The 267372-nt window shown below is 43.0% G+C and overlaps 4 protein-coding genes and 1 long non-coding RNA gene across 16 annotated transcripts; 3 read left to right on the top strand and 2 right to left on the bottom strand.

The window, feature by feature from the left end:
* The first annotated feature begins 35663 nt into the window (after positions 1-35663).
* Positions 35664-76089, top strand: MXD4 (MAX dimerization protein 4). Of its 3 annotated transcripts, XR_010830944.1 has the most exons (7): positions 35664-35827; positions 36179-36278; positions 44848-44877; positions 66475-66589; positions 69640-69799; positions 70825-73761; positions 74956-76089. XR_010830944.1 is itself a non-coding variant. In XM_066995612.1 (6 exons), exons 1-6 carry the CDS (start codon positions 35764-35766, stop codon positions 70971-70973), a joined length of 618 nt encoding a protein of 205 aa, XP_066851713.1. In that variant the 5' UTR covers positions 35664-35763; the 3' UTR covers positions 70974-76089. The 3 variants fall into 3 exon arrangements, 2 of the variants coding, with proteins under 2 accessions (XP_066851713.1, XP_066851714.1); XM_066995612.1 differs by having other exon boundaries at positions 70825-76089; XM_066995613.1 differs by having other exon boundaries at positions 35665-35827; positions 36182-36278; positions 70825-76089.
* Positions 76090-77436: 1347 nt separating this feature from the next.
* Positions 77437-80453, bottom strand: LOC136790632 (uncharacterized). 2 transcript variants are annotated; one of them, XR_010830946.1, is made up of 3 exons: positions 80328-80453; positions 77966-78208; positions 77437-77846 (listed from the first exon to the last, which is right to left on the bottom strand). It is a non-coding gene; the product is annotated as an uncharacterized lncRNA (long non-coding RNA). The 2 variants fall into 2 exon arrangements; XR_010830945.1 differs by lacking the exon at positions 80328-80453 and adding an exon at positions 78997-79492.
* Positions 80454-81296: 843 nt separating this feature from the next.
* On the top strand, positions 81297-89787 carry HAUS3 (HAUS augmin like complex subunit 3). Of its 6 annotated transcripts, none has more exons than XM_066995608.1 (5): positions 81297-81386; positions 82014-83533; positions 84603-85039; positions 86717-86942; positions 88217-89787. In XM_066995608.1, the coding sequence occupies exons 2-5, from the start codon at positions 82622-82624 to the stop codon at positions 88448-88450; spliced, it is 1809 nt and encodes a 602-aa protein (XP_066851709.1). In that variant the 5' UTR covers positions 81297-81386; positions 82014-82621; the 3' UTR covers positions 88451-89787. The 6 variants fall into 6 exon arrangements, with proteins under 6 accessions (XP_066851709.1, XP_066851712.1, XP_066851711.1 ...); XM_066995611.1 differs by having other exon boundaries at positions 81368-81386; positions 82501-83533; XM_066995610.1 differs by lacking the exon at positions 81297-81386 and adding an exon at positions 81612-81720 and having other exon boundaries at positions 82501-83533.
* Positions 81317-191954, top strand: POLN (DNA polymerase nu). 4 transcript variants are annotated; one of them, XM_066995602.1, is made up of 26 exons: positions 81361-81386; positions 81615-81720; positions 91374-91517; positions 94915-94976; positions 98666-99148; positions 99602-99792; positions 102165-102277; positions 102774-102931; positions 109545-109613; positions 111105-111165; positions 111419-111483; positions 112235-112318; positions 112730-112819; positions 115367-115423; positions 116203-116256; positions 116513-116578; positions 133299-133356; positions 134937-135014; positions 135460-135574; positions 159104-159186; positions 161753-161884; positions 164861-164971; positions 168205-168283; positions 179118-179185; positions 188142-188203; positions 190586-191954. In XM_066995602.1, the coding sequence occupies exons 3-26, from the start codon at positions 91388-91390 to the stop codon at positions 190652-190654; spliced, it is 2538 nt and encodes an 845-aa protein (XP_066851703.1). In that variant the 5' UTR covers positions 81361-81386; positions 81615-81720; positions 91374-91387; the 3' UTR covers positions 190655-191954. The 4 variants fall into 4 exon arrangements, with proteins under 4 accessions (XP_066851707.1, XP_066851703.1, XP_066851702.1 ...); XM_066995606.1 differs by lacking the exon at positions 81615-81720 and having other exon boundaries at positions 81317-81386; XM_066995601.1 differs by lacking the exon at positions 81361-81386 and having other exon boundaries at positions 81673-81805.
* Positions 191955-211697: 19743 nt separating this feature from the next.
* NAT8L (N-acetyltransferase 8 like) lies at positions 211698-238571 on the bottom strand. Its single transcript, XM_066995600.1, has 3 exons — positions 238181-238571; positions 236774-236938; positions 211698-214372 (listed from the first exon to the last, which is right to left on the bottom strand). The coding sequence occupies exons 1-3, from the start codon at positions 238503-238505 to the stop codon at positions 214005-214007; spliced, it is 858 nt and encodes a 285-aa protein (XP_066851701.1). The 5' UTR covers positions 238506-238571; the 3' UTR covers positions 211698-214004.
* Between the last annotated feature and the right edge of the window lie 28801 nt (positions 238572-267372).

Genomic DNA, 267372 nt, shown 5'->3' with positions numbered 1-267372 from the left:
GAAACTTGGATCAGCCATAGATTATCTTCATTTTGTAAATGTTTTAATTATTATGCTATAATATTGTTCTGTGGGGATTGCAATGCTAAGCCAAGGCTCTGTGGAAGCCACATTTTAAAAGCAGTTTCTCTAGACTGTATTTTACAAAAAGTGAGGCTGTTTCAGGATTAAGACTTATGGTTTCTGATAGATTTGATTTTTTCCATGCTACTGCATGCACTGCTTTAAATAAATAAACTCCCACTGAGCTTGCTACTCCAGTGGGACTGGATTGAACTTCCCAGGCATGCATGAATTATAAAGTCAGATCCATGTTCCTGTGGAGAGGAAAACTGCTGGCAGAAACCATCAACTGATGCGTGTAGCCTGCCTCGGCCACTCGAAAAATAAGCCCTGGCTGCACAGGGGTGGACTTTCACAAGCCCAAGGGTTCATAGGGTGCAAAAAGGTGGCCCCTCACCCTGACGGGAACCGCTCTTGCCTTGCAGCATGCAGACAAGTGCCGCAACTCCTCCACGTCCTGGCCACCGAGATGGCCCCACTGATTGCCGAGCGGGTGACAGGATGTGGTTTCTGCGTGCGCGGCAGCCGCGCCGTCACTGATGTTTACAGGATCAGGTACCGGGGTGGAAGTGCGGCCCCAGAGCTCTGGTAACATCAAAGACTTTCCCACGGCGAGGGCTGCCGGCGCGGTGGTGACGGTGCCTTGCATGGCCACGTCCCCACCGCGGCCACCACAGTGACGCCTTCCCCCGGGTGCTGCACAGCCGGAGATCCCTTCTTTGGTTTGATTTCAGTAAAAAGAGCTGCAGGAGCCCGGTTGCTTTTGCTGAACACCACGAGGCACCCAGAGGTGTGGTTGGGTGGGTGCAGATCCAGGTGCACTCTGCGCTGTCTGCATTGAAAACCTATCCTTGTGCTCGGTGAAATCCTCCTTAAATATTTTTATTTTTTTTTAGGCCGGCCAGTCGTGATGCTCAGAAGATGTGAAGCTGTTTCTTTTTCCTTGCAGGGGAAGTTTTCCTTGCATTTTCCTCTGCCTGCCCGCAGTCTGATCCCACAGGGTTGGGGGGAGCTCTATGCCAGAGCCCATGAGAGAACCCATGAGCTTCTTACAGCTGTTGGTTTTTATGTGCCTTTCCTATAAAATGAGGTGTCCTGCTGTCCTGCATGATAACAAGTGGGGGAAGATGCAGCCCAGCACCCACACCAGCATTAAGTCAACAGAATATATTTGCACAGATGCAGCAACCCATGAGTCAGAGCATAGCTCCTAATGAAAGAGAAGTCCTCCCAGCCAGCACCGTGCTCGTCATTGATCAAGGCAGCGATAAAGCAGCTGGCCCTCCCCGCCCTGATCAGCGGTTTGTTCTTAGGCTACCTTTTAACATCCCTTCGGCAGCTGCTGCTGCAGGCTGGGCTTTCATCCCCAGCTCCCGATGTGAATGCTGACCCCCACCTCATGGCTTGTTCCTGGCAGCAGTGTGGTCACTGGTGTCCTTCACCAGTGTAAGAAGAAGCCAGCATGCTGAGAAACTAATTCTCTTGGAGATTTGCTTTGAGATTTACAAAATTTAATTTCTCTGAAAAATTGAAAGAAAAACAAGAAAATAGAAAATAGAGGGAAAGAACAATTTTAATTTCCTTTCCAAAATGTTTTGGTTCAATTTCTTACAGTCCCATACAAAAATGTAATACATATGGTGTATAATTTTCAAGGCTGAAGTCAGGTTTCATGGAAATCAAACACTTTGATCTGCCTGAAGTTAAGCAATTTTGGAATTGCAATGCATGACAAATTTATTACCCGTTTCACAGTAGAAAACAAATTCCAAAATTTCAGGTTTGGTCATAAAACAAAAAAAAAGTCTCCCTCCTGGCTCAGTTCTGCATAAAATATTTAGTTCCCTGCAAAACCCCAGTGCTGTATTTATGACCAGGATGGTCCCTTTCGCCCCATGTCTAAGACTGCTATGTTTCCACGTGGGATTTCTCAGCTGTGTGTGTCGACGGGCCATGTGCTAGGCAGATGGTTTGCAGCGGGGCCATAAATCGGAGGGTTTTAGGACACATCCAATTTTCCGCGCGTGCCCTTAGCACCTGCACAGCCCATCCCCAGCTGTGCGGCCTCGCCCCAGGCTCGGTGTTTCCTGTGCATTGGCTGCATTGGGATTTCTTCCGATGCTGTGGTGCATTCTAAGGCCTCCTCCAGCCTGCAGACATCCTACGGAAATATAGAAGGAACTCAAAGTCCACCCAAAATTCCCCGGCAGAAGAAAAAGGGGTGTCTGAGGCAATACCTTTAAGGTATTAAGTCACAGCATATTCGTTAAGCACAAGTGAGGAGAGCAAGTCTACCTTGTAAAATGCTCATGTTTTCTCCCAAGAGCCTTTCCCTCTTCCCCGCTATAGCCGATCCTCTTGCACCTCCTCTTTGCCTGTAATTAGATGGCAGACTATAAAGCTGCTCGTGGCAGGGCTCTTGGCCGCCGCACTGCACGCCGCTCACAATGGGAATTGTGCTCATAATTATTATTATTATTATAGTAACATCTACAAGGCTTGGGCACTGTGGCAGGCATTTTGCAGACACGTAGGAAAATGTAAGTCTTTCCCTAAAGAGTTTGCAATAGCAGGCAAGATTCAACAAGCGGGAGGCAAAATTAGAAGGATGGGTTCATTCTGGGGATAAGCAGCCAAACCGACCCCGCTGCACGCCACCTGAAGCACTGGTTGATAAATGGAAATGCTTTCCATTAAAAGTCATTAAATGATTTAAAATTTTAGGCCAATGTTAGTTGCACCTTTTGTTCATTTATTCATTTTTCTCAACCTTAAAATTTTGAAAGCCTTTGACAACCTGTTTTCTCGAGTCACTTTGGAAAGTGAAGTCCTGATGACGTTCAGGGAGATGGGAACTCCTGAACACCTCCGCTGCTTTAAGAGACAGCACATCCTTCACCTACAGAGTTTTAAATCTTTCCTCCTTCACCTACAGAGTTTTAAGTCCTGTATGTGGGGGTCAAACATTTTTGAGTCCCTATATGTGAGAATGAGGGAGATGTGTTTAAAATAATTATAATAATAAATAAAAATAGACAGACACACACACATGCAAAACCCACAAACTTTACCTAAAAGTGTTTGTTTATGAGGTAATTATGGCTTTTTTTCACAGGTGATGCTGCTAAGAGCACTTTATACACAGGTAAAATGCGAGTTTACGTGGGTTTTGACACTTCAGACGTACTAGCAAAACATTTCAGCCTGGATAGGCGTCAGCTTATACGTTTATAGGTATTTGGAGAAAAAAAATAGCAGCAGTTCGTGACTCTCTAACATTCATTCAAGCAGTGTTTGCCACCAGGGGAGATGGGACATGTTGCGGTGCCCCAAACTGGGGCTGTGGTGCCCCCACCAGCTCCGCCGAGCCCCACTAGAGGGAGCCGCGGGGGCTCGGCCTAGGCCCCGGCCTAGGCCCCGCTGTGTGGGTGACAGGCTGGAGGTCGTCTGGGCAAACACTAAATAAATTTAAACCCTCAGAAGATCAGTTCAGGGTGTGTTTTGGTTGGTTATTTCTCAAGGGGCCTTTGCGTGGTCTCCTTTGGCAAGCGAAGGTGTTGCCGGTGGGAGATGTTACGCTGTGAAATCGCAGGGAGTCGAAACGAGCTGTGCCGAGCATGTGGGCATCTTTCCACACAGCTCCAAGGACGCACGAGAGCTTTGCCGAACCGCAATCCTGAAAAAGCCTGACTTCTCCAATTCAGAGGAAATAAAAAGAAATTTGTGACTCTGTTGTGACCATTGATAAAGAGCCGGTGTGCCTGGGGGACAGCGAGCCAAGGGAGAGGGAGGAGCACTCGAAAATTTGGCTTCAGTAAATAGTTCCTTAAATTCAATGAGTCATGATTTTCTTTCAATGCACGCGGCTGTCTGTGTATAAACTCCAGCCCAGTGAGAAAAATATCCTTCGGTCATTCGTGAGAGCGGGTAATGGTTTCCTAAGGATTAATTCCTCCTGAAAGATATGGTCTGCATTCCTCTGGAAGATGCCCTCCCACAGGCCCTCTCACAGAACAGCACTAAAAATAGTGCTCAGCGCTTCCTGACGGCAGCGCACTGTTGCCATTTCTCTGGGTAGGTAGGTGAAGTTGCTTTAATTTACATAGCTCAATTCAGTTACATTTGCATGATAATGTTGTTAATTATCCACGGATTTCAAACCGAATGACGATTTCACAAAAAGATAAGGCACAGTCCTATTTTTCTTTCCTTATAGGTAAAAAAAAAATGTGCATGTGGTTTGCATAATTAAAATGGATTTTCTCCGTATGCGTTGCAGATTGAGGTGCGGGCTCCTCTGTCATTTGGCTGCTCGCTCCGTGTGCATGCTTCTGCAGCCCCAACTTGTGGTAGCTCATTTGCCCGTCCATGCTGCTGGGAGCGAGCATTCAGCCCCGTTAATAATCACTGGAGAAGGCTGTGCAAGACAAGCTGCTGTCCTGCTCCTCTGTGGCTTTGCTGCGGGATGGGCTGTTTGTGAAGGGCAGCAGCAAATCCTTCCTCTTATCTCCACGGAGATAAAGCAGCTGGTGGCTAAGGGTGCTTCTTCATGAGCAAATTCACAGGGTCTTTGCAGCACGTTTAGTCCTTGACTTTCCTGTGATGGTGGCAACTAAGTCATGGCAGCAAGATTTTCCCCTAGAGATCCCCAAAACCCTTCCCGGCCCAGGAGACTTTCCATAAAATTAAAATACAGAATGTTTTTCCACCTGCTTTTCCTTACATCACTTTTTCAGCCCATATCTTCAGAAAATATCAGACCCACTGTCTCTTCTGAGTGACCAAAGCAGCATCTCTTCTCCGTTTAAAAAATTGCCTTGTGAAAATGAGGATGCTCCCCTGAATTTTGTTGTCTGGCTTTGTCTGAAGCCCTCTTCTAGTCCCTCCTCCAAGAACAAGACAAGGTGGCCGAGGATGGAGGAACACTTCCAATCCTGGCACAGGAGCAGGAGTGTGCCTGGTCCAGATGCTGGGCAGACCTGGATGCTGGGTTGATGACATTAATGGATTGGGGAACTGAAACTACTGCCCTGGAGAGGAAGCAAGATCGTGTCTGCTGCTCCCTTCACACTCTTGGATTTGTTTGCTTTGCATGGCTGGTTTCTGGATGGATAAAAAAAAAAAGTCTCCTGGCCCTTGAGATGAGGAAACTCTTGATGTCAAAAGGAGGTTGTGAGGGTTTCAAGATGCGTCCTTCCCCTGGGAAAGGGAAAGGATGCTCCCATGGGACCTGACATATCCGGGACGCATGAAGCTCTATGTCTGCTAGTACTTAAACAAACGTTAATTAAAACATTTTAATGAGGATGTTTTGAGAACTGTGCATTGGTCTGTGCATGCCCTTCGTGAAATATTAAACACCCCTGCCCTTTCAGCAGAGTCCTTCTCCCCAGGTCTGCTTGCAAATGGGGTTTGACACCCCTGACTATTTTGGAATTAAACTTCTACAAAAATCTTAATGTGATCTTTGATGTTGCAGTCAAAGGAGCACATGCCAGAAAGTGTTTTGCTCTCTCCAGTTCATCGTCTAGTTGTGTTTGTTGATATTTTCCCATCAGGCCCAACAACAAACAGCTGATTAACTCGTTAGCCGAGAGCATCAAAGCACAGGGCGAGAGCATGAAATCTCCTGCTGTGTCCTCCAGCCGCTCCTCACAGCTCGGTGGTTTCTGCAGGGCCTGTCTGGATGCGATCGGTCTGTCCTGCACAACTGCCCGTCTCGGTGACTCGTGGGCAGAGTGTACCCACTCCTTCTTCAGCCAACTTTTCCATGTTCATGGCTGTGCCGGTGCCAGGAACTCCCTGAGGCAACACGATGTGGAGGGTCTCCTGTGGAGAATTTCAGCCCTGTGATCACCCGCAGATAGCCATCAGGTACCCTGCGTGTCTCTTCCCTTTCACCTTCTCTTGCTTCTACCCCAAGGTCCTCCTGCCTTTTCTCCTCTTCATCTCCAGCATGTTCCTTTACATATATCCCACCAATCTCGCTCTCCTCCCTGCATGCAACCCTTCCCCAGAGCCTTGGTCCTCGATGCATGTGGCCGGCTCAGAGCCCAGCAGGACCAAGCTGGCTCTGCCCTTCTGAGCTGGTGAAGGGTCTGCGTTTATTGGCAGCACTGGATTCAGGTCCACTACGTGTGGCACCCTTAGAAGGCAAAAAGACCAGACTTTGCACTTGCAGAGAAAGAAGACTCGCAGATGAATTTCTTGCTTTTCTCCCAGAGCAAAGATCTTTGCAAGGACATTGCTCACACAGGCAGCACAGGGGGATCGAAGATCTTGGAGAACTCATCAGAAAGGCTAATGGGTTGGTAACAAACAGCAAGATGAGGGAGAGGAGATGGGCAGGGCAAAAGTGTTTTTACATCTCTAAATCTCAGTCTTGGCAGCGGTGCCGCTGCTGAGCTCCCGGTTCTCCCGCTCCCCCCTCTTTTGCAGCCCCTGGGCCTGTGCTTTGTTTGGCACCAAGTGCCAAATCAGACACTCCGAGCCTTGGTTTTGCAAATCTGCAACACAAGCAGGCGTGTTTGCAAAGATGGGTGCACGCTCACGCGCCCAACAGCACCTGAAACCACCTCCTGACACAGCGCCCCACCATAATGAGGCATAATCCCAGGTGCGAGGAAGTGGTTATATTTTTTTCCCCTTTGCATAAGGAGCTGCCACGGTGCGCCTGAGAAATAGATATCCAGCAGCAAGCCGCAGGCAGTGGGAGATGACAGATAAATGTTTAAATAATGTCTTTATTCTAGTTGAGCTGAAAAATAATTATTGAATTTGGGTCTTCAGCCAAGAAGCACCTTTGTTTCTGAGTGCTCATTGATTAAAACATCTTGTGCTTTCAGCTACGTTACCCTTCACACAGAGTATTAAAATAATATCTTTATTTGGAAGAAAAGAGGAATTTAGAGAGTGATCTTAATGTTTCTTGAGATTTGAAGAATTTCACCAAGCCTAGAGAAACTCCTACTTTTAAACTGGGGTAGAACAGGAAGTTTCTCTTGCATTGTTATTCACCCAAACGAGCCCTGGATTATATTTAGTCCCATTCATTCCGCACAATGAAAAGTGAGACTCCAGCCAATTTCCTTAAGCAAGGTTATTAATAAGCACCAGCACTAGGTGGCCGGCCATTTCTAAGTGGGGAAGGCAATGTATGCGGCGCAACCACCCCTCCATCTTCTGACGCAGCGGATTTGACCCCTCAAAGCACTGTATGACCTCTGCTGGGTACCCGTGCCTAAACACGGACCCAGGTGCAGCTTCCAGCCCTGCCCTGCCTGCCCATGCTTGCTGGCCCGCGCTCCAGTGGAGCTGCAAACAGACCATCCGGGGCAGTTTAGCAGTTTTTAAGCTGCAGCTAAATAATCTTTCAGAGGCTTCTTTGGGCTCAAGGCAGATCTGTGTAAAACTACTAATGCTGCAGATACTGCAACAGCAGCAAAGACCCCGGTGTATGGGGGCGTGTGTTGAAGCAGTCTGCAGGTCAGGAGCTTGGGTCAGAGAGGGCAGCTATAGCCTGGCTGTAATTCCTGGCTTCATCCTTTGCCATCTGTGTATCTAAAGAGAAATTGATGGGGCTGTGCTGAGGGCTAGATGACAGACTTAAGGTGGCCTTATGCATGGCAAACTTCATACGTTTTCTTCCATTTTGTTGGCTATCACTAGGACTTGAAGTATCTGAGCTCAAAATATCTCCTGCCTGTGCTCAAGTGCATCCTATATGACTGGAAGTTTGGCCCTGTAGGAGTGAGCTCCCTACCACCATCTCCATTTGTAGTCACCAAGGGGAGAGGTCTGGAGCTGAAGGGTTTTGCAACACTTTCAGCAGTGGGATACACTTCCCTTTAGGCCCCGAGCAAAATTCAGGCTATGTGATGTCTTGGCTTTGCTTGAACAGGAAAAACGAGTTGCTTCCCTCCTACTGGGAGTGATGGTGGGGAAGGGGTGGAGGTGACCTCTGTGCATCTACAAAAGCAAAGTACAGCAACATGTGGCTGTCCTCTTCACACCTAGGAGCCGTGGTGGGATGTCTCTGTAGGCTATGGGTGCAAGGAAAGAAAGGAAACAATGGGTGTCAACCACAAACTATCACCCTTGGGGTTCAAATGTAGAGGATGGAGGAAAGCTAGTCTAACTTCTCCCTGCAAACTGCCCAGGTACATGAAATAAAAATTATCTGGTGATCTGAAAACCAAACACTGGTCCTGGGAAGGTGATGCTCAGCATGGTCATAGGTCCGTGGACCGCTTGTACCCTCCATGCTCACCACATCAGCAGTTATGGCACTGAGACGTCCCAAAGCTCAGCAGTTTGCACCTTTCTGTCTTTGTGCAAACGCAGGCATTGCTGTGAGGCACCTGTTCCAGCCAGATTTGGAAGATCTCATCCGTGAGGACTGTAAATGGACTTACCTTTTTAAAGAACACCCAAGACTGTGTGCCGTCAAGGCATGGCATCTTCAAAACTGACACAAAGCAGGCAGGTAAGGCCACCTAAGCCAGCCAAACATGCTATAAAAGCAAGTTATAAAAGTAACAAAATATTAAGCCACATGATTTCTTCAAATTTTAGCAAGTTTTATGTGTGTGTATGGTTGGCACTGCTCTGTTATTCCTGCCAAGCACTCAATTAGCACTTGAGTTAATAAGATGTTTTAATAGCTGTTAAATTAATCAACAACTCTGACACTGCTTCCCAGTGTTTTCCACGGGAAAGACATTCTTTCAGCCCAGTTTCTATGTTATCAGTGTCACTAATTATTTGTGTTTATTCTCTTTACTACACTTATTTGACTTCATTTGAAATTAGATGCAGTGATAGGGGATGTGTTTTCGTATTTTTCTGTAATGTGCTGAATAGATGAGGATTAGAGCTCCCAGCTATGAGAAAATGAGTACTCATAAGCATTTGTTCAAACAGAAATCACAGAGCATTTTTGACAACTGTCATAATCCCTTTGATTTGCTCTTCGTCAGTGCTTTTGTGAGTTTGTTCACAGAAATGTTTGCCAAAATGAAAGTACTGCTAATAGAGGTGAAAACATGTAACAGCTCCGGAATACTTGTGAAAATGTTTGGGCTGACCTGTGCCGCAGCTATTTTTTTTCTGGTGGTCTGACAGCAATCCAGGCAGGAAAAAAACAATAGTTTGGGGTTGAGCTCATCAGTCCCTCAAAACAGCAAATGTACTAAGAATAGAAGGAAAACACCAAGTAGAAGAAATTTACAAATAACTGAAGTATGTCCCCCAAACCATGGATTTAGAATTGTTTCATCTGGGAAATGTTAAAGAACAAAAGCAAGCACATGACCTGTGGGCAGTTCGCGGCTCTGCACCAGCCGGGTGAGGGGGACGGAATCCCATCGAGGCTGGGAGCGGGGTCGGTGCGCGAGCGGGTTGCTGTAGGTCTCGGCATCTCCCCGGGTTCGTTCAAGCCCATGCTTCTGCTGTGAGTGGAATAGCCGAGGGCTGGAGCTGCGCTGAGAGAAATTAAAAGCTGTCATAAAATTATGTCATGTGCTGAATGTGCCAGCCTGTCGTGTAATAATAGCTAAAACTTTCTGTAATTAAAACAAGTAGCTAGTTATGGTGTCTGACTATGATCAAAGCTCTTTTGTCTGCTCTGACAGTTGGCACATGTGAAAGATTTTGGCTTACACGGAAAATACTGTTGTGGTTTTTCTCTCGGTTTTAAATGGCAAGAAACATACATCTCAGATTATCCCTAAACTGAAAGAAAACAGTAACGGGAAACTGAGAACCAGAATGTGCATGACGTAAAACGTCTACGATGTCTGGCAGAAGCAGCTCCTCTACCCCGAGATCATGCCTTCGGAGCAGTTGACCCGCTGCTGCAACGCAAACAGTTGAATTGTGTCATTTTGTTTTTCTGCAGAGATGCGAATAAGGCATGTGGGAGCATTCCCAAAGGTACCGCGCTGCCTTTGTAAAGTAAGAATTGCTTTTGCATAACAAATATTTGTCTGAATTGTGACAAACCAATTGTCTCCCAGTAAAGGATTTTTTTCATTACTTGGACGGTAAAATATTTGAGATGTTTGATGGATCGAAGCTACCTTTCTGTTCATGACATTTACATTATTTTTCTGTACTTATGTCTGGTATCTACATTACAAAATACAGGGGTTGATGAGTAAAAATAAACTGTTTTTGCCCTCAAACTCCTCTTCACCTCCGAAAAAAAAACAACCCAAACTAATCCAGAATTCCTTTTGCATCGCTGAAAACATCTACTTCCGCTTAGAAGACTCTGGGAGGACAAATATAAAGAAGTTGTAAAAAAACAGATGTGAACTGATTGGCTGAGGAACATCAGCCAATAATGTAATGTCTTAAACATTATTTTAGGCAACAAAACATCATCTGAGGGAAATGACCATCAGAGCGTACTGCTGAGCACTAGGATTTTTCCATTCTTTTCCTCAAATTCTGAGGTACGTCACATGAAGATTTCCTTCTTCCACATCTTGCGCACAGTCGTGTCTTTTTGTGTTGCTTCTAATTTCAAGTTACGTCCTGAGAACTCAGTGGGCATGGGCTGAGTTTTTCCTCAAATTCAGGTATGTTTGATGTGGGTCTTCTCATCTTGGTCACGGTGAGCAGATTGGATTGTGAACTCTCTGCTCTACTTTGAAAAGCCACCCGGCATGCAGGTGTGCCTAAACCTTCCGACCAGAGGTTTTTCTACCTTTGCAGCTTATCAGAGAAGACAGGAAATCTTTCTCTCTCCTCGTTCAGGTAGCTGGCAAATAAAATGATCTTCAGTCATCTTGGGCCACATCTGCTATAGAAGGCAGGACTTCTCTGGGAATGGTTGGGAGGTCTTTGGTCTGTGCGGTGCTTGGAGTGACCACAGACTCCAAGGACCTTTTGGACCTGGAGCAAACTGCTGAGCACAGGACCCCTTCATCCCTGAAGCGTTGGCCAGCATCCACTGCCAAATCCTGTTGACTGCCTTGAGGGTCTCCAGTGGTTTGTATCTTGGTAATGCCCCATGTCAACTGCGCCTTTTCCACTTACAGTCTTGGCTCCACATAATTCTGTCTGCAGACAGACCCATCCTTCCCTCCGCTTGGGTACGTGACAATTGCTCTCCTGGTGTGTGAGGAGATGTTTCCCAAGCGTAGGGACAGCCATCCAGGGTGCCGGCAGCGTGTGCTCACGTGGACCGAGCAGTAGCACGAGAGCTTTGGTCCTTACCGAAACAAACCCTCGAAGCAAACATGATGAACCACAGCACCATGAAGGCTGCAGGCAACGGTGTCATTAACATATCCAGGGACATTGCTTCCAGGTGGTGACAGACGGTATTACCGTCATGTGCAGCACCAACAAGCAGTGCGCTGTGACGTTCTCTTGTCCCCGGCAGGAAGCTGTTGACCTATGGAGCTTTCTTATTAGATTAATTTATCCGCAGCTCACCTTCAGTGAACGCTTTTAATTGACAGCCTGACTGATCTACCTCTGATGGAAGATGAGCACTGTCATCTTGTAGACTGGTGTCTGAGGCAGGAGACATTTGGAAAGAAGCGTATTAACCGCAGATGCCATCGCAGAAGAACCAAACCTTCTGTCCTCAAAAAGGAAGGGGTCACAGGCTGCGGCTGGACCTGTTTCTGCTCCTGTGCTTGGTCTGAGTGCCTGAAATCTCATAAATGGTGATGGAGATTGTTCCGTGGTGCCCAGGTACAGGCACAAGGGAAGTGTCCCTCACCAAAATCACCGTCACACTGGGTGTTCGTACACTCACTGTGTGGACGTGCGTGTTGACTATTCACCACTAAGAACCTTGCTTACCATAAGTAACCTCTCTTTTTGCTTATATAGCCTTTTGTGGAGTTCTCTCGAGTCCTCGGGGATTCATTCCACTTGATAAAACAAAAGAATTGTTTGGCTGCTATTGTAGTTCGAAGTGTTTCTCAATATTGTATTGTCTCACACCAGGATACGGTTAAGTAGGAGAGAGATGGAAGCTGTATTTCAAGCTGGGCAAGGGAAAATTACACTGTAATTTGCATGGCCGCACTAGATACAGGAATCCACTGCGCACAGCTTAGTGCTTTCTCAAGCCGAGAAACTCCAAAGCAGAAAGGTTCCCTGAAACCTGAAGCTAAACAAAATGTTGCTCTTTTTCACCATCTAAGTTTTTGAGTAATGTGAGAATTGTACAGATGTTTAGGGCAACACGGTTCCTGGGGGCAGGTCTAGGAAAATGGTATCTTCCATGATAGTAACCGGATTTTTTCTATGGCATTGAACATGTTGACTATTGACTTTCTGTGCTACTACTGTATTGACTCTTAGCTTTTTTTGCCAGAATATAGCTTTTCTTTTTTATTATTATTTGTGTCTGTGTGTGTATAAATGTAGACATACATACACACATATGTGTGTGTTTATGCACAGATATACACATGCATGGCCTGGGGGACTTGCCTGTATCTGTATAAATTCCATTTGGATTCTAAATTCTAAAGTTTCTATAAACTTTAACTCTCAGTGCGAATTAAAGTGTCTGTTTTATGGCAGAAGAATGATCTTACCTCCAAGTCAAGGACCATCAGCATTGTCATGGGAGCCCTTGGCTTTTCAGGGATCTCTTCAAAGGTGCTACTTGAAGAAAAAGAACAAAATCTCCAATCTTGAGAGATATAAAGAGACCAGATCCCACTGCAGAAGGGACAGACAGCCTAGGGAAATAAAAAATAATAAATAAATAAATAAATAAAAGACTTAATCTAGAAGCAGAAGACTGAGGAGAGAAAGAGGGATGAGTGAGCCAAAGCTATACGCCATTTCTTGAAAGACACCAGTCAAACCTCAAAGGGTTCAAGAAGCAGTAAGTACTCCCAGAAATAGAAAGGCATTCGGGTGTTTATTGTTTTTCAGAGGTGCTTTTATTATTTGCTGGGCTTCTAAAGCATACAGTGTAAAGCAAAGATGACTTTTTCCTCTGCAAAGCTTTCATGTACATTAGACTAACACACACAAGATGCCAGGAGGGGCAAACCTGAAGAATGGAAATTTAGGGTGGAGTTATGGAAAGGGATACTGAGCTCAGGGCAGATGGGTAGGAGCTTCGCTGCCCCCAAGGGGGACATCAGTCAGGGGGCTGCAGCATTGGCCCAGCAGGTTCAGAACTAGATGGTTGCCTAAATCCAGATATTTGAAAGCCCGTTGACTCAGATGGAGATGCTGGTGGCATCCACAGCACCAGAGTTAGGTGGAGTAAAAAAGGACCCAGTGAACAACATATTTCTAAATCAAGTAGCATCACTTTTGAACAAAGCAAGATGTATAACATTAGGACAGTACATATTTAAATAAAAGCTTAATCTTTAAGCCTGAAGAGCATACTCCCATGGCTGTCACTGAAGTGAGTGCAAGATAAAACCCCAATACAATATAATAAACATGAAGAATTCCTAGAGGGAGGGATCTCAATGTGCTTTGCAACTGTAAATGATACAGAGAAGACTAATAATTAACAGTTTGCTGTGAGCTGGGGTCTCATCTCCTGGAAACCCCTGCAGAGAGGAATGGGGAAGGTTTCCCAGATGAACATGAAGTGCTGTAGGAAGGAAGTTCAGTATCCCCTCCCTCCTGGGTATGAAGAGTTTGAGAATATTCTACGGGCTTTTTCAGTAAATCCTTTCTCTGTAACACATGCAGTTCAAGTTCCTGGGCTCCTTAGCTGAGCGCTGTCCTGCTTCCCTGTACCGTGCAATCCCACGAGGTCCTGAAGGTGGCTCAGAGGGCATTAGCTACACTGTAAAGATTTTTTTAATTGTAATTTTTGATTGAAACATATGTAGTCTGCCCAGAAAAAAAATGATGAGCAAAGGCATAAGCAGCTGTAATGAACATCTTGGTGCTGTGGTCCATATTGCCACCTCCCAGAACAAGCAGAGTAAATGGGCCTGGTCGTGTCCTTCCACCTCTGCCTTCCCCAGCCAGCTGCACGTCTCCGGCTTCTGGCAAAACATCTCTCACCCTGACAACTGTGAATATGTTTCATGTGGTCAGAGACTGCTGGAGAAAAGGGACAGAAATTCATCCTGTTGTGCTAATCCAGCAATTATCTGCATATAAATATAATTTATGCTTTTCCACTTGGAAGGAAATGGCCTTATCAGCTCACTCTTGGATGAAAACAGACACGGACACTGCGAGCCCAGCCAAGTGCCCTTGCTGAGAGGAATCAGTGGCCTTCCCTGATCTCTGGGTCCATGCGTTTCTGGCCCTTTGGGGAAGGAGTTGTGCCATATTGCGTAAAGCATGTTGCCAGACAGGGCTGCTGAAGGGGAACGGGGAGCATGGAGATAGCATGTGGCGGCTGTGCTGAGCCAGGTACTGGGAATCGATATGAAAGCAGGGAAGGAGATGTGAAGCTGGAACAGGTTTGTTGGGTCAAATGCCTTTTTTTTTTCCTTTGAAATAGACTGTAGTCCTGCTGCCACTCAGATCAATGAAATGGTGCTATTAAATTCAAAGAAAGTAAACAATACTAGGCCTTAGAACCAACGAAAGCCTCTCTTCCTTGCCTGAATCTTCAAATCATTTCTCCTTTGAGTCCTTCCTCGTTCCTCCTTTTCTATGTATTTTCATCTCAAACTGCACTGGGTCAAACCCATGAAGTCCCACAGCAGGAGGCTGGAACTAGATGATCTTTAAGTCCCTTCCAGCCCGAGCCACTCTATGACTCCATTCTCAGTCCTATACAGATGATGACTATGCACGTACAGGTGGACTAAAGCATTCTCTTTAACAAAAATATAAAAAAAATCTGAAGTTCCCTGCTGCAGCAATACATGAAAATCAAACCAGTTACAAGGATTACAGGGTAGCATGAAGGTTAAATACAGCGCTCAGCGATTCGGCACAGCCACATACAACAGCAGACAGCTGTCCACATGTCCATCAGGAAGCTCAGCGCCCCCTTTAAACTCTCCTAAGCAATCTCCTGGGAGGACATGTTTTTATTCCATGTTCTCTGATGGCCAGAAATGTGATTTTTTTAACCTCAGAAGAACAGTGATGTGGCTGAGACAGATCAGAATTTGGCAATGCCCACTGGTGGACTCCATGTGCTTCTCATACAGGGCTTGAGATGCAAATTTCCCCCGCAGCCAGCCCAGTGCGATGGGGTGGGCAATTGTGCACCGCTCAGCCGCTACTTACAAGGGAGTCTGCTATGCTGGAATACGTCTTGAACCCCCAAAAGCTGAGCTCTGAGCAAGAGCAAGCCTGATGGTGGGCTGATTTCATGGGGCAGGTTTAGGAGGACTTTTTGCGTTCAGCTCAGAGGTGAAGCAGTGGAGCTGCTGAGAAAGGGGGAGTTTTAGCTCTTACAGGTTTCATTCAGTTGCTCCAATGAAATAAATACACCCGCCTTAAACAATTGAACAAGGTATTTACTGCCTGTGGTTTAACAACTGTACTAAGTCAAAGGGACCAGTCAACTAGAGCCTTATAATTCTTTTCTGAAGAGAGGATGAGAGAAAAAAAGGAGATGACAATGCAGTATTTATAATAAAGATGAAACGAGTGGAACTCAATGGCGCCAGCAGCCCCGGAGCTCCTGCTGCTCGGGCTAATGCATTTTGCATTAGCACGTCTGGATATCTGGCACTGGAAGGTCCTGAAAATGCTTTTACAAAATAGCGGCATTCTCAGACGGGCGGCATTTCCTCCGAGCACCATCACCACCAGCAGCTGATGCAGCTGGGATGGGCAGCCCCTCCAGCTGGGGGCATCACCACAAACATGTCAGGCAACTGAGAGCGAGCTGCTTTCCACTTGCACCTGGGTTGCTTTTCGCTCCACTCACCTCTGCACAGTGATAAAAAAATGGCTGAGTGACTGGCATCCCAGGATCACCCTGCTCGGAGAGACCAGCCAGCACCTCCTTGGGCAGGGCTGGCACATCCAACCCTGGCTGGGAGCAGGGGCTTGTCCCACCGCTCAGCACCTCACCGGGGTCACGGCTTCCTCACGTTATCACGGGGGATACTGGGCAGCTGGACTTTACAGTTAGCCTGCAATCACAAAATTACATCTGCAAGTAGATTTGCTCAGCATTGCCTAAATAAATAACATCTGTGTTGCAAGAACCCCAAGATGCGTATCCCACACTACTCCACCACTCCAACAGCTAATCTTGTATTTGCTTTGGAAGCCATACAAAATCCTCAAAGGAATTAATAGCCAGCAACTGCATGTCACCAGAGCAATTTAATTTTCATTCTTTCCCCCACCAGGCTGCAGAGATGCATGTGTCTCTTATTTCTTCCTGAAACCTAGGCTTGAAAACTCTCAAGTTGTTCTGTCTTCCCATAACCCTGGGGAGTGATAACAGCAGCGGTAATGAGCAAAGACCAGCAGCATCCCAGGGCAAACTCTGGGACAAGAGGAGAAACTGCCTGGGTGTCAGTGTCCCCAGAAGCCAGTGGTGAATGTCACCTTCTTCTTAATGACTGTGGTGATAGAAAGGGGAAATTCAGCACTTTAGGGTTTTCTTTTGTTTTTGCCATAAGCGAATGACTTCTTTTTCCAAAAAATAAGTGATACTGGAATCTACTTCAATAATTCTTAAAATACGTTTCTCAGATGCTGGTTTCTTTCTTTTGGCCTGACCTCGCTGTGGATGAGCTCCTCTCTGCACAGCAGCAGCACGTCAGTCTGAGGGGGAAGTGAGAACAGCACCAAAAAGCCTGGGAACAAACCAAAGGGGAGGGAGGCAAGGAGAAGAAAATAAATTCCTGAAGTTGTTGTCCTGGTTGTTCTCAGGTCCAGCTAAGAACAGGACCCGTTCCTTCCAAAATAAGGCTGATCTCCATCTCTGACCCCAAATGGAGGAAGAGCAGGACTGGCGCAGCGGCTCTGATCCCAGCTAGCACTGAACCTCGTCTTCACGGGCAAATGGCTTTCGGCTTCATTTTTCAGCAAGGCCTTTTGTTCTCAGTAGGACATGCTGGTGCTGAGCTCTTCAAAATCTGCCCTTAATATCTGAACCTGATACATGAGAAATACTTATTAGAGCCACAGGATGTGGGCAGGGTTGTTTAGCTATCATAGCACAGTGCCTAGAAGCTACAAAGTAGGGAAAAGTCCAAGTCATGCTGCTTTTCACTGCTAACCCACTTGCCTACCAACACTGCAAAGAACGGGCATGCTGACTTCACGCGAAATGGAGGGTAAAAAGAAATCAACACCTACCGATGTTTTAAGAAAACACCAAACAAAAAAACAAGCCTCTAAAGCAGGCAGAGCCCCAGGTCCTCACACACAGGCTGCTGAGGCTGGCCGGGATGCGGCCTGGGCCTGGAGGTGAGGCACGGACTGAGGTTTTCACTTCACCCATTGCTGGTCTGAAGAGACCCCCAGGCCAAACGTCACACCGAGGAACCTCCGTGTCAGGTCTCCAGTGCTTCTGTGAGCCCTGACTAGAAATTCCAGGAGGAATTGGGAGTATTCAGCAGCACGGACGTTGCCTGCTTCCAGGAGGATGTGCCGCTGGCCTCGCTCCACGGGTTCCTTGGGGAAGGGCTGAGCTTGAACAGAAAGCTGCTCAAAGTTTGGCAGGCTTTTTTAAGGGAACGCTGAAGACCCTGGAATTGCAGAAGGTGCACATCAGGGCAGAGTCCTACACTTCCTTATGCAGAAAAGCCAAGAAGTTGACTCTGAAAAAGATGCTAAAGAAAGCAGCCAGGCAGCAGGAAAGGAACCCTTGTGGTCCTGCCCCAGCACAACTCTCTGGTGGGATGCATTTCCTTTTTTTTTTTTTTTTTTTTTCAAGCATTGCTGCCTTCTTACCATCTCAGTGTTACCTCTCCTGCGTTGTTACTTCTTTTTCTTCCTGATAGCTTTGGTCTCCAGCCTTTGCTGTTCACGATTTAGCAGGTGAGCTGGGCAGCTGGTTTCCTGTCCAGGCAGTGCCTGGAGCCGCAGCGACAGAGCTGGGAGTGAAAGGCTTTAGGTGTCACCTGCTGTCTGTCCCCTCGGTCTGAAGAACCTATTGCTTGAGGAAAGAAAGTCCTAAATAACCCCTTGGTGTTAAATTGGCCTGAGGAGTAGGACAGCAGGAAATCCAGGGCTGTGCTGGGTCTGTCACTGCCCTCAGCAATGATTTATGTGGATCCAACCGGGCAAAGTATATTGCTGAGGCAGGGAGATCTCTGAAGTGCAGCTCCCCCAGGATATCTGGGAATTGCCTGAGGAACGTTGTGAAGAAAGCCTAGGAAATCAGGAGCAGTGGGAAATCTGCACAGGTCAGATCCTGGGGGGGATGAAGGGGAGGGAAAGGAGAGGTGCAAGGTGGCCCCATGCAGATGTGGGCTCTGCAAAGGAGACTCTGCCCTCCCGAGCACACACACGACACACGCTGTGCACAGGACACACAGGGTTGTGGCTGCAAGGGTAGCTTGGGACTTGCCCTGCTTTGGAGCATTTCACCACATTACTTGATTTGTCTCTTCAGGTACTTTTTTGGTGTGTATTTTCATCGGGATGTGCTTTGCTAATGCAGCCACATGTAAAAAGCAGTCAGGATATACTACATAAAAACAGGAAAGATCTTTAATCTTAGGGTCATGAGAATGACACTTGACCTAGCAAAGCTACATTTGCTGTTGCTTTACTTTTAATGCAAAAAAAACTTGTACTTGTTTTCCTTTAGTACTGACAGTGCTTCAAGCCTCTGGATTTCAGCAGCGTCTCCAGCTATGAAGCTTTAGATGGGTGATGGGTCCAGGTAGGTCTTGAGAGGACTACAGTAAACTAACAGGTGATACCACCACAGAAGAGTTCAGGTGTTGATCTTGCTTTCTTTCTATCCATTCCTTCTTTTGTCTTGAAATACATCCAAGAGTCTCTTAAATGAATCGGTGTTCTTGGTTCATTGCTCGTTTTCTTCAGGTAGTGAATATTCTTTCCCCTTTTGGGGTGAAATAATTGGAACGACGCAAGTGGATCGAAACAAAAGTTGCAAATTAAATGACGCTCTACATACTGCTTAATAAAATAAATCCATTTTAACACCTGAATTCATTGTATAAGCAGAACTGGGAGGCTGAAGACCAGAAAGAATGTGAAAAATTGCAGTGACCCTAAACTTGAGTCAAGCAGTTGGAGCTCTGCTGTTGGAAAACTGTGGCAGATCCATGCTGTTTTTAAAGACAGCGATGACCCTGCAAAGAAAGCTCAATGGACCGACTTCCCAAAATCACATGGTAAAGCCTGTGATGAAAATGTACCACTTCAGAGTGCGGATACAAGGCACAGACATCACGTATGGAAGTCCCTGTACCTAGGCTGAGCTTTACAAGGGGATCTCGCCTTTATGAATGCTTCCACCTCAGGTTTCCACGATGGGATCACTCTTGCATGAGGTCGCTCACCCCGCTTTGGCAGCAGAACAAGTCAGCTCGCATTTAGCACAAACAGGCAGCTGGTATGGGAGAGGAATAGTGTCTGCACCCTCTTCTGCTGTCTCCTGTCTCGACAAACTCCAAGAACATCACTTTGTAGGATCAGACCACACGTAGCTTATCTAAAGCTGCATTGCAGGCGAGGGGCAGAAAACCCTTGTCTCACTCTCCCGCGCTATCAGAAAACTTCTACAGTTTCTTAGGCATTTGTCGCAGCACCACAATCCGTCCTTTTGAGCAAGAACACCTGCAGCAGGATCAGGTTTTATCCAGCACCAGGTATGCTGATAACACTCCCTAATCGGCCCCAGAGCCCTCCCCGCTCTATTTCCACTGGAGCTATTTTTAAGTGACAGTGTGATATATTTATATATATTTTTTTTCTTTCGCTCATTTGTCAGAGGAAGAACTGGTTGTGCCATGCGTGTGCTGTGACAAGAAACTTCCAGTTATTTTGCAGCCCGTTCCAGCTGGGATGGAGGCAGGGCTGGAGAAAGTGCTGACTGCAGGCAGGGTGAGCCCTCTGGGGAGCAGCGACCCTGCAGACCTCTTCCTGCCGGGCTTCCCCAGCGTCCAGCTGTGGGAAAAGCCTTCTAGGTTTCGTGTGACCCTGGCGCTGATGCTGGCTTGGGCTGGGTTCTGTAGCTGGGGTTGTTTTATATGTAGCTGAGCTGCTACTTGCACAGAGGTTGGTCGGGTTTGGTTTTGTGTGTGTTATTTAAATTTTTCCCCCTCGAATTGCACCAGATTTTCAAGGAATTACAAATCAGGTTTAGTTTCTGAATGGCCTCGAGGCACAAGCATCTAAAAATCAAAACCTAACTGAAATGTCCAAATGGCAAGTGTCACTGCACAAACTATTCACATTTTATCTCTTCAACAGCTTTCTCAAACGTTGACTCAGTCGGTTCCGCCTCAGTGTCTGGATACGGCTGCGAGTTCCCAAACAGGCTTTGCATTTCATTTTTTTCCTTGTTCATACACTTCAGAGCAACACTAGCCACTTTCCAGCCCCTGGGGATTTCTTCTGGCTGAAGGGAACACGAAACGCCCGCAGGAACAGTGCTGCTCCCCAGGCCCCCAGCACTGCTGCACGACAGTTGTCCCACAGCTTCGCACCAGGATTTCCTCGCCCATCACGTTCAGACGCGAATGGCTCACAGTAGATAAAACCCTACTGAGAAATATGGATTGCCTGTTTATGTGCAGCTTTTGGATATAAATCATGCCTAATTAAACGCTGGAAAATTACATGCTCCAGTTCTACACTCGCTGTTTAGACATGGGCTCGAGATTCCTGGTTTTACGCCTCTGAGTAATCTGAGCTCACCCATGGTTCGTCCCATCGCCTTCTCTTGTATGTAATAAGTAAAAGTCTGCCTTGCTACAGAGCTAATCCCATGGAGTGCAGCAGGATTTCAGCTCAGGTAGCCTGAGCACCTCTCCCTCCAAGAAACGGTGCTGGAGCCAGGCTCTGGGGTCCGTGCTCGGAGCACAACCGGAGCTTTACTCACATTTTCTGCTCTGACCTGGCAGCCCCAGCAGCTGCAGCAGGAGGGGGAATTGCATCTCGGCATAGCCTGCGTGCTGCCAATTCCCACCAGTTATTGAGGCCTTGTTTTTTTTTTTTTTTAATTGCAGAATCCAATAAAACTGGATTGAAACCAAGACGCTATTTTCCCATCAAGAATCTGACTGACACTCTAAAATCTCTTAAATTTTCTAGTTGCTGTGATTAATCTAGAAGCCATTGGAAATACCAGAAATCGATGGGCTAGATATTAAAGAGATGTTGGACCCTCATCATTTCTGCTAGCTTTGGTTAAGATTCCTAAGGCAATAATGGAAGCTGTAAAAATATGTCCCTTATTCATCATGGCTTTATGTCAGGAGTTTACTGCTCTAATCATTAACCAGCCTGCTGCAGTATCTATGAAAATGGCTTTGCAATATTTATGAAATGTGACCTTTGTTAATTCAATGTTACAAAGTGTTAGATTCATTCTGTTTGCAAGTGGAACAGATTTCCAAACGGCTCTGCAATTAGTACAGTTTGATCTAACCAGCCTGCCTCTGCATGGGGTAGCCTTCCCCTGGAACAGCAGGACTGCTGTCAGAAATAAAATGTATTTTCCATACGGCTGAAAGTAAGGCTGCAACACCTGCTTGCACTACATCATCTTTGGCAAAGGTAACTGCTGAGTCGATATTCCCCATAAAGGAAAGAAGGAACCAGACCTAGAAATCTTTTTGTAATGAGAAATGCGTGAATTAAAAAAGTGCACGCGGCCAAAAATGTTTGCTATGTGTAATACCGTAAGGAGAAAACAAAAGGAAACAGGACGGTCTCAGGCTGGAACGTGCACTCTGTGCGATTCTGCAATAGGTACAGATAAAGGAATTGCAGTGGGAGCAGGAGGATCTGTATAAGAAGCAGTGTGGCCAGCAGGTCGAGGGAAGTGATTGTGCCCCTGTACTCGGCTCTGGTGAGGCCGCACCTCGAGTACTGTGTTCAGTTTTGGGCCCCTCGCTACAGAAAGGACATGGACGTGCTCGAGCGAGTCCAGAGAAGGGCGACCAAGCTGGTGAGGGGTCTGGAGAACAAGTCTTACGAGGAGCGGCTGAGGGAGCTGGGCTTGTTCAGCCTGGAGAAGAGGAGGCTCAGGGGCGACCTCATCGCTCTCTACAGTTACCTGAAAGGAGGCTGTAGAGAGGTGGGGGTTGGTCTATTCTCCCACGTGCCTAGTGACAGGACGAGGGGGAATGGGCTAAAGTTGCGACAGGGGAGTTTTAGGTTGGATGTTAGGAAGTACTTCTTTACCGAAAGGGTTATTAAGCATTGGAACGGGCTGCCCAGGGAGGTGGTGGAGTCACCATCCCTGGAGGTCTTTAAAAGACGTTTAGATGTAGAGCTTAGGGATATCTGGAAGGAGCCCAGTGGAGTCAAGATGCTTTGGTGTGTGGTTCTCCAAACCATTCCCCAGGGCCACCCTTCGGAGGGGATGGTAAGGTCCCTCACCACCTCAAAAGTCCTTCTTCCTGATCCAGCTCCTGCTACCATCAATTTCTGACTCCCACAGGACAACCTGTGTGACCCCAGTGCATGTGGCATTTCGGAGGAACGAAATTTCTTCGGAGTGACACGTGCCAGAGGAGCACCACGCAGTTCAGTGATCACCACCAGTGTGCAGCACCCGCAGCACTAACACCATATTCTTTCCATCCCCAGAGCTCCGCAGGGCCAGTATCAGAGCTGTGTTTTCTATACAGGGAAACAAAAGGCCGTATGACATAACACATCGTGAACAAAACTGAGAAGTTGCATCTCCCAGCCCCTGCTTTAGCCCCCTGAGCTTGTTCACTAGTGATGGACTAAATTAGAGTTTGCTTTTATGAGCTGAGATATCTCTCGTGTAAGCTCTACGTAGAGCCATAAAAGACACCAGTTTGGTCCTCTGTAGATCTGTTTTATTTTCCTCTAGCGTGACACACGCCTGTACTTTCCTTTACAGGAAACAAACATCCTCCCTGATAAAGCGGGGACTGGAAAGCCACAGAGGCACCACCTTCACACCCTGCTCCAGGCGTGGGAACAGAGGCAGCCTGGGGAGCTGGGGCTGGCTTTATTCTGGCCAAAGTGAAGATGGGTCTGAGCAGAGGTTTCTCTCTCTGGGAGCCTACAGGAGCTGAGCAGCTGGATGCGAAAGCTCCACAGGCTGCAGAGCAAGTCCTGCCCCTGCTCTGCCACCAGCGTCGGTCCTCCACGGTTCCTGGTTGCATCCTAAAATTCCTGGCTGTCTGCAAGCCTGGCCAGCAGTGCCTGACCGACCTCCCTTCTCCTGCTGACCCCGATGATGAGCTGGTGAGCAGAGGAACTGCTAAGGAAGCAAATGCGAGTTGTGCCTGTGAATGACGTGGGTTTCTTGGCACCTGGCCGAAAACGGTGGCACTCGTTCCCAGAACTCGGCAGAGCGGGGGGAATCCTGCTTCCTGCATGTCACTGGGCTGTCCCCCGGGGGAAAGGGGAGGCACAGAAGGCTTAGCAGGGAGACAGCGGGAGAGGAGCTCGCGTTACGCACTTACATGCTGCGGTGATGTGGGAAGCGGAAAGAAGAACGGCCTGGAGGTGCTGGTACCACGAACCACAGAACTGCTGGTAGCAGCGGTGAGCGGGCGCCTCCGCTCCCACCAGCCCAGCCCTGGCGGTGCATTTCAGTGGTTGACCTTCTCATTTCCCCTAAACTGTTTCCAAGGGCAGGAACGTTTGGAAGGGGTTAAATCACTGAACCAACTGGCAAGAAGGAAAAAATGGGAGAGCAAACGTGAGACCAGGGAGCAGGGGAAGAGCAGCAGGGTGAGCTCAGCCTCCGCCGGTGTCCGAAGACCGTGAAAACACAGGAGGTCACGGCTGCCCTCCAGCTCCTTGCTGGGGCTCCATCAGGTGCATTTATTGCCACCGCGTGTGCCCTTACTGGTGCAGACTGGGTGACGTGCTGGGGCCCCTGGTTATCCCACAGCTCTGAGGCAGGCACAAATCCAGGGAAAGAGAGAGGCCGAGAGAGAAGTGGTTTGGGAAAAACGTGTCTAGAAAGCCCCGAGGTCCCGTTGGAGAGGAGTGTCAGAGCCAGGTTCCTCCCCACTGTGCTGAGCAAATTGCTCTCGGCAGCGATTCAAGGCAACGCTTTCTCTTTTCAGGATCACGGGTTGCTCTGTCAGACAAGAGTTTTCTGCTACTGCATCCTTCCTCAGAGATACGGCTCTGTCCGCCACGTGCTGCTGTCCTCTTCTAGCAAATACACCCAGGAGTAAGCGTTGGGCCACCAGCTCTGAGAGCACCACGCGTCTTGGCGATGCCTGCAGCACAAAATCCCCATTCAGTTTCACGTCTTCTCTTTGCCCCTTTTTTTTTTTTTTTCCAACCACTTCAGCATTTCTGACCCTCTAAAGGGGTTTCTACCTTTGTCCCTGCCATAATTAGGAAGTTGAAAGCTGTGATTAATCTACAGGTCTCCTGTCAAACACAAAGGACCTGAGAGCTTGGTGAGCAAGGGTGTGGATAAGGCCGTCTGGAGTGCAAGGGGAGTCCTCCTTATGATGAGGAGAGATTTTCCCTGGGTCCCACTGGCTTGAAGAGAAGACCACAGCCACATTTTTCAGTGATTTCTGGAAAGTCCCCCCCCACAAGGAGACGTTTTGTGGTGCACCGTCCATGGCAGTCCTCCTCTCTTGCCAATGGGCACCGCGGAGCTTGCTGGGGCCCTCCTCTTCCTCACCAACATCACCTTTCCTACGCTGCAGTTTGTTGTGTTGATTCGGAGGCATTTTGAACAGCTGTTTGAAGGAAGGGACACAGCGGGTGTGAGCGATGCTCTGTCCATGAAGATGTGGGCAGCGCTGCTGGAGAGTTTGGTGCCCCACATCCATGCTGCCCCTCTGCATCCATCCCTGCCGCCCTCAGCACAAGGCACGCTACGTTTCAGCAGTGCTGGGTTTTAAAACCTGCTTTCCAGCCGCCAGGAGAAGGTCAGGTTCCTGGATGGAAATGTTTTCAGTTGAATAAATCATAAAAAAATAATAGATATTTGCAGACAGAAACAGTAGGTATTTCCTGCAGTGAAAAAAATCACAATTACAGCCTTTGTGTGGCTGTTTACTAACACGTAACATAACTGCAGGGATCAAAAGTGGGGGAAAGAAACTGGGTTAAAGGATTTTTATTTTTATTTTTTAACATGAAGTGTTCTCCATAAAGCTATTATGCTGAGAGGATGACTAATGTAACCAGTGTGTGTTCTGAAGCGTGTCATGAACACTTTTTATGCTTTCTGAGCACACAAAGAGAAACCCCAGGAGAGAATTAATTTACAAATCTGATTAAGCGTAGTGCCTAAGTGGTAAAAACCATCACACGATAAATAGGAGGCTCCACAGGTAAGCAAAGAGCTAAAAAAAATAAAACAAACAAACTCCGCAGAGAGCCCAGATGTGCACATTTTGGGTAGTTTAATGTATTTGATTAGATGTCAAAGGCACAAACAAACAGTGAGAGCAGAGGTCATTATTAGCAATGTATTGCTTCCTACCTCCTCCTCATGAAGCCATCATACTCCCCGTCTCGTGTAAAGCATGCGGCGTTATTTGGGAAGCAGAGGCAAGCTTGTAAACAGAGGAGTGAGTCATCTGATAGGGTTTTTCTACCTGATGTCAGGACAGACGTACAACAGCACGGTCCTCTGTGCAGTAAGACATGGTGTGGACCACGAACCTGCCATCTCCTGGGGGTTTTGTCCCCCCCGGGCACAACCCATTCCCCCGCCGCTGGCCCACGCAGCAGGACCCAAGTGTCCCAGCTCCGGCTCCTTCCCCTTGGGTGCGAGAGCTGGGCTGCTTCGCACAAGGCCGTGACCACCTCCTGGTCCCAGCCTCCTTCTGCAAGATCCCAGCCACCTCGGTCTTGACAAAAGCTGCCTTTTGTACGGGTCTCAGGAGCCTGCGTTCATTCATCCTTAGTCTATGACAGTATTTCAGAAGCGAGCAGTGCTATTGCTCAGCAATCAGAGTTTAACTGCCTTCAGGGACTTTCTGAGCTCACAGGAGCTAGGAGTTTAATTACAATCCCTCCTAGCCGTAGATCAGGGGTGCCTTCAAATGCCAGATAGATGTTCATAGTACCTTAAAGCTTTAAGTCTCATCAGTGCACCTCTTACAGCTATCTTTTTATATCCAGGTGTATACTTCCACTAATTTTTTCACCCTCTGGGATAACTGCCAATACACAGAACATTTTAAAGCGATCCTCATCGTTTCATTCAAAACTAGAGAGGTGACAGAGTTACTCGGCACGACTTGAACTTCCCCAGGTAAGGGAGCGGGTGATGAAATGCCCTGTGCTGGTGCTGTGCTGGCAGTCACCCGATACAGGCCCAGCTTCCACATCCGAACAGGAGGCAAAAGTGAAAATCCATCCCACGTTACAGCGGTCCCAGTGAAGAAAAGAAGGGAATTTTGCGGCTAAAGCCTTGAACTAGACTTGAAGTACCCAAGTTCAGCTGCAGACCTGGGGATTTCTCTGTTTCCACTTGCCTCTGCACAGGGGAGGTTGAATTATAAGATCATTCTCATACCTTTGTCTGCTTTCTGTGCTGACTGTATGATCTGCAGACCAAAACCAGCTCTCTCACTATGCGTATATCACCTAGAATAGACGACCTGCCTTGGTCTCCTTAGGGACCTGTAGATACCAAGAGACCAACAAAGAAGAAGGGATGAAGAGCTGCCGGTGTCCTGACTGGTCAGAAAAAGGAGAATCCATGAAGCAATGCCCTGGAACTGTGTCTGCATGTAAAACGTGCGCTCACTTACACAATGCTGGCACTGCCAGCGAAGCAGGAGGCTGCGTCCTCAGCCCTGAGCCTCTGCAGCACAGCCGCAGGGAGCCCAGCACCTTGGGCCTGGCTGAGGCAGAGGATCTGTGCCACGTGAGAAGAGAGGGATGGTAGCAGCGGGAAGCCACCGGCAACAAAGGAAGGAGAACAAAACCAGGACAGACGGGATCGGAGACACAGAGCCAAACACGGGCAAGAAAACAGACCTGCAGAAAGCTGGAAGGAAAACAAATCAAGTAAGCTAAGTCCTCCATTATCCCTCCCCCTCCCTTCTTCAACCTCACTTGTACCTTGTTCCTGAAATTTTCTTCCAATTTAAAATCAGTGCATGGACACAACAGATGTAGTGCCCCATGTGACACTTGCACGGCAAACATCTGCCTGAGGATGATGATTTCTCTTTGTATTTTTTTGCCTTTTTCAGACATCACCTTTAGCAAATGCAGTGCTGTGTAGGTACCACACGGCTGGGTCCTAACCACTCTGTCCTGCAGCGTGTTACATTCTGGTCTCCAAGCAGATACAGCATATGAAGAAATTTTATTTATTTATTTATTTTTTGCATGCAATGTTGTTTTCAGCATGTTGGTGTCTTTTAGAGGCTGTGCCTTCTCCCCTTCACCCCTGTCATGGAAGTGTTTTGAGGCTGTGGAGCAAAGGTCTTCGCTTTGCTGGAATTCAGTGTCTCGAGCAAAGCGCCGAAACCAGCTCTCAGCTTGGACGCTGAGCTGCGAAGTAGTACAGGCCAGCACCACGTACTATCATGGTTGGCCAGACCTACACGGCCTCCCACCCACAATCCCTGAAAAAAGCGTTCACTAAATCACTTCCATCCAGACAGCGATGGTTAGAGTCTGCCAACACTTACAAACCCATTAGTGTGATTGATTTCCCAATATCTAATTAATTGCTGCAGATTTCCCATTTCCACTTTACCTGTGTTGCCATTTGCTCGAGAAGAGCAGACACGCTGTCAACACAAGGTGACGGGACTGAATTTTCCCTTGTCCTATCCCTTGCATTTTTACCCCGCACTGGTGCAAAACTCCATCCTGCCACAGGCGAGAGTGGTCCAGGAGGTCTCTGGAGACCGGGAGCTCCATCTCCTGCCCAGGGCTGCAGCGAACGTGCCCGTCCCAGCAAACTCTGCCAAAATTCCCTCACGTGCTGAAGATCCCAAAGGCTCCCCAGGTGACCCAGCCCGGTGCCTTGCTGCCCCACGGTCACAGCGCTTTGCTGGTACCCGACCTCCTTGCTGCAATCTCTGTGCAGAGCTTCTTCCTCTCTCGGATGCTGAAAGCTGATGGTTTCCTGCTTGCATTAGTTGTTTTTTTTCACATGAGAAAGGGAGCTTGTTATAGTCATTTTATCTGACTGTTCACTCAGTTTCCGTACTTATCCCAATAAAAGAGAGTGGAAATTGTACTTGCTTTATGTGGAGTAAGAGACTACGTAAGACAGTGCAAAATCCAGCCTGTAATTTTTTATTCTAAACCATACATTACAGATACAGTTCCTATAGAGTGCTCATTTAGCATTCAGTTTCATTCCTCCGTAGGGGTAATTAGCTTCCAATGAAGAAAATCATTTAATTAGGCCCACAACGGATTAGAGCCTGGTGCACAGCCCATCGAAATAGAGGAGAGGATACAAATTGATTTCAACATGTTTTGGGTCGGACTCAAACTTCCAAAGCAAATAGAGAGATAAGACAGCATCTGCTGACTGTTCACCTGCCAAGTTTTTATGCTGCTAATTTTAGGTGCTGCAGGCAATTGTCCAGGTTATTTACCACCTGGGCTGTTTTGATCTTCTCTTGAACGCATGTATTGATGCACTAGCTCTCTTATCTCTACCGCGGTAATACCGGCCCAACTGTACTAGCAGTACAAGGTTTGGGATCGATTGTGATTCCTCTCTTATTCAGCTGAACAGCATTTTACTTACCTAATTACTAATATCTATTAAGGGCCTGAACTGGCAAAGCTTCACTAAGCAGTCTGAAGTGCTGGACACGCTGCAGAAACGCGCAGCGTTGTCACTGTGGCACAGTAGGTGATATACCAACACTCTTCCAGACTCACCTGGATCCTCTCGTGGGTAATACCAGTAAGTCGATTCTAGATTTCCTTCAGCTGTAGTAGGTGTTGGTTTTTCCCTGCTGGGAATAAAACTTAAACATTTCCTTAAATACTTGCTGTAGGCCTTTAAATATGTTATAGATATCTGTCCTTCGATGAGCAAAAGGCTGTTCTCCCATATATGTATGCACACAGCTTGGCTCCTGAAGAATGGCTGTATGAAAAGACATTAGGAGTCCGCCTCTAATTTCCTTTTCATTTAAAAATCTGATTTCCCCAGCTTATGCTGTGGTTGATCTTGGATGCCCAGGCATCCAGGTAAGAGATTTCCATGCTCAAATCTGTAAATCTAGCTTTCTATCTTTTCCCTCTCTTGGTTCCTCATTTGTAATAGATATCTTAGAAAATAATGATAGCTAACAGCTCTGTTGGTCTCCACAGGATAAATGAGCTCATTCTTCCGTACTTCCAGACTGAACAGTGATACAAATTTGTTAGAGATTCTTCCTGGAAATTCAGTAGACATGATTCACTTCACAGATCCCAGGAAGCATGTACCTTAGGTAAGAAAATGTTTTTTTTTTTATGTTCACAGGACAGATGCCATTGAGGCTGCGCTACCAGTAACTGATTTTATTTATAAAGCCCGCAGTTGCCTCCCTCTCCTCGTAAAATGGACCATTTGCCAAAGCCAGACTGGTTTTATCTCCATTTGCTAGTGTGTACATGACCCTGCTCTGTTTCTCTGTCCTGGACTGCAACAGTGGTAGTAGGCACTGAGACAGCTTAGAAGACCATGGCACTGAGCTAGAATATGCTTTTACTGCTATACGAGGTGCTTATACCAAAGTAACCTAACGGGAAGGCCCGACTGCAAATTTTCTGTTAAAGAAGAAATGTTTAATTCATCAGCTCCTTCCAGCAGCGACTTTAGGCAGATGCCCATGCCCACCTCCCCCCCAAACGCTCTAATGCAAAGTGGGTCTGAGTCACGGTTTCTTCAAAGTCTCTTTGCACTGCATTAGGCTATATATTTTGTGGAAGCTTAATGTGATACAAATGTGCTCAAGGTCCCCTTCCTACACCAGGGAATGTAATAAAGCCAGGACATGTCTGGGATTCAGAACCAAAATCATATAATAAATCCTTCCTTCCAAGTGTAACATAAAGCCCAACACGCTGCACTGGGAACTGGGATACCCGGTCCTACCCCCAGCTCCTCCCCTGGCTCAGGGGCACTGAGTTGGTTTGCCTATGTCTCCGTTTCTTTTTTGTCTTTTAAAATGAAAGCAGCGATACCGCTGCCTTCCGTAAAGCGCTTTGAGAGCGGCAGCATCAGGGAAGATTTTTTAGGAAGATGCTATCCCAAATTATCAGGCACAGCTCAGGTAAAATAGAGTTGATGTGGAGCCGGATGATGGCGTAAATCAGTGCCTCTCAAGCTTTTCAATCTATGCCTCGCTTCAATCAGTTAGGAATAATTTCGTGCCTCATCACAGAAGTGGCCCTGGGGGCTGGAGGCAGGGTACCGCGCGTCTCGCCGCTCCAAGCAGCTCGCTGCTCGAGGAGTGCTGGCAGAGGGAGCATTCAAGGTCCCTTCAGCCAAACTCTCAAGGATGCCGAGACACAAATGTTGTCTTTCATAATGCTGCAGTTGACAAGGAATGAATGTTAAAAGGGACCGGTATTCAGTTTGAAGTACTACTTTTTTCAGATTGGACTTTCAGGCATGTCTGTTCCATAGCATTCCATCAACCCTAGCTAAATCCCAAACAGAAAGGTGACAAATCTAACCACTTCTGAAAAGCCAGTGCCTCAAACAGTGCAGGAAGCAACTGAACAATAGCAGGCAGGAGGCTGGGCTGGTGGGCATCACGTACAGAGCCCACCTGCCTGAATACCTGGGGGCGACCCAGGTCCGTAGGGCCCCACGTTATCCATACTGCCCGCTTCTCGTCACGGTCCTCAGACCAGGTTCTCTCCAAGCCCGTGCCTGGGTGCAGCTCGAGGGGTATCGCAGGCCAGGCACCTATCTGGGCAGGCACAACAGATGAGACTGCACAGACTTGAGTCCCTCCACACTACAGCCCTTCAAATCTGTAGCAGAAGCTCATTACCCTCAGCATCCCACATAGCATCATGTCACATAACCTCAGTTTTAGGCTCTGAAAGGTTTTAGGCTCTGAAAAGTTTTAGGCTCTCTCCGATTCGCTGCAGTACATCTTCAAGCATTTTGAACTTTAAAACAAAAACAAAAACACCAACCCCCTGAACTGAAAGCAAACCACACATAAATAAAGCCTGTGACTAAAAGCCGCACATGCACCAGCAGCAGCCCAGAGGACAGGCAGGGCCAAGAGGCCGCAATGACTACCTGCTGTTTGGGATCAGGGCTGGAGAGTGACCTTCGGCCCTGCTTTAGACAAAGCATCTCAAACTGGGCTCAGGCACTGCCAAAAGTACCACTTCTGGAACTTGTTGCTATTCACCTTACAGGTGCTTTGGTTTCTGCATCTAGAAAACAGAGTTCATGATCTGAATCACAGGTGAGCGAGAAATTAAATGGGACGCGAGATGCTGAGACAGGAAGGTGAGACTTGTCAGCGCCAGCTCCGAGTGCAGGTCCCCTCCTGTGTGGGAAGACAACTGGAGTTCTTTGCTACTTAACTGAGCCCTGCAACACCCAAGGAAGCAGGGGGATGGACTGCAAGGCACGGCCAAGGAGGCCAGGGTTTTGGACGTAGGGATAAGGTACAGTAGGGTACTGAACAAGATGAAAGAAAGAAATATGCAGTAGCTGCAATGAGCCAAATCTGAAAAGCGTGCAAGGACAAATTATTTCTTCATGGGAGTACACAGTGAATGGTGATCGAAGGAACTTTCTCAAAGTATGGATTCTCAGCTCCAGAGCTCTGCTCACGTGTCGTGTCACACCACAGGGCAACCGACAGATTTTGGAAAAGAAAGGCCTTGTATCATCTAGAAATGTAAATACTCTCACTCCAATCACGAAGTGCAGGCTGTGCACAAACCACAAACAGTGCAGGTTGTGGGGTGTGGCTACTGATGGCTCTCCCTTCTGTTTCTAAATATGAAGTTTTTAAAACTTCACCATGAAGCGACAGCTACCCTTTATCACTGCAGTCCAGCTGTTACTTTAGCACTCAGCTGTTCCTGCTGCTTTCTTGTAGAAATGGAAAAAAAAAAAAAAAAGCTATTTAGAGATGCAAATCTGCAAAACCTTATGTATATTTTAGAGCTTGTACTTTGGTTCTTAAAGGAATTCAGTTGATCTTTCATATCCACCTTACACTTGTGCCTCCATGCTGACCTCACTGAAGCCAGTCCTGTAGTCCTGGTTCATGGGCACAAATAAAACCAGACCCAGACAGATTCACTCTAGCTGTTTTAGAAGTTTGAATGGTGGCTCCTGAACAGAGCTCAGCTGAACTCACTCTAGGAAATAATCTGGGGACACTTGCTTTATGTTCTCTAACACATTGTTGCACGCTGTACTGAAAGCTCCTTTGACGCAACTACAGGCAGAAGTGTGCATTTGTACAGTCTGCACGCAGCGTACAGCATTTGTTTGCTATGAGCCAATCCATACACTGTCTTACCTAAGTGCACGTGGATTTACTCCGGGTTCCATCTGCAGGGGCTGTGTGTGTGTCTGTGTATGTCTGTGTGTGGTTACACACACCCTCACTGTTCAAGTAGTTTATAACTCAGACTGAGAGGCACCACGAACAGAAATCTGCTATTTTCGTGACTGGCTGGAGGTTATTTTGTAGCCCTTAACGTTGCGTGACACTTGCTCGTGCACATAGTCCAGCTGGCTTCAGTGGCCTCTCTCTTCCCGAAGCGCTCAGGCTGTGCAGGGAAGGGACCTGGGAAATGGACATATCTATGTCAAATTGTGCTGGATCACCTTAAAACAACTGTTTTTCAAAACCAAATACTTCACATTTAAAAGCAGAAAGTGCAATTCTGTTGAGTCTGATGGTTTTCAACCCAGGAGAGGTTGGATGTGCTGGGTTTCTGACCCTTAGGGAGGCAGGGGAGTGTGTCCCAGCAGCTGCAGCGAGCAGAGAGAGAGGATATCTGTGTATCTTTGCATTTTCTTTACTACATGCCCTATGCATGTGGTCAGGCAAAGGGAACTTTCTTTCTTGCGTGGATGACACAGACCTGTACACATACGGTTTCATGTTATTTCACAGCAGAAAGCAACATGAAATAGTTTCTAAATCTACTTCCAGATGAATCAACAGCAAAACTACCATGAATTTTGATGGGTGCAGTGAAGACCTTTCTGTCTCATCGACATGCAGCACAATTTCAACAGTTCAGGCAGCAAGTAGAAAATCTTGGAGAATTTTTTTTTTTTAATGCTGCAATCTATACACCAAATTCCCTTTTGTCATGGAGTCTCGCTTTTTCCAAGCAGGTGTAAAATTCTTTGAAACTACACCACAGTGCTTTCCTTACAGCCTTGTATTTTGTCTCATCCCGGAGGCCTGGACCAAATGGCAGTAAAATGTGATCAGCAACATTTACCAGCTACTTACATTTGCATATCTGAGGCAACAAGATACAGACTAGTAAAGAAAAAAAAATAAAGGTAAAGCATAACCCTTATTTTAAATCTGAATCACTAGACTCCTCTTAAAAGGAAACTGTAGCCGAACACGTAGGAATTGATGTCTTTTGCCAAGGAATAAACACAGAAGAAAATATTCTGCATCCCTGCTATATGCTGAACAGCTCTCATTCAAACAGTTCAATTAAAATCCATGGGACCACTTGTGTGCCTAAGTGCTCTTCGGCAGGAGGACCCATTACAGGCTTCCAGCGCTTTTGGCCCGAAGACGTACCAATGCGCATTCAACGGCACAGCTTAAAATTTATCTATTTTAAAACTTCTTGCTCATGTTAAAACCAACATTTTCAGGCAACAGCTGCGCAGCAGCTATCTGAGATAAGAATGCGAAGTTAAGAGCGCAAATAGGCTGGCGTGGACAGGAAAGGTGCTGAGCTCCTTCCTGTTCAGCGTAGCCTACGCTAGGAGCCAGGCTATTCTGGTAGATGGCTTCTGTGTTCGCAGATGACAAAAGGCAGCTGAACGTGCTGGCAGGGGTTGGAAAGCTGGCAGTAGTTCTGACTGCATTTCTGGGAGCTTTTCACTGTTTTTTTTTTTTTTTTTCTGCAGGTTAGGTTTTCTATTGTGTACGGTTTAGTAATTCTTTTAACTCTGCGTATTTTTGCAGTGCCGCTGTTTTCCTCTTGCCTGCATGCCGTAAGGGGTCATGGATATACGCGCCGGGCTCTTTTTTTGCACAGATCTCTGCCGTCCAATTTGTACCACCTTTTTCATTCCTATTCGGTTATTTCTGTACTCACCACTCTTGAGGCTTTTCCTTAATTCTATTCATACACTGACATTATTTGGTATTATACCCTCTCATAATGAGCAGCAGGACTGCGATCTGTCTGGAACATCAGACAGAATTAGGTTGAAAATTAGGAGAAATTTCTCCTCAGAAAGAGTGGCTGGGCATTGGGACAGGTTGCCCAGGGAGGTGGTGGAGTCACCGTCCCTGGGGGTGTTCAAGGAAAGGCTGGACGCGGTGCTTCGGGACACGGTTTAGTGGTGACAGCGGTGGTAGGGATGGTTGGACCACATGATCTCGGCGTTTTTTCCCAAAATTGCCGATTCTGTGACACCCCTCCACGACACCCCCAGCACCACACGGTCCCGCGCACGCGCAGCGCGACCCCGGGGCGGGCCTGGCGGCTCCTCAGCGGGGCTGGGCGGGGAGCGGCGGCGCCGGCGGCACGGCCCCTTCCGCCCGGCGGGGAGCGATCGTCTCGCACCCATGGAACCTCGGGGGGCGGCCGGGCCCGGCGGGGCGATGGCGGCGGCGGCGGCGGCTCCCGTCAGCAGCAGCCGGGCTCCCCCGCCTCAGCTTTTCCGCTTAATTTCACCTAATTTTACGTCATTTTATTTAATTTCACTTCATTTTACTTCATTTCACATCATTTTATTTCATTTTATTTCGCTTTATTTCGTTTCATTTCACTTTATTTCACTTTATTTCCCATTTCTCCTCGTTCTGCCCGCCGGTTTGTTTTCCCCCGTCAGGCGCTCTCGCCCCGCGTGAGGGGCGGCCGCCGGCTCCGCCCCCTCCCTGCCTTGCCTCTTCCTCACAGCAACGCCCCGCCTCCCCCCGCACCGCCCATTGGCTGCCCACGCCCTTCCTCCCCGCCCCCCCGCCGCACGCCACGCCCCATTGGTCCCCTCACCCTCCCTCATTTGCATGCCGCCCCGCGGACCAATCGGCGCCCGCTGGCTGCTTAACATGCACGGAGCCAGCCACTCAGCGGGCGCGGGGGCCGGGCCACCACGTGCTGTTGCTAAGCTTCGGCTTCTAAATTGTTACTATAGCGGCCAGCCAATCGCGGCGCGCGCGGCGATCTGTCAACATTCCCTGCCCCAGCCAGAGGAAAAAGGGGGGTGGGGGGGAGTGGAGAGCTCTGCCTTCCGATTGGCCCGGCGGAGGGGGCAGGTCCCGCCCCTTGTGCTCAGCGCGCGCGCGGATTGGCGGAGGGGGCTGCCCGTCGGCGGTGTGTCAAATGTAGGTTGCGCGGGGTGCCTTATAACCGGGGAGTCCCCCGCGTGTGGGGCTCGGCGCGGAGCGGGCGGGGGGGGGGCGGCGGCTGTGAGGGGTCGTGAGGGGGCTCGGCGGCGGCTGTGAGGGGCTCGGCTCGGCGCACCCAGCCATGGAGCTGAACTCGCTGCTCATTCTCCTGGAGGCGGCCGAGTACTTGGAGCGGAGGGACCGAGGTACTGGGGGGCGTTGAGAAGCGATCGGACCGCAGCTTTCCCCCCCCCCCCCCCCCCCCCCCATCCCCTTCCCCCCCCTTCGGATGCATGCTCCGCCTGGGGGTTTATTTTCATTTTTTATTTTTCTTAGGGTAATCCCCCTGCTTTGGGCACTCGGGTTTCGTTTGTTTCACCTCGGTGCCTTTATTTTTCGCCTCGCTTCTTCGCGAGGCGCCAGAATAGCACCCAAACAAATCCAAAAAAATAAAAAAACTGTTCTTTTAAGGTTCTGGCAAAGGGAATTAAAAAGATGCATGGAGGAAAAAAAAAATAATCTATGTACACTGCCACTAACGCTGACTTTGTCCCCAGAAGCAGAACACGGCTATGCCTCCGTGCTGCCCTTCGCCAGTGACTACTCCCGCAAGAAAACAAAGGCGGCCCCCCTGGCCAGGAGAGCCCCCAGCAGCAGGTAACGCCGAGCCCCTGGCCTGGCTCTCCCCCCCTGTCCCGGCAGTCGCCATGTTTTTCCCTTGGCTGGGCTTGGCTCTGTTTTGATCCGCCGTATAAACACTGCCACGCGTACACCAGCTCCTCGCCGCGCTCCCGCTGCCGCCGGCTTCTCCTGCGGCCCTCAGCGCCGCCGCCCAGGCCTCTCCCTGCGTGGCACTCCTGCCTTACGCCCCCCTTTTTTTCTTCCCTAACACCCCCCTCCCCACGCTGTTTATTTCCAAAGCCCTGCCAGGCCGCCTTGCCCATCCCCAGATGCGGCCCCCGTTGGGGTGGCGGGGCCCAAAACCCAACGCCGTGCTCCGGCTTCTCCTCCAGACTTCTCCTCCAGGTGCCAGAGCAGGAGGTGTCGGAGTGAACTTGACCCCTCCAGGGCTCCTGCAGCGCCGCCGGGCAGCTCAGCCGGCCGGCCGGCCAGCCCCGTGCCCCGCCGTCGAACCGCACGACCCGGCCGTGGTTTATCGTGGTTACCGCACGGTTTATTTAATTTTTTTGTTTTGCCCGTTGTTTTCCTCCCCGCAGCCACTACCTGTGCTGCGATGGCATTAGGGGAGGGCTGCTGTGCGCAGGCTCTCTGCAGCTTTGTTTGCTGCTCCGGCAGTGGCTGTGTACGTGCAGGAGGCTGTCTTACAGGGACAGCGCCGGCCCCCGCCTGGGAACTCCTCCAGCCCTGTGCTCTGCCTGCTCTGCTTCGCTCTTCCAGGGCTGCTTCGGTCTCAAGACGGTGCCCGGCTGGGCCTGCGTGGCCCCGCGGCACGGCGGACGCTGGTTCCTCTAGGATAGCCTAACATGAACTTGGCTCGCACGTGACTTGTTTTCCAAATTGGCCGCCGGTCTCGTTCCCCCACTGGGGATCCCGCAGGGCCCCGAAGGGTTGTGGGGTGCCGAAGATGCAAGCTGAAATCACAAGCTGAGGGGCTCCCTCCTCGATAAAACCACAAGCTCATGAGCCTTTCTGCTCTGCCTGCTGTGGCTGAGCACCGTGTCTTGCTGTGGCCATGGGGGAAGCGAATTGTTCCCCTGCTGCAAGTCAGGCGAACCCTTCTGGGGTTTGCATTGCTGCAGTCCGACAGCTCAGGGGTTTTAGTTGAATTCTTTGTCCCCTCTTGGGTTATAGAGAAGTCATCAGTTCATTTTGAAAAGAAAGTCTTCTTAGAAAGAAAGCAGGACTTTGCTGAGACACTGCTCCTGAAGGTTTTTAATTATTTTGTCATGAAGGATGCTTGCTGCCTTTAAAAGAAATTCACAGTTGCAGATTTCTTCTGTCTCTGGTATTCAGGAAATCTGTGTTACTTACAGAGCTATTATTCCATCATTTCCTTTCCTAGGTCTCTTGTCACCCACTGCAAAATAGTTATTTGTCTGAACTGTAAGCTGCTTTCAGGAGTTTTTAGGAGAGGATTTGTAATCTATCAAATACAGCAGAATTAAAAGGTTGCTGCTTGCGGACTTGCTGGCGTTGTCGAAGCTGAGACGTGCATGCCTGCTTGCAGTTAGCATCCTGCATTTTTTTTCTGACTGGAGGTTTGCATTTACCTGCTCTGACTTTTGCCCTGTCTCTCGCCGTGTAGCAGCGGTAACCTTCAGAAATGCCATCCAGCGGCATGCAGCGCACGCATTTACTTGCACTTTCAGTTCTTCCGGCCGCAGCGATCAGCAGCGACTTGTTTGTGCTTTGGGACGAGCCGATGCTCCTCGAGAAGCGGCTCCAAAGGCGGCCACCACCGCGGCTGGGGTCGGTCTCGTTCAGCTCGGCTGCTGGGCTCGCCTGGCAGCGTGTGGAGCGGAGCTGCAGCGCTTTAATGCAGCATCCTGCTCCTTCAGGGGCTGAGCTGTGTGGGCACCTCTGCATTGTACTTACCGGCGCTGTACCCGCTCCTAGAGACCGCAGGTTTGGCTGTGAGCTTAAATTTGAGGGGGGAAAAATTCTTACATGTGAACACCCGGTCTAAAACGTGTGAAGTACACCAGCATCGCTGTTTGTTGTTATTTGGAGCTGTAGGGTCTGAGCCATGGACTAGAGCCTGAATTTTTGGTAATACAGCTACGTCTTCCTCAGCAACTCAAAGATTACCAGAGGCAGACGAGTGGCCAAAGTTCAGAGGACGTGGAGTGGCCGTAGGTGATGCGAAGCACCAGGCAAAGTGTTTGTCCTTGCTGTGCCACTCCGACCATTTTCCAGATGCGCTGGGTTCGGAGCATCAGATGGAGGCAGGCACGATTGCCTGCACGTCTGAAGCTCGTACCTAATTGCTGCATTCTTCTTTTTTCTTACATAAAAGTATGTGCTTAAGGTTGGAGGGGAAGGGAAGGAGCAGATAGCTGCGCGTTTCAAAACTGCAGGGGTTTCGTTGTTGTTTTCGTCATCGGCTTTTACATCCTGCTGCTTGCAGCATCCTCGGCTCCCCGTGTTTACATCATCTGATCAGGCTATGTATATGATATATATTTAAATGATATGTTTTTCATGCCTCATGAGCTAAACACATGTATGTGTGTGTCTGTTAAAGTGTGAAAAACATCTTCCTCCTCATCCTTGCAAAATGGGAGAAGGGAAGGAGGGAAAAGGCGTCGGAGGGAGGGGGGCAGCCCTTGGGGCAGGGCAATCGCATTGGGGTCAGCTCCTCGATTGTGGTCGAATGAGGAGGAGATTTGGCAGGTTTGGGGTCACGGTGGGGAAAAATAGCAGCATAACCGCGTTTAATCAACCAAAATCTATAAGCCTTCTGTCCACTGCAGGAATTTAACAGCTTTGCTTTGCCCACTGATAGCTTCGGATCAAATTTGGAAGTGTTTATCACTAAGCAGAGCTTTCCAAGCATGGTTCATGGCTATCAGACATTATATTTAGCCATCTTTTTCACTTCTACATTAAATTACTTGATTTTGTGTTTTCTTCTTACCGGCTTTCCTACAACATGCCCTTCCCCATGTCACACAAACCAAACTGCTTTGTTTTCTCTCTCCAGTTTGTCGTTTTGCAGTGTCCTCTGCTGAGGTTCAGACTCGTTCTCCTCCAATAGTTTTGACCAAAATCCTCTGGCAAATGAAACTGCCTGCTTGTTTTGCAAGGAGAACAGGAGATTTGAGAAAAGCAGAAGCCTGTAATTGACTTTTGGGGGGAGGAGAGGTAAACCGAGGTCACATCTTGTTACACAAATACTTATCATGTACTTGACTGCAGGATAATAAATGTCTCCTCTTCGCGGAGCAGTAGCTGGAGTTCCTAAAGCAGTGCAATGCAGTCTAATAATTCTTGTTAACGTCTGGCTGGATACAAAGCAAAGGCGTAAAACAAACAGCTGGATTTAGGGGGGTTGTGCCTTGGAAGTGGTAACAGCGAGCCTTCAGCCAGTTGCCGTTTGGTGCAGTGCCGCGGGCAGGTAACGCGTGCGGCGTGCCGAGGAGGAGCGTGACACAGATCCGAAATTCGGTGACGTGTGCCAGCGAGGCAGGGCACTTGGGTAGGAAACCGCCTCAGCCTGCAGGTAGCCAGGCTTCCGTGCTCCCCGTCTGTAGTGACATCCTCAAGCCCAAATGTTTCGGTGCTCACAGAAAACAAGAAATAGGGGGAAGAAGAGAGGATTTGAAATGCTTGCCCCGTGGGCAGCGCCCTTCGTGGCAGTGCCAGAGCACACAGAGAGGATCCAGAGGGCTTGATGCCCTGCTGCTCGTACCCTTTGCAGCCCCGGGCCAGGAGGGTTTACACCACCAAGCCCCGATGGCCTGGGCTGCGCGTGGGTGCGAGGAGGAGCGGTGTCAGCCCCCGAACGTCCCTGCCGTGAAAGGGTCAGAAATAAGGTAAAACGAAAACTGAAATCGTGGCGTTAGATGCCAGTCTACTGAGGTCACGGATAAATTGACTTGCAGAGAAAGGAATTGGACGTCAGCGGTGCGGCGCTTGGCGTGTTAATTTAGGAGCTGCTTTAGGGAAGGTGGGGGGGAACGAAAGCAAAATAAGCGCCCGTTTATAAATATATCTCCTGTATCTATCAAAATCGGTGTTTTTGTTGGAGTGTTACATAAATAGACTCGTACTCGGTGCCGTGCTCTGGTGCAGGGTTATGGGCAGAAAAGGATGAAAGCTGCGTTTGGTGTTTCAAATGAAAACAGAGCTTCGTGTCTGAATTCCTCTGTTAGTGTTGGCTCGCGGCGAGAGGCAGCCCGTGCCCCGCAGAGCAAGCCCCTTGCTCCGTGCAGATGTTGTTCCGTGCCCACGGCAAGCAGCTGAGGGACCAGAGCCTGATTTTTCTTTTCATTATCTTTTTTTTATTATTATTTTATGGAAGGGTCAGACTAAAACACCGTGAAGCAGGCTGTGGAGATGACTCCTCTGCTTTTTTTGCCTGGCTTTCTGAATTGGATGGATCCCCCTGGGTCTGCTTCCCTCAAACCCCCAGCAGAGGGGCAGCAATCGATAGCACCGTGTTTGTTTTTTTTTTAAAACGATGCATTTTAGTCCTGATACGCTAAATCTCACCGACTGCTCTGTCACCACCGAGGAGCCTGGAACGCCGAGGAGTTGCAGCCTTCAAGTAATCGAGGGGGGGGGAGAAAAATCGTCAATGTTTGGGACGTGCCTCCGAGCTCGCTGCTGCGAGCATGTGGCAGCGCCAGCTTGCATCAGGAGCCAGAGCTGTGCACGAGGGAGCGTGCCGCGTGTGCTATGAGGAGAATGCAGAAGCCATTTCTGGCGGATTCATTCCGTACCGGCAGGCTGTGAGTGGTGTGCCCAGATGAAGCCAAATGGAAAAACACCCCGGGAGCAGCTCGCAGAGGCGGGACGCCTGCGTGCCCGCGCTTTGGTCTTACGCTCCTCCTGGCCCCACGTGCTGCAGGGCCTGGTATTTCCGTGTGTGTCCTGTGGCAGATGATGGGTGAGGACAAGGAATTCCCTGGAAGTGGGTCAGGATCCTTACAGGGAAAAGCCACGTGGAGGTGACATCCAGGGCAGCGGCAAGAAGGCGAGGTTTACGAGCTGTGCGCTCACACCGCAGCACATCAGGAGTTGGAATCGGATACAGAAGCTTAACGTGCAGCATCCCGTACGACTTCTTGCTCTGTCCTCGCTCCCTTGGCCTGGACAAGGTGTGAAATGCAGGCCGTTCAGTTCTTACACCGCCCGTTGCTCTGGCAGCCCTGCGAGCGCTGCGCAACCTGAGGTGGGGTTGTGTCCTCCGACGCCGCCGGGTTGCGTGACTTTGTGTTGCCCTCTGCACGTGGCCTGTGCAGCGCCTGCCCAGCCCTGCCTCTACCTGAAAGCCCTGGTGCGTGCAGGATGTTCGCCTGTGTTTTCAGCACGCCGATGTCTAGCCGGCTCTGCTCACCGTCATGCTGCAGAAGGCGTTGGGAGTTGGGAGCGTGTCGGTGACCCGCAGCCTGGAGCTGGCTCCCTGGCTGGAGCCGGCCTGGGTTTCTCTGAGGAGGAGCAGGGTCTCTCAGCAGCTCAGCGGTAGGAGGTCGCTTGGCTTTTGGAGGGCTCTTCTCTGTGTTCGTCTCATCCTTGTGACGGCACCTGCGCAAAGGGCTGAGCTCCGTCCAGGCGCAGGTTTGGGAGGAAGGCTGCAGAGGGGAACGGGGCTCTGATCCCAGGCTGGGGAAGTGCTCCTGGAAACGTTGCGGCATCTTGCAAAAAAACAAAACAGGAATTTACTTGGTTTCCCCCCCCCTTCTTCCAAGCCTTCGTTTGACAGTTCATTCGCCAAGAGAACACAACTGCTGCTTCATAGGTGGTTAACTGCTCGGCGTGTGCTGAACGGGTGCTAGGGGTGCCTCGGGTCAGCAGTGCCATCGCTGCAAGTCAGCAGCGCGCTGCAGAGCAGCGGCACTCCCGATTTCTTGCTGAATCCTTTTTGTTGATGATTTTTTTTAAATTTTGTTCCCTTTTTTAGCTGAACACTTTCACTGACACCTCTCATGTACCGGTGCTACCCCAGCTCCCCAGGATCTTGCGTGGAGAACCCGATGTAAAGGACTTAACCTGAACACCAAAAGTCTTCCTGCTCTTGCAGCCACTTCTGAAGAGTTCCACAGACCATTCCTCCGAAAACTGCAGTCACAGACCTGTTTCTTCTATATGGATGTCTATTTATATGTTGCCTTAGTCTTGGCCCACTCCCTATTGCTGAAATAATAAGGCTCCACTTTGAAATTGAGGCAGCGCGTGCAGACCAGTTCTCACTTTCTGTTCCCTCACTTCAGATAGCACTAAAAGGAGATGGATATTCTTGTGATATGCAGAAGAAGGAGAAAGTAAATAGTATTTAGATGTTCATCTCTTCCCCAGGCCCCCTCCCAAAGCGACCAAACACGCTGTTGTGCTTTCTAATGGATTGTCAGAGCCGACCTGTCAGGTTGTAGGGCATTTAGCCTGCTCTGTAGCTGGAGCAGCTGTCAGGTAAATGTCAGCACGCTCGGTTTTGGTTCCTGGGCTGGGCCCAAGAGCCAGCACGTTAATCAGGCGGTTTGTTAATCAGCCGGCGTGTTAATCAGCTGGTGCTCAGCCTCCTGGTGCTACATGCAGCATGCAGCTGGTGCCTGCGCTTGCACACCGCTTCGTAGCCCCTCGTTTGTGCCTGGCACAAGGAGGGAATGCAGCTGTGGCCCCACAGCTGGCCGGGGTGCATCTGGCTTCAGTTTTGGTCCGTGCTTCTCCTGCTGGTGTCACCAAAGTCAGGTGTGAACCAGGGGGATCAGGCTTGGCTACGGCGAGCTTGTGTATAATCCTCAAAAAGTGAGGGAGGTCCCTCCGTGAAGATCATTTTAGGCCTACCTATGTTTTATCTCTCTCTCGGAGTCCCCTGTGAACATCATCTGTGTGACATTGTGTTTGGGGACAGCGGTTCCAGACTGATCCTGTGTTTTCTGTGTTTGTTGTTTTTGCTCCTTTGGCATAGCGGTGTTTACTTGTTGTGGAGCAGAAGTTTGATCAATTTCGGTGGATGGAGGAGTGGAAAATAAAAACAGCACCCCCTTATGTGGTCGCATGGCAAAGACAGTAAGCTGCAGTAAACTCAGTTCACCCTCACCTGTCGACGTAGCACAGAGCATCTTTAAACCGCTTTCGGTCTGGCTGCGTTGCTCAGGACCGCTTGCCTGGCATTGGAGGAACAGATGTATTACCTGGCTGTGGCTCACCTGATGCAGCAGGTTAAAAAAATAATTCCTAGGCTACCCAGAAAACGATACCAGGTAATGGTTGACCTAGTTGATGTCTTAGCAACAACGCCGGGATGCTTTCCAGCAAAAGCAGATTAGCATCAGTGCTGAACCTTGGGCGTGTTTGAGTTCTGTTTCACCTGCAGAGGGGCCGTCCGCTTAATGCACGGTGAGATGAGGCGTTGTGCCGGCGTGCACTGAATCGCCGGTGGGTTTGGTCAATAGTTGCTCCTTTGCGTGAGCTCTCCTTTCCTTGTCCCTCTCGTTCGTAGTGCATCGAGGTTTGCTGCGGCACCTGCGTGCGTGCAGGGGGAGGCAGAGCATCCTGTGGCTGAGCAGCTCGTGCGTTTCCACGGGGGGGATCTCACACCCCGAGGTGTCCCCGCTCGCCCTGCGGGTGAGAACGGACCCAGTGCCTGCACCCCGGGCCTCAGCACAGCCACCTCGGGCAGCACGTAACGCCCAGGGCAGGCACAGGGTTGTGGCACGACGTAGGAGAGCTGCCTTGCCGTGGTTGCTGCTGCCTTCATGTGTCTTTTGATCCTTACGTACTGGAAGCGGAGTTAGCTGGACAGAAATAACGGGCTGGGGAGTTGCTGGTTTTGAAGTGGTGACAATGACTTGATTTTTGGGAGTGTTTTCAGTCCGCGCTGTGTAAATAAATGAAATTGGTATTTCCAGCTGAATCGATCGGGGGAATCAAAAGTCCTCCAAGAAGTTAGGGCTGCCTTCGAATGGCAAAAGAACCAGGGGCATCAGCTGGGAAGAAGAACAAATCTTGAATCCTAGTAGCATGGAGGAGAATTGTGTACTGATGTGGTCAGTTCAGGGACTGTGATTTTTCTTCTGTTTGTAGGCTCGGAAGAATTCAGAGAATTCCTCTGTCTTGTCATAAAGATGTCAACAGCAATGGTGGTGGTTCGCTGCTGCTTTTTCCCTCTGCTTCTCCTTGGGCTTGGAAGCCAGCTTTCTGGGGGCTTTTTCCTCTTACCCGTTGCCATTTAGATCTTCTAACGCTTTCTGCCCCCTCATAATTTTTCTTTGCAGATAAAGATCTTGTGGGCTGTTTTTATTACTAACCTGATCATTTTTTCATGTCCAACTCAGTCTCTGAATCTATTGAAAACTTTATATATGCAAATTCATTATAATTCCCCACAAACCCACGGTTTACTCATGGAAATGAAGTTGGTACCTTGAAGTATCTAAGGGATGTAAAAGTGAGCCAATTTCACAGCAAAGCTGTTTCATAATACCTATAAGTATAGATTTTAGAGAGCTCTCCTGCAACATACGCAGGCGTTGGCTTTTTAATATTCTGAAATCTTGGTATTTATCCTGTTCTCTAATATCTCTTTTCTTTTTTTTAATAGGTCATCACACAACGAACTAGAAAAACATAGGTAAGTCTTGAGAATAAAGCAAATTAGAAGATGTTATGGCTGACATGAGAGTGACTGTGCTTAATTAAGAGTATTTGACAATTATTCATTCTGCACCAAATCATTTAAGTGCTGTTTTTTTGTCAACTTAAATCTAATAGGTATAACGTTGCTTTGTTTTTTTTTGTTAACTATGTTATTTTTTAAAGCCCCTGATAATTAGTTTTTGACTGATTAATGCTGTAAGTGGCTAACTGTACTGCTCCTAACAAGGATTCCGATTGCAGCACGTGTTTCCTAGAGGTGTGTTGTGATGGAGGCAGATGATTTTCAGGGAACAGCGTGCCACAAGGGATTGTTTATTGTACTTTAGGCATACTTTGAAAGCAGTTAGTTTTAGCCTTGCGATTTGTATTGCGTGTTGATACCTACAGACACTTTTCCCCTTGGTCTGCTTCCTTGCTGGTGCAGGGAGGGAGCTGCATGTGGGCTGGAAAGCCGCAGCCCTGGCGTGGGGTGCTCGGCGCTGTGCGGATGTTTTAGTCCCTGAGATGTGAAATTTAGAGGATCCGTGTTTGCACACTTTTAGAGACTGCTTAAATGTCTGCTGTGTCTTGCCAGGGTTTGTTTGCAGGTGGGGTTTAGCTGTAGGAAGCCTCCCGGGGTGCACTGCCCTGAGGATGCAGCGTGCTGAAGGCGCCCGTCCTTGTGCTGGCACTCCATCGAGGCAGCAGGGCAAGCTGTCTTTTGGGTAGTTTTTGTCCTTTTTCACTAGCTTGTGGCTTTTGGGGTTTCACGGATCCAAAGAAGGCAGGGCTGTGTGTGAACAGGGATGACTTCAAGCTATCCGCCTGCTTCTGAGTGTGCAGAAAGTGGTTGTTGGTTGTTTTTGGTGGCACAACAAGACCGAACTCACTGGGGCTTTTTTTTTTTAAAGTCTGTTTTGTGGCCACAGTTACGTAGCAGCTCGGCCAGCACTTCCCTTGCATGCCGACATGCTTTCCTGTAGTTTAATTGTAATATGAGTAAACTGTAGCCCTGCCTAATAGCCACGTGGTCAGCTGGAGATGAGAGGAACTGCTCGCAGATGCAGGCCTGGGCTGCAGAAGGCAGTGCCGTGGCTACGGCAGGGAAATCAGCTGACAGATCCCTCCAGAAAACAACTCCGTGCAAAATTCTGCCATTCCCTAACAGTTTCTTTTAATTTCTTTAAATCTTTTGCCCCAGCTGTGCTTCTTTATCGCTGTCTTTATTTTTTTCCACCCTCTTTCCAGATATTCTGTTTCTTCCTTTCCCTCTGCTCTGTCATTCCTCTCATCGTCCAACCTGCGTATTCCTTCTTTTTGCTCCCAGTCATTTTTATAGCCTGAGCATGGAGCTGCCTCTCCTTTCCTCTGCCCTGCCTTGGCACGTTTAAGCAGCGCAGCACGTCAGGGGCAGAAGTGGGATCTATTCATTGTCCAATTTCTGTTCTCGCTTTCAGTTCTGTGTTGTACCTGCGTAGTAGCGTGCTGTGTAGTATTTGCCGTGCTAGATTCTTTTCTGTCATCTCAAGGTCAAAATAGGTAAACAGCAAGGTGTGTCTCAGGACTGTACACCTAGAACTTGTAACTGCTGCTGCTTGCTGTACCTCCTGAAGTCACACTGTCCCTTGAAGCCAGATTTTATTATTCCTGGTGATTGGTGTGAACTTGCAAAATAGTGCAGGTGCCTTGGATGTACCAAACAAAAAAAAAGACGTTCACCAAAGCAGATGAAGCGTGCACGGTTCTGGTTACCCAATGTATTGGTCTGAAGGACTCCTGTAAATTTTTTCCTCTACCAGCCCCCTCCTCCAGCCCTGTGGCTTTACGAGCTGATAATGCCGATCATACTGTTCTTCGCTCCGCTTTACCAAAACTGCCTTAAACCCCATCAAGCATCTTGTAAAGTTTAATGATTCACAGCCATCGCCGGTCCCTGCAGCAGCTGGTCCTTGCAGCGGCGGCCCCGTCCCCCGACGCAGCCCTGCCCTGCCAGCTGTGGAGCACTGCCTGTTGATTTTGGAGGTGGATCCCTCCCAGCCCCAGCGCCTTTGAGTCAGCGCAGCCGCGACGCTTCTGGCCGAGGTGTGCCTGGTTATCTCCCAGGAGCTCGACGGGGAGGAGGCGAGGAGATGGCTGCTCATGTCCTCCTCCTGGCCCTGGCCCTCACGTGGGCTGCGAGCCGGAGGGCAGGGAAATGGTTTTTATTTCACGGGGCCCTTGTTTCCTGGATGAGGGTAGCCAGAGCTGGCGCTAACCGGAGAGCCTCGTAGGCATCTGTGGGTACACGGTGCCGCTCCACGTTCTGCGTTTGTGTTGCTCATGGGAGGTTTTGTCTCTGACTTTGACGTCAGCAGTTGCTTTCTCTGTGAGTGCAGGTGGTGCTGTTTGGCACCACTACTTCGATTTGCATCTTCTACTGCTGGGCTAGTCGTCTGTATGCTCTTGCGGGGATGCTCAGAGGAAGACAAATGGAAACAGACAAAATTCCAGCAAAAACTCTCGTTAAGTGGTAGACTTTAGACTAAAACTACAGTCAAGTGTTTGTTAGCAGTTTGCATGTAAAATTCCTTTCCCTCTGATTTTACTCTCCACAGGATACAGAACTTGGATGTGGTCTGTTAGAGTGACACTCTCTAAGGACTTGTCCATGTGATGGCAGTCCTGTTGTGGTTTGTTGTGATTAAGGTTTGCATCTCAGAGCTGTGAAACAGAAACCCACCCCGAGTAAAAAGTAGGGAGGAAAGAAATCTGTCCTAAGGAAAGGTGATGTTCTAGACGTTATTTTAATAATTGAAGGGATGTCAATCAGAACAGCACTCAAATTTAACTAGTTTCTGATGATACAACAGATAATACACATGTATTTTTATTGTTTCTAGCCAGAGCACTGTATCAGTAAGCTTTCAGTGAGCAATGTAAATAGCAAGTGCATCGGTAATCATGACTTTCTGCACGGATATTTCTCAGTCAATCTAACCTGACAGCTATACCAAGGAATTCAGCTTTCCCAGTGTAAAAACAAGAACCCCTGGGGGGCTGGAGCATCTTAAAAAGACACGGCGTAATCCCGTTTCTTTGCATTAATTGAAACTAAGCAGTGAAAAAGCAAGGTATGGCCCTCTCAAGATTGCACTGAGATCACCGTGCCATGAAGGCAGTGAGTCATTCGCCCTCTGCTCTTCGTGTTGGACTTGTCCCTGCAGCTCGTGCAGGACTGCAGGAGGAAGTGGCGCTTCCCTGCGTCCTTGCTTGTCCGAAGCAGGGGGAGCCCTGAACAGGAGCACTGGGGCTGACACTTCGGGCATCTCTGACAGAGCGATTCCACTCCTTTTGCCTGGCTGTGAGGAGCTCTGCGTGGTCAAGATCTTGTCCTTCTGATGGCAAAGCCTTTGAAAACAGCTCACGAAACCGGATGGTTTTAAAGCACAGCTTTTCAGAGTTAGTGAGGAAATTAATAAAAAGCGTCTGCTGTAGTGTTCCTCGAAATGGGCAGGCCACGTGTTGCTGTCCCCAAGCCGGCAACTTGTTTGGCTGGGTGAATGCGGAGAGGCTTGATCTGGATGGACAGTTATCTCCTGCCTCTGCCAAGCTGATTTTATTATAAACAGAGCTTTATTCAGTTTTTAATCAAGAAGAGGGGGAAAGGGGTGGATCAGCAGTGGTATAAATCGTCCTGTGTGCATTCCTGAAGACAGTAAATCCCTGGGAGGCACTGGGAATGTAGTGAAGAGGGTGCTGGTTCATGTCGCTGGGCAAATGGACACGGCGGTGCCCAGCACTGCAGCATTTTTGCGGCAAGCGCCTTCTAGTAGAAGAAAACAATCCTTCCTGAAATGGGTAATATAGCCCAATATATAGAGTTTTCTATATACAGCCCAATATATACCATTTTATGGTGCTGATCAGGGGGAGAGTGAAAGTGTGTTCCCATGCGTGCAGAAGGTAACGTGCTCCTGAGTTCTGTGTAGTGCTTTGGGCAGTCCTTAGACCCAAAATCTTGCCAGGCGAATGTTGTTATATTGCACCGTCATGTGTATGAAGCAGGCATCTGTATATAAATAGAGGGTTTGCTTAAATATCTGTATTTTGATGGAACAATTATGACGTGCAGCATTAGCTGATAAATAAGAGTAGGTGCCTCTGAAGTTAAATTCTAATAGATCATCGGTTCTCATGAAAGAAGCGCGGATGAGCTTGCCGGGAGCACGATCACATTCACGATTACGTTACATTAATTTCCCTCATTAGGGTTATTTTGAGTTTGGAGAGTGCATAGAGAGTAGTCTCGAAATTCTGTCTGTGGTTCTTCGTGTTACTAAATGGCAGGGTTAATAAAAAGGTTGCAATCGCCGGTTGCTGATAAACTTGGAGGTTTTGATACAGAACTGAAAGGTCACTGAAGTAACAGCATAGCGAAACAATACGTAGTGTTTATTTTTATTACAAGCTGCCTTTTCCAAATCGCAGATTGCCATCGCAGCTGGTACCGTTGTGCAGCGTAAAGATACAACTGCATCGATCCATCCTGTTGTAGGGTTACGGTGAGGCTGCTGGCTCAGGAAATCCCCTGAGCGCCTGCTGGAGGCTGAGGACGCGAGGCGGCTTCCCCAGAAGGATCACCTGCTACCTGTCCTGCTGCTGGACTGCCATCGTGAGCTTAATCCAGCCCAGCTGCTGGTGGGCCTGCTGCCTCCTGACGTGGCAGGGAAGGGAGAAGTTTGCTTTTTCAGCCGGTTCCCTGTCCTGATCCGGCTGCCTGTCGCAGGCACGCCCTGATGCCAGCTCAGGGAGGGTGGGATCGCTTCTGTGAGCGACGGGATTAATTTGCAGTACGGAACAGCACACTTCACTCCTTTGTCAGTTTAATGCTTCTCCTTAACATCCAGTTTTGGCTGCTGCTGCCCAGAGATTGCTGAACTGGATGGGTCTTGCTGACCTGGTACAGAAATCATTGTTGTAATGGGTCTGTAACCTCTGCTGCCATCGCTAGGACACGTGCAGATTATGCACAAACCATCCCGATACGTGGCTGCCACGTTAGTTTGGGCAACCACCTGGTCTTAGTAGCAGAACTTAACCTCCATGCTGTTAACTTCCCACCAAGCAAAAGACTTTCTGTGCCATCTGGTTGGTGTAAAGAGGTTTTCAGATGAATTGCAATAAAGCTACCTTTGCAGGTAGTGTCTTAAGAGGCTGAATTGCCTTTGGGAGCAGGCAGGAGCCATGGTTCAGGCACCTGCTCCCCTCCAGGCTGCTTCTGCCTCCTGGAGGATCCCACCTGCAGCAGTCAGGTGAATGAATGGTGTTGCCACAGCTGGCTCAAACCCTTTCTGCCCGAACTTTAACCTCAGGCTTCCAACTGAGGAGCAAAGCATGTGGTGGGGTTTGTGTCTTAAGCTGCTATAAGCAGGTGTTTTTTTTGCTGGAGCTTGTTTAGCGAAGTCTTCAAAGAACCGGACCCACAGAACTGAAAAACTGAATCCTGTGGTTTTGTTGAGTTGTCCCATGTTTGGGTCTGATGAATCCATGGAATTAAAGGAATCAGAAGGTTTAGAGCTTCGCACTGAGGTGCTGCTCTTCCCTCACCTTCTCCCCCGTCTCTCGGTATTCAGCAGATGTCAGGACCTGTGACTCGCCCTGTGCGACGTGCTGCAATAGCTATTGTAAATGCCTGTGCACTGAAGTATTGTCTTTTTGGGGCCCGCAGCAACGTGACATAGGTTACGCACTCCCGACAAAAGAGCTTTCCCACGTAGACTGCTCTTCTGGAAGGGAGGAGTGCACTGAGCTGATGAAGCCTGGAAATCAGGCTGCTAAGGAAGTTGTATTCCAGGTGTGAGACATATACACGTCCTCGTGCTTTGGGCAAAGCTTTTATTCAGCAATGAAAAACGGACTAAAGTACTCTCTTGACCAAATTGTCCTGTCCTTTTTCCTGCTGAAGTAGGCTCTGCGCTACAGGGCCAGTGTATGGGCTCGGGCTCCAAAATGCCACATGCTTCCTGGCCAGACGAGCAGCGAGCAGAAGGCAGATGGGCGAGAAACCAAGTGCACGCGTTTTTTCCACTTGCGTTTGTTCATCCCTCTCTCTCCAAACATGAGCCCCTTGTGTGTCTGCCTCTCATGGGCTGTGTGAGGGGTGGTTTACGTTCTCAGCATCTGCTAATTGACAGGACCAGTTCTTATCCACCATGGTATAGAGGCGGCTCTCGTACAAATCGGAGAGCGATGGGCCAGCCTTCCAGGTGCTTCAGGACTGTACAGACAACAGCTAGGTGCTTGCACCCTGCAAAGAGGGGGAGAGAAGCTGCTGGTGACTGCTCTGTTACCTGGAGGAGATTTGCTGAATCAGATACGGAAAAAAAGGTTTTTCCTTTTAAGCTTGCTTAGCTACAGCTGAGCAAGGAAACTGCAACTTGATTTATTTATTTATTTGCTTAAGGTATTTAGGCAGCTAATGGGCTTTAAGAAGCTGGCCTCTGGAGCTAGTCCTGCGTAACACGATGGGAATCCTCGACTGAATCCCAACCAGTCCTGTCTGTGGGAGCCCACAGGCGAACGCTGGGAGCACAGCAGCGGTGTCTACCACGGTGTGCAGAGGTCACAACGCACCCACAAGCCAGCAGCGTGGCTCGGCTGTTTAAGGCAAGGTGGGCTCTGTGCTCAGGACTCACCAAACTTCCAGGAGAGAGGGTTATTTTCTCCCAGGCACGTTCTGAGCACAAAATTTCTGGTGACCCAGCGTCTCTGGTCAGGAGAGATACTGAGGGAGCAACCTAGACTGTGGGAGGTGATGGTATTCTGTTTCTTGTTCCATCTCCTCCATGATGTATCAGCATCTGTAGCTCTATTTTAAATCCTTCCCATGGGATGATTACGCTGTTCGAGCACTGGGTATAATGTGGCCTGGTCCCAAATTCAGAGGGTGCTTTCTGAATGGAACAGTACGTGCTTTCCTCTTACACCTTGTGCCGCCTTCCCTTCTCGCTCTCTGCCAGCGTAACAGTCCGTGGCTTGGATTTACTGCCTGGAATTCCTTCACAGGTCTATTAATTCCCGCTCTATTTTTTGCTCGGTGCACGTGGTGGGGTGGCGTAAGGCAGGCTGTTGGCCCAATTCTGCGCTCAGCTCAGGGGGTTCAGCAGGAGCTGTGTGTGCCCGTATCCGAGCCTGGCCAGACCCCATAGCACTTTTGGATGGCTACAGAGCGTGCAGTTATGGTTGTGGAAGCTCTAAGCGTGAACATTTAGCTGGTGGATTGTAAGCATAAAAAAGCATAATGCTCTTCCTTCACAGCAGTTGAATTTGGGCCTCTTTTTGAAAAACAAACAACCAAAACCACCAAAAGCCCCACGCACGTGATCCAGACTTTTCCTTGTCCTAAAAAGTGCAGTTCACAAGAGCGGGTAAGATTTTCCTTTTTTCGTCTCTTAAGGCCCTTCCTATTTTTGGAAGGAGAGGTTGTTTTGGGATTTCGTGGAGTGCTGTGTTCCGAGATAGGAGCCGTGTATGCCGAGCTGTGTGCGCGTCCCGTGAGGGTAGAGCGGAGTGGCAGGGCTTGCCAAAGGTTGCGAGTGGCTAGTACGTCTCTTTAATCCTCGTTTATGTTACACAATTTCTTTTTCTACACAAATTAGCATAACTAATTACGTAGTGTGAGGAGATTGACACAGCTGATACAGGAGAGGTGTGGGTTTGGATGTACATGAGGTCATCTGTTGCAATGTTCCTAACTTTAATAACTCTTGTCATGGGCTACGTGCCCTACATTAAGAAAACCTGGATTAGGTTTTAACTTAATGGTAAGAATGCAAAAGATTCAGGAGACAGAGGCTGCCTCTGAATGTACTAAAATGTCTCTAAAAGCCTGGAGAAGTATTTGTGAGTCCTGTCCTCCCAATAGGCATCCTGGGATTAATGCCTAACAAATCTATCCGCCTTTGTTTCGTGGCTGTTTCCATTTAGGTAACTAAATGAAGATACAAGCTGCTAAATAAGGGCCTGCCTGGCATGTAGTCGCTGTCAGAACTCAGCAGTTGCTATTAAAGTCGGGAGGACTGTCAGCGTTTGCAAATATCGGTGGCACAGGCACTGTCATATGTACCAGGTTAGCTAGCGTTTACAAAACATGAAGGTAGCAAACCCTGTCATTCCCCTAAGAAAGCTGACTTAATCCCGATAGGTGAGTGCTGTCGCGTTGCCTGCTGAAATAAACACAGCGTGGGTGGAGCAAATAATTTCTCATAGGGAAATTTGGGAGCTGGTTGTGTATGTTTGGCTAGAAGCAGTTATTGGGTTTAGGTGCTCACAGGTATTCGAAATAGACTGTCAGGTGTCTCGGTTCCCATTGCCTGGATTTACATACTCCCATGGCAAGTGGGTCCAAACTTCAGGTTTTTCCTTTTATTGCCAGATAATTTCAGAACGCTGCGTTGAAGAAATCCAGGCTGAATTTTGTGGGGAAGGAAGGAGGAGGAAAGGGGAAGAGTTGTGGAAAGCTGTGCCATACCTTACCGTCTCAAAATGGATTGCTTTCATATTCTGCTCAACTGTCCCCTGTCTGGCACAGAGACAATCAGCTCTGTGCTGCTCAATGGAAAAGGAAATAGAACGGAAATTATATTATAAACAAGGCACTATCTGTGCTGTGGCAAGCTAAAGCTAAACTCTGAGGCAGGGCTGTCAGATAGCTGCAACCCTCCACTGTCCCATGACACCATTCTGGGCCCCTGTTTTGGGGAAAAACACCATGTAAGTGTTGCTGAGCTTCTAGTTTGTTGTAGTCTTGGAACAGACCATGTTTAATTACAGCCGGTGTATTTAATTCTTCCCCTAAATTTGTTTATATATGCATCTACGTTCTGTCTTTTCTATCCACCTCTAATTACAAGGTGTCAGTGACAGAGTTTGAGGCGTACAGCGAGATGTTTGGGGATGTTTGTTATTATTTACTTCAGGGTGACTTCTTTTCTTCTTTTCCTTTGGTGTTTCCACTTGGGGCCTGAGCCTGTCTTGGGCTGGTCGGAACAGGCACCCTGCTGTCTCCGGCAGGGACAAGAAGGCACCCCAGCTTCCTTGCTGGAGGACATCTCGGCGATCTACAGCAGTAAAGACAGCAGTACCCACCGGCTCCTTCCCCTAAAAGCAAATTAACTTTGCTCCTTCATGCGCAAGCATCCACCATTTGCTACTCTAAGATGGCTGTGAAGCTTTGGTAGAGGCAGGTGCTGAGGAAGTATCAGCAAAAGCAAAAACAGAAGTAAGAAACGCACTGAACACCCATTTCTGACGCTTAATTCACCTAATTTCCGAGTCAGACTTAACGCTTCCTACCTCTGAGAAGGAGAAAGTGATTGTCTGGGTGCCTAAATGGAGATATGGTTGCCTTAACTCTAAATAGGTTTTAAAAGCGCCCTCTGAATTGTTGTAGTTTTTTGTGGTGTCTCATGCCTTTGATGCCAGGCGGGGCTCCTGTGGCGTTTGTCAGGCTAGAGATGGCCCTTAGGGTCACACCGGTCACTGGGTTTTTCCTTTTCATATGGATATATGGGTATAACAGGCAGTAAAATGGCAACCACAGGTACCCAGTGTTCCTGATGTTGTGGCATCACACTCTCCGTTTGACTTCAGGCAGGCAGAGGCCATCCAGTCGCAGCTGTCTGCCATCCAAAGACCTCGCGCTCAGCGTGTGAAGGCAATGCATGTTTTTGATTTAGCTAAAATAATTCAGCCTGACTTGCCTCTCCTTTAATTTGGCATCATACAGTGGTGTAAAAAAAAAAATATAAATTCTTGAACACATTTGACATACGTATAAAATAACTGGGTCTTTAGGGAGGTTTAAAATGAGGCAGACGGAGCCTTCTAGGCCTCGTACTGTGCTCCTCTTGCTTAGCGCTGTGCTAAAGCTCAACTTTTCTAGGCTTCTCTAAGCACTGTCGTCCCCCCACCCCCGCTTTTTTTTTTTTTGAAGATCCTTCCTGTTGGCAACTGTCCTGAGACACGATGTTCTTGCTTAGCATTTTGATGTGGGGAAACAGTCTGATAATTAAAGCCGGTTTGAAGCCATGGGCTGATTTGTAAGCAGTGACTTGCGCTGGGGTGTTGTCGGCTGGTGACCGCGTAGCTTGTGCGGTGCCACGCTGCACCTTGCGCCTTCGTCCTGGTGGGTGAGGGATGTAAGTGCTCCCAGAGCTGCTGGTGGGGGTATCTGTCCTCTTAAACCACCTTTTGGCGAGCTGTTGATTTGTGGAAAATGGCAGTTATCCCGTTCCCCTCCGCTTGTGCAAACCCCTGGTGATAACAGAGTTTTTCCTTATTTCAGTAAGCTCAGTTCTCTTCAACCTGTGCTCTGCAGTCCTCAAGAAATTCCTGACAAGAGCTCTGGGAAAGGTAGCAAAGGAAAGCACGCCTGTTGTAGGACTGCAAACCTGTGGCAGGAGGCTTGGATTTGCCATGCAGGACGGAATATTGTGTTCCACTGCTCGCAAAGACCAGGGCAGCATTGCCCCCGTGTGCAGGATGGAGAGTCGTGATCCACTTTTGGGGTTTCAGAGGGACTGTGTGTAAGTACGTGTGTGTCTTGTGTAACTTCAAGTGGGAATTAAAACCGCTTGATACCAGAGTGGTCTGATCTTGCAGTGACACTTTGCTTATCTAATTTGGTCTATCGCTGTGCTGAGGTAACAGACAAACTTCAGAGCTGAAGTCTCCCTGTAGTGTAGCGTAAGAAACTTGAGTGCCAGTAAGACAGATGGATTTGAGAGGTCTAATTTAGGAGGACTACTAAGTTGCAATGTGTGCATTATAATGTGTGAAACAAACAAGTATAAGGCTGGCTGAAAAAAACTATTTAATAAATTTAATGAAAACAAGGCTGACTTTTTTTTTGTAGACTGTATTTTCAAGTATGTACAAACGTATTGCCATCACTCGTGTGTTTCCCCACAAGGCACTGTTGTTCATCTGCCTGTATTACGCAGATGTGGCAGATGTGATGCGAAGCCCGTTGCACTACGCGATACCTCTTGCTACTGCTCACAAGCATCTGAGAGGTAAATGTTAAAAGATAATCAGCAGCTACCAGGGCTAAAACCACAAGACATTAGAAACAGAAATTCCTTCTTTGTAGGTGTAAGAATTATTCACACTTGTTTGACGTTGACTTTGAAGGTTTAAAATACAGCAAACTGTTCTCTGTGGGTGAGCACAACCTTAAAGGCTACAGTACTAGGTTAGAATCTTTTTTTTTTAAACTGAGGAAAAAAATCCATACAAGGGTGAAAACTTAACTGCAGATGATTTCAGCAGTTACCGTAATGTTTGGTTTCTGTTGCCTCAGATTCTTGCAAGGTCAGAGATTTCATTGCCTCTGGTCAGAGGATGGGGGAATCCTTTACGTGTAGCTTTGAGGTGGTAACCATCCCGGGAAGGCAAATGGCATCCAGCTGCCATTGTTTGCTTGGGATGCTTTTGGGAATCCCCGTATATCCCTTGTAAATTCCTATTGACGTTTTCCGAGAAGCACATCTCGAATTTCTGCATGTTTCTGTTACTTATCTCGGAGACCTGAGACAATGAAGGGCTGTTAAACCTTCCGTGGCTGCTGTTCAAAACAGAGCAGCTTACGACAGTGGGCTGAAGCCTGGGGGAACTGGTGAAAGCCAAGCCTGACTGCAGGGAGGAGGAGCACTGGAAAAACACGGGAGGAGACGAGAGTGGTCAGATGTCAGTCCTGAGGCTGTGGTTCCCCAGCAGCTAAAACTGGTACCAGTCAGAGTTGCTGGTGTCCCTTGCTCGCACCGTGCTGCCTTGCACGTGGCGTACTCCCCTGCCAGCCCGCTGTGAAGAAAACAAGCTGGTGGGAAACCCAGCGCTGCGTTTTGGTTTTGTCCTCTTGTGGGGTCAGTCTGCAGGCAGTTCGGGCACTGGGGCGTGCGTGAGGTGGGATGGCGCCGGCAGGGGGACACACCAATGTCACGCCTCACACGCCTCCATGACAGCTCCCGCACGCGTCACTGCGGCAGGAGGAGTGCTTGAGTGGGAGAAGATCGAGGAGTTTGATGGTAACAGGCACTAGATGTACTGCAGGGCTTTTTATTTCTTCTGCTGGCCAAAGTAAAGTGTGGCTCCGGGACGTTTCATGCTCTGCTGCTGCTGTGAGAGACACTCCTGAAGGGACGGCCTGAGTCCAGGGACACCCAGGGCCTTGCAAGGGGCATGCTTGGCTGCTGAGGTGAGCATCGGTCCTGGTGCTTCAGGTCCCGTTTCTGGCACCCGCTGGTGGACAAAAAGCAGCGGACGGGCCGCAGTGAAGGGGCCATGCTGGGGCCTGGTGAGGCAGAGGAGAGCTTCGGGGTGGGAGATGCCAGCCACCAGCTGCTGAGGCTCAGGTTGAGCCTCACACCAGTGCTGCCCAGGTTGCTGCTTTACATGGTTGTTCCAGCCCGAAGTGAGCCCCAGGAGCTCCTGTTGTTTTTCCAACCTTGCTCCTGCCTTACGGTGGTACTCGGGCCTCCACAGCACACCCTCCAGTGGCAACCTCCAGTGCAAGAGCATTGAAAGCTGCTTGTAGGTTTCCTGAGAGATGAAGAAATACCGATGTCACCCAGTGCTCCTACTGCTGTACCCAGCAGGGAGCTTCTGGAGGGACAGAGAAAGGAGAAAGAGAAGAGGACAACATGGGCACCAAGATTTCCTTCTCTCTGTCAGCAGTCAGGAAACTCCCAGTATAAACCAGTATCCACCTGTCCCCAGCTAGCTTTCTGCAGGCTGCTTAGCGGGCCAAATATTTATACCTTTGCGGTATTGCAGATATTTCCTTTAAATTACACTTGCTAGAAGATGTAGGAATAGGTCTGGTACTTGTGTATATTCTAAAAAGTGAACAATCTGCAGCTTTGTGAAGGTAAAAAGCAAAGTTTTAAAAAACAAAGTGTAGTCTTGGCTCAGCAAGCGGGCCAAAGTGACACTCAGTGAAAGTAAATAAAAGGCAGTATGAATGCTTCAGAGTGATAAAATGCAGAAAACATGGAAATGGCAAGCTTTGTCAGGGGCAGCAGACATTTTCTTCTGTCCCCAGTAGTGCAAGAGTTAGGACCATCACCACTCACTTCTAACCGGTATTCACATGAAAACTTGTGGATGACCAAGTTCATAGCAATGTTGGTTCTTTCAAAGGTAATGATTTTAAGATAAACTTGCAGCCATTGCCTTTGTAGGCAAGTGAAGTACCTGAAGACCACCAACTACCTGGCTGCTAGAGCTATCTGGTGAGTTTCAGTGTAGAGAAACAGATGCACAAAAATATTTGGGACTCTGAAAATCTGTGTAGAGTGTGAAACTCATAGAAAATGCTGAAGTAAACAAGGTAGGGTGTTGCATTTAATCCACTAACAGTCACTTCGATTAGGCAACTCAGAGCTTTTTCCATCTGTTTCCCCAGTACCTTCCCGTGCTTCACTGTTGAATTTAGTTTCAGAGGCCTGTGTGAGGTATTGGACGAAGAGAAAAAAATACATATATTTGGAACAAACCTTCTATGAATCTTCACCTGCAGCACAAATTTCAGCATTTTGTTCTTAATTCAATAAAAGAAAAGTGCATCCATTACAGGCCACTGATGTTTGGTTTATTTTTTCTTAGCATAATAAGAACCAAAGAAGTTTGCTGTAAGGACACCGCTGAATTTTCTGGTTTTGACTCTGAGGCACTGAGCTGTGAGCAAATATTTCACACATCTCGAAGCAATCAGAATGTCCAAGTGCAGCACACTGGGTGCCTTGCCATGGTACAGTGCTTTAATACTAAGAGGTTTTCTTTCCTTTTCACTAAAGTAAATTTGTTGAAGCAGCTTGTGCCGCTTGAATATGACCCTCTTTTGTAAAAAGGAATATATGTTTGAGGTATCCTTTTGTAGAGTGAAAAAAAATATTGAAAGTGTTTCTGACTGAAATAAATATGGAAAAGACAGGATTTTATTCTTCAGTGGAGGGTTGTTATCTTCCATTGTGTTTGATCTCTTTCTGAAGATACTCTGAATGCTGTAAAGACCATTAATAAACAGATTTACTTAGAACAATTTTTTTAAATGATTTTCTATTATTTCTTATGATTGAAATTTTAGATATAATCTCTCTAAATACCTTTGTAAACACATGTCCTTTAACTGGTACAGGATTGTCTTTGGTAGCTTACAAAAAGTATTGTAGATCTGTAAATATATCATTCCTGACAAATATATCATTCCTGACACATACTTCAGGAGAAGTATTAGCTTAAGGAGGAGTAAGTCACGTATGTGTGAATACTGACGTAGACTAAGCAGAGCAGAGAATATAATTACTTGTGTACCTATATTGTATGTGTGGCCACGATACCATGAATGTAGGAAATGACATGAGAACATTTCATTTACAGTACCATTAAAGCCATTTGCAGCAAAATTTTGTCACTGCTCAAATGTGATTGTGCATAAAATGAAAAGAGCTGAAGCTCTGAAGAGATCCTGACTTCTTGTGGTGGGCTCCAGTACAAAGGAGCTGGCACTGGGGTCAGCGTGCAGGCAGATCGTCTGTGTAATTTTACCTTCATGTCAGGTGAACGCTGAAGTTTAATGCTGGTCTCCATATTTAAAATACAAGTGATGATAAAAATATGAATAATAATTCTGTCTGTATTCATCATGACCAATAAGAGTTGCGAAAGATCCTGATTTGCTGATTCTCTGTGACTAAAACTTTACTACTCCCCATACACAGGTGCTGGGTTTTCGTAAATAAAACTGTGAAGAGTCTTCCTGTAAAAACGCAAGCATCATACGACTGCAGTTAGCTCACTTCTGTATTTTATGCTGAATTTCATGTCTGGTATGGAGATAAAACCACCCTTCTTTAGGGAGAAAACACAACAGTTAGATTATGGCAGGGGTCTCTGACCTGGAGCTGTGGGCTCAGCCCAAACCCTTTTGGTTCACAAAGCACCTGGAGAACATTTGGCTCCAGAAGTGAATTTTTGGTGCAGAGATTCTTCTCTGACTTTATCCTAGGTACGTTATTAATCCAGATTACATAGTCATTATGCAACAATGAAAGATTTAGTAAGTGCTCTATATTTAAACCTGTGTATATTAACTTCATTGCACAGCACCAGGAGCAGGATAGGTTTAAATGTGGAAAAAAATGCGAAACACGAGAGGAGGAATTTGAAATGCTTCGGTAACTCTGTCCAGGTTGTAATAATATTGCTAATTCTAGATTAATTTCAAACTTTTTGCTCCCATTACCTGTAATAGGTTTATGTTCTTTGAAGTGTGTGCGTGGGGAGGGTGCTTGTATTAAAAACTCAGGGGGCTTTACTTGTGGGGTAGGACAAAACTTATCCTATGATAGGGTCGAGGCTGTCTTGTTTTTGGATTGAAGTGGTTAAAGTACAGAAATGATGAATTTTTAATTTTTGCATTATTTCAAATGTAGCTCTTGTTCTCACTAGTGCAGCTTTTAATGATTGCATTTTCAATGTCATTTGAATGTTTGATGTACTGTGTCCTTTTCTTTGCAGAACATCACCAAGCAAGTATATTTAGCAGTTGATTTGAGAGTATGTCAACCCCCTGTATACACAGCTTAGTTCAGTAGACTAAATTTGGGACATCTGAAATACAGACACATGTTCAGCCATGCAAGCATTTTTAGCATTGAAAACATCTTGCAGAAAGCACAACTTGGGCCTTCTTGTGGGGCGAGTGTTGTTTCATGCCCATACATGCCTCAGCAGTACACGATGGTTGGGCTGAGGGTGTTGAAACAAAGTGGAGTGGACAGTGCCCTGTCTAGCTCAGGGAAACTGAGTATGTGCAGTATGGGAATATGGACGTTTAGCTGTTTCTCGCCCATTTGCCAGCCTTTCAGATCCTTGCTGCCCAACAGCTGGAGATGGTGCAGCTCTAAGCCACCTCCCAGTATGGCCGAGACAGCTCCGTGCCGTGACTGGGCAATCCCCTGGTAGGGGTGAGAGGGTGTGGAGCAGATAAGGCAGTTCCAGGACCTCCCATGGGACAGCAAACTTTGCTGATAGAGTTGGGCCTTCCCTTTTACAGCCAGTGTTGAGTCAACAAGAGAATGAGTACGTGTGAGAGAGTCGCTCTTCTAGCCTGGGGAGGACGGGGACTGAGACCTCGAGGATACGCCAGGTGGACATGTCAGGAATTTGACCTGTATCTGTTGAATTTTATGCCCTTGCCCATGCTTGTTGAGAAATCATGCATGAGCATTGCCATTTGGATGCTTTCTGCAAGTGATGTCTGGCCCTCGCAGCTCAATGTCAAGAGCAGGAACTGCTGTTTGTGTCTTCGGGTGCAGCTCAGAGGACGTGCCTGCCCTGTGCTCTCTGTCATAAACGCGTGGAAGGCTGTCAGCAGCTTCGTCCACGGGGGTTTCCCCAGCCAAGGCGGCGGGATCGACAAGCACACCTTCCCAGCGCTGTTGCCAAGGTCCCGCACGGACGTGACAGGATTTTTCGCTGTCACAAGCGTCCGTGGGCATTTAATTTTGCTTAGGCCTGGCTGAGGCATGCCACACTGAGGAAAAAGCAGCTTGTCTGGGACATGTATTTGCCAAAGGAAGGCTTTGCTTTTCCAGTTGGCTTTGTGTAGATCGGTGGGTTAAACAGCGGGCCCCAAATAGGGGCTCTAGATTTGTACTTGCATGGTTTAGGAAACATGCCTTTGTTTCTTCAGTGCCATCAGAGAGCTGTGCAGCTGCAGCTATCTGCTTTTTGACTGTCTGTAGGCTGTTTCTGTCATTGTGCTATGTAAAAGAGCTATGGAGAGCCCATGTGGAAAGACTATAGGTGGATCAGGTCACTCGACAAGCCTACAGCACTGTACTGGGTTGGATTGGCGCAGTTTCAAGTGCGTCATTTTTGTTTGTGGGGCTGGTTTTTTGAGTCAAACACTACATCTTTACAAGCACTCTGATTTGTACGATCACCAAAATGTTGATTGGAGGGACCTGTGGTTTTGTCTAGGTGAATCTTGAAAAACCTCAGAGGACAGCATTTCTGCAGCCTTTCTGGGCAACCCATTCTAGTTGTGCACCACCGCCCTTGTAAAAAATTTGTTTCTTAATGACCATCCTGAAGCTCCCAGTTCACAACCATTGCTTCTTATTATATTATTTGGCCTTACTGAAGAGTATTTTGTTCCCGTTGCAACCACCCATCAAGTAGTTGTAGGAAGTTCTTGGAATTGTTGCAGTTTTCTTGGAATTAAGATTATCCAGTGTGAACAATAGGCTTTTTTGTTTCGTTTCCCCCCCTATGCAGTGTAGTATTCTATTTCTTGCTGTGTTAAAATGCATTTGCACCCGGGATTTCGTACATATGGAGAAGCTTTTTGACTATTACTTCACAGATGCATTTACTGCAATTTTGAAAATGGTTCGAGTCAAAGATCTTAATTTGCTTTTGCGTGGCAGCCTGTCTGGGAGACGTGGTGAGCTGAGCGGCCAGCGTTTCTCCTGCCTTTTCGTGGTTGAGCACTAGAGTGGAGTCTCTGTGGACTGCAGTGACTGGTCTTCAGACGAACCTCTGGTGGATGTGCCCGTGTGGGGAAGCTGCCAGCACCTCTGGGTTTCTGCTTTGTCCTGTGGTGGGTGGCGGAGCACCCTGAGGCAGGCCTCAGCTTCCCAGATGGGCGCCCGCGGGTGACAAAGCAGAAGAGGGAATGGCCTCAAGTTGTGCCAGGGAGGGTTCAGGTTGGAAATTCTGAGACGTTTCTTCTCAGAAAGAGTGGCCAGGCATTGGAATGGGTTGTCCAGGGAGGTGGTGGAGTCACCGTCCCTGGGGGTGTTCAAGGAAAGGTTGGACGTGGTGCTTGGGGACATGGTTTAGTGGGTGACACTGGTGGTAGCGGGGTGGTTGGACCAGATGATCTTGGAGGGCTTTTCCAACCTTTATGATTCTGTGATAGGTTGGATATGATGCTTAGGGACATGGCTTAGTGGGTGACATTGGTAGTAAGTTGGACCAGATGTTCTTGGAGGTCTTTTCCAAAATTAATGATTCTGTGGTTCTAAGAGGCCTGAGACCCAGCCCCTCTGACCCACACCTTGTGGTGTGGCAGGGTTTGTCCTGCTGTCCGTTCGGAAGTGCTGACCAGTAGTGGCCAGTCAAAACCAGTTCAGGGGAGTCCCGGTTGGCAGACGTTGCTGTAGCTGTCAGCAAGCGACTGCATCATTTATGTGGAAGTGGTGGACCACCCGGTGTGGCTGCTTCTGTGGAGCATTGACCAAATCTGTGGGGTTAGTAACTCGTTTCTATTAAGCATTTGAAGAGCTATAATGTAGATTCATGGGACCACGTTGTGAGCTCACGCACAGGGAAGATGTGGAAGCCTTGAACACCCGAGACCCCTGTGTCTACTGGCAAAAAGCAGACACGGCCAGTCTGAGACAGGTCCCTCTGGTGTTGGCTCCCCTTCTCCAGCTCGGCACCTCGCTCCTGCTGCACGGCTCAAGGATGCAGATTTGGGGCAGCTTTTTATAGATCCTCACCTTGGATAAATTCAGGAGCAGCGACGAGGGGGATATTTCTGTGCATCCGCACAAGGTGGGGAAAGCGCACGCTTTTATAGGCACTGTTTTACTGGCCTGACATCACACGTGGTGTGGGCGATCGTGTTGGGTTTTGAAGCTGGAGCAAAGTGTAATTAGTGCACTCGAACCGCATCTCATGCAGGGAGACCGTTCCCCTGTCCCTCTGGGACCAGGCGGCTTATTTTCTAGGTGGAGTACGTGGCGTGATCTGCGAAACACAAAGCAGCTCAGGCTGTGATTACCTCTGTGGCTGCCTTCTGGGTGGTTCCCCTCGGCCGAGGAGAGAGAGCAGTCGGTTCCCTGCGGTAAAAGAGGGAAGTTAGTGCTGGCAGATCCTGTACGTGACAGCTTACCTGCCGTGAAGTTTGGGTCCCTTGCTGCCGATGGTGTCATCTGTTACCATAACACGCCTGAAATGTTTTCTGGCATTCTTACAGTTTTTTTTCTATGATGTGTAAACTGGAAAACATGGGGATATTTACTCTAGTAATTGTGATGGGCTGGTTTTCTTTTGTTACTTCCCTAATCCATGCCGCTGATTATGCTTTTGTGCTATGATGTATGAATTAGCACATAAACATGCCTATATTTATGTAAAGATCTACGTGCTTATGCTTTAAAATCTTTCATGGTTTCATAGTTACTGAGTGAATAAATGAAAGAAAAAATCCCCTACCAAAAAAAAAAAAGTGAAGTTAGGTCTTTTAGAGATGTGCCTATTACATTTAGTGCTGACAGTTGCTAGTGCTGAAAATGCTTTAAAGCATTCTTTTTTTTTTTAATATTTAGCTCTTTTTAATTCTTCTCATTGGTTGTTTAAAATATTCTTATTAGCTTCGGTCACATGCTCTTCATAGCAGTTCTGTGAAGTCCTGCTTTACCTGGTTTGCATATAACATAAAAAGAATGAGTGCTTTAAAAAGGCACGTGGCATTGCCCACTGATCGTGGTAATATCTCTGTTAATTCCCAGCTGATGGTAATGAAGTGCACTAAAACCTGATTTTGTCCCTGTGGCAAGCAGACTTTCTTCAAATAGCAACAGAGGCTGAAAAGTTCGGTATGCAGCCGGGCTCCATTAACGTTTTTCAGGATTAATACCAAGTAGATCTCAGATTAGCAATTCTGTATATTTGGTATAATACTTCTAACTACTGCAAGCACATTGATAGTTCCATTTCCATGTATTTAACTCTCTCTTTACTGCTTGGATGCTATTCTTGTCCTCTTCCTTGCCACGTCCTCCTTTATCTTCAGTCCCTACTTCTGTCAGCTGTCTAAATAGAGTTGCATCCAAGTTGTGCTGAGTGACGCAGATGACTGCGTGCGTGTTCAGAGGCCATTTAAAAAACAAAAAGATTAATTGAATTTAGTGCCTGGAGAAAGTTTTTTATTTAAAACACGAAAAAGCCAGGTAGTTGGTAGAGGCTATAGACACAGAAAGAAAGATCTACCTCTGTTTTCAGTACAGATACCAGCAGTCCCTAATTGGGGTACTTTTTCTTTTGGACCTATTTCAAAGGTCAGTGTCTGAGTTTAAATCAGCAGTTACAGGGGTGCTCTGCGGTCTGGTGGGGTATTTACCCCAGTCCGTGTTGCTGTTGGTTAAATAAAAGCTTTTATATTGCTAAATTTAGAGCTTTGAATTTAAAAACAAACCCCAGGCCTAAACAAAGAATGTGTCATTACTTTTCTCTTGAGAATTGTATTTTTACCAATAATCTTTTTCTCCTGAATGGCTTGAATAAAGAATTAATAATTTCATAGAAATGCTCTTTGAATTCCCACCTAATACACTGCTGATTTATAGGTAACCAACACTAAATGTGTAGTCATTACAGTACTGAATTTTAATAAGCTTTTTGCTTTGTTTTATTTTTTCCCCCATTTATTCTCAGGTTGTCTTGATATCGCACTAATCATTCCAATTACAGGTGTAATTTGTCATCAGTGTATATTAAATCCTCTTAAGTGGCACTTCAGACGCTGATGCTGAATGCTTCTTCTGAGCTGAGTGTTCAAAAGGCAGTTCAGTCTTGACCAGGAGCGTTCAATTTCCTGCAGTTTGTTTTGTTTCCTTCATGCATACAGCGTATAGGAGATTTGAGAAAGATAATTATTCATGTCACACTTGTGATCCGCTTTGCTTACTGTGACTGCTTTGTGGGGGGTGTAGGCATGCTCCAGATCATCGCTTTGTTCAATCTGTAACAGGCTGGCAGAAAGAAAATATTACAGATGTTGCTCATGTAAGCGCTTCTGCATCTATTTCTATCTCATTGTAAAACTGAGAGGTAATTTTGTCAGGATTCCTGTTCAGGATTATGCACGCAAAACAGGAGGGATTTTCTGTTGCTTTCAACTGTAGAAATACACTCACACAGTGTTATTTTTTTCACTCCTGCTTTGTTTTGGATAGTTGAAGTAAGGTTGCACAGAAAAATAAGAAATTAAGAAATACAAAGAAGTTCAAAGAAATTTAAAACAAACAAACAAACAACAAAATGCTTGGAAATGGAGTGTCTATAGAAATGCCACCTTCGTGATCCACACTTTGCTGATGGGTTTGGTGTTGTTAATACAGCAGAGAGGTTGCTGAGAGCAGTAGTAGTACCACTTGCAAAGGAGAAGCAGGACCCAGTGTGGCCGGAGCTGGTTTCTCCCTGAAGTCTGTGTTTTTCTCCTTTATTCAACCTCGAAGTCAGTGTGCAGCTTTGGTTGAATTACTCCGAGTGTACTTCCCCTTCCTTAAGTTGGGAATAGCCAGGCTGAGCAAACCGCTTTGAAATATAGGTATGAAAATACTGCATAAATGTGCCAAGTAGCATTACTACATTTCAAGTGACCTTTTGCTCTGAAACTTTGCCAAAGGGAGGGGAGAGGAAGCCACTGTTGAATCGAGCTCTGCAGAGAGATCCTGCAAACAGATGGTGTTTGCATATAGGATGTGCTATTCGAGTGCAACTGTACTACAACGCTCTTCATTTTTAATAATTGCAGGCGGGCTAAACTCCGGCTATATTTGGAACAGCTAAAACAGCTTGTGCCTCTCGGGCCGGACAGCACCAGGCACACCACCCTCAGCCTGTTGAAAAGAGCTAAGATGCATATCAAGGTAAAAACGTTCATCTGTATTTTATTTTATTTTTCCATTTTTAAGGCAGAATCTTCCAGAATGTGTATCCATAGAGAGGAAGTTAATTTTCACACAAAATCCACACCCATATGTCTCGTCTTCTGGATATATTCGTCCTTATTAGATGCAGGGATTTCACTCAGAGTGTCAAGTTTTGGTGTGTTTTGCAATTTACCCGGCAGTTTCAGATACATGAAATGGTGATTCTGTGGTTTCTGCTTAGTTTACATTGTATTAAAAATATATATGTATCAAGGCTGTTCTTTGATTAATGTATACATTTTTTAAGGGCCGAGCAAAGTAGCATTGTACTGCACTAATTTCAGTGTAAAAATACTAATAACTAATAATGAAGTAACGAATGAAGTCGAAAGGTTTGTAGCCACTAGTAAGCCTTGTCCTCATCCTGTACCCCGATGACCAGATCCTGGAGCATTTGACAGTCATTTAAAAGAAACCAAAAATAAATGTAATCTCCTGTTAGTTGCCACTCCCCTTGCATATTTGTGTGTGTAAGATCTGGGCCACAAGTTGAAAACAAAACCAAAACCTCACCTGTGCATCAGCAGCAGTACAGGCCATATATTTGCACAGGTAAACAAAGGAAGATCCTCCCCAGGCCTCCTCTTTCCTAAGACACTCTAGTTTCACTCTCGTAGCTTTCAGGGGAATCGGGCTACGTGCAAATATAAAACAAGTATTTAAATGTAAAAAGTTAAAGAGTATAGATTGCTGCTGCTGTGTCCAGGACTGTAATTATTCATCTGGCATTTCTTCAGTGTTAGAGGGGAAAAGATAGGAAACTGAAAAGTGTCAAAGAGGTCGAATGCTGCCAGTAATCTGGGAATATTTCTGAAAACAGCCTGCTGTTGTACAGCATTAAGATTCAGTGCAATTGCATAAATGGGTGTAATTCGCAGGAAGTACTGAGGATGAATTTAAACAAATCCATGCTTGTGAACAAGGTTACTGAGCTACCTCTTCAGCTCTTGTAAGCACACTTACTCCAGCTGAGCAACCCCTGGTTTTACCATTTGAGATACCGGCCTCTTGTTTATAATTTAGGCTAACATGCATGAAAGGCACTGCGTGTGGTTTTTGTCTTGGGCTACCCCCCTATCTTGAGTTTATGCATACAAACTGAAAATCTGTTTTTACAAGTGGCAAGTGTGAGAGATTAGCCATGTAGTTACCCTTTCAGCTGCTGATTTAAAAAAAAAAAGGCTAGGAGCATATGGTTTCAAAGTCCATCATGCACAGTACCAAGTCCTCATTCTCTGAAAAGTGAAACTGAAGTTTAGTTTTCTTTTTGAAATTTTAACCGAACCTATCCGGCCTGGCCTGCCCCTTAATTGTTCCTCTTCATCAGGGCTACAGGCTTTGAAGACAGCTACCTCCCTGCTGCACTGCCAGAGCGTGCCAGTGCCCCTCTGTCATTTCTAATACAATAATCTAATACAATAATTAGTTTTGAACACTCACTCACCGAAACTTGCCCTGAAAGATTGGACAGTTTTGAGACAGTTTTGAGTCTCCTGGATACGAATCACTGAGTTCATTCCCAAAATAGTTGTTAGAGTTTGGGACCGCAGCCAGGAAAATACAGGAAAAGGAAATCTGATCAATTGGGCACATTTGGTTTGCTGTGTACATGGATGTACCAGCCCATTTTCTTATTCTAACATTGTGTTCCTGTGTGTGATGTCTGTCTGAGTAGTGTGTGGCCTTACAGCCTACAGAAGTTAGTTTTCAAGTCAGCAGGGAAGCTGCACCGTTGAATAATGGGAATTAGGTTTTCAAAGATAAATGCATTTGCTTTCAGGTTTGCATTGGAACAGCAGAATCTTTGTGGTCATTTGGCTTGTGGTTTGCTGTATGCTGTCCCACGCCACCCTTCTCTAGAAAACCAAGCGTAGGTTCATTCAGATGGTAGGGAAGAATCATCATCAGAAGCAGCGTTCGCTCCCAGTACGTCTCCTAAATCTTACGGGCATGTAAACACAGCGCAAAGAGAAATTCGGTCTTTCTTGTATGTGCTTTTGCTGCTAGAACCTGTAATTTATTTAATCATTTAGATGAAAAAAAAGGGCTTTTTCTCTTTTTTGGTTTCGATTTGTTTGTAGTTCCTGCTTTTGATCCCATTGTACTCGTTGTATTTTCTTCCCTAGTTATGTAGACAATTTTTGAAAATGGCTATCAGTGCAAATACATTGCAAAAGTGTTCAGTTGAAATCTTAAAATATAATGTTTCTGTACTACATTTGTACCGACAGTGCAGCACATTTTACAGGGTGTGAGGTATTCTTTTTATTTCCAAATACCTTCTTTTATTCAAGCAACAGGGGAGATTTTAGGCAGAGCTGTGAAAGGATATTTTCACAGGCTGTTTGCTGAGAAGTATTGGATTAATGGCACTGATTTGGTAGGAGGTTATGATAGAATTATCATAGTAGCTCCAGAGAAGTTCTAGGACAGAGAAAGGCAAGGATGAAGGCAATTGTTGGTAAATACCTCCTATTTTATACAAGCAGTACTGGAGCAATGTTAGTGAAGCACTCTAAAAGGTAAAAATTTCCATAGCCTGTGATAGGAGGGAGACCATTGAGGAGCCTCGTAATGCTTCCTTCACGGTGCGAACTTCTTTATTTCACCTAAAGAGACACTGCATTCTGACTGAAGCCTGAGCTGTGCTCTGCTTATCAAAGATGATGACAGTTTTGCCTGACAGAATGATTAAAATATTCCCCAGAACCAAGGCAACAATAATTCAGTCTTAGCTGAGGAACTTGCTAGTGGCAAAGGAGTCTCTAAGGGATTTTTTTCCCCCTGTATCCATGTATTTTGCTGTGAAGCAAATTCAGTTCTGGCCTGGACAGTTGAAATTGTACGGAGCTCTGCATAACAGTAACAAAGATGATTTTGCCTGACGAACAATTCTTGCTGTAAAAGAACTGTCGAGGAGATCTTACGTTACTTTTGCTTTAATGTGAGTAAAAGCCGGCGGCTTACCGATTTTCTCTCCCTTTAAGAAATTGGAAGAACAGGACCGAAAAGCTCTAAATATTAAAGAACAATTACAGCGGGAGCACCGCTACCTCAAGCGCAGGTTGGAACAGCTATCCGTGCAGGGCATGGAGCGCATCCGCACTGACAGCATGGGATCAACAATATCCACTGACTCTGAACAAGGTAACGCAACGAGGGCTTCCCAGAGGGAGTTGCAGGAGCAGGAAGGAAAGGAGAAGCAGGGAAGCAAGAAAACAGAAAAGCGTTATTTAGAACTAAAATCAAGCTTTCTACAAACCTCAGACAAAACCGTTCCATTATGCAATCTGCAGAATAAAAAACTACTACATCTTTTGTACATTCTTTGCAAAACATTCTTTTTTTCTAATCAGTTTTGATTTTTGTAAAGCTATTTATTTATACAGCGTGAGTTTTTGCCAGGTTTTTAAACAATTACCATTTAATGTTCCGAATTTCTAGTGTAATTATTGGTAAGGCTGGCATAATATTTTCTTCTTGGAAAAAAAGATGTTATTTGTCTTAATTCATTTGTGTGAATAAATTAATTCCACATCATTTATTGTGAAATTTTAAAATATTTTCTGTGCGGTGATCACCAAGTGTTTCCTGCATTTGGTTCTCATTTAAGACCGAGCTCTTCGAACTCCCTGTCACCATTTCTTATTTTCTTACTTGCAGTTTTTTCTGTGACCGAAAACTCGCACATGCTGACTTTTTCAGGGCCTATGGGAGGCGAGTTGTCAGTCACAGTGCAGTTACTGGGGGACAGATGGCTACACCGCGGTCACTGCTAGCTGACACCTGTATAGCTTGGAATTGCTGTGAACGGTGGTGCTGCAGTGTTACAGCCTCTGAGGTTGTTTTTTTGTCTTGTTTTTTTTTTGAGTGTGTTTTGGTTCATTTTGTTTTTTTAAGATCAGCGTCGACGCATAGGTTGGAACAGTTCTGGGACAGCATTTGGTACTGATGCCGTGCTGTATGTGGATGAGGACAGAAGGGATTTTAATTCTCAGGTGGACAGGATGCTACTTACCCCAGGAACTGCTGTTCCAGGTCTTTTTAATTACAGAAAACGAAGTACAATTCAGGTTTCACCTGAACGTTGATTTACACAGGCTGTAGTGGCCCCTTATCACTGGTTAGAGCTGCTGTGTTTCTGAAAACGTGCCTTCTTGTGTTTTCTTTAGAAGTAGACATTGAAGGAATGGAATTTACACCAGGTGAAATGGACAGTATTGGAAGTGCCAGTGATGCCGAAGACCACTACAGTTTGCAAAGCGGCTCGAGCGACGGAGGTTACACACATTCCCGCAGACTGAATGCCAGGCTCTCATAGTGCCTGAGTGACCAGTTCGACTCAGGACCATCTGACTGAAGCACTTATATATGAATATTCCAGAGGTGTCAACTGCCACTCTTCCGGGAAACCCCAACCACAGTAACTCTGACATGGAGGTTTCGTACCCACGGTTCCCTGCACTGTAACCACAATATTAGATATTGTAAATCATGGGTTTGCTGCAGAGAACTGTGGTTAGGTACAGTTGTGACTTAAAGCTAGCTTGATGTAGCCATACTGCAAATTAAAGAAAATAAATTGTCATTCCATTCAAGAAGTATTAAATTCAAACTGTTGGAAGCATGGCGTCAGGAAGTTTGACAGTTATTTTGATTTTGCAGAAACCATTTTCAAACATCGAAGAATAAATGGAATCTACAATGTGTTAGTGATTCAGAGATACAAAAACTTTAAAACTACTTTTTGTGGTATTTTTTCATGGAAAAAACCCCAACATTTTGAATGCTGTATAGCAGGCTGTATAATATAAATTCTTTCAGCAGTTGTTGTTTGGGTGAAGCAGGCAGATAAACCTTCAAATCTCAGATGATCTTTAGAAAAGGTCATATTTACAAGTCACTACTGTACTTCAAAACGGGGGAAAAGCCAGCTCTAACAATGACTTCATGTGGGATGATCTCAACTTTCTTCTGCTTTTTTGTATTCAATATCCAACCAGCAGCAAATCATTCTATCCATGTTAACAGGAGTAGTAGAAACCAACACTGCAATTTTAACCTGTTATTGTGGAACGGATGACATTTGAAGCATTTCAGTGTTTTCGGTGTTTGTTTTTTTTTCTCCATTTCTTTGTCTGAAGAATACAGAACTCAAGCGATCCAGATTGCGATAATCTTTCCTCGCAAGGAAAATCTCTGTTTGCTTGTTCTTTGTGTTTTTTTTTTTTCTATTTACACATGTCAATACATTTTTATGGAAGGCATGGCTTAAAATTACAGTATTCAGCTAGAAGATAATTAATCTTTTTTTCTTTTGCACACTATAATTGCATTTTTCTATTCTTTAAAAGTGCAAAAAAAAAAATAAAATGTATGCTGTAAAACAGCAAAGTTTATTTAGTACTCATCAAGCTGTTCAGAACATATTTACCCAAATTGTAGCAATACTATGAAGATGTATTTTAATACAACTTCTGCTTAGTGAAGTCATTAGAGCTTGGCTTGCCGGGTAAGAAAAAAACGGACCAGTCTTTGCATTACCTGTTTAAAGAAGGTCTTTTAAAAAAAAAAAAAAAAGGAAAAAAAAAGAAAAAAAGAAAAAAAGCTATAAACACTTTTAGGAAGTGATTTTAGCAAGTGTAGTCTATATTTCCTGTAAGAGATTTTGTATTATATTTTCCTAAATGTTCTCATTTACTTGTATAGGGAGGGGAATGGTACAGACCCAGACCAGAGTCTCAGGGACTCTTCACCTTTGTCATATTGTGCCTTGGTGACCATTTATGTATGCCTCTCCTTTTCATTGTTTAAAGGACAACTAAGCTTTGTTTCCGGACCCTCTGTTTGAATGGTCAGTTGTCCACCTTCTTGCCGATGAAGTAGAGAGGTGTATTTATATCTTCACCCTCTCACAACTGATTCAGTGTGGCTTTAAGTAAAATCATAAAATTAGGTTTTGGTGCGAGGGTTAATTGTCTTTGTACGAGCCCTCCCTGTGATTCTTCAGCACCCGAATCTATATTTTGTTAGCTTATAAATAAAGTCAGGGTCTCCGTGAGACCAGTGCTCAGTGGCTAGGGAAACACAAATGTACTGTGTCAGGCTATGGGATGTCCAAGTGTGGTGCCATTTTTAGCATTCAGCTACAAGACCTCATGACGTACTGACCATAATGATCAAAAACAAAGATTCAGTTGTTCTTTCAACATCTGACATACGTGTCCTCCCTTTGGCTCTTACAACACGGAGTAGAAATATGAATACATTTTGTGGCAGCTTACAGATCCTTGTTTGCACTCTCGCTTACTGCTTGGAACTTGCCAACAAGGAAAACATATACATTTAATTTACATAACCTAATGGATGGCCACCCCTACTTTGGCTCTGGGGAGGGGCCTAAGGTTATAAACTCTGGCAGCTGAATAAGAAAACAATTAACCTTTTCTGTGATGCAGGTTTTGGTATTATGTTATCTACACCTTGCATATTACTAAAATCCTCGTTGTTGGGGAAAGCACACAGCAATATACTCATTGTGTGTAGCTGACAAGCAGCAGAAATTACTAGCTCCTTTGGTGCATATGTAACTAATTTCCAAATCATGGAAACAAAAAAAAAATAAGAGTTTACTTTAACACACGACTGTTAACAGGAAAAAAAAAAAAGGCTAGTATATTGTTGCTGTTCATTTATTATATAATGAACACACTCATGAATTGTAAAGTGTTTCCTTTCATGACAAGCAGCTCTTGCACAGAACCTCCTAATGAAAAGAGATTTGAAACTTACAGAAGGAAAGACAAGATTTTAAATTGAACATTATTGTACCTTAGGTCGACCTGAAATTTTCCTTTTAAAGATGAATGTGCTAACTTAATGAGTTCTTCCACGCTGGGTATCCATGGCTTTGTAGATCTTATATTTTCAATAAAAATTACTCGAATAATCTTGAGTGGAAATAAAAAGGGTTTATTTGTTTTTCACTTTTTCAGTTATTCCAGTGGGGGCTATTATCCTGGTCAAGAAACATGACTGTGCTGTTCTCCCTCATGTGCAGCCCGCTCTGAGAGGTGTTTTCAGCCGTAGCCCCCTTGTCTGCAGACCAGGTACCGAAGAAATCCGGCTGCAGGCGACGGCACGGCTGCACCCGGTGCTGGGTTTGGCTGCTGCTGCGTGCAGCCACCCTCGCCGGGGACAGCCAGGGCTCGGATGTGTCACCGAGGGATGGAGATGGCGTGCTGGTTTCCCTCATTTTTAGGTTGAATGTTTGCACATGTGCTTCGTGTGCATGCACGCGTTGGTGTGTGCACAACTGTTATGTGTAATCACGGCACTAGTGCACAACAAACGCTGCTGGCTCCTGTATTAAACCCTACAGGTGCCTTGGTGGTGCCGCAGTTTGGTGTCACGACCGTGCTTTTAGCAGGTGAGAAGCTCCTAAGCCCATCTTCTTTTTCCCCTCTGCAATTACCGCACGGGGAAAGAATGAGCGGAGAAAAGATGACAGGGCTGCTGGGTCATTTCCTCTGCGGAGAAGGCTCTGGAGAGATGAAGTCACCGAGAAGTCCTTTTTGCAAGAGGAGGCTCAGCCTCCTCCCGTGCTGGAGGACAGAGCGTGCCCCCTTGCAGCACGGGGCTGGCAGAGGACCCGTGCCCCTCTGGTGCTTCGGGGCTGTTTTTTCCCCTGTCCTGGGACTCTGCTGCGAGCCTGCTCCCTGCTGCCCGTGGGGAGAGGCGTGCAGGGCAGCCCCAAACAGTTAACTTTTCCTGCAGATTCTCCACTGCAATTAGGAGGATGAATACGCCTTCGCTCCCATCCTGTCTCTGCCTACCTTGTATCCCACGGAGGCTGGTTTGTCTTCCTGGAAGAGCAGGGTTTGACCAGTAGAAGCTGCAGCATGTTGTTAAACAGAGACTGGATCCTGACTTTCATGCAAAAAAACAAACTCGGCTCAGAATGAGCTTTATCAGACTGAAGCAGCCATAAACAGCCCCCCAAATCCATGAGAAGGGCAGAGTTTTTCCTCTGATGTTTCTAGATTGTTTCTAGCTGTTTTCTGATTACTAATTTCTCAGCGTGAGATTTGAGATGGAAAAAAAGAGCTAATACGACTTGCCTCTAATTTAAAGAATTACGACTTTTCGTGACCTTCAGTGGTGTTGTTTTTCTTGACATCGGCGGGTATGGGTTCAGCTATATCACACCCAACCTTATTTCGTTAAAAAAAAAGTTACACCTATTGATCTACAAATCGCTGTGACAGCTCCCAGTACCCTGAGCACCCTACTGTACGTTGTAGGTGACCAGGTCCAGCGAACTGACTTCAATGCCCAGGGAGCGGACCCGGGAGCTGGACGCCGTAAAGCTGTGTGCACGCAGGCAGAGGTGCTCAGCCGCAGGACGAACGTCTGCAGGACTTCGAGGTGTTTGCAGCAGCCTCTGCTCCCGGGAGCAGCGATTCCGTCTCCACCTGACCAGCTTCAGAACGGAGCCAAGCTGTGAATCTGTCCTCGCAGACCAGCGCTGTGGAAAAGGCGGACATTTTAAGACAGAACCACACCACCGCCGCTTTTAGTTAAGTAATGCTAATTTTATACGCTTCCGTTTGGTGCTGGTATTGATCAAGTAATGTCTGTAAAGCAGGTTGCTCCTTCAGAAAGCTGTTAAATATTTTGATGCTCCAGGAGATTGTTTTTGCATGTGATAAGAGCCAATAACAGCTGATATTTAATCCACTAACTTGCGCTTCCCAAAATTGGCGGAAGGAGACCTAAATCCCATTAGATACTCTTAAAGAAGATCTGCACTCCCCACAAATAGTAATGGGGGAAACAGATCAGAAATAACAGAAGTTTCACCAGCAGCTAAGCAAATTGTTCAAGTGGCTGAGTTAATGCAATATTGTTAACTGGTAGCTGCAGAAGCCCATCCAAATGCTACCGAACTACCTAGAATTAAAATGCAGGAGAAATATCAAACAGAAAATACTAGAAACCATTTGGTTGTGTTCTTTCTATCTGATTGGTTATAAATTAATCCCTGCAAAAGGTTTTTGGGGACGCAAGGCCACCTAGAGGCTTGCCCCCCAGCAAAGCATTGTGAAGGTGCTCCGATTTCAGAATTTCTTCCTTCCATTTTGCACGAGAGGCATAAAACGTGGCTACACGGGATGTCTGTAATGTAAAGGGTCTGTGCAGTATGGATTTTTAAACGGTGAAATTTCAGCATGCGTGGTCACTGGTGAAGCTGCCTGAAGGTGGTAGCGAGTGGTTCTGTGCCAGAGCCGCTGGGTCCGAGAGCCAAAAGGCAGGGCCCGTCTGTGAGATGTGTGGCACTGTCAAGGGTCGTCTGTACACACCTACCTGGTGCTCGCACGGAGTGTTGTGTTGTACCATTATCTCGTCATAATATAAATACAGATTTTTATACCTTCTTGTTGTGGGTTTCATTTTTTTCTTAGAATTTTTCATCATCTCTGTTTATAGCGTTTCTTCTCTTTGCAGATCTTTTCATGTAGCTTTAATGCCTATTTAATAAGGAGCTCACTGAGCTTTAGCAATTCAAATTAATAGTATGGCATTAAGGCCGGAGTGCTATTTAAATTAAAGTTCTTTTACTTACGTTGGCCCAATGTAACCTTAATAGTCATTAACGTTATTTGTCTATAACCATGGGTGCTGTGTAAATTCCCACTATTAAATTTCTGACGACAAAACCAACCTATAAAACAAAGTTCAAATTGAAATGCATTAGTGTCTGTTCGAAATAATTGCACTTGAAGTCATTCCAGCTCGGTGCAAGGTAGAAAAGCAGCGTGTAACAGGCAGCCTACAAGTTCTGCGTGTGTATTTTGCTGAATATGAAATTCACAGCACAGGTGATGCACAGCCAGCCAACGATGAGCGTTTCAGTTCATTACTGGGAGAGATGAGAGGCAGGACAGAACTGAAATGCTTTTGCAAACTGTATCATTACACGTTCAACTGTGGTGTAAGACATCCCTTGCTTTTTGTTTCAATTTGTCAAGCATGTTGCACTTAAATGCAGAGACTTCTTAAAAATATACAAGCAGTCCTTTTAGGTTGAAGTCCTGGTACGTGGCTTGTCAATATTTTTACACTTGATTCCAGTAAGCCACTGAATCAGCAAAAATATTCATGCACAAAGCATAGTGAAACATGTTTTTAGCAAAGCTTTCTTTTGAAAGCACCACTGTCACATAAAATACTATCCAGTGCATTACTAAATTATTAGAGATTTATACATTTATTATGACTAAATTTATTATGGCTGATGTTGGGGCACTATTTCTGAGAGTCCGGTCAGTTTAAGACCTGTGCAGCTTCTTTTCTGACATTTGTAACATTTTATGATCTGTTTATAAGAAAAGTAAATTTAATATTAAAAGCCCAGAAGCTTGGCTATCTATCAGGATGATTTTTTTCAAGCTAATTTAAATGGGAAAGAGCCTTAAATTATAATTAAATTCAGAGTAACATAACCGTCAGCTTCCCCTAAAAAATACAGCTTAAAGAGGTTTCAATGGCAAAGATCTCAGTTATTATTATTACTATTATTATACTTCTGGAATGTGCGGATTTCCCAGTGTTTTTAAGGGCCTCGGCACGGCAGGAAGGGTTCGGTGCGGTGGACAGGCGAGGAGCGGAGGGCTGCCATCAGTGGTGCCAGAAATGGCTGGAGCATGATGGGGGAGCAGTGCGAGGAAGCGGCAGGGACCTGCTTTATTATTATTATTATTTATGGCATTGTATTTCTACAGCTGAAGAAAGCTAATCACTTTGACCTGCTTTTCTAGGAACACGAGGTCTCAGAATGAAATCTCCTGTTCCTCCAGAGGGAAGAGGCACGTGCTCACGAGAGAAAGCAAGCGGGTGCCAGATTTTTGTAATCTACCTTTATTGTTATAAAAGCTCACGTGGCACTTCAAAAGCTGTGCTTAATTCAGAGTTTAAATTTGCTTAAAGCGATTCATTTCATTAGAACACAGTGCTTACAAAGAGTGGCTGGTACTCCGGCGATCTGCATCAGGGACCTCCAAAATCCTGCTGCTATGAGCCACCAAACAGTAGGATGCAAAAGGAAAAAGCTTCCACCCCGTCACAGTTCCTCAGCTAAAAACTTATTTCCATGTCTCCTCTGTTACTTCTTTTCACCAAAAAAGGCCCAAACCTAGAAGTGTAATAAGCAAAACACTTTTATATGAGATTTTCATGTGACAGATGTATCTCAGTGGGAGGGTTTATATCAGGCAGCTGCAGTGACTGCATGATGGCAACCGCACTCCTTGCCTGCTTTCTGCAGCCGATGGGTAATCGATAGCTCCTCCGTGAGGCACCAGACACAACCATGGCATGTTTTGCAGCAAAACACACGCAACATGGCATGGATGGAACAGTGCCGAGCTTGCAGACATCCTTCCAGAAATGTCTACGTCTTAATTTGTTGGAATCCACCATAAAATGGCTTGTAAATGCAATATGCTATCTGAGCAACTTCTCTGGTTCTTGCACACAGATGCAAAACAACTGCTCCTGGAATGGAAAAAAAGGGTAAGGTAAGCCTTTAATTATGTTTTGTCTGAACACAACCAAGAAAAAAAAAATGAATCAGAGAAAAACATTCTTGACCCGTAAGGAGCTGCAAAAGCAAACACAGGGAAGCATCTGGGGCTGTGGTTGGGTGGGGTAAGGGACTGTGAGAAATTTCGGAGATATGTTTGTAATGTGTTTGTAGGGGAAGGCTGTTGTTTAATCTCTGCCCCTAAAAGCCGATCTCAGGTCTGACAAATGAAAATTTGTTTCACATTAGAGGCTTGTTCTTTCAAAATGAGAAGTTTAAGTGCACAATGTTCTGACCTAAAATATTTCAATTCTAGCCTGAGTTCTTATGCCAGCGGGGATTATGAGATCATGCTGTCTGTCAACTCCTCTTTCATCCATCTGTTCCCCTCCTCCTTTCCTTGATAACTTTTGAACCTTCAGGCTAATTTTGACCAAATTTGACTAAGCAGAGATAGGATGGAGGCCGCAATGACAATCAGTGGTGAAAACTTCCATGAAAATTTCATGTCTGGGTAGAGAGAGAGCTAAATTATTTTCTGCGGTGAGTGTGCCCGAAGGCTGGCCCAATTGAGCTCTTAACTGTTTCAAGAGGTGGCTACTGGCCAACACCTACGTAGCTCCAAACCAGCTACAGAATTAGTATATGTTCCTGCTCGCCCAGCTAAACAGATGGGGACGGATGTTTTGTGCAAGGCCACGGGGAGGTGAGACACTGCACACGAGGCTGGTGTGAGGAAAGATTAAGAGGAAACAGTCACACAGGGAACCGAAGGCGTTAGTTGCAGCAGTCCAGAAAGTGTCCTAAATCCTCTTGTATCCGATGTGTCTTCTTCTGGGATGTGGGCTTCAGCAGCAGAGCTGAATTGCTCTCAGGTCAGGGGAACTTTAGAAAGGTTGCTAGGTGTAAAAATTGGAAAATTTGCTTTAACTCAAGTATTTTTTACATGAGCAACATCGATACATATACTACTAAAAACACAATGCTGAAATACTGCCACAGGATAAGCTGATTTTAATGGAAGTGACTGAGCTGAACGACACTGTTTTATGAAATAAGCTAGCAAATTCTTTTGTTCCTTCCCCATCAGAAAGGTGCAATGCACTCTACCTGCAAGGTGATTTGAAAACTTCAGCTAGCCTAAACTGCAGCTGCCTACCAGGCTGTAATCCGATGGTGAGGAATTCAACCCTACAGCTCTTTTTACCCATTACTGCGAGGTCGGGGCTTAAGGTAAAGCTGAGTCTTGCACAGACCACTTTGTAGTACAAATCACCATACTGCACCTTGCAGGCATTACAGGTGCTGATCTGGAGCTAGAAAACTTCACGGGAGTTAGCCTCAGCTGTGCTGAGCCGAGAGGTTGCTCGTTTGCCTGCGTTGATTCATTTCAACAGCTGCATTAAGTGAGATTAGAGGAGCTGCACATTTAGGACATGTAGTGGGAGGGCTCAGCCACCCACATGCACACTGGGTCAATGCCTCATCAGGGTGAAATGTGGAGATAGAATTGCTGGGTGCAATAAACGACTTATTTCTAGAATAACTGGCCCTAGAAGCCACAAGATGAAACGCAGCTCTGAATTTAGTCTTCTGAAGTGCAGAGGATCTAATTCAAGAGCTATTAGTGGGTGAGGTGCTCTTGAGATAGCAACCACAGTACAATTAAGCTGCATGCTATAACAAGTGACAGCAAGACAAATAAAGCACACAGATATTAAATTTTAAGAAAAAGAACTGTGAAAATGGGAAAAATGCTCCCCCCTCAAAAAAATAAACAAACAAAAAAAAAACCACCACTACCACAAAACAAACAAACAAACAAAAAAACACCACCACCATCACCAAAAAACAGCTCAAAAGAAGCACGTAGCCTGCAAACACCCAGAAGACTTCAAAATCTTGTACTAGAAGCTCAGGTAAAACATCTGACACAAACAGAAAACTGTTTCAACTCCCCCTCCTTCTCTCCACATGACTCAATGAGAAAGTGAAGGAGGCTATGGTGAGGCAAACAGGAAAGCCCAAAAAAACATGGCACGTGAAGTGTAAACTGGAAATGAAGGCAGCTAAATTTGAGGGGTGACTTACAGAGGATGCTCAAATTGTTGGGAAAAGGTTTACGTGATGCCCAGCTCAGAAAGAGACCTCCCAAGGCAGAAAAGGTCTGGCAGCCATTGCTGAGACCTTTTTGTTGGCTTAACAGGCAGTGGCAGCCGAAAGGCCAAAAAAAAATAACGAGCATCATAAGGAAGCGCGTTGAAAGCTTGGCAGAAGGGAGAATTTTGCTGTTGTAGAAAACCTTGGTGCACCCACACCTTGCGAACTGCTTGCATCTTCTCTCTGCACCTCAAGAAACGATGCGGTAGAAGATGCAGAAAAGGACAACTGAAATAATCGAGCTCTTTATACAAGCCCAATTTTGCAACTCTTCAAACTTATAAGGATAAAGCTGAAAGGAAATTTACTTGTGGTTTCTAAATTACTGTGAAGGTAACAGATAAGGTTAAATGCAGAGGTGGTGTTCACCAAATCCTGCAATGCGGGAGCCAAGGGTCACTTAATGAAATGAAGATGGGTTAAAAAGCAACTGAGGAAGTGTTGTTTTTTGTTTTATTTGGCTACATTGTTCTGAAAGTCGCCTTATGGGTACACCTCTACAGGATAATGACAGCCCCCCCGCCACATCTCAGCTTCAGGGAGCCTGGTGAACACAAGGGTCTGAGACCGTGGGTTTGTTCAACACTGAGCCAAGTTAAATAGGAGAGAGCACTGCCCCCGCTCTCCTCACGACCCGCTAGGCGCACCAAGCCCCCCATAAATCCCTGAGGTGAGCGGAAGAGGAGCAGCAACCACCCCCCTCCAAGGAACCGCCCGCCCTGACAAGGGCGGCCCCACTGAGGCGACCCAACAGCCGCTGCCCGAGGAGAGCCCGCCCGCCTGACGTCAGCAGCGCAGCGGGCCAATCCCCGCGCGGGCTCGCCTTAGCCACGCCCATCGGGTGGGCGGGAAAGGAGCGGCGCGCAGGCGCAGTGGAGGCCGCGCGAGCGTGGCGCGTGGCGGGCGGTTTGAGCCGTTGGCGCCGCTCAACGGCCGCCCCCTGCCCCCGCCCCTCACCCCCCACCTCCCCTCAGCGCCTCAGCCCCTGCGGTGAGTACCGGCGGCCGCCCCCTTCTTAGGGGTGGTTTATTTATTTAATAAGTAAAGCCTTCTGGGGGTTCTCCATGGCTTAGAGATAGGTGTGGGCGAACCTAAAGCTGTGTGTGGTTTTTATCGACTTCTTTTTGGAGGTACGCCTGTTAAGACAGGGCTGCCCCGTGACGGGTAGCTTGTGTAACGAGTTCTCTTTGTGCTTTTTATTATTATTGTTATATATAGAATCTCCAAGCTGACTTAGAAACACGGATTTCAGAAGGGTGCGTTTCTTTTTTCAACGCTCATGTCTTCCTGGCTGGCTGACAAGCTGAGGTTTTCCTGGTGAAATGTACGTTTTACAACCTCCGTGTTAAGTAATATCAAGCTTAAAACAATCTGGACACTGCCAAAATAACGCAGACCTGAAATTCTTGGTGATTTATCCTGTTCTTTCTTATCTTTTGGCTATACTAAGATCCCAAAGCTGGTAGGTTGTTGGCTGGGGATTGCGCTCCTTTTGCTTGTAGATTTTGAATTGTGACTAGAATACTTAATCAGAGTGTAATTTATTTTTTTCATAAATGGCCAAAGAGCTTATGCTTTGATATTTTTATGTTAAAGGGCTTCTTGTTCTATTTGCAGAGGAAACTTTAAAACGAAGGCTTAGAAGACAAGATTCTGCTTGCTGCTGAAGCTTAAAAAAAAAAAACTAAACAAGATTTTAAGTGTGTTCTAATATTTAACTTTGTTTTTAGAGCAAGCTGAAAGCTTCCCCTTGTTTTGGAAGAGTTAAAAAGATTTATTTTTTAATTTAATGTAAGGAAAATTGTATGAGTAAAACACTTTTGCAAGCCAATGAATTACTTGGTATTTTACACCTGTTAATTTTGAATCACTGGTAAAACTCTATTTTAGTGGTAAACTTGTGTTGATTAAGCAAACATGTAAGTGTTTGCAAAGATCTGGGATTTCACTGTTAAAAATACTTTGGTCATCAAATCAGGACAAATTATCCTGACATTAAACATCCCTGACATTAAAACTGGTTTCTAGTCTTTCAATAACTGCTCTAGCCCAGAATAGTATTTGGTTTTCTGAAGTGATCTGACACTTCCTTTCTGTTGTACAGACCCTTTTAATTAAAATACTGAATGTTAATGTAAAACAACAACAAAAAAACCCTCACTGGAATAATGCTCTAGTTTTTTTCGTGTATTTGGATCTTTTCTGCTTTGAAAAATACTTTAATCATGAGCTGTGGAAAGGACTTTGTGGAAACTCTTAAGAAAATTGGATATCCAAAAGCTGATGAGCTTAATGGAGAAGACTTTGACTGGATGTTTGAGTCTTTGGAAGACAGATCATTTCTGGAGTGGTTTTGTGGAAATGTAAATGAGCAGCACGTGGTATCTGGAAAAGAACTGCAAGATTTTAATAATCTTCTTGAGTCTGGTAAGCCCATTTTAGAAGGAAATGCACTAGATGAAGTCCTTAAAACCTGTAAGCCCGTGGATTCACAGAGCCAGGAGGAGGAGAAGGAGGAACTTAAGAAATTAGAGGATGAGCTTCAAACTCTTCAGAAGATAAAAGATCTTCAAATTCATCGGCATAATAAGCTTCAGCTGATGATTTCTGAGAACAGCAGTATGTTACAGGCATTAAAAAGCAAAGAGGACGAAGCACTTAAAGATCTGAAAGAAGGGCTGGCAATGTTTACTGCAGCAAATAATAAGCTTGACAACGATCTGCTCTCTCTTATGGATGGAGTTAAGAAATTGGCCTCTTTCTTCACTGCTTCAGATTCAGAACAAGGGGCAGGTTCGCATCTTGTGTTTTTTTCCCAGCTTTCCTTGGACAAGTATTTGTCTCAGGAAGAACAGTGCACTGCAGCGCTCACCTCATACGCTAAAAAGCATTTTTATCCAGGTATGTCTGAACTGTTTGAAAATGTGCACGAAGACAGTGGTCAGCTCAGGGATAAGAGCAAACCAGTCACTTGTGATGAAGCTAACGGAGCTTATGAGGAGAGTCATGAGGTGGCCAGGCTCCAGATGGCGTATATTTGTGCTCAACATCAGCTAATTCAAATGGAAGCTAAAGAAGAAAGCATGAATTCAGCTATACAGTGTGCAGAGAGCATGCTCAAGTCCGTAAAGAACAAGGTAAGCCACAAAAGATGATATAAGGTGGAGTTTTAAACAGAGAGGCATGTTCAGCTGCATCTAGTAAAAAGAACTGCTGAGTTATTGTTATTTCCACTTTTTTTATGTAGTGAAATTGCATTTTTATGAAATTTTATTCTTGCTCTTGTGAAATAGCTTCAATGTCTATGGTTAGAAACTGCTCGGTGTGGCAGAGTGCCTTTAATTCTTCCTTCCAGAATTTATTGCCTTGAAAAACGAGAACCTAGTAATACCTTCCTAGTTTTGTTAAACTCTGAAATTTCAAATTGTAACTGTTTCCCTTGTTTGTACAACAATCAAAGCCATAACTTTAGTTGAAATTTTATAGTATAGGGCAACTAATATGATAAATATGTTCTTGTTCGTGTTCCATAGCAAAAACTTAAAGTTTTAGTTCACTAATGATTTTGAAACTCAGAAACCTGTAATATGGAGACACTGTGGTGGCATGTTTTTAGATACCAAATAAGTGAAGTGGGCAGCTGAAACCCAGAGAGGTCTCAGTGAGTGACAGTTAGATCTGACTAATGGAAGTTAAGAATGTGAAGGAGTTGTAAGAGAAAAAAGAAAACTAGTTTGTCACAGTTGAGGACTAACCCCTGTAAGTATATTTTTCATCTATGTGTGCTTAGCATATAGGGCTTGATGGATTAATTTGAAAAAGATTGCTTCTGGTTGCAGTACTGATTGCCATCCAGCTGAATATAAAAACATGTTTGCATGTGAAATTTCAATTAGACTTGTTTGAAATCTGGATGTGAAGTAAAATACAGCTTCTCTGATTTTTCCACAATAAACTGTTTAATGGCCCTGCAATAGGGCTGAATCGTTATTTATTGAAGCTTGTTTGATATCTGCATTTTAAATCTTTAATTGCCTTATGTTGCTAAGTTCTGTAAAGCTTCTTGCAGAGTTCTCGATTTTGTAGATGTGATGACTTTCACATACATGCACGATTCTTCTGTGAACTGAAGAAATGTGTTAGGGAAGTGATATAAAAGTGTGAGGGAAACGTGACGGAAATTGACAAATATTTTGCTTTATGCAGGGTGTTGGAAAACAAGAAAACCTTGAGGCCAAAATATCTAGTTTGAAAGGTGAAATTGCAACAATTGAGCGACATATAGCTCAGCTAAACAATGAAGAACTGCCTTCTCTTTTGAAAGAGCACGCACAACTGCTGAGTGTGCCAGTGGTGAAAGCAGACCTGGATCGTGAGATTGCTCGGCAGGACTGTTTTGCTTCTAAACAAGATGAAATCTGCAGCCATTTGCTAAGACAGAAAGCATCATTTGAACTTATTCAGCTGGCCTATGAAATTGAGTTGAAGAAACATAAAGACGTGCACCGTCAACTTGACAATTTGCTAGAATCTCTGAAACAGAGCAGTAACGAGTTGCAACAGAGACTAGAGGTGTTATCGGAGCTCGCTCAACCCGCACAACCGAGAAAAACTATTGGTCCAAAGGATGACTTCTCTCGTAGGTGAGTGTTACAGCTGCTATTGAACTTTGGCTTATTTTGAAATAAAGTTGGGGAGATAAAGGCTTTGGTAAGCGAAGCCATCTCCATTGCTAAGTTATTAGTTGCTTGCTATAGCTACTTTGTATTTTGAATGCTTCCAAAACCGAAGCCTTCGGGATAGGAGATTTGCCTCTTGCTTATCCTTAGAGGCTCTTTCCAGGTTTGACTAAGGAAAACTGTTCAAGTATCGGTTTTGTTTGTGTTGCCAGAGCACTCCTAAGCAACGTTGAGAATATATTGAATGGTTATAGCGAAACCTCTCTTAAATGGTGTACAGACCTAGGACTCTTTGAAAGTTACTCCAGAAGTGTAGATGCAGAGAGCTGCTAAGAAGTGATTTCCCAGATGATATCCCTGGCCTCATCAGCTTAGCCTGCAAAAACCCCCATGTGGTAGAGGAGAGGAACTATGCCAGGCAGATCTGAAATGTGGTTAGCTCATTGCTGCTGCTTGCCTTGCTGTCTGGCCTCTGTGTCCTCTTGCCCATGTAGATTCCTTTCAACATCTAAGTAACGAAGTTTCCCTGTAGCCCGGGTGATACAGTAGAAATGTGTGTTGTGTTGCTGTCACTTCAAGACTCAAAACCTTTTCAGATGGTGTGTTCTATAATATTTGTTTAAATGTTAGGCTTTTCCCCCTTCTTTCAAGTGTGTGTTTTTAATAGCTGTTATGTTAAGTGATAGTTTAGTCTTGCACAGACTCACTTGATTGCCAGCATTAGGTAGCGTTAATTTTGCTCCAGGTTTGTGTGTGTGTGTTGACAACTTGTAACATTGTTGTTCAGGTTTATTATTAAGTCTCCACACGACTAAATCACAATGTTATCTGGCTGCTTTTCACTTTTTTTTCTTTAAAAAGGCAGGCCTTAGTATTCATGACTGTGAAAGGAAGTTGAAAGAGTTGTAAACCCTAAATGTTTAGTAAGCAGAAGACACTTCAAAGAAACTCAGTTACTCTTGAAATATAGCTCCTGCTCTTAATAAATCCAATCTGATTCTTTACGGGGGCTCAACTCCTAAAGATTTTGGTAAGCAGAGGTGGCAGTAGCAACTGAGCAAAGTTATCAGTAACTGTATGAGACTGTTCCTGACGTAGTGTAAAGGTACTGTTTGGTGTAGTAAAGTATTGCTGTCTTCTGCATGGCTCAACTAATTGTAGAATTCCTTAGCTGTCTCTTTGTAAATGCAAGATGGGAAACAGTCTGGTAAGCTTGAAAATTTCATAAAGATTTCTCATTTCTCACTGGCCACTGAAGCCCTCTGTCTTTTAGCATTTAAAAAAAAACAACAACAAAAAAACTTATTTTGCTGTGCTTGAAGTGTAGTGAAATAGTTTGCAAAAGCATATGTTGTCACCTTCTATTGGTATTCGTTGTGTGCTCATTAACTGCTACTTCAGTATTTCATTGCTGTTGCTTATAAGGTCGGAATATTTGGAGTCCTATTAATCATTCATGAGCTATATATAGATGGAATCATGAAATCAGTGGGAGATACAGCAGTATATCAAGAGTACCCTGAGCAGTCCTGTCCTTTGGTAGTCCTCAGTCTGACTTCAACAGGAAAATATTCTCTTGACTAGTAATGCTGGGAATGCTTAGGTAACCTTAAAAACACTGTGTCTAACTTTTTGTTACAGGCTATACCAGCTTCTGGAAGGAGGAAATAAAAAGCAATTGTTTAAAACATACAAAAGCCTGCAGCAGATGGCTCAGAAGTTAATGCAGGATTGTGTTGCAGCACAAGACCAGCTAGCAGTGTCTTCTCAAGAACAGTCTCTCTTGTTGTCCAAACTAGATAGTGATGTAAATACCCTTCGTGATGCTCTGTATTGTGGAGGAAATCAGCTACTATTCAGTAGTCGGGTATGTCCTTATGTAGTTACTAAAATTATAATGTTCATGCCTGTCATGTTCTTTTACTGAGACAAATGTAGTATGAAGGCTGGGGACACAAACTGGCTACAGCATGACAGCAGCGAATGTTGCCTTCATGATGGTGGGCTGGTAGTTACATTGTTCCTAGGAAATGTTAGGTTTTGTATATGTTGGCAGGTGATAATTTCTTGGTTTTGAGCAAATAGTTGCATCTAACTCTTAATTTCTTTCAAAGGTATATGCAGTCATGTACTACTGGTAAGTCCATGGTGTGGAAAATGTCTTCTGGATATATCACTGGAAAATTCACTTAAATTTCTATTTATTTCAGACAGGCGTCTTTTGCCGCGTACTACCTGAGTAGTATGGTTCAGCCTCTTAAAAGGCCTACCCCTGGGTGACTTGTGTGGATGAAATAAAGTTATCAAAATTTTGAAGGACAGTTGTAGTAGGACAATTCTGCTACAGAGCTCTTGGGTATCCCTTTTACAGCCTCGTTTAAAAGGGAATAGGGATTGTTAGATATTGCTTGACATAAGCAAGTAAGCAATTGTAGATATCTTAAAAGTAGAATGAGGGAAGACTTTTGTTACGAAATAGTTACAAAAATATTTATTTTTAACACTTCCATTTGCCAACTGAATTTGCAACATCTAGAACAGTTTTGTCAAAAAAATTAAACTTTGGAATTGGAACAATGTGTATTTAGGGATTACAGGTTGTTGTATCCATCAACAAACTTTTTATTGATTAAAGTTACCTCTTAAAACAATGATGCCTTTTTTCTATTGATACTGTTTCTCAGGAAAAGTAATTTAACTCCCTTAAAAAGGAAATAATGTATAAGTAGATGACTAGTCTACCTGCACTGAACTGTTGTAAGATTGACAGCTGGGAAAATTGTAGTCGCTAACTGATTTTTTCATTTTAAAATTGAATTGTTTTTTTGTTTGTTCGCTTTTACCTTGCTGTGAAAACTGTATTGAAGTGTCTTTCAACCATCCATTTAGACCAGATTCTTATGGTCTTAACTCATCTATTTTAGTAAACAAGTAAGTGAAATTACATTTTCAGGACCTGATGTGAATACATGTAGCTCAAAAGCTACATAAATTGAATTTATCGCCTCTTTGTTTTCTGTTTCTAATGATTTTTCACTCACCAAGGAAAGTGGTTTCCAAAAGCAAAAGCCTTTCATATTTTTAGTTCAGCTAGTGTATTAACAATGTAAGACTAACTCTTGTTTTGTATTTTTTTATTAGGAACTTACTGAACAGTTTAATCAACTGGAGGCTGATTTAAATAAACTAAATCAACTCATTATGGATCTTATTGCTGATTTGAAGTCAAAGAGAAACTTTTTAGAGTCCAATAAGTTGCATCAGATGGAAAGAAACTTGTATGTGTATTTTTTCAAAGACGAAGATCACTTGAAAGAGTTGGTGGAGAAGCTCGAGCGGCAGTCGGAGGCTAAAGCCAGTGGCCTGGGAAATTAGAATTTCACCACTGGTGAAGTTCTTAGTGTTTAACGTTCAGCGTACTCTTCAGATAGGAAAACATGTCAGTGTAAACAGTCCACAAGTTTATGGAATGATGCATGTTAGCTTGTTAAGGCTAACATTTGTCTGTCATTGCAATGGATGTTTAGCTGCCACAGTTACCAAGTTTGGATTTTGTGTTGCTTTACAGCTATTGGCATCTGGTCACTGAGTTCAAATCACGATTCTGTCCAAGTTCTTTGATTTGGCTTCTTTGATATGAATTAATTCTTTGGTTGGTTGAATGAATTACATGCAGGCTGCTCCTTTGCTAACCTGTATATTGATTTCCAGGGCATACAGCATAGCACAGAAGAAAGCTTCATACCCCTGAGATCAGTTTTCTTGCGTGATAAGAACCTCTGAATAGGTGAACTGAAAAGAAAAAAAGTGTGTAAGAGTCATTCCAGATTTTGGAACATGAATGTAGTGCCCTTTCTTCTGAAGGGAAAAGGTTTCTGAGGCAGAAATTCTGTTTCTCCTTTACAGTTCCCCTAAGAACAGATATTTTTGATATATGGGAACATGTTGAAATATATACCAGAATCTGTTTCAAGTACCAAGACCTCTTTTTTTTTTTTTAATGACCACTTTGATATGTCTTAAATTATGGCCTATCCTCTCCATTGAAACTAGTCTATACTTATGCCAGGCTTTTCAGAGAAAATGTATTTAAAATTTACCTTTTGGACTTAAGACCAGTTTTGGCATAACTGCATGCAGTTCTCTGTATGCGATTTATAATGATAGGCATTTGAAGTCAGAGTCTTAATGCTTTCATACTTCTGCTTTCACTGACATTGTTAGACCATTTATCAAACTTTTTTGTAGCTTCCTAATACACCAGTGGAAATAGATACACCTTTATAGTATGATAAGTTCCAGTCTTACATATTTTTGATGGCATCAGCCATGCCTGCTTGCAAGTGTTGTATGTATTGATGAAGGCTAGATAATTTCCTTTAAATTTAGTGACAGTTTTCTTAAAACTATTTTGACTGCAGACTTCAAACTTTTATATAAGAGTATAACTTATTTTTAAATGTGTAATTTTTAACTTACTGGTTGTATATCTTTATATCTGTATGTCATGCTGTTTAGCTCCGTACATTGTTTATTATTATTAAATGCCAAACACTACAAGTTCAGTGTTGTCGATATTTACCACAAATCTGTATGTTGGTTTTAGACATATATTCTCATGCCTGGTGTCTTGTTTGTATTTAGTCTGCTAGGTTCTCATTTTGATATGCCCCAGAGTTTGAAGGCTGCTGCTTCCCACCCTGAGAAGTCAGGATATGTTTTTACCCTGAGTAGGAAAGCAATGTCACTCCTAATTATGAAGGTTTGGAGAAGGTGTATGATACTCATGAATGTCAGGGAAAGGAGAGCCATTCTGCCTCCCTCCCTCTTCTGCATGCAATTTGAGAATAAGCAAACCAGCTTTCCCTCTAGAGTGCCTTCTACAAACTGTGTTTTTGTTTTTTCTACCATATCCTTCATTAGGTTCCATGAAAGTCAGTCAGTTCTTTGTGACTTTGCATCATCTGGTATGAGTTCTTTCCTTGCAAGGGCTATGACCACAAGTATCCTGGGGATCCAAGGATACCTCCCTATATTACTGTGCTTAAGCTTTGTAAGCCCTGTGCTATACCGTGCTGAAGTTTAGTCTTGTTTCTTTTCTGTTTCAGACTAAATCCTTACAAACTAGAATTTTGAGATGCTTTTTTGTCTTTTGCAACATCAGTTCTCCAACTGATAATTGGCTTCAGAATTAAGATTATTATGAAATGTTTAAAGTAGTGCATATGTGAGTTCAAACAAAAAAATTGACCTTATTGAGCTAGACAGCTATCAAGCAAGATTTAATGCAGCTCGATGGATGTTCTTCTTTGAATCTGGATACAAATGTTTGTACTTCAGAATTGCAATCTGCCTATGGTCTTGAGCTGAGAAAAAATACTTCCATGTAAACAGAAGGAAATGTTTGCTTGATGCAAATATTTTGAAAATATTGCATAGATACCTTGTGTTTGTGGTAAGTTTTATGCATTGTTCCGTTCCAACTATAAAGTCAAGAAAGACGTCAGTATGGATGCCTTCTGTTTCTCATTTTCCTATATGTGTTGTACCTAGGGGCTACAAGTTTTTTGTGTGCATTATAGAACGTGGCTATGGGACAACTTTAAAAGCAGATGCTTTGGGAGGGGAACAAAGGATAAAATCTAGAACAGTAATAGCTGCACTCAGCTCGTTGAGACTTTAGATGTTGCTGACCTTAAATTGACAAAAAATATAGTAATACTATTTAATGTTACTTGACTACATCAATTTTACAAAATTTAAGGAATAGAGGTCTTTTGTGCTATTTCAGAAAATACATATATCATTAATCTTTGTGTATCTTGATAGTAACACTGCTTTCATCTTGTGTTGGTGCTATTTTGGCAGGTACCTCTTGAAAGACTTTTTTTATTGATTTAAAACCTGAGTACCACCAGCAGTAAATGCATGGATACGCTAGATATAAACTAATTTAAAGATGTTGAGGGGGAAGTATTTCCAACACAAAGGATAATTCTTGTTTTATCATTCTTTTATTAGAATTTAGCTGTACTTAAAAAGACTGTTTAATTTTAATCAGTGTATTAAAACCTTGTATTTCAAAGAAGTTTCACTTAATAGGCTTTGTAAATGAGTAGAATTTGCTAATTATTATTACAATACTTAGAAAACATTTCCTCCCTGACTAGTTTTTGTTAAGGAGAATGAAGGGCTGAACGTATTCACTATATTTTGTCTTTAACTTGAAAAGAATGTTAAGTGCAGACTGTTTTGTGACCCTGATAGCATGCGTAATTCATGTGTATTTCATGTTTAGGTATAACCATAAAAATGGAACATTACACATCATATATAGGATGTGAGATTTCTGAAGTGCCTTTATCTGATGCTGCTCAGAGGATTATGTCAGCTTTACAGTCTGTTCCTACAGGAATTCAGACTAGCAGAAAAAATAACCAGAGTGAGTAAATTTTGATCTGTTTAAGTGTCTATATTTTCAGTTGGAAAAACTGAAATGCAAACGAACAACAATATCAAACCTCTAGTCCCTATTTAAAAAGAAAACTGAGTGTTTCTAGGTTTAGAAAATGAATTGAGCTTTAACTGTGGCATTTGCTGGGACTCTTCTGGTTAAATGATGCTGTGTGAGTGCAGGGAACTAAGATATTGCCAGTACCCTGTATTTCATTGCTTTTTTTTATCCTTCCTAACCTGTTCCTGCTATGTGGTATAAAAACAGATGAGAATCTCAAACTGTTAATTAACTAATACTGTAAACTAAATGTATGTTAACTTGAATCTGGACTAGATACTTAAATATCACTAGAGGTACTGGGAAGTTGCAAGGAGGCCAGTGAGTTCTCCAGACTAGTCTGTTCTTTAAATACATGCTCATTACCAACTCACTCTTTGTGAAATTCTAGGGGGAAAAGTGAACAAAAGTCCAAATTGTAGAGCAAATTAGGTAATATTAAAAGTCCCTCAGCAGATCTCTGACTCTGGGCAAAGCCCAGCATCATACTCAGAATGTAGTGGATACTAGTGAGGTTTTTCAAGGAGACTTTTTTTAATTCTCAATTCTGTGTATTTCATAGTTCAATCATGTAGCTCTGGAAGGAAGTAGAATTTTTGAGGTTTGCTTAATTTCTGTTCTCTGTTTTCTCTGGAGAACTAGATCCTGGAACATTATCTGGTCAACAGGATTTAAAACTAAGATTTAAATATTGCATTTGTTCTTGTTTATATGGTGTTCGTTTTTATAAGAATAGTAGCTCAGGCTCTTCGTTCACTAGTAAGATAGTGGATTAGTGGAGCCTGATGGTGTAGCGGTGAAAAGGGTAGTAGCTCATTGCTATGTAAATTGGTGATGCGCATTTGAAGACATATGGAATACATTCATCTTAATGTGAAAACCAAAAACCAGGTTATTTTAAAGAAAGTGAGATCTCCTTTCAGCCTCGATTTAATTGCTTTTCTACTTCTCTTGCTACCCTGTCATTTTCTCTGTTAAATGTTTTCCGTCATAGATATGGGAGCTCTCCCTTCTCTGTGATGTCTGTATAGTGTTATGTTGTCTGCTCTTGATCCATTCACTCTGTCAAGCAGTAAAATGAGAGATTCTCTTTCTTTAAAAGTACAATGACGATGTCTGGTATTTTTAGCCAATTGTAATTGCAGTCTTGTAGTGTTCCTAAATCCTTTTTCACTGAGTATTGAAAGAACAGTGTAAGCATTTAGTGGCAGCATGTCACATGACTAGCTTTTTTTGTTTCCCTTATAGTAATTACGATTGCTTCTAGTCTACAGACTTAAGAACAAACTTATAATTTGAATTAGTTTTAGGAAAGTGCCTGTATATGTAGCTTGAGCTGATCAAAGCATGGATCTGTGGAGGAAAAAAAAGTTTGCCTTAAAACAAACAAAAAACCACACCAAAACAAAACCAACAAAAGTTGGTCTGTTTATGGCTATATTGGACTGTATTTTATTGATAAGATCTTTAAAGTTTCAATTCTACTTAATTGGAAAGTCTGTCTTCAAAAGGTAAATATTGGATTCAAATAAGACAAATATCTGTGATGTTGAACTCATGGGTGAAATTGTGGTCATCTTGGCAGTAGCGCTTGTAATAGTTCCATCCAGCAGTAAGTTTGAATGCAAGGATGGGTTTCTACTGCCATCTGGTGATACTTTTTCATGAACCAGGAATTCGAGGTGGTGTGGCGATTTAGATACCGGTCGTACTGAGCACTGTGTGCTGAAGGAGAGCAATGTAATCTTCTCTGGAGGGTGTATTTGTTGAGAAAAAGTATCTAGCCATGAAGTGATTAAAAGCACTGACTGTAGACTCACATTGCTGTTGTTAAATGATTCTTTTATTGTTGTGGGAAGTGTCAAGAAAACCAGACCTAAAATGTTTGACACTGTAAATTCAGGTATACCGTATTCACTGTTCTAACAGTTCAGGTTAGGGGGCAAAGCTGGAGATAAAATAACTGAACCTGCTTGTGATATTATAAAGTAATAAGCTTAGTTTCTTCTGGAGACTGAGGTAGTCTTTTAAATTTTTTTATTAGTCTTTTAAATATAGGATCCTGCTTTACCTCGTCAAAACTTTTTAGAATACAGTTTCAGTAAATGCAAAAAGATCCCCTTACACGTTGTTTGATATCGTGTGGCAGCTTGTTAGATTCAGAATGTGTCTAGCTGCTAGTAATACAAATTTTGTAGTTGAAAGCAGCAGTGGAATGGACCCTGTGCGGCCAACAGTTAGAAAGGGACAAAATGCGTATTTTGCCCAGGAGTGCTTTTTTTGGCTGGGCAGTAGAAGGATCTAGAGATAAAGGACTTGTAATTACAAACTCTGGAGGGCCGTGCACTTCATGAGAGTTCTGCATTGCCTGGCTCCTCCTATTGTCCCTACTGAATCTGTAAATACTGCTAGTCTGTTAGCCCTTGTTCTTTTATTCACTTGCTTCCCCTCTTCTTGGGGCTATTGGGCCACGTTGAGTGCAGGAAAGAGAAGGCATGTCTTAGCCTCTTCATTGAGCGTGGTGCAGACTTCTGAGGTGTATTTACAAAGCTTCCTTAAACTTTCAGAACTGTAGGCCGACTATTGCTGGTAGTTTGGTGGTGGGCCCAGGAGAACAGCTGTGCTGTGCCTCAGGGCTCTGTCTTAGGCCCAGCTCTAACAGTAATCCTCCTCCTTGTTGGGGTGCTGGTCTTTATTACCTTTCTGTCTATTTGATAAGTCTGAATTTTCCTTGCTCTCTGTTCTCGTCTGGTCTTACAATACCCGTTCTCTTGGGAGAATGAACAATGTGAAAAAATTAACCTCCCAGTGAAGCCCGGTCAGTTTTCTCTAGGGCATGGTAAGTTAAAGATGCATTTGTGAATAAAGTATATTCCTGAAGAATATTTTAGAGAATAATACTGTCTAACACCAAGTTCAACTGTGTGAAGTGTTTTGCTTTTTTCTTGCTCATGCCCTTATCTTTACTTTGACCAAAAAGGGATGTGTTTTCTTGAAAGAAGGTGGTATGCATTCTTAAAATATTATAGTAATGCTTCTACTGAATACTATGAAAAATGTTTGTCTGCTGTGTAGCAAAGCTGAATGTAACTTTCTCTTCATGGGGACAGAGCATGCTTTTGCATGTGCATGTTCAGGAACCTGCAGAGCCATTTTGAACTTGACTGATATTAATTTGAGGAAAACAGTTGCCATGGAAAACTTGATTGCAATTATTTTAAGTTTGGTAAAAGTGTTGGTAATGTAACATTGTATGTAACCAAAGCTGTATGCATTGATCTCAGGTTCATTTGTACTGTAAAATGTTTTCTTTTTTTTTTTAAAGGTATAGAGAAGACTGAGGAAAATAAGCTAGGTGATAAGGATTCACATCTGAAAAATGAAAAGGCAAGCACACTAAGATAAAAGACTACTTAAAAAGCCACTCTTTAATGGAAGTTTTGAAGTTATTGACTGGCTCTTTCGTAACAGGTTTTATCACAGTACATTGCATATTCTGATGGTTCAAACAACTTTCCTCTTTAGTCTTATTTTGCACTTGGCATCTACTTACCTTTGAGAGTCTTGGCCCCACTTTTCCTATTTATACAAAGTCTTTTGTGATTGATCTGAAATAAATGAGGTTGACACATTTAGATAGTTACTAAGGAATAGAAATGTTGTCAAACCTCAGTCACTGAACATGAACAATCACTGGCATCCAAAAAAATCCCCCAAATTACAGCACGCTGCTTTTCATAGTAGTAGTGAAGTGGCTTATGTTTTGTAAATCGTCACCTCAATGTAAAATTGTCACCTCATCATAACTAGCATGGCCCATATAATGCCCATGGGGAATACAGTACAGCCACTAGGTACTATGTCCTCTACATAAGCTGTGTTAAATTAATGCATCGTTCTATCTACTAAATGCCCTTAGTGCAACTGCATGGATGAAGCTTTAGGCATCATTTTTTACCCGAATGTATTCATACAGGAAACCACTACTTTCGTCCATTACAGAAGGACAAGACTTTTCTTTTTTCTTTTTTTTTTTCAAAATAAAGAATTCTTGAAGCAGATCTTTTATTTTGGTTTGTGTTTTTTCTTTTTCACCAGAAAAAAAGAGAAAGGTCTGGGAATAAAAATACATTTCCTCATTGATACTAGAAAAAACATATTTAAGAGATTACTGCTCTTTTCTTGTTGGCTGTACTGCTTTCCACAGATGTTAACTGTTTTTTCTTTAGCGTTGCTAGTGCTACATCACTTTTTCTGTTCTGTACTTGTTGCTCGTAGGATTAATCTCTTCAAGTTGTCAGTTTGCAGCACCGTGACAGTGTCTCATCACCCATTCCTCCTTTTCCACTTGTTCTTGTTCCACATTTCTGATCCTTCCACAGGCTGGTACTAGTTGTTACCTAATCATAAAGTGAGCTGTTTCTCATGAAAAATGTCTTTGTTTTTAGGAAGTTTAATTTTTGGTGGAATTATCTCCCTGAAGTTAGTTTAATGTGCATGCAAGTGCCAGCCAAGAATGATGGATAACTGGGGCAGACCCGACTTAGACTGTGATTGGGGACTATGAAGTTGGTCAAATGAGCTGTGGATATTAAAAGTGAGCTCCCATCCCAAGTGCAGATCTCACAGCCTTCCTTACTCTGACTGGTCCATGGTGCATGCTTCTGCAAGTCTGTTCAGGTTCCTTGTGAAGCAGAAAAGTTTGCTTTTTGTGTGCGTTGTGAGGTAGTTTTCTGCAGATTTAATTGACTTGTCTATAGGCATGAGGAGAATGACTTAAGAAATGGATGAACATATGTAGTAGTGGAACCTCTTTTTGTAACATTGAGGAGCTAATTTTGACACACCAGATCTAATGAAATTCTTCTACATCCACATAAATTATGGAACGACATCCTCTGACTTAGAAAGCCTGTTGTCACACAGCTATGTCACTATTTCTAATAGACGATCAGTTCTTCCCAGAAGCTGCTGCTCCTCTCTGCGGTTAATTGTAGTTCCAACTATATTATTCTGACTTGATAATTAAATTTGCTTTGTTCTTATTTTTGATCTTTTAAAAGAGAATTACTTATTCCTGATTCTATAATTACTTCAGTGTCCTAATTCAAATTCTACTATCTGTTAAACAATACAAACTATTTGTGCTTTGACTGGAGCATACACTTAAGTGGATTAGCTGTCTGTCTACAGTTCTTGAACAGTCTTTCTGTGCTAATATTTTTCCACTTACGGTAGCTTTTTTAGTGTTCCCTTTGTGATTAGCTTTGCCTAAGTCCAATTTATTTGTCGTCTTTCAGAACAATCACTATTCATTTTAATTACGCTTTTGCTGCTACCAAATCTTTTTCTGTTTACTTAAAACCTTTTAATTGTACTTCTTTTTTTCTGTAAAGCTGATCCTGTGAAGTGTGTTCTTATCTAGTCTAAGGCTTTTTCATCCTTTGATTCCATAGTTCTGAGGTTTGGGAAAATGGGATCTTGGTTAAGGAATATTACAAACCACCAACAAAAAAGTATTGGCTTTGCCGTTCTGGTTTGCTCAAACAACAGAGTGAATAGAAATGGATGATATCCTTTAATCAGTGGAAATGGTTGTCTTGTTCTTGATGTGAGGTCTGCACAGCAGTAACTTGTGGTTCTTTTAAAGCAAGAAGGCCCCAGTTTTTGGAATGACAGAGGTACTGAAGGAGGCTGGTGATTCTACAAGAGCAGAAAATGTAGTAATTGAGAGCCTTCAGTTACTTTGCAATGATGTATGTAAATGTTATGCTGATGCATGGTGCTAAGACTAAAACTGAGAATACAACTGCTTTGCCAAGCAGTTAAAGAATTCGGAGGAAAAACTGCTTTTGATTTGATTCTGTGTAAGATCAGAATATTCCTGCTGGAAGATGCCCTGACAGGGACTACAGTCTTCCTGAGGCACTAAAGATAGATGAGTCACTACAGGAATGCTTCATTTCAAAAAGGAAATTGCATAAAAAGGAAGGAGCTTTTAAAAGAAAGTATAGGGTGTTTCCCCTCCAAAAGCAAAACATTTTTAGGTAATAAGGACTTATCCAAAACAGAATATTGGAGGCTTAAAACAAACCTCTCTGGGTGTGGGAGCAGTATGGCTAAACAACAGTATGAAGGAGACAACTAAACATCCTGCAACTTTACAGAATTTGCGTTTTGTAAAGACCACAAGACAAAGAATCCCTCTTGGCTGAAGACAGTGTAGAAGAAACTAGCAAAATAAACAGCAAAAAAATACAAGGGCCAGTAGTATACCAAGGACGTTTTTGAAGGAAATCAAGGATGAAGGGTTAGAATTGTTATGTTACCATGCAATTTCTTGCTTGAGGCTCTTTAATAGCAGCATTTTTTTAACTGCTATAAAAGGATGCAGGGAAATGCGTGGAATATGAAAGATGTTGGGGGCATAGTGGTTTAAACAGAATAGAGTATAATACTTAGCCATACACGTGATAATAAGGTGCACCTTCTATGCAACTTTCCTATGAATTCTTACTGTGTCTTGCAATCCTGTAAATTTTTTGGAAAAGTCAGTGGAAATTCAGTAGACTCAGAATTTCCACAGCAGTTATTGTGGTCCCTTGCCAAAAAACAAACAAACAAAAGAACCCTTTGAATATTGAAGCTAAAGATGAAAATGAAAGGTCACCTCTCCCTTCACACAAAGCTCACTAATGACCTAGTCACTGTGGAAGACTAACAACAAGAGCCATCTAGTCCAGTAGCTTATTTGGCATTGTTAGTGTTGGACTAACAACAAGCAAAAAAAAAGGCAGTGTACATTGTTGGTGTAACAACAAGCAAAAAAAAAAATGGTGGTGGTTTTGGATGCCAGCAACATAAATCAACACAATCATTTTTTACTGATATATGCTTGAATTTTGGCCTATGTGATAGAGTTCCCCTAAACTGTCTGTTTTGGTGATATCACTAAAATTTTTTTTCTTTTGTACAGCATCACTTCCTGAAAAGCTTTCTGAATTAACTCAGGGATGTTTATTTTTGTTTCCTAATAAGTTGAATAATTAGTTCACTGAAAAATTTGATTTTTCCAGGAAATTAATGATTCCACAATTGCATTATTAAAATCATCTGCCAGCCCTGCAAGAAATACTGCTGGTCAGAAAGTCAGGACAGTACGTACCAGTGAAATACTTTCTTATCAAGCTACCAAAATACTGAGCTATTACCAGGATTTAGACTTGCCTAAATGGGGATACAGCGAAAAAAATCTTTCAGTAGAGGAAAGAAAACTTAAGGATGGTGAAAAGAATGTAGCTACTCCCCTTAAAAGAAAGCAAGATGTACCTACATGTCATTTGGAGAAAAAAAGATTACCTGTAAAGAACTATGCTTCACATGAAAGAAGATATAACTGGACTTCCAGAGAAGCAGAATTTTCTGAAAATTATCCTTGTGATATCAGGAGTTTGGGATATGAAGAAAAAAGAGAACTGCTTGCAAATGTAGAGCAGGCAGTGGCTTTTGTAACTACTATGATATTTCAAGATGGTTCTTCACAGCTCAACTCAGAGCAGGTTAGTGAATGATGCGTTTTGTTTAGAGGCAGTTTTGTGGAACCATTTGAACTGTACATATGACTCCAATAAACAAAAAAGTATGTTCATTGGGAGCATGGAATCCAGACCAGTTTTGGATATTCTTGCTTACAAAAATATAAAAGCAAAATGGGGTAAAACTTAATATTTCTGACTACATCTTATTTTTCTACAAAGTAAAATTTAAAGTAAATGGAACCACTTGGACTAAACAGTCATAAGTGTACTTCTAGTGAGACTGCTTGAATATTTTTCTTCTTTGTACGGTGGATTTGGGTTTAAAAGATGCTTTTGTCTGCTTCTCTATTCTGTCAATGGTGTGTGCAGTAACCGTAGTGTATGTGATGACACTCATATGGTAAAATACTTGGGAAGTTTTCTTTATAGAATTGCATAAAATCTGTCAGAAACCACTTTAATTATACTTAACAGGTCTTAACTTCATCAGTAAAAGGAATTGTTATATTAGTGAAGAACCAGACAGATCGTCTTTGTTCTCCCCGTTACTCTTCAAGTGACCGTACTTGGAATGCTGCTGATGGAAGTGACAAATTAATTTATTTAAAAACTGAATGGTCACCTCTTTGGGAACAAGAAGCACAGGCTCATAAGAAATTTGCTTGGTGAGAGCATGTAGAAATAAAATACTATTTTGCTTTTCGCAACGGTACTATTTTGCTTTTGGCAACAGTAATGTTCATAGAAAGGTTTGGGTTGGAAGGGACCTTAAAGATCATCTAATTCCACCCCATACTGCCATGGGCAGGGACACCTCCCACCAGCCCAGGCTGCCCAAAGCCCCATCCAGCCTGGCCTTGGGCACCCCCAGGGATGGGGCATCCACAGCTTCTCTGGGCAGCCTGTGCCAGTGCCTCACCACCCTCTGAGGAAAGAATTTCTTCTTTAATCTTTCATCTTTTAGTTTAAAGCCATTATGCCCTGTCCTGTCACTGCACCCCCTGACAAAGAGTCCCTCCCCACCTTTCGTGTATCCCCCTTTAGGTACTGGCAGGCTGCTGTAAGGTCTCCCCAGAGCCTTCTTTTCTCCAGGCTGAACAACCCCAACCCCCCCTCAGCCTCTCATCATAGGAGAGGTGCTCCAGCCCTTTGATCATCTTGGTGACCCTCCTCTGGACTTGTTCCAATACATCCATGTCCCTTTTATGCTGGGGGCCCCAGAGCTGAAGGCAGGGCTCTGGGTGGGGGCTGATGAGAGCAGAGCAGAGGGGTACCCTCCCTCACCCTGCTGACCATGCAGATTTTGATGCAGCTCAGGACACGGTTGGCTTTCAGGGCTGCAAGTGCACATTGCCGCCTCATGTTGAACTTCTCATCAACCAACACCCCCAGGTCTTTCTACTCAGGGTTTCTTTCAGTCCATTCTCTGCCCAGCCTGTATTGGTGCTTGGGGTTAGGTTGTGGTACTTTTTTTTCTGAGTTAGAATTTTAGTAATAGTAATAGCTACTCATTCACTTATAAAAGCTTTATGAACACACAATGGTTATACGGTTCCAAAAAAAACCAACAACAAAAAAAAAAACAAAACAAAAAAACCTTGAAAACTTATCTTCCATTTGCTGCACTGCATTTCTTACACAGTGTGTTTCAGGACATCATTATGATATATATCCTTTTTGAGCCCTGTTGGTATTTTTAATTTCGGAGCATGGAGTGCAATAGGCTTGTTTAATGACTGAGATGATGAATGAGGCTTTCTTAGGATTCAGAAACAATGTTACATCCAAACTACAAGCAAAAAAAAAGTAAATGCTTTGTGCATCTGTTTAATAGTTGGATTAAATCTTTTAAAAGTAGGATTATATTTTAAACTTCCACTTGGCATAGCCAAAATCTTTTTTTATTCCTTATTATTAACTCTGAAATAGTATCCCATAATGGCAGGGATGAGACTGATCTTTCAAAATAATAGTTGCATATTAAAATTTCTTTAGAATACTTTATAAATTTCAGTAATAATTGTTTTATTGTAAACTACTGAATTTGGGGAATTAAATTATAAAGCATTAATTTTCGCGATGTTAGACTTGCTTGCTGATCACATCTCTGCACCGCTCCACTGTATGACTTGAAACAAATCACTTCACTTACCTGTACTTCTCTAGATGCAATGTTGGAATTATAAAATGATTAGTTTTATAAAGTGTCTTCGGTTTTGATGTTATGTTCAGTTCAGAACAATCAATAAAGCAAGTTTTTGAACAATAAGAACTCAAGAATAAACAAGTTGAATAAGCGTATTACCTATGGGCTTTATCTAATTTTTCTAGGAACGGTGTAGTTGTTTAGCAGTGGATCAAAACTATATACAGTAATACTTTATGGTCTGCACAATTTATAATCTGTCTAAAATCTTGGTCCTCTGGTTTTATATCACTAAAGATATATCAACTCAAATTCTATAAAAAATTGTTTTTCCGTATCGCCTAAAATAAAGGTTACAAAAATGACACATTTGAATTATACATAGATTTTACTAATAATATTATAATATATGAGAACTATAGACATTTTCATAAATGATGGAAAAATGTGGCATGATATGAAGCATAGTAGACTTAAAGAGCAAATTAACACTAAGCAATTAGGTCAGTTTAGATTGTCTAACAGCTTTTAAATCATGATTTTACTACATTTACTCAATCTTCTGCAATCTCATTTCGTATAGTAAACAGGGATGCAAGTTGCAGTTTTAGATTAAGGTTGAATTTAAATTCAAGTGTCAAATAAAGATTTCTTTTCTTTATGAGTGCATGGTAAGTCACCTGCTAGGATGCTTAATTTAGTATAGAATGAAGCTCCAGGAATTGAATCGAGAATTTAATATTCAAATACAATATTCTATTCTTAAAGGAATAAAGAAATGTTTGGATTAGCTGTTCAGTTTAATATTAGTTGCTAGTTAAAGAATAAATTAAATGGATTAACTAAATCTAGTAGCAGTATAGTGCATGTTAATAAATTTCTTTCGTGCAGGCAAGTGTTGTTTCAAATGCTGCGTCACAAAGGTCCAGTTATTTGCTTCAATGCAAAAGATTTTCTGAGGACAGTACTTCAAATTTATGGTAATGAAATAAGCTGGAAACAAGGTAACTGTCTAATCCAATCTGTGACCTAATCCTATAATCTCTGTGCCTGTGATGTTTCTGTTAAAATTACAAGGTATAGAAGCAACTAGATTAGTGTTTAGGTAATATATTGGAGAACAGAATTTTAGTACCATGGAAAAGAAAACCCTTCTTGAGAGGTTTACTACCAGACAGCTGGCATGTCAAGATTACATATTTCTCCTTAGACTTGAGAATAGTTTAAGGTTAGATTCCAGTGGAAACAAAAGCTTTTAAAACAGACTTGACTACAGTTGAGAAGGTTGAATTGCTTCATGTTCCCTAGAAAGACTTCCTCTTCTAGAATTTCATCCTATCCTCTTGAGCAATGCTCATACTGGTCAAAATTAGAAATCACTTGAATACTTGTCTATTTATGATGTATGTCTAAAGGAAAGATAGACAAAACTCTAGAAGTATTTCTCAATATAGAAGTAATTTAAGCATTTTGATTGTCAGAAATAACTTATTTTTTTAGTTGCTGATAGCGTTGTGTTAGATCCAAGGATTGCAGCGTGGCTGATAAACCCCAGCGACACAGTTCCCTCTTTTGAATGTTTGACGCAGAAGTATTTTGAAAAATCCTTTTCTATGGAAACAGAAAATACAGATACAGGCACTTTGAGAAATGCATCGGTAAGTAGTTTGTTTTAGATTGTGGTTGGTTTAAAAGAGGAAGGAGATATTGAAATTATTGCTCTTGCCTACAAAATATTGAAAAAAATATTTTTTTCAATAAATAATACTTTTCAGGTAGAAGAAGAATATTATAATACTACTTGTTGGAAATCTAATGTTAAAGAGAGAGGGGAAGGAAGGGTTCACTGCGTTCTACCAAGATGGGATCAAATTCTCCAGGAACAGTTGCAAAATTCTGTATCTATACCCAAAAGTTCAATAACAAAATTGATATAAAACCTCATATTTTCTCTTTCACCTATCTGCAAACAGATACCAGCTGTCATTTCCAGAATGTCTAATGCCTTGCTCCTTAATTCCTGTGAACATATACCCTTTATTTAGTTTATTATTAAGAATTTTACTGAATCTTACTACATTCTGGTAAAGGTACCACATCATAAGCTGATAGGAAGGAGTCAAATATGAACTTAGAAGCACATGTATGCAGTATCTGAAGATTTACTTGGAGAGAATCCTTAATGTACTCCTTGAGAAGTTATTCCCAATAGTACAGAAATAGTCTTACTGTCTGTTGAAACTTATTTACTGAATGTTATAAAACTTTGATATTGGTATTTTGGGCTACTGCATTCTACTCTGGATGCATTAGCTGTCACAGGTTGTTTGAATGTTGAGAGCGTTAGTGTTGGAGGGAACTAATTTTAAAAATAGGTGTACAGTAGGCTAAATGGTGATTTCTTGAAACCTTCCACTTTCCAGAGGTGTTGCTTATTCAGACACAGGAATCATGTCATGATTGTAGAGTTTCTGGGATACAAACCCAATGATGTCAAGTGGACTTGAAATATGGACAGAGCTCACTCATATAAGCACATACCCAACTGCATAGGCCCTTCTGAGACAAATAAAGCCAGTTTACTTCAAAACACTATCTGTAAGCTGCTGTTGTTCAGAAACTACTTCAAGAATTAAGCTATTAGTGTAGGGAATGGAAAGAAAGGTAAACAGACAGAAGCTATACACTTGCAGGTTATTTTTACATGTGCTGTCCTGTCGTGTGAGTCAGCATCCTTAACTTGTTTCTTTCCATATTTTCCCTCAGTCTTTTGTTCTTTCTACATCACATCTATTCTTAGTTTTCATTTCTCAGCTTTCTCATCATGATTCCCACGTCTGAGTTAAATATTGAAGTCTTATTTTCCTCTTTCCCTGCTTTGGGTCTAGTTTGATTCCTTGCCCCAGCCACCTCCAGGGCCTTTTATGCTGATTTCATCCAAGTCCCTATTTATGCCTCCCTCTAACATGCTAATTATTCTCCCCCCTATTCCTTACCCAATTCATTAGTTCCCTGGACCCTCTCGCTTTATGTTTGACTTCTCTGTTTGCCCAGTCAATACCATTTTTCCTGTGAATCCTATCTTTTTGCCAGATTTTTCTGGTGCCTTCTTGCTCTGTCTTTGGTGATAGGTTCCTAACAGTCCTCTGTACTCCCAGAGGGCTCAAGGCCAGGCGATGCATCATGTCCTGTGCCCCACACCTTCAGTTTAGCTCCCTCTGTATTTTGCTAATCTTGTCCACCCAGCATGATACTTGGAATGACAGCTACTTTATTCTGTAGCCTGCAGCTCTGGCTACTCACTCAGACCCCTCTGCAGCATGGAGTGTGTGCTGCTTGCTGGTCTGTATATAAGGTGCTGTGCCAAAAGGCTCCACAAAAGTGGTCACAGTCCATATCCATTGAAACCTTTGCTGAAACGGGTGCTACGCATCATGCTGCTTTTGTCATCACTGCGTTTGCTGATAAGGAATCCTGAAGTCATTTGAAGCCTGCCACTGGGCTTACTTCCACCTCCAGAACGGATCAAGTAAGCTGGCTGTTGCTGAAAGCACTGTCTTTCACAGACAGCTCATTTTTTCCAGGATCACTGGGTATGGACAAGGTTTCTTGCAGTCAGGTCTATGTTTTTTTTTTTTTTGTTTTGTTTTGTTTTCTTGCTATGTGGTAGGAAAACCTCTTTGCAGCGAAGATTACCCCCAAAGTGGAGTAATAGAGTTGAGGATTCTCAACATTCCAAGGCTGAGGAAATGATTTTTCTCCTTTTTTTGGAAAGAGCTGTAGAAAAAATAGCTCACACGATGAAATGGTGAGCAAGCTACTTCCATCTGTCAAGGTTTTTTCATAGTGTGTTGCTTGTGGTAACTATTATTTATGATATGGGTGGGTAGGAGGGTATGTAGAGTTTTTTGTGAGACTGAAGGCTGGCACTGGAGGGCTGACAGAGGTCAGAAGAGAAATACCTTGGCATGTAGACCAATGGCATTCTTTAACCTGTTCTGATCACTCCTCTCAGCTGACATCATCTTTCTTTTGTTGTCTGGTTCTTTTTGAACACACATGCCTCATTGATGCATTTGTTATGTTCATTTAAACACAGCCTCCTCTTTTCTGGTTTCCAATGAGAGGCTCTTTTGAAAATGCATCTCCCCTCTCCCTTTCTTTCAGTCTTCTAAATTCTAGCCCTGATTTTACTAGACTAGCACCCACCTAATCCACTTCTTTATCTACTTGTAAACTGGCTTTTGTGTTTTTGAATTATATGTGCTTTCTTAAAATCTTTATCAACTCTAATTAAATTTTGCTACCCATTAAAATGCAAGTTGTGAAAGACTTATGTTGACCAGAAAATTATGGCTCGTTGTCTATCTAAAGCTTCATTATGAAAGAACATGCAGAGGTGATTGCAACAAGAAATTAAAGGTTTGATATAGCAAAAAGATCAGAATGATAAATACCTAGCCAATCAGACTGATCAATTCATTCTAATGTAGTAGTTTTCTAACTAAAGCCATATTTTCACAAGGACAACTATTAGCATGCAGTTGAAGACAGTGTAGTTGTCTCAGACTGGATATTTGTGAAGTGTCTTCATTGGATCAAACAAGAAATTGTCCTAGCGCTCTGATAATGCTTACCTGCTTTTGCTTTAAAAGAACCACTGCCTGGCTGGGCAGATGAAAAGCCCTGGAGGACCACAGTGTTCTGACATCAGACCTGTTTTTAAGATATTCTTGGCAACAACTTCAATGGCAATCTTCCTGGTTTAATCCATAATTCATAGCTTAATGACATCCAGTTTAGTAGTGATACCATATCTGGTTACATTGCATATGCTCTTCCAGATAATATAATCTTGTTTTTATTGTTTGCAAAACATTGGATGCTTCATTCATATCGAAGCATTTTCTTCATTTTCTGTGCAGTCTTAGAGTGTAAATCTGATAACAAGTAGAATGTCCTTGCATTCTCATCACAGAAGGACCAAAGGGAAGATTCTGAATATATCAAGTGAAAACCGTGAAACTGTGGAATGGGCAACAAAGCTGGATTTGGTAGCATAATTTCTGAGAGCTTACTCTGGTAAGCAAGACACCTTCTAGCTCAGTTTGAGTGGAGAAAGCAAAACATATTTCTTCTGGAGGAGATTTTTTTTTTTCCAACTTTAGATATTCCAAGAAAGCAGTAAGGTAAGACGGTTATAGAATATCTGCAGGTCTGGAGAGAAAAGAGAGACTTCTGCAGCTCATAGCATAAAATCCCCTCATTTGTGTTCCACCAGCTCCAGGGCAGGGATGCAAATAATAAAAATGAGCACAGAATAATTAGGATTCCTTCAAAATATATATAGGGTGAATGATAATTCTGGAGATAGCTTACTTACAAGGTGTCCAAGGGACCCTGTCAGTGCTTTTTCAATTGAGAAGCCTTCCATGTGATTTCATGGCCATTTGGTGTCCTGTCAATCAGGACGAGTCTGTTTACTATTCTTGACAGAAAGATGTAATTCACTTGGGAAACAGATCTTGAATTTAGTTGGAACCCTGCCTGTGTGTACTATTTTAGTAAAAAATGATCTTGGAATACCCTGCTCACCAAGAATCTAGCCAAATCTAGGTCAGTCCCCAGCTATGCAGTTATTGAGAAGGAAGCAGCGAATGTAATCAGATTATCTTCTAAAGCTGTTAGGGTCCTATTGGACTCAAAATTGGTTTCTCCTCTGAGTCTTCCATCAGATGTCCATTATACTCATGTTGTTAAATATGAAATAGTAAGCTTGAGCATTCTGCATTTCTATCTGCTATAGATATTTTTTTCCAAAATATTATTAACAGGAATCTGCAGTCAGTATTGCGCTATATGGCATAATTATCTTGCACTCTGGGTTTCTGGACTTCCCACAAGACTACGGAATTTTGTGGGTATAATGTAGATTTTCCCTGACTTCTCTCAGGATGGTTTTTCCTTCTCTTTCCTTTTCTTTTTCTTCTTCTTTTTTTTAAAATTATTTTTATTTATTTTTATTTTGTTTGTTTTTACTTCCTATTTATTATGCATTACAGAACTAGACTAGAATCTTTCTTAGAAGTCTTAATTATCCTTTTTAATGCCTTTTGTCAAATGATTCTCTCATCTACTTTTCTGGATAATCAAATATTGAGCTGAGGTATCGAACTTCAGAGTATCTCACTAGATTGAGTGGGCATATAAGTAGCATAGAATTATAAAATAGCTTGAGTTAGAAGGGATGCACAAGGATCATTGAGCCCAACTCCTTGCTCCACACAAGATTACAGAAAACTCAGACCATGTGTCTGAGAGCGTTGTCCAAACACTCCTTGAACTCAAGCAGCTTGGTGCCGCGACCACGTCCCTGGGCAGCCTGTCCCAGTGCCCGACCACCTCTGGGTGCAGAACCTTTCCCTAACACCCAGCCTGACCCTCCCCTGTCCCAGCTCCATGCCGTTCCCTCGGGTCCTGTCGCTGTCCCCAGAGAGCAGAGCTCAGCGCCTGCCCCTCCGTTCCCCTCGTGCTGGAGCTGCAGGCTGCCATGAAGCCTCCCCTCAGCCTGCTCCGCTCTGGGCTGAACAAACCAAGGGACCTCAGCTGCTCATCACACATCTTCCCCTCTAGACTCTTTACCATCTCTGTTGCCCTGAACAGATGAGCTTCCATGTAATTACAGGTAATGAATCCACAGTAGTTGCAACCTAGAAAGAAATCCTGGAATCGTTATTGATAGTTTTCTGTTGGTTCAATGTGTTGCAGCAGCAGCAACGACAACAACATATAGGTACTGTAAGGAAAAGTATTGAGAGCAAGAAAAGGGTCTTTTTTTTTTTTTTTTCTTTTTTTTTTTTTCCCCCAGAGTAAATCTTGGTGTAGCCACAGTATGCAGTCTTGAAGACTGCAGTTTCGGTCTCTGCATTTCAAGTAAGGCATACTGGGCTTATAAAAGGTACAGAGAAGGGTGTCTGAAATTGCCCTTCAGAAGATAAAACAGCTTCTTTAGAAGAAGAATGTGAAAAAATTGGGGTTCTTTAAGTGGGAGATGGAAAGACTGGAGGGCACCCAGTAGCAGTTTTCGAAGATATTATGGAGGCAGTAGAGAAAGTCAATGCAGCTATTCAGCAAATACTGCAGTATTATAGCCAAGAGTCATTTGATGAAATCAGGAGGACATGAGGTTAAAAACTGATATATATATATATATATATGTATATATATAAAATATATATTTAATGCAGTTAGTAATTAAGTCTCCATTCCGTAGATATTCAAGGAAATGGTAAACTTATTTTTGAAGGAGTCAAAACCTGCACTGTCCCTTAGAGATGTTAGTCTAACTTTTTCATGAAAAAATTTCACAGTCTGTAGATTCAACAAGTTCTAGAAAGCCGATTTGTTCTACACCTACGGTATGTGAAAATAATTGATATATCATATAATCATAGAATGGTTTGGGTTGAAAAGGACCGTAAAGCTCACCCACTATATACCAGACAAATATATAACTTCAGTCTTCTAGAATGCTCTCCTAGGTTCTATGGTTTGTGGCCCAGGAATTTTATGAGACTGTGCTTTTTGTACTTAATAGCTTGCATGAGAATTTATTCCATAATTTTGGTTATTCAGTCATTATCAAAGATGTGTGCTGTGGGAAATAAAATCTACATCTGCAGCATTTTTCATACTTTCATCTTTCTTCACAGGAAGTTAGCAATGAAAATAGGCACTTTGTTTACATTTTGTGTTCTAGCTTGATAAATTTAATTGGTCGATGTTAATTTTACTTTTAGTCATCGTGTTCTTGGAGCTTTTGTTTGTATTTTCAGTCGGGATATTCATGTCAAATGATCTTCTAGTCAACTAAACAAGGTAGTATGATTGTGTGGAACTTCCCTGCAACAGAAGGAAGTGAATAATTCAGGCACAGAAGAAGGGCAGTACTGATAAAGAAATTTGCAAAATATTTTTCCTCATTTTACAAGTAGTAATAGAATTCTGACTTCAACATCAAAGGCAGCGTGTAGTGATACTATTTCTCAGTACATGGTCTTTGCAAAATGTAAATAAAGGAACAGGTAAAATCTAAATGATCTGTATTCCTGTGTTCATGATTTTTTTTCCAGAGGTCAAAAAACATTACTTAAGTTTTAAATATAACAGGTGACAAATATAAAAAATATATTTAAATAGTTTAATCCCTTTTAAAATAGGTAGTATTCTGAATATTTTAATCTTAAAAGTCTTTTTTTTTTTTTTTAACAGTACCAAAACTTAGGTGTAAACTTGGAGAAGCTTTATAAAGTAATGGCATACCTTTCTCATGACTTACAGGTAAGATTTGAAAAGTAGTTACTCAGCTAAAACTTCTGAGGTATTATAAATTAAAGACAGCTAGTGACATGCTTTTCATTGAGATCAAAATCTCTATATGAGTAAAATAGAAGTCTTCAACCCTTACCAATTTACAATGCTGATCAACATTTAAAATTGTCCATCAAATTTGCCATTGTTTTTCAGAATAATGAAGCGTCTACTCTGAAAGTGTATCTTGAAGAAACTTCCTGTGCAACAGTTAAATATTTAAACTAAGATTGTAAGAACAGGAAAAATGCAGACTGTTGTGATTTTTCATTTTACATTTTGAAGCTATATGAAACTATCTAAAAGTATTAAGAGTTGAAACAGTGTAGTTGATTTTCTCGGTGGGCACATTTAGAGAGTGTCTTCCTTGGGTACAAAAACTCTAAGCATGTCTATCATCTCTCTAGGTTATATTAGCCCTTACTGAAGTTCAGAACGCATCTCAAGAATTCTTCTATTTTTGTGGGGCTTCCATTCTGTTCTGTTTTCTGCTTGTGATCATATATCTGGAAATGTGTCACTTCAGGGATATGCTCAGGTTCTGGTGAAAGGTACATAGAATCACAGAACGGTTTGGGTTGGAAGGAACCTTAAAGCCCATACAGTTCCAGCCCCCTTCCATGGACAGGGACACCTCCCACTAGACCAGGTTGTTGAAAGCCCCATCCAGCCTGGCCTTGGGCACTTCCAGAGATGGGGCATCCACAGCTTCTCTTGGTAACCTGTGCCAGTGCCTCACCACCCTCCGAGTAAAGAATTTCTTCTTAATATCTCATCTAAACCATCCCTATCCAAGGGATGCTAGGGGCTTTCCTTGAAACTGATTTGAAATATACTGTAAGGGATTAGACAATTAGTTGAACCAGGTTAGTCTGGATTTTTAAGTGGCCCAGCAATCGTTCAATGTGTAAAAGCAGCCAATAGGGAAACATCTAAGGCACAGAAGCACTCATCCCCAGCCTGCAGGGGGAGATTTCAGACAAATACTGCTGTCTAATTGCTTCGGTGGTTAGAGAAAAGAGACTTCCTGTTCTTTGTAACTGAATTGGGTACATAACCCCATTATCTTGCATCTTCTTCCTAATGAAAACAAATTTGTGAATTCTGAGGAGTTGCTTAATTGCTCAAGTAAATAAAGGGATAACTGTATGTTCTATTATAATGGATCTTACTCTAAAAATAAACCATTTAGAAAAAAATGAGGTGTGTGTATTTCTTTATTACTGTTCCTGTACCTTTCCCTACAAAATGATGTGATAACTGACTATAGTGTTTAGATACTATAATTCACACTAAGTAGTATTTCATTCCACAGACAGGCTTGTCATATGAAAAGGGATTATATAGAAAAATGAAATACTGCTTACTGAAAAATGGATTTGCATAATGATACTTTTATATGTTTGATTTTGTTAATTAAAGTTGGCTGATACTGATGTTTATTTGTATCTTGCTTTACAGGTTCAAGGTTTGTGGAAATTATTTTGCACATTAGAGCTTCCACTGATCAAAATTCTGGCAGGTATGAAAACTCAGCTCAAAATATGACTCTTCACCTTTTTCACACAGCTGCTTACTATGCTGACATAGGATGTTATCATAGAATCACAGGATGGTTTGGGTTGGAAGGGACCTTAAAGTTATAACTCAGAATACTACATGTTACCTTATCCTTATAACACCTTTGTGAGTTAGAGTTCCCATTTTACAGTCTGAATTATGCAAAATCACAATTGTCAGTTGTAAGTGTACTCTGTATTTAATTGTGTTTACAGTGATGGAAACACACAAAATACATGTGAACAAACAAGAACTGAAAAAAACATCAGAGATTCTCGGGGTAAATTTTGTCTTTATTTTTTTTTCTTTTGAAAATTATATAACATTTTTCTGCTTTTACACAGAATAACAGTGAAAAGAGGAGGATTCTTTTTGTTGTTGTTCTATCACATTTTATGTTACGTTTATTTAGTCAAGCAAAAAAGATATTTGCTTTATTAGCTTTGCCCCTGAACTAAGAATGCATTGCAAAATGCACAGATCCTTTTGGATTATGGATTGACTAAAAGTTGTAATGAAAGTTTTTGAACCTACACTTGTCAGTAACCATCTTTATGAGAAATTATACATATTTTTGTCTCTCCTTAGAAATAAAACACTCTTTACAAATTATGTGTTCTGAGAGTTCCAAGTTTGCCATTTTCCAATTAGTAAAAATAGCTACAAGAGAAGCCTATTTTGTAGCATTAATTCTGACTAGGTAATCATAGTGGTCTGACAGTTTGTAAGTGTACCAGAATAATTTGCACAGCTCTGTTTCTCACAGACCTCTGTAGTCTTCAATAATGTAAATAATTTTCCAGTGACTTTTGGTAGTTTTTACTACATTAAATCCCCCTTCCCAGATCACAAAGAATTGTAGATTAAAATTATGTAAGCAATCCACTATACGAGATAGCCAACAATGATTACACATTATGAACTACCCCATTTGTAAGTAGAAGTCCAATATACTCATTAGTCTAGAAAGTAGCAGAATATTGAAGAAAATAATAATTGAAACAGAATAATTCTGATGTACTCATTTGTAGTTGAGACTCAAAGAGCTTGAACAGGAAGCCCATCAAATTGCTGGAGAACGATTCCTTTTGACCAGTAGTAGTCAACTCAGAGAGGTAATATTTATACTGCTGTTATTACCTAAGCGGTATTTTTTTATGGATACAGAAGAATTATAAAGCATATAAATTTGTCCTTACAACTTCAGATTCTTTTTTAATACTTATCTTTTCTGATTATAATGAAGGACATGTCAGTTTTCTCATAAATCTGACAGTTTTGGCTAATCTGTATTTGTATGTATTTAAAGAAATAATGCATTTTATTTTAGTGAATACACTAATGTTACATATAATACATCAAAAGTAGAGATTTTATCTTTCATATTGTGTTGATTCTCTTCCCTACAGTATACTCTGTTTTCCTTGAAATCCGTTTTCTAGACTGAAGTTCAGGCACAGAATTTTCCATTCTTTTTCAGCACTTGCAGCACTGAAACAGTTTTCTTACATGTTTTGTTGATGTAGGTACTATTTGAAAAGTTAAAACTGCATACACTGTGTGAGAAAATTCCAAGAACTGAAAGGCAGCAAGTGGCATCCACCTCAGAAGTCGTGGTGAGACAGGGAGAGGTTTTTTTTTTTTTTTAACTATCTTCATAATTTAGAAAAACTTCCAAGATATGTTTCAGTGAAACTGACACTTGTCTAAAGTTTCCCTAACAATCTTGGTTTATTTTTTAAGTCATGTTAATCACACTTCATTTATTTGTGCCAGAAATGAAAGGGATGGGGGCTGTCCTCTTAGTACTTACCAGGAATGGGAAGGATAGAGGAGAATACTACTGCCCTTGACATTTGTCAAGCTTCAGGTAGAAAAACAACTCTATAGTGAATACACCTTTGTCAGAAAAGAAAGAAATAATTTGTAGTTTTCTGACCTGAAATTCTTGGTATTTCCTAACACTTTGTAGTGACTCTGCAGGGATCTAATGCCAAATCTACTCTTACTTATGGACCTTACCTTCTTATAAGTCAGATAGGAGCTGGCAATAAACTAGTCTGGAGTTGTTTATCTTTTAGGATTTCTCCCTTGCTCTGAAACAAGAGTGAGAGGTGTATGTTTTTTATCTATTTGTGCTATTTCCATTTTTTCCAGAACAATCTGTGAATATGTTTACAGGTGTTCTGCTTGGAGACAGCATCCTGCCTTCTCTCCCTCACAGACTGAACACCTTCTAAAAAAGAATCTGATGCCTCTGCAGACTTCTTTCTCTTCAAGTTGCTCTCCCTGATAAACCAGCAAAGCACCTATCGAAGCTGAACTTTAGCTATAACCAGGGTTACAGACTTTAGTACCAGCATGCGTATATGACCATCTTCCTCAGAGGAGGAAGACTTTCTCACTGGTCAGATTTTGATAGCTAAGTATGTCTGGTTGTTGAAAGAGACCACTGGTGAGAGAAAATGTAAAATCTGCTGGTGAAGGAAAGAGCAACCCAGGCTTTCTCTTGTGGTCAGTAAACACAATTATATTTGGAGTTGTGTCTGCAGGATCTTGATAGAATCCTGCTCCCTTTGAGCAGTAATGACCACTTTAGATACTTTCACTCACCTTTACAAGACATCAGATCTATTTTCAGATACGATGTAGTGAATACTGCACATATGAAACTTCTCCAGGTTTTTTTCTTCTGCTAGTGTTGGAACAGCAATGCATGTGTTCAGCATGTGATCCCACAGGAGGACAGAAACATGCCAAAACTATTAGTTTATAAATGATAAAGGCAAGATCAAACTGCAGACTTCTTGGTAACTTCAGAGGCAAATACGGATGCCCCTTTCTTTTGTTAAAACGATCATAGAATCATAACTCCGTGTACGTGCAATTGTATTGTTCTAGTTTACATGGGAGTCAAATTGAAAATAATACAACTCATGGCTGAAAATGAGCACCTTTGGGGAAAATAGAAATGTAGGATTTGTTTCTCAAGTGTGAGAGAGGAAATTCAACTCTTGGGCTGACTGTCTGAACTACCAGATACCATCTCTGACTTAATGTCAGCAGCATAACCACAAAAATTGCACACTATTGATGGAAAAGGAGGCTTCGTAGATCAAATATGTAATCTTGCTGAGTGACAGGGAAGACTTGGGAGATAGGAAGGATCAGTGAAATAAAATACATCGTCTTTTTCTGAGAATATAAGATTTGTTGCAGTCTATCAATGCATTTTTTTAGTCCAGTGCTTTTTCCAACAATTGTTGGTATTGGATTAATTAAAGAAATGTAATCTGAAACATTATAGTAGTTAAATACTAGATAATTAATATATTGTCTATCCTTTATAGTAAGAAAAAAGCTTACGTTTTTTAATCATCATTCTGGTATAACTGCATAAGTTTTCCACCCTGAACTGTGTAGTTCCAGATATTTTTGTTGTGATTCTAAATATCCAAGCTCATTCAACTCTTTTTGTTAACAAAATTTTGTGTCAATTTACAGTCAAAGTTATCATAAATTTGCTTCATTTTATTGGTTTTGAATTTGACAATTTCAACTTTTTTTTTCTTTTTTTTTATTGAAAGTCTCCTGGAACTTGTATTATTGGATGAATGGAATAAATTCTCCTTTTGCATTTTGTGTGTGTATACACATATGCATATACATGTATTATCTCTATATATGTGTATATATGTATAAACTTGTATTATTTTGTGTACTTTTTTGTGTTATCTCTTACTTAGATGCTGTCTAGCACAAAAATGAAAGAAAGGACCGTATTCACACACACACACCCCATGCCCTGTATGTTTTCTATGTTCTGTGGAACAGCTTTTGTCTGCAAATCTTTTTGTCCCTGTCTGGAATGGAAAGGAAATGAAATGCAAAGGGATAATCTCCAGCCCTCCTGCTGAAGGCAGGAAAGAATGAAGGCTCCCCTGGGCCTGGGCTGAGTTTGCTTGAAGGACATTATTCTTTAGCGAGTTTTTCATCCTCTCAGCTTGGTGAGAGAATGTCTTTCACCAGAACTTATTCTGTATTTTACTTTCTGACAGTTAAACATGAAGTATCAATCAGTGTGTTAATGGTGAGGTTGAGATGGCTAAATAATACCACTTAACAGAAGAATATACCAGTAATTCAAATTTTTTATTTTGCAGCTGAGTAAGTTGCAAGATCTTCATCCTTTGCCTAAGATAATGTTAGAATACCGGCAGGTGAGGTGATGTTTTTACATAAGGTAGTTGCACTGACGCAAAGTTAGCAAGAAATATATTCTCAGATGAACAAACAAATAAAGTTGGATATAGTTTAATTATTTCAAATATTCATTGAAATTTAAATTTGCAAGTTGTAGATATTCCTGAGAGTTTTTGAATTTAATGTTTATGCTTTTGTTTTGCACAATGTTAGATTATAGCTAGCAGAACTACTGCAAAAGCACTTGGAAAACTTCACTGTTAAATTTGTTTAGTACTATAAAGCACAGTCTCAGGGCAAAATATTTATTTTCTGAATTCTGAAGAAATACTATCAAGATAGTGAGGGAGATGACTAGTTATCTTTTTTTTAGGTAACAAGACCCTCCTGAAAATCCAAAATTACCGAGTTAGTTCTTATGTTTGGGTAATTCAGCTGATGAGTTTCCAAAATAGATAACAAACAAACAAAAAACACCACTGAAGTGTGTAATTTTTTGTGTGTCTCTTTTTGAGTAGTTTATTGATGAGGGGGGTATAAGATATAAATTAATAAATTCCAATAGTTCATTTACTAGTGTCTTTATAGACCTGGCTTTAGGGTATAACCTAGCACTTGCCTAACCTATGCTAATAGGTCAAGCTACTAGTGAGTATGCCTCCATTATTTTCTAAGGTAAAACTGTGTTTTAAGAAAGTCTACAAAACAAGTTTATATGCATTTGAGATTAAGATCTTTAATGTGAAAATCTTATTTGTATGAATAAACATTTATTTAATACTTTTGTGTAATTCAGGTTCGTAAGATAAAATCAACCTATGTGGATGGACTACGAACATGTATGAGAAAGGTAAAAATAGAAAAGTAGTCTGTAAAACTGTATTTCAAATAAATCATAAAGGTATGAAATGATTGCAGTATGTACAGTTCAAGAACTTTTATGTACTGAAAATTACAAAGTATTTATTTTTGACTTTGTAATCCTGATTGCAGTGGGTTTTTATTACTAATATTTGCATTAATACATTTTCAGAGAAACATGTCCTTTTTAGATATATGTCTTCATCCTGTTTTTTTGTGAGTATGTTTACTTTACTTGACTGTAGGGATTTATTTCCTCTACGTGGAATCAGACAGGAACTGTGACTGGCAGACTTTCATCTAAACATCCAGTAAGTGATCCTTTTAAAGATTTAAATTTAAATTTTAAAACTGTAATTTATGTAAAATATTACATATTTTTAACTTATGGAACATTCTAGTTTTCTTGCAAATCTAACACTATACTGTAAGTAAATCGGAGGCAGAAAAAGTGTATTAAATGGGTGTTTTACTCTACAACATTTATTTTAATTAATATTTTCCATCCAGATCAGAAATTAATATTTTTTTCCCGAGGCTTATGTAGAGTGAACTGTGAACCATGCATGCACCCTGTAGACTTCTACTGAATGCTTTTTTTTCCTTATAATAAATTTCTGGTGTCATGAACCACTTTCTGTAAAGGATTGGTGAGCCCTGGAAGGATTCCAGAAAAAAAAAAAAAAAACAAAAAAAAAAAAAGGGAAGAGCAGGATGAGAAGCCCTTCTCTTCTGGGATTGGGCTTGAGGCCTTGTAACAGAGAAGAGCTCTGTTGCTCTGGAAGCAACAGGTGCAACTGGCTGTGATACTCGGGCTCTTTGTGCTTCTTTGGCTATAATCATCTCCATGTATGCTTATGGCTGGAATGTCTTTTATTTCACTTTCTGGACTACTGGAAGCACCCTCCCTCCTCAAGGTCGCCTTTTTAAGTGCGTATTTGAAGGTTTTTTATTATAACATTTAACTTGGAATTTAACACCTCCTCTGGTGCGCTTCTACTGTCCCGTGGCCTTTCTTGGCAAAGACCTGCCACCTACCCCTGTGGCAAAAGGAGAATAGAAGCAGAAATGGGACCTGACTCATGAAGACTAGAGGGACACCAGGAGACTGCATACACCTTAACCTGTGCCCAAAAGTATTATCAGTTCTTGTCCCTGCAGGTTTGAGTACTGCTTAGCAGACTGTTCCTAACCTTAAGCTTCATAGGTATGAATGGCATTGGAAGATTTGTCAGTCTTGGGAGCAAAGTTATGGTCTTCCACAGCTCTGTGGAGGAGCAGAGATCTTAAACATAATGGTTCTATCATGACCATGTTGCATGGGAGGGCTCGTGGCTCCTTGCAAGGCCTGCCTGGTATGGTGGTTTCTGGTGTTCTGGCAAAAAGCTCTTCTGTGAGGATCTCATTGTTATAGTACTGGTACATTCCTTAGATCCTCTTACCTATCTTGACAGTTCAGGTTTCATTTATATCTTCTTGCCCTCATGGTGCGTATTTCCATGAAAGTTGTCATTGGACTATTTATAGGGAGTGCTTGTGCTTTCTGCTGAGTAAAAAAGCAGTGTCTAGGATTCTGAATTAAATATGGAACTGAAGAGTGTTACTGCTGCTCCTGCTTCTTATGCACCCAGATGGGGGGAAGAGATGGCAGAGAATGGAAGAGAAGATCATGAAGGTCACACTCTGCTAAACGTTCTGATGTGCTGCACAGGCTTTACAAGTCAGAGCTGAACAGTTATCTTGAACAACCACGTAAAATACAATGTGACCTCTGGCCCATTATGCTAATAATAGCGGTAAATCTACTTTTCAAGCAACAAAAAGGATGGTTTTCTCCAGAACAATGCTGCTGAAGTTAGGATCTGGGGTTGCCTATGTCTGGCTTTTCTGTATAAGTAAAAACATTGGCACAGCTTTTTTTGTGCAAAGTGTTTATGGAATTTATACCATCTGTTTCTGAGTAGTTTATTGATATATTAGACATAGCGCAATGCCCAGTCACTTTGCTAAGTGCTGAAGGGCTGGGAAAATGCTAGCCAGAAATCCTAAGTATTGTAGATATTTCTGCAGTCACTGTGATGTCATATATTAGCTGAACATTTGCTGAGGTAGTTTATTTTGAACTGTGTTTCAAAAATACTTTGAGTGATAAAAACAAAAGATAAGTGTAAATTGGATACCAAATAGATAAAAATTGGATTGGATAGCAAATAGAAAAAAAAAATCTCATATGCTGCAGTGGTTGTGAATGATAAGGTTCTAAACAAAGGTTTCTATATATATATTTTATTTATTTTTATTTTATTTTATTTGTTTTTAAGGAAATGGATCTGTCATTTTAAGATATAAAATAGAGTCTAGGAGGGTTTTACTCATAGGTTTAAGGGGAAATAATCAGACATTAAGCACAGAATAGGATTTCTTTTTCAAATAAATTGTTTCACGATCATCTTTCAGACAAATCCACGTATGATGGATGGATGATGTATGTTTTTGGCTTTAAGCAGGTCAAAAGATAAGCTTATTCACATGATTTCTTTTTTTACTTTTGAGTTGCAGCAGCTTAGAGAGGGTTTCTGGGTAGAACTTGAATTCAGTGGATTTCCACATATACATCTATTTTAGTTTAACTGTGCACTGTTTCTTCTCTGGTTCCTTTTTCTGCAGTGTGTGTGCTGTACAACTAATACCTTTTTCATATAAAAGCATTTTATAATAATGTAGTACGTCACTGAAGAGAGGCATATTTGTTGATGTAGTCTCCTGCTATAGCACTGTAACTGTCTATTTGCTACTGCATGAGAACCTGTCTATCTGAAAACTGAAAATAAATACAAAAACTTAAATTCTTCAGTCAAATGATATTGTAATAAATCCATAGGCTATTTTTTTTTCATTCTCTGATGAATTGCCTGTGACTGTTAAGGAAAAGTTAATTAGGTTTATGATTTGAATATTTTGTTTTTAATTTTATTTATAAATAGATTAGACTTGTCTGCATTAGTATACTCCTTTATTGTATAGCAAATTAGTAGTTTTCATATTAAGTATGTTTATTACATTCATAAAGACATTTCTGTTTTCCAAACCTCCCTTAAAACACCATTATTCAGTCTCTCACCTTTTAAAGAAAAAGCAAGTCATGGCAGAGGTTGGAAGACATAAAGCCAATTAAGATAAAGCCTCTTTCAGAATGAACAGAGAAATCGTAACGCTAGATAAAAAGATTGCTTATAATTGTATGCTATAATTTGGTTTGAGATGTAAACTTCAGCACTAGAATCAGATAGTCTGCAGAAAGGATTTTTCTTCCAGGCTTCTGCAGCAAGAGAATTGAAATGTTATTAATGAGTTTACATTTCTACTCTTCACAAGATGCTTGTATCTTTAAACTCAAAAGCATAAACTGTTGGGCTTCAGGGATATTTCCTTCCTTTGAGCATCAAAATTTATGCTGGAGATAAGTAAAATTCTTTACCTTCTCAGAGCACATGAAAAAAAATAAATGAAAACACTCCAATTTCTTCCAAGGAAATACAGTCCTACTAGCTTGTCCAAAAAGGCCAAGAAAGTAAATCACTTAACCCATCAAAGAAGCATCTTAGGCTTTAATTTGGAAAGCAGAAATGTCATTAGAAAGAGAAACTAGCTAGGGTATGTTGAATGTTAATGTGCTCAAAGGCAAACTGTAGGAAACCTGAATATTGAAAATACTTCAGCCTTTCCAGCAGATATAAATAATATCTTCTGATATTGAATGCATGAGAGAGAATTGCATGCTCGTTTATTAGAAAATGTGTGTTACTATCCTACAGTGTCTGGAATATGAATAAGAAGTCTGGTTTCAGTTCCCGTAGAAGAGAGTCTATTGAAGTAGAGACATTGTATGTGTTCCCACACTGTGTAGGTATTTCTTCCATTCTGGGCTGTCTTCTGGAGTGAATGGACTAATTGAGTCTATTAAAGCTAATTAAAACTCAATTGTAGTTTTGGGATAGTTTGTCCTGTGGCTTATGGACAGTGTGGATGAGATGCTACCCGTTCGTCTCCCTCTAAAGCTATCCCAATAGTTTTTACATCCTTAGCATACCCATCCACACGGACAAAAAGCAAGGCAGACTGTCAGAATCAGGCAACCGAACTATTGTGACAGCTCTCAAATTTCAGGCATTTCATTCCTGGCCTCATTAAGGTTACAAGCTGATCTGTGATAACACCAATAGTTTTTTTCTGCAAGTTTATCGTCTCTGGTCACAATTAGATTCCAACACAGATGGAATTCTACAAGGTATTTCAAATTTGTACAGTAGCTCACCACTACTGAAGTGTCTTGCTTCCCCTGTCTCTTTCCTTCACAATTCGTGGAAGGATTTGGCAGAGCTCATGCAATGTAAGGAGGCAGACACTAAGTCTGGGAGCAGGGATGTGATCTCATCTTCCCTTTTTTTTTTTTTTTTTGGCAGAAATGACCCAATACCTTGGCTGCTTTTGAAACTGCACTATTGTGAATACAATTTCTGTAAGCTTGTTTCCATATGCTGACCTAGTGAACTGAACAAACACTTCAAATGGACGGATAGTGTGGGTCTTAGGTTTGCATTGATTTTACTTCAGTGTGTTTTTGTTTGTTTGTTTGTTTTTCATATGTTTATTGGAAAGCACTAAGGATAGAGAGGAGACAGATATATTCCAGGTTCATGTAAGACATATTGCCAAAAGTTTTCTTTAACGTCATTTAGGCTAACAAAACCACTTTTAGGTAATTATACTCTGACATGGGCTTTACTGAAAAAAAATGGTTGTCTTAACAGAGATGACAGTCTGTGCATTTGCTTGGACCTTTGTATCAAAGCAGTTTAGTGGCATATTTTCTAGGAGTACAAACAGCTATCACTGTGCTGATATGCTGATAAAATCAGAGCATCCATGCCATTTATTATGGTTGGGTTTTGTTCCCTGAGTATATCTTGAATTCAGAATGAGCTTTTCTTTTGTCATGTTTCTTTTCAGTATGTTTGTTTCAATACTTTTGAGATGTATAGCTGTTATGGTTGCTTTAATAGCACTAAAATAATACCTGATTTTGTATTTATTTAGAGTATTGATGTTTTTACAATCTCTGCTGCTTTATTTTTGAAGTATATATTAGTGAAGACTTTAGCATTTAAAGAAACTAGTAACAATATGGGAGACATTTCTTTCTTCCCTGCTTCTCAGTTTTTTGTTTTGATAAGGAAATTTTACTTGAATGAAAGAATGAGCATGTTGATGACTTCAGTTCAATTGCTTTTGTGATAAAAATTTACATTACGTTAACATTGCAATAAGATGCTCTTAGTTATGGGTTTGACAACTACAGTATGAAAAGTCTGTTAGCAGTATCATAACACCGATGTCTGGTGCTCCAGAACATCTTCATGTTAATTTAATATCAAATTGCAGAAGTAAGACCTACAATTGCATCATAGACCTTTGTTCTTCTAGCATCTCTTGTACTCCTAGTATCCTTTTCTACGGTATGTGCATATTTTTGGCATTCTCTGCTCCTGTTTTGTGCATGTGTATGGATCTCATGGTGGGTGTAGTGTATTGGATGCATAGACTACATTTTACATGATAATGTTTTCCATCTGGCTCAGTAAAGCTTGGGGCATCATCTGGGTTGTAATTTTGTAGTAACAGAAGCAATACAATCATGTAGATAACTTCTATTTGGGATTGTCTTTCTTTAAATAGCACATAAAACGTAGTTATACATACAATGGTGATGTGTAGCTAGTATAAATCTGCTTCTGTACAGTAATCAACACAAAAAAATGCTTGCATTTTATTAATGCAGGATAAGAGAGGGAGTCTGTCATTACTTCTTCTACAAACTAGACATAAGTGCAGAAATACATAGAGCATTAACATTAACAGCTCAAAAAATGAAAGATGTATGTAATGTCGGCTCTTAGCACATTATAAAATATTGACTGAGAGGCCTAATTCCTCCTTCACTCTCCTTTAGTTCCTGGCAAAACACTCCTCAGAGAAGCTCAGACGTCTAGAATGGGATAGAAAAATTTCCTGTTAAGTGTCTCTTTGCTAGAGAGATGATGGCACTGTGTACCTCCGTTTGTTCTGTTCAGTGTCTAAGATACTACATTGCAATTACATTATGTATAAATTAAACTGTCAGCAGTTGAGTGCCTATTGCTGTTGAGTGGGCTTTGTTAAGACAGTTGGTTATATGCTGATTCATTTTATCCTCTGAGTAGCCTTTGCCAATATATTTTGGAACTGCTGCAGGTAGAAGCCAAAGCTATACACTGATCACCTTTTAGAAATCTGTGCTGGAATACAGCTTGTTCTACTGCCAGTGTTTTTCTCTATTATGTACATGACTAGAGCACATAACTAACAACAAACAAAATTAGCGTCACCTTTGATTAATGTGTCTTTTTGAACTATGTAGTTTCCACTATCTTACAAATTAAAAGATTTTTTTTAAAGAATTAATTTTAGTAATATCTATAAATTAAAGTAGCCTGGTATAAAAGTTAATGTGTACGCTGTGTTGTGTCTCTTGGAATTCTGGAGTCTTATTCCATGTGATCTTAATATTTTAAGAGCAATGTTAGCATGCTATTTTGATTACAAGAGAAAAATAATGCTATTCACTTGTAATCTATCACAGTCCTTATTTTTCCACTGTTTGTTCATACTACTATTTCAACTACTACCTAAGCAAGTTACATTTGCTTGAGATTGGCATCTGTTAGCATCCTCTCAAGTCCCAATGTGGTCACAGTTGTTATACCTCCACACTTAAGAGTTTAATAGAGCCCATGACCTAAGTTCCTTTTCACTGTCCTCATCTGAAAGACAGTTGCTCACAGATCAAGTCTCCAGCAATGTGCAAAATGCATCTATCTTCATGTCCGTGTAAATATTCATGTGCCTATTTTTTATGAAGCTGTTGGTACCTCTTATGAGTTGATTAAGATTTTAGAAGTTCTGCTTGAAGATTTTTTTATTCTTTGTATGAAATATTCAAACAGTAGGATTTCTAGAAATGCACTTCTAGAAAATATTCAAAGCTTGGAGACTTATATTCTGAGAGAACAATAAAAAAATAAAATATGATCTCAGGTACAAAAATTGCATCTTGTCTTCCAGGCTCTCAAAAGTAAGAGATGTTAGCATATTCTTTTAACCACTGAATTACTTTTTGTAAGGAAAATACGTAGTCTAATTCTGATCTCAGAACAAGTTTAATTAAATTTTAATATAACAGAAGTGTTTAAATAGTTTATTTTGCTGTGCATTGTTCTTCTCCCATCCTGTCTTTCAGTCAGAAAAAAATCACTTCAAAAACTTCAGTTCTGGCAGGACAAAAAAGGAAGGAGAGAAATGAAGAATGATAAAAAGAGAATGGATTTATAGAAGATCAAAAGTTAGATACAGCAAGAGAGTGTTCTTGTCTTGGTTGTATTTTCAAACAGCACTGCTTTTGAAAGTGTTGTCATTGGCTTCCTAAAGAATTTCAGGAAAATGATCTCTGTCAATCTGCATCCATATTACATTAATCTTTCTCAGCTGACAGTTCTTTTTTACCTGTATGAATGGGTGGAAAACTTGCCAGTTCTTTATTTCCTCAGCATCCTTCCAAAAAACCTCAGGAAATTTCACCCACAGTTCTATAGACAGATGCATTCTCTCAGGTTTGGAACAAAAAATAAATAATGGCTTGTATAAGGATCACTGAAGATAAACAGAATAAGGACAGAGGTCATGGTGCTAACTCCTGTGCAGCTTTTCTGTCCTCAGTTCTCCTGTACTAACGTTATCATCCGCTAGCCGTGGCTATTAGTTAAGAACTCATAGTAAAGTACTCCTTCTACCAAATCAAGAACTGTCCTTTCCTCACAGCGAGTAAAGAAAGTGACATTGGTTATTTAGGTTTCCTTTAATTCCTTCGATCAGCCTCCTGTTCAGTCCTTTGTAGCTTTTTGAGAGGAATTCCCTGCTAACATATACTCAGTAAATTCCTCAGTATGTGGAAGAATCTTGTTTGAGATGCTAAATTTTACCCTTACATAAAACAACTCTAACATCTTTTCTTTAGAAAGATTCCGGTCTGGAATTCTTCCAGTCTGGAAACCTTGTCGTTTTTTTCATGTGTTTAAAGGCCCAATATTTGTACCTTTGAGCAATATTCCCTTGACACTGCTTACTTTAAAACTATAGTATACAGCTAGTATGCAACTAGTGCGATATTTACTGACTCTAACAGTTACTCAAAAGGTTGTTTTCCTAAGGCATGTTATCCATGCCTTAGCACTGTTTTTTTTCACTAAAACCAGACCACATCTTCTTGAAGTTCATCCCAGAGCCTCCTGTATTAATGAATGTTAGTTTAACAGAGCTTATGTTCTGAGTAAAATTTTTCTTCTGGAAAATGAACTAAATTAGGTTAACAAATTACTTTATTTATATAAGGGAAATAAAAGCAAAGTTTGTCTCTTTGAAAGATGCGTAGAGCCATGTATATACAAACTCTGTTGCCTACTGTGCAAAGGTTAGTAATCGGTCAGTATATAAACAAGCAGCTGGGCCAAACCCATAATTTTATAAAAGAATTTGTCACAACATGTCAAATCAATAAGTTAGCAAGGTCACTTTTTTTTTTTTTTTAATTTAAAAAATCGTTCAGTAATCCTTTCTCATGCTTCTACAACATTATTACCTAAGGCAATAAGGCAGGTCTAAATTTGGAAATATATAACAAAAAGCAGATTAGTCATAGGAAATCAAATATGCTATTCTTTTCTTATGGCTAACTTTCTGAAGTAAGAATTCAGTATACTTGGTTGCCCTTTTTCATTCTTGCATTCATTTTGAAAGCTTCTTAAGTTTGTGTGTCTTGACTGACAGATCTAAAACCTTGATAATTCTGTGCTGCTGGGTGAGACGAGGGGAGTGGTACAACCAACTGCATCACCTTTGAAGGATTGTCCATTGCTGAAAAACAGTAACTAATACCAAAACTTAAGAAATCCTAATCTTAAGAAAACTTAGCAGAATTTAGTATGAGTCAGTGTTTTTTGGTAAGGAAAATGGACATTTCGATTTCTACCTAGCCACTAGGTGGCAATTTCACATAAGTCAAGACTTGCTTAGGAATGCAAGTACACATACATTCCAGACTGGTATTGCTATGGTGACCTTGTTCGTTTTCGTATTTTCTCTATTTATTGAGGTACATGCTGTACTTTAAAAATTAGATCTTCAGGCTGTCTAGAAATCATGTCTCATATAGAAGTCTGAGAAAACTGCGTATTCTTTTGCAACAATGAATAAATACTGCCATGAACAATAATTAAATATAGCAATTTTCCAAAAGAGAAATCAGGAATTACTTTTTTGTTGTTGTTTTTATTCTGCTGTGTAATTTCTCCTGAGTGAGTTGCCATTGACTTCGGAGGTGCCAGACAATTTTAGTGAATTGAGGTTGAGTGCCATCAGGATTCAGACTTGTTGTTCTGCTTTGCAAGAATGCTACTTTGGGCAGTGTGCAGTTTTCCTCGCTGTTTCTCCAGCAGCTTTGGTCTTTAACGAAGGAATGAGCAGAATGTTGAAAATTAAGCAAGTAGCTCACTGAACCTGTGCTTAGTTTTCTGCTGTAAGTGATTAACCGAGCTATTGAGAGCACAATTTATCAATAGGTGTAGTCCCGTAAAGAGACAGAAAAGACAACTGGAAAAGGAGTAATAAAATTTTGAAGAAGCAAATAAGGGAAATTTTACAATAGAAGAATACAAGAATAAAAGGAAATATAACTCTTGAGATGTGTAATATAAAGCTCAAAGGAGTTATCATCTACCTATTTGTTATCACTTCAACAAAATATAGTCTTGCAGACCAAAGTATTGCTTCTGCTCCAACTGTTAATACAATGCTAGGCATCAAATGGATAAATTTAAGAGCTTATTTTCTGTTTCATTCTTCAGAGCTGAGTTCTTGTGCCCTAATTATTTACATAAAGTTTTGGGAGAAGGTGATTCTAGGATAAACTCCAGAATGTTTTTGGATTTGTAGTGCTTTGAGTTTTGCTAGAGTGGTACATTTCATGAGATAAACTAGATTTTTATTTATTTTTTTTCAGAGAAAATCTGTGTTTTTCTCAACTATTAGGAAATAGGAAAAAAAAATCCTGAAGCAACCTCTGTTAGAATAATTCAATCTGACAAGATCACAGCCCTAGTAAATATTCTTGCATACAAGAAGAGCAACTAGTTAGGGGGTTTTACTAATGTTGATAGCCTCCGTATTAATTCCTCTATTTGTGTTTTATTTTGCTGTAGAGTTTGGCACCATGCCTCATTTAACAGCAGGTGGATTAGTTGCTATACTAAGGGATGTGTGTGTGTGTGTTATAACTTTATCTGATCACTAAGTGACAACTAGGAGAAAAGGCTAATTGCTTCCTTAGATCTGTTCAGTCTAACTCCTTGGCTGTTTTTGATCTTTCCTCATGATACATCCACACTGTGTTAATTTATGAATGGATACCCTGATCTCAATGAGTGAGTTTGGTTTCTGTTCTTATTTTTAAATAAGCCCCTATGTTAGTGCAGAAATTAATTAGAATCAAATGTTCTTAGTCTGCAGCCATTTCTGTGCATTCCCATTTATTTCAATAACTTCCTAGCCTTTTTTCTGTTGCATATTGCATACTTAAAATCACGCAGATCTGAGCAGTTACTAGATGAACAAGCCATTTTCTAGTCAAAGTACATATGGATATAGATGTCATTGTATACATATGTGGGCATTTATTTCTAGGGAGTTACAAAAATTGACTGAGGCTACTTGCCCTCCCCCCCACCCCCCCACCCCCCCCCCAAAAAAGGCAATTTATGCTACTGGAACTGTGTATGGAGAGGAAGAGAGAGGTATGGGTTAGCTGCATCAACAGAAATAACTGAAATGTTGATTTAACATAGGAAAAATGAGCAACAGCCCTACTTGGCAGAGTATAAAATAATTAAGATGCATCTCAGCCTCTGTGGTTGCAAGCCTAATCACACTGACTTCAAAGGTAATGTAGCCAGTATGTATCTGTATTCTGTAATCCTGTGAAAGAACCGAAAGAGCGTGCTGTTTTAACCTAGGAAAGAATCAAGCATACATTGATCAAATTAGTTTCAAATGTAGATGTAGAATTTGGAGACTAAAACTGGAAAGCTCAACAGAAATTGTAATGAATTGAGTATATACTCATAAAACTAGGAAGCGTATATTGTTTGTTGAATTTTGATTAGTTTTTGTTTTCGTGGATAATTGTGCTCTTCTCAGGTTGAACACTGTATGAGAACGCTATATTTGTGAGGCCCTAAGGGAGATACTGAGTCCATCAATTCTGAGTGTCCTTGCTGGAGTTAAGACTGTCATTGTTTCTGAAAGGCTCTATGTACAGAAGCTAACAGCAGAGGCAAGAATCTATGCAGTCTTCACCTGAAACAGCAGACAAAAGTAGAACTGCTTTTAATAGTGGTATTTTCAGAACCAAGAAAACAGATTTCTAACCTGTGCTATAACAAAGTACGTAATGTCTCAGGATCATTAGTCAGAATGGATTATAGTAGCAGGAAAATCAGATTATGGAGGAAGAAGGAAAGAAATCAGGAGTCTTTGTTTTTAGGCATGTACAGTTTTAATCTAGTGTTCATAGCGACTTTTTTTCCCAGCGTGTCTATGATCCCTGCTTTTCCAGCATGATGTTTTTCTGAAGAGTTTAACTATGAACCAGAGATCCAACAATCATCTGCATGCTGGGGGAATGTGTCAAGTAACTGAAAATGTAAAAGGGGTGAGGAATTGATTGTGAGTGCTAGGTCCTCTGCCAAAGAAAGGCGTCAGCTTTGGACACCCAGGAAAGGCAGCTAGTCTGTGTTTCTCATATCCAAGGTGAGTTTAATACGGATCAGATTCAGCGCTTGGCTGGAGTATTTACAGAGAAAAAGGATTTTGGTTAGACTTTCAACAAACTGTAGAAGAAAATGTGCAATGATAAAAAAAAAAAATTAATCACTTGCTCATAAAATTTGATATTGCATTTTTCCTGATTCCTTGCTGCTCAATTTTTTCACCTTTCAGTGAGATTTTGAGTTGTATTTTTCCTTGAAGGGCTTCTCTCACTCTGATGATTCGTGTATGATTCTTTTTGCCTTTCTCCTTTTTTCCTTTTAGTTTTGATATCTATGTTACAAAATTTCATCTTTAGTCATTTAATGCTTGTAGTGAAAACAAAGAGTTTCACTGGAAATAAAAAGGTGAAAAAGAAAAGAGTGCAGTTGAAGTGGGGTATTTTTTCAGCTTTCTACTAGTCATGACTAAAAACGTAAAATATGGAAATTTCCATTTATACAGTCAAGTAGATCTCATGAATTGTGTTGCAGTTTTACCAGAATTATTTATGAAGCTTGGATGGTACATTTTTACATACCTTTTCCATAATCAAGAAAATACTGTTCTTTTTCTCACAGCTTGCATTTTAAGATGTGATGTGCCAACCGATAATTTCTGCAAAATATTTGTCTTTAATATTTGATGTATTTTAATGTTATGCTACAATGTACTATAAATGTTTTTTAAAAAAAATGCCTGGGGATGAAACCACAGTCTTGCTGCGGCTTTCCACTGTCTCATTCCATTGAAGGCTTCAACTGTAGCTCAGTCAGAAATCATGTGAAGTGAAGAGAAGACACTCTCCACTGTTTGGCACTGGGATACGTAAATTAATAACAGTGATACTATCAAAACAGAATCATAGAATCACAAAATTGTTGAGTTTGGATGAGACCTCTAGAGATTATCTAGTCTAACCCCCCCCTGCTTAAAGCAGGGTCCACTAAAGCATGTTTCTCTGGTTGGGTTTTGAATATCTCCAAGGCTGGAGACTCCACAACCTTTCTGGGCAACCTGTTCCAGTGTCTGACCACTGTCATGGTAGAAAAGTTTTTATTATGTTTTATTATGGGAAGAATCTGGTTCCATCTTTTTTACACCCTCCCATCAGGCATGTATTTGTATGGATATGATCTCCCCTGAGCCTTCGCTTCTAAAGTCTGAATACCCCTGTAAGCCTCTGCTCATATGACAGATACTCCAAGCCCTGAATCATATTAGTGGCACTTGGTTGGACTTTCTCCAGTATGTCCATGTCTCTCTCGTACTGGGCAGCCCAGAACTGGGCCCAGCAATCCAGATATATCTCATGAGTGCAGAGTGAGGAAGGATCACCTCTCTTGACCTGTTAGCAGTATTCTTCCTGATGCAGTCCAGGATGCTGATGGCCTTCCCTGGAGCAAAGGCTTGTTGCTGACTCACGTTCAACTTGTTTTTCTCCAGGATCCTCGGGTCATTTTCTGCAAAGCAGATTTCCAGACTGTCAGATCCCAACACGCACTGGACATGGTGTTATTCCTCCCCACATGCCAGAATCTGCATTTTGTTGAATTCCATGATACTCCTGATGGTCCATTTCTCTAAGATGTTGAGGTTACTCTGGATGGCAGCGCAGCCTTCTGCTGTATCAGCTTCCCCTCCCAGTTTTGTACAGTCTGCCATGTTGCTGGGCTTGCACTCTATCCCATTATTCGGGTCACTCATGGAGGTGTTGAGCAGTATAGGCCACTGGGGTACTCTGCTAGTGCCTGGCCTCCAGCTGGACTTTGTGTTGCCGATCTCAACCCTTTGTGTCTGACAGTTTAGCCAGTGTTCAGTCCACCTCACTGTCCACTTACCTAGCTTGTACTTCATCAGCTTGTCTATGAGGCTGTTATGAGAGACTGTTTTGAAAGCCTTGCTAGCATCAAGGTAAACAACATCTGCTGCTCTCCCTTCATCCACCGGGCTCATCATTTCATCACAGAGGCTATCATTGCTTAAGCACAATTTCCCCCATGCTGACTACTCCAGATCATCATCTTGACTTTATTACGTTTGCAAATGTTTTCCAGGAACAGTTGCTTCATCACCTTCCCAGGAATCGAAGAGAAGATGACTAGCCTGTAGTTTTCTGCATCTTCTTTCTTGGCCTCCTGGAAGATAGGAATGACACTTGCTTTCTTCTAGTACTCAGGAACCTTTCCTGATCACCAATCACCACAGCCTTTCAAAGATAATTGGAACTGGAATCTTAGCCTCATCTGTCCTTTTATCCATTGGAACATCTGAACATTATTTTTAGATCTTTTTTTTTTATTCAACAAAACTAAGGGAGTAAAATCAAACTCCTAGTTTAATTATCTCTGTTTTGATATATACATATATGTTTTATATTCATGATGAGCATTTCTTTAGCAGAAATGGCAACTGCAGATGTTTTTTAAACTAACGTTGGGGTTTTCCTGTTAATCATCCACTAGAATAGCCTGATTATTTGTTTATTTACTTACTCACCCAGAAATAATGAAGAGAAGTATTAATAGTTAACTTTCACAACCAGCTTTTCCACAACTTTATTTCAGGTATGTTCCTTGTCTATTGGAGCATAATAGTTCAGAGAGAACAAATTTGTTTCTGTGTAACTTCTAACAGGGCATGTATTCCTTTTTTCTAACACTAAGGGATAGTAGTTGCATCTCAGATTGGATCTGCTATGGTTTTGCAGGAATATGCTTGAAATAAATACATAAAGCCAGGCTTTGTTTTGTAGCCCAAGGTGGTAATAGTCATTTACCAAAACCACATCAGTCTTCCGCTTTTGATATAATAATACTGTCACATAATTTTCAACTCAAGCGGAGGAAAGCTTTTCATTTGGAAGACTCTTCTATGATTGTCTCCTTATTTCCCCATCTTTTAAAATATCTAAAGTAAATTTATCTCATCAAATTTGATAATCTAAATCTCAGAAATCACCTTCAGGCAAGTTTTAGGTCAAGTTGCTGTAAATGTGTCTTATACAGGTAGATTGAATCACCCCCTGGGGGTTCCTGTCTTTGACTACTGACTATAGGGGGGTACTAGAGGGAACTAGACAGCTAGTTTAGACCAAAGAATAACCTAAAGATGTCTGAAATTAGGTAAGAGAAATCTATTAAGCTATTCCAGTAGCTTAAAGGTGAGCATTACTTTCATGTTTCTTGAACTATTTCTTTTCTGAAGATTTATTCAAATTATGAGTTGTTAGCTAATTTACAAGTGAAAGTACATTTTGCACTTGCAATTACTTGCTAGTGTTTTTCAGAATTATTAGTAACACTTCTGAAAATGCTCTAAAAGCAGACTTCCTGCATATGCTTTCAGTGAAAACAAGATGGCAATATAGTGATTTATTTTAGCAGTATAAGATAGATTTTGAAATACATCTTTCTTTATTTCACTTTGTTCATGATTTTGAATCTAACAAGTTAAGGAACAGTAATCACTGAGAGTAACTCTAAAGAGCTCTTTAACCTATACTCCTATGTTGGAAGTTATCTTAGGTAAATGAAATGTCAGTACTAGTAGAGACTAGTAGACCATGATGAAAACTTCCATATAATGCTCTCTGGCATTCAAATGATAGAAGTCAAAATTAAATTTGTATGACTTTTTTTTTTTTTTTTAAATGTATGAAATTGGGGTCCCACATTCGTGTCTGGGTACATAATGAAGGATCTACTTTTCTATATTCCTGAGAATCCACTAGCTTTTATGACTAATTAAATTGTATGTTATTCATATGAACAAGCACTGATCTACCTCAATTTATCAATAGAAATCAATAGTTATCATTAGAAATATTAGTATTGTGCACAGATTAAGTAACCATTTATTTCAAAATGTGGTCAATAGCATTATAATAAGCATTCCCACAACTGTATTTTTAAATGTTCCTAGAAACTGAAGAGTAAAATATTAAAGGTAATGTTTCTTCTGCACCACAAGGTACCAGAATATGAAGGTATTGAGGGACTTAGAGCTGTGTTCCTAGTTGACCTGCGCTGTGAAATATTATGTATATTATACAGCAGTTCCTGTGTGTATGGTGCTATGGCAGAGCTTCAACTTTAATATGTTCAATTGTGGATCTTTAAGGGTGATACTAAGACTAGAAATGGTCTTGTTCCATTTTTGTTCTTTTACTTCCACTCTAAATTTCAGTAACTTTTGCAGCTTGATTACACCCTTCTTAGGTTTAAAATAATGATTTTGAGTTCAAAATTATATAGAAAATGATCATTCTGATTTGGAAATTATATAGCAGTATTTCCTTCTACTGAATTCATAAGATTACATAATATTAGTATGTTCATCTAACTCCTGAACTACTTGCAAATTAATTGCATGAAATTATGAAAATTGAGCTTGATACACATTATCTCCTGTTGTGTGTTACCTTTCTAGACGAGGAGGCATAATGTCATAAGATAAAAGAAGGAAGCTGTCATGTGACATCTTTCATGCTTTACTGTATGAGATGTAAGCTATGTATGAACCCAGATCTTCAAAGAAAAATCTAGTAAACCTTTGTCCTGCCTTATGTTTGTTGATAAATTTAGCGGTCACTTTTGACCTTGGCTGATATGCTGTACTTAATAAACAGCTCTTTCTTTATTTTGTTGTGCATTTCAAAACAGCAGGAATAGATGTTAGAAAAAAGACTTGAGTCTGAAGTCTGTTCCCTTAGCTTTAGGTAGAGTTCAAATGTATTCTTTTCTTGAAAGTAATGTGCCATATCTAAAAATACAGGTTAAAATTAAAGAGAAAATGTTTTTAATTGGGTTACTGATTATTGTACATCCAGAAATTAGAATTTGTAAAAGCTGCCAGTGAGAAATCATTCTCATAAACTCCCAGTTGTCAAGGAATGGCAAATATGCAGAATTACTTGTTATAGAAAGGGGAACACTTCTTTGAAAGGCAGGTTAATCTTATTTAATATATGAGAAAAAATTGGCATTAGTCTCACTAATGTTTTTATACTTTTATAAATTGTTTGTAAACATTGCCATAAACATTAACTTACAAAGCATTTTTAATTCTTATTTGTAGAACATTCAAGGTATCTCTAAACATCCAGTGAGAATTATAAAGAAACAGTATATAAAAGGTAAACTATGTTTTTATTAATGTTAAAAGGTAATTTTATCTCTATTTCTTAATAAGATATTTTTTATTTTAAAGCAGACCAAAAACTCCAATATAAAAGAATAGAACAGATTATTGATTCATAGTTGAACCTTAACATTTAAACCAATCACTTTTTGCTGGTTGTTCCTGCAAAAAGTTTGCTCTTTAGAACTTTAGAACTTTATTTCTATTTTAAAGTTCTATTTTATAGAACTTTATTTCATTGGACAATCTCACTGTTCCTTTTTCCAGATGAAATTATGCATCTTAAATACATTTAGCATCCTAGGAGTGTGACCTAGGAGTGTGACCTCAGCCTATAAGACTTTTCCTGAGGAGGTGTTAATGCTGGGTCATCTTAATCCCGCTCAAAGACAAGCACCAACAGTTTGTCAGATGTGTTTGTTTTGGTAACAAAAGTGGATTTAAGGCAGGTGAATGAGAGAGATTCAAAGGCTAGAAAAGCATAACCTAAGCAATAAAATTTCTACTCACAGTAGACTCTAATATAAGAGAGATTTGCTTGTATAAATTCTTTCTTGAACACCTACCATCATAGCTGGGTAATGTTGCTCATTTGTTGAATAGTTAAGGGCAGGCTTGCTTTTTAACAGCTCCCCAGTCTCTGCATTTGATATAATACATATCAGAAGACAGGAGTCTGTTTAAGATGGTATAAAACGTCGACAGCAGTTTTATTTTATCTTCCTCAATTATTTTTGTAAATATTTTTTTGAAGTTACTATTAAAAAAAAAATCTGTGTAAATCTGTGGCACAGTGCTTAGCAGTGGCATGTAGGCTTTTCTGGAAATTATTCAATCAAATATGTTAATGTTCTTATATGCACTTCTCAAAGATGTGTTTTCAAGCTCTTCATTCCTATATTGAGACACTTTCCCCCCTCACTCCTATGCTGTCAGCTGTCAGTAATCACTGATCAGATGAATTTTTAATGTTGTTCAAAATACAACATTCCTTTCTACACCAAGACAAGGAGTTTTCCTAGAGTATACCAAGTTTCTAATACCTTGCCAAGGTACAGTATTGCTTTGAGATATTGTAGAGGGTTTCTTTCATTAGAATTTGGATGCCTATATTGGATGCCTATATTGGCTGTATGTTCTTAATATCATACTTCCCAACCTCCTATAACTCAGAAGTTGGTTATTGGCACATTGCTGCAGCAAGTTCAAAGATAATAAAACATTTTTAGCTCATCTCTGTAGACTCTTTCTTATTTGCATGCATCTTTTATTAAGTGATCAGTGAATAATGCTATTTATTGTAGTTACTTGTCAGCTAGTGTTGTGGGAATGGTTTGGTTTTGAAAAAGAAGTAGGAGAAATGAGTGGTAATGCAAGGATGTCAGAGATGTAGATGCTCTAGATGACTAATGAGTAAAATAATTGTGATGCTGGAAGTTGATGCTCTGCCAGGATGCTATGTTGTTATTTGTGTATTTTCAGTTGGGTGTTGGGAGTGGCATTAACAACCTGCTATGGTTTGCAACACTATTTTTGGATGGTGATTTGGTACATAAATGTCTACCTCCTCTCTAGGAAAAGAAGAGGAAATAGTAACCATTTCCCCAAGAGCATTATTTGTTTCAAAGAAAGGATATACGTTTTTAGCAGCAGGTAAGACAATGTGTTATTATTCTCATACATATTAATATTCTCAATTCTATGATGTCTTCTTCCCCTCTTCTTTGCATGACATTATATTTTAGAAGGCTGTCAAATCCCTCAGTATCAATTAATATTGTTATATGATGTATACTCCTTAGTGTGATTTAGATGTGGATGATTTGTTAAGCCTTGTCAGTAGAAACAAAGAGCTAATAAGATTAACTGACACCCGAAGATAATGAAGAAATCGGGCACTGTGTGATCTGTAGCTGGACTGTAACTCTTTAAGGATGTGCTTTCTACAGCTGTGTTGTTTTTGTTGTTGTTTTTGTTTTGAGCAAGATGAAATGACTGAACAGTCCAGGCTTGCATTTTGATTTGTGATAGTTTGGTTAAAATGCAGACATGTTTTTATTTTAGAGCAATAGATTTATTTTAACACTCTGTTTTCTAGATTTTTCCCATATTGAATTAAGGATCCTTGCTGACTTATCATCTGAACCAGAGCTTCTGAAACTGTTCCAAGAACCTGAAACCACTGATATCTTTACCACGCTGGCTTCTCAGTGGTAAGAGTAAATGTTGCAATTTGGCATATTTATTGCCCAAAACCTATTGTATTACTGTGTAGTGATAATAAAAAACAATATTTTGTTACAGTATCTATTGTTAATCTAATAGTGTTTTAACACTAGGAGTAATAATTCCCTTCTGTCTTTCTGAGCCTTTTCTCCTCAACTGTTGTTAATGATGTATGCCAAAATGTTATAATCCAGCTGACAAGTATAATCCTTGAGACTAAAACCAGTGCAATAACATATTCTGCATAGCGCATGCTGACAAGTTTCTCACTATATAATTGTTCACCAATACTTTTTTTAGAATTCCAGAGCAGCATTTAAGTAGGGTATGTGTCTGAAACATTGCAGAACAGTTTTTCTTAGTAAAAGTAAAAACATTCTTGAAATCTGGTGGATTATTCAATAGCAGTATTGGCATCAAATTATATATGTACAAGAAATATGTCTAGATCTCATGGGCTTCCTTTCAGCTCATATGATTTAGTGCTTCCATCTTCTGATGGATGATGTGTGATACTTTGAAAAAGTGGTACATAGTAATTTAAAAAAAATGTTTCTTACATCCATTTCCAGATTATTGTTTACTGATCTCTTCAGCATGCAGACCAAAAGATTAACAATCCAAAAAGATAGAATATTAGTAACTTAGCTGTATGAGAGTGTTTCTTATTACTGTTTTTATTATGATGATGCCTAAAAGTGTAGGCTGGTATTCACTTTGTATTCAAAAGTGCATGGGCACTCAATAAGCGGATAGGATAGATCTTATAGAGACAGGGAGATAGATCTTACAATTTGAATGTGCAACACTGGTAAAGATCCAGTAAAATAATATAACATGTAAGCAGGTTGAACAGAATCATGTCATGTAAATGTCACGCGATTTCCATATTTTCTCTTTGCTTCTCTCTTTATTTTTTTATCCCTGTTTTTGTTGGAAGATTGCTAGCTGAAAAAAAATGAAAGCAAAAATAGATAAGATGAATTCATCAGTCCTGATCTAGCTCAATCCAAATTCTACAGTTTCTAAATTTCTACTCAGTGTGGTATTTGCTAATATACTATGAAGTAGTAAAAATAAACTATTTTATAATTGTCATGCTACCAACAACTGAATCCGTGCTTAAGACATACACGTACAGTCTGGGAAACACAACTCAAGGTCACAAACTTCCCAACAAATGGAGCTGTGGAAAGATCACCTTTTTCTTTAGAGTCACTTAGAAGCTTCTATTGACATTATGATCAATTCTTAGCTCTGACATATCACTAGAACCTCGTGATGGAGTTAAATCCTTTTTTTAGTTTGGAGGTATATTGCAAATGTATGCATGAAGATGAGTCAAATTTTATCTCAACTCTGGGCAAAGCTCCAGAAATACTATTCTATTCAGCAACCTCACAGCTTTTGGCAGCCATCAACCTCTTATAGTTGCTACACAGTAACTTTAAATTTAATGAAATATTACAGACAAATATTTTTATCAGACAGAAGTGTCATGGTGTGTCTACAAAATCATTACATAATGATTCCTGCTGACTTCCTTTAAGCTTCAGAAAAGCTAATGCTTGGAAGTAACTATTGAATCTATTATATGACATTAATTACAGAAGCATGAAGGTTGGATTTCCTCTGATCTAACCCTGGATGCCTGTTGTATACCTGGTGAGATTAATTTGGCATATTGTTGATAACCCTTATGTAATAAGATCATTTGCATGTTATAAGTGTTAGTTTCTCACTGTTGAGTACAATGTAGGTCTGGGATGGTCATTTCACATGTAGACATCCATTTTGTCATCCATCCACTGTTCTGACAAATTTAATTCCTCCTATTGGATCAGTTCCTAGTGAACTTATATTGGGTTTTGGAGTTTTATCCTTAGTTTATTAAACACTAAAGAGAAGACACAAAATCACAAGCTCCACAGGTATCTTCCCATTCCAGCTATTTATTGATCTTTTTTAATCCACATTTTTAATTAGTGGAATATGGCTGGTTGCTAGGGGAACTATGATATGGCAGAGCAAATTTGGATTTCAGAGGAATGTTAACTGTATGGATAACACCAACTCTGAGAGTATAGTTTTGAAATTAATTTTCTATTTTTTTTCCCTGTGAAACAGTAATTTGCAAATGTGAACTGAGTAACTGAATACATATATAGACCCTTTATTTAATACTTAATTTGCCTGTATAGATATGGATTTGTGTATTTATTCAACTCGTGTCAAAAACCAGGAGATTTAACATGATCATAACTGCAAGGACAAAAGTAATTCAGGGAAACAGCTGTGTATCCTTGTTTTGAATATAGTCATTGCTAGGAAAGTTTGAAAACAAAAATATCTACTAGATAAAATAACTAGCCAGTTATTTGAACTTAGAAAAGGTCTAAAGATACAGAATTTAATTATAGTGTAATATGGTAGCTGTACAAACGTTGCTTTAGAAAACATAGCTAAATAATAATATTTATGTGCTTTTAGAAAAAAGTCTTGTGTAGTTTGCATGAAATAACACACACGCATCCCCATCCCCCACTCCCATTGCTATTAGAACAAGTTAAGGGAAGGAAGAGCAAAACAAACTATTTTATGTCCCCTTGGTCTCCTGATTTTTATTAGGTCTTAATCCCGGGGCTTTAAAATCTGTGCAAGGGATATACCAAGTGGTATACTAAATGTTTTATTCTGTTTGAAGGGATTGCTGTTTGTAAATCTTTTCTAACACATCTTAGAAAGCCTAGACCATTTTTTTTTTCTGAAAGAAATTAATAAAGAATGAATTAGTTTCAGAAGCTTCCTCTGAAGAAAAAATTTAAGTTAATGTCAGTGTCTGATAGCATTCCAGTTTCTGAACGTGTGTCAGATACCTCTTAGCAGGCTTTCTGCATCTAAAAATCCTTAGACTAATAAATATTAAAACATAATATATTGACAATATTGACATTTGAAATTATATTGACAATATAAAATCTCATCCCAGAGTCAGACCAAGATTTATACCAGTTTATTCCCTTATATATAAATTTAAGCATTATGACTTCTTCACCTAAATCTTAATTCCATTCCTTACATATCCTTCAGGCTAAAGTCTTCTATCTAAAATGTAATCTTTTAAAAAAACCTTTACAGTCTTTTTTTAGCTTTTGGTGATGAATACACATGATTGACAGTTTCTGCCAAGAGGTTAGCAGTATGACTTTGTGATTGAATTAAGATCTCTTACGTATAAAAGCTTTTGTTTCTTAATTTGGTTGGGTATGCTCTACCAGGATTCAATCCGTCTCTGGGACATAGAGATATCTGTCTTGGAAACCTGTTGGATTGATGTTTCTATTAAACATTACTTGTATGCCAACTTTACACTTGTCAACAGTGCAGTGTAGAGATGCACAAATGTATGTCAACCCAAACAATGCCTATGCATCATGGCAAAAGGCTGAAAGAAAGCACTAACTCAGGAACTGAACTTCAGTGTCACATGCAACACCATACCCAGCCCAGTGAGCCTAGCCGAGAGGCACTCCTCTGTAGAAGACCAGGCTGTAATCTTGTACTCCTATGGCTACTTTATGGAGAGAGCCTGTCTCAGCAGTAACGCAGCCTCCACCAGTTTGGAATTCCCTGCAGCACGCTCGGCTGTTTGCTGTAAATACTGTAGCTACTTAACTATACGCAGCAAGCAGTATTGTGTGTTCTGTTCGACAGAACTATTCTGAAATCGCTATTCAGATAAAATTCAGAAGTTGGTACTTACTTTGTGAGTTTCTGGGCAATCTGATGCTTAGTCTCATGTGTTTTGTCTTCAAATTGCTTCTTCAACATGAAAAAAAAATGTTCTTGGAATTTAATTCCATGGAATCTATGGAATAAAATAAAAATTATGTCTGTTGGCCACTTTCCAGTAAATTTGCTTCTATTGGCTGTTTTTGTCAGTGAAAAGCCCAAGCTCATCTCTGCCTTGTACATCCAATATGTTTTCTGGTAACCTAGCATCTCCAGCTAAAACCAAGATGATTTCAATAAATTTTAATATTCACTTGTATATGCTTAGTACTGTTCCTACTCTTATCCTAGCCTCTCTGTAATGATTATCATATGCTATCGCCTACATTATTTTATGGAGAGTACTGTTGTGGTCTACTGAGAGGAAGCCTTAAATGACAGGTCAACACCTTCTAACACAAGAACACTAAGAGCGCATTACATTAATGATCTATTCACTACTGAACACAGAGTAAAGTTTGAAGACTTGCCTCTAATTTTAAAAGACATGATATAACTTATTCCAGCTATCTTGTGTTATATTGTCATGATGTCCTGTGACAGTTATAGTCCTTTGGAAAAGCCACGTCATCATCACAGTGCTGAAGATGATGAGAACTGTCTTGGCAGCTCTCTGACCTGCAAAGAGACCTAACTGCCATAAGACGTACAACTGACAATGACTTTCTGAATGAAAATGCTGTTACTTCTTTAAGCTAGCTTTTCCACAGTATATGAAAAATAAATAATTGTCTTTAAAATGTTGTTGATGGACATATCTTAAAGTCCCTTTCAAATGTGGAAGCTGAAAAATATGTTTACACCATTTTAGGGAGTCTGTGATTTTTGTTTTTTTTAGTTAGAGGTACAGTGACTAAAATGAAGCTGGTAAAGGGACTAGAGAGCAAGACATATGAGGAGCAGCTGAAAGAACTGAGGCTGTTTAGTCCGGAGAAAAAGAGGCTGAGTGGAGACCTCATCGCTTTCTATAACTACCTGAAAGGCAGTTGCAGTGAGGAGGGTGTTGGTCTCTTTTCTCAGGTGACAAGTGATGGGACATGAGGAATCAGCCTTGCCAGGAGAGGTTTAGATTGGATGTCAGGAAGAATTTCTTCACAGAAAAGTGATTAGGCACTGGAACGGACTGCCCAGGGAGGCGGTGGAGTCACCGTCCCTGGAGATCTTTAAGAGATGTGTAGATGTGGCACTTAGGGACATGGTTTGACAGTAGACTTGTAGTGTTAGGTGGATGATTGGACCTGATGATCTTTAGGTCTTTTCCAAACTAAATGATTCTATCAGTCTACCAGTCTCTTTCATATTCTTCATTTGTCACTCTTCAGTAGGCTGATGTTCCTCTGCCATAGTATATACTGGTATAGGCCATACCGGGTCAAAATCCAGGAAGAGTATCTTGATTTAGCTAAGCACTTAAACATGCGATAAATGTTATTTAGTCCTACCTTCCTGCCTGTGTGCTTTTTTGAGATGGGGATAGTACTGCTTCAGTGTTCCCAAATCAAGCAAATTCTTGCCTCTTTTTTCCTATTCTTTCAATATGTGGGTAAGTCCTTTCCCCTGCTTCTTCAGAGTTTTTCTTAGAGAACTGGAGATCCCTCCTAGTGATGAGTTCAACTGTAGCCAGCACAGCATTGTGCTACTCCATCAAGTGTCCTGACGGCAGCCTAGCCCTACAAATACAACTACATTTTTTATGGCTCTGGAACTAGCTTAGTCATTTTAAGCTTGAAGATCTCATCACCATGTTCCGATGTTTAATATGGACGTTTCTGATACCTGAAAGTTTGATATACTTCCTATGTTTTAGGTTCTTGAACCTGAAATAGAATAGAAAACCCAGCATTGAGTTGCCAAGTTCCTTATACAGTGCCAAATTATGCATCTCAAAAGGTGAAAAATTCTACATGCTGGCCAAAAAAACATTTAGGAGAAGCTAATGAGAAATTCTAATTACAGAAATAGGTGCTTGAGCTCCTCTTAGAAAGCTGGAACAGAATGACAAGGATAGCCAGTCACTTGTGTCCATACCTGAAGACACCTGCTAGATAGATTTTATTTAATTTTATTTTGAAAAAAGTGAGCTGGATTCACTCTTTTTAAGTGGCGATTGTGTCCAGCTTTTATACAACAGCTAGGTGCTTGGAGACCTCAGTTCAACTTTTCTAACCTTCAAGCATTCAAATCTGCATCTGTCTCATTTCAGGAAGATACAGAGCAAAATTAGACTGGGTATGAAAGCTTCTCCACTCTGTGCTACTGTCTTGTTGCAGCTGAGATTCTGTTCAGTAAAGATTGTAAAGTTGAAATAATTGGATTTGTTCAGCTGAGAGAAGATAGGATTTAGGAGACACATGATAATAATCTTCTAATATATAAAAGTTGTTGCAGAGAGTAGGCTAGAGAGTGAACAAAGCATAATGAATGAGCTTACACTGTGGTAAGAGATGTTTTGGTTAACATTAAAGCTTTTTAATAGAAAAGGTAAATAAATACGGAGGTGGATTACTTCTCAAGACTGTGGAATATCTATCACTAGAAGGAATGAGTCAATCAGATATTTCCAAGGATAGCTGAGGTGGCTTTTCATTCACCCTCAGAACCATGTTTTTATGGCCTTATGATTCAATATCTAAGCTGGATTTGTGAGGCCTGGAAATTAGACCATGCTTTAACTGCATCTCACTGGGAGGAAGAGTTGTCTGTAAATCCCACCAAGTGAAGAGAGAACTGAGTTGCTGGCCCTTAGTACCCTGAAAAATATTTCAAGGTGGTACTCCCCTCCACCTATAGTATGAAATAATAATAATTAAAATAAAAATAAAAGCATATTATAGACAGAAACTGTGTGTAAATAATGCTGTAATTGGATTACATCTCCTAGATTGGCTCCTACAGGGCATCACAGTAGAGGTCAGGTGTGCTCAGAGTGGGTCTATGATGAACATGTGCACAATGTAGAATTTCAGAAGCCTTTTGAACAGTTAGGAGAGAAGTGTTCCCTGAGATGTGCCGAGAATTCAGGGATATCCAGGCTTCAGGGGCCACTTAGTGGTGTCAGATGTGTTTGTTCATAGATTTGGGTGTAGGCATCCACACCCATTTCTCAGATTTGGTCTAGGTATCACAGTTTCTTATGCAATTGCCAGTACAGATTTGTTAGAGATGGACTTCCACTCAGACCGTGTACCGTTCGTTAAAAAAATGAGTGTAGGATTACTGCTCTGAGGTGAGCATCATCCCAAGGCAAGTCCCTAAAACTAAGTGGGTAGAGCTTCAGATATTTGCTTTATGTTCTAGTCTGTAGAAAATCATTATAGGGTCATGCTTTTATCTAGTGAATGATTCCTAAGGCACCCATTGGCAGGCACCAACCAGATATTACAGATATCTTTGCAGCCTCTCATCTTCTTAGTTTCTACTTAAATGTGTTTCTTGTAAATGTCCTACAAGATTTACGAAAATATTTTGCCCTGTCTATGTGGTAACTATGAACTAAGATGTGAAAACATCTAGACTATATATCCTCTTAAACAAAGAGCTTCAGAGAAAAAGACCTTATAAGTAGATTAGTCACCAATGTATTGAAATGAAGCTCTAGCACTTTCACATTCAGAAATTTAGCTATGGGAATACCCAGCTAATTTGTAGGCTCTAGGAAGAATATAAGTATATGAAACAAGGAACATTCTGTTGACCACAATATCTTTCTGAAATCAATGCAAATTTAAACTAGAAACATCATTAGATGTCTTTTCAAGGTACATAGTCCTTTTCTGTAAGTTTTATTTACTACCTGAAAAGGGGAGAAATTCAGAAAGCTCCTTAGTAAATTGTTTACAGTATGATCTAATTGTGAGCACAAATCTGTTACTACTGTAAAATGCATATTTTCATTTCTGTGGAAGTAGTAGGATGATTTTCCCTGTGCATAAACTTTTCCACACAGTGAGAAGTGACCTAGGCATCTTCTCTAATGTATCCTGTGTCATAGGTTGTCACCTGAGCCAGTGTAGCTCCAGCATAATGAAATGCCTGCTAATCTCTCTCAGAAATCATCCCATTATAGTTAAGATTGTTGGACAGTTGTGTGTTAGTATTTTATGTTGTATTCTGTAACTCTTTTTGTATACTTTCCAATCTGAATTGGAGAACATATAAAAATTTACTTATATGGAATGAATTTTCCTTATATTCTGCAGATAAAAATAAGAGTAGAGAATTTTAATAATCCATATTAAAAATATTTCTATAGTACCATGTAGTCGAGGAATATCTCTAATACTGTTCAATACACAGATGTACTGTGTATTAAAAGATAATTACCCGAATAATCTGATAACTGCCACCATTCCAGTGTTGAAACAGACATTCTTTTTAAACTATTAATTTCTACCTCTAAACTATAATTTATCCTGTACACGTTAACTACTGATGGTGAATTAAAGTAACAAGGTAATTGGTGGATACTCTTTCAGGGTGATATGTACTTTGTACCAAAGGAAAAAAAAAAGGAGGATTTGCGGCAGTCAATTGCGTACGATGCTTATGCTCAAGGCAGTGCTTGGAAAAAGGCTGGGGAGTTTGATAGTGGTCTAGCTGCTTCTGCTTCAGTTTGACACCTGCGTTTTGTTAAATACAAACCCCAAAATATTCACTTCTCTCTCATTTATCCATCTGCTTCCTCGTGTTCTTGCTTTATTTGGTGGTGGTGGAGAACAGCATGAATAGATGTCCTTCTTCTAGGTATTGACATTATCTTCTAGTAAGTACTAGACATAATTATCATTCTGCTTATGTTGCTTGCAGAGAGCTCAAAAATGGCTGCAGAATAAGAGGACATTGTCTCATTATTTCTTTGTAGCACTGGTAGCTAATACCTGAAATAAGAATATGTGTATCTATTATAGAATACCAAGGGATTTATAAAATTATTCACTTCTAATCATTCTGAGAAACATTCCTTTCCATTTTTGTAGTGTAGGTTAGGTCGGCTGACACTCGAAGATATGGAAGAGCCTTTCATTTACGTTATATAATCTGTGCCAGAATCAGAGGAACTTGAACACTTAATTTCCAATAACCTCGGGAACTGCAGGCTGTTAACAAAATGTGCTGGATATAAAAGTCCATGTTTCCTCAGCTGATGTGTGTGTGGGACGTTGGTAATATATAGCAAACCATTTTGGTAAGAGAAGGATGTGCTAATTTTGGATTTGATTCAAGGAAAAGCCTAGAAAGAAGCAAAGCACAGAACTAGTTAGTATTACCACATTGGAAGGACAAAAGTTGTGGGCTTTTGTGTTTTAAGTTCAACCAGATCTGAATACAAAGACCACAGTGCAGAAAGTTTGGTTTTGTTCTTTAGAGACTGTCTTCCTTTAGGAAGTGGAGAAAATTTATTTAATTACAGCCTGCCAAGCAGGGGACTCAAGGAACTGATTATTTCTATTAATGTCAATGTGAGCCAGACTGTTGTGCATTGGGTCTATCAGGAACTATAGCGAAATAGGTGAATTTTGTTTTTCCAGCTGCTTAGAAATTCAGGATACTTACTGACAATAGTTCTATCTGTTGATACCCCGCTGAGTTGTGAAGAACACAGGAAATAAGCAGAGGGATTTTGGATGTTCCTGAAATAAATCAAAATAAGTCATCATGGGTTGAATTATACAAAAAATAGTGTACTGGGTCTGTTTGAAGAAGATAAGGTCGAGTATGCACAAATGTTTGGTGGTAGGCTGACTAAATACATATACACTTGCCCATTCCTGTTTTATACAATCTTGTTTCAAGTACTTTTTTTTTTGTATGAAATAGGTTGTAAGGATGAATCAACATTTATACTTAGCAAAACACTGACTTTTTTTAGTTACTTTATATGAATGTATGGTGTAGCAAACATTGAATTAAGTTGAGCTGCCTACTCCCTTAAGTTATTGTTACTTAAAACTGCAAACATCAAGCTTCAGATGAAAAAAAACAAACAACTTTAACGATTAGTCCTAACTCTACAACTTAAATTCAAGGCTAATACCAAATAGCAAAAAAGGCCAGTAAAACCTGAATGAGATAAATGGATTTATGAGAGGCAAAAGCCCCATCTGTAGCTAAATGCTTTTTAAACAAGCTATGATTAGAATCAGAGAATATCCCTAGTTGGAAGTGACCCACAAGAATCATTGAGTCCAACTCCTTGCTCCAAGCAGGACTAGTTTAAAATTTAACCATATGTTGAGAGCATTGTCCTAATGCTTCTTATTTGCGTTTCTATATTAATTTTATGAAAATATTATCAGCCAGCCCTTGAAAAAGGCTTCGTTAATCAAGACATGTCACCTGGGTTTTTGTTAGTTTATTAAGGAGTAATGAGATAATCATGTTTATCCAGGTGGACTTCTACTGAGGAGATGGGAAGAGCTTTACCTTTCCTCCCATCCACATAAGCAGACATATGGCTACAAGATGCAGCCACGGGGTTATGCAGCTCCATTTTCCCCCAGCTAAGGCTCTATCAGTTTTTGTTCATTGTCTAAATAGTGAGATATACTAGCTCAGGACTCTTAGGACTCCATTGTTGTCTAAAGAATTTTTGGGTAATCCAGACTATTTCATACTCTTATAACCAGACATTACAACTTGCAATCTCTTGGATTCCTTTTTTCCACTTTTTATGAGCTTAATGTCAAGTCTAAAATGAATTTGGATTAATTCTTTTCATTTCGAGTCATGCATTGGAAAATCAAATCTTTTTTTTTTATTTGATTTGGAGTGTAATCACACTTCGTGCCATTGAGCCCATATAAGATTGTGAAACTGTTTTGCAGTATTAAGACAAATTATGGACATAGCTGCTCTTTGCCGTGGAGTACTTGGGGTAACTTCTAGAATCCTGCTTTTGAAGAGAGTGGAGAAAAGTTTTCATGTGTATTATATGGCATTCACCTTAAATATGTGTAACTGAAGATCTCTGCCGGAGTCTCCATTCAGAAATACATGACTGTCTTGTGGTCTTTCAGCTCTGCAGTCTGGCTGTGTAACTCAGCCAGTACTGATTCACCTTAAATCCCGAGGTTTGGAGCTCAGTGCTACCTGCTAGATGACAAAGGGTTAATTTCTTTCATTAGCATCGGATTACCCAGCTTTATAATAATGTTATCATTTCTAATTAGTTTCAAGGCTTCTGCTTTTATTTTTCTTTTATTGGAATAGACTCTGAAGAAATGATTGTTGCAGTACTTAAAACTGAATAATTATTAGTACTTACCCATCATCTCATTGTGTATGTATCACTTCTCTTCTGATTAATATCCAAAATAGCTCTTACTTTATATCTTGTATCTTTCTTTTCTTATTCACAGTCTTACTGATAAAGGGAGAGGAATGAGGAATTTGCTTTATACATGCTGTTCAGGCAAAAATTCAGTTTAAATGGGAAGTCATGCTCTTCCAAATCAAATCACGTTCAGGGGCAGGTATGCTGTGGCAGCAAGTCTAATTGTTGAGACACTACTTGTTATGAATCTGGTGTTTAATAATTACTAATTTTCTAAAATAGGTGTGAGTGAGGCTGTAACCTGCAGCTCCTGCAGCTGTAGTATTGCAGATTTCTTCAAGTCGTACTTGAGAAATTTTTCACATCTATGATGTACTACAGTGGCAGATTGAATTTCTGTGTGAATAAATGTAATGGTAGGAAAAGATGCTGACAAAGTGACAGTAGTTATTAAGAAATAGAGAAGCATTCGGAAGAGAAGGTCTAGGAAAATGTAAGGCAGAATCTTACGCTGCTAGGTAATGCTTTACACTTGGTAAAAATATGCCTGGTCTTACACAGGAGTATAAAAACTAGAAGGAACTTATTAGCCATAAAAACTTTTTCAGGTGATAATGTCATAAACTCTCTTCCATAGATTGGTGGGGCCTTAACTTAGAGCTAGTTTTAGCCTAGATAGTTCTACTGGAAGCTGTTGAATTCCCCATTCCTCTTCTGGCTTGAAGTCTCCTTTTACTTTCTACCTTATTTAGTCCTACAGTTTATCTAGATAAATTATTCTTGCCAACATTGTCCATTAGCTTTATTAGCTCTCCTTGCATGCCCAGAGTTTGCTTTGCATAACTACTTCAGGAAGGCAATCAATTGTGTTCTCAGCCCTCATTCTTTAAGGAAACTAGACACTTTTTCTTAGGGTATTTGTCACCAAAATAACTTAATGAACTAGTGTTAGGAGCAGCTAGTTATGACTCCATGGAATTCCTCGCAAGTTAATCTGTATTTCCTCTTGGCAAGGAAAATGAGCCTCTGTGGCACTGACTGACTGCTTCACTAAGCTGCTTCAGTTAGCAAAGCTAGCTTTTTAAGCAACCTCTGAAATCTCTGTGCCACAACACAGCCTCAGGTATATTTGTATCATGGTCAAGAAACGCGAGTTAATTTTGGTCATGAAATTGGGCTAGCAGAATGATGAATTAAAGAAATCATGACTTGAGAGGCTACCTTTATCCCAGTAAATTTAGTGCCAGGGAATGTTCCTGGTTGCTGGCACTCAGTATCTGCGTTGCTGAATTGGTCGCTATCGTGGTTGTGGCTCTGGACCAAACAGCTCCTGGGCACAATTCCTGAATTAGCATGGGCCAGGGATTATTTCTACCAGGCTGGTGGATGCAGCACCATGTTCGGATGGTTAGAGATTTTTGAACTATGGATGTGTGATGTTGTTTTCCACTTAGCCCCACTGCTGCAGGATATTTATGGACGGGTTTAATTTCTTTATGTTGATATAGTCAGTATCTCCTTTCATATGGTTGATTTTTCGCTATTCAATATTCAGATAGCCTACCTCCATACCTGTTTCAAATTAATGTTTCTCGAACATGGTGACCAAATTAAGTTAGCTACCCAGATAAAATCTCAACAGTACATTGTACAGCAGAACTAATATTGCCCTGTCATGATTGGAAATAACCAACTTGTCACATACTGAAATTGCATTTGTCTTTCCCTAGCCGAACCATACTCTTTCCTTGTCATTCCGTGGTCAAATATTACATTTTCCTCTGTTTCTAATTGTTCATGCCCTACTTTATGCAAAAAGTGTATGCTTTAATAATTCTTATTTTCAAATGAAATAACTTTGCAGAAAAACAGTAGTCTTTTTTAATTATTATTATTTAGACACTGTGAAAGGGTGCATTTCTCAAGCTGTGTAGGGATAGCTTTGCAATTACTAAAGTCTAGAGGGGGTGAAATGGTGTCAGGGTGCTATCTAATTTTGTTCCTGTGTGGTATATTGGAGGACAATTTGTTGCGGAGTATCTTGAAAGACAAGCTCCAAGTTCTCTGTATATTGCATTTGAGTTTATTTTTTCTGTGCTATTATTACACTCGCTTTGGGATGAGGCAGTCTCTTATACCTACTTGAAATCATTGTGAAATCAGCTGTAATTGAATCCTCAGTTTATATCTCTGGAATATCATTAATGATAAAGTTCATCGCTTTTGCCTAAATTTCTATAAGACTACCAGATTAAATCATTGTTCTGAAGAAGTGTCATTATTTAAAATCAAGCTTGTTTGCATTAGGCAAAAAGCATTAATTCTAGTTCGAGCTTTTCATTCCTCTCACAACAAATGTCACTTGTGGAAATGTCTGTTTATTAATGAATGATTGTAACTGTTAGATTTTTGCATAATAAAAGAAATCATACTCAAAAGATTTTGACAGGAAACACTTGAAAACTGTGGCATTTGCAAATACAATCTTTGTGATAGCTGTAATAATATTTGTTTTGCCTTTGGAATACCTATGTTAGGCAGCACAGCCTCCACAAATTAGGGTATAAATACATATACCCACATATATATACACATGGACATAGATATATATGAACTTTTATGTTGAGATAGAGGAGATAGATCTAGATTTTGACTTGCAGTATTCAATTATTATACTGTGTTTTTACAAAGCATTCATGCAGCAGTTTAATTTGCTGCCACTTTATCCCCCTACTCCTGTGTCCCATTCCTTCTGACACCCCTGAAATTTGGTAAAAAGGAGGAGGTTCAGTATGCCTTCTCAAATCAGAGTTTTAAAACATTGTAAGTTCTATGTTGAAAACCTCATGGGCATCGGTGTGGACTATTTTATCAGTTTTACTTTTTCAGCACAGCAATTTCTATCTGTTTTGATAGCTTACTTGCAACGGTGGATATTAATTCTAATTTAACACTGGACTTGCCTTGTACCCTTACAGACTGAGTGGTAACTTATGAAAATTTCAACTTGTAGTTTACAGTCCCTTGGAGAAGTACAGCTGTGACATTTGTTTAGACTAGCAAATAATAAGGCAGAGGGAATAAAGTCTTCAGGAAGCATAATGGGTTTTGTTTTTTAGAAGACTTAAACAATCACTTTAAATAAACCAGGTTGTTAACTACAAGCTTAACTAGACAGCTTAATTTTATATCAGATTGGAAGCTTATTATTATTGCACATCAGATGGTTTCTTAGCAGTCTAGAATAACTGAAAAACAAAGCTTTAGAGTTTTGATCACCACAACTAACAGAAACTAGTGAAAAAGCAAGCTCCGGGGTTGTAGGGCAGTCCTCAGTTGTTTCACAATGTTTAACAATGCTTGGCTTTGGTAATTTCATGAAGAAGATTTCTTGTATATGAAGAGTTATCTTCAAACAGTCATTTTCACCTACAGTGGTTTTGATAAAATGCTAGATTTTGTGAACACTCTCCAGATCTTAATGAGATGTTTCAGTTTATTTCATTTAACTCAATTAACTTTAACTTGACTTTCAAGCTAAATCTTGATGAAATCAAGAATGTAAAGGCAGGTATTACAGATCCACACTATTTTAAAAATGTTTTGAGGTGCTACTACACATTTTGACACAGTTTATAAATAATTCATTTTTAGGATTGAATCTGACAATAGTAATTAGATTTTCATTGATGGAATTTTTAGAATGTGGAAACTGATGAAGTAATGGGTGCATTTTGCACAACAGCACTGGGAATCTAGCTAATATGTGCCAAAGAAATCAAGTAAGGCTTATGGAAAATACTATCATATCGTATCAACTTGGAGAATTGAGGAATTTTTCTTGCTTGATCTAGGTCTAATAGAAAGTGTCCGGACATCTCTTTGCAGAAGTTAAGACCTAAACGCTTTTGAAGCTTTGGTTTGAAACCCACCGATTATTTTAAAAAACAAACAACTCATACTTCAGTTTTTGTTTTGCCTTTAATTCAGTGTGATTATAAGCGTAATAGAAATTTAAGCTGCAAGAGGTATTGTCAGTGAAGACTGAAAGAAAAGGATTATTCATTATCTCATCCCTCTCTGCAGAAAATCCACATATATATCATAATTGAATTCTTCCTCTTTTCTTTGGCTATTAAGATCTTTAAATGTCTGCTTCTTACCTTTTTCTGAACTGTACAGATGCATTTTGATGTAGTGTGACATACTCCTGCTTGTTCTTCCTGAGCAACCTGTGTATTGTTTGCTGGTGCTTTGATGGGGCAACTAATTGCAGTTACATCATCTTTTGGTTGTGTACTAAGAAATTTGTTTCCTGCTGTTTCACTCTTCTGGTATTTGACTAAGGCTGTTCTGAAACTCTATTTCTTTATAAAGTTACGAGACTCCTGACTGGGGCAGTATTGGTAATTATTTGATACTTTGCTACAGCTACCTGTACCGTTTCCCAACATGGCTTCCATTCCTTCTTAACTATTCAAAGCTTCTTACAGAAAAGCTTGAGAAGAAAGAACTCTAAGAGCATTAATTTGAGGTTGATCCCTGACATGTAGTTTAAAACAAGTGGTCTCTGATGAATTTTGTCGTCCTATCTTGTATGGCCCTTGTAAGCTGTTTAGATTTATTTGTTCTTTCAGTGATGGTGACCGCCGCCATTGACATTCACACAGTCGGTGACTTACTTTCATTCTCTGCTTTTAAAGCTGAAGACTCCGACATGAGAATGTCCTCTAGCTGATTAATTCTTTCAACAATCACATCTCAGAAACAAACATCACCTGTCTGGGAAACTGGCGGTGTAAGAAAGAACTACAGTTGGGAGAGAAAAGCACTTTTGTGTTCCTGCAGGAGTGAAGGAGAGAAAAGATGAAGGTTCCGGGGTAGGGTGTCCTCTCTCAAGAACCTCCATTTGGTATCAGGCACTTTCTGATCTCTCTGAATGAAGTCCAAAATTGTACCTTTTTAAAGAGAAATCTCTGACCTTTTTTTGTCAAGGGCACTGAAAATAACTGCTGTCTAACATACCTCCTCTGTACCTGGGAGATAAACATGCAGGTAAATATCCTAGTAAAGATAATGGATCACTTTACTCCCAAATGAATCCTTCAACAAATTGTTACTGATGATAGGTATAATTTATGACATGACCTTGTTGCAATCTCTTTATCTGGTTCCCTGGTACTTTAAAATGTAGCAACAGAAGACTTCTGGCCCACAGAGCAAACTAAAAAGATATGTCTTTATCTTCTGTAAAGTGCTTGAAAGCTAAACATCATGGTCTCTTGCAGAAGGTTTAGGACTAATGAAATAAATCTTCGTGCAATGGACTACAGAGGCTACTCAGACAAAATTAATTATTTTATAATTAACCACTGGAAGGGCTTTTAAAATCATAAAGTGCTTATGGAGTCTTGAAAAAGAGTTTTATAGGGGTTGTAAAGCTTCTCCTGGTGCTAAAAGGACATAAATTAAAAATCAGTTTGGTGGAGTAGCATACAAAGGGGAAAAGAGATACAATGACAAAAATGTGGTAGAAAAGAACTGGCTGTGGTATAGGAAGGACAGTATCAAGCTGACTGTCCTGTCGTCTTTCTTTCAGAGGAGTGTCCTTTAGTCTTTTATTCACAGAAGATGAACACAATTAGCTGAAGTGAAAGCTTTTATAAAAACCTCTAAATGAAATAGAATACAAAATTTATTTTTTAATACAAATTTAAGCTCCCTGATTGGGAGATTGTGACCCCCTCCCATCTTTAAGTACATTCCCATATTTACGTGGAAAATGAATGCCAGAGGTTCACCAGTGTGAGCAACAGCCACTGCAAGACATCTCTGCTTTCCCATGCCAGGGTGGGAATGAGTATAGGTTAAGTGAGGAGTCTGTATATTACACTCCAGATGAAAAGGAGGATATGTGAGGAATCTGATGTTATTGATTCATTGATTGGAGCATATCCTTGGGTGAGAAGCTTCTCTGTGTTATTCCAAAACCTTATATCTCACTAATGCAAATCACATCAAGATAAAAATGCAAATAGAGGCATTTGGCATAACATCTGATTCAGACATAAAAAGCGCTTGGAAATGACATAGATACAAGAATAAAAGAAGAAACTGCTTAATCAATATATACTTGGGTTATATCAGAAAGGTCTTGCTTTCTGTTACCTATTTCACCTGCTGTTTCCCCTGACAACAAATTAGTTTGCGTTTCCTTATAGATGCTTCCCTGCTATTTTAGAAAAGTACCTTACCTTTATTGCCAGTCTTCTGGGCAGTCTAGGCAGGTTTCATTTTTCATCCTGATGTCTCTATGCTCTTATGAGGAAGACAAACTAACTACTTTATGTTTAGAACATAGTTGTGTAAATGCCTTATAGTTAGAGAAGCTACATATATATATATATATGGTTTTCATATGTTATGTGGTTTTCAGTAGACATTGTATATCAAACTGTACATTAAAACTGTGTATGATAAAATATGTGGGCTAACTGCACATACTTTATTCGTGGCCCTTGCTTATCATGCAAGACAAAAGTAATAGTCTATTATGAAATGACAGTGGCTTTGAGGAGACTGGTTCCCCACCTCTTCTCTGTATTGTAACAGAGATTAGCCACATAAAAGTCACTCCAAGATCTCTTCCACACATTATTTAAAAATGTCTGAGACAACTTATGCCTGAGCCTTGTCAGTATTTTCCATTGGTTATGGAATGGTAACTTTCAGAAAGATCCCCTACTCTTGCACACTGCATTAATGGTGAGCAGGCTAGGTTATAGTGGAGCCAATCTCTTCCGTATGTTTAGGATGCCCAAATACATTGTGGTATATATTCTGCTTGCCAATGTCACTTAAAAACTAAGCTTTCTGAATTGACCTCCAAGGTGATATATCCAGTGGTGTTACCACAATAAAATGGAGCAGTTGCCACTAATTACATAAGTTGCCTGTACCAGTTGCATATGCCAGCAAAGTTCCAGGCACAACCTTACAAAATACATAACCCTCACCAGTATTTCATAGCAACAGTGATTAAAAATGGCAGATTTATATACTTCACTGAAGAAATTAAAACAACAACAACAAGTGTAAAGGAGCAGTCAGATGAATGAATGTGTATTCACTTGTATATTCAGTCATTTATTGGACATTAATGACCATGTATAAAATGAATTTAGGGGCACTCCATCTCCTTTCCCGCAACAACTCCCAGCTAGGACTTGGATTAACTGACAGATGCAGGAGAGCAGCCAAGAGCTTTGTGGCTATTATGACTGGGCTTAGCTTGGTGTAATGTAATGCAGAACAAGGCAATGCATGTCTGCCAGATATTGTGTTGGAGAAGTTTGTTCTGCCTTGTCCTGTACATAAACAGACGACTTCCGTCACCATGCAATGTTTCCCAGAAATACTGAAATGTCTTATCGCATTCTTTCAAGACTGGTTTCCTTCCATTTCTACCTGTTCTCAAAGTTTTATTTTGCTATTGCCCAATTCTTATATCCTGTGGCCTCTTGGATTTTTTTTTTCTGCATGTGTTCAACTACTTTGTGTTCTGTGCTAATTTCAGTATACCAAAATTTGCATTTATTGTTTATTTATAATATTCTGTGCAGTTTAAAAATAATTCCATCTTGTTCTCTACTTTGTAATAAATATATTATTCTGATTCTGGTTTGTAGCTAAGCTTTTTTTTTTTAATCACAAATAAGATTACCATATTTTTCTTGGATATAAAGAAACTTGGTGTTCATAAGTTTTAAGACTTAAGTCAGCAGAAAGTCTTTGGAATGCTCTTTAGACCCCATTAATATATGAAAACATTTTGGAGAAATTATAGAAAATATTCAAAATACTTGAAAAAGTAATTGCATATGCATTGTTTTAAGTTTTGTATCTGCTGTGTATATTTCTTACTGACAATTTGGTTCCTTAGAAACTTTTCTTTCTTTCCTTTTTTTTTTTTTTTCTTTTTCCAGGCAGCTATTCCCTTTTTGGCATACAACCTACTTCATAGTAGAACTATCTCTTTAAAGAGCTTGTATATCTCTACTCTGACCACATTTGTCAGATTTTCTATAACTTTCTGTGCTAAGTTATTTTGCTGTCCTCACGGACCTTTCCTGGTTGTTCAGCTCTGATAACTCCTTCCAAGAATAATGAGATCTGTTAACCTGAACTTGATAAGTGTCTTCCAGCACAGAAGCCCATTCTTTATTTCACCTAATAGATGTGTATCAAGTAAAGAACTATAAAGCAAAGTACTTGCAAAGCAGGACTAAACAAAGGAAAGCAAAGGACAAGCAAATCAGAATTGTGGAAGTAGACTGAAATAAGTATGCACCAAGGACAGGAATGTAAGAGCGTGGGCACGTAAGAGGTGAAATACTGCACATCTGGAGATGGCAAGTCAGGAAGAAATTGAAGATGGTAATATTGATGATGAACTTGACCAAATAGCTTATTAAAAGGTGGAGTAATAAGAAAGATGTCATAAAGCAGAAAAACATGTTTCATGCCAGAACTAATAACTGCATGCATATTTTTCTGGAGGACTTCCACAACAAAGCATCCAGCAAATTCTTTCTTTCAAGTTTTGTTTTCTGCATCAATTTGTTTTACATTCATATACATTAACATTCTTCCTGTTCTTCTAGATGTACATACAGTACTGACGAAGTGAGCTGACGTTTGCCTCTATGTCACTGTCTAGGCTGAAGATTTTTTTATGCCCAGTTTCCTTTTTTTGGATTCAAGTGTGTTTGAAAGGAGTGTACCCCCAAAAGATATCTATTTTATGTCATACCACAATTCAGCACTGTTTTCATGTATTAGATAACTTTCTTTGTGAGTGTAGCTTAAACATCTCTTATACAAATAAGAAGATGATAATGTTTCCTTCTCAATACTGTGGTATTCTGTGATGAGTCCAAAACCAAAATAAAAGTTTTAACTTTAAATAGATTCTTGCAGAACCCTTGGTAACAAATTAATTTATTATAGAATCATAGAATGGCTTGGGCTGGAAGGGACCTCAAAGATCCTCTAGTCCCAAACCCCTGCCATGGGCAGGGACACCTCCCACCAGCCCAGGCTGCCCAAAGCCCCATCCAGCCTGGCCTTGAGCACCTCCAGGGATGGGGCAGCCACAGCTTCTTTGGGCAGCCTGTGCCAGTGCCTCACCACCCTCACAGTGAAGAATTTCTTCCTAACATCTGATCTGAATCTATCCTATTTTAGTTTAAGACCATTCCCCCTTGTGCCCTATCATTATCTACCCAAGTGAAGAGTTCCTCTCCATCCTTTCTATAAGACCCTTTTAAGTACTGAAAGGCTGCAACGAGGTCTCCGTGGAGCCTTCTCTTCTCCAGGCTGAACATCTCCAGCTCTCTCAGCCTTTCTTCACAGGGGAGGTTGTCATGAAAATAAATGTATTTCTAGAGGAAATAGGCTCAAGAAGAAAGCCTAATGAGGATTTCTAGCATGGTTACTGCATGTATGAGAAATTGACCCCCTAATGCCATCTTGTTATTCAAAGGAATAGTCTTCTCAAACTGCAGAAGTACCACTCTATTACAGAAGGAATCAAGGATCACAGGTAGAAACCAATCATTGTTAATATAAACAGGAAAAAAAAACCCACAATTTTCATTATTAGAAAAATAGGAATAGTTTTGATTAATGACTTCTATTTGCTTGAGCACTTGTGATTTATATGGCAATTTCTTTTATCATCTTTTATTATTCAGGATTCTTGAGTGGGATACATACATTTGCACATATCCAGGGTGCTAGATTTAATGCCTCTCTGCTGAGCGCTCATGTTTCCCCGTCTGACACACTAGGATGTGTAGACTAACCACTTTGTATTTAGCACTTTAGTAAATGAAAAATTTGTCACAATGCTCTAAAAATGCTACTTGCTTCTCATATATTTCTTGAATAACTGAAGATGAGGAAATGCAAAGTGGCTGTCATGCTTGCTGTAATCACATGATGCGGGTCCATTTGCACCATTAACTGTCTTAGACAAGGTTTTATTGTGATTGCTTACAATCAAAACAGGATCCTTTTCCTGGTACTGTCTATCGTGATTACAGCAAAGTCTATTTCTGTTTTTCTCTATCAGCCCCTTCAGGTTGAAGTTTGGATGATGCAAAATCAACCTTAAAATCCTAAAAATCCTAACACCAGGTTTTGCTGTGCACGTTACGAAGTTCTGGTGTCTTGCACTGTTAAAGCTCCTTTAGAACCACCAGTCCCACCCAGTAAGAGCAAAGCTCTGAGCTTGAGTTGCTTCCTCAGTACCACGACCTGATTAGTCTACATGTTCCTCTACAGATCTCCAGGACTTTTTGCCCACTGTATTCTTGCAGTTATAGCCCTTCTTTTTCAGAGAGTTTGGCAGCTAACATACCCCCTGCTCACCCCTTGGCTCTTGGTTTTCTCTAACCTCAAACTTAAGCGAATCTGAATGTAAAATCTATTGCTGTAATCCTCTCTCTTGTTTTCTCTAGGCATCTAGTTTGAATTATGCATTACTAGGAAAACAGAATTAGATTTTGTAGTTTCCCTAATTTATGTATTCTTCAGTCTTTGCTCTTTATTCCAGAATGGTCCTCAGGTGAGATCTACTGTCTGTTCTCTGGGGAACTCCTGTTTTCCCTCCAGACTCTTATTTTCCCTCCTGGTTCTGGATAGATGTTTTCCCAAGAATATGTGTAGCTTTCTGCCAGGTCCTTCAGGAAATTCCTGCAGACTTTCTGCCAGAAGTTGCTTCAGGAAATCTTTGATGATGTCTGGTTTCCTAATTCTGCACATATTAGTTCCAATTGCCACTCTGTCATCTTAATCAGGTACATTTGGGAATCTCAGCCTGTTTTATTCGTAAGAGCCATGACCTTTTCACCTGGCACAACAGAGAAAGCAAATTTTAAGAGCCTCCAACTACCAAAATGATTGACTTAAGTGGGAATAATCTTGACACTGAAAACATCGTCTATCAGATTATCTAGCTCGTCATGTCTCTCAGCCTAAAAATGAACAGAGAAAAGTCCATTTTATCTTTGAAGCAATGATGCTGTTCAAAGTGGCAATGTGAACTTTTACAAAGCCAAAGGCTATTTGCCCAGGGAAGTTTTGAAATTGTGCTCAATTTTATTTTTCATCTTCAAAAAAATCTGCATTTCCGTAAGGACTTGCTTAACACTGATTGCGCCCAAGGCCTACCTGTTCATCTTTTGGAGCCTAATTATACCAGCACTTTTCAGAGGCTAGGCTGAAATCAGTGTATGGGCCAACCAAGCACAAATCTGTGGCTCTGTTGATTTTCTAGGTGTTTGGTTGTCACGGTGAAATAATGGTGAAAGACTCTAAGAAGACATACAGAAGAATGACATTTTTTCAAAGCTTGTCAGACAAACTTCCATGATAAAGCATCTTTCATAACAGAAAGCGTTCATGACAAAGCATACCAAACAGAATTTTAAAATGCGATCAAATCATCATGAACATACTCATGAGGAAACTTATTTGCAAGCTGTGCCTTGTGAATCAGGTATTTCTGCCAGCAGTAAATCTCTAAGTTCCAAAGACAGTTAGTGTAGGTATTTCTTTTCAGAGCGTGATGAGCAGATGAGATCCCCCTCAATGCACTTCTGTTTAAACCAATTATCAATATTCATCAGTGTTGTCAATTGTCAGTAATTCAGGATTCTTTCAGAATCTACATTTGGATAAGAAAAAGCATAGGTGGCATAAACTTGGTCACTGCAGAGGTCTAGCTTTTAATTTGCAAATTACTAAATCCATGAGCCCTTTCACAGGACTATTTACATCACTTGGTGAGTGAACGGGGAGTGGGAAGGGCAATGCTTTGCTGCCAGTAAACTAGCTATGCTCTCCAGTTAAGAAACAGCCAGTGCTGCTGTTTTATGAAGTCTCTCTATAGTGGAGCTTTTTAAGACATGTAAGAGATTTGGTACATGCTTATATCAATCGTTATTCTTGATATACAACCTTTGTTTAAATTAGCTTTAGGTCAGACTTATGTTCAGAGTCTCAATACACTTTATATCTTGAAGAAATGCTGTTGCTGGGGAGATTTAACTTTTTTCATGGATCAGTACTGGGGCCTTTTCACCCTAAAGAACTAGTAGTATAGTAGTAAGACTTTTCCTAGCCAAGGATTTGATTTAAAAGCAAAGGAAATGACTAGATGAAGATTAAAGAAAAAAAAGTTACTATTTATAAAAATTTACTATAAAATCTACTGTTGACTATCACCACTGAAAGTTTTGAAGAAGTTGTATGTTCGTTGTGCCTAAGACAAAAGCCCCTAAGTGCTTCTATTCCTTGTGTGTATGTAGTTAAATACATTTTCTGTGGGGATAAACATTTAACTTAGTTTTAACTGAAAATATATTATTTTTGTTTGTTCATTTAGGAAGGGGATTCCAAGTGAAGAAGTGAAACAAGCTGACAGAGAGCAAGCAAAGCGTATAGTTTACTCAGTGGTTTATGGAGCAGGTAGGCATCTTACAAAATAAACAGCTACAGTATATTCCTACCTTGTATGTAACTTCTGCAAGTGTGCTGAATTCAGGGAAAGGAATAAAATTTTGTATTATATTGTTATTTATATCAAGTATTGTTAAATAATCTACTCTGCATCAAAATTATCCAGGTAATATAGCTACATTGACATACACAAAGATTACTCTGATTTTTGTTTATTTGTTGTTGATGTAACTGAAGCATTTGTCTTTATCTCAAATTAGTATAAGAAACTTTGCATTCTGTCAGTATGTACACAGATGAGAATAACTGTAATGAAATCAGAGGAATTCAGATATTGTCTCAAAGCATGTTCACAGAATGTTGAGGTTGGAAGGGACCTCTGGAGGAGCTTGCCTGTATTATGCTTACTTTCATATAGTAAATAATATTTTTTTTAATGTTTTCTTAGCTTTAAGTTACACTTGGTTTATATTTTCAAGGTCTTTTCCATAATCTTGGAGGATAGAAAACAATATAAGAAAGAAGAGTCTCACTATGTCTGTTGGTACTTTAATAAATATACCAGATATTGAGATGGATAACAGTATTACAGACTTTTTGCTTAATGTGGAGCAGTTATATTCATCTGCTTATGCCTCAATCACTCCGTACAGCTGCAGAAAATACAACTTAAACTTCTGTAAAAGAAAGAATCAATTCTATTTAGTGGCACTATGTTCAAGTCCTGAATTATACAGAACATAGAGGAATATCAAAGTGTTTAATGAAAATCAAAGAAACAAATAGTGTTATTTTCAGTTATGAAAGATATTATAGAATGGAGAACAGTAAAACACACAGGCTGTTTGTTGCTACCAATTCCCCTGGCACAGATAATTTAAGGGGAAGTCTCAAGGAAGCTTTAATCCACTCCTGGGAGTTGCTTAGCATGGTCTGTGCTCCTGCATCATGAAATGTGATCTTACATGGCTGTACAGTCCTCTTTTTTTGCTTCCCAGAAACTGCATCTCCCTGGAATTTTTCAGACTTCCTTATAGATACTGTGGCTTAATTTTCTGACTGTTTTATGTAATGCTTTGTTCTGTATAGCAGTAGTTCTTTAGAAGGATAATATGGACATTGCAACATGTCACAGAATCACAGAATTGTAGGGGTTGGAACGGACCTCGAGAGATCATTGGGTCCAATCCCCCTGCCAAAGCAGGTTCCTTAGAGCAGGCTTCCATATGGATGTTGCAGTTCTCTAAGGAAGCCACAGCAGTCTTCTAGCTATTAACAATATTTGCTTTAGCAGATAGATTTGTCATTTTCTGACCAAAGAAGTAAAAAAAATTACTTAGATGTCAAACAAATGCACAGGCCTCAGCTAAGAGTCATCCTACATGTGAATTTCTTATTTTAGCACCTTGTCCAGACTAGTGTTTCTGGAGCTCAGTGGAGATCCTGACATGACAGAGAACAAAATGGTACAGAATTGTTCTGAAATGCACATCAAACTGACTGTGATGGCATTTAGGTGGCTGAAATCCTTTCTCTTTCAAAAACGCTAGATAATTTTTCTTGATGGTATTACGGTGACAATAACTATTCCATGTTTTTAGTGCCTTGAGACATTGCCTCTCAGCTTGTTATTTGCAGACACAGTGCTGGTTTGTGTTGCTGTGCAGCTAACAAATATATCTGTCTTTCAAACCTCTTATGACTAATGTTGATGTATGTTTTATTTTTACTGGAACTGTTTGGTTTATAAATGTCTTTAAACTGTAGCTCCTAGATTATGTTTTCACACTCTGGAAAACTGTCCTAAGGTTTTTTGTTTGTTTGTTTGTTTGATTGATTGATTTTCTATCTTATCTTATAGATGCTCTTAGATACAATGTAATATATATTGTGCACCTATGTACTATCCAAAAGGTATTGTTCCTTTCTATCTCTGCTGAAACACTTTTTGATTCTGGATGTCTTTTTCCAACCCTTTCATCTCACAACTTGGACCCAGTTTTTTACAGAAATTGAGGAGCCTAAGACTGTCTGAAATATGTGGGACTCACTCTCCTAACTACCTTTTTCAAATCAAGCCACTTGATCTGATTGCTTCAGCCATTAGTTCTTTCTGTGATTTGTACACCATATCCAAAACTTCTAGCTAAACTCAACCAGCTGCATCTCCATCCTTTTTTTTCAGATCTTCATTCACATTTATATTCATTTAAAATTGTTTTTAAGTTCTTTATCTGCTCCTCAAAATTTTGCACATTTCGACACTTAACTAGTAAAATGATACTTCAGACAGAAGTTATGTGAACAAAAAAGATGTCAACTGCATTATAGGTATAAATTATAACTAGGAATTCCCTAATTATGTACTGTTTATATACTTCTTATTAAGTATATTTTTAATCCACTAACTTCAGTGAAGCATTCAAGCTCAAAGTTAAACATTTGCATTGTTTAAATATTACCATAATATATCAGATCCATTCTCTTTCATAGAGATATGTAGATTTACTAATTCCACTAATTGTGAATGTGACAGTATGTAGTGGGTTTCTGTTCTGCTTTTTTTATGCACCAGGTAAAGAACGTCTTGCTGAATGCCTGGGAATTACTCCTCTTCAAGCCAGTCACTTTATAGAGAGTTTTATGCAAAAATACAAGAAAGTAAATGAATTTACAAAGAAAACCATTGAACAATGCCAAAAGAAAGGTAATCCAAAGCCCACATGCATATTTTTATTTATTGATCAGCACAGATTGATGTAGACAGAGATTCAGCTCAACCAAAAGTCAGATAGTTGTTACAGGTGAAGAGAAAATATGGAATATCACTTCCTGGTGAATCAGGTATTTCTCTTTCAACCCTAAGACAAAGTGGTTAAACCTGTCTGCCTTTTCTTTGGGAAGATGCTAAAAGAGTAAGATGCCTGTTCACAGAGTGAACTCTATTTAACATCGAGTTACACTGCATCATTTTGACATATAATGTATTCCAACACAAATAAACCATAAGGAATCTTTTAATTAATAAATATGCCATATGGCTGCTGGACTGTGGAAGTTCAGGCATTTAGTCAAAAACAATCAAACAAACAAAAAAATTTACAGAGACAATTTTTAACACTTTTTTTTGCATCAGTCAGAATTTATATTCTTGAAATTCAGGTGATATCTGTGATGACAGATGTGTGCAGAGTAATTCTTGGAGACGGCAGCTGCAAACTCTTCTTACATCAGATTTGTTGTTAGTCTATACATTCATTTATATTTAGTGAATCCTAGGAGAGCAGCAATTTGGAGAAAGTATAGCTGCTTGAAATATTTTCTTTAGAAGAAAATTAGTAGAATTATTAATAGAATTGTCAAAATGGATTTCTTTTGTTTCCTAGTACAGTATACTGTACTAAGACATTTTGTAGAAATAAATAGTAAATTTGCTATATATTATTACTCATCATTGAACAGCTGAGTGTCATGATAGAAACATATAACTGATTCTGACTTTCTGGTCATGAAAATGTTAGTATTCCTTCTTTGTACTTTGTAGAGCTTAAAACTCTACTGGAAGCATGAACTATCTTTGTGTCATGAAATTACATTTCTTTATTCATTAGTATTACTAAAGAAAATGTAGGTTTTCAGTAGCTTCACTTTAATTAAGCCGAACATAATATAACTAGTAAAATATTACCAGTTTATTACATATTTGTTTTGATCTATTTAAAATAACATAGCTTTCTTCTCTTGTAAGTAAATGAGTTTCTATAACCAAAATTCTGTGTAAAATTATGTTTTGTGTGTTTAGTGGACAAGAGTGTCATAACTAATATCCTTGACTGTCATTAAAACTTGGCACATACTTGCCTAAGTAGTACTTACTCCTCCATTCACTCCCAACTATCAAAACATTGTTTTAACTATTAATGGTAGAACTATAACCTGTTTCAGTTGTACAAGCTCAAAAAATTTGCAGCAGATAAACATTGTTTAACATTTTTCTTGTTAATCCACCTCAGATTCTCACTAGAAAGATACTTCTAACCTACAGAGCTCATTATAAATCTTTTTACTTATCTGCAGTTCAAAGGTAAATAGCATCTGCCCACCTAATGTTATTTACATGTTATGGATGTCTGATATTTCATGCATCAGAAGCACACCATTTAGGAGTAGGGTTATTACAGTAAATCTATTTTTCATTGAGTGTCCAATGCTTTAAGAATTCCATCTTCTTACTGTTCTTCAAGGAAAATCTTAGTTAAATTGAGAAGAGTGATTTGCCAAAGAATATCTCAACCTCCAGATAGTTCAGTTCCTTGTTCCAAAAATTGTACTTTTAGTGTCAGCACTTCTGGAAATACAGGAATTCAGCAGAACCATCTTAGAATCGGAATCATTAAGGTTGGAAAATACCTCCAGGATCATCTAGTGCAGGACCCAGCACTTAGCCACATTGAACCTCATCCCATTGGCCTCTGCCCATCGACCCATCCTGTCTGGGTCCCTCTGCAGGGCCTTCCTACCAGCAGATTGACACTTTCCCCTAGCATGATGTCATCCGCAAACTTACTGAGGGTGCACTCAATTCCCTCGTCCAAATCATCAATAAAGATATTAAAAAGGATGGGCCCCAACACCAATCCCTGGGGAACACCACTTGTGACCCGAATCTTCATTCCCTGTACTTAGTACTGGGTGTGTGCTGTCCACAGTAAAGTCAGAGCTTTGTGTTTGGAGAGGTTTTCTTACTCTGCTTGTGTATCTGAGATACGTCAGACAAGATGAAACTCTACGTCAGTCTGGACTTCCATGGTATCTAATGATGGACTCATCAAGTAAAGGTTCTCAGAAGTATAAGAAAAGATTGTATGAAGATGTATTTTTAACATGGGTGACTTCACTTTTCTTACTTAATTTTTCACTTGTTGTACTTCTATTTTTCATTAATTTTTTTTTGGGGGGGGGGGGGGAGGAATAAAAGCTAAGATAAGGCTTTACATGTGTTATATGGACAAGAGGATTATTGCATCTCTCTTCCTCTCTCAGCTCCTTTCAAGTGCTAGCAGCTATTTTGGCAAAATACATCATCATCAGGCCTAAAATAAATATTTATCTGTGTTTTCTTGTGTTTCTTTTAATGATTAAAAACAAAAACAAATGAGAGTTAAAGAAGTTTGGCTGTGGAAGTGACATGAAACTATTGTATTTAGGAAAAAAAAAGTATCAACTTTTTTTCCCCAAAAACTATTTGATAATTTTGGGAAAGATTCATTAACGATTTAATTGCTGTACAAATTGATTTTATTTTTTTATTTTTTTCTATTCTCATGTAATCTATTCATTTCATGGAAAGCTCTAATTATGGCTGCTAATAGATAGCTAATTCTGCTAGATATTTATAGTTTCATCTCCCACAGAGAGAGTTTGCTCTTCTATCAGTATATCAGCAGACATTCCTAATGAAATACAGCTTTAATGAACACAAGTTTTTCTTGTATAACATGTACCAATTCTCTGAGTAAAATAATTCTGAGACCAACAATACAATAAGCTCGGACTATTTTCAGAAGAAAAAAAATATTGAATTGTCTCAAACAGTGCATAATTGCAAAAATCTGTATTATCTTCAAAAAGAATGTTTGAAGTTTAATTGCTCTAATACAGATTTCTACTTAAATCCTACCAGGTTATGTGATTTCCATTATGGGGCGTAAAAGACCACTGGTTAATATCAATGCTCAGGATTATAAACTACGCACTCAAGCAGAGAGGCAGGCTGTCAATTTTGTTGTTCAAGGTAAAAAAAAAAACCAAACACCTACGTACCTACCTATTTACTTGCCTATCTACACTTAACTCTAGCAGACAACAACTCTGATAATCTCAAAAGAATGAATTATTTAGTAGGCTACTACTGAGGCCTGAGTTTTATTATAAAAGAGAAGTTTAAAATAAGTATTCTAGCTTCCTTGGAAATAAAAGTAAACAGTATCACAAAACACAATGTTCTAATACAGTCTAGTTCTCTGTGGTAGTTAAATATAGAAATAGATACAAATTATGTATGGGGAGAATATATATTTCAGGGCTTCAGATATATTGTCGTCTTAAAATATTTTCCTTTCTGGTTTCTTTGATAGTTTGTTACACCAGAAGGGCTTATGTGATTTTGCTGCTTGCAATTTCTAACTTTTATTTTGTCAGATAGCGTTAGTTTAAGAAATATACAGTATTAAAAGAACATATATTATTACTTGTTTTGAAATCCAAATCATTCTTTGTAAGGATCATTTGAAAATAATCCTATGAAGGGTGAGAATAAAGGCATTTTGTCACAGAACAAAATGGGAAATTTGCCATGTTGGAAAATGTAAAAAGTAGCATAAAAATTAACTATTAGTTAATAATGTATTAACATACTCAGTTTAAGTTGTGTGGGGCCCAGTATTGTAAAGAATTTAGCCACCTAAAGAAAAAAAAAATGAAACTGAGCTGGCAGTCCAGAGCTGAAATCCCTCCTACCAAACTACCCTTTGGAAGTATTATTTCTTTAACTGGAAGATGCAGATAGGGTTTTCATTAAGTTATATTGGACATGTACTATTTACAGGCAAGTAAAAACTGCTTTCTAAATATGGTGATGGTGTGCTTTTTATAGAATGATTTGAATTTTCCTTTTGAAAGGATCATTTGATTTTTCTTTTTTCCTCTCCAAATATTATTCTCGTTAATGTTTCATTTTAAAAATGACTTAAGTAATTATGTCATGTTTGACACTCCTTATAATTAGTAACTGAATTTAAGTACTACCTCTGCAAGAACACGCACAGATCTAGAATTCTAATACCCTGTTGCGTAAGTAACAATTGAGCTCAAGTGACAGCTGCCTTGCTGTATTAGGCTCTCAAATGCAGGATTTTAAAATATCCTTATAAAATCTGCAGCAAAGCTTGCATGTTTGTAAATATGGAGATGCCTACACAACCTTCTCTGGAGTCTTGTGTTCAGTTTACCTGGGTTTCCATCCAGCTGGCCAGCAGCCCTCTCCAGCTGAAGGCACAGTGCTTGAGCTAATAGAGCGAGTCCTGCTGAGTGTACAGTGTACCATTAATAAAGCTACACGGCCCTCTGAGCAGCACTTTCTTGTGTCCATCTGTCCAAAGAGCCTGGAGCTGAGGCAAAACCGCCACAGGACTGTCTACAAAATTCTCAGTTGTATGTATCAAAACATACAATAATAAGATTAACATATTTCATTGTCAGTTCAAATCATACTGGAAGACAAATCTGATGAAAAACAGTGTGTCTATTATTCAAAACATGTAATATTGGAAGGTAGGGTGAAACAAGTATGAAAAACTTTAACATATTCTATATTCCTAAACGGTATTAAAAATTTCCTTCTAGACTAGAATAATTTTTAATTGCAGCATTTCAGCTGCTGTAAAAAAAGACTGTAAAAACTTCCACAATTATGCTAAAACATTTTGTTACATTGTTAGCGTAGTAAACTGCATAAAATGTGTTTTATATTTATATATAATAATCTAATTAATGTAAGTAGTTTGCATTTTGCATATGGTAGCAGAAACTGATAGCAGAAGACGTTTGATGCATCACAATATTGAGAGGAATGTACAGAGTTACAGCTTCAACTTACTGCAACGATATCTGCCACAGTTCATTCTTAGTGTTTTTTCTCTTATTGAAGATTCCGGTACAATAATTTTTACCAATGTACAGCATATTATTCATCAGTTATGTTTCAGATCTAGCTGGCCGAATAGAGAAAAACATGTATTTTATTAAGACATTTATCATGGAAACTGTTACATTTATTTGGGAGAATTCTGCTCTGGGATCTTGCTGTTTGGCAAGTTCCAAATACACTGAAATAATGGAACTATATCCACAAGTATCTAGTCTATTATTTTATTTCATTGTTTTAACATCAAGGAATATTTTCAAATGGACTACAGAACTGGTCAGAAAAATTTAATCAAAATACTTTTCCTAAGATGTTCTATAGCAGTTAAACTATTACACAACTGTGGCAAAGTCATCAAGGTGGAGTCTCAGTATGGGACTCAGAGGAGGCAGTTTGTCACAGAAAGCCATGAATAAAGAAGAGGTGAAGTCTTTCCCCTCTTGGGTCATTGAGAGATAATGATCTCCTCAATCTCTTAGATACTCTCTTAGCTCCCAGGAGAGTACCCTTGCCATTTGCCTAACCTTGCTAGTCTTTATCTCTGGAAGTTGGACAATTTGGAAGAAAGAATTCAAGATTCACTGAGTTAGGGGGTGCAAAAAGGAACAAGCATATGGTTTGGTACATTTAGGATATCTGATGGAGAAAGGAGAATTATGGGTTCCAGTCCTTAGTTAAAGGACTGCTTCTGTATTTCATCTGATAATTCTTTATATAAAAATGCATTAAAACCCTGTTGCATGGTTCAAAACAGAACCTTTCACGAAACTGCAGGCCTGGGGAATCATTCTGTTTCTTGATCCCTAGAAATGCAGAATCCATTATATAACATGACACTGTTAATGCACCACTGCTCTTAACACTGTAATGTAACGAATATACATTACAAACCCATGGAGATATGAAAAAGCATAAATTAAGTTACCAAATGAAAATGTGTCCCTGAAACAATGTTCTAATCTTTTATGACATTAAATTTTAATTGATTTATAGGTAAATTTTAATTCCAATTCAGAGTTAGATGATTTCAGACTTTTTTTTTTTTTAGAAAGAAGTTCTCAACTCATGGCCATGAGTATCAAATTCACCTTTAGCTAGCATATATCTTAATATTATTATCTTCTGTTTTAATTAACATGCAACTATTAGTTTTTTATTAATCTTGTGATCTGTTTTACATACGACATCAAGCGAATCTGCTAGTTTTGCAAATTCTTGTAATTCATAACCTTCAGATGTGTTTCATTCCTGTGCCATAGTTCTAAGCACAACTTTTTCATTTTGCATGCTTTAAATTAAAACCAGGTCACTTTCTTTCATAGGATCTGCAGCTGATCTTTGTAAAATGGCTATGGTTGAGATTTTTACCTCTGTTGTCACTTCTCCAACTTTAACAGCCAGGTTAGTAATGAATGACTGCAAAAGTGATTTTAAAGCAAAAATAGTTGAATGGATTTCTGTTTTTTTAAACAGCTGTAGAAATATTGTGTGTGCTTTTGAAACAAGCAAGGACTTGTGAGATGGTTTCATATGTGCAGAGTTATATCTTTCTGCTTAAATGGCTGAATCTGTAATTCTGTCTCAAGGCAATGAAGTGCCTTGGGGCCATTTAAGCTCAGTCAGATCTAGTTCAGTGGTAGTTCTTCAGTGGTAGTTCCGCATCTTTGAAATTGAGCCCACTGATCATATCCTTCCTGTATTTTGAGTGTATTGTACAATGGCAATTGAACATTCAATGGGCTGGGAAAAAAAACAAGAATCAGGAAACCAGTGCTCAAACAAAATAAAGGAGGATTTTTTAATTTGTGTGTAGATGGCTTTCCTTTTCTTAAAAAAAAAAAGAAAAAAGAAAAAAAACAGGTTATTTGATATCTGCACTTGTACATAGCCCTTGTGTATATAGTTATATAAGATAAAGTATAGAATATATACTGAGACTATAAATAGTGTGTGTTTGTGTGGGGGTATCATGTACGCACAGCAGTGCTGTCTGATTTGATCAATGTACAGTTCCAAAGTGTAATTTCTAATTAAAAATTTAAATAGTGTGTGTCGGATTCAAAGATAGAGTGATAGAGTCACTCCAAAGACAAAAAACAAACAAACAAAAAAAAAAACAAAAAAACCCAACAACCAACCAAACAAAAAAAAAACATGTTCTGAGTAATGCTCTTCAGTGTTCTTGCAACCTTACGAGAAAAATGTCACCGAACAATTACAAAAAAAAAATAAATTAAATAAATCTCCATCTACTCTACATCTGAAATGGAAGATTGTTCTTTGACAGAGATACTCCATACAGGCAGACAATGATACCTTTATGTATTAAATTTTGGATGACGTACTACAATATATTGTGGTGTTAATTTGGGGACAGATTCTCTGTGCTGATTGTAATTCTTTCTGCTGCCTGAGTTGTATGAGGAGGCCTGAATCTGGCAGCTGTGGTCTGGTTGAAAATGCCTTTAGCAGGTGTAATTTTGAGTTAAATTAGCCACAGAACAGCTGTCTTCTGTGACAGTCGGCCAGCAGACTTTATTGGAGGAGGCAAGTAGAGGTGGTGAGAGGGCAAAAATATATTCCCTTCCTCAGTCCCTACCTAACACAGATGTTTAGGTTCAATAACTGACTAGCTGTTGTGATTCTGAGAAAGCCAAAGGTTTTTGCGATTAATGCCCTGTCTGGTAGAGCTTGTGGATGTTTGTTCTCTCAACAGAAAATTTTACTTGAGTTGTCCTCTCTCAAAACTCTTTCTTTTAAAGATGTAGAGTCATCAGAAAGCTAAGGAGGCAACAGACACGGGGGAGTACTGAACTTTTACAAGTTTTCCTTGTGGTGTGAAAGTGTTGGAGAAGCGCTAGACCAGACTTAATAGAAGAATTGCTGCTTATGCTTCTTATTCCTATCTTAAGTATCACAGCTGGGAAAGACCAAGACAGTAAAGTCAATTAAAAGAGACAGATGGTTTTAAACGGGAATTTTGAACTCCTGCCAGCCACTAACAACTGGATGGCTTTGCTAAAGGAGAGCCTTTTAATAGTTATGAATGGCTTCTTGCTGTAATATTTAGTAGGTACTCAGCCAGGCTTGTCAGAAAAGCACAGTCAGTGCCTTTGTAAATTCTGTGATCACTCACCTGGTTAGAAGGTGGCTCGAGCATTTGAAAGCATCACTGCGGTCTTGTCAGTAGAATATGGTACTGGAACTTGGAAATTTGTGTTTCCACTCAGTCACTTGTCTGTCAGGTGACGTTCAGCTAGTTATTTTTTCAGTGGTCTGTTTCTTGATTTTCTTGTCAGTAAAGTCAAGATAATGATCCTAACATCCTTTGTAAAGCACTTTGAAAAATATTGTTAAAAGGAAGTGGTGCTGTTGTTGTAACAGTAGGAATGCACAGTAGCTCTTCCAAAACGATAAATATAATCAGTGTCCTATTATCATCACGTGAGATCGTATTAATTCCAAAGATAGAGCATTACTATCTTTTCTTCAATCTTACCCCCTTGCAAGTATATTTTTTTCCCTATTAGAATTTCTAATTTTAGAATCAAGGTTTTCACTTTGAACAACGTATCAAAGAGAAATGTCATTTATATACGTTTTAGAAGAAATTATGAGCTCCTTATTTACACTGGGATATAGTATATCCTATAAGGCATCGCCAAATAGTGGCTAACGCTTGACATTTTGTCTTCCCTACTTTAGAAATAATAATAATAATAATAATGCGTTCTAGACAAGGTCTTACAGTTTTTAATGTTAGTTTATGGTTATGTTTACAGTCTCCTTCATCAACAGCATCGTATTCACATATGTTGTAAACTGTTCTGCTGTAAGCTCTGACTCAGCAGTATATAGCTTCATTTTTGTATGTCTAGTAACCATTACATCTTCAGATATTGTTTGCACATAAAAAATCATGTTTGACAGTCAGAGAAAGGTAATCAAGTTATACTTTCATGAAGCTGAATCGGTGAGGCCCTCATGAAGGAGCAGTATGCTCCGCTGTGACTGATCAGTGGCTGCTCTGACAACTGGCAGTCTCATTTTTCTCTCCGTCTTTGTCCACCTTTTAATTAAAATGCCAGCCTAGCAATTTATGCTGTTGACAATAAAACAAACAAACAAACAGTTACTGGAAATAATTGTACAGAAATGGGGAAAAGAAGAAAAATGCAATCCCTATGATAAAAAACTGGTATTAGTACGGGTTAACTGCCAGCATCGGTGTTAACGTTTGCATTTTGTGTGGTACTGACGAATAATCAGAATTATTTCTTCAGACTGCTTCTATATTATCTAGATCTTTGTTAAGATGCTGCTCTGCAGCTGATGGCCAAGTTGCTTACTGAAAATGTGCTGCTGACATAAATTATTCAGGTGCCAGCTTTTACCCGTCTGATGCAATTCACACAACTTCCACAGAATGTTTCCTGCAGGCAGATGATAACAAAGAAACTTCTGAAGTCAGATCAAGGCACGTAGTAGCAGCTTAAAGAAAGATTTGTGGAATGTATGAGAGTACTCGGTGAGCTCTGATTGACAATTGTAGTTATTTTCAGTGTTTAAAACATCATTACAGTGGCAGATACATGGAAACTTGGCGTGGAAGAAGGGTGCTGGCAACTTAAGGAAGAACTGCTGCCTGCACCAATTTTTGTAAAAATTATCGCTCGGTAGGCTGAAGATAGACTGATATTACCCAAAGTCTATCTGGCACTGTATGGACTTCTCAGAAAGCTTTTAGCCATTAAAGATGATAATATCCTAACAACATGCAAATTAAATTTAACAAATCTACAGAACTACTGAGTAATTTGGCTTGAATCCAGCAATTCTGCTTTCTTCCCAATTTATTGTTCCTACAGCACTGGATCTGTGCCACAAGCAAGCAGCTTTACTTCTCAGCTTGTCCAGAGCCTGGTTAAAGAGACAGCTTCAGCACCAGGCCAGATATAAGTGAATGATTTGAAAAGTAGGAGCCTTGTCAATAAGAGTGAAAGACACAAACCTCTTTTCTTGGTCCCAAATCCTAAACTAGTAAGAGAGAACCCTAACTATCCCAGGAACAAATTGTGTTATGTTGCCTGTTTTTTTTTTTTCTTCTTCTTTTTTTTTGTTTGCTTGTTTTCTGATACAAATCGCATGATAAATCACAAATGATTCACTTACTGGTAATAGCTTCAGTTGTAGTTACACACAAGAGCCTTGACACATTTTATAAGGTGCACAGGAATTCTTGCACTAGTACTTTATTAACTGGTTACGTTTCCTCAGGAAATTTCCTGAGTTACATTTCCTCAAAAGGGCATGGTGGTAAAAACGACTTCTTGATCATATCAGAGTTCAAAGGCATTCGGTGAACTGCTTGGTGCTGCTGCTGTGTGTAGGATGGTTTTCTTTAGTTCTGGGCACACATTTTACGTCCCTCTATCTGTTTCTTAAGGAATTAAAGAACTGTTTTTACTCACGTTCCTTCTGTAGCTGTTATCCAGGATTTTCAGTAAATGCTTGTTCTCTCCCCCATTATTCCTAATATATGGTCACAGATCTGCTCTAAAGTATTAACTCTTGCAGGAGTGTCATCCTTGGCTTAATACTGGAGAAGCAGAATCAAGGAAAAAGTAAAGGTTTTGATTCTGCTTGCGAGGAGAGTAAGATTTTTGTTTCACAGACATATGCTTCAGTTTCAGTTGAAGGAAACATCCTGGATCATATGGCTGTTCCAGAAATTAGTGGGAGCTCTCTGTAGCTGTTGTCTCCATCCAGTTTGTAACTCTTTGCTTCCCAAGTAGCCAAATAATACTGTCTTTCTAGGTGTGCTGTGACCTAGCAAAGTCACTGCTTTCCTCAAGCGTCCACAGAAGTATTTTGCGTGTATCCACAAGATGGTGAACTGTTACCTGAACACTTCATACAGAGTAAGCCAGAACAAGTCAGAGTGATTTATTCTTTATAGGAAGAGCTCAATATATTTAATATGCTTAAATATCACAGCCAAAAAGGACATACATGATGTAGCAGGCACTTAAGTGTTCCTTTATGTGGGTCATTCAACACAATTAAATACTTCCAGTTTATAAAAGCTTTTGGTAGGTCACCTTTTAGACTGGTATGTTTTAAAACACTTTGGTTACATGTGAAAATTCTATTCTCTTTAATTAACCATCTGCTCAGTTTCCTGCTCTTCATGATGTTGCTGCTGAGAAAACAAATTTCACAAGTTAGCTGAATTTTTGTAGTTAAAATGTTAGAATGTCAACATGTCTTGGTCATCATTGGGAGAACACTGAAAGAAGTATCTTAAAGTTAATTCAGGTAACACCTATGCAGGCATGATATATTTTAAGTTATAGCTCTTATACTACTGCATTAGAAATCCTTGTACATGCAACTTCAAAAGAAACTTGAAAAATCTACAAAATGTTACAAAATTATCTTAACCTTGTTCCTTATTTACATGACAATTTAATAAGCATTCTTTCCACTTGAATCCATTTTTGTGGGGAAACTGTGCAACAATTAAATAGCATGTAGTATTTGTAGTATTAGAAAAAAAAACATTTTTACTGTAGGGAACATAGAGATTTCTAAGAGAATTAGATCTAACTTCCATCTGGTCCATTATCACTGACTGTGGCCAGTAGCAGATGCTTCAGGAGGAAGGTGTACGATTTTTAGTAGGGATAGCCTGTCTGTCTGCAAATTCTCATCTTGCTGCAATGGTGGGGATGAGTCTAGGTTCTGAAACAGAAGATTTAAGTCTTTCCTCAGAGTCATTGTATGTCATCAATTCTAAACGTTCTTGAAAGCCATGAAGGTGTTTGTTACCTGAGCAGGCACTCTGGCATTTTCTAGCAGGATGTTTAATTATATGCCTTGTAAGCTATTATTTTGTTTAATAAAAATTGAATTTAATAATTATGAATTATATATATAATAGATATGAATAAATATGAATTGCTTTCTGTATGATATTATATTTACATTTTTTCATATTCTCCCATTTATCTGATTTTAAAATATCTTTGTCTTTTTATTATTTTTTCTAACCACTTAACATCTTTTTTGCTCTTTGGATTTTTTTTTTTTATCATTGTATATAATGATACAGCTTTTTATATAAAGTTTCTAACCACGTACTGTCGCATACAGCAATTCTATAGGTTCCCGTTATGCACTTAGAAATTTCACATTAAAAATGAAAAGGCAGTTTTATTAGTTGGATGTTTATTTTATTTATAAAAAAGGGGACAACATAGGATGACAAAAAGACATCTTTGGGATATAAAAGATGATAGTGTTTTATCAGAAAATTGTATGAAGTATGAAGCTCAGGGACAGTGCTTTTATAAATAAGAAAACTATGGGACTAGAAAAGGACTGATTCTTTTAAAGAGTTTCTAAACGCGTGTTGTGCTGCTAAGTGATCATTAACTCCTTTTCTGAAGCAGTGTCCTTTTAGTAACTTTAAACATTTTTACATTTTTACTGTAGCTGTATAAAAGTTATTAACTAATTAATTATTAATAATTATTAACTTTTTTCATGTTCTTAAGTAATGCTTTACAGAAATTTGTAAAAATTTAGATTTTTACTTTGACACAAAAGCTATGAAGGATTTCAAATAAAGAATATTTTTTTGCACCTTCTCCAAGAGAATCCTTTGGTTTTATGAAATCTGTTCTCCAGTTATGATTTAGTTGTCAACATGCCTTCAAATTAGATGTTAGATATTAGAGCTAACCAGTAGGACGCATTAAGCACCAGGATATAGGTAGATCTTAAACTATTTTAAATAGATAAACATTAAATAATTGTTAAATAACTTAACCACGTTGGGCTCCTCGGCCTTGTACTTAGTCATAATAAAGTGCCCTTAATTCCTTATTATGCATGACAATCAGACCCTCTTACTTAAGGCATTCCCACTTACCCAATTTTAAACCTTGTTTTAATTTATTTTTTGTCCAAACTCTTAATTTTGAATTTAATTAAGCCACGTCAATGTAATATTTGAGCTCCTCTCAGATATGTTGTAAGCCACTACTCAGCACCTTACACCTGTGGCCTAGTCTGTCTCATTCTCCTCCTTCATGCTGCCGGCAATTAGTGAGACCTCTCGTGGGAGTGTTTAGGGGCTTTGATGGGCGATGGAAATAGAGACAGCTGTCATAATTGAGGTGGGTTTTAAGTGGTCTGGAACTGGTATGTGATGGGTCCAGATTGCCTGCTTCCAAATTATGGAGTACATTAACCTACAATTTGCTTGTAAAGCACATTGGTGCATTATTTTTTTTTTGTATTATCTTCATTTAGACCCATCTGGAAAACTAGACCATGTTATGTTTTGGATTTGTTGTTAACAGCAATGAAGATTTCCCTCATGATACAAAAATGTACCAGAAAATTGAAAAGAGGGCTATTCTCCCTGTCTGACTTCAGGTATCCGATGTAGGTGGCTGCATTAGGGGGTGGTAGTCCCACAAAGTCAATGCATGAAGATGAGGTTTTCAAGAAGTCCGCTCAAAACAAGTAGGTGCCTTTGTCCCTTGACTATAGGATGAGCATGAATTAAGTAGTCTGAGCATCTCTTGGCACATTGTAATGGCCTGAAACACTGCACATAACTGTTTAAAAAAAAAAAAACAGAGCTTCTGAGAAAAACTACTAGGAAGAGGATTTGGTTGGTTGGTTGGTTTTTTTTTGTTTGTTTGTTTTGTTTTGTTTTTCTCCTGTCCTACCACTGGCATCTCCTACATGATATTCCTATATTCCTACAGTAGCATCTGCAGCATGTCACACCACAGAACTCTCATTTGCAGTTTAGAGAAAATGTAGTTTCCTTTAATGGTAAAGAAATACAATTGCTCACCAATAAGGTAATAGATGTTTTGATGAAGTCAGTTCAATAGTGTACTTATTTTTGGCAACACATTTGAAGTAGTCATAGAAAAGCTTGCAGTTCTGTACTTTCGATCAGAGATGTCCAGATCTGGAATATATTGCCTTAAAATAACAAATAAGACCCTAATTTGTTCTTATAATAGAAAACAAACTGGCTTGGTACCATGAAAAATTAAACCGTAGGGAGACAATATGGTCTCATCAGTAGAACATTACGAAAAAAAAATATTTTGATGATAGTTTAATTTGTTTTGTCATATATAGGGTCAATTATATGATTACGATATAGTAATGATGACTGGGTGGGTCCACTGAAGATCTGAGTTTAATGTCTGTTGCTTCATGGGAAACTGGAAGAATATAGTATTGAAGAGAATTAAAAAGATTTTTTTGTTAAAATTCTGTAGTGCAGCATGATTTCAGGAAGGATGTGTACTAAGCATACTGTGAATATTGTGAAAATAATTGAGAAAATATTAACTTGTAAATCAAAGGCATTTCTTATCATCTGCAGAATGATAAACATATTAGTCTCAGTTTGGTTTGCAGTCTCCAGTTCAGTTTTCCATACTTTTTAGCAAGCAATAATGGGAGGAGTTTGCTATTTCAATATTCCATCAAGTGCTGATCACTCATTTAAGCTATTAAACAAAAGTGTATTTTTTTTCCAAACTTTTTCACTCAAGTTGTGCAACAGGTGTGTGCATACACCGGAATGGTAAAAGCTATGCATTTTAAACATAAAAATTACTTTGATTTTTCATTCACCTGTATTGATGTCAAATTGAGTACTTTGTTCTGTGGAACTGCGTACTGTATGAGAATGTCACTACTTTAACAAAAATGAAAAAATACAAACGGTCTTGTACTATAAACCTCCCAGAGGAGAACTTGTGATGTTGATGTGAGAGGGACAAGACAAAGAGAACATAACAAAAAAATTGTGTGATGACAATTAAGAAGGAAATAGTTGATACTAGTCCATTTCTCGACATCAGGATGGGAAATCATGTTTAGCATTAATTGCAAGTTAAGTGTTAGAAATACTTATTTGTTAGATCACACATGTCTGAGATAGACAACATCCCTATTTTCTAAATGAATGTGCATTGCTTAGCAGGAGAGTAACGTAGCTAGAAAGAGACCAGCGATTCTGACTTCTAGTTCTGTTCTAGTTTAGCAGACAGAATATTGTCCTGAACCTTTGATGAAGCACTAGATAATTAAGACTGGGTAGATGTAATTCTGCAGCTTTGTGCAGTTACTCAGATAGCTGTGGGCAGTGTAACTGAGTCGATAACTGAGGATGAGAAGCACTGAGAAATAGGGTCTTTCAGCTCTGATGGAGAATCAAGCGACACTAGCTGTGCTGCTTTCAGTAGATAAACTTAAACACATAGAGTTGGGTCAAGTCTACTGTGTTGTCCAGACAGAAAATTTGGGTTCAGTTCACATTGCTCTCATAGGTTTTCTGACTCACTGAAGGGAACACTAATCTCTGGTCCAGCCCTGCTCCTCCTAAGTTCAGCTTTACTTCTAGCATGGAATTGAGGTGACCTGTTGATCTAATGCTGAGTGCTTTAGAAAATCCACTTCTTCCCCGTTACTAAATCCTGATAAACTGATGATAAAATATTTGATATATATTGTAAATTCATCAAAGAAAGGGCAAGTCTTTACTAAATATTCAGAGAATGGGGCTCTAATTCTGATTGAAGTCATGAGACACTACTCTGATATAAATAATAACCAGTCTATCACATTTTTTATCGCACTGGTTTAATCAATGCAATTATTTTCACTTATTCAATTGACTCACAGTATATTCAGAGGTTTTAATGTCCACAGTTCTGTCTGATTTATGTCTTTTTGCATGTCACTTTAATGATTATGAGGAATCTCTTGTTTTAATTAATTTACTTGCATTGGAAATTAGAACTTTTCATGTAACTGTATTCTCTTGCTATAGATGATCCTGGTCTTTTCATCTATTTCTTTTTGTATCCCGTGTCCCCATTTCCTATTAGAAATATGTTAATCTGTTTCACTCTGCTTCTGACTGTGGTGTAAGTGACTAATAATTTAAGATCTATTATTAGAGCTCACCACACTGTTAGTCAATGTCACATTGTAATTTAAGGCAGTGTGAAACTATCTTAGGCTTATTTTCCTGAAAGCTGTGAAAGTTATAAGTAGTAACCATGTTGATGTTTCAGCCATTTCTAAAGAATGAATAACTGCTAGGTATTAAATAATAAAAAAAAAAAAGTCTACAGTGGGCATATTTAATTTAAATTTTATATATGAATTGCAAAGAAATTCAGAAATAGGTGTTACAGTTTCATGGCTTAGACTCCCACCTGCAACAGTTAAAGAAGTAATAAAATAAACCTGGTAGGAATGCAGTCTAATCAGACACACACTAGTTTTCCTTTCTATGTGAGAACTGCACTCAAAGATTTTATGTGCTAGATTATGTCTATTCTGCCTTGGACATGATTCAATCAAAAACATTTATTTTTTCCACTGTGGTCATATTTTTACGCCCAAACCAACAATTTAGGGTGCTATTCCCATAAGCACTGAACAATTAAGACACAATCCATATGCAAGAGACCGATCAATATATAGAGCTAATACAGACAAAGAGAAAGACAAAACTCAAGATCTCAGGTACATGTAGTTGCATGGATTTTAAGATGTTACTTCTTTCAGTTGTACACTCTGTTCTTATGAAGACAACTGTCCTAATAGCAGAGGCTACAGATCATATTGTGTATTTATGTCTACATTTTTGTTCTTCAACCTACTTGTTTACAGCATGAGGAGTCTTACTTTGCATTTACATGAAAGGATTATTTCCTGGAAAGGATTCAAGTCACTGGCCAACACTATACTAGGAGTTACTATTAGTATACCAGTGAGCCAAGTACTCTTGCTAATGACTTAACTCACACTTTTATTCCAACTCAGCTTGAGAAAAACAAGCTATATTAACAAAACAAGCCCTGTCCTATTTCTTGCAATTTTCTGCAATTTCCATTAGTTTAAAGTAATACCTTGTCACATCATCAAATCCCTGAATGGCATTCACAAGTTAGCAAGCACAGTTCTGGTTTAAGACCATGGCTTTTATTTTTTCAGCCTGTGTGGAACAGCAATCCTTTTAACTTCATTAATGATTTTTTAACTTTCTTAAGATGTTTATGTTCAGTGTATGTTTATATTTAGTGTATCCATTGTGCACCTGAAAATTAGTTGATGGCATGAGTTGAAAGCACTATTAGAAATTTCATGTGTATGTTATCTAAAGTCTGAATTTTTTCAGGTTAATTGCTCAGATTCATGATGAGTTGTTGTTTGAAGTAGAAGATTCTCAAATCCAGGAATTTTCAGGTAAATGTAATCTTTTTCTCTTTCCCCCCGTCTCTCTGTTTCCACAATAACTTGAGGTATCTTTAGACTAGACTAGACTAGGCTAGAATAGAATAGTTCAGTTGGCAGGGACCTTCAAAGATCATCTGCTGCTTAGACAACAAGAATTAATATAGCATATAACCATAAAAGTAAACAATAATACTTTCTCCAAGGTTTCAAGGGTTGTAGAAGGAAATAAACCAGTTTGAAAAAAATGTCTTGGGAAGTAACTTCCTAAACACTTATCACTGGGGCCTGTTACATAAAGAGGTATGAAATCTTAATGTGAGAATGTAAGGTATGGTAATTTCTAAGTTAATTTACGGCTCTTCTATATGAAGAGAATCTTATGGTGGAACTTTCGAGGTTAAGGGTTAGTAAAAGTTCCTGCCTACATTTTAATCCTCTCATCTGGCTTACTTCCAGACATTATTTCCTAAGCTAGAGTTTGTCTCCACATCTGGTACAAATTTAGCTAGCAAATGAGGGCACATATGGGACTGTTGAGTCTCTTCTCCAGTAAGTAGTGGAGTCATTACTGTAGGTACCAAATGTTAATTCACAAACTTTGGTCTAGTTTGAAGCTGAACAATATTTTTGGCTAAAACAATTATCATAAGGTCATGAATATTTTAAACTAACCAATATAAGAAATATATTGCATTATAACCTAAGTATCTAAATAACAATTTCAACTTCCTGTGTTGCATTCATTTAATTGGTACAATTTGCCATCTGTCTCATTTCATCATACGTTCCTCTTGTGAGTATTGGTTCATAATGAGAACATTAAACCACCATCTAATCAAAACAAAGAATCTGGGAAATATTTAAGTTCAATATATTGGGGGAATTGTAATGCTTTAGTTTCATATATTAACATTTGACCTTTGAATACAGGTGTTCAGATCTGTTTTGAATTTAGAAAAACAACAACACACTATTCAATTTACCAGAGATTGCAGTATCTACTCTGAAAAGGCCAATGTCTAAAAGTGCTGTAGTTTCAGAGTTTGGAAGTATAGTACATTGAATGGGATCAATAAGACAGCATAGAATGATTTTCATTTTCGTATTTTACACCAACATTGGGATCAGTTTTGTTTAACGTTTTCATCAATGATCTGGATGAAGGGATCAAGTGCACTCTCGGTAAGTCTGTGGCTGATACCAAGTTAGGTGGGACTCCTGTTCTGCCTGAAGGAAGGCTTTGCAGATGGATCCGGATAAGCTACATTGACGGGTTGAGTACCAGTCACATGACTTTAAATAGGGTAAGTGCTGAGTCCTGCAGTTTTAACAACCCCATGCAGCAGTATAGGCTTGGGGAGGAGTGGCTGGGAAGTTGCCCAGCAGAAAAAGACCTGGAGGTGCTGGTTGACAGCCATCTGAACATGATCCAGCAGCATGTCCAGGTGGCCAGGAAGGCCAATGGCATCCTAACCTGCAACAGAAATAGTGTGGCCAGCAGGACTATGGTCCCTCACTACAAGAACATTGAGTTGCCTAAGCATGTACAGAGATGAGCAATGAATCTGGTGAAGGGACTAGAAAGCAAGACTTATGAGGAGCAACTGAGGGAACTGGGGTTGTTTAATCAGGAGAAAATGAGGCTGAGGGGGCACTTCATCACTCTCTACAACTATCTGAAAGAAGGCTGCAGCGAGGTTGTTGGTCTCTTCTCAGGTGAAAAGTGATAGGACACAAGGAAACATCCCCAAGTTATGCCAGCGGAGGTTTAGATTGAATATTAGGAAGAATTTTTTCATGGACAGGGTGGTCAAGCACTGGTGGTGGAGTCTCCATCCTTGGAGGTGTTTAAGAGATGTGTGGACATGGCACTAAGTGACATGGTTTAGTGATGGGACTTGGTAGGTCAGATTAATGGGTGGACTTGGTGATCTTGAAGGTCTTTTCCAACCTTGGTGATACTATGTTTCTATGATCAATTTGCATTAATTATTAAGTATATATTTGGGTATTATTATACCCAAAAGATGAAAATCATTCACGATTGCTTTTAAGTATAGAAACTCACAGATTCTGCACTCATCAGATCAAATTCTGATCTGTTATTAGTGTGAATTTGTAGTAAATTCAGCAAAATCAATAATTTTCCAGTAAAACAGAGAAAACACTTGATTACCATGTAAGAAACTTCAAAAAGAATGAAATGACCAGCAGAATGTTTTACTTCAGAAATTATCAATCATTTGAAAACAGTGTTGTATTTTAATTCTCCTTAATAGAGTTCTGCTGTATGGGTAGAAACTCATCAGAAGCTAGTACATGCCATTCCTCAAAGATGCGAGATACCACTAGCTAGCTGACTGAGGGTAGTTTCATCTGTGAGAAGGACTGTCTGCTGCTGAATTTGAACCGTGGTGGGAGTCAGAGGTTGGGAATCACTGGTCATCATAAATACCCTTCTCAGTATGTAGCAGATCCCAGCTGCCAAATCCTTGACTGCTCTGCTATATTTAAACAACTTGTGCTATGCAGTCTAGAGGTCTGAGATACCTTGGAAATCACCCTTGCTCTTAACACAGGGCTGCCAAGCCTTCAGAATTCAATGTGGAAGTTTGTTTCATTCTACTGATTGAAGATTGGTTTTGAAGTTTGTCTCTACTTTGCCCTAAAAGGCAAAGAGAAAAAGAAAATTCTGCAATACAGTAATTTTCAGATATACTCAACATACCTCAGAACAGAAGAGTGATAAAACATCTTGTCCTGAACACTGAAGACCAACCTAAGACATTGAACGCTGCCTTCTTTTAAGCAGTGATTAGTTCTGCTGCTGGTAGAAGAACTGATAGCGCACTTAAAAGTGACCAAAGCTGGCTCTTCCTTCAGTGTCATTAATGAGGATTTTGCATGACCCAAATAGGCAGAGGAAGGGTGCATCTCAATTAGCAGGTAGCTTCCAGTGAGAAGTGTGAGTAGGAAGCAAACCTCCCTATTGTCCCCAGTCCACAGTGTGAATGGTTGGGGTTCACATCACAGAGCAGTCTGAGAGCAGGTGACCCAGATTCCTTTCAGATGAAACTAAATAGGAAGACTTTTTTCCAATCTTTTCCAGTTATTTCAGGAGCTGTTAACTGAGGTAACAAATTTAGTATGAGTTTAAAGAGGAGTGGCAGAAGGATGTGGGCTTCTCATTCACTTCAGTGCTTTCAAAGTCCAGATATGATTTTCATCCCATTACCCCAAGTTCTCTCTCTCTCTGTAAAGTCCTTACTCTTCTTATTTTTATTTGCTGATATTCTTTAGCTGTCAGCTTCATCTTTCCATATCTAATGGGGCTTTTTGCCCATTCAGAAGCTTTAAATTACAGAATCTGCTGACTTGCAGATCCCACCCTGAGAATGGGCTTAATGACCCAGAGAGAAATCTCAGTTGTACAATCACCAAGCTTCGGAAAGGTAAAGGCATGAACTTAAAGATAAAGAGCAGGGTGTGATGGCTTTAATCGACCACAGATTAAAACCACAGGTGTGTTATTCTTCTGCGTTCAGTGTGATCCAAGAAAGCACTGGCCTAGTATTCAGTGTATTTGCATTCTGATTCCAGTCATGATTCTGATCTACTTTTTCGGGAAAGCAACGGCAAATATATGAGTAGAGGCTGAGTGTTGCCACCAAGCAATCATCATGCCAGTGCTTCCTCTGGTCCTGCTTAGGACTTCATAGGTCAGAACAAGACTTTTCAGTACTTTTCATATTATTCTGAATCTTTTGACTTTGATAAACAAGGGGCAAGCAATAAGGTGTTCTTTTTCTTTTTCTTTTCTTTTTATAACATCTTTTCCACAAAATGCTGCATGTAAGTTGCTGGCTTTTATCTATGTATCGGGGGAATACTTTCCTCAGACTCCAGCACCCACAGTTTCATAGCATGCATACTGTTCACTCTGACAGGACAAGGCAAAACATTCTCTGTTTATAATGAAGCTTTGAGTGTCCAAGCTTTGACATACACTGAAATACAATAAAGCACATGCTGCTCCGAACTGTCTAATTTTCAACAAAGGTCCAGCATATTCACTGACTCAGTTCTTGAAATTCCCTAAATAGTGCAAGAAAAGGACAGCAAAAGAGCTTTATAAAAATCTTCATTTTCTATTGGAGGGTGCCTGGAAAGATCAAATCAAAACATTTGGCAGCAATTGGTTTGGTTTTGACAGAAGATTGTCAGTTTTACCATCAATAATCTGCCTGGTTTCTAGCCAGCTTGCCTGTCTGGCTTCCTCACATCCTGAGCTTTCAAGCAACCCAGGAAGCAGAAAGAGAGATGGTATTTTGGGAATGGCAAAAACTGGGCTCTTGGATCTGAGGGGGCTCAGCATCTCGGAGTTCTGAAATCTGTGTAATCAGGTAGACAGACGGTGCTCAAATCAAACTGTGAGTCTTCACAGGGACTTCAGAAAAGTGCTCAGGAATTGCAGAACCCAATTTTTCCTTTTGTGGGAGACTACCCATTTCTGAGACTACCTCTCCACACTCAGTTAGAAATGCCTGTTTGCCCTTGGATTATTCTGAATACGTGACTGCTAAAAGGGGGAATACACCTAGGGGCAGAGAAATGTAGATTTTATTTTTTTTTATGGTACGGGGATACCCACAGATGCAACTGTAAGATCTGGCTTCTGATATATATTCCATATATACCTGTTGGATTTGAAAGGTAAACTTCGTCACTGGTGATTACTGTGGAATGTTCCTTGGCACTATGCTTGCTTAAATGCATCCATTAGTGAGAAGTACAATTAAATGAAAGCCACTTGCTACTTGAAATAATGTATTTTTCATATTTTTATAGAAATATGTTTCAGTACTTCGTATTGTACTGCTCAATATCACAATGAATTAGAGTAATTTTTAAAGTTTTTTTTTTTTTAGAACTCATTTACAACTACACATTATTGATAGAAGTAAAGAAATTCATCTCTGCATCCTTTCTTATATTTCATATCTGTAAAGCATACAGTTAAATTTTTTTTTCAGATTTTACTGGGTATAAAATATTTCAGGTGAAATACTTACTTGAAGAGTAAGAACACCAAAAGGACCAACCTAAGAAAAAAATTAAATTAAACTAAGCCCACTTGTTTTAAGCTTAAGATCAGTTAAGATTATTGTCATGTAAGAACAATAGCTTAGATTTATAAAAAAAATAAAATCTGCCAGCAGAAATTTTTGGCTCATTCAAAGTCCACAAAATTTCATTTTATTCTGCTACATTTTCTCACTTAATGAATACTGAAGCAGCTGCATGAAAAAAGTGCACATGTTCAAAGAGGGATTCAAGTAACAGAAGAACAAAAGAACGAACTGGTCATCACAAGGTAGTAACATTTTGTGTTCTCCGAGCTGCCTTTTTCTAACTGGAAAGACACTGATGCTTAAAATGCCTCTAGATAGCCTTTAATTTGTAAAAATCCCTATTCCATAGATCATATGTCTGGCCAGCTTTGACTTGCTTCTGGAGTCATAATTTCATAGGTGAATGAGCTTGAAAAATGTCTTCACTTGGATAGAGACAAACAAGGTTTTGTTCCACAGCAGGCACACATGCCTTTTCTTTGCTCCTATTCACAACTCTTTCAATAAGCACATTTATTGTGGCTAGTATTGAGAAAAATCTAATATGTATTACAATTTTAGCTCCTCTGTGATGTCTTTACTTTGCTGTCATTAATATCAGGGGAGTAAATAAGAAATATATATAATATTTTAAAATGACATACTTACAAAACCTTCCAGAATAAGCATAACCAACAAATCCCATAATTGCTGACTATGGGGTTTGAGAGAGAAGTTGCAAAGGTTGGGAGAACAGCATTTAACAGATGCCACTGCAGTATATGGCTGACTGCAAAGGAACATTTTAAAATTAATAATTAATGTGCCCTAGATATTCTAGGTACTTGACAGAACATAAATAATCATTCCCCCGAAAGCCTCCAATATAAATCTTTAAAGAGACAAAAAATTAGGGGTGGTAGGGACAGATCTATTTAAACATCGTGTTTTTATTCTGTAAAGTATATGAGACAATTGTGTATATATAATACAATTGTGTATGCCTGGATACTTTATTTTGAGCACTCAGAGAGGAGAGTTTTTCAGGAGATCTGAGAGCGTAGAGGGAGAATCAGACATTATGTACATAGGACTAAAGGGGATCTCTCCTGTGATTACATATCACCACACCATATGGTCTCTTTTATAAATGATCATCTCCATATGAAAAATTACTCCCACTGGGAGACTGTTCCAGAATTTCCTCTTTCTGAAATCTAGAACTTTTAATTTCCAGCCTCAATGTATTCAGTCAGTTTACCTATTTATTTTTGTGCAAAACCAGCCATTAATTTAAATGCTTCCTTCTTCGTTGTTTACTGTCTTAGCAGACTATTGAACAGGAATGGTAATACAGCTGCTTTTTCTTGACATTTCAGTTATCATTTTATATTTATTTATTTTTTAATTCAAAATCTGCTGTAAAAAAAGTGTAGGCAAATCTTTTGGAAACTTTCAAAGGTATGATTTCGAAAGGCTGAAATGCGGTCAAAACCACTTGAGATTGTTTGAAATGAATGGTTTTACCATGCCACCCACTAAACTCTGGGAAGAGACAGAGAAGTCAGTGTGACATAAGAAATGGAACAGGGAGCTGAACTGAAACAGAAAAACAACAACAACAACAACAAAAACACCGAGGAAGAAAATGAAGCAAATCCAAGGAGAGGTGGTTAATGGGTTGTCAAAGTGAATGAGGAACCATTAGGTTTGTTCATGTTGATGTGGCTACTTTAATCCATGCTTTTTAAAGTTAAAAACGGTTAAGGATGCAACAGAATTGTGGTCATGCCAAATGCTCTAAAACAAGAAGTGTATGAACCAACAGAGAAAGGTGTTGCAACCATCGGGGCCAATGTGAACCCCATTTGGGGGATAACAGTTATATGTGAGAGAATTAGTCTAATTCGGAGATCTAGAGATCTATGGGGAAAACTGTTCTAATCCAGTGCATATGCATGCAGCACCTTTTATCATACATCACACCTTTTATCACATCTTTCAGCCCATGAATCAATGCTGCTGACTCACACTCTCTATTTTGTTGTACATCGGGGCTCTTTTCATCTAAAAGGGCTGTTCCTCCCGTTGCCTCGATGGTCTATTGCTGTTTATTTATCTAACAGCTCAAAAAACCCAAGCTGTACAGAGTTGAGTGTGCCCTTAGATTGTACATAAGTGCTTTGGTGGAACACTACAGAGCCGAGTGATTCTGTAAGAGCGGAATCCAGAAGCTGTGCTCTCACAAAAGCTTTGTTCTGTCATAGCCATGACTTACCGATGATAAATTGTTTACCCCAGGACTGCCTAGCAATCCGTTTAGCCTTCTGAAGGCACGCCGCCTGGTCACAGTGCCCTGATGTCTGCTGCATTGCTGATCTCCTGGAGCTGGCAGCTTGTTTAAATTCAGACTGGGCTTCTCAAGATGGAGGCAGTCCAGCACTGCTGTATTGATAAGCTTCTTGACTTGGAACGAATTCTAAGTGGATAATTATTTAGACCAACACTTCCCTATGCTTTCACAAGTTATGATTGTCATGTTTGTTTCTGCTCTCCAAAAATGATGCTGTGTCCCATGCCGGACCATAAACTACCTCGAATCCAACATGAAGCAACTCTATAGGTGTCAACATGTGTCAACATATGTCTCATTTTCCCCAGCCTTGGCACTTCAGCCACTGATCTTTTGAGTTACTGCATAATTTGGACTTCATGGAAAACCTTACGACAGCTCATTAGCACCCGAGTCTGAGTGAGCCAGCACAGAGTGGAGAAGCACTCCACTTCTGTTCAGGCAGAAGTTAGTTATCCTCCTCATTATTACCAAGCCATCCGCGGTGTCACAGATGTGACACAAAACATCACATACTGCTCTTCCGTGCTGGCATCATTAGAAAAGGTTTCGACAGCAGCCAGAGCAACAACCATATGCTGCTTCTTGGAGTTCTCGTTGCTTCTTTACATCTAACCTCAGCTGCACAAGAACCATGATGTGCATCCAGGGATAACTTCAAAGAATCCTTCTAAGCAATCATGTGTTTTTCAGCCTAGTAGTTATCACCACATATTGCATGCCCTGTTATTTCTCAGTTCTGTGGGGCACATGATGACATATATTATGTAGGCAGCCATCCTGTCAAAGCAATGGAGCTTGCTCAATAACTTTCTCGCTGGGGCTGCCCAATATTCCCTTTTCACTTTCACTAGCCAGAAGTTACCTCCTTTTTAAAGCCATTTATCCACTGGATCTCTCTTCAATTATATTTTTTTAGAACCACATTTTGTTGCAGCAGAAATCTTTGTCAAGCTAAACACTAATTGTCCTGACCAAGGATGACAAATCAGGTCCCAAATGATTGATTTGGAATAATAATAGAGGCATTTTTCACAGTAATAGTGAGCATGGGGTTATGACACGATGAGTTGTTAAGTTACGTAAATCATACTGAAGTTCAATTGTTTTGATTCTTGATAGCTCAACTATCCCACAGGGAAGGTTATTTTTGTTTGTACTGAACTTGAAAGCTGAGAAATGCAGCAGTCAGGCAAGCTGTACCTCTTTATAACGTATATCAGTGCTTTACTTTTGTGTTTATGGAATATATAAGTTAAATAATTCTCCAACTTTCACCTAAATTTCAACTTAAAATAAGGAATTGAACTCTTCCACAAGAGATGAAATTTAACTTTAAAAAAATTCTCAATAAATTTAAATGGGTAGATATTTATTTTTTTGTAAAAAATGCAGCTATTATGTAATGGAATATAAAGCATGGTTTGTTTGTTTGTTTTACTACATAACAGTTTTAACTGGAAAATAAAACTGTATATTTTCAACTTTTTTGGCCTTACAGCATTGGTAAAAAGAACAATGGAATCCCTGCAGCAAACTACAGCCTTGGAAGTGCCACTAAAGGTAAGGGCAATTCTGAATTTCCATTATTGTCTCAGGCATATATAGTTTTGTTTGTTACTATCATCATATTAAGAATCTAGAGACAACTACACTAACCTTCACTTCAATAGCTTCATTTTCATATTTACAGGTAATGGCGTTTTAAAATTACCATAAAACTTCTAAAGGAAAAAAAAAAAAGAAAGAAAGAAACTCAAAATCCATTTTGTAAAGCATGACTGTAGTACACTTTGTCTTACCTATACAAGTGCAGTAACTTCAAAATCCCTTTGATTTAATGCCATGACATTTCTGATGGGTGTGGTGGAATGAGAAATTGTGCCTTAACAGGCTTTCTAAAATGTGCCAGGCATTCATTATTGCTGAAAAATTATTGCAAAAGATCTTTCTTTAGTAATTTTCACTTAGAAAATTGATCTTTTTAACATTTCTGAGCGGAAGCCAAACATGTGAAGCAGACAAAATTGCTGGTCACAGTTTGAAGGCCATCATTTACCAGAACAGCACCTGTAACAACCAAGTAGAAAACTAGACAACTATTGTATCTATGTTTCCATTTTATCTAATTATAATTCTTATATAAAATAATTATATTTTTCTCTCTCCAAGACTGGTATACTTTGCTGCTAGGCCACTGCTCAGCTTTTCTTGCTTCATTAAGGACTATAGTCTCTGGCAATCCCTAAACTGAAAAAGCAAGCAGTAGTCCAAGAGTTTCCTGTTTCCTGAGAAATGGAGTACTTGGTGTTGCCACATCACTCATTCTCCAGTATTACTGAACAAGATTTGAGGACAGAAACAAGTTTATTCTATTTATTTCAGAAATGGTTACAACATGCAGACACCTGACACTCATGCTGCTCTAAGGTTCATACCCTTTGTTGAGGACATTGTCAGAGACAACGTCATTCATACTTTGCCTGACTATGAAATAAAATGTGAACAATTTAATAGGTTTGTAAGAAAGACAAATATTTACGTCAATAATCAGAGTGTTTATAGGTACACAGGCAAAATACCACTTTAGTGTTACATATTTCAGACTAACCACTAACTGGCAAAAGTGAGTCCTTCCATTTTGTCCCATGGACAGAACGTAACACGCTGTCCTACTATGTCTTTTCATGTGTCAGAAGTGTCTGCTATCACACACTGACAAATTCATCTAGATGCCTTAGCAAATGGATTGTACATGTCATTCTTATGAAAACAGCCTCTTAAATGACAACTGCGTATTAATAGTAAAAAGAAACACAGCCTTGGACAATAGGTATTTCTCTGGGGCTTTGAAAGATTAGTACATTTTTAAAGGCAGTATAACTATTAGGAGGTACCTGTATTTTTTCTCTTGTTTTGGTCTTCTTTTCCTGAGTAAATTACTGTAGGAGTCATGACATACTTTTACTCCTACTGCACATTAAACTACATGCATCATGAAGATATTTTATCTTTCTCTGAAACATCAAGAATGGATCAATGGCAGAGACCAGGTACAAAACATAAAGTGCAAACAGCTTGATCTCAGTGAAGAATTTGAGAGTTATCTTTAAAAAAAAGCCTGTATTTTTGTTCATGTTGTTTATCCTTCTATACAGTAAATGTGTCTTTTAAGATTAGAGATGTTGAAGATGAAAAGATTTTTTTGAAATGCTTCTGCTTTCCCTCTGTACACTTGCTTCAACTAAATATGTATTATATGCTCTGTTAATATGAATATTATATTTTAATATGGAAGAAAAATGTCATTAAAGTGGAACACACATATCGTCTTAATGGGGAGACATTTCGTTTTCTTCTTTGAGGAAAAGGATCCTTTATCTTTGAAGTAGCTTCTTTTCCAAAATGTAGTCCTTGCTAATGAGGCAGCTTTCATGTCAGGAAATCTACTGTGTAACAGAGCACTGGTAACTGCAAAACAAACTGAAATAAAACCAAAGCAACAACAAATACACCCCAGGACTGGAAAAGTGGATGGTAAAAAAAAAAAGGAAGGAAAACAAACAACAACAAAAAGCAACCACAAAAACCAGTATCTTTATGCATTATCGAAAAAGTTGCGAATTATAAATGCTATGGTTTTGGGTGCTCTTTTGAAAAGCATAATAAGATAAATTTTGCTTTGGACTTTAACATATTTCTTGCAATTCAGTAACATATATTTGCAGTCTCAAAACTAAAGGATAACCTTAATTGTTAAGATGCCTTAATAGTAATTATAATTATTACTAGATATGAAGAGCATTTCACACTGGATAGACATGTAATCTAGAACAGTATCACCACCCAAAAGGAAAAGCAAAAATAGTAATCTTACTATAAGTGCTGTGTTTGTTTGTTTAAGACAATTTTTTTCTTTTTTCTTTTTTTTTTTTTTTTTGACAGGTTCCCTTGAAAGTGATTCTTACCACTGGGAAATCATGGGGGTGTATGACAGAATTGCAGGAGATGTAAAGCAGTCATCGGGGATGTTATTCAGTACCCGTACACCTCATTGGCCTATGCTGATTCCTCACTGAATCACTAGGCAACAGCGCTGCTGGATCTTTCATAAGCACCTAATACTCTGCATGTGAATTTTTTTACTTCATTTTGTCTGTAGCCCTAGGCAACAGCAGTGAGATAAAACTGGTTTTTACCAGTTCATTGTGTTTCCTTTAGCCAAGGTAACCAGCAGGGAGCTGCTTTTGTTCAGAGCTAAATTACTACATGTAAGAAATGAAGCAAGACAATATTAACCCTTTGGGAACGCGACAAATATGTTTGAGTTAGATGGATGTTTAGATTTTAATATTAAATATTTTGTGAAGTGATTGTGTAAAAATACTTCTAATCTGGCGTTAGAAAGACACTATTTGAACTGTATCAGCAGCTCTCAACTGTTGTGTTCAGCTTATTTTACACTTTGTGAGTAGACGGCAGCTGCTGGTATACTGAATGTCATTTTCCACAGACTTAGAAAAAGAGTTCCTTAGAAATTGCGAGTTTTTACCTTAATTTGTTTGTAGGATTTTAGAGTTAAAGCAAGTAAACAAAAACTGCATTAACTGCATTTAAAATAGTCAGATTGTTGCCAATTCAATTAATTTTGAAATCCATTTGTACACTGTAGCCTTAGCATACTTTTGAGGAAGTATTATAGTTTCATCTAATCTATTATTTTCATTACTGATGTAATGCTAAATATGGTTAGATAAATTTGTGATTCAGACTTACAGTTTTTAGGATTCAGGCTTCTGCTTTAATATTTGGATTTATTATTGATATTTTGGTGTTCTGTAGAGTTTATTCTCTAAAGAAGTTTGCTTTATAAAACACTACTGGATGCCAAATTCTGCCTCCATGGTAGTTGAAGAAGAGACAATCCTCGAAGTCTACTAAGTATTTAGAAGTTGAAGTCAAGCACAAAACTTTTACAAGATGTTCAGTATCTTTCAGCATTAGACCTCAAATGATCAAAGTAACAATTTAAATTTTAAATGTGTATAGTTACAGAAAGTTTGCAGCAGTTTTAATTTGTATCCGTAAAGAATTTTGCATTATGCTTAAAGGCATTAAACTATTAAACATTTTCTTATGTTGCATATTAATCATATGTCAGCTGAAATGAGTTAGTTGTTTCTAAAAATAGATCCTTATAGTTATAGATGTAGTGGTGGTGATGTAAGGAAAATCAGAGCCTTCTGCATATTAATTGTGGGTCAGCTCTTTGGCTGGGGGGGTCCAGCCTGCGTGGCTGTGACACTGCGCCAGGTCAGGAGAGCAGGGGGGCTGATTCCACCTTTCCAACAGAGAAGAGGTTGCATGAATTTTCTTCTGCTTATTGCCTGTTTAGATATTTATATGAATATGTATATAAATGTTTTGAACTTGTTAAAATAAGTTAACTAGCTTATTTTGTTGGGTTTCCACGTGCACACAATTACAAAAGGAATTTTCAAGCTTTCTGTGTTTGCACTGGCTTTGCATAGGTGTGAAACGTTTCACTCCTCTTGAAGACCTACTGTTTTCAGGAGGCCTGTATTCCTGTATTTAGTAAGACTTCCTTCTCAAAGGCTACAGCACTAACCTTACTACTGTCAACATTTTTTTTGTTTCCCCACTGATTTCCAGCTTGTGTGTTTCTTAGGGTGCACAGTTTAACTCGATAATGTATTTTTTCAAGTCCTGAAGAATATGAGGCTTACCCCTCAGCCTAATGAAAAACAAATACACACTTAAGAACATAAGGAACCTTGATCCTGACCTGTGGATTAACGTCTGAGCAAATACGGAGCTATATAGAACATATGGAACAAATTTTCATACACAGCCTTCACATAAGAATGTCAGTCACAGTTCCCCAGAGACACGCTCTTTGTACAGATCGTCATACAGTGGGTGAAGTTAATATTTTGTTCACCTTGTGGCCTAGAGAGTGCTTGTGATCTCCTCTGGGCTACAGGGTCGCCCTTTTGCTTTTACAACTTTTCTTTCAATTTGTATATTTCGAAAAAGGAAGACAACCAACCAATACGGGCACTGCTTTATCCCATACACCTGAGGGCTCGCTTTGCATACACTGGTGTGAGGGCAAAAGGCAAACAGATACAAGCTGAGGGGATTGTTCAAGACCAAGGTCTCAAGACTTGGTGCAGTTTGTGTCCCCGCAACTTGCATGCCATGAACTCAAGATCTCTTTTTAGTACTCCAGATTCTCCAGTAACAAAACTGTGTTTTCTTCCAGTTGTAGACTGTGAGTGAATTAGCATAGAGAGATTTATTGTGTAGCTAGGTGGAGACCAGAGCTCTTTGATGTCGTGCATGTAATCATCGTCACACATTATAACTCATGGGATGTGTTCTTCGGTCTTTTGTTCTCCACAAACAGCCAGATGGGTACCTAGTCCTCACTACCTGCCCTATTCTGCTGTGTTAAGGTACAGATTTAGTGGGTTATTAGATCTCTCAGAACTCACAGAAGTGGGCCTCAAAGCTCCTGACTGGATCAGTTTTTAACGGATAAAATCCCAGATATCGAGGAGAGTGCTGACTGTCTGGGACAACTGCTTTGACTTTGCCATCCATTCCTGCTGCCTCCCATCCTGCGCTGAACGTAGGTTTTTGAAACAGTTGTGTTTTTCAAATTGTGGAAAAGCAGAAGTATTTCTAGTGTTTGCTATTAGTTTCCCAACAAGGTCCACTGGACAAGGTGTCAGTTTTACACCACTTGTGCTGACCTATGTGTTGCTGTAAATTCATAGCAGTACAGTTTTTCCAAGCTACCCTGCAGCACGCCTGAATCTAAAGAGCCATTATAAGGAAGCAAGGCCAGTCCTGACCACAGATTTCCTCCCAAACAAATACAGGTGAAAATGTTCTGTATTTGATGACTGCCAGGAGTTCCTTTTGGGTGGCACAATAATTTCACACCAGTGAACCCTTATTATAATAAATGACGACATTTTCAGGTTGTTTTGGTTTGGCGTGAAGGGGACTATAAAGCAAGGATAGGCTGGAGAGGGAGCAATCATAAGAGCCCTTTTCAACCCTTAAAACTCTCAGTTTGACCTCCAGAATGATTCCTTTTTCTCACAGCCTATGAAATTGTACTGGAAGGGCAACAAACAGAGCTTCTGTTTGAAATACAGAACCCTACAGAAGCAGTGATCAAGGAGTGCGAGAAACATCACAGAAACGATGGGGAGAGGGGAATAGCTGGCTCGGCATAGCTTCGGCGGGTGGAAATTTCCCTAATTGATTCTCTGAACGTGGCAAGAACCCTATTGGAATTGCGTTATACCTTTGGCTTCAGTCACAGTTTTGTCTTTGGTGGCCTAAATCTTCCCTGAAATCATCTGCAAATCTTTTTGTTTGCTGGGGAAGGAGCACTATTTGAAAACACTTTAATGTCTGTGAGAAATGTAACAGCAGAGCTATTTGCTGACATTTTCATGGCCATGGCATGACCAATACATATCTGCCCAGGCCTTGAATCTTTTTATGTCTACATACCACTGTGGAACAGTGGCACTCTGATCTTGAATGTTGGTCCAACTCGATAATAACCATAGCTCAAACACTGGTCTCAGATATTATGTGAGCAAGAGTGTTTACATGTGGGAAAAAAAGCATATTGACATATTTTTTGAAAACTGAGAGTAGATTAAAAAGGTGGATCTGCTAGAGCATCCAGGACATCATTTACTCTTGGTAATGATTAAGAAAAACTCCTTAAAAGTAAACTCATTTCATATTTGGGAGTCCACAGAGCCAGATCTTTTTTACTCTGACTTGAAAATAAGGCCAAGGAATGGGATGAAGGTTGAATTATGCCTTCCCAATATATTTCCTCAGTGGCCTAAAATGTCTCTCCTGACTTCCCTGTTAACAACCAGACTAGGTAAAGCCCTGAATAACCCGGTCTTGTCCTCATTGCTGATGCCACTTTGAGCAGGAGGTTGGATGAGAGACCTCCTGAGGCCTCATCCAACTTAAACCTTCTGTGATCCTCTGTCGTTCTTCAGCTGAACAGCGGCAGTCATCTGGCTGCAAGACAAAACAGAGATTCCCTTCAGATATTCTGCTGTACCTCATTAAAGTAGACAGAGCTGCACCAGAAGAAGCCCCAGAAATGTTTGGGGATTTCATTCCTCCTTCCCACCTGTGTTGGCTGGTTCGGTGCCAGCATTTACTATATTTCCTGGCTCATGGGCTCACTTTGGGTTGGCAAACTTCCTTCTGGTATTAGCAGGTTGTCAGAAACATTCAAGGAGTGGAAAGGAATCACTTCTCATTTCTACCATTCTGCAATGGTTTTAGTAGGTAGAGTGTGTCTGGCGGTAAAAATAAGTTTCAATTATATGCTATCTTTGCTTTCCTGAGAATCTTCCACAGCCTGATCGGCTCTTTTCTACTGAAAACAGCAACCTACAATCAGCTTGTTCTCTTTAGACATCTCTGAAGTGCACTTCTACCACCCATTTTTGTAAGGCCTTCTCGTGTTATCGAGTGTGTATTTATTATCCTCTGCAAAGCCAGGCAATTTGTTATCCTCTCTGCTCTCTCAGTTGTACAGACTTGGGTTTTGAATTCTGGAGCTTCACCTTCCAGCTGAGCTTTCCAGATATTTGGTGTGTTTTTCCATGTCACCTTCTCCTTTCAGTACTAATTACATGGCTAATATTTAGATTCTTTCTTACCTTTTCCTTCTACACTGATTGTTTAATCCATTGCTTACCCTTCCTCTGCACTTCACAGGTACTGTTATTATCAGTAGTAAAACTCTATTAACTTCCCAAAAGATTTTTTAAAAGTTGCATGGTGTTCTTCCTCTAACCCTCATGCCCTCAGCTTGCCAACTTCATCCATTTGGCATAGCATTTATGCATTTATGAGATGATTTTCTGACTAACCAGGTTTTACTGAAGTTGTTCATTTCACGACCAATTTTTCCATGGCATCAAAAATTGACTAAGGAAATTCTCTTTCTTTTTCCTTTTTTTTTTTGGCAGATTCATCTGCTATGCACACTGAATTTCTCACTTTCTAGTTATTCAAAAGCATCGTGCATCAGGTTACAATCCTATTTTCCTATTTTTATATTAAACTGAGAGCTGTACTTAAATGTTTCTGAGAACCAGCCTCCATCCTCCCCACAAGCGGCTCCCACCTCTTACGTTGCATTTCTGCTCTGAATTACTGTAAGTCTGAGAGGAATTAAGGATCTCCCTGGATTACCTTGGCCTCCTTGCACTGATCCATTCACCCAGCCGAGTCAAGAAATTAGTTCATTGCTGCTTTATCCTAAATGTCTTGCTCGTATCTTGTTAGGTGACGAACACAAGCCTCTTCAAGGCTTCTGCCAGAAGTTTTTCCCCTTCTTTTCTTAAATCTCAGCTGTGCCCTAAAGCCAGCTCAAATTCACGAGTGGTTCCAAACTGCGTATGAAGGACATCTATAAGAAATTTATTTCTTTACACTGAATAAATTCACAGTGGTTTGAAAGCTAGGCCACCCTACTTGCCTGCCAGCAATCCCCATCTTTGTTTATCTTCCCGTCCATTCACTTGAACCGTGATGTTAAATTAAATAAGCTTCCCAGGGAGTTTTTCCTTTAAATATAATGAGCTTTTGTAACACTTGAGCTGGGAGAAGTCAACAGCTTCCCTTGGGGCCTCTGTGGGTCACAGATGAGGTTAAAAAAGTGTTGTAAATGCGGTGCTTTAGTCAGATTCTCTGGATGAGTTGTGCTGCTTCTGGTATTATGGTTTGTGATACATGGGGTTTTTCTTATGGAGCTGATTTTTTTTTCACTTCTTTCACTCATTCTCATATGTGATCTAAACCTTAACCTCTCCCTGGCTTTCTTCACATCCCTTAACACCTCCTGTTCCATCGTAATCAGGTTGGTAGTCACCTCTGTAATTCACCTTACCCTCTGGTCTTGGCCACTTATTGTTCCCAGACATACTTATAGTTGTACAACAAAACAAACATTTCATGTTAATTCATCTCTCTCTCTCTCTCTCTCTCTTTTTTTTTTTCCCTATGAAGCTTCTGGATCTTGCTTATATTATTTTTATAGAATTTAAGTAATATTTTAATTCATTCTAGCCAACAGGTTTATTATTCAAGAGGATCTTAAAATAATAGCATAAAATTAATAAAATGAAGCAATTCAGTGAGGATAAGTGCAAAACTTCACACGTAAGCAAAAACAAGTCAGCTACCAAATGCACACAACATTTTCCCGGAAATGTAGGGAGTAGAATAGCTTGGTAGGTATCAACTTCAGGAAAAGACTTGGGGATTTTTTGGTGTTTGCATAGTGAACAAGAATGGTATAATCAATGCCTCCATTCTATTCAGCCCCAACCAGGGGTCAGTTGAGTGCTGTGCACAATTTTCAGACTACTTCTCAGAAAAAAAATGTGGAGCAAAAGGAATCCATAGGAGAGCAATAAGAATGATCAGAGGTGTAGACAACCTCACCTGCGAGGAAAGACTGAAAGAATTGAAGTTGTTTAACCTTGAGAAGGCTGAGGAGAGATCTGAAGGCAGTCATCCAGTGTGCAATGGGCTGGCATGAGGAAGATGGTAATGAACTGTTCTATAGGTCCCCTGGAAATAAAATGAGTCAGGAGCCTAAGTTTCAGCAAGGTATAATAGGGAAGCAAGCCTTTCTAATGAATGCTAATGACAATTAAGCCTTTGAGTGGACTTGAATAGAGCTTGTGGAATCTTTATTGCTGCACATTTCTAGAACAGGATAGACAAGTATCTGTCAGAAAACACTTGTGTTTAGTTGATCCTGCTTCAGGACAGGGAAAATGAATGAGTAGCCCATCGGGATCCTTTCCAGCTCTAGTTCTGGCTGAGGGCAAGGTCTGGAGAACGGTGTGCCTATCATCGTAAAAAGTGCCACTGGGTCTTCAGTGACACCATCAACTCAGACCATCGGTTTATATCTCTGTTACAGCGTGATGGTGCTGCCAATGCAACGTGTCTTACTAGTTCTGGACAGGCTCTGTGCTAACAAGAAATAAATAAAGCTCCCTGCCACACCTTCCTTTGAAGTTGGCTCTGACTGGAGCTGGGGTTTGGAGCAGACGACCCTCAGAGTCCTTACCAACCTGAACTATCCTGTGGGTCTAAATAAGCACCAGGAGCAGACCTGAAGCACCTTGTGTTCCCACCGAGTTTAACTTTAAAGGATCTTGTTCTTTTGATCAAACAAAAAATAGGCCCCTACCTGCCATCATTGTTCATTGCCAGTTCCTTATAAATAGCCTTCATCTCTACCTGATATGCTTCGTACACGATGGTGTTCAGTTGGCCAGAGTTTTGATACAGCCCCTTTTACACGTAACATCAGGACCTATACGATCGTTCAAACCCAGCAATGTACAAATTAGGGTCTTTTCCCTAGAAACAAGTTACAAGGTCAGTAAGTCATGAAGACTTAAAAACACTGCTCCCAGGTTCATTTGTAGGCAGCTTCTTAAGACTGGACAGGGAGTAAGGTTTGTCATCAGTCTTCCATTAGAAATTGTTGTGTTTCTTTCAATTTTGGGCAGCACCTAAAATTTCTTAAGATATTATTTTCATGTATCTTCATATGCATAAGGTGCAAAATCAGAATTTTCTAGATTTTTTTTTTCTTGCTTCAATTTTGAAAAAAAAATGCCCCCCCCCCCCCCCAAAAAAAAAAAAGAAAGGCTTGAAGGATTATAGTACTCAGTACTATACGTGGTATATAACTGGTATATAACTGTCTGGTAGAACTCACAGCATCACCGTGAGACATCTGTGTGTTGATTTTTTCTCCTTTCACCCAGAAACAATAAATGTTTCCCATCTGAAAGCTCTATTCAATAGCAGAACTATTGCTGTCTCTTTATCTGGGAGTAGGGAAATAGCAAAGCCAAACACCCATGACTTACCCAAAGGTGAGCACCAGGACAGATCCTCTGAAAGCCAGCAACGCCTGGCTGGCAGAATCTGAAACATATTCATTTCTGCTACCTCTGCGTGCAATGCTGTGCTTCATTCCCTTTTAGCTGGCCACAAACTGTATTTGTGTAGCCCCCCCCAGCACAAACCCTGCTCTCCATTTCCTGCTCATGGCCTCGGTGTGCACGTCCTTGCCACACAGGGAGCTGTTCCAGTTTGTAAATGACCTATTGAGCTGGGCAATTTATCTTTGCTTATCTAGAAGTCCAGCTTGGGTCAAATGAACTCCTGACCCCTCTTTTCATCAGCTGTTAATATCAGGATTACTCAGCATTACTCAGCCTGGCAGGAGCAGCCGGAGCTGGCAGACTGTTGGTGTCACGGAGCGTTTTTCGGATCAAATATACACTTAGCACGCCATAAAACGCTGAAGAACTTGCCTGTGTTTGGCAGCCCTCTGAATACCTAAGTAGCCTGTGGAAAAACAAAAACAAAACAAAACAAAACAAAAAACCCACCAAAATAATAATAAAATTAAAAATCTATGGACAGGAAATTGTGCCTCTGGGGTTTAAGTGCATTCTTCTGGGACTCGCCGCCTGGTGTTTAATATTCATGGATTTTCCTTCTAGCACGGAGGAGGCAGTTCCTTCCTTCAAAAGGCAGCTAGAGCAATGGATGCTGCTGCTGCTCCTGTCCTTTTAGCTGCAAAGTGTAGGAAACCTTTCTCCCTGAAAGGCTTTCAACATCCATCATCCACAGGAATGCGCGAACCAGCAGATTACAGGATGTTCTGCCGAGGAGCTCTCTGTGCTCCCTCTTGGGGTTGGCCACCGCGTATGAACTAATCAATATTTGCTCTGCCAGAGACTGAGCTCAGAAGAAAAGAAAAGAGCACGGCTGTCTGGCCTCCAAGTTACCGTACCCTGTAGAAGACTTTGGTTCCGAGCATCAGTCCAGGGAATGCTTCACTCTTTTAAATGTCATTGTATGCAAATCAGAACAAAGCAGAATTAACTCGCAGCTGTGTAATTGCCATAGGTACAACCCAGTGAAATAGATATATTCTGCCCGTGAGCTGCAAGACCTTTCCCTTTCAGCATCACTCCTGCATCACCCATCCTCCCTCTCCTTCTTCTTCGTGCTCCCCACTGATGCAGAGACAGGTGTGCCCCACTCCCCCTCCATCGCCTTCTGACTCAAGAGTGAGTATTTCTGCTATTTCAGTGTGATCTCTGTGCCTTAAAACTAATTTCTAGTTTTCTTATATTTCAGTCCTTTCAATAGATTATTTTTGCAGTAGGTGTTATTCACTCCCCCCTCCACCTCCTGCTCCTTTTCTCATTGATACTTCAGTACCTAGCAGCTGCCGATGACAGTTTTGGGTTTCTTAGCCTCGGGACATTCTTTTCCCAGTGACAGCGAAGTCTTTTTATACAAAATGTTCTTTTCCAAATCTGCCAGCTTTAAGTATTGTCCTGGTTGTGACGCAGCTAAACACATTAGTAATAGTGGGGAAATTGTGGAATCCAAATCCTCTCACTGCCTACATAAACCCCACGTTGTAGACCAAGTGTTTGATCTCCACGTGTTCCCTTTCCCAGCCTTGAAGAAATGGGGAAGCAAACCATCATGTCGCCTGCCTCATAAATCTACGGCATTAAAAGTCAGTTTTTAAAACCCTTCTTGACATGCAATTGAAAAAATGGAGGTTCCCTTCCCCAAAGACTCATGATATGGGAGAGTCCAGCAGGAAAAAGAGAGGTTAAGGGAAGCTGGCATGGAAGAGACTGCACTCGGAAAGCGTGAGGATGCTACAAAGAAGCCTGGGTGTTTCTGCTTCCTGTAATTAATCAGATTACAGTAAGGGTTTGAACCCTTTGGAGCTGAGAATTTTGAACTCTGACATCAGTGCAAATGATGCTTGAGGGCAATCCAAAGCCCCCAAGCATCCTTTATGCTACAAAAACCTGCCTGGCATCCTCAGGAGGTGTAGGGAACCACACTGCAACAGGGGGTTGCTTCCAGCAGCCCTTCCAGAGCGTGCCTCGGAGCGCAGCACGATTTCGTGCCTGAGGTTTGAAATTTCACCTGAGCCACCAGGTCGGTGTACCTGTCCTCTTCCAGACGCCTTACTGCCTCAGGGCTGAGGCATTTCTCCTCGCTCTGTTCCTTGGGATAGCTCTTGACTTTTGCTTACAGAGAACTGAGTTTTGGGGTCAGCTCCTTGTCCAGGCAGTCCTCTCACTCCATCAGCGTGGCACAGGGTGGTGAAAGGGCAGCCTCTGGCAGGGACAGCAGTCACGGGCACACACAGGAGGCAATTACCAAGGCAGGCTGTGTCAGGTAGGTTTTGTAGGAAATGGGCTTACCTTTCTTGCTTTCCTTAGACAGAGATGCACCCGCACTGCAAGTGACATCTGGCAGCCCACCCCAAAGGACTCCAGTGTTAGGCCCAGCAGATCTTTCATCTCCTTGTTTTTAAACAAATGTGAGGGCTGGAAATCAAAATAACCCACTGGAAGCATTGGGCTTGTCATAGTTGGGACAGTTTGTGGGTAGAAGTAATAAATAGGCTTTATTAGCCCGAGCAGGATTGACAAAATAGATGGCATTTACAAGTTAAATATCTAACCCTGGTAGTGTTCCCAGAAATAATAATTGAGTAGGAAATAAATGCCTTTCCTTAATTAAAACATTTTACTAGGAAAATAACACTGCGATAGGTATCTTACTTCAAAGAACTTCATGTCCCAGTAAACTTAGCAAGGAGTTGCTACACCGAATTTCAGCGAGTGCTCCCATGCTCGTAACACGAGTTCCTTCGTGGCCGGGATTTGGGAGCTCAGGGGCTCGGATGCAGCAGAGTGGCCTGAAATGGTCTTCTCCAGCTTCTCTAGTGTGTAAATCTACAGCCTTTATTAAACTCATAGCTATATTTGGATATTTTATTCTTTGTTAGCATGTTCAGAGCATGGTGAATCCACAGCTCTTACATATCTGACACGGCTTTTTGTCGGCCTGAGCTCCTATGCTGGTCTCCCTTAAGACTTCTTTACATATGCAAAAAATGCTGAAAATCTGTGCGGAAGCGCTGGTGACAAATCCTTTGACACTGTGACATGATGAAGGAACAAACCATCTCAGTGAATAATTTTGCAGTTTATTAGCATATGGAAGTGTTCGGATTAATTTTGCTTAAATGAACGACAAAGGAGCTGTTTTATCACCTACCCTGGTCATTTCACTACTATTTGTTCAATTGAAATCTATCTTTATTTTTAATTATGCATGGACGGGGCCCATTCCTAAGACCAGAAGGGCCATGACACTGATAATTAATTAAAAGGCTGCTGTGGAATCAGTAGATAATCGTGTGACTGAGTTGTGCATCTCAGACATGTCCAGACTCTAGGAAGACAAACAATCCCTTTGCAGGAAAGGATATTTAATTTTTAGGCTACAGAGCTCACAAGTACTCGAGCTATCTGTGTGACTTCTTCAGATTTGCTATGCAAACACAATGTACAATAAACCTAAATGACTCAGCCTGAGAGTAAGGGAGAAGACAACGATATTGCTTTGCCTCTCCAGCTTATTAGCTCCCCAAAGCGGTGCACGCAGCCTGGTTCAAGTTGCCTAACCATAGGTCTCTCAAATGATAGTAGGTCCTTACATTTAGCTAACACAATCACGTATTTACAGAGATCTCACTTATCAAAAATAAGTGTTGTTATTGGAATGACAGTGAAAAACCAGCAACCCTCTTCACTGAACGCAGTATTTCTGCAAGTCACAGTGAGGGCATCTTGCCAGGATGCCCAAAATCTCGAATCCTCCTTCTGAACACTGCACAGCCCTGACGCATGAACTGGAATTGCGGTCGTCTTCCCCGTGGCCAGACTGAAGGGGTCCGCATGTGGTAATCATAGGGGCGATGTGACATTTAGGAGACTAACATTGCAATGATAGGAAGCTCAGAGTTAGCGTCAGTGAGAACCCCCTCAGCCTTCTGAAAAGGTAATAGCATATCAAAGACATTTTTCACTGCAGTTTAATGTGTCCAAGGGCCAGCCATACAAGTTTTTGCTGACTGGGAGCCAAAGTAGAATGATGGATACTGGAAAGTTTTCAAACTATTTCAAACATTTTTAGAAACCAGTTTTCAGTGTGATTTCTTTCCTTCCTTCCTTCCTTCCTTCCTTCCTTCCTTCCTTCCTTCCTTCCTTCCTTCCTTCCTTCCTTCCTTCCTTCCTTCCTTCCTTCCTTCCTTCCTTCCTTCCTTCCTTCCTTCCTTCCTTCCTTCCTTCCTTCCTTCCTTCCTTCCTTCCTTCCTTCCTTCCTTCCTTCCTTCCTTCCTTCCTTCCTTCCTTCCTTCCTTCCTTCCTTCCTTCCTCTTTGTTATTTAAATGTAAATATCTTTATTAGTTGTTAGATGCCACACATGCCAAGTCTAACAATCATGAGAAGCCTGTTTTAGGCCTCATTCTTGCATTAGAGAATATTTTGAACAGGAAAGCTAATCTTTACAATATCTGTGAAGCAGAATCAAATAAAAATGTAATGCTTTATTCTTTTCTGTTGTTAACCTCAAAGCTGTTTCAGGTGATGTTTTGCTGAACATACTGCACTAAAATGAAAGGAAGAACTGCTTAGCTACCCTGCATTTGTGTCTATGTGTATTCCTGATGAGATTTACCTACGTGCAATCAGTGTGAGCCGGAGAAGGCTTGCCTTAGGGCGTCCACAGTGGCAGACATAAGCCTGCTCCCTCAGTATATGCCATTCTTGCAGCTTTAAGAGGCTTGGCACAAGGTCTCCCGCTTTGCATGCCTCTCACCCACCTTCTGAGCAGGAGCAAAAATTTATCCATTATCTGTGCAGGTGTTACACATAGCGTGAGGTCATTTTTCAGTGCAGGGGGCTTTCCTCAGACCAAAACAGTCTAAACAGGATTGACTACCCTCTTGGATAGAGGCTCATCTATGGCTGTAAAAAAGAGAGAAGAAAATCCACATCTGAGAGCGAATGCATCCAATCCTAAGTTCGTTTTCAGATCATCCTCTCGGATCTGAAGGGTTGACCTTGCCCCTGATCTGGGATGCAGCAGCTCTGAGACCTCCCAGCCTTTAACAGCAGGCGGAGGGGCTCATCACTGATGGGACACCACAACAGACGGTTCTCCACCTTACCTGCTAGACAAAGGACAGGAACAAGCATTTGTAACCATTTGCTCGTCTTCTCCCCAAACACTCTTTGGTGCCGATGACGATAACAGCCGTCCTCGTGATCCATTTGGTGGTGAAGCCTGGTTCGCTACTGAACCTTCTCCCGCTTCCCCTTGACGCTCTGCCAAAATGTCTACTTGGCGCACAATTAGATATTTTTGTAGTCCTCTGCCTCCTTGCTTTTTCTTCTGTTCATTAAAAAAGTACCTCAAGAAGACAGGGCCTGTAAGACTAGGCATTTACTTTTTTCTCTTCTTTGCTTTTTGCTTCTTCTTTACCATTCCACAAAGAAGCAAGCACAAAAGAACAAAAGATTTATCTTGGAAGCCCTATTATTCATACAGAGGATCCTCTCCTGTGTCTGAGAAACAAGCTCTCTTCAGCTTAGAAAGTCATAGGAGCGTCTAAAACCATGAGATGTAAACTGAAGTAGTCTCTAAAGAATCTAATTTGAAAGAATGATCTTATTTTTTATGGCTATTATTCAGGGTTGCTGCAAGGCAAAATTTGAGTGATAAGAAATAAAGAGGAGTCAAAGATAATTCAGTTTGCTGTAACCTTCCTTTCTTCTGTCCCTCCTACCTCTCTGTTGAGAAACCCAAATAAACAAGCTCTTTATTCTTCTTTTCCTGCTCTATCAGTTCTCTCGTTTAGGAAAAAAAAATCTAGCAGAGTAATTAGATTGTAATATAAATATCATTGGTGATCAATTGATTTTCACACTTCTGTGTAGTAGCTGAAGCCATGATGCAAATAACCAAAGCAGGAGTGGGAGCAGATTGTAAACCAAACGAGATTTTGCAAGTAATTTGTCTTTGCCCCAGCACCAAAACTTTGATTCTTTAACAACCATTTCAGATTACTTCCAGGAGAATTCTTCACTATTAAAGCTTTAAGTTTTGGTGGCTGAATGCAATCAGTTACATTTAAAGCCCTGGTGAATATTGGCAGATAAAGCAGGCACTTTTTGTCCTGCAGCTTCCCCGAGTTCTCAGGTGCAATTAAGCTTTTCTAGCTAGACATCACGGTAGGATCTCACCTCGGGTGTTTATAGCGTAGACATCTACCACTGAGCTGGTCTAGACTCACTCTGCACTAGTAATTAGCGGAGAGAAATGAGCACTTCTAGAGCGTGATTCATCTGACGCTGCCTGGGACCTCCACATGAGGAGAAGTTAAATCTCCTGTTCCTCTTCTGTTATAACTGACCTGAGGTGTTGAGTTTGCTTTATTGAAGCTGAAAATGCAGTCAAAAACAGGGAAAAAAAAGTATCTAAAATAAATAGATTAATTTCTTCATAACTGACGGATTTTAGAGGAAGTTGTGTTACCATACCAGACCATAAACATGAAACCTTTGAGCTCCATCTTCCTCCCATACCACTAGTTGTCATCCAACATTTTATTGCTGCTAAGTGACAGAGTTGATGTCGCTATGGGTTTTATCTCTTAGGCAAGATCGACCTGGAAAACTTTGGTGGCAAGGACTGCCAGGGTCTGAATGTGTCCTGGCAATAATACGTATGTGCAATGCCAAGCTGTGGGCTGCGAGGACTTCAGGGAGCCGGGCAAACATCCTGCGGTGGTGATGAGGAATCCATTTCAACAGGAAGCTTTCTCCGAGGTCTTTGCTTCCCAGAGGAGCATGACCGTACCTTGAGATGATGGGAAAGGAAGCCTCTCCTGGCTATCGGGGGAGGTCCCAGTTGACTGGCGGCTAGCCAATGTGACGCCATCTATAAGAAGGGCCGCAGGGCAGACCCGGGGAACTATAGGCCTGTCAGTTTGACCTCAGTGCCAGGAAAGCTCATGGAGCAGATTATCTTGAGGGTCATCACGCGGCACTTGCAGGGCAAGCAGGCGATCAGGCCCAGTCAGCATGGGTTTATGAAAGGCAGGTCCTGCTTGACGAACCTGATCTCCTTCTATGACCAAGTGACGCGCTTGGTGGATGAGGGAAAGGCTGTGGATGTGGTTTACCTTGACCTCAGTAAGGCTTTTGACACAGTTCCCCACAACATTCTCCTCAAGAAACTGGCTGCTCGTGGCTTGGCCTGGCGTACGCTTCGCTGGGTTAGAAACTGGCTGGATGGCCGGGCCCAGAGAGTTGTGGTGAATGGAGTCAAATCTGGTTGGAGGCCGGTCACTAGTGGTGTCCCCCAGGGCTCGGTACTGGGGCCGGTCCTCTTTAATATCTTTATCGATGATCTGGATGAGGGCGTCCAGTGCACCCTCAGTAAGTTTGCAGATGACACCAAGCTAAGTGCGTGTGTCGATCTGCTCGAGGGCAGGAAGGCTCTGCAGGAGGATCTGGATAGGCTGGAGCGATGGGCTGAGGTCAACTGTATGAAGTTCAGCAAGGCCAAGTGCCGGGTCCTGCACCTGGGCTGCAACAACCCCAAGCAGAGCTACAGGCTGGGAGATGAGTGGCTGGAAAGCTGCCTGGCCGAGAAGGACCTGGGAGTATTGGTGGATAGTCAGCTGAATATGAGCCAGCAGTGTGCCCAGGTGGCCAAGAAGGCCAACAGCATCCTGGCCTGTATAAGAAGCAGTGTGGCCAGCAGGTCTAGGGAAGTGATTGTGCCCCTGTACTCGGCTCTGGTGAGGCCGCACCTCCAGTACTGTGTTCAGTTTTGGGCCCCTCGCTACAAGAAGGACATGGAGGTGCTCGAGAGAGTCCAGAGAAGGGCGACCAAGCTGGTGAGGGGTCTGGAGAACAAGTCTTACGAGGAGCGGCTGAGGGAGCTGGGCTTGTTCAGCCTGGAGAAGAGGAGGCTCAGGGGCGACCTTATCGCTCTCTACAGTTACCTGAAAGGAGGCTGTAGAGAGGTGGGGGTTGGTCTATTCTCCCACGTGCCTGGTGACAGGACGAGGGGGAATGGGCTAAAGTTGCGACAGGGGAGTTTTAGGTTGGATGTTAGGAAGTACTTCTTTACCGAAAGGGTTGTTAGGCATTGGAACGGGCTGCCCAGGGAGGTGGTGGAGTCACCATCCCTGGAGGTCTTTAAAAGACGTTTAGATGTAGAGCTTAGCGATATGGTTTAGTGGAGTACTTAGTGTTAGGTCGGAGGTTGGACTCGATGATCTTGAGGTCTCTTCCAACCTAGAAATCTGTGATACTGTGATACTGTGAAAAAAGAAGCTGCTTTGCTTTGTTTTTTGGCCACTTGTATTGCAAATAGCTGCAATACAGAAAAAATAAAATAAAATAAAATAAAATAAAATAAAATAAAATAAAATATAAAATAAAATATAAAATAAAATAAAATAAAATATAAAATAAAATAAAAATAAAATAAAATAAAATAAAATAAAATAAAATAAAATAAAATAAAATAAAATAAAATAAAATAAAATAAAATAAATAAAATAAAATAAAATAAAGCTTTGGGAAGGGACCCATCCACTGCCATGGGACAGCACTAGTTTTCCTGTAGACCCATGGTCCTACCTACCCAGCTCCAGCCTCAGCCTCCCTCCTTTGTCCTGGGAGAGCATCAAACCACTGAGAGGAGGCCATGGGTATGGTGTAGGGAACAGCTTGGGCTGAAATTATTTTGTTGGTTTGCTTTGGCATTTCAGGAGGTGCATACAGCTGGTTGGTGCACTGGCGAGCCTGCAGCAGGGGAAGGGATTGTGAGATCCCATCGCTTCTCAGAGCACAAGGCACACACCTGGGAATGCAGGACTTGGGGGCGAGGTCCTTGTCCTAGGGGACTTAAATCCTTATGTAAAACACACCAACGTGAAGGGGGATGCACAGGTGTATGGAAGAGAAGTGGAATGCGTGGCTCGGGGAATCTCCACCGATGTGCCTCCACCACTAAAAACATCCTCACTGATAACGCTCAATTATATAATATGTATAACCCAAGGACATACATGACACACACGCAGAAGTAGTCCCGTTTGTCAGTGAAAACAGGAACAAGTGGTATTTGCCCATGCTTTGGACTCGGAGTCAGTAACTTGACAGCAATACAGTTTAGGAAAAAACTGACATAAGTTTTAGATTTTATTCATTCGTACATTATTTACAGCAGTTGCTTTCATATTACAATTCTCTTTCATCTTTTCAGTTTTCACTTATAAAAAATTAACCAAATAAACCATATATAACCAAATTTATCACAGCAGGTCTGGTTAATTTTCACAGTTACAGCGGCCATCAGGAACAGAACGTGAGTACCTCCGCCTCGCTCGCCCCGGCGCCTCGCTCCACACCACCCACGGACACGCGGACGCACGGACACGTGAACACACGGACACACCGCTCTCGTAGGGGAGCTGGGAGCAGGGGACGAAGGCTGCACCTCCAGCCCCTACGGTTCCCATGGGTGCCAATTGCCATCTCCTTCCCTCGGAAACGCGCGTTCCTTTCGTCTATTTTCCGCCCCGGTGCGGGAGCAGCCCTGGGTTATTCTCGCCCTCTTCTGCGTGACCGTGACCGTTTTCTCTCCCACCCGTGGACAGGCTCCCACCACAAAGCCCATTTCCAGTAACTCACCCTTGAAACCCCCGTGACAAGCAGCCTCCCCCAGCCAAGCCCCCTGGGGAAACCCCCCTCTCCCCAGCTTCGCTCCCCTGCTTTGCAGTAGTAATTATTGCTGTTTTAATATAGGCTCGTATTTCTAAGAGGACTCGCGGCCGCTTCCCGTTACAAAGTACAGTGCACACTGTGCTGAACACGGATGACACGAGACTGATTTCACTTTGGGCTGGCACAACGCAGAGGAGGTGCAGGGCCGAGGCTGGCCAGGGCAATCCCGGATCCGGCGCGGGCTCAGCCCGGCACCCACGCACCAACGAGCCACCGCCGTGGACGCGAGCAGTTCTGGTAAGCAATTTAGCCCCAGGTTTGTTTCAACTGACATTGGACAATTTTTCCAAATGCATACCACACATCTGCTTAACACTATCAAAAAAAAAAAAATTATTATTTTTACCTTTACTGCATTTGTCTTGAGAAGACTTTTGCTTTAATAAAATAACACAAGCACACAAACTGCTTAAAGCTAACAGCCCAGCACAATCATAAGTACAACTCACAAAGCGATGGATGCTTTGTTAAACCTAATTATATAGATTTTTATATTTATATAAAAAAGCAAATATACATATTACAAGTCAAAAGACTAAGCTTTGGAGGAAAAGAAATTGAAAACGATGTTAGCCATATGCTCACTATGCTTACATAGCAGTAGCCGCTTCTGCATTGAAACGTGTTACTCATAAATGAATTTACAGTTGCATTAGGTATTTGCTACGCTCTTGGTCTCACTAAGCCCATCTTCCACTACCTAGATGTTAAAGCTTGTCCCCTCCCGCAGCTGACCGTCGTGTGACACAAAGCCAGCACCGAGCAGCAATGCTCAACAGCGACCGCCCTCCAACCGCTGCCTGAGAGCTCGCTGTCTCACCCAGACTGTGTTTTAACTAAACTCGCTGTTATTTGAATGATTCTCTAGCTCCTTCTGTTTCCAATGAAAGGTACCCACAAGGAGAGTCCAGGCAGCAGTTCTTCAGGGGGAGATAAAAAAAATAATCTCTGTGCATAGTCTCCATTTCTGAGGGATGCAAGAGCGCACAGGTCTTCTGCTCAGGATTTCGTGTGGATATATTTTGAGGGAGTTTAAAAAAAAAAAAAAAAAGAGAGAAAGAAAGTGATCCTTTTGCATGTTAAAGCTTATTTACTAGCTTGCATCCATTCATTTTCTGTATGCGGTACAGTATATTCCATCGCAAGACTCCAGTTAGCTTGGAATTAAAATGCCTTTATTAAGCTTTAAATAGAGTGCATACCAACAGCATTATACCAGTGCTAATGAAACGCAGGCTCCCAGCAAATTTAAAATTAGATTGTTAATTCAGAGGTAACTGGAGCTGGGTCCTGCCCTCGTATGTTTGGCAGCTCTGGGATCCCTGCGCTCGCTTCTCTATCCGTTTGCACCTTAGCCAGGAAATCTGGCAAATGAAAAGGCAGCGGCCACGCAGGGTGGATGGAAAGGGCTCAGCAGTGCTCGTGGCTGGGTTTTTCCAAAACCCCGGTGTCCTTGGGCAATCTACCCTCAGGAGACTCACCGGCTTTCTTGGGGCTGCCCTACTGCTTGTGGGGTGAGCCCTGCAAGCCCCCTGGCCATCCAAGCAGGGCAGAGCTGGAGCACACCTGCCTTTTCCAAGCACCTTGCAGGTGCTGCCTGCTTCGCTTGAGGGAGAACACAGCATGAATTTATGACAAACATCGTCTCAGGGGTTTTGAGTGAGGATAGAAAGCGCTTTCCTTGCGGCTTCGACTGCTCAGCACAACGGGCCTGGCTATGTTCAGAGGCCGAGCTTCCCACAGAGCTCATCAAACACGACATCTGCTTAGGATGCCGGCGTGCTCGGGATGTGCAAGACAGCCCCACTCACCTCCGAAGGAGCTCAGCGCCTGGGGCGGCCCCAAGGCTGCGGACCTGAGCCACGTCGATGCAAAGTTTCCCCTTATCTTTTAAGAAAGGGGCTTCAGCATCGTCAAGGCGCTCCCCTGGGTGAGCTGTGGCTCTGGCCCAGTGCCACCGAGCAGAGGCTGCTCGGGCAGAGCCGGCTGCGTGGGGATTAGCAGGACGGCCGCGATGCCAAGGAGACAGCTGGCGGTGGGACCATGCAGCACGCGATGTGAGGGCAGCAGGCTGCAGCAGCCCAGGGGCACAGCAAGGTGAAAGCAGGCGTTTGGCACAGCGGGGGGACGTTCCTGCACACCTCCAGCACCTCCACCTGAGCCTGAGGCCGTCCCAGTGCCCATCACATTCACCGCGTGAGGCCAAACCCAACCCAGGTTTATGAGGGATGCGCTCCTCTTCCCCTCGCTATGCTTGGAAAGGAACCACCAAAATTTGTTAGGAGCAGCCCCTCTCATCCGCTGATGTCAGTTACTGCTGGAATTAGACGACAGCTGGCCATGGGGTCTCCAGGAGGCTCAGGCAGTAGGTCCAGGTCTTCCCAGGAGCACTTTGTGCTGCTTGGCACCACCCAGCTGCTGCGCTGGGACGGGAACAGTCAGGAGGTGACGCTCACGCCAGGAGCAAGGTGGTGCCAGGGGGCTGCAAAGCCGGTGCTTGGGGCAGAGAGCGGGGTCTGACTTCGCCATGCAGCGCCGGTGGAATTGGCGCACCCTGTAAGGGACGTAGGGTACAGATGGATCCACCAAAGCCAATTCAGCATCGGAACATCACATTATGAGGTGCATCGTGGTCTGCTGGCCAGATCCTGGCATGGCCGGAGCTATGCCCAAGAGCAGGAATCGCTGGTTCCACATTCAGGGAACGAAGCGGCAGCGTTACGTGATGCCTTTACGCACAGCCTTGTCTCCTCCCGCTGACGGCAGCTCTGGGCACTCTGGACATCCTGCAACCCATCCCTCTGCTGCCACCCGGGGATACCACGCAGGCGTCGGGGGGCTTCCCAGTAAAAACCAGCCCAGCCAGGGCAGGCTCAGCAGCTTCTCAGGACGAGCCTTCTCCGTCTTCTTTGGAAAGCACAGATGCGGCAGCCAGCCCTCCCCTCTGGACACCGGGTGTGCAGGACGGAGCTGGGAGCAACGGGATGGATTTCTTCCAGAAAGACACGGGTCACAGAGCCGCGCAAGGGAGCATTACCGGAAGAAATCTGCTCAGCAGCAGGTGGCCGAGTGGCGAGGACTCGCTTCAGCGCATCCCTGGGACCTGGCGTATGGGCAGGGGAATGCAGCCGGCCACCTTTTTGGCAGCGCCTCTTCTCTCCTGGGCATCGCAAGCAGGTCCTGCAACCACCAGCTACAGTTCACGCCTTTAGAAAGAAATCCCAGTAACCTGATGGTACTTCTGTGTCTGTGGGATCTGGTGGGATTTATTCCAGGTTTGGCTTTTCGGACAGGATATAGAGGTTTCATTACAAAGGCACAGGTATCAAATAAAACCAGCGTCATTCTTTTAATTAAATACCCCAATAAAAAATTAACGCTCAATTTAGGCTTTATGCATTCCTCCCTTATTAAGAGACTAGTTATTTTTTTTCCCCCCCCTCTGGAAAGGTTTTAGTGCAGTGATTATATAGCAACAGAAAAATAAACTAAAAAAGGCACAAACTGTTTTGTGTTTTCTTTTTTTTTTTTCCCTTTCACTTTCGCTAACACTTTATATTCGTCTATTTTCCTTAGGTTAATAAATCACCGAAAGCAGCAAGAAAATATTCCGCCAATTTCTGTACACTATACAAAAACCCCAACCAACAGTACATGATTTCGGCTCCAGGAGAAATGTACAGCATTAGAAAGACTTTTAAAAATAGAGTGCCCCATACAGAAATTTTGTTAATTAAACTCGCAGCCTCTTATTATTACAGTGCCGCCCTTCCCCGGCCTCTTTCTCCCCCCCCCTTATTGCTGGGACCACGCAGCAGGACAGGGCCGCCTCCGGCGCAGGGGGGTGCTGGGGGATGCAGCCCCCCGGGGGCAGGATGCGGCCCCCTCCCCAGCTCTCCCACGCACCGTGATGCTCTCGTGGCGTTTGTGGCTCGATCCTCTCACCAAGTTCATCGTGAACATTATTTTGTAAAATAGGAACTCCCCCCCGCCCCTCCCCGAAGAACTAAGTTAAAGGGGTTTTTCCCTTTAAATATATTAACATAGCTGAACCCCCTCCACCCACCTCCAATTAAGTGCAGCCAGAAATGTGTTTTCTTTATATTTCTGATACCATGTTTTAAAATTAAAACCTACTGGTCTTTCCCCTCCCCCCCCCCCCCCCCAAAGACGTAATTCATGCAAAGTTGCTATTTGTTTAAATAAGTTATAAAAGTTGATATTTCAGGCTAGAAGAAGCTGTAGTCTTGGTTACTCTTTAGTTGGCAGGCACTGTACATACATACTGGGTACAGACACATGCCGGATCTGCTTTGCATTGCTTTTTGCATTGTACAATTCACAAATCTGACATCATTAAAGCAGTTAATTACCTTTTATGGCAGGCTGCAGTGAGGCCATCTACATGTATCGAACAAGCAGCTGGTTAAGATAATAAGTGTGTGCCCCCCCCGCCCCCCCCAGCTCTCCCCAAAATGCTATTATCTGTCACACATTGCTTCTCTGAAGTGCTCGGATGTGCTGCGCACATGAATGTGCAAATGGGTTGCCATAGGAACTGCAGCCTCCATTATGCCTCAATGACACCATTCAGCAAAAGCCAAAACTGAAAATAACAACAAAAATTAAAAAAATAAAATAAAAAAAGAAACCAAAACCAACCCAAAAAGAACCCACCCCAAAAGGCAGCAAAGTCCAACGCACATGCGGAGTCTGGCCCGGGGAGTGCAGGCTACGCGTGGCTACGGAGGAGCGCAGAGCTGGGTAGGGTTGATTGATCTTCACGTCACGCTATGTTACAACGGGGCTCCGAGTCCGAACGGGTCGAGTCTTGTTTGCTGGCATAGGAAGGAGGATGAGGATGGAGCGGAGTCGTGGTTACGGGATGCGCCGAGGGTCCCTCGGACGTTTGGCAGAACGAGGCACATCCACAGAAAGTGCAACACCGGTGCCGTGGCGGCAGTGCGATGCGTCAGTGCGTGCACACGCTTCCTCTTCATGCATTGTAGCAAGCGGGTTGGGCTGGGGGGGCTTTCCCCCCCAACTCTTTCTTTGAAAACAATTAACCAGTAAATAAGGGTAAGACGAATGAATATTCTATACTTACTGGTGCACGAAATACTGAAATCTGCATTCAAGTAATTTTCCTCTGCGCTATTACGAATGCGTCGCTGTGTTATCTTACATCTGGAAAAGGAAAAGACTATGTACACCAGAGCTGTGGTGCTGTTTTGCAGGTAAGTTTCTGTGCTTTATGTCGGTACCTGGGGAGGAAGGGCTGCAGGTCCGCAGCCCCGTGCGCAGAGACAGCAGGACTGCCAGCATCGCCCCCTCCAGCACGCGAGGGAGCGGCGCCCAGTCCTGCCACCCGGCGGCACGGAGCGAACTAAAAATGAGATGGCTAACAAGGGTGGACAAAATTGGCAAATAAACGGCGACGAGAAATAGAAGGGCGATTTATTATTATTATTATTATTATTTTTTGGAGGAGGGGGAGGGAGGAGAGAAAAAAATAACTTTTTCGCCTGGTGGGTTGGGTTTTTTATTCTTCGCGCAGCTGCAGGCGGTAGCGGTGGTAGCGAAGCTGGAAGAACATTCTCTCCAGCAAGGAGTGCGTCATCCCCGGCAGGGCGTAATGTTCAACCACTCCCACGTGCTTGAAGCCCAAGGACTCGTACAGCTTGTGGGCCGCCATCTTCACGGCCGTGGTCCCCAGTACGACGGAGGAGTAGTTGTTGAGCACGGCAAACTCCAGCACTTTGCGGCCCAGGGCCTTGGCGATCCCCTTGCCGCGGTAGTTGGAGTCGACGGACATGCGGCGCAGCTCCACCGTGTTGTCCTCCTCGTTGCCCCGTGCCGCCACGATCCCCACCACATTGCCGTCCAGGACGGCCACCCAGAAGCAGGAGCCTGCGGGAGACAAAGCACCACATGTAGCCGCCGGCAGCGCCGGGGTCGGAAATCATCTCTCGGTCCCGACTTGCAGGCAGTCACAACTCTCCTGTCCCGCCAGCAGCCTCACTGCAGTGAGCCCCGGCCCAGAACAGGCCCTTGGCTGCTTGTCACAACCCCCCAGACCCGACCATGGCACACGAGGACCAGCAAAATGGTCGTTCACTTTGCTGCCCAACTCCTCCTCTACTATGAGCCGTATTTCCACCTGAATGCCTCATGTGCTGTGGTAGCATCACATCCAGCTGCTTGGGCTGGCCAACCAACGTGAAAGCCAATGCAACCAGAAACTATTTCAACTCCAGAGCACTGCAGCACCACCCGGCCCCACCAGCAAGGCTATTTAATAAAAACAAATGAAATTAAAGGAACAAATTACTTGGGCCTTAACTCAAGATCTTCAGATAGCACCGTGGTGAAGGAGGTGCCTTGAACTGACACGAGAAGATTCATGCTTTCAGCACAGGGCAAACATGATTTCACCTCAGATGTTGCTCAATTAACACCCAAGAAAACCATTATCCAATTACATCAGCTAATGAGGGACACGCTATGACAAAGCTCTTGCTCAGAAAGAAAACACGGACTTTTGCTGCTCGGGAGGAACGTGGCTTTACCCAGAGATAACCGACCAGAGGAGAGACCCCTGGCACGCTGTGACCTGCAGGCAGATAGTGGCTTTCTCCTTCCTACAGCAGAAGACAACTTGATTTTGGCTGTGGCTCCACCTTCAGCACAGGGATTGATGCTGCAAACCACCCTGCCCAAAGGCAGAGCCACACCATGATCCATAGAGCCACAGGGGTGGGAGCTCAGGAGTACACAGCAGGCACCACAATGGGGGAAAATTAAATAAACATGGTAAGTCCCCAAGTCCTGCAGTACCTGGGGAGAGCAAAGCGTGGGGCATGGGGCTTTGGGGAGGTGGATATGATCCATGGCTGGGCAGCCGAGGAGCAGTTGAGCACAAAACAAAACACCCAGGCTAAATCCTCGCCACCGGGCCCAGACACGCGCAGCACCAGCACTCGCTTTTGCTCCCACCGCCAGCAGCCATCGCGCTGTTGCTATCTAGGTCAACAGCTAATTTTTAACACACTGGGACCCATCTTGACCCATTTATCAGAAGCAGTTAAAACATCTCCTCGCCGCTGCTGTGGTGACAGTGCCGCTTGTTCCCCTGCATTTGCCCAAACCTCACAACGTAATTTAGTCAGACAAGGCCCGGACGAGGCCCAGGAGTGCTGAGGGCCAGCAGCTGCTTTCCCTCTGCGTACAAATCAAACAGCTCTGCCAGCTCACGGCTCTGTGATGTTTTAGAAAGTGCATTTTGTGTGGTTAGTGACCCTGTGTCACATAGCAGTACCCTGCCAGCCCTCCGTCGCCTGCCCACCACCTCTCCAGGTGCATCCCACATGGTGCAGCCCAAAGAAGTGCCACACAGCGGCCAGTCCTTGCCACCGTGCTCCTGGGGCTGGTCCTTCAGCACGCTTGGCTTGTCTTCCCCGAGACAGGGATACCTGTGCATCTACCATCACTGCTCCCCACATTTATTAATGCGTTTCCCTTCCTAACAAACCCCTCATGTGCCCAACGAGCCAGTGGTGCAGCTAAAGTTTACTCAGCAAAATGCTTCCAAGGTTTGTAAAACAGCGCATTTCCCGAATTTTTAGGATTTTTGCCTATTTTAAGACCAAACCTGGGCACGTCTGCCACAGCAGAGCCCACCAGCTCTTCACACTCCTCTGACGTGCCCAGCCCCACACCAAGCACCAGCCCCACTGCTAGCATGACAGCAACGCACACGTCTTGTTAGTTTTTACTTACAACTTTAAAGCTTAATTATAATGATTTCAAGTTCAACATGAAAAGAAATAGTAGCTGGCACACCTCCCGGTGTGTGTTGCGCATGAAACGCTTATAATTAGCGCCAGACAGGACACATCTGCTCAAACAATGCAAGTTGTATTCGGCTCCCGTTTGCACCAGCGTGATTAGTCCCCAGGACTTTCAGGGCTCCGTGCCCACGGAGGGCCGCCATCCACCAGACCCTCAGTCTACAAAAACACGCTGGGACCCTGAAGGCGGCTGCGAGCCCAGCACTGGCTTCCCCTTGCGGGGTGGCCAAATCCCTTCTCCCTGGAGAGCCGTGCTCCTCGCCCACAGGGATTTGCTGCCGAAAGCTGTTTGGGCATCCCCACACAGGCTGCTGATCCCCATCTGATGCTCTGAGCAAACCCCTCAAGTTTCAGAGAAATCAAAACTCTTCGGTTTGCTTTTTGCCTGAACTCACTGTTTTTTCACCGATCCTGGCCAGCTGCAGCTCCTCGCCGAATTCCCTCCTGCAGCAGCGCCCATATCCTCACCCCTAAGGTCTAAGGGAGGATCTCCTGCCCATCTTTTTGGGACTGACGGGATTGAATCAGAGCCCACCTCGTTTTTGCACTTTTTCATAGCGAGGATGAAACGAAATTACCTTCCTCTCACCTGTCAGCAGTAAGCAGCAGCCTGGCTGCCAGCAGAGCTATTAATAGCGGGTGCTGATGGTTTACGCTCCCGAACCGCGATCTGAAAATAATCACGGCTGCAAGATAAACACACGCCCCGACAGCTGCGACTCCCCCTGCCCTTCAGATGCTCATCTTGTGCCAGTGTTTGCCCTCGCTCTCATCTCCTCCGTCTCCTGGCATCCCCCCATCACTCATCGGGACGGACACCCAAAGCCCTTTCAGCTCCTGCTGCCCCAAACTGCTCTCCAGGTTCCTGACCCTGCAGGAGCACCACAAAGGGCTGCTCTTCAGATACCTTACATTTAACTCCAGCTGCAACCTCCCCGTGCCACCAGCACCCTGTGTATCTCCAAAAATGCCAGCTCACAGCCTTCCAGCCCAGGCCTCCCGTTTGAACGCAGCCTTGCTGCAAGCCTCCTCCTTACCACGTCCATGTTTCCCGTGAGAACAACTTTCAGGGTAGCACCTTCCTTAAAAAAGACCCACACAACATGCCTCCAGGCTTTACCGTGCAACGAGGCTTCCACTGCACTTAAGACCATGAGTCACAGAAGAAAGCTTAGGTTGGGATCAGAAAACCAGCATACATTGGGCATGAGCTTTATAAGAGGAAGGTTGCTTTGCTTGCAAGCAGGAGTTTAGAGGAAAGTTGTCACACTGCGATAAATAAGACCTACAAAAGACACTGTAAAATAAAGTAAAGCCAAGGCTCCTGTGTCTCCCACCTCCTTCAAGCTATATGAAATACCTGGGATGGCAAAAGACCAGCAGTTCTGCCTTATCAGCAAGTAAGCTAAACCAAGCAGCTGGCTACCAACTTGGACCTCACCACCATGAAGCCTCCTGGTCCTACAGGACCATCACTTAAGATATATTTAATTTACTGTACCCAGAAAGAGCCATGGTAACAGTGGAATTACCGTAAGAAACGCACAGCAATGAGCTGGTGGGGAGAATAACCTACAAAGGTTGGCCGTGGTTCTTCAGCTGAGGACACAGCTCCACTGCTCTCGCAAGCCTCTCCTGTCATGAGCTGCACGGCTCTCCCCCACACAGCCGACAGGGATGGTGGGTGAAAATCAGTTCATTTATTTTTTGCTGCAAATTCTTCTACACCCTTTAGGGAATAAAAGGCCAGTGGGTGGATGGGTGGAAAGATTGGAACCGAAAGCAATAGCAGAGAGTACTGCTAGAGGAGAGGAAAATGAGACATCAGCTTTCCCCATCACCCGGAGCCCTACGGGATTAAATACCACGGGTTCCTACCGCTCTCCAGCGTCCCACACTGCTCAAAGACAGCTACTCTTAAAACCAGAATTTAATGGCAAAGCAAAGGTCTGTCTTGGCTTTTTTTGTTGATGCGACAGAAAACAGACATATTCTGGGATATTTTTAAAATCCATCTCTTCCTATTAGATTTCCAGGGGAGCAAGCAAAGCCTTGCCGCCCCAGAACTGCCTCTCTGTGCCAGTACTCAGGTCACAGAGCCAGAGCAAACCCATCGCTTCCCTTCACGGGGCTGGGTCAGCTATCACCTACTGCTGGTGCCAGTTTTGTGGGGGATTGCTCCCCAGGGACAGTTTTCAACAGGAGCTCACCCCATTGGAAACCTCACCCCTGAAGCAGACCGGCCTTATTCCTCTTTCTTCACGGAAGGCGCTGCTATGGCTGAAGCCCTGTGGCCGAGCTCTGATTTCACGTCCAGGCAGCACACAGGCGAGGCAATAAAACTCGGTGCAGGCTGGGTGCATGCACGCTGGTTTCCAGCCTTTTTCCCTTCGCAGCAGCTCCAGGAAGGAGCAGACGCCCAGAGAAGAGGCACTGCCAGCTCGCACCGCCAGCAGAACGAGGGCAGTTCACCCTCTTTCGGAGGTGGCAACTTTCACGGCTACTTCTTGAACGTCACTTCCAGACGGACATGATATCCCTTCAAGCAAGGTTTAGACAGATTGTGATTTTCGGTTCTGCTTCAGCGTGTCACCGCAGCACAGATGTGTGCGATTCCCCTCCTGGCTCGGAGCTGTCGCAGGCGACATCCTCAGAACGCGCTCCAAAAGCGGGGAGTCACCCTGGCCACCGAGACAGAAGGAAGCTGATGCCATGGGAAACTCTGGCCAGGCCTCCCCAGCATTAAAAAATGCAAACCCGCATCCCTGGCAGAGATGGGACTTGCAGGCGTGAGCTGTGGGAGGAGGTGGAGGTCTCGGTTTGAGGTCTCTTCAGGGCTGACTGGGAGGAGCGAGAGCCTCGCCTCGCATTGCAGCACCCTGCACGGGGCAAGCCTCCATCCTTGATCTTCCCCTAGGTCACTAAGGTAGGGGGAAAAGGGAAAAACAAAAAACCAACAGCCCAGCACGTCCCACAGGGCAGGATCTGCAGTTCCTCACTCATATCACACACAACAGCCTGCCAAAACTGACAGGCTTGCAAATCCCAGCTGCAAAGCCTAGATGCCCCGAACTCCTTGCTACAACCCACTGACATCCTGCGACCCGATGCAACAGGAATATCAGGGCAGAGGGAATGCAACACGCTGACACATCACGGAGCTTTAAATATTTGTCCCCGGAGTCCATCGCCCAGCCTCCTGTGAGGTTTTGGGCAGCACACAGGGAGCCTGCAGAGGCTGTGCTGCACCAAACACTGCAGCTGTGCTACTCTTGTTTTTATTAAAAAGCCCCAGAGCTCAGTGCCTCACCTCTCCTCCTGCCAGCACTATTTATATACACAGCTTTCAGTGCTTGCTGCAGCAAGCAGACGAGTCCCCAGCCTAAAGCTGACGGTGTCCCAGCTGTGCATTGCCGATGCTGTTTGAACCCACAGCCTTTCTTCCCACCTCCTCCTCCTTCCCCTCCATCCTCAGTGAAACAAGGGGCAGACCGGCCAAATTAAATCAACGTCCAGACAGAAAGGAGGCTTGGGTGCTGCAAAATAAGTGCTGCTAACCAGGGCGGGGAGGGGACAGTGCCTGTGAAGCACGTTATTTCTCCTTACCTCCGCTCTTCCCAGGTCTTCATTTCTCTCCCTTCCACCTTCCTAGTTCCCCTTGGCTTCAAGCAGGGCTGAATAACAGCTCCAACAACTTCTGCTAATAACTCTACCCTTGACTTCAGTTAAAAAGGCATTCCTGGAGGGCTCCTACAAAATAATGGCATTTCAGAGTAGTTTACGGCCATGGAAAGTGGATGAGATGTGAGCTACCCTGCCTTGACACTCCTGACACCCGCGAGCATCCCCCTGCAGCAGACAAGGCACAGGCGTGGGGGGAGCAAAAAAAAATGTCAGGGACACACAAGAATTACCCATGCATGAAATTAGAAACGCTGCGGGACCCCTTCCTTCACATAAATAACTCCACGCAAGCTACCAGCGGAGGATTCATCGCCCTGCCATAAATAACTCCCTGCTGGAAGGGCGCAGGGCCGAGCATCCGCGTGCCGGGGGCGGGTGACAGGGGCTGATTCACGGGACATCCGAGGGGCAGGCGACGAGATCACCTGCATGTGTGCACAGCACCAGGAGATGGATGAGCTGCCACCAGCCCCGGCTGCCTCTCCATCCACCTCCTTTTTCATCTTTGCTCCCTTTCATCTCCTTTTTTTCTGGCTGCTGCCGCTCCACATTAGAGGCCAACCAAACCACCCCTGATGCTAGGAGGTTTTTAGCAGTGTCACCGGACGGCAGGAGGATCGAATGCTGGCTCCTTTCCCAGGACAGCAAGGAAGGGAGGGAGGCTGGCAGCACACCAGGCTGTGCCAAGGGCCAGAAGGGCGCCGGCCCCGCACGTGGGACGGGGATGGTGGCGAGATGTGGACACTGCCCAATGGAGCTGGCCTGTCCTCCAGAGCGCCCTGCTAGTTTGTCACAGGTATTTCTTTCTGGGGTGACAAATCCCCTCCAAAAGCCCCTGAGAGGTCGGCAGCTAGCTACAGTTTGCTTTCGCAGGTTTTTGACTGGAGACAAGAGCACGTTGTGCAGCAGCCAGATCTCCGAAAGCAACCAGGTTTGCTCCAGCATCTCCCACTGCCCCTGCTGGAGATGGGACCCGGCAGGCACCCCTGATCACCTCAAAACTTTGCTTAAAACCTCCCCCTGTTCCTCTGGACCACGATGCAGCTCCTACCCACACACCTTTCCCCTCTGAAGCCTCGCGAGGACCCAGCCTGGATCGACAAGAGCCCCACATCAGCACATCGCGGTCTGATTTCCCAAACAGCCTTCAGCTCCCGGGGGCCCAGAGCACCCCTGCTCCACCCATCAGTACACATTTAGCTGTCTGTGCCCCTCTGCTCCATGCTACGGGCAGAAAAGCATGCTGGGCAGCGAGGAGACCAAACTACAAGCCTAGCCCTTGAAACCCACCCACTACATCACCAAGAGAAAGCACAGCCTGAAAAACCAGGCAGCGGCTGGGGGTTTTTTTGCACGAGATCAACAGTTATCAATAAGCAAATGATTAAATAGCTTAAAGGAGCGGCTAGAGACTAAAATATACAATTTTGGCCCAGCGTTTTCTAGCTGTGTGATGACTCCCCCCGGACCAACATCACAGAAGGGACTGGTCTGCACAGAGTGACAAAAAATGAGTATTTAAAGTATTTGCAGAGCAGATGTTCCCTATGCATCCCAAATCCTCGCTAAGCCTATAAATTGTGGAGTCAGACCTTAAGTAAGCCAATGCTTTTAGTATTTCGGCTGTTCTTAGCTAGATTTTTAAAGGAGAAAAGGAAGCAAGACTTTCTGCCAGCTTTGCGAGCCTGCATCCTTCCCAGTAACTGCTCCACATGACTGCTGTTACAATTAGCTTCTTGTTAAATCAGTTTACAAAATAAAACGTGCTGCTGGTTGTGTTTTAAGCCAGCTTCTTAAAAGGACACCGTTAATGCTCCATCTCCATCTTCTTATCAATCTTTCACTCTATGGCTTTATTGCTTTCTGAAAGGTACTGAACATACACTGCGGCACGTTCCACTTCCAAATACTGAAAAAACTGGAAAATCGAGAATTATTGGATGTTTTACAATTCATTATTTGCTGGCTGGCTTCTGCTTTATGTGCATTACTGTAAAAAGGCACTGAGCAGTATCATCAAACGACTCCGTTTTCGCTTAGCAGTTGGCCTAGACATAAATCACATGGGGAAAATGGGTAGAATCGATCTTATTTTAGCCATCTATCATTACTCGTCTGGTCTAAATTTAGCCAAGCCTCTCTTCAGTTGAATAGAATCGCATGTACCTACACAGGAACTGCACCAAATGCTTCACAGCAAAGAGAGAAACTAACGTTACATTTACTTAAGGTTAAATAATAAAAGCGGTTCTGATCTCTACAAGGACTTCTGAGGAGTTTTATGCTGCTCTAACAGAGGTCAACAAACTTTTAGGCGAGATACCCTCCGGGAGAGCCTCTCCTTGGCAAACAACCCCAGCAAAGCCTGACCAGAGCTCTGCGAACAACCACTTTTAACCAGGAATGAGGCTGGCAAGAGGAATTGCACCCAAGACGTTGTTGCAAGCTTGGGATCCAGCATAATGATACTTTAATACAGAATAACCTATGCAGGCAGAGCTCTTTAAATCAGGGTTGAAAGCAAGGCTGGAAGGAGCCTTCCCTGCTCAACAGAGAGACCACCTAGCTGTATGTAAGAAGAGGGGACTGTCCTGGTTCCAGTTAGGACAGAGTTAAGTAGCTCATAGTAGCTGGTAGGGTGCTATGTTTTGGATTAGGATGAGAAGAGCGCTGATAACATGCTGATGTTTTAATTGTTGCAGAGCAGTGTTTACACCAGGCCAAGGACTTTTCGGCTTCTTGCTCTGTCCTGCCAGCGAGCAGGCTGGGGGTGCAGCAGGAGCTGGGAGGGGACAGACCCAGGACAGCTGACCCAAACTGGCCAAAGGGGTATTCCATACCATCTGACGTCATGCTAAACAATATATAGGGGTGGCTGGCCGGGGTGGGGGGGCCGGCTGCTCGGGAATAGGCTGGGCATCGGTCAGCGGGTGGTGAGCAATTGCATTGTGCATCACTTGTTTTCTTACACATTATTATTGTTAATACTATTACCATTATCACTATTATTATTATTATTGTTATTTTCCTGTCTTAATAAACTGTCTTTATCTCAACTCACAGGCTTCACTTTCCCGTTTCTCTCCCCCATCCCAGAGAGGGAGGGGGGAGGGTGAGCGAACGGCTGTGTGGTGTTTAGCTGCCAGCCGGGTTAAACCACAACAGGGACTAAAAACGTTTGCCTGTTTAGAAAATGGCAGCCAAAAATGCCCCACCTGCAGAAGGCATTACACTCCTGACTACTTCCAGGGGCATCAAGGAAGCCCGTGCCACAGACGTGATGCAGACGGGCAAATGCACAACTTGGAAATGTTCAGCTGTATGCCACAAAGCGGTCACGTATCTCCAGCCAAAAGATGCTGTATGGCATCTGTCAACAGTCCTGAACGTGTTTGCTGTTGTTTTTTGTTTTAGCACATTAGAAGGAAATGTTCCTGTTGCCCTCAAAAGCCTCTGAATGGCGACCTCATTACTACGGCAACTGATGAGCAATAATTAGGAGTAATCGTGAGCAATAGCTTATGGTGCAGACACGCCGACCAGAAAAGTCTCAGACCCCTGCGCAGCTCCTCTGCTTCCAGAGGTGCACTGGGAACTTAGGGCAGGGAATGTGTTTCACTCAACGCCGCCCGGCAAAGGGAAACTTCCACTGCACTCCCCCAAAACTAACAATAAATACGATTGCTACACTAAAAGCCTTTCCTTCTGCACATGACTCGAGTTTCACAAGAATCCTATCTTGTTGCTAACACAATGAATCAAACCTCCACAGTACCTACCTTCCCATTGTATTAATAATCGACTGGAGTGAAACAGCAGCCATAAGCAGTCACATTTTCTCCAAAACCACACTGAAGAATTCAATGCTCAAAGTAGAGGAAGGCACGAAAAAAAGGAGAACACGTTCAGGGCACAGATTTGGTACAAACTGCAGGTTGAAGGCAGTCGGTAAATGGCTTGATCTCTTCAAGCCTATTGCTAGCAACAAGTATTTCTTCCTATTTCTAGCACAGCAGCTTGAAATGTGCTGAACAAATACAACAACCCTCCCTTCCCGTAGCTCAGGCATCAGACAAGGACACCAGTGACAATCAGCTGGGACCTGCCACCACATCATGTCCCCAGCTGCCACCCTGAGCTGAGCCCCCACAACCCATCACAGTGGAGTGGGAAGGGGGGAGAAAAGCAATTTCCACGTGCAGCAGGCCAAGAAAAAAGGGCCAGACCTGATCCTTTTGGCAGCTGCAGACGCCTCCCTGCGTTTGGGCCCTCCAGGAACCGAGAACAGGCAGTAACACCAGGGGACAGGTAGAAATGTCAGATGAGACGGTCCAGAGGCAATCCGGTCCAAGAAGCCCGTGAATGCTCCCTGCTGTGTCCCCCCAGGATGAGCCCCGCAGACTTGTGCTGTCAGTTAACACCCTTCTTGCCTGCAGACCTTTTATTTTTCTAGATTTACCATAAATATTCAATCCCTGGAGGGCTGTTCTATTTATACCTAACACAGCTAAATCTGGCCCTGGGGTAAGGTTGTCGTGTTCCACCGGCACACACCAACGCGAAGGGCTTTTCTTGCCTCCCCTGCACACTGTTAGCAGCATTGCACGTCAAGGAGATTGAGCACTGAAGCAACTCGGGCAAGACTTCACTTCTTTCTGGTGCGTAATAATGAAAACAAAGGTCCTCAGTGTTTTCTCCTTCCGTTCCACCACGCTGCAGACCCCACCAAGACCCGAGCAGTGCAAGCCTCAGCCACCACACGTTGCTTTGATCTTTAACCCTCAGCAACCCGTGCTGCACGTGAAGCCACGGCCCTGCCACGCCGCAGAAAACAAGCACCTTGATGCTCGCTTGTTGAGAACATGCTCCTATGCCTCATCGAGGCCAACGTGTCTGGGGTGCAATTACACTGAACCCCGCTACGCCCAGGCTGAAACCAGCACATCTGTTGAGTATGGCACCAGAAGAAGATTGCGCATCCATAAACACATGAACATCTGCCCGGCTGGGCAGACAATGGACCTGTCGTGGATGATGCATTAACATAAAATGAAAATTGCATGCATAAATGTCTACATCTCAAAAATGAAGAAAGGGAAAAACACAAACAAAAAGCCCTTTGCCATGTGCTCAGGCTACCACACCAGCCCACTCTGACCAAAATCTCCCTACAGAAACCTAACCCAGTTCTTCCCACACCTCCTGCAGCAACCACCTGCCAGCATCGCATACCCAACATCCCCATGCGCGGGGCTCCTTCCCCCTTGGCCCCAAACTGAACGCCGGTCATGAGAGCCAGGGCTTTGAAGGAGATCTGTGAAATAACGCACCGAGCAAGCAGACAACTGAGCACAGAGGGCGACACGTGGCAGTGAAGGGCAGCGTGCTCACAGGCAGCGAAAGCAGAGACTGGCAGGCAGCACATCACCGGGCTCGTGCCCTGAGCCTTGCTGAAAGAGGATCCACTCATCCATCCGAGCAGCACCTACAGCAACCACAGCCGGGAGAGATGCAAATCCACAGAAATGGGATAGAAATGCAGTATTTTGAGGATCGGGTGGATTTTCCCTACTATAAAGGCAACACTAAATATATATGAAACCCCCAATACTAAGAGCAGAATGAAATTAAGAGGAAGTTCCTGACTGAACCAGCTCCTCCTGATGTACCAGTTTTCCCTAAAACATCACATACTCATCTCGCAGCCAACTCAAGAAACTGGAGGCAGGTTTACCCCATGTCACTGCATTTCCCATTCATGCCACAGGTTTCCTGTAAAGATCAAAACAGCATGTGGACCTGTGCTGAAGGATGTCCCTAAGCATGCTTTTAATTCCTAACACAAGACAAGGGCTTTAAGCACACGGTTAAGTTTAAGCAAATGCTCCCCACTGAATCTTTAAGCTAAGCTCTCTCAGAGTTCAGTCTCAGTAAACGTGGGGAGTTTTTTTTTTGTTTATACATACATACATATATATATATGTATGAAGAATTTCACTGAAATCTTCTTTAGCTATTTGCATTATCCATGAAAAATGTTCCCACTTCTTAAAAAAAAAACTTGCAGATGCTTTGATGCTTTTCAGAGTACTGAAGGCTCAAAAAAAGCACTGTAAAACTTGATGATGGCTTATTTCTGCACAAAGATCTCCGCACAGCTTGATGTTATCCTCTGAACATTTGCAGGTTCTAGAATCAAACCTGACGTGTATTTTCGTTGCCATTAAGTGAACCTAATTGACTGTACAAGCGGCACAAGTTTGAAAAGGTGTTTCAAGAACACTCCTTTCAAGCAGTTTGGACTTTTTTTTTTTTGAAATAAAAATCCACCTGATCTCTCATTACCACCCCATTCTTACAATACCTTCCCCCCGCCTCGCTTTCTCTCTCCCCCAACCAATCCCACCCCCAATGACGTTGTTCCAATGGCGATGACTTTACCAAGACTCTCACGTGGCTGAGACACTAAATTGTGGTTATGGAAGACAGCAGTTGAGTAGCTGACATGCTTTTACTGCTCTAACCAGCCATCATCCAAAATTGGTTAGCACTTGAAAATGGCAGGTGCTCCCAAACCAGCCCGTTTTGAAAAGCTTCTCTTTGCAGTCTTACTACTTACATTATTTTAAATTGAAAGACGGCATATTTAGGTCTTCCCTGGATTCCCACTTGAAGTGTTACACGGGGTTTCTGATGCTGTTAGCTAGTTCCAGGGAGGAGGAACAAATTTGGCACCTCCAAAAAAAGAACAAAAAAGCCCTGATCACAGCAAAGGACTTTTTACATTTTTTTCCTCCTGTATTCTAACTGCAATAATGATTTTCTACATCCCATTAAAATGCTAAGAATGGGTTTTTGGGAAAGAGTCGTAGTGGAAAAAGATCCATAGGCCATGTCCAGATACATCTGAGCGAGGCAGGACAGAGGCTTTAAAGAAGGTGCAAGAAATCCTGTTGTTGGCAGTTCGTTTGCCTTCAGGCAAAATGTTCTCTCCCCACCACATGGGTTTATGCGCTGACACACTGTGTTTTCAGCTTAGCAGACACAATATCCTCGTGCTGCTGACTTGTATTTATTTTCTCATTTTTGTTATTCTGAGCATTCTACCAACAAAAATAAATACTTGTGCTCACCATGCAGAAAATCTGAATGACACGCTAAGAAAGAGGAGAACTGCCTGTGGAATGAAATTAAGCGAAGAGACGCAAGCACAAAATTTAAAAACATAATAGGAGGAGGAGGGAAAGATCAGAGACTTGAAAAGGGAGATATTAGTGGTGTGGGACCACCATTTTGGGAACTGCTACAAGTGACAAATGAAGCCAGGACTGGCCCAGAATAACGTAAGGGAGAGTTCAGCACAGGGACGGGCAAGAGAGCCAAGCAGGATCTGGATGAGAAAAACCAAAACCATTGCAGTCTGACACAAGACTGCAAAAAGTGGGATAAAGAACTGCAGTGGCAGGGGAAAAGAAGGGGAAAAATGGAAAAAAACCAAGAACTGAGAAGCCACTGTTGGTTCCCCATAGTTGCTGTTATGATCTGAGAGCAGTTTGTGTGACTGCTGGATGCGAGGAGCACTAAGGAGCCATGCACGGCTGGCCAGCTGGTCCAGCACCCCCACTTCAGCCAGCATCTAGTGCAGAGACCGAGAGCTGTGACTGTAAAAAACAAATAAAGCTGCACCTCTGATGCTGGTTTCCAAGTCAGGATTCAAGCACGTTGGCAAGAGAGTGCTGGAGCAGCTTGTATAGCAATTACTGGTGATCGAGAGTAAATCCAGGCAAGTAGTTTATTTAAAAGTGCATTTTTTTTGTCAATTCAAAACAAGTTACAGGTCTGTCCTGAATTCACCAAAGACCTTCAGCCAGGAAAAAAACACGCATGAAATCCAGACTGGCACTACTCCTGCTCACGGCTCACCCCCACATCGCTGATGGGCTACTGGGATTTTGGAGTGGGTCCCTGCCACGATACCACCTCTTTGACTCCTACACCAGTATAAAATGCCTCACTTGATCCCTAAAGGGGGCTGGGATCCACATGGTCCCAGCACTGGGTCTGTGTGTAATAATGCCATGCAAAAAATGGAGTCCTTACAGCACAGTATTTAGGGTGCCTGTCTGGGAGATAACATGGCTCTACTGCAATCAGCTTTTTTTTTTTTTCTTTAAGCATATACCTGGAGCTGGTCTTTGCTTCGTAAGAAAGTCTGTACCAAAGCCAACACTTGTTTCAGGCTGAGGAAAGCATTGCATTCACCACTAAATAAAGATTTTTGGTTCCTCACAGTGAGCAGAAAAAAGAGGGAGCAGTAAATCAGTTTAATTTGGACCAAAACTATTTTCCCTTTTATTTTCTGGCTCCTGAACAGAAAAATCATCTTCTCGTAAAACCCTGGGTTTTCAGTTTTGCCACTTAGATAAAACCTACAAGCAGTGCATGAATTTTAAGTGACAAAATTGGTACTTGCAAGTTATCATTGCAAGCAGTACCCACTAACATGAGACTAATGCATTGCATTTTTCTATTAGCTTGTATATGTGTAAACTGTTCCAAATATAATTTTAAATGGCAATATCTCACATAGCCATTTAAAATATACACATACAACATGTTCCCTGCTACCCGTTTTGAAAAGCCTTTAACTCACAGAATCCCTTTTTAAAGCACAAACCCACTTGGCATTAAGCTCTGGGTGGTCCAGGTCAAAATTTCAGGATTATCCTTTAAGAAACGACACCTTCAGCTCTGGAAAGAAGCACCCGTCAAGCAGTTATAGAAGATGCTAAATGATACAGGATGTGCTTTCATAAATACTTAATTGATCGCTGGGGTCCAGCGGGTCAATAGACTACTTAAAAGAATGGCTCCAAGCCATCTGTAACAGACACCGTGGCACACACCTGTCTCTACCCCAACGAGCATGAACTGGTTTTGGTGCCTTAATAAAAAGCAAGGCCGAGGCTTCTTGGTGATTCCAGCTTGCCTTTATCAACAAAAAAATAAACAAATCTCGTTATTGGCACCGCTTACAAATGAGGGATTTGTGAATAGAAGCTATGCAAGACGCCCTGCTATCTTTGGATTCGCTTAAAGACTGCTTTCATTAGCCACCTGTCAGAAAAAAATGATTCCTCAGCTTCCTACCGGGAGGGGGGGGGGGGAATAAAAAAAACCTAAAAATATGCTTTGAAGCTCCCTGTTTCACTGATGCAGAAAGCAAGAACAAAGGCCACGTATCACGGAACCAGACACTGGCAAAACACTCCACGAAGCCTCTCCTGCGGATGGAAGAAAGCAGCACAAAGCACGCTGTTATTTGTAACAGATCCTCAGCACCGCGTTACCAAACCACAGGCGTGGGCTCTGCCATGCCTGTCAGTACCAGCGAGCACCCCAGGGCAGGATTCCCCTGCTGCCATCGCCAGCAGCTTGCCCATCTCAGGCCAGACACGAACCTCCTGACAGCAGGGAAAAGCCCAGTCCCAGCCCAGGGACTTGGATGAAGATTTAAGCCTACAGCAGGAATCCACTGTGAAATTTGGAGAGTTTGGGCTGGTTGAAAATCAGTCCGTGTGCTTAGGTTTTTATGTAAATGGCTGGTTTTTGGTTTTCCTTCAAAAAACTTAGAGGCCTCAAGATACAGAGCTGATAATTTCTGAAGTATTCAGGCACCTGGCTGTGCACACAGGGATCACAAACACTCCTGAAAAACCCTAAAAAGCTAAATATAATGCCTCTGGTGCTTGGGAACGAGATTCCAGCTTGGGCTGCTACTTCCAAAATTCAGAGTCAGAGGGGCTCAAAGCTTCGTACTTTTAAATCTCTCACTGCTACTTAGGTACCCAACGTGGAGCCTAAGTTTAGACAATTCTGAAAGCCTTCAGCTCAAACATATTTTGGGGTAATTGTTTTAAATCTCAGCTACTCCAAAGAAAGTGGGAGGAGGAAGAGCCATTGAACACAGTTTATGAGACTAATTATTTTGCAGTTAAACTTGCCGAGAAAATTCAGTATTCCTCCTTAGGTTTCTTCGCTGAGACAGTCACGAGAAGTTGCATGCAGCCAAAACATCAGAAACCAACCAACAGTAGAGAAAAAGAAAAAAAAAAAAAAAAAGCTCAAAGCCAGACAAAACCAGAACGCCTGATGTTGCTGCCTTATTCACAAGTCCCTGTGCAGCTCACGTTTGGCAGTCCTGAGGAGCTAACAGTGCCTGAAAAACTGCTGACGTTCAATTCACACAACTTATTACTTCTTGTATCACAGATTAATTAAGAGCACTTGCACGTACTGGGTTTTTAAATACCTGCAGACAGAGCTTGCTTTCAGCAGTGCCGTACCCCCAAGTCATGGCTACCAATTTAAGCACTGCTGCATGAACTGACAGCCACGTCAATTACCTTGAGAGAGAAATTTTGAATGCAAGGGAAAAAAATAGGTTATAACGCTCTGCAAGATTTACTAGAAAATGTATTTTCATCTCATTTCGACATGGGAACGTGCCAAAGCTAGTGGATCTGAAGCGAGGTCTATTTTTGTCTTAAGGATACACATGTTGAGGAATGGGGTTGTGCATATGTTCCTACTCCAGTAATAAAGAAATAAATGGAGAGGGGAGCAAGGCTGCAGTGGCTTCCCCATGAACGTGTTTATCCTATTTGTGTCTGCAATACAGTCCTGAACAAGTCAGACAATTCCAATTTTCCCATGGGCAACCATCAGTTTACAGCATTGCTCTTTGGAAGATGTGCACTGCTTAAGCATGCCTAAAATAATAATAATAAAAAAAACCTCTGAAGACCCAGGCATTACCAGCCCCTGCAGCCCCACCAGGTGCTTATCAGCACGAGCATGGGGTTGTGGCAGGGCTGGCCGAGATACCAGAACAGCTGGGGGCCAGCAGAGCCGGCGCGTCCGTGCTTGGTCCTGTGCTGGAGAAAGCCCTGGGGATGTTGAGCCCCAAGAACGTGGCATGGGGTGGCATGGCAAAGGTGTCAGGTTTGTCCCATGCGGGCAGGTCCCTGCTCCTGATGGCCACAGCAGCGGAGGACCTCGCATGTGGAGGACTAATTGTGTCAGAAGAGGTAGCTTTTGGGAGCAGCAACCTGACTTTAATGACATTTTACGTGATTCAAATAATAAAATATTTTGGTCAATTACCAATGCTAGATAACATGCACCCCTAAAACTTGGAAACATCAGCTGCTGTTTATTGCTTCCCGAGTTCAGCTCAAGACAGGCACTGTGTGAGAAATACCAGTTCAGCTAACGTGTAAGTAACCCAAAAACAATGCTGGGAATTGTTAAGCACTCGTCTCGCAGGAGGCCAGCCTCTGAAATATCTTCAGTGCATTTTATAGTGGAAAGCATTGTGTCTGAAGCTCTGTCATCCTAATCTCGCAAGATCTCTCTGATGCGCAGATCTCATCCCTTGAAGCATCTCCATTGAATGGCCAAGATGCCACAATGCAAGACACTTAGAAGAAAGGCCCTTCACCTCCAAAAGATGAGACCTGACCTCCACTCCCAGCACTGGTGGGAGTAGAGCTGGGAATGCTGCAGCTAGGATCAGGACACAGCCTCTCCTCTGGGTTTTCTGCTCCCACTCCAAGCCCCAGTCTGGACTCCCCAGCTCTCCGTGAGCAGCGGCACGCACGAGAAAATCCCGACCCACGACAGCCAGCGCAGGGGTTTGGCAGATGCCCGAGGTCAGGGCGCTGCAAAGCCAGCAAGAAATGCTGGAGATAGGGATGCCTTAGATTCCTGCTGCCTCTCGGGCATGGGCAAGCAGGGCAGGGCTCTCCAAAAACACATTCCTGCACTGGGAAGCAGCAGCCCCGAGCCCCCTCCCGGGGTCAGGTAACTAAGCCCTGGCTTTGCAAAGCAAGAGCTGCTCTATTCTTTCAAAACAATGTTATCAGTGGGCAGCGTCCCTCCTGCTTATCTGGCGGCTCAGCTGCTTGCTGAGTTACCCAGAATGTGGAAGAACTGGAGCCTGGGGGGCTCCATCCACCTCCCTGCCGCAGGCCATCACCCCCACCATGGGGAGGAACCCCCCCGGCTTGCACAGGGTGAGGCAGAGCAACCACAGCTCCCAGTGGCCCCTGTATTTTCCTCATGGTCCCCACACTGGCCTGGTACACCATAACACCAGTGTGCCTGGGGAAGAAGTGCCAGCCGTGATGGGGCCGCTCACCCCACCAGTGCCCCCCAGGTTTGGCAGCACAGAAATTGCACAATTTCTCATCCAGGTGCTCATCTCCTCACATGCTCCTGGGGTCAGCCCTTCTGGTGTCAGCTCTGTTCTCTGGCATGAAAACCCCTGTGCCCAGCCCAAGAGCACAACTGAAATACCCGTTCTTCACCCAGCTGCCGCACTGAATGTGAGCAGTGCCTGGAAAGGAGCGAGCAGTGCTGCCACGAGCAGGGTGTCACCTCCTCAAAAACCTTCTGAGCCCACCTCAGCTGGTGGCCCAGGAGAAGGACGTGAACCCAAGATCTCTGCTGAGAAGGAAGCGCAGGACATCCCTCTTTTGGGCTCACCTGAGTGATGTGCCACCCACGAGCTGCAGGGACTAAACCCTCATGAGCCATCCCTGGTTTAGGGCCCAGTCCAACCCCAGGATACCAGTGTAACCTATTCATGTACCAGGTGTGATGGAAACCTGCTCTGCCCTGCCCACCAGGACAGCTGCCACCCTGTACACAACTGGCAAGGAGAAAGTCCAAGATGGGGACTCACAGGAGGTGGTAGAACCGCTCCCTCCAGCCCTGCCCACGCCACCACACAGCGATGGCTGCAGACATGCAGCCACCACCGAAAACCACAGCTGCCAGCCTGGCACGTTGAACCTAACCCGACATATCCCGCACCAATTCCTCAGTTTAATCGGCTGCATTACACAAGGCAGACGCCCTCAGGCCTCCACCAGCCCTAGGAGCCACAACTCTTCAAGTCACCTGCACGTCCTGCTGGGGCAGAGGCCTACAAGGAGATCTTCGCACCACCACCACCACACGCACGTCCTGCTGCAGGGGCACCCACACAGCAGGTCAAGACGGACCGTAGCTGGAGATGAGGCCTGAAACTACCACAAGAAGACATGCCGGTTCGTCCACAGAAGCTCTGCTCATTCGTGAGGGCAGCGGTTTCACGCCAGAAGCGAGGAGCTCTGGTTTCCATCAGCGCTCCTGCGGAGACCTCAACCTCGCAAGAATCTTTCCAACACACAAACCACCACAAAAATACACTAAACAACCAACTGTGACAGAAGCTTGAAGAGACGCTGTAAAATTGATTAGTCGACAAAACCATCAGACCATAAAAGAAGCTCCAGCTGTGCTCCTCTTATTTGTGTAGAGCCCTGCCTCCTGCATTTCTCTATTTAAAATTAATTTCTTTTTTTTTGTTGTTGTTTACTACAGCCCAAGTTACTCTGGTTGACAATTAAGCCCATTATCCAATTCCTTCCTTTTCTACCCCCCCAGTGCCTTTTTTTTTTCTATAAAGAAAATAAAAGCCACCAGTAAGTGCTACTTTAAATGAGAAATGCAAGCTAACGAAGAGCTTGTGAAGGCTGGGCCATTCAATCCTCTGTTTTAAGATCCCGATCCAGCACACAACTCAACACCAACAACTCCTTTGAAGTCAACAGCAATTCAAGTCAATCTACTGCCTAAGAGCTTAGAGTTAAACTCCAGCCCAAATTTTCTGCCAGAATCCTGGTGTAAGTGTAGGAGGACAAGAGAAAACAAAGATTTAAATTTTGGCTAGTGTATTTCAGCAAAATCGCTGTCAGCACATATTTTTCAGTTCATACAAAACCCAGTGGAGAAAATTTAAGACAATAACTAACTTGGGGACTAGTGGGTCAGAAAAACTACAGCAGAAAAAAAAATATTTGAAGCAAGTACCACTAATCGTTAATCTCGGTGCTTATGACAACCCACTACAAACTGTGACCTTTCAGTTCTTGCTCTTAAACTGACCCATGGTTTGCACAGCCTGCAAGAATGCTTCAGCAAAACCACCAGGAATGATCCATTTCAGTAATTAAAATGTTTCAGTAGTTAAAATATTTCCTCCCCGGAGACACCTGCCTGACCAGAGGCTGTTTGCTGTTGATGCTCTGCACAACAGAACCCCGACCCGGGTACCACAAGGAGCGCATAGCAAACACCGGTTGTTCGTGCCACTGATGCCAAGAGCAAAACCTCGGTACAGCCCTGACCAGCATCCTTATCAGAGACCTTGAGACCATGCCCCAACTCTACCTTTGTGTCTGTCACCATGAGAAGCGAGAATTTGTAAACCCACCACGGCAATGTTCCCTTCCTTTGTCTTCTGTGTTGAAAAAAAAAAATCAGCACATAAATAAAGACGCTTCAAAGGAGTGAGAAGTTGCCTGGTCATGCTCCCAGATGAAGCCAAGCCAATCTGAAGTCACATCAGGTTCATTTTACCTCAACTAGTCGAGCTCTTAGTATCTACACCCTCCCTGGGCCCCTGTCCCAGCATCTGATTAACCTCCCTGTGACAACTTCTTCCCAAATACGCAACTGAGAAAGTTTTCAGTAATATCTAAGTTGGAACAATGGGCATCGCTTACGAGAATGAGCCCTTCTTGTTCCCACTGCAATAATTTATGTCTGCGTGCTAATTTGCAAACTATCACAATAAAAGACAAACTTGGAAGTTGTTCTATTGTCATTTCTGTCCTTTGTGAAGGGACTGGGGGAGCTGATGTGGCACATTACTGCCTGTTCTCAGGATGTTTCAATAGACAGTGCAAGTGCTAAGCCTCAGAAGTGCATGGAATTGGAGGCTTTTCCGAGACAACTGTTCGTATGTCTTACAGGGAAGAAATCTGACAACTGTATTTGGGGGGAAATGGGAGCAGAGGGTTGAGTTTGTGCCTCGTGCCAGGCTACAGCAGACAGCACCATGCAGCATCATGGCACGGGGATGGGCACCATGTAAAGTGGCACCACGGATGGAGTCAGTCCTGCCAGACTCCCCTGGGTTTTACCTCGTTATGACCCCAGCCAACTTGCTTAATACTACTATCATCGAGCACCTTTCACAAGCACCAATGATCCCATAAATCTGCTTTTTACGGCGTGGCAGAAGCCTAATTACACATGATTAAATTCTGTCAAAAATTAAAGCCCACACACTCGCTCTAAAATTGAAACCAGCCCTGTTAGGTCTCAAATAAAAGCAACGCTAACGGTTCAAAGGCACGTTGTCAGTGTGGCCGATCCGCATTATGTTCCTGACCCAAAACAAGCGGGGGGGCATTCCTGACTCTTCATGTGAGCCCATTTGGTTTATTTTCTACAAACGCTGGCACTACAAATGCAGGAGCTTGGTTCCACACCCAACCTGGAACCGCACAAATCCCAAGCCCCAAGGACAGACGCGGCTCAAACACCTCGGAAGCCTGCACCGCCTGCTCTTGTTCTGCAGTTCCCCACTGCCTCCTCCAGCACTGGGCTTTGTCGAACCTCAGCACAGAGCTTCAGGAGTGTTTTGCCACACGCCCTTTTAGTCTTTTGACAACAGCTTGAAGGAAGATTGCGCTTTTTAAGGACACACGAGCTACATGCAAGTTACACGTTGCTTCACTGTGAATTAAATACAACCCCTGTGAAAGATGGAACAAGATCTGCCTGAGATGTGTGCTATGATGGGGAACAAAATCTGAAGGAAGCACTGTTAAGACATTTTGAGGCTTTTATTACAGGACGAGCATCATTCTAGGTAAATATAATATCAGAAATGAGAGGAAGGAAAGTTTGCAGCTGTGGCACGTCCTATTAGTCCTCTAGAAGTGACCAGGAGGAGAGCCTTAGGGAGAGGTCAGTCACACGTGGGGAACAGCAATGATGCAGCGAAAACAGTCCCATGGAAAAACAACTGAGTAGGTACCCTGAGAAAACAGAGATTAACGCGTGTGCCTGGCATCACCTCGCTCTCCAGGCTCTCTGCTAGCACTATGCGGCCACAAAAGGCAAACCTCAAAGCCCCCTGATTTCAGGAGACAGCCCAGGTAGCCCCTTGCTCTGGTTCTCGACACGGGTGTATGCCTCCAGAAAGGAAACAGCACCTTCCCTGCCTGACAAATTGTGAAGCGCCTTAGTTTATTATAGTTAATCATGTAAGAGATTCTCTGCAGCTTAATGAGCAAACATTAGCATTAGGTATTATGCTTTTAGTTACATGCATGTACATAACAAATGGATGGAGGCAGTATCTCTTTACATACCTGATCTGTGCCTCTTCCAAAACACTTGCGTTAAGGAAGGTTCTTCTTAAATAATACAAGAAAACATGCACAATCCCTAAAATGGGCTATGCATTTGTGCTAAGAGACCTTTATCTCCCCCTATTCCCACTCTGAGACCTGCTCCCATGCACGAGGAGCACAGAAACACCCAGGACAAGAAGGGGGCAGACAGCCCGCAGTAATTACCCGTGTCCCCCCCAGCACAGCGCAGCGAGCCCCCAGCACCCACACCCCATCCCTCGGGTGCGGACGGATGCTGCAGAGGATGACTGGACATCTTGGGGAGGGGAAAAAAAAAAAAAAAGGGGGCTGGATTTGGGATTTGTGCCTGGTGTGGCCAAAGAGCTGCATTCTGGTGATTCTGGTGACTTTTGAGCTTGCTCAGTGCTGCTGACAGGAGGCAAAGGCGCCAGCAGCACGGAGCAGCCATGTTCCCCAGCAGGGCGGGGGAAGGCTCCCCCCGGGGGGGGGCTCGGACTCACCTGGCGGTTTCATGTAATATTGCTCAATATCGGACATGTCCGTATGCAGCGCACAATCGAGATAGTGGAGGATAACTTTTCTACTGAAGTAGTACCTCATGCCCATCAGAAAGATGGGCAAACAGCAGGTCAGCAGGAAGGACTTGGTCACAACAAAGCATATTACTATGGAGATAAGGAAGAGAAATAAACGATACCTGTCAGAAAAGAGAATTTAGTGTTGATTTCGGAATACAAACTCATTTACAAAAAAATAAATAAATTAAAAGAGCACAGACAAAATAGACATTTGCACACGCAACCACGGCGCGATTCACGCTCTCGGGGACTATGAAACCCAGTGTGCGGCGTCCCTGGGGCCGGGATGCCCGGGGGGGGAGAGGGGATGCTGGGGGGGGCCCAGACCCCATTTCTCCCCACACCCAGCAAGGCCAAGAGGCGGCCGAGGGGGGAAGACGGCAGGCTGCAGGCACGCCGCTCCGCAGCCATGTGTTTTCCACTGCGGCATTACTATTTCCAGCCCGGGAAGCAGCGACTGCTGGGGGAGACACGGCACCCTGCCCGCCTCGATGCTTTGGGGTGGGGGGGGAGGCGTGCAAGACCCGGGGGGGGGGGCTTCTGTGGGTGCCCCTTTGTTGGTGGGTTCCCCCAGCACAGCCCCTGCTGAGACCCCTGCGCCCCGCTAGCTGCCGGGGGTCCCCCTCCAACACAGGGCCTCTTCCCACAAGGCATGGGGGGGGGGGGGGGGGCACCTGCAGCCACCAAGGGCACGAGAAACCACCCTGGGGGTTATATTTTGGGATGGGGGGGGTCACACGTTATTATTTGCACATGCGGGGCTCTCGTCAGTGTTCGCACGAGGGGCGCACGTTATCACGGCCGATTATTTGGTTGGGGGGGGGGGGGGGGGGGGGGCGCACCTTGCGGGGGTTATTTTGGGCATGTAACCCCAGGAGGCGACCCCCTCCAAAAAAAAGCACACACGGGGGGGGGGGGGGGGGGGGGGGGGGAGCGCTCCCGGCTGTCTCCAAGCAACAGCGGCACGCGGCGGCCCCCCCAAAAATCCCCCCCGCGCGGGGCTGCGCGGGGGCGGTGCGCTGAGCGCCGGGAAGCGCGCACCGCTCCCCTCCACCGCGCAACCCCCTCTGCGTCCCCCCCCTCGACCCCAACCACGAAACAGCCTCACGGACAGCTCTACCCTCACCCCCACGACCCCCCCCAAACCCCCCTTTTCCCTAAAAACCCGCGCAAGGCTGCGGCTCACCCCCCCCAAAAACCACCCCCCCCCCCCCTTGGCTACGCTGCGCCCTCCGCAGCGCTGCGGCTCCGCGGCGCTCCCTCCCCAATCTTCCCCCCCCCACCCCCCCCCCCCACCATTTTGTGGGGCCCCCCCAAGCAGGCACTCACCCGCCAGCAGCCCGTAGAGCAGCTGAGTGAGGGGCTGCTGCTTTAACCCCCTGAAGGCCGTGTTGGGGATCCGCTCCATGATGCCCTCGTAGAAGATGCGGCGCACCACCTCCTGCTCGGAGGGGTGGAATTCGCGGATGTGCACGTTGTCGCGCCTGGGCTCCTCTTTGGGGGGGCTCAGGGGAGAAGAGGGGGTGCCCGACAAAGTGGGCCACATCTGGGAGGACGAAACAATGATCGTGTCTTTTTTGGAGCCCGGGATCGAGTCATGGTCTTCCGCCACGATCTTGGTCTCACAAACCATCTTGGGAGACAGACAATGCATGCAAACTGCCCGCGGGGAGGGGGAAGGAGGAGAAAAACGGGGGAGGAGGGGGGGGAAATTTAAAAAAAAAAAAAAAAAAGGGGGAGAAAAAAAAAGGGGGGGGGGGGGAAAGGGGGGGTGGGGGGGGAAGGAGCGGGGCGCGGAGCAGGGCCGGAGACCCGCCAGGCAGCGGCGGGGGCTGCGCGGGGCGCGGAGCGGCGCGGCCGGGCGGGACGGGAGAAAGGAGCTGCGCTGCATTTTGGAGAGGCATTTATAGGGCGGGGGGGCCGCGGGTCCCCGGGGTCCTAGAGCCCCCCGCATTGGCTGCAAGGGGTCGCCATGTGATCGGGGGGGGCGGGCCGCCTCCCCCCGCCTCCCACCCTACACGCCCCCCCCCCCCCCCCCCCCCCCACCTCCTCTCCTTTCCTCTCGCGGGCAGCGCGGCCGCTTGCAAATTACTACGGCGGGGAATTTGGGGAGGGGGGCGTGGGGGGGGGGGGGGGATGGTTTTCGCGTGGGGCCGAAAATGCACGCGTGGGGGTGCGGGGGGTGGAGGGGGGGAGTGGGTCGCGGGAGGGGCCGCTGGTTTTATTCGAGCGTTTTCTGGAACGGGCGCTGCGGGTGCGCGGAGCCCCACGGGGGGACGCGGACGCGGGTGGGTGCAAGGAGGGGGGGGGGGGGGGGAGGAAGGTGGCGATGTCCCCGCGTCCCCGCGGGTTGCGGCAGCGTGGGCGCTCCGTGGTGAGTCATTGCACCGCGGGGGCGTGTGTGTGTGTGTGCCCCCCCCCGGGCCGGAATAACACAGCCCCGCATCACCCCCCCTCCCCACGCCCCCCGGCCCACGCCGCATCTTTGCCCCGGCCCCCCCCCCACCTCTTCTCCCCCCCCCCGGACCCGCAACTTTTATATATTTTTTTTTTTCCTGCCGTGCCCACGCTGCGCGGGGAGAGGGGGCGGGGGGATGCGCAGGGAGGAGGAGGAGGAGGAGGTGGAGGAGGAGGAAGATGGGCTCCTCCTCTTCGCAGGACCCGAAAAGCTTCGGCCTCTCCCGGTTGGAACCGGCCGGCATCTGCCCCAGGCATGCGCCGTGCGCGGCCGGTGCGGGATGCGGGGATGCTGCGGGGATGCTGCGGGGATGCTGAGCCCCCCCCCCCCCCCCCCCGCACCTCGGGGGCCTCCCCCCCCCCCTCGGCCCGCTGCAGAGGCCTCTCCTCCCGCTGGCTGCCCCCCCCCGGGGGCTCCGCTTGAGCCTCCCCGCTGTGGGGTGCAGCCCCGCGCACCCCAAAAGTTTCGGCCTTGGAGGCGCACCTGCGCGTCCGTCCCCTTGGCAGGTGGCCCCCCTCGCACCCAGCCCCCCCCCCCCCCCAAGAGGCAGCCCCCCCGAGAGCTTCGTCTGTGTCCCCCCACCCGGTGCGCACACCCTGCCACGCCGCCAGCACCCCATGGGATCTGTGGGGCTCCCTTGGGGCGCGCTGTGGTCCTCGGGAAGATGCGCGGCGATCGATCGGGGCTCTGCTTCCAGCTGAGGCTTGAGCTGCCCGTGGGGACCTCACGGGGTTTTCGTTGCTTCACTTTTCGGTTAAAAAAGGCTCAGAAGTGAGATCACAGAGGGGAGAGGGGGGAATGGTTAGGTAAGGGCTTGGAAACCTTCCCACCCTGAGGAGCCCCCGGCAACCTCGCGCCGCCTCGGGTGCCCCTCGCGAGAAGCCCCTCCGTGGGTGGCTGTGGGCACCCAGTTGCGGCCATAGCTGCAGCGCTGCCAGCCTGCTCGCAGGGGCACGCACGGCCTCGCGGCAGGCTCGGGTGCTCGCAGAGTTCCCGTTTCTATCGAGCGTCTCCTGCAACTGCAGCCAGAGCATCTTCGGTAACAGCAGCCAGAGCACCCCGCCGCTCCCGAAGCCCGTGATACCTGGAGATCGGAGTGTGATTATAAAAAGTGGCAGCAGGCAGGGCTCTCCACACAGTGGCCGGGCTGTAACACCAAGAGAGCAGCATCTCCCGAGGGAGAGGAGCCTCCTACAGAAAGATCTCCCTGATGGGGAGAGGCAAGACGTGTGGCATCCCTGCGTCCCCTACCGTGTCTCGCCCTCGGCACGGATCCGCTCCTGCACTCAGGAGACACCTGGCAGTCCCAGATTTGCCAACCTGCTGCCAGAGAGGCTGTGGATAAGGAAAAAAAAAAAGCCACAACAGGGCAGTGTTCGCTTTCACATTCTGAAAGCTTAAGGCCAAAGATAGGAGATTGCTGTTTTAAAAATATAATTCAAATAACGCTCGGTTCCATATGCCTGGGTTAAGCAGGCATTTATTTTTGTTTGATCCTTTCTAGTCAGATATGCTGCTAATTTATGAAATAACTACAGTAATAAAGCCAACCCAATCCTTCAAAAAATACCGCTGCAGTTATATAACAGCCAGGAAAGCTCCCAATTCCAGTCCCAGTCTATGGGCCCGAGTGTTTGCGGACGAGTTATTTTTAGATAGGCTCCGAATCCTTGTTTACTATTTATGCTGCCACATTCGAGCATCTCGTGAGCAATAATTAGCATCCCCTCTCTGCCGGAGGTGCGGGTACCCTGCCGCGGCGGGGGAGCCGAGGCACAGGCAAACCCGAGGATTTATGCACGGTCATGCAGCGGCTCGGAGAAGCCACAGGCACCGAACCAGCTTTCCTGAGCCAGTCCTCGCTGTCTGAGTGCCAAACTTTGCCTTTTCTTTATTGCCAAGCCAGGTTTACGGGTTATTCTGTAGAAGGGGGGGGGGGGGGGAACGGGAGGCTCTGGCGGAGCGGCCGGGAGGGATGGGGATGGAGCAGGCGGCCCTGACGGACGGAAGCACATGTCAGTGAAAATCAAGGGCCTCGCTGAAATCAAGTGCAAAAGCCAGTCAGGTTCACAGACAGCAGATTTGGGCCCCTGGAATAAAAAGAATATTGTTAGCAGAGCTTCCTGGCAAGGCAACTGCTCTGCCAGGAGCTTTAAGTCTTTAAGAACGCAGTTGTCAGCTCAAGTCACCGAGGATTTTGCTCTTGGGTTTACTTGTGCTCCTCCAGGACCTAGGGGTAAATCTCCCACATGCCATGACCTACCGCTGAACCCCATGGATAGAAGCAATTTAATTAAGATGGACATTTTAGAGTTTGAATTTCATGCCAGCAGCTCTCACTGTAATGTAAAGGATACTCGATGCATGGATGCCTGATCCATTTGTACAGCCAGGGAAAAAATGGAATTAATGTGGGCAGGTTATATGGCTCTGAAGGCTGAGCAAGTTTCAATATTTTTCAGCAAGAAACTGAAATATTACTTGCTTTGCAACTTGAAATTGCTTTGAAATTTGAAAAGGCTTGCTTTGCCTTCAGCAGGTCTGCCTTAGACTGGCTTTGTTTCTGAGTGGCACGCCAACCTGGTAGCCTTTGAATGCCTTTATTTGTCCTCCCTGACCTGCAGGTCTGACCCTGGGAAGGGGTCACCCCCATTTTCTGGTTGCAGGAAGCCCCCAGCAGACATGCACAGAATTACTGCCTCCTGGGAAGTTCACACCCTGCTCTCACCCCAGAAATTTTAGGGCTGTATCCAACACTGGAGTTTGAATGACTCAAAGCAAATATTTTCCAACTAGATTTTGCTCAAACTTGAAGAAATGAGACCTAAGGGTGAAGTCAAACAGATCGATTTGGAAAGAACGATTACTCCTAAAGAGCTCCTACACCCGAGGGGTGGTGGGCACCGAGGCAGGTCCCCCACAGGCCTCCTTGGACCTTCTCCAGCTCCGTATCTGCTGGGCAAGGAGAGGGGCTGCTGGCGTGGCCATGCACACGATGTTGGCCCTATCCTTCTCCTGCAAAAGCCACAAATAGCCATGATCCTTTGCTCATCAGGAGCCGTAACGAACCTCAGCAATTAACTGGCTGATGGCAAAAGCTGCCCCAGGTTGTATTCGTGCAGGGGCTCCAGAAGGGCTGCTCCCTGCACAGTGAGGCCGTCTGCCAGGGACAGCTCCGACCCCATCCTTCGCAATATCTCCTTCAGCAAGCGATCAGGGGTGGTACTGAGATTTCAGGCTCTTGTTCTTAACTACCTCTGGGTTCTTCTCCAGGCTGCAGCTCTGTCATTTCAAGTGCTTTTTCCATGCTGTGGGCGCAGATGCCCACTTGTCCTGAGAAGCAGCCCAGCACCGCTGGCTTTAGCCACAGCAGCCTCCCTTCAGCTTTGCTGGGCTGGAAAAAGGAAGTCAAAGCCTCTCTCTTGACTGCAGATGTGCGTATGAATGTGAGGCATTTGCCTAATAAATATCTTCCTAAAGGGGGATTAATTAGCATCCCAAGATCTGCTCTCGCCGCACGCCTCTGGCTGCAGCAGCTCTGCAGCAGCCTCTCTTCGCAGCGGTGATTTCAGGCTGCAAATGTGCTGCTGGCCCCTTTTGGATGCACAGACCCACGGCTGAGGGTTCATATGTTTGTTCAGGAGCTGGCTCTGGTCCGAGCACCCTCACCGTGACAGAGGCTGGCAGTCACCGTGCACGTCCCGGTGTCCCCAGCCCTACCATGCACCATGGCCCATCGCAGCGGGGATGCAGACCACCTCCTCTCATGGCTGTCCAGGTGCCACGAGCCAACAAATAAGAAGTGACTGTCAAACCAGACAAGCTGAATTGCTTCCGACTTGTAAAACTCCACGGAAGGAGAACCAGGAGCTGGAGATGGGCTGTGCTGGGTGCTGCAGACCTTTGCTGGGTGGGCACCTGCATGGGAGCTCGCCACCCTCAGCGACCAAAGGGGGAAACAGCCCCTTGGGGAGCACAGCCCCTCTACTCCCAGCATGGACCTCCGCAGCAGATCCGATGAATCATGTGCTGAACAGTTTTTGGTTGTGACTATTTGTCTGTTTTTTTTTTTTTGGTTTTTTTTTTTTTTTTGGTTTTGTCTATAAGGGGTGTGCGGGGTGACTGGCGCAGACGTTCTTCTTTTCTTCCTTTAAGGATACACAGGTGTCCATGGGAGGTATCTGAAGATGAATCCCTTCTTACAACTTTTTTGTTTGTCTGAAGTTTTTTTGCTTTGTGAATATGAAAGTTTCCAAAGCAGCATACATACGCACAGCTGGTTTTGTCCACCTCCGAACGGTGGCTTGGAACCTACATGTCCACCTAACGTCTAGTAATGTTTGCAGTGAAGAAACCCCTCTCTAGATCACAGCAGCATTAAAACCCAAGCCCTACCCAGCTGTTACTCAGAGATTTATCTCACACGTCTCAATGCAACCAGGAGGAACGCTTTCAAATAAAGAGGTTCTACAGATTTTAAAGATCTTCACTTATAGAGTAGCATTTCCTGGCACCAAGCACAACAGCTTGGAGACAATGCATCTTTCCTCCTGCTAATATTATTATTACAAGCTTAGATATATATATATATATATTTTTTTTTTCTCCAGGTTTTGACGGCTTTTACAGAGCTCCATTTAAATTAGCTGAGGAGCCCAAAGTAAGGGTAGAGGCTGGATGGGACATGAAGGAGACACTGCAGGGAGCACCAGAGCTTTTAAGCTAGATGCATATGGGAATGCCACAGGTGGTGTGAGCCAGGAAATGCTCTTTTCTTGGTGTTTATTTTATTTTATTTTATTTTATTTATTTTATTTTATTTTATTTTATTTATTCTGTTTTGTTTTATTTTATTATTATTATTATTTTTTTTTCTTTCCAGAAAAATACCTGCCTCTGTGATCAGTTCCCCCTCTTGCTATGAATAACCTACAGCCACCCAGATTTTGGCTACCTGCTTGGGTCAGCAGGGAAAGATTACTAAAAAAATTTGCCATATCATGAGCAGCCCTGTCAATGTGTACCTGGTTTTGCTAAGGAAGGAAAGAACCTGAGGTTAATGACTGTACTTTCAACCAACAGCTATTTTGCTGGCATTTTTAACAGCAGTTGCTGGTGGTCGCCGGGCGAAGCGCAGCTGTAGCCTTGTGATCCTGCAGGGAGCTGCCAGGGACTCGGACCAGCAGCATCACATCTGTGCGAAGGCACAGATGGGGAGGGGGTCTGGAAGGGGGAGAAAAAAGAGAAAAACAGGCAGAAAATCACAGCAGAGAAGAGATGAGTATATTCTGTGGCCAGGAGGGGGAAATCAGATGGCAAAGAAGTCACAGATGAAAAAGACTCAAAATATGGCTAAAGGATGCCTCAGCCCAGGGTGAGCTCTGCGGTGATAAGGCAGAAAAAGACATGAAAGGCTTGGTTTGGTTGGTGATTTGTTATTGGTGGGTGTGGGGGGGTACATTTGGGAATCTGTTCGGCCGCTGAGCAAAGGAAAGGGGCATTTTCAGCTCCCCCATCCTCCTGCAAAAGGCATGGGATAAGTCCCACTAACCCCTTCACCATCAGGAGGTGGGGGTCAGCAAGTGCCCCAGCCCCTCCAGCAGCAGTATATATTGCCTCAGGCCATAGATACTGTCCCCTATAGGGGCTGGGCTCACATCAGAGCTGATTTCACACTTTTTTTCCAGCACTCGATCCAGGCTGGGATTTTCCTGTCCCTGCATATTGCCTTTCAGCGAGGAGCTGAGGCAAATTTTCAGGTATTTCCAGTTTTGCCGTTCACTGATGCCTCCAGGCTCCCGTGTGCAGCATTCTGGGTCCCCTCCCTTTACAAGTGGGGACACCGATAGCTCCAGGTGCTGCAGGGAGCGTGGGGCTCCTCTCGGAGAAGCAAAACCAGCACCAAGGAGAGACATCTGCCCGACTCCATTGCTGTCCCAGGGGGCATCAAGCTCTGAAAATCACACTTCCCACAGCTGCCTGATGCTCGATCCTCTTCTGCTCAGAGAGGTCCAGACATCCTGGTGTTGGGCACCTTCACCTGGGGTGTGCAAAGGGGTCCTTGGGGAGCTGGGGTGGTGGGATCTCAGCTGGCTCCCTGCGTGCTGGACATCTTCTTGTGGGGTTTCACCTCCAGAGCACACAGCTGGGGCAGGAGGACAGGTCTGCTGGGTCAGGATGTGAACTTTGTTTCTCTGCATCAGCTGAAGACCTGCCTGGAGAACGAGGAGTCCCCATTTTCCCAGGGTAGACAAAGCTGGAGCACCTTAGGTCTAGACCTGCTGTGAAACCAGCTTCGGCTTTCTCTGCGTGTGCTGCTCGGATTTGGCTGGAAGCACAGCAAGTGCAGGGCATTTCTTCTTCATAAGCCAGGAACAGGACAGCTCACAGTCTCAGGAAAGCTTTTTCTGCCGCTGCCACGTGAAGAAGCCCATGGTGTCCTATCTCTTTGCTCTTCCGCGGTGCATTGCCTGTGAACAAGAGAGATGCTCCTCATTTCCTGGGGCTGCCAGCCTTTTCCCTACACCATCCTTGTGCCTCCTTCCCCCAGCCCAGCTCTGCATCCTCCCGCACCAAGAACACAACCCACAAATCCATCCCTGCTCAGCTCCCACCTCTGACCAACCTGAACTGAAAGCCACTTGGAGGATGTTTTGTGGATTTGCAGCGTGGCTGCGGGTTTCTGAAGCTCAGTAAAAAGCAATGTTGTGGTTTTCCTTGCCCCTTGCAAAGGAGACAGCCAGGCTCTGGTGGCCGGTGCTTGCTTTAACTCTGCTTTTTGCTTGTCCTTCATGGCGAAGCCCACAACCGTCACCCGGCTGAAGCACATCAGTTTCTAAAGCTTTTTTCTACACTCTGAATTCTGGGGGAAATCCCCTTTTGTTTTGCTGGGGTTTTGTTTGCTTGGCTTTGGTTTGGTTCGGTTTGATTTTGGTTTTGTTTATGTATTTTAGCGGGATTTTGTGGCAGGCACTTGGTTCCAGACACTGGAGCTTTAAGGCAAGCACCAAGCATTGTGAGAGCTGTGAAGTGGGTGGTGGAGGAACTGGCTGGAGGGAGACACAAGCAAGTCTCCGATTTTAAGGAAGTTTTCCAGACTGGAAGGAGAGTTTTGTTCGACTTTCCCCTCTGACGAGTGCCACAACGCAGCAGGGGGTGTCACTGCCATGCCGGGCTGCCACGTTTCGTTTAAAATCGCAGCCTTAGCAGCTTGCACATCCCGAAGGTTGGCAGCTTCGTGCTTTTTGGGAAGCAGAGAGCAGCTTTTTGGGAAGCTGAGAGCGGGGACAGCCGCCCGGCTCGGTTTGGGCTGCAGGAGGTGCAGGGGAGCCAGCAGAGCCCTCCTCCTCCTCCCCCTGCTCTGCAGCTGGATCTTCTCCCCGTCACTGCCCCGGGATGCTCGGAAAGGATGCTCGGTGCTGCGGGCCTTATCCTGCACCCTGGGCTCCGGTCGGGAACCAGCGGAAAACGAGGGGACTCGGCCCTCCAGCGGCTCTCCCGAGTACTACATGGCGTTGTGCCCCCAGACCCAGCATGGGGACCCTTCTCGGGGTCCCTGTGACCCCATACTTGCCTAGGAGGGTCCGTGGAAACACGGCTGGACCTGCACGGTCCTACCGAGGGTCCTGGCTGCAGAGCGTACCGAAGGGCAGGCAAGGGAGCAGTAAGGAAAACCTGCAGCCTCCCTCTCTCCGGCCCTCTCCGAGACACACAGGGGTTTTCCTGCACCATCCTCCCTGCTGGTGCTCTCAGCCAGCCAGACACAAGGCTGGAACTCATCACCTCTATGTGATCTAACTGAAAACCTGAAAGCCAGCACTTCTTCAGGCGCCTCCGTTATAAATATCGCCGTAAGGAATGGTTACTCCTTCACAAGGTCGTGCTCTAAGTGTGCTGCTCCCAGGGAAACAAACAAACAAACCTAGCATAATATATATATGTTTTTTTTTCTGATAATTTCCCAGGCTTCCTGACCACCAGTGTCCGTCACCTTCCCCTTGTGCCCTCTGCAAGAGGCAGAGTCAAAACACAGGGCAGATGTTAACTGGCACTGCCTTGTGATGCTTTGGAGACAAGTTACCCACTACAGAAGCCCCATTTCTGTTTGTGCCCACTCGTGCAGCTGGGTCTGGATGCATTTTGTACCACAAGGACAGGGCTTGCTGCTAGCTCTGACTCCGTGCTGGCTTTCTTGAGCTGTTCTCCCAAAAGTGACATCCGTGGTAGCATCAGGCACAGTGCCCATGTGCCTCGGTCTGAACCAGCAGGGTTAATCCATAGCGAAAAAAACATTTCTTGTCCTAACTTCCAGCCCCGTGCTTGCTCCCCAGGATGGTCCACGCAGCCATCCATCCTCGTGATGACTGCACATCACCTTTCCTGGCTCAGCCTGAGGCTCCGTGCTGTGCTGGGGCAGGACTCAGCCCTCGCATCGCCCTCCTCCCTCTGCACTCACAGGTGATTTCCCTATCAAAAACACAGCATCCAGACCCTGGCTCCCTAAAAACGTCTGGGCTTAGAGCCCACCTCCTGAGCAGGTATTGGCGTGGCTTCAATAAACACGTTTTATAAAGGAAAACCAGGAGCAAAAACCAGGAATGCAAAAGGGAAGATGAGAGGATTTGAGTTCTAGGTTTAGCATCTAATTTCAGCCTAAGTGAGGTTTGAAGCCGGGTAAGGAAAATCTCCTTGCGGCTGTCCCCTGTCCGCCTGGCAGTGATCTCTGGGGAATTGCTGCCGACTGCTTCGAAATTCAATTTCGGCACCGGCAGCGGCACTTTGGGGCTGGCAGTAATTGCTTTGCTGGATGATACTGGGCAGGTGGATGGGCACATCCCAGTGCCAGGACGGGGCCAGGACAAGTGTCCTGCCCCCAAAACCAGGGTGGTTTTGCTGAGAGCACAGCTGAGAGCCCTGAATCAGCGGTGAAGCTTCTGGGGGACCACACGCTCTCCTGAGCTGCTCCCAGGCTACCCCGTGCTATTTCCAGCACATCTCCATAAAATAGCTCACCTCCCCCCCAGCAGGGCCGGCTCTCCACAGCAGGGAGCGAACTCAGCAATTTACCAGAGGGATTCTGGTTCTTATTTTAGACTCCTATTTTAGCCTTCTTTTTCTTTTTTAAATTTCTTGCTTAAATCCCTTTTATCAGTCTAGGAACAAGGTGCTGCCGTGGCAGTGTCACACCGCCAGCCTGCTCCCTGCAAGCCTTCCCCCTGCCCCGGTATGCTGCCTTTACCTAGGCAATACAAGATGCTCTGGCCTAAGCAGCTGCTTATTTTTTTAATTTTTATTTTCTCACCTTTAAACAATAGCAGAGAAGGTGAAATGGAAACGTGGATTTTTCGGTATGCCTGACCCAGGGTTTCAGGAGTGCTGCTGCTGGACCTGGGGCTGAGGATTACGGTGCAGAGCCCTAACACCGACTGAAGGTGCAGGGTACTTTTGTTACCCTGCAAGCTCTGCAACACCCGTTGCAAAGGGCCCTCCCAAAATGGCAAGATCTGCCTTGTATCTGCCACATGCGGAAACCTGGCCATCAGAAAATCCATACATAACGCCTGCGGGCCGTCTCAGTTTCAGAGGACAGGAAGGGAACGGTAGGCTGCGGTCATGCGAGTCTCTTCAGTTGCTTCAGTACATCAACGTGCTGCTGCAACCAACCCCGGCTGCATCTGTTATTCCTATAATGCCAACTATGTATCATCTTGACTCATTTTCTATTAGATCCAGCTGTTCTGGCTGATATGCTATTGACCTTTTCAGCTAGTTCAGCACTTGGCTATCAGGGGGTCATTAGACGTGAGTTTGACACAGGCTCAAGGCTTACATCCATTGTGCCGGGGTGAGGAGGGATTTCATCCACCTGTTCCGAGCTGGAGCACCTTGGAAGATCAGCTGGCCCTTGCACGAGGTCACCACTGTGTCTGTGGGCTTCAGGCAGCATCAATAAATCAGGCTGTTCCTGAAGTTTCAGTAAAATGTGCAATCCGGAAAGTGCAGCTCAGCCACCCGTGCCCTGGCTTGTAGGAACCACAGGTTCAGATCACAGCAGGACCACGTCCTGACTTCAGCTTTCCTGGGCAAGAGGAGATGCCACAGTGATGCACGCGCTAAAAATACCTACTAAATATCAAGTAGCAGCCCTTTTTGTGGGGAAAGCACATCCAGGGCTTGGGGAAGGGGAAAGGACAGAAAGGCAGGGTAAGTGACTGACCAATGCACATAAATGAAATACGGGAGATGGGAAGCAAGCAGAAAATAAAATGTAGGAGGATTCGTTCTTGCAGGCAATAACTTCTCAAAGGAGCTTTAATCTTTTATGCTTACCCACTATTTGTCAGCATTCAGCCCCTAAAACTGAATCTCTGGTTGAGGTGTGGTCAGAAGTTATTCAGCTTGTCTTCAACAAGTAAGGAACAAATCTTCACGGGCTATCCACAGTTAAAGTTAGTCTCATCTGTCTCTAAAAACCTTCAGATGTGGAGGGGTCTGCAGCTTCCTTCAGTAACTTAATCTCCAGTTTTATTGCTTAGTGTTTATATGTCATTATTCCTCACGTCCAAGTTGCTTTTGTTGCATATTCCTCCAATTACCTCCTGTCCTCCGGCCAGCAGATGAGGGGTAACAACTGAACACCTCCTGCTTTACAGCAACCTTTTACACGTTGGAAAGCTATTATCTTGTGGCTTTTTTTTGCCTCCTTTTGTAGACTAAACAAGACTAATTCCTTCAACTTTAACCACAAACTTTTCTTTTCAGCCATTTGGACTTGATTTAGAGCATAAGGCTTGGCTGATGTGCCTAGGTTAAGACGGAGCCGAAAACTCCCTCCCTTCATCACTTCAGTTTTGCTGGAAAAGTGATCAAAGCAGACACAGCTCTATACATGATATGGCTTTTTGTCAGTGCTGCTTGTGGTCGCAGAACCGCTGGGAGATGAGCCAGCACAGCCCTTCTGCAAGAGGCTTCTCGCAGAGACTGGGCGTGAGGTTCATCCCTTCCTTGCAGCCATAGTGCTTCACAGCAGGTTTCTGCCTTGCTTTCCACTGGCATTGTCACCGCCCAGCGTCTCCAGGAGGTTTCCCAGGAGGGGACACAACCTGGACACAAATCTGCTCTCCTTGGGTTTTCCCCACAGGTTTCCTTTCCTCTCTGTAGCTGGGAGCTTATGTGGTTTTGGTGTGCTGCCACTTGGGCCAGATGTCCTGCAGCTTCTGGGTGAGGGAGGACTAGAGAAGGAGAGGCAAGGTGGCACCCAGAGAGCCCCTCCATACCGTGATGAGGTTTGGTTTCCCTATGGCTGGGTCTGCGCTGAAGCCTCCTTGTGTCCCCAGTACGGAGGACAATTTCTACAAACCTCTCTCTTCTGCTTTCGATAATGCCCTGCTCATCCCAGAGCCCCAACGGGGGATACGCATCCTGCACAGGGACCTCTCTCGGTGACTTGTGGAAGGTGTAAGGTTGTTTTTAGGCTGGAGGGACGCACCAGGGACAGCATGTTTGGCTGGTTTTGTTATCTCAATGGGACTGATTGCAGGGGAACAGCTGGTCCGGCAAGGAGAGACGTGATAGCAAAATGCCAGATGAGTAAGACTAAACAGAGCTGTCCTGACCCATCTCTCGCTTCCAGCAGATCAAACCAAAAATGACCCCAAGCAAGTCACCTATATGAGAGGCAAAAGGGTGCCTCCGTTTTAAAAAAGGCGCCTGGCCCCACAGGGCAGGACCCACTCAAAGGAAGCAGCACCGCAGCTGTTCTGTGCCCAGGCCTGATGCTCAGTGACTCCCAGGATTTTTGGTTGCACCACTCAGTTTTTCTACCAATCCCTGATGAAAATCCTTCAGGCCTCATTGGAAAAGCACGCAGCAAACAGCACAGAGACAAAAAGTTAACTTTCTGCTTCTCCAGGAACTACTGCTGCACCCTCCAAACCCTCTTGGAGGGCAGGACAAGTTCAGATGTTCAAATCTCCTGGGGCTTTTGGCATGTAGGATCCAGTAGACATAGATATAAAATCACCGAAGATGCTTCCCAGCAAGGAATTTCCTCCTGCAGTGACCCCACATCCTCACCTGGCACACAGGCAGCCGTCGCAGGGATGCTCCACTGGTGCTTCTCACCCTGAGTCCCTTCATGAGCATCCCAAGCCAGTCCTGGCTCGCCGTGTGGTGAAGAGCAAGCTGTCAGCCACCAAAACCTCCTTCCAGAGCTTCAGCATTGGGGTGGGAAGTGCTGGGGCATGGGAACGAGCCCTGAGAGAACTTTGGGCTGAGCTTAGAGCTCTTATGTTAAGAGAGTGTTTTAATCATGATGTATAGGGTCAGGAGAATGAGGAGAGACACCCACCAGACACAAATGTCCAGCAGTGGGGGAAAGCCATAACAAGGGCTATAAACACAGTTATACTCCCACTCCTCAGTAATACTCAGGTAGAGGAGTTTTCTCCATCAGTGACAGTGTCATTGCCTAAACAGAGGCTGCTGATGCCATTTCACAGCCTGCCTGGTGTCCACCTGCTCTGCATGGGCAGGAATCTGCCCCAGGTGCCCTGTCACTGCCACCAGCCACATTGGGGTGGCTCAGTGACCACAGAGGACGTGCTACGTGCTTCTGCATGGGCGGCCAAAGGGACCTGTGCTGGCTCTGCTCTGCACAACCAGCAGCAGATCCAGTCCTCAGTGCAGGTAGGCAATGCCTGGTGGGGATGCCTACATCCTGATTGCCTTCCTCGTGCAAAATGCTGGTTTTGCTGGGGCTAGAGCAGCTCCGGTTGCTTTGACTTGTTTGTTGTTAATACTCCTGTTTGGGTTAAACAGGCAATTGCACAACGGGGCTTTGAGTAGCCCGTGTTTTAAGTGTATATACTACAGTCTCCCATGCAAAACAATGCCTGGCCCCAAAGTATGTGCAGCCAGAGCTGGGCAGAGAGTGCTTTTCTTTCCCTGTGAAATCTGCTAGGGTATCAAAGAGAAGGATAGTACATCTGCCACGAATTGCAATGAAAAGCCACAATTGCAGAAACATTTTTCAAGCTGTAAACCTGAAAGAAAGATTCCAGGGAGCTCAACCAAAATGTTTCACTTCCATTTCAAACACTCAGCGATTATCCCCATCACCCGCTCCGGTTGCAAAACAATACGTGTTTAGCGATGTCGAGTGTGGCTCAAAGAAATGCTTTTCCAAATTGCGAAATTTGTTGAAGGCAGCTTTTTTTCTTTTTTTTTTTTTTTCCCCCCAGTGGAACACATTGTTTCTAGCTCATCTGATCAATTTTTAATTTTCCCAAGAATCTTGTTAGCCCAGCAGCAATCCAATAAACTCCAAACTGTAGCTGGGCTCCGCCACTTCTACGAGCACTGGAGGAACAAATGTGGCATGGGGAGTGATTTATGCATGTTCACTTGTGTTTCCCAGTCGCGGCTGCAGATCCCCTGCAGCTCTGGCTCTCTCCAGGAATCCCCTTGCTGTTCTCCCCGCTACTGCCTCCTGAGCTGTCTGTGCCTCCCGTCCGTGCTGCTGTCTGCCAGCCCACCCACACCGCAGCAACCTGTCCCTGCGGCAGACGAAGAGATCTGAGAGCCAGGACTGGAGATAAAAAGTGCCCGGGGTCATTCACCTGCCTGCCCGGCCAACACCTCCACCAGCCTGCCCTGGCTACAGCGACGAGAGGAGGAGGAAACCAGAGGATGCCAAGGCTGGGGGAAATGTTGTCCAGGAGGATTTTGGAGCTAACAGTGCTTATGTGTTTATTTCTGAAAGGTGTATTTTGGAGAGGTGATTTCACCTCTGTGCATGAGGAAGTATCTGGTCAGGGAATGAGATGGAGGTGCTCACTTTGTGAGCATCTGAAAAGATCGGTTTCTGATGAGCTCTGAGGTGCACAGGGCTTCTCCTCAGCCTGAGATGAGAAGTCAAGCATGAGGTGAAATCAGGTCCTGGGACGAGAGACTTCAGCATTATTGGACAGGGGATGGTGGGGGAGAAGGCAAGGAGGGGGGCTGCCCACGGTGGCCAGACTTTGAGTCCTGCCGAGCCACAGGTAGGGAGTCCCTCAGGACGGATGGACACAAGGCATGGAGAGCCATGATCCCAACCAGGTCCCTGCCAGGCAGGAAACAAAGGCATTCAAGCTGTTCCTTCAGTCTCCAGTCACCAGTTGAGAGCATACTCAATGTCTCAAGTTACTGGGCTTGTGGGGAGTCATCACTTTTAGCTTGGCCTTAAGAACAAAGCCACACAGAGCTGTGATCCCATCAGTGCCTTTACATTCTGCTGTGTGGCCTGGTGGGACCGTCATGGGCCAACACTGGTGGGCTCTCCAGCATGGCCTCCAGCCTGCTCTCCTGGTTTCCCTCATCTGCAAAGCTCCCCGTGGTTTTCTGCCTTGGCCAGGACACCGGGTGATGGTCTCAAGGGTTAACAGCCGTAGCCAGCTGTGGCTGTGAGCAGGGACAGAGAGGGCCAGGCACCCTGCCAGGAGGTAACACTGTGTGAGCACTGCTGGCACAGGCTTCAAACCCCTCGGCTAATTTGGGATGTTCTGCTTGTGACACGGAGGGATGCATTCCCCACCGGGAGAAAGCTCTTCACCAGGTCTAGCAAGAGCAGGGAATGTTTATTAATATAAGATAAGATTTCAAGAGCGGCTTTTAGGCTCGGCACATCTAGCTTTCTGAAAGCCTCGTGAGAAGCATTTCCCCCGTGTGACACTCTTCCTCTGAGGAGCTCTGAGGGCGCTGCAGAAGATGCCTTTGCGAAACTCAGGGGATGCAATGCAGGATGGCTGCTCACCTTTCAGCTATGGAAGAAATTTTAAAATGCAGAACTTTAAGGGCTAAAATCACAGAGGAAATCTCGGGCAAAGTCACATTCCCCCTCGTCCTGTCACTAGGCACGTGGGAGAATAGACCAACCCCCACCTCTCTACAGCCTCCTTTCAGGTAACTGTAGAGAGCGATGAGGTCGCCCCTGAGCCTCCTCTTCTCCAGGCTGAACAAGCCCAGCTCCCTCAGCCGCTCCTCGTAAGACTTGTTCTCCAGACCCCTCACCAGCTTGGTCGCCCTTCTCTGGACTCGCTCGAGCACGTCCATGTCCTTTCTGTAGCGAGGGGCCCAAAACTGAACACAGTACTCGAGGTGCGGCCTCACCAGAGCCGAGTACAGGGGCACAATCACTTCCCTCGACCTGCTGGCCACACTGCTTCTTATACAGGCCAGGATGCCGTTGGCCTTCTTGGCCACCTGAGCACACTGCTGGCTCATATTCAGCCGACTATCCACCAATACTCCCAGGTCCTTCTCGGCCAGGCAGCTTTCCAGCCACTCATCTCCCAGCCTGTAGCTCTGCTTGGGGTTGTTGCAGCCCAGGTGTTTGCTTTCCGTGCAGTGAGCTGAACAAGATATCTATCCACATTCGTAGACTTGGATACAACTTTGGATCTGCAATAAAAATATCTATATAATTATATCTATATCTACAGCAGATATAACCTTTTCTCTAAGCTAGTCAAAAGGATGTCTGGGCAAGCCCTGAACCCTTCCATGAGGAAAGAATAGGATATAGCAATAAATGTGCAGAGTATTTTCAGCTGTGCTGCTGAGGCCTGCACCCACCAGGGCCCGGTAGCTGGCTTGGACATTGGACCTGCAGAGCACAGCAGAGCATCCTGATGGGCTGTGAGGCCCAGGTGATGAAACAGGAGTGTGAGAGACACCAGTGGGTTTGGCATTCTCTGATCTGAGTGGTGCCGGTGAGCTTCTCAACATGAGGAGAGCCTCTCGGGCCTACTTCGGTGCTCCCCTATGGAGACACCGCTGTAGAAGACCTAACATGGAAACCCGGCTGTGTGGGGAGGCTGGAGTTCCCCGCGTCTGGCTGGGACAGCAGGAGTGGCACTTTATCACCAACAGCAGTGGAGACCTTTTATCAGTGAGGGGTTTCCCCGGAGGATGGTGCTGACAGATGCCAGCAATGAGATCATGCAATAGGGAGCAGCATCAGATGACTGGATCACAGACTCTCTCTGTCCTGGACGTGTATCTAGCCCAGAGCCTGTACCTTGTAATGCACAGGGTCTATGGCCTGTTGACAACTTGAGACAAACACTTGGTGAGGCTCAGTTTCCCCTGGTTCCTGTCATGGTCCATCACCCCCCTTCTCCAGTGACGGTCATTGCAATGATCGAGGCTGCTGGATGCTATTTAGGAAGTTTGGGGTGGTGATTGCTCCCTCTCTGTCACCAGCTATAAGGTGAAGTGTTATTCTTGTCTGCCTGGTTTGCCGGGGAAAGCAACTTCTAGTGCTAAGGATATCACCCTCGAGGCCATGCCTCTTCTGGGGAAACTACGGGGAGATGTCTTCATTCCCTTGCTTTTGCAAGTTTAAAAGGCCTCAGATCTCTATGACTAATCCTGCTTATTTTCACCCCAGGAAGTGAGGAATGCCCTGTACTTTCCAGACTGTGCTGCACGTTCCCTCACAGCCCAGTGGATGTGCAATTGGAGATCAGGTCTCTGCTGAGCTTAAGGGACACCAAGAAATCCCCAGCATCACTGTCGATGATCCAAGAAGGAAAGCAGAAAGGGAACACAATCTGCACTCTGAAGCTAGTGAATCCAAGCTCCAAAAATGCAGTGACATCCACAGTAACGCAGCAAGATCAGAATCTCCTTAGTCCCCGATGTTGCCCTGACATTGTCTGCTCATTATGGTAGCAGAAGCCTGCAAGAGCACAGGGACGTGCCCTCCAGACCCTCTGAGCCAGGGTCAGGCAGCAGCTGATGCTACTGCCACAACTGAGGATCCCCTGTGGCTTCCTGGAGCCTCCGTCCGACTGCTCTGATGCTACCACGCAGATGTTCCCCCGCACAACAGATATGTCGGGATTTCTGGACATCTGCTCTCCCGGCAAGAGGGGCAGTCCCAGTCGGGCTGCCTGACATCCGTAAATTACGGACAAATGTGCTACAATCTACAAATAACTCTGCGGTGGAGGCGGAGAGCACGTCCCCAGAAACCCAGGGAGCTGGTTGCCCCTCCCTTGTTGGTGACGTTTTCTGAACATGCAGCAAGTGCTTTCTGTCATGGGCTCTAATGTATATCCCTCACAAATCCACCTATCAGACCCACTGCAAAAAAAATAGTTTTTCCCTTAGTTTATAAATGCAGCTGGGACGTGAACTGTATGAGCTCACAGATTTGGCTCAAGTATTGACATCAAGGCTTATGCATGGCTCTGAAGGACATGCAGCAGAGAGGATGGGGAAAGAACCCAACAGGGAAAAAGAGGTGTTTATTTGTTTGTTTTAAAAAAGTGTAGGAAGACAGTAGAAGAAAATGAAGAAGTGGGGAGAAATCAATGGGTGAAGAAGAAAGAGGAGGGAATGAAAGAGGGAAATTTGGTTCCTTTAGCCCTTGTAGACAGAGAGCAGACATCCCTTTAGCTACAAACCATATATATGCAAATAAAACCCGCAGCAAACTGAATCACTCTGAGAAGAAACACAGGAGATTAAATTACAAGGTAATTGGGTTGAGATGCTTTCAGAGGAACGAAAATTTCAGCACGAGGCAATTTCTCCAGAGATGGTGGCCCTGTCAAATCCTTCGCTTCCGCTCCTCCACCAACTGATTTCATCCTTGCTCTGCCAAACAGGCTGTGCTGTTTCTTTTGGCTGGTCAGAGGTTTCCAGCACTGGGCAGGTGTCCGAGGGACAGTGGGACTGCTGAGCGTGCACTAAAACCAGTATTTGCCTACTGCATGCAGTAGGAGAACACCATGTTTGGGCTTATTTGGACCCCCAGTTTCATTATATATTTCTACCAAGGTGGTCTGGGACCTCCTGAACTTCTAAAAAGGGAGGGTGAGGTCATTTGGCTTGTTTTATCTGGCAAAAGGGGGAAAAGGAGAAATTGAGAAGTTGCCTACAATGCCTCAAAGGGCATTGATAACAAAAGAAGGCAATGAACACAGTCTGCAGCTTGGGAGGGACAGCAAGGAAAACCTAATTTCATGAGAAATGTAGTGTGGCACCGGAGCAAGTCATACGGAGAGGCTGCTCAGGCTCTGTCTTTGGAAGTATTCAGAATTTGGCTAGCAAAGTCACATGTGGCCTAATCTAGAGGTGGCAGTTATTCTGGCTTTGAGAAGGAGGTTGGGCAAGAGGCCTCCAGAGGTCTCTCATCATCCTGTCTATAATTCTGGGACTATTTCCACTCAATCTCAGCATTTATGGTTTGGACTTGCTGTGCAAAGTTCCCCAAATGATGCTGCTTGCTTTGGCAAACTGCAGCTTTTTTATTATTTTAGCTCTCCAAACTCTTTTGCTTTGATTATTTTTCCTTTGAAAATATATCCTTAGATCATAGCGGGTGGGACTTCTGTAAGGTTATTGAGTCTCATCCACCTTTACCATATTAAGAGAAAACATTTTTAATTGTCAAAGCTATCCAATTTGTGTATTCTGGAGAGAGCTAATAGAACAAATTGGATTGAGGTTGAACAGTATGCAGTTAGGCTACTGGCTGGAGTATTTAATTTTAATTTAAGGGTTGTTTTCCTTTTGTTAATAAAATATTCAGCCTTTAATGCCACATAGTCAAACAACAGTTGGAAAGCCAAATGACTCGTGGTTCCAATTCTGTGGGAGCATTAGGAAACCTATAACATTTCTCAGGTGCTGAAAGCTAACACATGATGTGTTAAATCTGTGATCTAAAATGAGTTTGATATATAATCCCTGAGACACCAGAGCATCAAGGTTGGATAAAGTTTCTCTGTAACGCATTTAAGAAAGCTAAATTAAAAGAGTTGAGGTCAGGGAGTTTTTAATAAAAATTATTTCATACGAAAGCTATCTACTCCTTACTCATAACAATCTTCCCCTTTTGTTAGTCCCAAAATTAAACAGATGAAAAGCTGTGTTTTTATGGAACAGAAGTGCAACTTTTTTTTTTTTTTTTCTTCTGTGAATGCTCTAGAGCTGAGCTGAGCAAAATCTGATTTACTCAGATTTAAGCCTAAGTCATGCGCTTCCTGCAGGAATCCCACGGCAATATTCTATTTTTTCAGGTGCAGAAAAGATTATTATTATTTTTTAATTTTAAGTGATTATTCACTCTGCTGACATATAAGGAAATGATGCTCAGTTTCCCCATTGTGTATAAAACCTTTCCCTTTCCAGCAAATGTTATCAACTTTTTTGCTAATCTTCCACCAGCCAGGGTAGTGCTGTGTTACAGCAGGTTTCGTACCTTGGTGGTCAATACTTTTTGGCTGCAAGAAGGTGAGGAATGCAATTCAATTTCCAATTCTTGCAATTTTCTCCCTCAGATTAACACTTTTAATCCTGTTACGAAAGTTCAAACAGAACATAAGCAGAACAACTTGTTTTTACAACCACCAGAAAACTTCCAGGAAAAAGTCCCATAAAAGATAAAGATATTTTGCAAAATCAGTAAACTGAGGGTATCCCATAGTCAGCAGTGGTATTTCAGAAAAGGCATGGCAGCTGGAATGCTAATATGACTAAATGCCAGAATTTAATGAAACGCTGTCAAACTTCAGCAAAAGGTGACAAAATGACGGTCACGCTGTGGACGACCCTTTTCCTGCGCTCCAGCGATAACAGATTTGCGCTTCTCCAGGGTCTCTACCTGGCACAAACAGTGACACTGATGATTTGAATGTCTCTTCTCTTTATTTAAACAGGCTGCTATAGTGTATTATCTGTTGTTGTCAGGTTTGTTGTTTTGGCAACTTTTGATGTTATTTACCCAACATCAATGTTGCTTTGACTCCCAAACAAGAGCATGGGACGAAACCATCGTGAACTGTGATCCCTTGGCTCACGCCCAAGAAACACTTCTGTGGTGTTTGCTTCCTAAGGAGAAAAAATGGTTAAATTCTCCGATTTCCTAAAATAAGAGGTCTCCCAGGACCATCTGACTTTCCGATCACTGCCTGAAGGCTTACAGCTCTTGTAATCTGGCTGCCTGGGGAGAGGTGACTGTATATGTAAGACTGTCCTGTTTCCAGGTTGAAGGTGTTCTTTGCAAACTGTTAACTGCTTGTTTATGAGCTGGGAATTGATTTCTTGGCAGCAGTATTTCTTCAGACTCTTCACTATGTACAACAGATCCCTGCAGAGTCCTTTGATGCCCCGGAAGATTACGGGTAGGGACTGAAATATGCCGTTATCTTTCTCCTTACATTTTTTACTACTTCTGGGAATTCTGACATTCCTTGTGAGAGCCAGAGATTTCAGTCCACACCCTGCAACTTCTGCTGTATTCGTCATTTGGTGACAGTGCTACAAAAAGCCAAACATTTCTCTGAGCCTGAGGTACTTTGTATATGATTAATATATGTATATATTTCAGCAAGGAATAAATAAATAATAAAATTAAAATTTTTTAAAAAGGAAAAAATAATGGTAAAATTCCTGCCCAAAGGCCCTGATAGATCCTGTCCAGGTGCACTTACCTTTGATGTATTTACTTTACTTAGTAAATAGTGCCGGAGCACAGATGACCAAGCCCCCAGGAGAATGGATGCAAGTGCAGTGAAGTGTCAGGGCTGCAGGGAGAAAAGGAAATCCTCATGGTTCACATAAGCAAAGGGAGAAATACCAGGATCCATTTACTGCCTGTACTCTCCTCTGTCTCCCAGTTTTACTGAGATAACAAAACAACGTGAAAGTGGAAGTCCAGCTATGATGATGCTAATACAGTGCAACAGGTGAAACAACAGGTAAGAAGGAGAGAAAAGGCCAGAGGCCTTGCAGAGTCAGGCATGCCCTGAAAGACACTGAAATTCTTCCAGCTTCCTTTGAAACCTTGCAGATTTGTGGGTCTTCAGTGTTTTTAAGAGAGCTCTTGCAAGGTGAAACTTCAAAAAGCCCAGGCAGAGTCAGCAGGACAAAGAAATAAGAAATGACAACAACAAATGGGATGTTATCAGTGGAGAATTGTCATGGTGGCCACAAAGGAGACATACTGAAGTGGCAGAATAGTGGTCAGAAAGGGCATTGGTATAATTATACAAATTGCAGGCAGTAGTGGCCACAAACAGAAGCTTCTGAGGAAAGGATAGGGTCTGTTTTCAGTCAGCCCTGCTCAGAGCCAGTGTTTACAACAGACACCTGCTGGGATGGCACAATGAGGACTGCCCTGAAATGCCCAGGAGCTCTCCCTCTTCTTTCCAATGGGATTTGGAGGGAAGGCAAAATGCCAGTAAGTGCCAAGTATTGCCAAGCCTGTATCAGATCATATGCAAGAAAATGGGAAAGTTTAAGAGAGAGAGGCAGGGAAAGGGACTTGCAGAAATATCTGCCAAGGCTTCCTTGCAGCCACCTCAAGTTGGTTTCTTTTTCACAGACGCTAGAGCAAGGGCTCTTAGAGCTTGGTCAGGGGACAACATTGATGCCTGATGCCATCAAAGGTATAAGGTGGTATCTTCAGATATCACGGTTGTTGGAAATGGTTGAAATGTTGGTTGGAAGGGACCTCTGGAGGCTTCTTGCCCAGCCTCCTCCTGGAAGCCACCTCCTGCCAACTTGAGATGTTGGAGACATCCCACAGGTCCACCTTCCGCTGTCTATAAAGCCTGGCATGGGTCTCCCATAACGCCTATGTTGTACTGATATAGGCATGCCATAATGCATGTAATGCACATACCCATGGCCATCTCAAATGGTGCCAGGCCCACATTCAGTCAACTGAATTGTGCCTGACAGGTGACCTGCACAATCAGCATGACAGGGTACATGTAAGTCTGTCTCCAAGTTTGGAGGCCTGGAGCAGTCCCCTCAGAGTTTCACATTTAGACCTAGAGGCTGAAATGGGTCCGTGACCTAAAAATACAGACCTGTGGCCTTTCCCTGCTCCCTCCCGAATAGGCTGAGAAGCAGCAAACAGAGCAAGATCGCTGCCAAGAAAAGCAAGTTAATATAAACCACACATCACTCCTGGAACGGGAAGCCATTTGACCAAGAAAATCCAGGAGACAAAGGTGACGACAAAACAGATGTGCCAACCAGCAAACTTCCTACAATTGATGGTTTTCCTCCTTCGCTCATGCTCTTTTCAGCTTGAATCCCTTGAAAGGGTTAACCAAACCGTCCTCCGCAAGGACCCAGCCAGCTCTCAAAAGGCTTTTGATAAACTCCCGCACAAGAGGCTATTGAGAAACTTGGCAATCCAGGGGTGAAAGGTAAAGTCCTGTCATGGATTAAAAACTGGTGAAGAGATAAGAAGCAGAGAGGAGGAACAAATGGCCAATTCTTAGCGTGGAAAGAGATTAATTATGGGTAGCTGCAAGGAGAGGATTTCAGATTGGTGCTATGTTTACTCAGCACTGGCCAGCCAGGAGGTACAATGCACTGCTGGCTCAAAATGTACAAGATGGCCAAAAACAGGGAGTTTAAAACAACCCCTAGGGGTATACTTAGGATTTAAGAGTCCAGTTCTGCCAGGGATTAGTATCACTCAGTGTGTCTTAAGAGGCACGAAGAGAGTAAAAAGACAACTTGGCGCGAGAGGCAACAACTTGACACAGACAGGCAAATGCAGACTAATGCTGAGAACAGAATGAGCACTTACTAGCCCTTGTCGTGGACAGGATAATTAATATAGGGCACCAGAATTAAAAAGCAAAGAAGTGAAAACTGGAAAAGGAAAGTCATGAGTGGCACACGGCACTGCACTTTGATTAACTATGTCAGCACCCACATAACCTGATGCATGCCAATGGATAGGAGCAAGGTAAGAGGGAGACCACTAAGTGGATACAAACAGCCTACACAGCTGTACATAAATTACAAGAGCTCTCCATCCTCCTCCTCCCGGCTACAGTCGCTATCTGCACTCAGTCAAGGTACTAATGCAGTTACGGTTTTCTTCTGAAAACCTATCATTGGAGAAAAGTTTTGTAGAGATCGTTGCTTTGTCTGATATTGAATAAAAATGACAACAAATTCAGTTTTGCTTGCTGCACAGGGATTTAAGAACACTTGACATACATTAGCAGCTGAAATTTCATGGCTGCCCTCACATCGTAGCTGATAAACCTTATTGCCTCCATTCGACACGGAGCATCACTGCAGTGCAAAGGCATTACTGCACTTGTTATTAACCCTGGGGGTCAGTTATTTTACTTTTTTAAACATATTTATTTAGTGTGGAATGACACATCCACAAGTGGCTCTCTCTTCCGTCTCTCAACAGAGGAGGTCTTGACGAATACTTGAGGCTAACTTTATCTTTTAAAAGGTCAGAGACTTGTTGTTGAATCCCACCCCTACTGATTAGTGTCAGAGACAGAAATAGTCCCCCATACTCCTGACTCCCACTCTTACACTCAAGTACAAGGGCCCTTAAGTGTCCTTGGAGATGCCAGTTGAAGCTTATTCTTTGGACAAATTCATGAAATGTTGTGGCCAGGTAAGAACATCATCTCAGGTGCAGAATCACCCCAGGCAGGATGGAAAGAGGATGCGGAAATGAATATGTCCTGGTCAAATCCATCAGATGTAAAGGGAAAATAAACAGTCAGGATCTGGTTATTGAGATGGAAGGTGAAGGGAATTTCAACCTACACATTATTGACTCAGGATCTCCTCAGGATTCACTGTTACACAATGTTTTCTCAGGAGTACACGGTATTTCTTCTGCCCTTCCTTCAAGTTTGTTTCTCCTCACCTGTGATTCTCTTGAAAGGGTATACAGAAAGGGAATAGAGCAAAATGGACTCAGCAATCAAAAAGCAGATTATTTCTTTCCTAGAGAGGGCTCATCTCTGGCTGCTACTAAATTGTTTGGAAAGATCATGGATTCCCTTGATGACAGCATTACAAGTTAATTAGGTGCACAATGTCAGGTAATTAGGTGAATGCAAAGAGGCAAAAATTGAGAGCTTCCTGTTGTAAGAAATCTCAGACAAATTAGTTTCTGATTGGATCAGATGGATTTCCTTGTGGATTAAAGTCTTCTAGCAGTTTGTATTATACTAGCTGCAGAAATATGATAAATAGCAATGATACTTATTCATCCAGCATCAGTATGTTGTTCTAAAGATTAATAAGGTATTGCCAGAGGACCTGGGCTTGCTTTCTGATGCATACATCAGGAACCTTTCTGTCATTCCCATCTCACAAGGGAATGGTGAAAATGTCCTCTGCAAATGGCTGAGACTTGTCCTGAAATGGAGAGATGAATTACTTAGGTAGGGTACAACTAACCTCTAGAGGTTTCACTTCATCATCAACATCAGCAAGAGGAGTTTTTCTTAAACACTTCGTCTCTTTCTACTCTCTTCAAGGTAAATTGGAAAACTATTGAATTAACGGAGAAAGAAGTTAAGCCAGAACCTAAGGCTGCTGATCATGTACTTTTCCTCCCCCGCCTTCACCCACTCTTCAATGTGCTCGTGTAACATGGCTGAGTAATTACAGCCTGGAGTCCATGCAGGCATCCTGATGAGCAGCAGGATCAGCATGCATACAATAGGCTGGTGAACTGGATCAACCAAGGTGCAGCCACAAATGTTCAAACATGAGCTGAATATGAATGGGCACCACCAAACACCAGCTGTCTCACTCCAATCAGAAATAATTCAAGTGGCAGATTTAGTAACTGACTAACTAATGAGCTCAGGACGAGCAGCTAAAACTCCATCCTATCTAGCTCCAAGGCTCTGAACTGTGGTCCCAAGTTTATGATGATAAATTAGGAGGAGCTGTAGACTTCATTGAGAGTACAGAGGCCTTTCAGAGAGATCTGGTCAAATTAGAGGGCTGGGCCACCACCAACCACGTGAAATTTAACAAGAGCAAGTGCCAGATTCTGCACCTGGGATGGGGCAGTCCTGTCTGCACGTACAGAGTGGGGTGTGAGAGGCTGGGGAGCAGCTCCACAGAAAGGGATTTGGGGGTTCTGGTTGATGGCAAGCTGAATACGAGCCAGCAGCATCCCCTGGGAACCGGGAGGGCCAACCCTACTCTCGGGTGCATCAGTCATGACATGGCCAGCTCTGCGAGGGAAGGAATTGTCCCTACTGTGTGTAGTTTGGGGTGCCACAATATAAGAAGGACATAAAACTATTAGAGAGTGTCCAAAGGAGGGCTACGAAGATGTTGAAGGGTCTGGAGGGCAAGATGTATGAGGAGCGGCTGAGGCCCCTTGGTTTGTTCAGCCCAGAGCAGAGCAGGCCGAGGGGAGGCCTCATGGCGGCCTGCAGCTCCCTCACGAGGGGAGCGGAGGGGCAGGCGCTGAGCTCTGCTCTCTGGGGACAGCGACAGGACCCGAGGGAACGGCATGGAGCTGGGACAGGGGAGGGTCAGGCTGGGGGTTAGGGAAAGGTTCTGCACCCAGAGGGTGGTCGGGCACCGGGACAGGCTGCCCAGGGCAGTGGTCATGGCACCAAGCTGCCTGAGTTCAAGAAGCATATGGACAATGCTCTCAGACATGGGGTCTGATTTTTGGGTGGGTGGTCCTATGTGGAGCAGAGAGTTGGGCTCAATGATCTTTGTGCATCACTTCCAACTCATGAATATTCTATAATTCTTTGATTCTGTGTTAGGAGTCTCTTTGGCGTTCTTTATAATCAAAGACAAGGTAGGTACAGCCTCACAGTAGCTGGGTAGTCAGTAGGAATCATGCCAGAAGATTGCATAGTCCATCCCCTTCTCCAAAGTCAGGACCAAAACCACCTAATGCATTCCTGACAGCTGGCTGTCAAAACCAATCCCCAAATACTCCAGCGGTGGAGACTTCATCGCTTTCTCAGATGGTCTGTTCCCATTTTCAGAAAAAGGGTATTTTCAAATATCCAGTCTAAATCTCCACAAGTCCAACCCAAGACTTCCTGCCCAAGAGTCAGGGGACAGATTCCCCAATCCAGGAGCCAAAGCAACATCTGTGGTATCACCATGCACCTGGTGCCACCACCATGCACCCAAGCTTTTGGAGCCACAGTAGATAAGCACCGTGTATCTTGTTGAAGCACTTATTCTCCTACCCCTGCTTTTCTCAAAACCAAGCACTCTTAAGTCTGTGGAGCACGCATACCTCCACCACAGCAGTGCTTGGGATGGCATAATTTACCTGACCAGGTTTAACTTTACCTGTACCTGGGAACACGGCAACCTGCTTCAGCTGGTGCTTGGACCAGAGCAGGAAGCTGCTGAGGGCAACATCTTTGGATCCCAAAGATCCCAGCACTTGCCTGCCATGGTACGTGTTGGGTCTCTGGCAGTGTGACGTGGAATCACCTGGAGATGGATGCCATCAGTGGTGGTGGGGTTCAACCAGTGCATCTGATGTGGCACAGAACAAGCATCCCTGGAAAGTCTGTCTCAACACATCATCCCACTGACAGCCCAGCAAGGCAAGGTAATGAGCCAGGTCAGAGGTCTTCCCAGGAATAATTATTCTTACTGTTATTATACTTAATTCAAGTAGGAAAACAAAATATGTGCTTAGGAAAAACACTTCTTTATTTACAATTCTACAACTTGCATTTGGTTTCCAAACATCACTCAGAATAGCTCCTAAAAGAGCAGTTTTGACATTTGCACATTTTTGTATATGGTAAACAGTTTCAGTTTTCATGGAAATGCCTATTTTGCAAGGCTTTGGTCTTCTCAAAACTCTCCAGAACCTTCCTCAGCAAATGATCACAGAAACACGGAATGGTTGCTGCTGGAAGGGACCTCTGGAGGCCATCTGGTCCAACCCCTTCAGGGCCACCCAGGACCGCATCCAGGCAGCTTTTGGAGATCTTCAGGAAGGAGACTCCACAATCTCTCTGGGCAACCTGTTTCAGGACTCTGTCACCTGCACAGTAAAGTAGTGTTTCCTGGTGTTCCTCAGGTTTTCCAGTTTGTGCCCATTGCCTCTTGTGCTGTCAGTGTGCACTGCTGAGAAGAGCATGTCTCCATCTTCCTTGCACCCTCCCTTCAGGTATTTATAGACCCCCCTGAGCTCCCTCCTGAGCCTTCTCTTCTGGAAGCATTTGGACAATGCTCTAAGACACGGTTTAATTTTAAGATAGTCTTGTGTGGAGCCAGGAGTTGGACTCAAAGATCCTGGTGGGTCCCTTCCAGTTCAGGATAACCTACTATTCTATGATTCTCTAGGCTAAACAACCCAGCTTTCTCAACTTCATAGGAGAGGTGCTCCACTCCCTTAATCATCAGTCACTGGACTCTCTCAAGTTGCTCCACATCTGTCTTGTACTGGGGAGCCCAGAACTGGACTCAATACTTCAGGTGTTGCCTCACCAATGCTGAGTAAAGGGGAAGGATCACCTTGCTCAACCTGCTGGCAATACTTTGCCTAATGCAGCCCAGAATAGTGTTAGATTTGTTTGCAGTAAGGGCACATTGCTGACTCTTGTTCAACTTGGAGTCCACTAGGACCCCCAGGTTCCCTTTTTTGCCAGGATGCTTTCCAGCCAGGTGGCCCTCAGCTTGTACTGGTGCATGTGTTTGTTCTTCCCCAGGTGCAGGACTTTGCACTTCTCCTTGCCAAACTTCATGACAGCTAGAAGACCGCAGCCCCAAGACCAAAAAGTCTGCCCAGCATGTTGCTGGGAAACTGTGGATCTGATCCACCTTGGTGTACCCATTGGAGAGCACTCGCAGAACTACTGGTTTTTGTAGCAGTCCTGCTCTAAAAGGACTGCTCTAAAAAGATATATAAGGACTGGATTATGTTCTGGAGGTACCTAAATTCTTATTGAATAAACATTAAAAGGGAAAAGACTATCTTAAGGAGAATTGACCTATCCTCATAGGTGCCAAACTGAAATGATTGCTAAGGGAAATTCAATATTAGATGAATTGGATTTGCCCTCCCAGGCCAAGTATCTAAAATCTCATTGAGGCAGTACCTACATTAGGCAGTGATTAATTATAGCCATTCTAGGAGAGAGGAAAATATGAGAGACAGTGCAGTAGACAAATGTACAGGAGATGACCCTAGCAGTATGCTGCACAGATACACTTTGGTGCATGAAACATCCAGGGAAATACTTCCAACAAGAATAATGCAAAAACCATT

The sequence above is a fragment of the Anser cygnoides genome, chromosome 4 (genome assembly GCF_040182565.1).
Source record: "Anser cygnoides isolate HZ-2024a breed goose chromosome 4, Taihu_goose_T2T_genome, whole genome shotgun sequence".
NCBI lineage: Eukaryota > Metazoa > Chordata > Aves > Anseriformes > Anatidae > Anser > Anser cygnoides.
The sequence above is the reverse complement of the archived record's forward strand: the minus strand, read 5'-3'. Positions and strand labels throughout refer to the sequence as shown.

Excerpts from the sequence above, each read along its gene's own strand:
- POLN (XM_066995606.1), top strand. The coding sequence starts at position 91,388 with ATGGAACATTACACATCATATATAGGATGTGAGATTTCTGAAGTGCCT. Across the intron at positions 115,424-116,202 it reads TAATGTTAGAATACCGGCAG|GTTCGTAAGATAAAATCAAC; the intron begins GTGAGGTGATGT and ends TGTGTAATTCAG. Across the intron at positions 135,575-159,103 it reads ACCACGCTGGCTTCTCAGTG|GAAGGGGATTCCAAGTGAAG; the intron begins GTAAGAGTAAAT and ends TTGTTCATTTAG.
- HAUS3 (XM_066995608.1), top strand. The coding sequence starts at position 82,622 with ATGAGCTGTGGAAAGGACTTTGTGGAAACTCTTAAGAAAATTGGATAT. Across the intron at positions 83,534-84,602 it reads TCAAGTCCGTAAAGAACAAG|GGTGTTGGAAAACAAGAAAA; the intron begins GTAAGCCACAAA and ends TGCTTTATGCAG. Across the intron at positions 86,943-88,216 it reads AGCTACTATTCAGTAGTCGG|GAACTTACTGAACAGTTTAA; the intron begins GTATGTCCTTAT and ends TTTTTTTATTAG.
- MXD4 (XM_066995612.1), top strand. The coding sequence starts at position 35,764 with ATGGAGCTGAACTCGCTGCTCATTCTCCTGGAGGCGGCCGAGTACTTG. Across the intron at positions 66,590-69,639 it reads GAGCTAAGATGCATATCAAG|AAATTGGAAGAACAGGACCG; the intron begins GTAAAAACGTTC and ends TCTCCCTTTAAG. Across the intron at positions 69,800-70,824 it reads ATCCACTGACTCTGAACAAG|AAGTAGACATTGAAGGAATG; the intron begins GTAACGCAACGA and ends TGTTTTCTTTAG.
- NAT8L (XM_066995600.1), bottom strand. The coding sequence starts at position 238,505 with ATGCATTGTCTGTCTCCCAAGATGGTTTGTGAGACCAAGATCGTGGCG. Across the intron at positions 236,939-238,180 it reads GCTCTACGGGCTGCTGGCGG|TAATATGCTTTGTTGTGACC; the intron begins GTGAGTGCCTGC and ends TTATCTCCATAG. Across the intron at positions 214,373-236,773 it reads ATATTACATGAAACCGCCAG|GCTCCTGCTTCTGGGTGGCC; the intron begins GTGAGTCCGAGC and ends TGTCTCCCGCAG.